Raw genomic sequence first — 261,934 nt, forward strand, 5'->3', positions numbered from 1 at the left:
CTAGATCAAGATGAAGTCTAGGGAATTTTTATTATAGTGCCACATCCCATAAAAATATCAGCAGTCCTGTGAGAACAGACACCGTGTTAATCTATTTCTTTAACGTTAGGTGGTTAGGTAACAGGCTTTCTGCAGTAATGATACTGACGCTCTTGCTCCTTGTGTAATTCAGTCTAAATAAAAAGTTCTGCTCCTCAACACCTTCTCTGTCCTAGCACCATGGCATGGCGCAGAAAGGGTGTAAATGCAGGTGGCTGTGTAACCTAGAGGGTAAATGCTAAATACAGTCCCCATTTTGAACTGCATCACAAGAGATGACATTTATGTTTTTACACCAACCCACAAGCAGGTCACAAAGGGATGGAGATGACCAGCCTCATCGGGAGCAGCTGTAATGGGCGCAGACTGTGTGGCTCCCTCCAGCCTTTGCTTCTGCGGGGAAGCTCATCCCAGGTCGTGGCCTCCTTTGAGCCCTGTTCAGAGGGTGAGGAGGATGCACAGCCCGTCGCTGTGCCCGTACCATGGTGTCCACCTCTGTGCCTTGTCCCCTGGTGTGTGGGGTTTGCTGAACAGGTGTGAGGAAAGCCAGTTTTCCAGAAAAATCTGAGTGCAGAGAAGGAGCAGGATTTGTTGTGTCAGGGTACCTGACCGGCTGTCTCAGGCAGTGAAGGGTTAGGAGCCCCACGGAGGCAGCAGAATTGGCCTCATCACACAGACACACACCCGGATTACATCATATTCCTTGTTTAAAAGACCTCAAGTTCTGAGAAACATTAAGTGGCATAAATTATAAATGAATCGCTTCCCCGTATGAGATCCCTGTACAAGCTGTTTGCTTACGACACCGGGAGAGCTGCCGTTGCCCTGTGCAGGGCCCACTGGGCAATGGCCTGTGGCAGCCCCATGGATCCCCCACCGACCGAGCCCCGGTGCCCCCGGACCCGCCGTGGTCCTGCTCAGGGGACCGTTGGACCGTCCCAGGGCAGCGGGACCCCCGTGTGGCACGGCCCCGCCGTGGGGCTGCAGCGTGGGCTCACAGCCCTTCCTCAGGTGTGAGGCTCTGCGGCCACGCTGCCCACGCTGCTGCTCAGCCTCTGCTTGTGTGTTACCCCAATAGCGGCGTCTATTGAAAAAATGAAAATAAAACATCCTGACAGTGCCCCACAGACATCCACAACAACTCAGTGATTTAAAAGGACTAGAGGATGGGTAATCCTTCTTATGATGAGCATTGCTGGCCGCCTGGGATGAGCTTTTAAAGCATTTTCATTAGGAAATTGCTTAGCACAGGTTGTTAGTTCCCTCGGTGTGGCACCACACAGTTCACGGGTCCCCTGTGGCTCTCAGGGCTTTTCACTTTGGTTTTAGGGAAATGTTTGTTCTACCAGGTGCAAATTGGCAATATAATACATACAATTTACCAGAAACAATATATGCAATTGCATAGCTTGCAAAACCTATTTTATGGGTATATTCATGACCAAGAAGCTGTCCTTTCTCCTGGTACTTTTTTCCATCATAATCCCATGCTGCTGTGGTCTTTTGGGGTTTTTTTTGTTACTCTTTTATATGGAAAAAGAGGATTGATACCATAGAGCAGACCCGAGTCTTTCTTAATATCTTCTGAACCATTATTTGTCTGCTGCTTCAGTAGAATCAGCTGAAAGGACTCAACTTTTCTTTTTACTCTATGGTAAAATATATAGTAAATATAAAACATAGTAAAATGGAATGAATGGCTTGGTTTGCAAACTGTCTCAAAGGTGGTTGTTGTACTCTGGGAGATGGTTTTGCAGAGGAGTAATCGGTGGTTTGCTATTTATATCCTGCTTTCTCTAATCTGTCCCATATTTTGTAAAGTTTTCCATATTGTGCTTTCATATACACCTCTAAAACCTTGTGACAACAGAGACTAAACTTGAGCAATGAAAAAATGCCCCCTGTGCTCTGCAGGAGCGAGGGCAGGAATGAGCTGGCAGGGCTGGCAGGCACCTCACTCCAGCCCTGCAGCCTTCACCCTTCACACGTTCTCTGTCTCTGAAGTGTTTGTCTTGCTGTGCTGAGCTGTAGGAAGGGAAAGGTGCTTGGCTGTGGGAAGCTGCATGTCCTAACACTTTCACTACGATGACAATGGTCTTTAGGTACTTTTCCACTTTTGTATCAACAAAAGATTTTAGAGATAGAACGTTAGTTTCACATACTGCCTTAGAGAGGAGAGGGGGAAACCCAAGGTTTTGCCCTAAGGACTGAGCCTGCCAGCTTGGATGCCACAGTCCCTGCCCACCCTGGCACCTCTGTAGGGCTGTCAGTTGAATGGGCAGCAGCAGATGGACAAGGGCAGCCTGTACATAAGCAGTACACAGAGGGACACGTTTCTTTGCCCTTGACCATAAATGACACTGTTAGTCATTGACTTGGGATGTTTAAGCAGACCCAGGTGAGTCAGGAGAGTGCCATGTGTTAATTTGCTGTTCTCATGCTCTGAAGCAAAGCCTTGGTGTGACCACACCACATCTGTGGGAGCTGGTGCTGCTGGTGCTGCCTGGGGTCCCTGCAGGAGCCCTGGCACACCCCATCCCTGCAGCCCTGGCAGGAGAGTGGAGGCCGGAACACAGTCAATGTGGCAGCTCCTGCATTTATCTCCCTGTTGGAATAAATTTCCACTAGAGCTGTACTTCATCTGAATAAATAAATGGTGTTTCAGCTGTCCAGTGCCACAGGACCAATCGTTCCCAACTCCTGTTGTTCAGAATGTGGCTTCCTGCTCCAGAGTGTGAACAATGCTGGGAATGGAGTGTGTGATTTCCCAGGGCACTGTCCTCCTACCTGACACCGCTTTCGAGGGCTCAGGACCACACAATAAACAGTTGCTATGCCCTTATCCAGGAAGATGTAGATGAAATATCCCAAACCACAAAGTCTGTGCATGTTTGAGGATTTCTCAAGAAGTACTTGCTGTTTGGTGTGGCTGTTAATGAGCTGTGCAAAGCAAAGATGTAGATGGCCTTTGGCACTGGACTAGCTGATCAGATGGGTCTACCTGGAGCTAAATCCCCAAAGGAGGAAGAACTATAGGAAGCAGATGAGAAATCATAGTCACAGAATGGTGGGGGTTGGAAGGGACCTTTACAGATCATCCAGTTCAACCCCCCTACTCAAGCATGTCCCACCTAGATCAGGTCACACAGGAACACATCCAGGAAGGTTTGAAAGCCTCTCAAGGAGGATCCTCCACACTGTCCCTGGGCAGCCTGGGCCAGGGCTCCCTCATCCCCACAGTAAAGAAGTTTTTCCTTATGTTTAAGTGGAACCTTTTGTGTTCCAGCTTTTGTCCATTACCCCTAGTCCTATCACTGGAGACAACAGAAAAAAGTGTTGCCCCAGCCTCTTGACATACACATTTCAAATACTTGTATTTGCTGAACAGCCCCACATCCTGCAGCCTTTCCTCATTCACACATAGATGTTTACTAGCCTTGAGGCATGTTTTGTTCAACCCATCCCGTTGCCAACAGCAGTGAACTACAGTGAAATTTCATCCAGAAGGCCGCGGCCTGGAACTGCCCCAAGCACAGGAGACAGCCCTGGTCCAGTGTTTTGACCAAAGTCTGAAGGCTGTGGCACAGAGCCACCGAGGAATTGCTCAGAAACTGCTCACTAATTGCCAGAGCAAAATGAAGTCTGTGCTGCTCACATCAAGCTTCCCTTACTTCCCCAAATGAGAGATGCTTAAGAAAGAAAATCTGTGGTTGTTGTTTCTTGTTCTGTTTTTCATAATGAACAAGAATGCATTTTTTGCAGTTGAAACATTTTCTATTTGCAGTGCCATTCAATAGGGGAGGTTCCTAGTTGAAATTTTTCACCAAAAAATGTGCTTTTTCTGCAGATTGGCATGACAAAGAAGTAAAAGCTCTGTAAAAGCTTCCTTATCGCAACATGCAACTTATTGTTGGATAGATGTCCTAATGCATGTGGCATTTAAACCAGCCGTGTCTGTCATAGACTTAGCCTTCAGTTGCCCCCTATCCCCTTCACTTTTTGAGTATTTGAATGCACATAATAATGCTCGTTCTGCTGTGGGATGCTCCATCATCCTGCAAAGTCAAGAGGAGCGATGGCATCGCAGCACAGACATCAGCCAGAGACAGCCACGTAACACATGGGAAAGCTGCTGCTTCCCCTGTGGTGTGAGCCTGCACCAGTCAGGACTCCCAGCTGTGAGCAGGGAAAGGTGGCACTGCACCCACTGCCTTGCAGGTCAGCAGGGATGGCGTCCTGGAACAGCCAGGGAGAAGGATGGGGAGTGCTGGATCTCGTGGGAGCACCAGTGGGAGGACAGTCCCACGGGATCACTCACCCCTCTGAAAACAGTACAACATGGAGAGAAATTGCTTGGTTTGACTTTGAAAAAACTATATCCAGGCTACCAACTTCTGCTGCAATCCACTTGTCTATCAGCTGCAAAGCAGAGGTCCATGTCACAGCTGTTGTGCTGCTTTTCAGCTCCAGATGCTTTACAAGCTGGTGCTCAGCAAGGGACACCTCTGATGCCTCTGGAGAGGACACTTGGAAGGGCTACCCTGGATGAATGTGCCTTCCTGCTCATTGCTGGAATAATACTCTAATGCCACTGAGGAAGAGCTTTTGCTGGTATAGGCAGCTTTTCTTCTCATCAAGACGGGCAGCTGCAGTAGAGCTGAGTGGCACGTATGGAAAGGAACCAAATAACAACAGCACAGCAGCGTGCAAAGACAGTCTTGCTTCTGGCTCATCTAGCAATTGGCATGTGCTGCTTGCTAACCTTAAGAAAATTTAAATGTAATATCTGCATGTAATTTAGTGTAGACTTGGCTAAACAGGGTTACTGCCTGCAGAGAGATGTGCAGAGCTGCTGAGCCTGCCGGCCACAGGCATGGCACGTTGTGCTTCACTCACAGCTCGGAGGACACATTGCTTATCTGTGCCATCTTCTAGAGGCAGAACATGCAGCACATATTTGCTGAACTGTGAACAGCTTGAGTGTTTATCAGCTGTAATGTCAGTGCTAGAACTGATCAGCTGCAGCTGTACAGAATCACAGCAAAATGCTTGAAATACCAATTGTACTGCAGGTGTGGGGATGTTAAGACAGGAGCTTCACACTCATAGGCAAGATCTAGACAGCTCACAGGGATGAAATGCTGAAAGGTATTTAGGCCCCAGACTAAGCAAAAACTGGAGACTCCATGAGCGACAACTGTATTAAGGAGCCATTTTTCCCCAGAAAGGTGAAATCCAAACAGCTACAAAGATATTTTTAGTTACACGGGAGTTTGAACATTGCCAGAACAAGATGCTAAAGTATACCTTAGTGTTCTGACATCATTAAAATGTCACGTAATGCGTGAAGAGTTACCTTAGCCACTGCTGTCATCTGGGCTTCAGTAACCTCTGCACCAAGAATAGCAACAACGGCCCCAGGACCCATGGGAATTTCTTTCAAACCTGAAATCCAGAGGACTCAGTCTGACATACTTTCCTTTGACATCCACAACATGTAGTCTGAAGGACGGGTTGGACATTTGAAGCCCAGATTTGGGGCTTTCCACCCCTGGTTCCTGTGTTCCCAGGAACAGAATGAATTTAGGAAGCAGCTACCTGTGTGACCCTTCCTCATCCTTCCAAAGTGTGAACTGAAAAGAGACAGTGGAAATGTTGAAAACCATTTCCTTCAAGCTGCATTTTGCAGCCTAGAAAGCACAAAACGACCCATTTAATCAAATGCTGGCTCACAAAGCCCACTGAGATCCATCTCTGAGGAGAACAGAGTCCATCCCTCAGGGTTATAAATGAGCTTTCAGGCAGCAAAATATTACATTGCATTTAGGGGTTTTAACCTGATATAGTTTCAGGTTTTTGTTGTTTTACCTGTCAATATAAAAAGCTCTTCATAAAGATCTTTCTAATAAAAACATAAGCCAATTAGTAAAGCTATAAAGACAGTGATGAAAGTCAGTCAAATCTGATTATAGAGGAATTGCATAACTGATGTATGAGTGCTTCCTCCATTATCCCTTCATGATAGACAGGGAGCTCTTCCCACAGCTCCCAGCACCAGTCCCTGCACTGCTGTGCCCCAAACAAGTTTTGGTAGCCACAGCTCTGTGTGTTCCTGGGGCAAGGTGCAGGGAACATACAGGTCCCACTGTATAGAGTCACTGGACCAGTCACATAGTACCAATAACTAGTAACATTTGCTTCAAAAAGAAATCTCTGTGCTGCTAACCGTGTGTTATTTTACTCAGGACAGAGATACATCATATAGCAGATTTGTTTAAACCACAGTCTTCTCTTTTTCAGGCACAGTACAACTGATATCTTACACATACTTTCCAAAGGTGATCCCTTCGAAGTCTAAGGACATCATCATGATGAACCAAATCAGGTGAGTGCTGCATTACTGTTGGGACTGGATGTGCCTGATCTCCTGTCTCCAGCCCTGCAAGCCTTGCACCCAGCCACACCTGAATCAAACCCAAGCTGATGAGCACTGCCCAGCTGCAGGCTCACCTACACCCCTGGTCCCAGCCCCGGGGTGCCTGTGTGGGCAATGAGCCCATTTGCTGTCCAGGGAGCCAGCCTGACCAAAGCTTTTGGGAGAGGTTGCAGTACTTTTTTCAGCTGAAAAACCTGCATCTCCTTCTAGCCGAATTTTCACTGGTAGCAACCTCCACAACAGGCAACATCCATCTCCCACCCCCCCACTGAAACCTGGGAAAATATTCAACCCCACCTCGTCTGGGGGCTTGCCAGCCACAGCTCCTCACCCCGGCCACTGACACTGGGAAGGTGTGAGGCCAGAATGATTTGGACTCTTGGCATATGCCCAGCCCTGCCCTTTGTGGCTGCCTGCCTGCCTCCCCTAGCAGCCGTGCTGACAGCCTGCATGGGCCCCGTCCTTCCCACCTGGATAGTAAGTGATGCTGCTCTGTGTTTATCTGTGTTCTTCAGAAGGTGCATTGTTGGGCCTGGGACACCACACATCCCTCCTCTGTGCTAATTTCAATTACATTTTCTCTGAACCTGACAGTGAATAACGTCATGTAAGTCTTCATTATCTTGTGCTGAATTTCGGTAGGAAAAGTTGTGAAAATATTAAAACTTGGGTAAAAAATGCTACAGCCCTAACCTACAAGACAATTTTTATGTGGCTTCTATGCAAGTGGTGACATTGTTTTCCAAGCTGTGTAATGCAAACGCAGGGGGATGGTGATGCTGTTCACCTACCTGACAGGCTTATTTGAAAATTTCAGCCTCAAGACCATTTTTTCCCCCCATTGTGGCAAAGCTTCTCAGTAAAAACTAACCTCATTCTTGAGTCCTCTTGCTCAAACTTGATATTCAAGGCAGGCAGCAAGACTGCAGATATTCAGACTACACTGTCTAGGTTACAAGTACTGGAAAACCAGGAGCTGTAACAGAAAACTTCAACTGGTAGTGCTGCTTTCTCTACAGGTTTGAGATGTCATTAAACCTCTCTTAATTTTCCTGCTTTGGAAATAGCTTCTGTTATAACCTGTTATTGGGCAAGTCAGCTCTCAGGAATTGGTTTGAAAATACTGTACAGATGATGCTATATTATATGTTCCTGTTTTCTCAGGTTTTATACACTCCTTTCCTTGAAGAAAGCATGAGGTTCATCATTCTACGTTTACACAGCCGTGACATTTTCATGCTGTAGCACTTTGCCAAAGAAACTGACAAAGTACGTTGATATCACAGCAAGGTGGCTGCTGCCCTGGACCTTTACAAGTAAGTTCTTGTGGCCTGCAGCCACTTTGTCTTCAAGTTTCCTGTTCCTGAGCCCTGCTAGACTTTTCACCTGGATGCCATGTGGCCGGGATCCCTTTCCAGCAGGGTGTAATTTGACACAGCTTCCTCCAGCTTACCGTGACTTTGATGTAGTTGCTGCGGGCTGAAATTTGTAAGATGTATGTGCTAGAAGCAAATGTGTGCCATGTCCCCTCCCCTCCATCTCGCTTATTTTTTTCCTATGTGTGAACCTGTCGAGATATATTAGATGGTATGTTTGATCAGCTCATCTTTGATAGCTCTAATGGGTGCATCCAGGTAGGATCATGGGGTCTACAATGCAACTTGTCTTGGAAGTTGCACAAAACCTTAAGAGCTTGTCCAGAAGAGTCCAACAGTGTTTAGTGCCTCTGGGCATGAGCACATTGTACATTTATCTGTATGCCACAGCTTACTGAAAGTCAGCAAATATCCCATGTTTGTGGCAGACTTCCACAATTTCAATCTGGCTTTTATTTAATTAGTGCCTTCTAACAAAGAAAGACAGTGGTCATGATCTAGCAGAGACTTTGTCATCTCTACCTGAGGAAGTTTGCCACAAAGAAGAGACTTTACAGGCCTGATTTGTCAAGTTCAATCAGCGGTTTGATCCTCTGCATGTTTCTATGTGGCCTGGCTTGACAGTGGCTATTGGACCCCTTCTTCAAGCAGTGGGATCCATGGGTTCAGTGATTCTGCTCCTTCCCCTCTCCCCTATTTCTGAAGCACCTTCCTGTACTGCGCTGGAGACCTTGTGAGGCAGATGTGCCCCAGCCAAGGCCTGGTTGCTGAGACTTGGTATGGCTGGCGTGTGAGGGCAGCACTGGAGGCACCGTGCCGGTGGCACACACTGCAGTGGCTCCGTGGTGAGCTCCACAGCAGAACCTGCAGGTGGCTGAGCCTCTGACACCCACCAGCTTGCACCAAAGTGTGCTGCTGCCCACAGCTATCACGGGGGAACAGAGGTGAACTCAACCTCCTTTCCTGACTGCAGGTGGGGGGAGTGTAATTGCAAGGAAGGATGTCTTATCCCATAGATATTTCTAGGTAACTGAATCTTGCCAAAGAGATTCTTCTGCCACGTGTGAAATTTCATTCACTGCAAGCATGAGCAGACAAGCTCATTTGCCTGAGGTATCTCTAGCTTGGGAGAGACTTGTTAATGGACTGTGAGCACACTTTGATGGTTTCAATACAAAATGCAAGAATTTTTGTGTAAACCACATCTGAAGGCCCATGCAGGAGACAAATTTTCTTTGCCTTGTGTTTGGAGACACATGTGATTATTTACTGCCCATCAGACACCTCTCCCTGGGGAGACACAGACAAGAGCTGAGGAGAAATAACATTCTGCCGAGGAGCAGTAGCAATCTTTGTTTCTCTGGCTGAGCCTTCTTGTTCAGTGTGATGGCATCGTGCTCAGTGTGATGACGTTTGTCTTTGATGATTTCCCTTGTCACCTCCTCTGCAGTGGTGTTGCCTGTTGGACATTCTTTACCATCATGCTTTCTGACACAGTACCCCCAGATCTGCCTCTGCAACTGTGTTTTCCCCTCAGTTTTGTGTATTTATGCAGTTGCTCTTGAATCTAGCTTGGGTTTCCTATCTTCCCTGCTCTGCCCAGCGACCCTCTGTCCGTATCATTTATGTGCTCTTTTGACAAGAGCTTTTCCAGCTCCAAAGCCCAGGAAGACCTCTGCAAGCCTTGTAATTTGAGCTTCTACACATTTTGTTCCTTTTATTAATCAGACATGAAATATAGATAATCTTAGGAGCCAGCTATCTTGCACAGCATGGCAAAGAACAATTTATCATGTCTCTGGTTCCTAATGCAAAGACGTTGAAAAGATTCCTTTCACAAAAGGTATTTTGTCAGATGAAGATAACTTCGGAGCCCTCCCAGGATCTGTACGGACCACTTCAGCCCACTCCTCCATAGGTCTAGTTTCTGCTGGAGCAAACAGCAGCTTGTCCAGCGTTACTGATAGCCATCCCACCTGCCGTTCCTGGTGACAGACCCTCGTGCGACGCTGCGGGCTTTACACTGTGGAGGCAGCGACAGGCGCTTGCCCAACCTACCCCAGTACCCATGGCAGGGTTGGAGCTGTGCCACGCAGGGGCTGTCCGGGGGTACGCGGGGCGCCCTGGGGGACAGCCCGGGCAGGGGAAACCCCGCGGCTGCCCCGAGGGGCCGGCAGATCCCGCTGCCCTTCGTCCCGCCGCCCCGGGCCGGTTTCCCCGCAGCGCCCAGGCAGGGACGAGTTCCCGCCCCGCCCGTGCTGCGGCCCCGCGCCGCGCCGCGCCGCCTGGACGCGCTGGGGCCGCGCTCGGCGCAGGTGAAGCGCGGGGCCTGATGAGCGGCCGCCCGGCCCTCCCCTCCCCTCCCCTTCCCTCCCCGTGGGGCTGCGCGGCCGCGAGCGAGCCTCGGCAGCGGCCGTGCCGCGGGTCAGCGCCGGCGGCTGCCTCCCGCGGGGCGCTTCCCGGGGTAGGCGTTGCCCTTTTAAGAGCCGCGCGGAGCCGCGGTGACGTCGCCGGCGCAGAGCCCTAGCCTGGCCCGCCCGCCGCGCCACCAGAGCCGGGAGCGGCGGCGGCAGCAGCGCGGAGCGCGCAGCGCCTGCTCAGCCCGGCCGGGGAGCGCCGACATCCGCCGCCCCGTCCCGCGACAGCCGCCCCGCCGACCTGCCATGCGCCGCGGCCCGGCGCCAGCCTCCACCGGCGGGAGCCGTCCCGGCAGCAGCGCGACGACGGCGGCGGCGGGCGAGCGCTGAGCGCCGCGGCCCCGCAGCAGCCGCAGGGCGGCCGGCCCGCCGCGGCGCGGATGTCCGCGGGCTGCCCGCGCCGGGAGCACTCGCGGCCGCCCGCGCCCTCCGCCCGCGCTGACGGGGCGGGCCAGGCGCCTCGCTCCCCGCAGCGCCCCGCGCCCGCCCCCGGGCTCCCCGCAGCGCCGCCGCTGCCGGCCGCGCTCCGCGCTTCCGCCCGCCCGCCGCCAGCGCCGGCGCCATGGCGGTGAAGGGGGCCGCGGCCGGCGCCGGGGTGCTCCTGGTGACGGCCAACGTCGGGTCCCTCTTTGACGACGTAAGTACCGCGGCTAACGCGCACCCCGCTGGGGCGGTGGGGAAGGGGGGGGGTGGCGGCGGGACGGGGCCGGGGGTCTCCGCGGGCAGTGCCGCCGCCGCGCCGCCTCCCGAGCCGCCGTTCCGCGCCGGTCCTAGCGCCGCCGCGCCGCCCACCGCCCGCGGCGGCCGCCCCGTCCCGGCCGCGCCGGTCCCGGCCGGCCTCGGGTGCCGGTGGCGGCAGCGCTGCCCGACGCGGCTCCCCGGCAACCGTCCCGTCCGTCTGCCGCTGCGGCCGGCGTTTCCCGGGGCGGTCGGGGCTCTGCCGCCAGTGGAAGCCCCGAGCGAGGCGTTGGGATACGGGGGCGGCGGCGAAACGCTCTCGGGGGTGCCGTTGTGTGGCCGGTGTGGCCGTGCGTTATTGTCGTTAGCGGTGTAACGCCGTCCTGGCTCATTGCAGTCCCGCGGCTATGTTTCCTCCTGAAATGTCAGGAGGGTGATAACTTGGGGTGCTCTCATCCTCGGGGAGTGAAAACAGAGCCTGTTGTGGATTGCTTCTTCTGTGGCCTTCCACCAAGGCTGCAGCCCAGCTGAGCCCCGAGCTTCCCCCCTCAGATGCTTTGCACCTTGTGACATGAAAATACAGTTTTAATGTCTGTTTAGTGTAGTACGTTCAGCAGTTTGGAATGTTTCAGATCGGTGCGTGTCACAGGAGTGTAGCCGTCGGTAGGGCTGGCAGTTGGGCAGAGGGAAGGATGCGTTCTTGTGAATCAACGTGAATTGAGACATATTTACAAGCGTGTGGGATAGCAGCCAGGCTGCCAAACCTCCCGGGTGGAGTCCGACACCACTGCAGTCGTTGACGAAGTACTGGTGGAGCTGAATAGTCCCGGCATGTCCTGTGCTGCGGAGGGAGGATTTCCAGGGGGCCGTCGTTTGTACGATAGTGGATGTCCAGCAGAGACTGGGGTCCAGAAGTGTGCTGTGTGCTGCTCTCGTTGCGTGCGTCAGGGCTCTCTCTGCTCTGTGCACCAGCCCTGGGTATAACAGCTAAGTGTGCCACAGTAATCGTGTTCCTGCTCACACAGTCTTCAGAACTTACTTTGTTTTTTCATTATCTTGAGGGCTGACACGAAGCACACGATGTGATTGATATATGTTTAGTCAAAGGAGGCAGTTCATCTTTTTGCCAAGTTTAGTAAACTTTGACAGATTACTGCTGCAGTTATTTTTACACTGACGTGTGTCAGTTCATGTTAAATGGATGCTGTGAAAATACTTATTTCATAATAACGCCTGTGATTGTGGCTGTAAGCTTGTGCAGCATCTGCTTGTGAGTAAAGCTGTGGTGTTCAGCAGGACTCTGTGGCTCGTGCCTCTGATGTGTGTTCCCGTTGCCACGGAACAGGGGCCCAGAGATGGTGTTTGCCTCCGGCCTGAGCCTGCCGTCTCCTGCCGCAGCAAATGCCGTGGTTCCAAGTGCTTTCCTGCCATCTCTTTTGTCTGAGAGTGATGAAGCAGCCACTTTGTAGCACTGTCACTGGAGAAAGCCTGTGCTGTGAGACTGAAGCATTTTCTAGGTGTTATTAGTTAGCGCTGGGAGGGTGGAGCGTGTGTTGTTTGCCATTCAGGAGTGCCGCTGCTCCAGCAAGTAACTCTCTTGCAGTGAAAAATGTAACTTTCTACAGCAACAAAACCAGACTTATTTGGGTGTGTTTCACTGCAGAGAGGGGAATGCAAAGACTAGCCTCAACTTTCATGGTGTTGCTTCTGGTTTGTTGCTTTTGGAGTTGTGACTGACTGCCCTGTCAGGTTTCTGGAGTAATGCTGATGCAGTTCAGATGTGATAAAGATGACACTAGCTTGGTCTGTGGGTTTAGCTTTCGAGTTACCTGTTGGAGCTGCCGGTGTCTGTTTCTGCTTGTTTGGCTCTTCCTGTTCAATTGAGGAATAAGCTCCTCTGCTGTGACCTGAAGTGATTTCAGTCATGTACGAGGGCTGCTGCTTTGATGGACTTCACCTACATTGGGCTGAAAGACCATTTCCTGTTTCTCTAATCCTTTTTCTGTTTAATTTTGATTTGAAGTTGCAGTTAGTGGTGTGTATTTTAATTAAACGATACCTTTTTAGACAAATTGTGATGGAGACCTCAAGGTAGTGTAACAGTAGTTTCACACCACAGTGCAGATGCCCAGAGGAGACGGGATGGTTGGTTCTGAGTGTCCTGCGTTGGCACAGTCCTGTCTTACACTGGGGATGTGATTCACTGTGGGCCAGAAGTCCTTTGAGAAGTGAACTCACATGGAGCCCCCTGCTCCTGTGTCAAGGGCTATGTGGGCAGGTGGGGGGTTCTGGAGATGTGGGTCTCCTGCTGCTGAAGCTGCCCAGCCCTTCCAGGGCTGCACCCTCACTCTTAGCTCATGTGGCTGGGACTTGTGCACCCTGTTTCCATGCCAGCAAACCCTCATGTATGGAGTTGAACCTTCCTCTGGTTTGTTTAAAGTAGCCTGAACGTTATTGTGTGGCAACAGCAGGACTTGCACTTTGGATGTGTTTTGTTAGAATGCTTTTTACTCAACTGGCACATGCTGTACGTGCAAATGCTCTGGAATTGAGACTGGTATTTTGTAGAAGAATAATGTGAAATGTCTTAGCTTGACAGGTTTGTGTGGGTGGGATAGTCTTTCCTAGACAACTGGTATTGCTGACCTGGCTATACTTTTGCAAAGAGGAGAAAGTTGCTCTTTTTTTGCTCTCTGATTGCCAGAGGCCAGTTGTGGTAACATACTGCTTTGCTCCTGCCAGCCATCCGTGGCATCCACTAATAACCTGTTGCAGTGCTGACCTGGGAGCTCATGAATAAATGTGTTTAACAGAGAAGAGGGTCTGTGCTGGGCTGATTTCATTCCTCGAGTAGCTTTGCTGCTTCATTAAAAACATTAATGCTGTATTAGATCTACCAATATTCTTCAGAATTTCATGAGCATGTGCATCTCATGAATATGAATGTGTATGAGTTTTGGTACGTTTGTGTTTACTTAAGCATTTAATGTTTGTCTTGCTATATAAACATTTCCTGTTTTTTATCACAATATATTCTTGCTCATAACAAAAAATGGAGTTCAGGTTACCTGTGAGTCACTCTGTCTCTTTTTTCAGTCCTCTGATGTCACTGCCTGTTGCTGGAGGGTCTCTTCCAGCCCAAATTATTCTGTTAAATGAGCCTCTCCCCCTTTCTCTCCCTCCCTGATTTCTGTGCTTTCTTTACTTCCTCTGTCTGTACTAACAACATTTCGTATCTGCATTTCCATGAACGTGCTTCTGTAGTGGCCACAGAATCAATCTGCCTAGCACTTCCCTTCTTTTATTGTATAGAATGTTAATTACTGCCATCTTTTTTTCCTATCTGCTATACTCTATTCATTCTCTAAACAGCTTAGTGATGTTTTCCCTTGGGACTAAAACCTGGGAGTCAGGTGTGAGGACCTGATGCTGGAGCCAGTGGGAGCCATCAGACAGTGTGAGCTCATCCTCATGAGGGCTGTGGACAGGTGACTGGCAGAAAGGTGCACTGACATCTGCAATGAAGTGCCTGGAGCTGCCTTGTGGAAAACTCCTTTGAGGATGCCCTCAGGCTCTGGAGTGATCCTGGCAACCTCTGTGGGACTCTGCTTGGGAGAGTTTTAGGCAAGGTTGGGAGTATTTTGTGTCAGGTGAGAGTGTGTCAGCAGAGGAAATGTTTGGAACTCCCTGTGGGTTTATTCAGCCCCCAAGTGTGTTACTGGCCACAGAGCAGAGCAGGTTGGGTGGCAGATGGAAAGGCATGAGTGATGGAGGCATGTCTGTCCTCAGTTCAGGCAGGACCCCAAACCTCTCTGCAGGGAATGCAGGCAGCCAGCCCTTCTGCCCCTGCTTCCATCCCACCTGCCTGGCGGGTGTCCCGAGAAGATGGTGGCACTGCATATAATGGAGAAACTTTCCTGCTGAGTTGCATGGTCAGTGCAGCAAAGGAGCTATGGTTGTTTCTTCTGGGTGGAGGCAGATGGAGACCTTTGCAATTCAGTTGTTGTCTCAGAAGCTTTGTTACTGTTTGCACATTTATCTGAGTGCAGTCACAGACTTTGAAAAAACACATTAGTGCTCTCCCTTGAAAATTGTGCCTTACTCTGTTTCGGTTTTAGGTTACTTTAACAATCTCTGTTGTTTAAACCTCTGGGCGTAGATCTTTAGGGTAAAGATTTCCAATGTTGCCAGCAGGATTAGCCATACAAGTTCCAACATTTCTGCTTGAGTTAGGAAATAGTTCAATTGTTCCTGTTTACTTTGAAATTGGATTATGTGAGCCTGTGTCAGGTAGGTACTGCTGAAACCGTGTCCTTCTCCGTGTAACTCAATCTACATAGCTCTTCTCTAATGGTAGGTTGATGCAGTTCTTAAATTCTCAGGACAAACTTGGACCAGAATAGAAGTGGAAGGAGGTCAGGAAAGGTATAAGGTAAACAGAATGTGTCTTTGTTTGTTTGGGGGTTTTGTTTGAGGTCAGGAAAGGTAAAAGGTAAACAGAATGTGTCTTTTTTTGTTTATTTGGGGGTTTTGTTTGAGGTCAGGAAAGGTATAAGGTAAACAGAATGTGTTTTTGTTTGTTTGGGGGTTTTGCTTGTTTCAAAAAGGAAGGGAGAAAGTAGGTTAGGGAATTGCTGTCTGGTGCTAGGGTACTAGTAGGATCTTTGAGTGACTTAACAGCATTACTGTCCTACCTATGTTTTCTTTGACTGCACAAAATACTAGCCTTCAGACAACAGTGCAGGATGGGGCAGTAAGATTTCGCTTTCACAGGTGAAAGTGGCCTCAACCTACTCAACATCTGTGTGAAAGTCTGCCTTTCTCCTCCAGTGCACAGTGAGAATCTCTTGTTCCAAGTCCTGTTTATAGCAGTAGTGTTACAAATACGTGTATTGCTTTAATTCTGAGTATGAAGTTGGGAAATCCTTTACTTCTGCTAAGAGTTGAAGTCTGTCAATTGAATTTGAAGTCCCATCATAGTTGTGAAAAGCTACTTGCTCTTCTGACCAGTGGTGGTCACAAGGTAGATGGATCTGTATCACACCTGACCTTAATTTTACAGTCCTGAAAGAGAGGGTATTTTGATATTAAGTATCTGTGGATTTAGCTGCCATTAGGTGATAACAATAAGAGAGGCTTGGATTTGGGGTTGTTTGGGGTTTTTTTTCCACAAGAATAATTATTTGCGTTTTCTTGAATATTTCAAATATGATAGAATACAAAATGTGTTAATTGGGTTTTATTTTCTAAATAAGTTTGAAGACCAGCATGTTGCAAGTCAAGGCGCTCTCCTTTCAAATCCTATCTCCTAGATTGAACGGGGGATAAATTAAAAATCAGTGAATCAAATGTTTTTTTCCAAATTACATTACTTCACTGTTGAGAAACACTTAGTCCATCCTTACTGTCAGATTGTGTTGATCTTATCTGGAGTGAAAGAGAAAACCAAACAAATGAGCCCAGATAAAGGTGACATTTATATGTGAGATGTGAATGTCCAGGGAGTATTTTGTCCAGGTTCAGCGGGGCTGGCCATGGCTGCGGGCACCTTCCTGGCTGGGAGGGCTGAGCTAGTGCCTGTGGTGTGGCCGAGTGTGAGGAAGAAGAGCAGAAGTCAGGCAGCTGGAGGAAGAGGCGCAGAGGTGGATGAGTGAGGAGGGCCCTGATCTGCCTTTGCCAGTGGGTTGGTAGGCTCTGGAGCCTCCTGGGGCTGCGCCTGGCACTCGCAGCTCTGGCTGTCTCCCGAGGACGAAGCCCGGGTTGTTTTTTGCCTTGCGTTCTGTGATGGTCTAAAATGGTGTGCCCATAACTGAGGACTTCCATTTTAGGAACACATATTCTTAAGCAATAGCTTAGAAGGCCAATGAAGAAGTATTTTTCAGCGTTCTCACTTATGGGAACACTAAAAATAAGTAATTTCTCATTTTTCTTTTTCTGCAATCCTCACTTTCTATTTTCTGGTTATTTTGGTGTCATCTTTTTGATCTTAATTTTTTGTTGTATGTGAATGCCACCACTGATTTCTTTAAACATTGTTGCTGCCTTCTGTTTGTTTAGTTTTCTATGGCAGAATCTCAAATCAACTTTTTTTTTTCTTGTAGCTTCTGCTGTACTCATGCTTCTGCCACTCTTAACTTTTTTTAGGAAGCTCTTTCTTGTTTTTCTCAGTTGTAACCTCTTTTGCAGGACGTGAAATTTTGAGGTAGACCAGAATTTGGTACTACCTAAAGCTTCCTGCCTATATGAAAATGGTGATGGAGAGGAACAGACTTTTGTTGCCCTTTGCAGTGCTTGTGCATTTGAAAAAAATAATACTTAAAAAAAAGGGGGATCTGTTGTATCAAGTGAAGTTGTTGGTAGTGCATTGCCAGCAGACTACAGCTGCTGGCCCGGTGTGATAGTGTCTGGCTGCTGAATAGCCCTTGCTTCATGTGTAGTTTTTTGCTGCTGTGAAAAGATGTTTTGGTTTGGAAGTCCTTCAGGGCCTCTTGTTTTCTTTTACTTCCATGGCTGGGGATGAGCTCAGGGACGTGTGTGTGGACAGCTGAAGTGCCTTATGCAGTACAATGGAGCTGCACCAGCAGTAATGCCCATGCTGATCTTAGTTCCTAAAGGGCTTTTCCAGGTATACAGAGATTACTTGCAGCTGTTCATACTTGTGTTTTGAAAAAAAACTGTAGGGTAGATGGGAGGAGGATTGTACCAGTTTGTAGCTGTTCCTTCATTTAATCTTTAGGCAGGTGATAGTGTCAAATACACACAGCGATAGTGATGTACTTGCAAGCAAGCTGTTTTGACAAGATCTTTCTTAAATCCTTCACAGCCTGCTTGAATAGAATCTAAATACTCCTGCTGATATATAGCTTCCTAGCTGTCAGTTTGCCACATCATTCAGCTCCTGGCATCCCCAGCTCAGGCCAAGTACTACACATCAGTGTGTGCTGGTGGACTGTTGGTACCCAGCGTGCTCACTTGGGAGCTGCTCAGGTCCTGCCCACAGCCAGCCCTTCGCTTTCAGCCCCCAAAGGTGTAGTAAGCGGTGATGGCTGAGAGTGAGTTGCTGAGACTGAGTTGCAGAGCAGATTCCCCTTTCAGGTGTAAATGAGGATCAAGACCCAAAGAAGTCTTGCAGTAAAGCAATTGCTTGTTATTGTGCATTCATATACTCGTAAAATTTTTAAAAGGTCTTTTCTAACTTGCTGGGGGTGATTGGAGCAGTAATGGTACAGGCAACAGAGAGGGCGGGCTGTTTCCTTCAAGATGAAGATGTATGCTTACAAAAAACTTTATTTTTTTTAAAAAGAAAACTTACGAAATTTCTTTTTAGCAGATATTTTTACAGTTCCGTGAGCAGAAGAGTTTATTTGGAATCTTGCAAAGTGTTTAGCCTCCCTTAAGCAAGACACTCAGATTATCTTATACACCATCTTTCCTCTCCTTTTGATTGTTATCATTAACAGCAAGAGCATACGTTTACATGAGGAAGTAATAGTGACAAAGTGCATTATGTAGTTATAGTTTTTTGTTAATATGATTTAATAGCAGGTGGAGTAGGGTTAGCATTTCGTAGCTTGCTGGGTTTCCACAAATTGCCAGTGTATCAGAGTGATAGTTTAAGAGGATTAATTGCCGAAATATTTGAATATGAAAGTATGCCGTGGGAGTGGGATAGCATAGGAAGAATGCTTTACAAGAGAATCTGTTAGTTTATTAGCTTGTGCAAGCACTCACACCAAGGTCAAATTTTAAAGTTGCTGTTGCTGATTCAAAGTTCTCGTAATAAATTTTCTCGCCACAGAACTTGACTTCAAAGGGAGTTGCATGAGGAATAGCAGTTAAGCTGTCAGATGTTGTGATTTTTCTAAAAGGCTGATATGATGTTTACTTATTTTTTTTCTCATTTCCCCTATTCTGTTATTTATTTCTTTGTACTTGTTTTTATTTTCTACCTCCTGCAAAGGTATTTCTTCTTTTTATTTCAAACTCTCCCTTTCTTATACTGTGTATACTTACTCCCTTTTGAAAGCTCCCTACTTATTCCTCATTTACTATTTAAAGTGAGGATGTCACTGAGAAAAGTAGCTCTTTCATTTGCAGTTTTGTGTGCATCTCAAAAGCTGTCAAGAAGGCAAGTTCTGTTACACTGAACACATCATTCATTACTCCTTGAAGCAGGAGCTATTCAGCTGCTGGAGGGATTGAATGCATATGAGAGGGATCTGATTTATTACTGCACATCCTTGGGGCCCCAGGGGTGCACTGGGTAATGAGCCTGTTAAAGCCAGAGCCAGGACTACGTACTTGTAGGGAAGTAATGCTCTGGGTGTTACAAAACTATTCCTCGTGGAGCTTTGTCTTGGACTTTGAAGTAGTTTTGTGCTGCCTTTATTGCAGTGAGCATCTTTCTTGCTGTCAAAGAGGTAATTCCATGATGTTAGAGTTTCTCCTCCATCAGGGTGGAGCAACACACTATTTATTCCTTGGCATCCCTATGCCAAGAAGAGGAAATCAAGTGACTGAATTGCCTTGGAAGACAGACTGGCTTTAAGTATTGTTGTGGGTATTGTCTTCTCTCCACCTCCACCCAGAAGACCTGCCACTTTGGTCATAGCATTTGCCTTCTGCTCTTAGACTATTACCTTAATTTGAAAAAAACAGGAAAAAAGTCCGACAAGCAAGTCTGACTGAAAGCCAGTCGTATGCTTTTAGTATGTGGAAGTTCTCAAAATGTGTCCACGTTAGCATAGTCTGATACTTTATTTGGTGTTTTTCTAACCATCTCTTTTCACACTCAGTAGAGAATAGGAAGTGGTCACAGACAAACACGACTTTGTGTCTTTGATTGCTTAAATGGCCCATGGTGGAGTCATTTGACATCTTTTTTGCATCTTTACTACTAAAGTGACAAGGAGTCTTCCCTTGATAAGTTCTAGGGAATATGTTGTTTCATAGTGTGGAAAAGATCAGATGAAGCACATCTGTCATCAAACTGGGAAAGAGTGAGCATTACAAGTTACAGACTTTTTTACTACCATTTTTTTCCAGTGGTATATATACTAATGATCACCACTTTTAGCATTATCTCCATTATTTGTACACAACTTTAAAATGTGAATGCACTATTTAATAACTTTCATTTTAATACATTATTGGAGAAGATATTAAAGCATTTATTGACAGCAAACAAAAGTGATCAGCACTTCTATGTGATATTTTTAAGTCTTACAATTGATTGTTATCATGAATGTGTTCATGAAGGTCTTGTCTTCATGAGTCAGTCAGCTTTCCAGATAATGTCCTTGAAAGCAGAAGATTAAAGTGAAGAAAAGTAATTTTAAAAAGCCCAGGACAACGTTGCAAGTTTTCTTGCATTTATAGATAGCTCAGATGCCAGTTCAAACAGCTTTCAGGTGGTATGACTATTACTGACACGGATTTGCCAGACTTCAGCTTAAGACCTGTGTGCTGGTAATCCAAGGTGATGCAATTAGAAACACCACGTTGCAGTGGAAAGAACCTTCAATTCGCATTGTGGTTTGTAATGGTTTGCACATACAGAAGCCACACGCTTGTCAGGGATGTAGAAGTATACTGAATGGCACTGAAACAAGGTTGTTTGAGTGTTTTTCTTTGTAATACAAAACACATGTTGTTAAATTAAGCACAAATTTGGAACAGATAGATTGTTAGACTGTAGAACACATGGCTGCAGATCCCTGTGTGGGGACACCAGTAATCAACACTGTTCAAAGAGGAACCACATGCCTCCATTGTAGAGAAGCAGTGCAGCAACTGCTCCAGACTGTACATACCTCAAAACAACCTGGAAGAAAAAAAAAATGCTTTGGTACAAAAGGTGTTTTCCAGTCATGAGGAGTAAAGGTGGTTTGATGGTGGGGATGCTGGTTTAGGCTATGGAAATCAGCCACAAGCATCCTGCACGACCCTGGGCAAGTGGCCCCAGATTCCCCAAACTATTGCACCTCCAAGTGCCACCCAAGGCATTCCTGTGCTTGTAGACTTGGCATCCTGGTTCTCCCTCTGAAAGTTGGAGCATTTTAGGATGGTACCATGAAGATTATGAAGTTGAAGGTGGTAAATTGGACAGCCACAATAGTATGCAAGCAGGTGAGAGTAGCTCCTCATCTGGAGCAGGCTGTGTGGTTTCCCTCTTTAAAAGCTGCACCTCTGAGTTGAATAGTGAACTGTTGAGGGTAACCGGATAGTGTGGGTCACGAGTGAGAATCAGGATCATGGCTCATTTTTTTCCCCTTTAATTTGAGTAAGGATATAGTGCTTCTCTGCCTGATTTCAATGCAGCTTGTATAAGCATGCAGCACATTTTGTTACTGGAGATGCTCCTGGCTAAATGAAGACTTAGTATAAGCTATATGAGCCTCCTGCTTAGTGAGAGGTTCCTCAGCTTGCATAAGCCATAAAGGGTTGAAAAAACTAGCTCTTTAGATAGACTTTGAAAAACCCCCTTTATCTTTACTTGCTCTGTCTCCGTCTGCTTTGAGTAGCTTGCAAAGACTGTTTACAGGCTGTTAAGTGATGTCCCTTTCTCTAGAAAGTTCAGATCTCATTAAAGGTTTTGCTGGCATGCCGCAGAGGGAGCGGCTGATCACAGGCATTAAGTACCATGGGAACGTGCTGTATCCAGACTCGTTTTTTGTGCTGTGCATGAGGCAGAGCTGCCTCTACTTGTCTTCTCTTCGCTTTCCAATTTCTGTTGCATTCTTGAAAAGAGACCTATTTGTTTTTTATTGCCCTTGAATGTATTGGCAAGCCACTACATATTAATGGATGATCTCTTCAAAGCAACTACATGCCATGCTGTTAGCACTCCCAGCACTGCTGTAGATGCAGTGAGCGGCAGGCAGGCTTTGTGAGCAGGATGTAATGCTGAGTTCTTTCCTTTAAAGCCTTGTAAGTGATCCTGAAGGAGCTTGTTTTGAAGGGATTTTTTTTGGTTTGTTTTCTGGTGTGGCAAACTCTCTAACTTTAGAGGCTTTACCAGTCCCAGTGGAAAAAGCAAAACTAGTTTTCCCATAGGAATGTGTAAGAAACATATGCTGAACTCTCTTTGGCAGTGTGTATTTGTGTCAACCAAACATCAAGAGAAATTGCTCAAAAAAACTGTGTGAGGGAATTCTGTGTTCAATAAGCATCATCGGCCAGCATTAGCTGCATTTTAATTGCTTCAGAACTCCTGTTTAGATAGGGACAGAATTACTGTTTCTCTTGGACTAACTGGGCTGAAGACCTTTCTGTGTAACAGTGTGCAGGCAGCTGGTGTTAGATCCATTAGTGCAACAGATTGACACAAAGAAGGGTTTTTGACAAAAGCATTGGACTTTTATGTCCCCGACCTCACCAAAATGCTTTTTAAAAACAACCGTTCAACGTGAAAGTGTTGGTCTACAATTCCTATTGTGCTTTTTACTGGAGGCAGAATCAGAAGAACTATTTTCCTTCTTTCTTTCTTTAATTAATTTTTGACTTCAAATGTTGCCAGGCACATGAAGGAGTCAAGAACTGGGTGGAAGAGTATGATAGGACCAACCCACTCACTTCAGAGAACTGGATGTGACCCAAAAATCTTCTGCTAAAGGAAGTTTGTTTTCTTGAACTGGCAGTGTTGTTTTTTCTGGACTGGAAGGACAGACCTTATCCAGGCTTGGCTGCTTGCAAGACCATTTGAAGCCAGTTCTCATTTATCTTGTGGGCTAGCAATTTTTAGCAAAAAAGAATCAAAGCCTTTTCAGCTATTGAAGTATTTGTGATTTATAATCACTGTGCACCTTATTCTTATCTCAACAAAGATAGATCTTTGTTGAAGATCTTTAATATAATTTAAGAAAAAGGCAGAAAGGAACTGATGTCTCGTGGGTCTACTTGTTTTTATAGACTATCAATGCCATTATAGTCTTACTGGGTATGTGGAAAACACACTGTATGCTAGGATTGGTGAAGACAGACGTATATTAAGACAAATGGATATATCCTCAACTAAGTAGGTGAAGTTTTGGCACAAGACTTGCGTGCTTGTGTTGCTTGAAATAATGAACTTTTGCTGAACTGGTTGCTTTTTTCACTTGTTTGTGGATACTCATTGTTTGTATAATAGAAATCCATATTAAACAGAAAAGGTTTGCTTCCTGTTACATTCAGAGCAATGCGGGAAAGGTGCATAAGGAAACACATTTCTACCTCAAGGGTGGCTGAGCACTGGCACAGGTTGCCCAGGGAGCTTGTGGCGTCTCCATCCTTGGAGATATTCAAAAGCTGTCTTAACATGGTCCTGGGCAGCTGGTTGTGGGTGACCTTGCTGGAGCAGGGGTTGGACCAGGTGACCTCCAGAAGTCTTTCCCAGCCTCAGGCAGTCTGTGCCTTTACGTAGGCAGACTTAACTTTTTTTTGTCCTTGTTGTTTTTGTGAGTTTTTGTTGTTGTTGCTCATGCCATTGCTTATTGCTTTCCAGCACTTGCAAAAAATGACTGCCTGCTTCTTAGTTCATCTTTTTGTGATGAAGCCTCATTCCCTTTTTATCTGCTTTTCTGTTATGTATGTAGACCATTTCCAAACACTTTGCAGAGTGACTTTTTGGTCCAGGAGCTGGAACATGTACTTTTGAAACAAAGGCTGTCCTCTCCTTAAAACTTGAGTGAAAAAAATGCATGTTTTCTGTCAGCTTCTAAAGCTTCTGAAAGTTTTCTTGTGTTTTATGAGTGTGCTGAAACTGAAGTTTCTAAGTCAGGCTTTCAGCTCTGATTAGTTTTTACTTGTTTACATTTCTGTTGACATTTCAATAGTGAATAATTATGTTGTTCCTGATTATTCCAGAACTGGAAAGGGAGTAGAAACACGGGAACCAGAAGACAGAGAGAAGTGAATGTGGTGGTAAGAGCAGTGCATTTGCAGGGTTCGCTGGCAGCTGATGACTATATTTACCGTGAACAAAGTAACATCAAATGTGCATGACGGGAAGCAATGTGATAGCAGAACAGCTGCTTCACTTCTGTGTTTCTGATTTATCTACTACTGTTTTTGCAGCATTGCAGTTTGGTACTTGAAGCATGATCAATGCAAAGAACTGAGCTGAGAACTGGGAAGAGACGTTTCTGTAGAACAAACAGCAAAAAGAGAGAGTGTTCTCTTCTAGTCTACTTTTTTAATCACCTGATAATGTAGCACAAGATGACATATGGTTCATATTTGCAGTGGTTCCTCTGTCACAGAGTGTAGAAAGTGAAGTTTCTGCCAGTACTTTAAAAATCTGTACATTGCTTCTGAGAAGCAGCATGTCTGCCCTGTCGAGAGGCCATCTGGAGATGTTGGTCCTGGGCCATGGAGGTGCCTTGTGGAGGCTGCCCCGGCTCGCTCGGCAGGACCAGGCTCGCCTGGCATGCAGAGGCTGCCTGGCGTCGCCTCCAGCAGCTGGGCAGGTTCAGACTCTTCCCTCTGCTGAGAAAGATTCCACACCTGATCTCAGATTCATCTGCTGTGTGGCTTCACAGTGTCACCTGATGCAAAGCTGGCTGTGTCCCAGTGCTGCTTCTCTCCCTGTTTCCCTGCTGTGGAGAACTGGAGCACAGAGTGCTCCTGGGGAGCAGGGCCACAAGAGCTGGGCAGGCTCTGGGCCCTCAGGAGAAGGTGCAGTAGAGTGCCAACGAGGCTGTCGTGGCTGTGATAGGTCACAGGCAGTTTCTGGGTGCACAAGTCACTACACAGGAGCTGCAGACAGTGCAGGCAGACTCAGAGATTTTGAGGATGCTCTGAGTTGTGGGGGAAGGCAAGGCTGGCGGAGTCTTTTGAGGCTGCTGGTGTTCACAGCACTGTCTCTCCATCTCCTCATTCACTCTCTGAGCTTGATACTTGAATCTCAGCTGTTCTCCTGCAGATTTTGCAGCCTTTGACAGCCCTCCTCCAGCTGCTCTGGCAAGTCTCCTGGCTGCCACAGAGGGAATAAGGGAGAGAAGACAAAGTACTTCGGCAGCCATCGAGAATGGTGCTTTCTGCTGCTGTCACAGGCAACTGCTGCTGTTTGTGTCAGGCTTTCCAGTGCGGCAGTGGCAGAAGGTGAAGTGGTGTGAAGGGGACAGGTGTAAAGGAGAGACTGTCAGGGCACAGGGAGGGGCTGATCCTCCCCTGCTTTGGGGGTTCCATTACTCCCAATTAGTTACTCCATGGGGCATTGCTTCACCTCTCCCTGGTTCTGTTTTTTCTCTGCCATCAGGCTATTCCTGATGAGATGCACAAGTCCTGCTGTCTGCAGTCAGCAGAGGCTGGAGGAGTGCTGCTGCTGTGTATCTGAACCTGGAGCTATGAAGTTCACTGGGTGGGACTTGGAGGCGAACACATAGTCTTCAAGTTTGTAAGTTACTCTGAGGGTTGTGGGTGTTTCATAGGAGAGGATGTTCTCAAAGCCTTCATTAGGAAAGCTCATGGTACGAACCCTTAGTGGTGAACAACCTGAAAACAGAAAGCATTTTTGCAGCGATGCGAGTTCTTTGTTGGAGGAGTCTGTCTCACATGCTGCTCAAGGTTGATGAGCATGGCTTTATCCTGAAAGCCAGTGCAAGGCTGCATGCTGAATACGGCAGCTGGGGAAGACCCCATTGTGAACCCACCATAAATGCAGGGAAGGCTGCTCTACTCTGAACAGTTTGTGATTTTTAGGTTCAGCTTCTGCAATGGGATCTAAAAGCACGGGCAAGGACTGGAGCAGAGGAGGATGGATGGTGTTCCTGTTTAGAATCACAGACGTTTCACTGGGGTGTGCCACAAATACAAGTCTTAAATATCCTGGATAAGAGACATCAGTTAAAAAAAACCAAACAAACCTCAAACCAAACAACCAAATCCCTACCCCGCCCCCCTCCCCCCCAAATCCCCAAATAGTTAATGTTACAGAGCCTCATACTTGGAAGGAACATTGTTACTGGTTTGTTTTTTTTTTTTTAAACTTGTAATTATAAGAATAAGCCTATGGTAAATTTCCTGTAGTTACGGTGAAAAGCTAGCTTTGCTGAAGAGGCTGTCAGTACTGGGGTTGCTTAACTATCTTCCTTAGTTCCTTACGGCTTTTTTTTAAAATTGGAAAATATATTAGCACCTTAACTGTGTTTGCTTGATGTGCACAGATACTGGCATGATAACCATCCTTAAGGGGAAATTCCTTCAGCTGCTCTGGATATTCAGAAGATTCAGTGGTATTTTAATTAGTTGAAAAATGTGGAGACATTATCCAGAGATCTCGGCAGAAGTGAAATTTTCACTTTGCCTTCACTTCTTCCAAAACCTCTTAATTAAATCTGTAAACCTAAAGACTTTAGGATAATTAAAATAGCTATTGTTCTCCTTAAGTACATAAAGAAATGAACAAACTTCTGAAGATTGTTTTATATGTGGGATTTTCCAGTGATGTGTCTGAAGTGTGACATTGATACAGACAGCCTATTAGACTATTCTCTGTGTTCTGTTTCACTTTTTTATGCTTTTCCTTGCTTAAAATGCATATTTTTCCCTTAGTAGTATGTCTTAAGGCTAAAGAAATGGAAGTTTATGGTGTCAATGCTAATAGATTAGAGATGTTCATGGGTTTCCTGATGTTTCAGAACAGTATATTCCTTTCATTCCTGTGCCTAATCTGATCAATGTAATTTTAAGTATAATTTTACATTTTGTAAAGTAACTGTGGGGTTGTGCAAGCATTTCTCTCTAGAGCAGTAAGAAAATCATAATGCAAAAATACGTGTAGGTTCATCAAAACCAAATTTGAAATCGAGTGACTTTTCCTGTGATGTCTTGACCAAGTATGATGAAAGAGAGTGACTCCTGGCAATGAACTTCAGGAAAACATGATGTGACCAAGTGGTGATAAGTATTGCCATGATGAACTTTTTCACATGTATTACTAGAGAGATGATAAAGCTCTTCAGTTTTTTTATCCTCACCTGTGTTTGAATAGGTAACCTAGATTTCATGGCAGTGTGTTTTCTTGGAGCAGTGCTCTTCTGTCTGTCTTGCAGCTTTTCTTCTTTCATTATTGCCTATGCTTCAAAGAGGGATAAAAGTGAAATCGTCATATCTGCAGCTGTGTTGCATAAATATTTCTGAAGTACATTGTGAGATCTACTAGCTATTTAGATACCTAAAATGGGAGTAGCAACTGAATTAAATATAGTGTTTGTGATTATTTAAGCTCACAACACCTGGAGAACCCAGTGAGAAATACAATTTGCAGTAGGAATGCATAGTAAATGTTAGCATCTACTGAGAAGACAAGGTCTCAGAATGGGAAAACTGTGTGTTTGTAAATTTTTCCTAAATTCAGTGCCTGAAACAGAACCTGGAGCACAGTAAGTATTCTACCTTGTGGAGAAATGCAAAGCAAATGCCAGTCCATGTGGCATTAACAAAGCTCATTTAAATTTCCTGTGCACCTGACAAGTGAATAATTGCTGTGTGCTCAGTACAGCTGGAGGGATCTACTGCTTGGAATGTATGTTCTGTGTTTACGGAGTCTGTTCTACAGTTTTGCTTCTTTTAAAATAAAATGCTGTGACATATTAGTGTAACTAAGAATGAGATGACTTCAATGAATAGCTGCACCATCAGTGTCCAGTCGGCACTGGTGTCAACCAGTTCCCAGTTAGTTCCTGTGCCAGTTCATATGCTCTCCCAGCCCTTGTTCCAGTAACATAGAGGTGCTGAGTGTGGTCTGAAGAGGAAATCTGGCATACAGTTGGATTTGGTTGTGAAAGTTAAATATGGTAAGAAACAGTTCTTAAAAACCTCTATTCCTTGAAGATCTCTGACAATGGCCGTTGTGGGTATTTCTGGTCAGTGGCACTGAGTATTGTACTACCTGTAAAGTAGTTCAACAATTAAAATGCACGGTTGTATGAAATAAAGGCTATTTAGATTGCCTTATTTTGTAGAGATTTACTTGTGTCTCATAAATTGCAGAGCATGAAACCGAGGCAGGGAGCAACAAAAAACTGCCTGCTTTCATTTAATAGTGCTTCAGACTTTCCCAGGAATTTGTCGCTGCATCTTGTTTACTTAGTTGAGTGTTTTCCACAAACATTGGCAGCATCAGACTTAACCTTAAAAAAGAGGAAACTTGCTGTTTGTGTTCTACCTTTTGTTTAATTGAATATTTTTTGCATTGTCTGCCATGTTTGTTTGGCAAGCCCCCTCTCCAGCTGTGAGAGGCACTGCTTGCCATCTGAAAACCCTTTTTTTTTGTTGGGGGGGGGCGGTTTGAATTCTGAAGAGGTGATTTCACTTCTGACAGCAGCTGTACAATAAACCTGCTGGAAGCTGCGAGTGGCGTGTTTCCTGTGTGCCGGAGCATGCTGCGTGGGGCCCTGTTTCTGGGAGAGCTCTTGTTTCTGTTAACGTTGGTTGTGCTCCATCATGGAGCATTGGAGGCAATAAGGAAGTGAAAACATGAGTTTCTGGGTTTGTAAAAGGTAGCTGCAATTTTGTTAGTTCCGTGACATTTAGGGCCAGTGTCCCTGGAAAGAGACCTGTTTAAATTTGTAAACCAGAATGGATTGACTTTTAAGACATTGTCCAAAACAAGTTTAATGCTCTACTAGTTTTAAACCTGCCAAAGAGTACAAATCACAAATGCAATCACCATTGCTTGTCTTCCTTCAGAATCATTTTTATTAGCTGATGTATGTTGTAGCAATGTGGATCTCCTACTGATGTCAGTCCTTCCCATCGATGAGGAAGGTGAACTCTTTCACATCCTTTTATTTAGTAAGCAAAAGTGTACGTAGCTTCTCAATTTGTGTGTTTTCATCATGTTTTGAACCTAGCCTTCAATGTTTTAAAACTACTGAATCTCATCACTTTATATGTGGCTTTACCCAAAAGCTGGGTTGTGAGAGGCAAGAGATGTATGTACGTTGTCCTCCTTGTTTTCCTCGGGGTGGACAGCAGGAGCATTGGACTGAGCCACTGGGGCAGACCTGTGTATGTCTCTAACTCTGGGCACTGCGACTTTGCTGCAAGGGTTGTTTTTGTCATGGCTTGAGATTTTCAGTTAGGTGGTCTCCAAACGTCGTTCCCGGTGCTTACTTGACTGATTTCCCAACAGCATTATGTCTTGGTGCTGTTTGAAACATCAGACAAGAGCTTGTAATCTGATAATCTGTGAAAATGATTTGAAATTATTAACCCAAGTTTTGGCTTAAACATAGTTACTTCCATTTCTCACATAATTGTTTTTCATGAAATACCACAGAAACTCTGTGACTGGGTATGAGGGGAGACTGGAATAAGGAAGATGGCAAGATGTGTTCCTTGCTTTGTAGCTTGCCTGATTAGCATGAGCCCATTATGTCCAACACTCACGTATTAAATAATTTTAATTTGCTTGTTTTGACGAGAGATTTCGTAAGCTAAAACCTTTACATAAGTAACTTCAGTGAACCCTGGAGGAGCCTTTCAGTGTGAGTAAAACAAACAGTATTTTCCATAAATATAAACTGAACCAAAAATAGCTTTTTTAGAGAGAAACAGCTCAGAATTGGGCCAGAGAGTAAGAAGGTATGTATTATTCAGGAAGGAAATAGGAAGCATTTGAGTGAAGTTGTATGTGAATTCTCTCACCCTTTTGTGTGAGGATAACCCACAAAGGTGATGTTTTCCTATATCTGCAAATATTTGTTAAATTAGATGGATTGATGTTTTAAACAAAGTAAAGCTCCTGATGAAATTCAGTGTAAGTTTCCATATGGAAACTATGTCAAACGTAATCAAAGCAGACATGCAAAGTATTAACAATTGTGCTTAGCAAATCCTTTAAGGTTTTGAGAAGACATTTGTGTGTTGGAGATTAATATGCCTTACTGAAGTAAGGCATTTTCTTCTGAAAGGGTAGTGATCGCTTGATAAGTGGTTTGTGAAAATAGCCACAGTGCGTCACTGGTTGTAAAAGACTTTTGTGTGTGTTTTTAAAACTCTGCTATTCCTTTCCCACAGTCCTCATGAGCCTCTCTTGTGATACATTGCGTTCAGATGCGCTTTATGGTGTTACTACGAGTCATGTGAGTTTCCAGTTGGTCTTGGAGCAAAGATATTGTGACTACAGTTAACAGCTACTTGCAAGTGTAGCTGGATTTTTTAAAATTTATTTGCTGAACCATCTTCTTGGCCAACTTTTAACACACTGGTACACCAAGTTTTAAACTGAAGTGCAGTATTTTGCCTGTCTTCATCAAGTATTGCGCATGGATGTGTATAGAGTGAATGCAGTGTGCCTTCAGGTCAGGTTTGTAATAATAATCTAACATGCGAGCAAGCGAGCTTTTTGAACAGTCCTTACTCCACACAGTTCGTATGGGAGGTGTGTGGGAGGGAGGGTATGTGTATTTACATGCATACACCTGCTGTAGGTAAAACAAAGATGCAAAAAGTAACCATAAGGTTGGATTTTAAGTGTCAAGGTGCAGTGTTTACTGAGACGTAGGGTGGAACTTTGTTTCCCCGAGCTTGTAAAATGTAATTTAAAAGCATTTCCAGTGAAGGTGGTGCCTGATGTGGTAAAACAAGCATACTTGACTGAGCCTTCCTGTCATGCTGTCTCCTCCCTTGCTGAGGATGGCAAGTAAAGCCCCAGACTTGAGCTCACAGACGTGCCCTCCTGCTGCTCCCTGTTAGGAAATTCCCAGTGCTATGCTTACTTACAGCATTTTGCACCTTTCCTGGTGAAAAAGACATGAGTTATGAGATAAATTAACATTATTAAAAATACTGCTTTCTTAGAGCTAGCTTTGAAGTCTTACTGCTCTTATGTCAAAACTGATGGGAAATGGGGAAAAAAACTCTTGTTGTTCTCAGGAGATGCAGAGACTCCTTCAGCTCCAGCTGCCTCTGTCCTGGCACAGCCTGGCTGCTGGGCCTGCAGGCCTTGGTCACCACACCAAGCACCATCTCCCTAAGGTATTTTCTCACAAGAGTCCTTTGTCACTGGGGCTGAAAGTTCATTTTGAGTTAAAACACCAGCCCTAGAAATGAACTGCTTCCCATTCCTTCTAAGATTATGTTATTTAATGAATTAATGGCGGCACAGCCTCTGGTGAGGCTCTGGTGAGGCTGTGCTGCCGTTAACTTCCATCTACTATCATGGAAAATAAATTTCCATGTAATAGTAAATTTCCATTTACTATCATGGAAATCTCACGATACAGATTTCCATTATAGTAAATACCAGTGATTGCCGAAGAAATAGGATTAGAACCATTCCTGAGACTCTGGAGGGGTAAATGGCTGTTTGCTCTTAAACATACAGGCATGAAAAAGATACTCCCTTCCTGCTGAGGAAGGGAAGAGCAGATTTGACTTGTTCTACAAGACATTCCCAGTGCTATTGAGGTACCTGTTTCTCAGATGCTCAGCCAACATGTTTTACTCGTGTTGAGGTTAAGCTTGTTTTCAGATGTGCCAGCAGATAGGCTTTGCAAAGCTCCTTAGCTTTTTGCCCCATGATCTACAGCAAAGCATGTGGATTGCTTTATATGCTCATCGTCATTCTTATCTCACCTAATTAATTCCCAGCCTTTGCAAGAGCCCTTGGCAGTGATGATACTTCCAGGTCTCTTAGCATCTGTTTTCTCTCAACAATCTAATCTGCTGAGAATAGAAATATTTAATTTATTCTTCTGCAGCAAATATATGGGACTGTGGGTGAAATTTATACTATCCTAGCTGTGATCTCAGGGTTCCTTTTGAACTTTGTGAGAGCTATCACATGAGCTTTTTGTGTACTGAGAGGAATGACACATGCTTTTGTTTAAAAAAAAAAAAAAGATAGACTGCCTGTTTAAATTCTCCAAGAATTAGAATCCAACACATGGAGCTTCTGGATTTTTAGAGTCTATGGAAGTCCTGATGTCTGTTAAACTTCACACAAGGCTGTAGTGAGACTTCTCATAGGTGATACCAACCAACAGAATAATGTGGAAGTTTCCATTTAGTATGGATTTTAATGAAAGGTTCTGGGTGCTCAGTTTAAAACAGCTTTGACTTCTGTCTTTCAGGATAGATGACACTGTGCTGTGGGTAGCATGTGAACCATCTGGAAACTAAGCAAAGAAATAGTGCTTTAAAGAGTTCCCTGTGCAAGCATAGTAATTGTTGTTTCATGCACAGTGAACGTATTTTGATGACTATATAAGGAGATGTGACCTAAGTTTAAAACATCAGTCTGATTTCCACCCTTGTATTCAGTGTTTGCTAACACTGACTTTTTAAATACAAGGGTGAAACTCCTACTCTTTTTTTCCCATCATAGACTATCCAGCCTAGGTGTCTGTAGACCTATCAGAATTCATCACACTATGATTGATAGTGTGTTTTTTTGTTTTTTTTTTTTCCCTTTTCCCCTCTGGGTGAAGAAATGTGTACTGAACAGTTTATGCTAGAAGAATGAGTTAAAATGATTGCCACTATTGTTTATTGATTACCTCCTTAAAACTTGACTGATTGAAAGTCTCTTGAAATCAATGAGTGTCTTAGAAACAGATCTACTAAATGGAAATGATATTTTTCCTTCTCTAACATTCAGAGCTCAGGTGAAGTGTATGTGTCTGTCCCCTGCCCTAGCAAGGAAATGCAGAGGAATCTGTCTTGGTAGATCCAGTACTTAGCTACTAAGTGTCACAGATTTGAAGAGAGGAGCTTTGACTTTGTATTCATTTGGTTTTTATACTGATGATATTCTTTGGAAATCTGATGGTTTATTATGTCAAAACCATTCTGTTACCTACTTTTGATTCAGTGATTTGATATCTCTTAATGAGAGCTGGAATATCAAGCTTCCTGTGTGTCTGCCCAGGGAATGTATTAATCTTGTATGATTTTTTTCTGTCTTCTATGCAGTGACTTTCTTTTTTCTTTCTCTGGGGATCTTCTTATTGTAGATGTCCTCATTTTTACACTGTATCGTTCTTTCTCTTCTCATTTTTCCTGCTGTTCACATATCAATAGGATTCTAATTTTAAGTCCCTCATACTAAAATAGAACCAATCTTTTAGAAAGACACTGGTGATATTTTCAATGAAAAATTCAAAATGGATCATCTCTGTATTGCCAGGTACCACACAGCCTGTTGTGTTTGTTGTGAATCTGGCGTTTCTGGAAGGTCTGTGTGCCTGAAATATCCCTGGCTTTTAAGAATTACTGATTTTAACAGTAAGAGACAACTATTCAGAACCCATTTAATTTTCTATCAGGATTGTTTATAAGCAAGATTGTGTGTTAATTGTCACCCTAATGACACTTTATAGAATACTTTCTAATATAAGGCAATGGTTTCTGTGGGCATTGCTGTACAAAAAAGAAGGAATATCGGGATGTGCCGGTTTAAAAACAAGCCAAACCAACAAAGCAACCAACCAGCTTGCTGATTGTTTGTTAAGAGAAGGTGCCTCTGGTGGCACATGTGGCAGGTGTGCTCCTGTGGGGCTGGGCAGGTGGGCATCTGAGCTCAGTGCTGTGGGGCAGCTGGGGGGCTTCCCCTGGCCTTGGAGCTGCGGGGGCCTTCCCTCTGGCTGAGGCTTTGCAGAGCGGGCTGAGGCAGAGGTGAAGGCTGTTTCTATAAGCTGGCTTTCTGAGCAGGGGAAGCTGGTGTCAGCCATTGCTTTTGGGAGGAAAGAGGAAGAACCTGGTTGTGGATGCAGGACCCGCTGGCCATCGGTGGGCTTTCTCCTTTCACCTCCCTGTGCCAGAAGCATCTGGCTGGATAATCCTGGGTGACTGCTGCTGGTGCTGCTTTGAGCAATTCTGGCAGCAGCCTGTGGAGGTGAGCCTAGCCACAGCTGTGATCTTGTCACCTTAAGATTATTTCAGAGGCCTCCTCCATCCAGTCATGGTTACACAGACCAACTTCCTTCTCTGTGGCGATTGTGTGGTAACATCTCTGGTGGTAACAGCTCTTCCTTATATGGAGAAGTAATTTTTAGAAAGTAAAGTATTTTTTATGTCCCCGACAGAGTAGCAGCAGATGGGAAGGTGGAGAGGACAAAACAGTGTCACTAAAATCTCTCCAGGAGTCACTTGCCCATGATTTGAGTATGGTGGTTTCCACACTGGCCAGTGCCTTCCCATCCCACCCCATGCATCGACAGAAGCACTTTCTGCCTGTGTTTCTGGGTCTGGCGAGTCCCAGCAGCACTGCCTTGGCTCTGCCCATGGTACCTTATGCTCTCACGGGCTTTGTCACTCTTCCTACAATGAAGCTGTGTCTTGTGGGGACACCCCTGCATGAGCCCAGAGGGGCAAAGGCTCTTGCTTGAATTGTTGCCACTCTTTGCAGGGATGGTGCCAGACACAGGTCTAAGCACATGATGCCCATCTCTGGTGATGGGTGTCCTGGAGAGATGCCGTGATACAGGGCTGCCAACGCTGGTTCTCCTCCTGGATCCATCCCAGAGGTGCTGGGTTTGTGTGCAGGCCTGAGGACTGCAATAGCTAGACCCTGCACTAGCTGCAAGCACTGGGTCTGGGAATCCTCTCCTGTGCTGGGGGCGCTGCAAGTGCACAGTAAGTTGGGAGGAAATGAGTGCTTTCTGCAGGAGAAAGGGACTGCCAGCCATTTGCAGAAAGCTGACTGTCTTGGGAGAGAGAGTGAGGGATGAAGAGAGTGGGAGCTAGTCCAGGAGCTGTGGGAGAAGTGTGGGAAGGAATGGGAATATGTTTGTGCATTTCTCAGGTAAAATGGGGTCCTAAACAACTGAGGATCTTGATTCTAGTAAATCTTGGGTACCACCTTTTTCAGTTGTGCTTATCCTCCATCTTAAAATGTACAGGTGCAGGGATGAACAAGGATCTGAGGGAGCATGTGGACCTCCAGCCCTGGGCACCATTGTCTGTCCCTGGTCAAGGGCTGTGGCAGTTCTGGGCTGCACAGCACCAGTGAAGGATGGCGTTGAACGTCATCTCTCCTCGTGTGTGTTCCGGTTGTCTTATTAACAGTCAAATATTTATACTTGGGGATGTTTTCAAGAAGGTGAAAGGTCCTCTCTAGCACAAGGGTTATTCTCGTTTCTCTGATGGATTGTTTTTCAAATTAGTTCTCAATAGTACCTAAACAGCCCATATCCAATGCTTCAAGAACCTAAAGCCAGGTACCAGCAAAAAAGTTCAGAAAGGATACTTCTGATACTTTTAAGGTTTAATTTTATACTGCTGTAATAAAGAAATTGTGTTCAAGAGTAGCAATCTGGACATCAGATAAAAACTTGAATTTGGCACCATGCAAAGATGGGAAACCAAAAGACAGTGAAACGGAAACTTCACATTGAGATTGAAGCAGCTGGAGTTCCTTCTGGCAGCCCTCTTCAAGAGCATTCCTGCTTGGGTTTTAGCTGCTGTAGAGCTAAGGTTTATGTATAGCAGTACCAGAAGCCACTTTGGCATAAACTATATGGTGGGTGTTGATATCACAGGGGTGGTTATCTGCTGTGAATGCAACTGATGAAAAGATGTTTTAAAACTTAGGCTCAGACTCTAATAGTAGTAATAAACCCCTGGTATGTCACCTGTTAAACTTAGATTGTCCTTTTGCTCATCTACCAAAGCTGAGTGAGGAAGATGGATAGAACAACACATACCAGAAGCTGGGATGTATGGCAGCATCCCAGTACTGAGGGCTTGGGACAGCAAGCTAGACTGTGTGCCAGGAAGTTGCCTTCTCCAGGAGGTATTGGGGTTCATCTGATGGTAAGCAAGCATTCAGCTCAGTAACTGCCTGCTGAGGTGATCCTCACAGTGATCATGGCCTTTCCTGCGGGACATATTCCTGCTTGATCTTCTGAAGCACCAGCTATCAGTTGTTGCATGGTGTTGATGGCTGGGGATGTCTGTTCGTGGTAGCTGCACGTTGCAGTGCAGGAAGAGTCAGATCTCCACGGGAATCCCTCTGTCAGCAAAGATGAGCTAAATCTGGGTAGTTCTCATGTGGTAAGGTGTCTAGGGCCTAGACAGGTTAATCCAAAATAGGGAATACTTATTTTATATTTGGGGCCGTGGTCTTCCTTTTTTGTGAACTGTTATGTGAAATACAAAGCTAAAGCTAAAGTCGTGTTAGTTTCCACATGTGTTATGACTTGTGCCTTATTTGATTATATGTTTGTGTTTTCTGGGAGCCAATATACTATCAAATCATTTTATTACTTGTCTTTTATGGAGAACTTTAGAGTGTTTCTATAATTTAGAAAGACCAAGCAGATATTTCTCTATTATCTTTGTGTAATTCCTTTAGATATGTATGTGTGTTGATGAATGCACTGTTGAGGACCTCTTTTCTTTTTTGGTTTTGAGAACCATCATAGAAATGAGACTTGCACTAGAGGAAGCCACTGGGCAAACGGGGGAATTTTAGGGCAGGTTTCTTCAGCTCATGACCACCAATCTCTTGCCCTCATTGTCTGTCTGAAAAGCTGTATTGGTGGTATATGGTAGACCATAAGCCTAGGCCATCTCTGAAGCAAGGCAAAGCTGAAGCACTGTAGGAGAGGCAAAACAGATGACAACTTGTGAAAATGTGCAGAAATTACTTGGCTGCTCCTCTGCAGTCCTTGTGCTCCAAGCCTGGTTGCAAACCCACACTTACAGAGTGGGGCCAGCTGGGAGAATTGATTCCAAATCACACCTGAACTGAGTTAAAATCTGAAGAGGCAGCCATCACTGACCAAGGTGCAGAATGGAGAAAGCCTGGAGGAACTGCCTCAAGTAAAGGTGAGATCTGTCTAGTGTCAGCTGAAGGAGTGCAGTTTGAGACTTTTAGAAAACCTAATTGTTTAATGAGATATAAAATAATTGAGAGGCATGTTTGAGGATTAATACTCCTTATAGAAAAGCAGAAGTAAAATCTGGTTATCTTTCATAGCTCATGTTTCTCTGTCCTTGTTGAAGTGTGCTGGAACTTCCCTGCTCCTGCTCCCATGATGTTGCTGTTGCACTCATTTACAGCCTGACAAAGTTGTCTCCTTAGGAATGACAAATGCCTGAGAAACAGTTCAAAGTTTAGCCTGAAAGTGCAATGCCTGTTCTAGCCTTGGATGCTACGAAGTTCTGTGTCAAGTGTTTTGTGTCTGTGTGGAAAAGAATGTATGTTGGATAACATAGGATGAAATGCAAGCTGAAATACTTCAAAAGCACCAGAATAGACTTGGAGTCCAAGTCCTCTGTCTCTTTTTATTATTATTTGCGTTACATAAATTGCCTACTGTGGCAATGTAATCCATTAAGTCACACTCACAAGATATCAGGAAGTCTTCAGTTAAAAATGCTACATCTTTGTACTTTTATACCATATTAACAGGTAACATAGTTTGATAGAAGTGGTTTTGGAAGGAGTCACTTGATTTTAAGCACCACTGTTCAGAGTAGTTCCAGTTTGATCTCTGTGGGATAAACATCTGTTTTAAGGCTGAAGTACTTCTTGCATTTCAGTTTAATTTAGAGACAATTCAGTAGGCTCTCTCCTGTCAACAATAAGTAATCAGGATTCTGCTGCTGTTTTATCTTGCTGTTGATAGCAAGAAATAGCTTTTATTTTTTTTTGTATGTGAGAGCCTTCTGGAAGTGAAGTAAAAACATAACGGTACATTTCCATAGCTGCAGAAGGCACTCAGACTGTGACTCTAAAGTGCTTGTGTATTTAACTATTTGCTAACATAGTCACAGTATAGGCAAGATTTGGTCAGTGTTGGAACAATGATGCTTTTCCTCTTCACTCCTCCTCTCTGTTGATGGTTATTGTATTTATTAGCTCCACTGAAGAGCCCTGAATAGCAGTCCCTTGTGCTTGACAATGTCCTTCTGTTCTGTGACAACAGCAATGCTTGCAGGATCACCTCTGCTGGAATTAGAGGGTCTTTCATGAGTAACCTTGATTTCTTCTTTTTTTTTTTTTTTTTTTAGATTTTAAGGCTACTAAGTGAAGTGCTTCTGTCACTGATATGCTATTGCAACTGTGACTTGTTTTAGAAGGTAATCATTAGTTATCCAGGCTTACTAGGAAACTTTTAAAATACAGAAGTGGGTTTTCTTACTTGAAAATATTTCCTTTTGTAAACATGGAGTAATGCTCTTAGATCCTTTCTGCTCATACTCTGACCATATTGAAATCCAACTTGAAATGTCAGATAATTTGAAGTAAAATAGACTTAAGTAATTCTTGACCCTATTAGCTTGCTAGCCTTTTAAAGGTCCTTTGAAACCTTTACTTGAGAGTTGACGGTGCTAGTTTAAAATATACACTTGTTTCCACTGCTATTCCCTGTAAACTTTTCAAGGGAATGAAAGAGCACTACAAATTTTAGGTAGGGAGCATTGTGCAGGCTGTGTGCAGTGTGGTCTGCCAGTGCTGCCAGGTTGTTTAAGCCAGCCTCAGCCTGAGCCCCAGCCGTGACAGCCTCTGCACAATTGTGGTGTCCCTGCTGCATAGTGAGCTCCTGGCAGCACAGCAGTTCATCTTGCCATTCTAGCAAACAGTGTCCTTCAAAACTCTGCCAGGACAGAAGAGGGGTTTTGTAGTCTGTAGCTGGAATTCAGCTTGTATTTAGCTAAGTATTCATGATTAATTTTATGAACGTGCTATGAATCTGTCTAGATTTTGAAAACCTGCTTAAATTCACTCCTCTCATCAGGCTGCAATGTATTGTTTAAAAATCATAGCTGAACTGTACAATGAAGTTGAGCAGGTATAATGTAGGCTGCTTCATTAACTGCTTTTAGTCAGTGTCATCTGATCTGCAGGGGCTTGTGCCAATGAGAAGCCTCATCTGGAGGGTCAAGAAAGCTGGACTGGGATTATGCTTTGAATCTTTTGTTTTCATCCAGAATTATTTTCTGACTGCAAAGCATGGGAAGGATATGTCTAATGGTACCTGTCAGAGCTGGGCCTTAACATTTTTTTGGTTAAAATGTGACCCCTTAAAATAAGCTCTTTTCTTAGATGCAGACGCTGCAGTCAACTGGAATCTGAATCTGGTCCGTGCTCCCTGATGAGGAGTAAATGGACAAGTACTGATCTCTCACAGCACGTCCAGGCTGCAAGATGACTCTCAGGAGCAAAAACAAAGCTGCCTGGGTGGTGGAGATGCAAGGTGGATGCTGGAAAGAAAAAAACAAGTCACTTCGCTAGGAGGAAATTAGTTGCTCTATAACAATATCCTCATTTTCCCTAGATTGTAAGGTTTCCTTTTCATCGTGCCTCAAATTTTAGATAGGGGCTACTGGTGTCATACTGCAGTGTAATGCATCAGTCATAGGAGGACGCTTAAAACCAAGGAGGGCTGGAGCTTGTGGAACCCTCTTTAGCCCTCAGGAATGCTCACAAATTTACAATTAATCAGTATATACTGTGAAATGATCATTATAGCTAATATCTTTCTATTAATTAAATACTGGAATTTGGAGAATGGGAGGAAAATTATGGAATTTTGATATGGCTCAGAAGTTTGAGTTGTCTTTTAAGGATCTCTGACAGGCAAGTTACGGTTGAAAACAAGAGTAGAACTGTTTTGGATGTTTTGAACTGTCCAAGTGAAAAAGCAGATGAACTGATACCAAACTCTGGTGCCAGGGTTTTCTAAATGTACTTGCCATGCAATGATGCCTCAACTGGCTGAGTGGGTGAAATACCCACTGAAAGTGGGTGAAATTTTAGTGTTAGAAAAGGCAGCGTAAGAAAAAGGATGTTTTGCTATGGAATTTAGGAGAAAGCTGGGGACTTCTGTTTTGGTGTAGTAACCTCTGAAATCTGACAACCTACCAGGATGGATATAGCTAGTCCCTGTATAACAAACCTTTTTAGTTTCAAATAGAGATATAAAATAGGTGTATGATAGTTAGCATCTGGTATATACAGGCTAAGTGTTAGTTGATAATTAATTCTGCTTAGATTTATTAACAGGCTGCCGAGGGAAGCAGTGAAATCCCCATCCCTGGGGGGATTCCATGGAGCTGTGGGGCTGAGGAACATGGGTTAGTGGTGGCCATGGCAGTGCTGGGTTAATAGTTGGACTTGGATCTTTTTTGAAGATCTTTTCCAACCTAAACAGTTCTGTAATTCTGTAACTCCTAACTGCATTTAAGACTAAATCTTGTGTAACTACAGTAGATACTTTGAAAACATAAATGGGGAGCAGAATACAGTTATGTATGTAAGCAAGCTGTAAGAACAGAGTGCTAAAAGTGTGTTTGCTTGTTCATTTGGTTTGTAAAATACTGAGTATAGTGGCTTTGCCTTCACTTACATTTGGCTTTAGAGGTAAAATGAATTCTGTCAGTCAAATGTAGAACTTGCTTTTTTGGGGGAAAAATCCACTTCTCTTTGGGATCTGAAGTTAGAGTTAGTGTTTGTGTCACCTAGTAAATCTTCTCTTTGTCTCCAGAAAGCTGTGCAAGACTGTGCCTCTCTGCATCTGTGCCGAAGTGGCCTGTGTTCTTATGGGAGGACAGCAAGAACAGTCAGACTCTGCTCTGCCATAACTGGCACACTATCAGCCCAGCGCTGGGGCTGCCAAGGGCGGCTTTTACTGTGGGGGTGTTTATGAAATGTCAACTACTGGTCTCTTTCAGAAAGGCTTGAATTGGCGAGAGACCAAGTTTTCAGTGATGAGCTTGCTCTGGAAATTAAAGGCTATTTTGAGGATGGAAACCGCCTTTAGTCGTTGTGTAAATTAATATGACTGTGAATTATTTGCTGTAGGGTTTAACAGTTCTTGTAACTTTTTTTCCTTTGACATGAACTGTATGATGTATTATTGTGTTACAAGGTACTGTGGGGTGGAGAACAGTCTCTGTTTCAATGCAGAAAATTGTTGCACAGTGAAAAGTCTCAACATACAGTGCAATACTGCCACTGAGTGAAATATTGCAAGACATAGTTTGCATCTTGTAAGTATTATTTAATAAATAGTAGTAAGTAAGAAAATATAAATATTTAATAAATAACAAGTATTATTTAATAAACAAAACTTGTGATATTTTGGGGGAATGTCAGTTTCAAGGGCAGTCAAATGAAGTGGTCTGCTATGTTTGCTGAAGATGACATGAGGGGCTCTACCTGCATGACCTTGGAAATAGATGCTCAGGCCATGGCCTTGGGAATCTGAAAACAAAGATTTGTCTGCTGTGTCTTTTGCTGCAAGCAAGCAGAGCAGCACCATGGTCACCTCTGGGGAAACTTCAAGGAAGAAAGGCAGGGGAATAGTATGTTTCCGATGTCTGCCCTGTCTGCTTCATGTGCCTGGAAGTAAGGTGTAATGTCTTGGTCCAATGGTGTGGACTGGCTTGTGTCCATGCTCTCTGTCACCTGAAGCCATCTATTTATATCACTCCTGACCTTTGTGCTGGTTCACTCCAGATCTGAGGCTGGGCACGAAGGAGCATGTGGACAGGCTGGGGTCTGAGGTCCAGCCCGATAGTCTGTGTCTGGCACGTGTTCAGCAAGGCCTGCATGGGCTGCGCTGGGGAAAGATCTGGTATTGCTTATGAGTGCGGGAAGGTGGCATGTCTGTGGAATGCTCTGTTGGGGGCAAGTGGACTTTGTGTAGTCTGTGTTTAATTTTTCTTATGCAGGCTGGTTGGGATTTTTTCTTACCTAAAAATACCCTCCTAGCACTCCTCAGTAGTTGTGTCATGTGTTCCCCTCCACTGGCTTCTGGCTTTTGCCTTTGCCTCCTGAGGATGGGCTCACCCCAAAAAAGGATATTCTCACTGGCTTTTGAGATTTGAGCAAGAGTGAAAGGAAAGACATCACCCCAGAGAAGCTCTGTGTTCCCAAAGACATGACTGTGTGAGGAGAGACCTTCTTGTCAGCCCCAGGGGCCTGTCTGAGAGGGGAGGCCTTGCTGGATGCTCTCCAAGATTGCTGGGATTTTGCTTGGGATACCCACTGTTTTGATGTGAAAGTCAGGCTTCTGTTGGTATGACACTTGGGTGAAATCTAAAACTGAATCACAAGATTCTTGCTGTTACATCCTCTGGCTTTTTTTGAGTTGTGGGATTTTTTTATGGTTTGTTTGGTTTTTTTTTGAGGTGAGACAAGAAAGATTGGTGAATAAAGTGAGTTCAAACCTGCTTTAGTGGGGTTGCTGTAAAAGTTGTTTGAGTTTACAGCTGTCATGAGAAATTCAGCAGGATAAGGTTAAAATACCTAATGTTTTAGCACACAGTTTTTTTTTTTGTTTGTTTACATATTTGCCTTCCAACTGTTCTTCCATAAAGATTGTGTAATTTTTGGATTCTTTGTGCTAATTTGCAAGAATGCTTTCCCTCTTAAAAAAAAAAAACTGAACAACCAAACCAAAACACTAAAGAGTTGTTCTTAATGATGCAGGAGCTGCGTCCTGCCTTGGCAGCACTGGTGAGTGGTTGTGGCCCTGCACAGTGCTGCTTGAGGATGACATTTGAGGTGCAGCCTCTGTTTTTCTCCCTCGTGCCAGCTTTAGGCCCCCTCCTTGCTTGAGCTGTTGTGAGGCAGCAGCTTGAATCCGAGTGACATGGATTAATTCCTGGCTCAGCCTGTGCCAGGGAAATGGTGGCTGTGTTAATAGTCTTAATTTTCAATCGCAAATGTAAGGATGGTTTTACTTTTGCTTTTCCTACGGCAGTTCACATATTGCAGCGTAAATCTGTTTCCAGAGCTGTCCAAGAGAAACATAAAAAGAATTTATACAACTGTCCGCATGTGTCCTCATACTTGCAGCATTCTCTTCAAGTGCATCCTCGAGCTGTGGTACCCAGGGAGTTGATTTCAGTTTCTTATTCAAGCGGTCAGAGGAAACACGAGGTGCTTTTTCCCATTATGGCCTGTTACGCATTTAGAATGTTTCAAAATAAGAAAAAAAAAATCAAGGGGAAAATGTCAATAAAAGCAATTTTTACTCATTGTCAGTCTAACTTGAGCCTGAAGCCCATTTTCCTAAACAGGAAAAGAGCCATTCCAGCACTGTTCAGAAATGTTGATACTAGGTGAAGTGCACTTCCTTGTGACAGAAAAATAGAGGTGTTACCTCATTGCAAACAGGATATCTCTTAATAGTTAGGTTTAAATATACAAAATTTTCCATAGTGGCTTTGAATTTCTGGAGCCGTGAACGCAGAATGAATTTTGGCTGTCACAGTATTATTGCTGGCTGACTGTCAGGAGACTTCCACTGATTCCTCATGATACTGCTCATTTGGATTTTAGCGTAGAGTCAAGCCTACTGCTTCATTAAATGTGTCCACAAAATGTTTGTAGAAATTGGCTCTTGTGTCTGGTTTTATTATACACAGGGTAGGATAGCCTTACACACCTTAGCAGTAGCAGTATGAGCACACCAGATTCAGACTCTTGCGGGGTGGTGTGAGAGCTGCTCTCCAGGGCAGAGGTCCATCATCTCCCTTCCAAGGTCCACCTCTGCAGCGGATGCCCCTTTGCTTGTAATTATGGGAGATTTTTGAGACTGTCTCCCTTCCACTCTGATCTGTCCTTTTAGCAACATAATTCAGTTGATGGTGAATGTTATGTTATAAAACTGACTGATTTTCTTTTAAAACGTGAAGAGTAAGCAGGAGTCAGAGTGTATAATCTTGCAGTACTTGACATGTGCTTATTCTAGTCTACTGTGCCAAACTCTGTATGTACAGTAGGTTGGGAACAGTTCAATAATTCTGGGAAAATGTATGTACCGTCAGTTCTCTTGCTGCAGTCTTGTCTCTTATTTGAGTGAGAAATTCTTTATGGTAAGGAAAAACATTCCAGAGATATAACTATTAAATAGGAAGTCTCTATTCCTAGAGACTGTAGCCACAGTCCTCATCGGGAGCACAGGGCTGTAATATCTACAAGCCACAGTTTTATGGGAGGGAGATTAAAAAACCTGTAAGAGTATGAACACAGATCACACAGCCCAGGAGGAGCCTAGGGGTCTCTGCCCAGGGATTGAGCATCTCCAAGGATGGAGACTCCATGGCCTTCCTGGGCAGCCCAGTTCTGTGTTCCATCAGGCAAGGACGGTGTGGATGTTGGGAGGTGGGTCTGCAAGCACCCCTCTTGCAAAGGTGAGCGGGGCTGGAGCTGGCTGCATCTCACAGAGAGCACACCAGAGCTTAGACTTTTTATTCTGGTGGGTGTTTGGGTCTGGCAGGAACGATCTTAGGAAACTCTACAAAAACAGGCATAAAATTGTGGAACTGGGACCAGAATTTTGTACAGCATTGACTGTTATAGCTGATGTGCTGTGAACTCATTCTTGCACAGGTGAGTTGGGCAATATATGAAGAGGGTTTCTACTTTCTGTGATTTGGAAAACACTTCTAGAGGGGTTTTTTTGGCCTGTATTTTGTCATTGTATCTGGTTTTGTATATTGCTAAGCCTGGCCCTTTTTTTTTTTTTTTTTTATTTTCTATCAACAGCATCTTCCCTCATGAGCTTGTGAATCTCTTTTGGAGTCTCACACAAGCAGATTTACCCACACTAATGCAGACAGTGTTTTTCTGGCTCATCAAGTTCAAGCTCAGTCATCATCTTTCTAATATTTTGCATGCAGTCTTGGCCATGGGTCATTCACGCTGCCCAACTCTTGTTCAGGAGGTTGTTTTGCATACTGATGACTGTATAATGCTCTTCCCTGCACTCAAACAGATATCTTTCTTAGTCTGTCACAGATAATTTCACCCCTTGTCCTCCCTTTTCATTTATTTTGAATTCTTGTACTTTGAGAATAAGCTGCCTGACAATGTAATTTCTGTAATCTATTCCTTATCCAGCTTAACGTCCTAATTTACCCTTTGTGGCTTCATTTGTGTAAAACTAATGCTACTTAATGTTAAGCATAAGACAGAAAGATGTTTTTATAAAGCATGGTAAATAAATTGCTTTTCACTTTTACCAAAAAAGGCACTTTGAAACGTAATTTTGCAGAAGTAATACCGCTGAGCACCTAAGAGCTATTGCAGCCTGATGAATTGCTGCTCATACTGTGAAAAGTTTTCTTTTCACACCTGGGGATGGAGTTTGAGGTGTGTTTGTCCTTGAAGGGCCAGCTTCCTGAGGCAGTGGGAGGATCAGTACAGTATTGAGGGGAGATGCTAAAGTCCAGCCTGATTGGTTGCAGCCAGTACTGTAACTGCTCCTATAAGCTGAAAATTGGGAGATTTGGAGGGGCTTATTTATTTGCTTTCTGGTTGTTACGCTTCAGAGAGTGCTTGCATCATGTTTTCAAGTTTCTTTCTATATCCACTGAAGGGAAATTACATTATTCATTGGAATAATGACTGAGGTACTCACTTGGCCTTTGGAGTTTTCTTCATAAAAATAGCATAAATTGCAAACACAAAGCAAAAATTACCTTTGGAGAGAGTCTATTAACTGAAGCAGATAGATTGTAAAAATGGGGTTTAATTTCTGTACTGTTCACTGGCTGACTAATGTGATCCTTCCCTGCTACAGAAATGTAATTTGGGCCCTAGTTCTGCACAGCATGAGATGAGGTCAGCTGTAAAAATAGAAATGTTTCAGCTCAATTCCTATTTTTGTTTTGCAGAGTTCTGTTGAAAATTACAGAAGTAATGTGTTGTTATCTTTTGTTCATATCTATTACTACTTTTGGTCAGTTTCAAACAAGAAGCTTCTTGGCTAAAGATCGGAACATAGTGCAGGAGATTCAGGTGGAAAGCTGTGGGAAGTGGAGTAGATCTGATTAAGCTTGCTTTGACAATTTGTCTCTTTAAAATGCCAGTTTGTTTTTTGGCAGCCCCTTTGCAGCCAGAAGTTTTTTTGCAGGCAATGTAAATATAAAATAGCTTTTATACCAATACTCACTGGTTATACATGTTTGAGAATAACTCATTCATTGGTTAATCTGTCCACACCTGCAAATGCTCAGTCAGCTTGTTAATTTTCTTTGAAAAATTGCTTGTTAATATATTAAAGCTTTATTCAGGTGGTGCTGAACCTGTGTGCTCTCCTGAGGGTGATGAAAGCTTTGATAATCCCCTCCAATGGTGGTTCTAACAGCCTTATCTTGTATCCATAGTAATATTGAGGGCAAACAGGTATTGGTGAAACATACTCTATCCCGCTGAACTTGAGTTTAATGTAACAGTTTTTGAGGAGCTTGGATACCAATGGAAGTTGGATCAGTATGTATCAACTCTTCCTGTTTTGAAAAAAGGAAAAATAACATCACTGTCTATGAAGACTGAGAGGAGAGCGTGACATTTAGAGCACAGCATCAGAGCAGATGGGTTTGGAGTGAGAGCATGCTGCTATACACAAAGATCGACCTTGGCAGTGCTGCATCACGCACTGACCTGCAACTGGATAAAACTGACCCATTTTAACCATATACGGTAGGACTAGGGAACAAGTAAAGCTTAATTGTATGACTTTTGGTTGTACTTACATAACTTTTATTAGACTTCTTTGGGTGAAAGGAAAGACTTCTGGATTGGGTCTTCAATTTGAGTTTAAGTAGACATTCATTTCACGTTTGCTCTTGTTGAGGGGTCTCAGAGCATATGACTGGAGGTGTAGGAGCTCAAGAGATGTTTGTCTGGATGGGCTTGAAGAGGACTCTTTGTGGCTAGAGGGAGAGTGGTCTGGCAGTCATGACGTCTGAAGTGGGAGCTGGGCCATTGCTTAGGCTGTGGTCCCTGCTGCAGGGCTGCAGCCCAGGGTGGGAGCTGGTACATCAGTAAGCTCTGGGGCAGCCTCCTTTCCCAGACAGGCATTTAGGGGAAAGCTTCTGCTTCTGCTCATTTCTACTTTGTAGCATGGAACAATGTAGTAGTTTGAAGACAGAACTGAAGTTAGATGGCACCATTGATGCTGGTCTCACCTCAGGAGTTGACGGCATAAACTGTGAAGGTTGGGTGTGGCTTGTTAGGAACAAGGTTTCATTTTGACAAGTGAAACTGTGAGTGTGCTTGGCTGAGAATCCATTGCTCAGGGAATAAGAGGAGATTTTCAAAGAAGGGTGTCACCAGTTATTTCATGTTGGCGTTTTGTGCAGAGAATGGGGCTTCCCAACCTAAAAAACGTGCAGGCTTACAGAGCTGGACTTAAGTCTGTGTGCTTCAAATAAATTGTACCAAGCTTACATATTCAGTAGTTGAAGAGGAACAGTCAGACTCGTGTGAGGCTGGGATGCTAGTAGGGTATACTTCTGATCTGTGCATGGTTGGGGTTTTTTTTTTTGCTTTGGGTTTTTTAGTATTTATTTTAAGCAACAATTGATTTTTCTCGAGCTTGAGGGAAAACTTCTTATCTCAACTGTTCATTAGTCTGCAATTTTTTTGTGTTACCAGAGAATACACAGTTGGGCGCATTTTCAGAGAGGCTGCACCATCTGACATGGTGCATACTAACATTCCTTGTGTTTATTGTCTGCTTGATGTTTCCTTCCTTGAGAATCTATATTTAGTGTTTAAAAAGTATTCACTGTGGCACAGGACTCAAGGCAGTTGCCTTTCAAGCAAAAGGAAACAGTTCTCTTTAAGGATAAGAGTGAACGAAGGGCAGGATTTCCTGTGGAAACTCACCCACATGAGAGTCGACTTCTACTTTGAATTTAATGGTGGAAGAAGATGCAGAACCTGGACAATTTACTCCAACATAAAAGACTTTTTTTTTTTTTCCCTCCCCTGTAACCACCACCTTTCTACTTCTCAGCACATTTGCTGTGGCTCAGATTAAGCCTTCTCATGGAAGGTATACAACAGGCCTGTTTCAAAACCACCTTTGAGAGCTCAGTTGTCCAGAAATGACAAGGTAACTTTGTATGGCTTTACAGCCACTTGCTCATGTGTGGTGCATATGCTGTGGGCACCAGCTTTAGCATGTGCCACACAGATGGTTGTCCTAACGTATCTTTGTGCTATGTAGCACAGGGCAAATGCTGTAGAGTCCCTCTGCTGAGGAGGGAAAATTGGCCTTTTCAGTACAGAGCAGCAGCGGTGGGTAAGACAAGCTCTGAGAGCAGCAGATGTGTTCCATGGTGAACGTGATCTGTTTTTCCTCTTCCTTATTAATGGCTCTAAAAATAGCCACAGTCACAGAAAGGCTGAGCCCATCCCACCGTGGGACTGGAGCCCTGGAGCTGTGCAACTGTCAAGGAGTGAGGAGCTCTAGTTACCACTGTGTGAGTTCAGAAGCATGCCCTGTCAGTGCTAGGAGAGGAACTGCCTTCAGGTGCACAAATTTATAGTGTAGAAGCTCAGAAAGCTTTGCATGTGACTTTAATCACATGCCACCTGTGGCCCCGTGGGTGGGTACATACAGAAGTCAGGGCCTGGGCTTGAACACCTCTGGGGTGGGTGGCTTCTGCTACCCAGGCATGTAACCTGGGTACCTCTGGTCTGGCAACTTCGGAAGGGCTCCCGAAGCCATCTGAACCTTTTGTCCAGTTTCACCCACTTCTTATAGAAATACATGGGATAGAAATCCTAGATATTCTTCAAAACCAGAGGAAAGCAATGAAGTTGGTGGTTTTGTAGGTGAATCAAAGCTGCCATCCTTCTCCAGCACGACAGGAGCAGGAGCAGTGTGAGCTCTGGCAGCTGCCAGCTGTATGCTTGTCCCACGGGGCCAGCCTGGTCTGCCTGGGGCTGCTGGTGCCCACCAGGTCAGAAGCATGCATGTGTGCGTGGCTGAAGCCCCGGTGGGATGTGCAGCATGGCCCTTTCCTCTAGTATGTGCCAAGCATGTATGTGCAGTAGTGACAAAGTAGCAGCTCTCCCCTGTCCCCATGCCCCTGGCATGATGTGTGCCTCCATCACTGCTCATGCAGTTTGATGTTGTTTTGCAACATCCAGCTGCCTTTCCTTTCATTGCTGACAGATTTGGGGAACATGTTTAAGAAATGGAATACTCCAATAACATGCTTCTGTACAAAATGTTCCTGCTTTCCTGATTGTTTTGTCCTGTCTCAGTAAACAGAAATGATGTCTTTAAAACCAGAAAAAAAATACATAGTTCTTTACTGTTTCACCCGAACTTTCCCAAATTTTATTTGTTTTGTTTCAGTTCTTGTAAGTTCCCGAGACACAAACATTTTGGGTCAAGCAGGCCTGAACTGCATGGTGCTCTGTATCTTCAGAGCAGTTGGTGTGAGCAAAGCATCCTTTGGGGGTGCTTCCCAACGGTGCTGGACCTGTGCTTAAGAAGGTGGTTTTCTGTGTAGTGCCTAGCAGCAATCTGCGCGGGTGAGGTGGGTTGCTTGACCTGCCTCGACCTGCTGCACAGGACATCCTGAGTACTATGAGTTGGATAAGGGACCAATAAATGTGACTTTGTGTATGACAGAGACAGCTTTTTAATTACTTACTTCACTTTAGCTTATTTTTTTAGAACTTTTAAAATTCCTTAGGAAGGTAGAGTTGCTGACGGTGCTCACGTTAACCTTGTATGGAGACTGATGGATTTGGGTTTTTATAGCTGTCTGGCCAACAGCAGCTTGGGTTGACTTTTTTTTTTCCCCTTCAAAGCAAATGAAAGCTTTCCATTCTGAAAGTACAGGGAGTTTTTTGTTTGGGGTGGTTCTTTCAGGTCAGGATTCCCTAATTCCCCCTCTGACAGCAACCAGGCATCAGCCAGGCACTGTGCTGTGGTGCCGGGGTGAGAGGACGGGAGGCAGTGGGGCTTCTGGTAGCAGAGTGCACAAAGAACCCCGAGCTCCTGCCCACTGCCCCGCTAGGGTCTGATCAAAGTCAGCCATAGCAAGTGTAAACCAACCTGCTAGCTACTGTGCTTGCGTTGCCCTTCACCCTGGCCAGTCCTGGATGAGGAGTATAGAGAGGTCAGGGGAAGCTCCTGAGCACACAGAGCACATCTTGGGTACCTCCAAGCAAGGAGGTGACATGGGTGGACATGGAGGGCTGCAGGGACCAGGCTGTGCCCAGAGCTGTCTGCCAGAGTGAGCTGGACATGGCAGCTGTGGTGGGCATGTACTTACTTGGTCAAGCAATGGGCAGCTGCTTCCCAGTTTAGCTTCTGTGGGGGCTGAAGTTCAGAAAGGAAGTGGGGGGGAAAAAAGCTGATTCCTTCTATAACAGCCATAAATTTCACTTCTCTCCCAAACAACAGGAGTGTTTGAATAATCAATATGGTTTTGTTATCAAAACCTTTTTTTTGGTTGGCCTTTACAGGTAGACATGATATGGGGTGTGTTTTCAGAGGCTTCTACCTGCCCCATTGTTGTACAGAAATGAACAGATGTCCTCCTAGGTGAATGCTAAACTGCTGCTCAGGGTGTGCTCATTTCAATTGGTTATTTATGTAAATTCCAAAATTACCATAAGTGCTGCCCTTCTGACACAGCAGTAACCTCACATGAATTAACAGGGCATTGCACAAATCTGAGGATATATTTTTTTGTTTTTATCTAATGTTTATTCTTGATTTTCTTTTTCCATGAAAGCTACGAAGACTGGGGGAACAGTAAAACCTTCAATTTCAAAACATATTATGTTTGAGTGTTTTTGTTTGTTTTTCCACTTGTAACATGAGGATGGAGCCCTGCTGTGTGGTTTAAACCAGAAACTGAAACCAGAAAAACTAACCGTGCGTCCAGTCTTTGTGCATGTAAGCCGGGAATACTGTTAACAAATCAAGGTGTCAGAGGCTCCTTTCTGTAATCGAGGCCCAAGCACAGCCTCTAAGATTTACATACTCACATAAAGAACTGTAGAAATAAAAACTGTAGGCATGTGAAATCCCTATTTCGATATTGCTGGATGCTTAGGTTTCCATAGGAGTATCAACGCCAGATTTAAATGCACATCTATTTTAAAAGCAACAGGAAAGTATTTGTTTATTTCATTTCAAAGTTTGCTTCTGCTTAAGCGTAAACTGACCAGATAAAAGACAAAGTGCTGTACATGTGTCTCTGACAATTTGTGTCGTTAAGATTGTCTGTCTGCAAGACATCTGAGGGTCTTTTATGGAAATTTAACAGAATACCAAGGATGTTATTTCCAATTACATGTATCAGTTCTGCTGCTTTGACTTCTTGGAAATTGCATCAATAATGTTAACAGAATTGAGCAAAACTGTTTTCCTTTTAACACTTTGTTTCTCTAAATCATTTCTTGTCAGTTGTCGAAAGGCTTTCAGAGTTCTCCTCATTTTACTGTATTTTTACCACAAACAATTGCTTGTTAAGTGAAATGGTAGCATGTAGCCCTCCTCCTGGAGGATCCTGAGGATGCAAGAAGGAGGAAGATTAGACTCCCCATTCTCTAGGTCAAATTGAAATTAATTTCTAAGAACCTTTCTTGGCACTTGTTTATGTCCTATTTCAGAAACCAACTTTCATGTGTTCTCCTCTGCTATCGATGTTAGATTACTACATATTTATTTATTAGTACAATGAACTGCATTTTGGCTTTGTCCGTGTTTCATTTGTCAATGAAATGTCAACTGTTCTTAGGACTGTGGTGTTTTGACGTGAAAGATGTGCTGTCTGTTTTAAAAGGGTGTGTTGGAGCCACCTCCCTGACAACTTGCATAGTGCTGGTGTGTTAGTCCTGGAGTTGAATCTGCAGTGATCCCGGGAAAGCCTTGGACTTTCATCCCTAGGAGAGCAGTACCCAACCAAAAGGCCTTTAGCTCATAAATGTGGATATTTTCTTGGGGAAAGTGGATTTATTACTTGGAGTAGTTGGTATGCACTGCTCTATACCAGGGCATATAGCTCATGAACTTTAGCTCTTGAGCTTTAGTTCACGGAAGTTCTTGTCTACAGAAGTGAATGTTTACATATTTTTTCCCCATGGAACACATTCTACCTTATTAATTTAAGACATTATTTTATATCAGCTCCCTACCGTGCAGTTACTTCCTGAGCTGTTTGGTTCAGCAAGCGTTACAAAGCCATAGGTGTAATTTGGTACATGTGTTCCATATGCACCAGAACAGCTAACCTGTGATGCTCTCTCCAGTGAATATTCAACTTAGGAGGAGTTTTTAAAGAACTAATTTAAAACAAAAAAAGAAACCTGACAAATACACAGACAGATCATGATGGTGATTGTGACTATTGCCAGAGCTCTACTTTATCTAGCCATGTACAAGAACAGATAATTTTATTCATGTTCTTTTTCAGCAGAGCCCTTGTTTTCCCCATGCCATTCCAAAATCAGGATACAAAGTAATTGAAACCTTGAGTGTATTAATATAGTTAATCCCTGCTATTTGCTAGCAATTAGAGTTTTTGTGATGTTGTAAATACTGGGTGTTGGATTAACTGTTGTTAATACTCTTTAATACATTGGTTATTCAAATATCCAGGAGCCTTTAATCTTTCCATAAGATGTCTGTAATAGCAGTTAAATTTGAAACACATTGGGAGTTTGGTAGGGCCAGGGTAGTTAAGATTCATGGCTTTTATTTATTCCATTCTTTGCAAGTTACTTGTAAATCATTATTCACTGGTAGTTACTGTACTATGCTTGCATCTGGCTGGAGTTCTCACACATGAGATGTGGACAAAGATCAGCCCTCCAGGCTTGTGGTCTCGTCCCTCTTCTGTTGAAGTGTGTGCCAGAGGGCAGCCCGTGCAGGGTCTGTGGCATGGCTGTGGAAGCTGTGCATGTGTATTTGCAGGAGATATGGCAGAGACGATTGCCTGTGTGCTACGTACTTTCAGAAAATATGTTGGGATAAGATGGTTTAACTTAAAGGTCTACCTGGATGTGTGTTAGACCTGTGTAAACTTGGTCTTGTTGCCATCAGATATACTGTATTTTCTGCATGATTCTAGAAGTCTGAAGGTCTTGTTCCATCTGAGTTTAATGTAATCCTGAAGAGAATTACATGTTATTTAACACTACAAGAAATAGTGATGGAAGAATATGTCTTCAATTAATTATAGCATGGGTATTTTATAATTGGGAGTTGAGCTTCAGTAGTGTTGAGAGAAGTCTCTTCTGGATTAATGAAGAAAGCAGTAGGTTTGGTACAGATACTAACACTTTGTCTGGAATATAGGTGTGTATATGTAAATGCACATACATGTATAAATGTGTATGTGTGTGCTTGTATACACACATAATGCGTCTTTCCTAGGTCTACAGTTTGAGGTTTTCATTCGTATACATACATGAATGGTGAGGCATTATGAAGGAAATGTTTGCTTTTCCTTTTTCTTTGTTTTTTTTTTGGTTTTGTAGTGGGTTTTTGTTTTTGTTTACAACCCCAGATTAGTGACTTGTCACTGTTGCTCATTGAAGATGTTATTTGATACAGTGGAGGGTAAAAACAATTACATCAATTATTAAAGCTGTGTGTCAGCTAATTAAAAGTCTCTGTCAGTCAAGGCATACATAAAAAAACGAAGGGCCAAAGCAGTGTTTCTGTTGGTGAGTGTGGCTGTACATTTTCCCTTCCACTCTTCTCAGCAACTGGAATGTGTTTCCCAGGTGTTTGGCAGGCATAGCCTTTAATTGACTGTGAAAGCCTGTAAGAAAAACTCAGCTGTGTAAATCCTGCAGCACTGTGCACAGAGGAAGTTTGGTGCTGACAATGAAAGCTTTAAGCACTTCTTCATGTGAAGTGTGTTTTCCAGACCTGACACTGCTAGTGCATGTAGGAAGGAGATGGGTGTCCTGTGCTCCTGTGGAGTGTCTGCTACGCTTGGAGTCCAGCCCTAAGCAGGCAGCTGCTGGGCAGCATTCATGGCCAGCAGCCAGCTGTGTCAAAGCCTTCCTGCCACCTATACCTCCCACAGGCAAGTGGTTGCCTTTTTGCGATGGAAAATGCTGCCCATGGTGTTGCTGTACTTTAATTCCACAAACCAGCTGCTTGGACAGAGGTGCGTGGTGTCACTGAAGGTATGCTAGTGAAAAACATACTGACATAACCTGCCATCAGTCCCTGGTTTTGCATCTTGTTCCCATCCTCTCTGCAAAGCTCTCAGACAAATGTTTCAGCTCAGGCCTGTTATGCAGTTCTGCTTTCAGCAGAGACAAGCATAAACATGTTGGAAAAGAGTTTCTGAACTGGAGTCCTGATGAGTAATAGCAAATACAAATCATGGGCTTTTCCCAATACTTTTTTTTACAAGCATGGGTGACACTGACGGATAGTTACGAGCTGAGCCAGGAACAGACCTTGCAGGACTGTTCTGATGTCATGATGACCTTCTGCTGGTGTTTGCTCTAAAGCTCTATTGCTGCAATATTCTTAGTGCAGTTTTCATCTTTGTGCTAGGAATTATAAATATTGTGTTAAAACATGTATTGTATGTGATTTGTAAACTTTTTCCTGAGATTTAAGTGTTCATAGGAACAATAGACTGCTTTTAGTCACTGCTTTTGAATCATCCTGTATTAAATGCAAGCATTGTTCATCCTGAATTAAGTGACCAATTTCAAGTTCATTTTTTTCCATCAGCAATGAGTTGGTTTGGGTTTGTGTTGTGTTTTATTTTTTTTCTTTGAATCATATTCTTGACTAGACTTTTTGTTCCCATGTGCTCGTGGAGTTTAGGAGAGGCTTCTGAATATCCACACTGAGAACCTGAAAGATTGGGTATTGCTTTGCTGAGTGGCCTGATGTCTTTATATCTAACTCCTTTGAAGAGATAAGCATTTGATCAGTGCTTCATCACCTTCAGTTCAGTTACATCATTCCCAGTTAAGATGTGAATGGAGTAGTTTATTTAGTCTTTAATGGGTTAGCCTTTGCAGTTACTGCTTTAGGCTGCATTTCCAATGTTTGATAGTGCTCCTGGGTTTCGAGTGCACCATTGCTGTCTGGGAAGGGGTGTCTCTTGCAGAGCAGGTACATGTTGTGTCCATTGTTTCAAGAGGTATATACAAGATTTCTCATGTGTACAGGGTAGTTTGTAGACAATTATTGAATTGTAGCTTAAATTAATTGGGAATACAAAGCCTTCAAACCTGGTAGTAGATGCCTAGTATTTTTCTTTCAGCTTGTGATGTTTCTTGACAGGAAGCCCAGGCTTTTGTTTTCCTGCTGTTTCTGCTGGAGATGTGGGCTAGCTCAGTTATTAAATATCAGCCCACCACTGCAGTGAGTCTGGTGCTGGCATTGCTCTGTCCTGTGGGGTGTCAGTTCAGGACAGCTTTCGTACCCTTAGTGGTACGTTAGTGGGACAGACTGTCTTGAATCCTGACACTCACCTGCATGAGGGGAGAGGACTTTGCAAAACTGCCTTAAACTTTCCAGTGAAAGACTTGTGTGTCCAAGGCCCCATTTTCTCCCCAACTGCGTTAATTGTTCTAGTTATTACTTCTCCAGTTATGTTTCTTGAACTTAGTGACTGTCACTCTCTGTGGAATATAACAGCAGCAGGATCATGCTTGCTTCTTTTTCTACCACTAAGATGCCAGATATACTGAAGTGATACTGCATTTGCATTTGGAAGTTGTTTGTGCAAGTTCATATAACTAAAAACACAGTGTCTAAGTAAAAGTTCAAATTTTGAAGAATCTGTACTTTTCCTTAGAAGTTTTTCTTATATCACAATGATTTTTTGTTATCCTGATTGGTTTGTCTACATTGACTTTGAAATGTGATAAACTAATAATGTGAGCATAACATACAGATCATCTTTTTGTCAATTGTGAATGTAAAGTTGGTAGAAAATGAGACAATAGTACCCATTTGATGTGGATTTTCTTTAGCATTGCTTGTATAGTCTGGTACTTAGAGCATAGCAATAGGAGTACTTAAACTCTATTTGAATCTAAGAGACTACTTTAATCAATACATCTTTGAATATAAACATCAAGAAGTTGCTAGTAAACTTGTGAAGATACTGTAGAAAATCTTAATCTAAAAATATCAGTCTAAAGAATTCTAGTGAAAGGGCTGTAGCAGTCTTGTTGATGGACCTGAAACAAGTTTTTGGGTAAGCCTGCCTGGCAACTCTAGTCAAATAGAAGTTGATTAGATTCTTCACTTCTACTTCAGTTAATGAAGTAGAAAACTAATATAGCAAAGTAGGGAAAGAGAGTCTCTCCTTTATTTTGCTGAACGGTGCATAGATTGAAGGGAAGATTTTAAAAAGACTCTGGGTAATGCCTGGGACTGCATCCTCACAAAGTGTGTCTTCAGTAGGGCCAGTGTGTTGCAGTGCAACCAAGAAATCTTTGCAACTTGGGGTTTCAGGTTTAGCCCATGTGGGCTTTTGGGACTCTTAAGTTGGGAGTTTAGGAGTTTTGGTTGGCTGTACCTTCTGTTCAAGTCAGTGTGCAAAATCCAACCAGCCAGTTCTCCTTTGTGTTCATTTTGGAGCTCGGTGAGTTTTTGTGAAATGAGTCAAGAATTTTTTAGCTTAAATGAACATATTCTTCACTAAAAATACACTTCACAAAATAGAATCTGCTTTCTATAATTCATCTACTTTCTTTCATCTCCCTCTGCATGAAATTTTCCAGGCTGTTAATTTGGTTTCATTTAGTTCTGTGGGTTTTTTTTTTCTTTTGAATTAAAGGCTTCTTACCCTGTCTAAATATATTTTTCTTTTTCCCTTTTTGAAAAGACTTTGTCTCTATCTGAATAGATTTTTTTTCAACAGGTTTAAAGTTTGCTTTTGGCTGTTGGGTGTAACATTGTAGGAAATGGAAACACTAGGGACAAGAGAGACTACTTGTATGTTCATTTTGAAAAGCTGGTTGTTTTCAGGATATTGCCAGCTCATGTGGTATCCATGTGTTCACAAGCTTACTACTTATAAGCCTGACCAATGGAGCAACCAGCGTAACACAAATAGACTTCAAATGGAAACTCGTCATGAAAAGAGACAGTTTTAGTGGGATTTGGATTTCCAGGAAAAGGTCAAAACTGCTTTTAATTGAAGAGAGCCAGCACCGCACGGTAGGCGTGTCGTGTTACTTCAGCATGGTTCCCATGTGTTCTGCAGTCTAGAAAGAAGTCATGCTCGGTTTGAGGGGTAGAGTTTCTGTTTGGCTCAGTTGAGACAAAATGTGCTGTTAGCTGGGATGGTAGGATGAAACCAGATCTGTGCTCCCCAAGGCTCTGGAATATGTGTCAAGCTCAAGTACAACAGCATAGCCTGCAGAATGGCAGCTTCCCAAGCTTTTGTACAGGTTTGAGGAGGCAGCCTCAGCTCGGGAACATCGCCTTTAAAGCAGACAAATCCTGCTAACAAAGCCCTGCTGAGCAGGCCTGGTGCTCTCCAAGCAGGGCAACGGGCACAGGGCAGAGCAGGCCAGAGCCCCGAGCCATGAGGGCAAAGGGAGAGAAAAGTACTTGGTGCTCAGGAGAGACTACTCTGAAGGGATGCTCAAACCATCTCCTTGCATATTTCTTTTGTCTTTCCTGGCATTACTCAAGCCTGTTGCCCTTCAGCAGATCGCCAAGGTCATGAGCTGAGGCTGCTGTGTGGGCAGGGGAGAAGGACGTGGAGAAAACACAGCTCATGCAGGACTGAGGTGGGGGAAGACAGAAACAAGGAGGCTGATAGAACAGGATTCAGATTAGTGGATAGGGAGAAATCAGTTCTTCGGCAAATGGATATGAAAGGATTTATCACTTAAGAGGACAAGGAAAAGATTAATTTCAGTTACATTAAAAAAAAAAAAAAGATAATTTAATGAAGGACAGCGTGGAGAGAAAGGATGGGAAGAAGGCCAAAGACTGTGGAAGATATGAAATGTGATGTGTCTATCTGTAGACAGAAAAATAAGAGGAAGATAAATTATATTTCCACTTGGTTGTTATCTCCAGTCCTTCAAAACTTAAAATGATTTCATTTATATGGAGGTGACATGGGAGGAGTTGAGGCAGAGGGCCAGATTACAGAATTTTGCCACCGAGTGGTTGAAAACAGAAAGGGAGGTGGTGTGCTGTAGGAGGGACAGTGTGAGGGCAGCACCATGCTCAGGAGCCTGCCAGGGCCCTTGTTGCAGCTGAGGGGAGCAGGAGCGGCTGAGCTTCTTCAAACCTTCCTGTGTTCTGTGGGAACTCAGAAGGAATTACTCTGCGGGCCAGACAGCCTCATTCTGCACTTGTTCACAGTATTTCATTAGGCCTTTGCCACCTGCTGTCACTTGTTTCGGGAAACCTCAGCTTTGAACAGTGATGACCAGTTGCAAATTCTAGCTATGAGTCCTCGTCTCTTGCTACAAGCAATGTCCCAGGGCATCAAAAGGGCTAGGAGTAGAGGGGGAAAAAAAATCAACTAACTTTTCACACCATCTCAGGAGTGGTGTCACTATTCCATCTTGTAACAGACATTTCCTTTTGGGTTGCTGTATTGGGGAGAGGGAGCTGGGAGTTGCAGAGGAGCTGACTAAGTTTTGTGTGTGAGAGTAGATTCTATAAGTTGCTCATCTGAGGGGCTACTGTCACTACTCAGGATGAGTTTTTCTATATTTTATCTGATTTCTCAATTTCAACTGGGATGTGAGCTGCCTGAGGTCCCTGGAGCTGTCTTATCAGCTTCCTTTTGATGGACTGGGTTGTTTTTGTGTTTAAGATTAGAGTGTTTTCATTTAGTCATGTAGCAAATTGGGGAACTTCTGCCACTTGCAATAACATTTAAAAAGAAAGCTAAGTTTGTGCTTTGTTTTCTCTCCTGAGATTCCTCAGGTATGAATAACTTGCTTTTAATATTCCTGATTGGTAGTAATTTTTTTTTTCCCTTAAAAAACCCCATAGCTGATACAAATGGATGTGAATAGTTGTACAGCGCATATTTACAGATTTGCCCCATGGTTTAACTGAAAGTCTCAAAACATGCTAAGTAAAAGATCTCATGGTTGTGTTTAACATAGAAAGACTATGTCTGAAACTAAGCAAGGCTCTTGGTGAAGTGTCCTGCATTCTGGAGTGTGTTGGCCTCAAATTAAGGTTAGCATTCTTTGGAATATTGTGTCACCCATCATTTAGCTCCTGTCTGTAAATACAGGCTGAAGTGAGGTTTGGTTTTCTGTAGTGGATTTACAAAAATGACTAACTTATGTTAATTTTGGATTATTCTTAAGAAGTCCTCAGGACATCTTGTGACTGGCATAAATAAAATACAGAGAAGTGAGAGGTTTGTGGGGTTTGTTTGTTTTTTAACATAAAATTGCCTATTAACTACTGAGTAAGGCCACACTTTCTGTTTTGAAAATAAATAGCACTGCTGAAGTCTGCTTGTGGCCTAACACAGGGTTGCTTATCTAGTTTTCATAACTACCACAAAATTTTAATTGGCAAATTCATAATACCCAAGATGTTGCATTCTTGATAGTTTCAATCTGGCCCTTCGGTCTAGATCATACATAGGTCACATGAAAAAAATGTTCCCAGTTCATATCTGTTTTGTAGAATGTTTAAAAAAAAAAGTCAATAAAGCCTGTGCTATCTTCATAACTTTGGGTTACAAGTCAGTTTCAAATCACAACAGCTACTGGTTTTGCTTGTTTTCTTGTTGCTGTTTTTATAAACACAACTGTTCCTACTTACTGTTACTCAGTGCGTTGTCGGATTTAGTTTAGAAGGAGTAGGAAAAGAGTTGTTAAATAAACAGTTAATGACATGGCATTTTTTGAGGGACTTTTTTATTGCCTGCCTGGCTGCCTTCAGGTTTTATCTGTTTGCAGCTTCCTTATTCTGGGTTTGAGTTAAGCTGTTTGAACCCAGGGAAGGGCATGGGTGGAAGATAATAAACACATAGAACAAAATATCCATTAATTTAAGGCATCCCTGAGCTTGGGCCAAGATTCATCCCAGTCGGCTTTGGGTACAGAACGAGGGGCAGCTGCTTTGGCACGTCCAAGCATTTGCTCACACGCAGCCCCGTGTGCCCACGTCAGCAGCTTCCGTGCACTGAGAGGAATAACTTCCGTAGGAAATACGGGGAAAGTTCATTGCTAGACTAAATAGTTGTTCCTAAGGAGTGAAAATGTCACCTTCCTGACCAGTCATGTCCGAATTCCAGAATTCAGAAAGGAGTGATCAACAAAAGGGAGGTAACAGACAGCAAAGGACAAACCCACATTTTTCCTAAAACTTTTGTAGACTTGCAGATTTTCTAGGCTTACAGGACTGGATGGCTCTTACAGACTTGTAGACTAAAAAAAGAGAAATTTACTGCTTGCTAATCTACTTTACCACTTACTTTACTTACAAGTCGTAGCCACGTATGGGTACATCTTCATGCAACAAGCAGTCAATATAAATTAGTAAGCTTAAAGTTGTATCCAGCTGTTTGAAAATTGCATACTTGATGGAAAAATAGGTCAGAAATGTCATGCCTGTATATGTGCCTCTGGGCAACTGGTATCATAACTGTAGGTTGTTGAGGCATCTCTCTGTTTTTCAGTTCAGTATGTTATGCTGCTTCCCACAGATACTGGGAGAGAAAAATCTGATTTGGGTTTTTAGTCCCCCCTATGATGCAAAAATTATCCCAAACTCTTGTTGTTAAAGCTTGACAAATGTTTCTTTTGTATATAGACATTTATTGTTTGAAAAATTGTTACCTTCCTCCATAATCATATCTGGGGATGGGTGATATTTCTGAGAACACAGAACTTTGTATTTTTACTGCTCCAGCTTCCATAATTTCTGTAGTGATCTTGAAATGCCTCCTCTGCTCCGTTCTTTACAGGAGCTGTTGTGTGCTTGAGCAGACCACAAAAGCACAGTCATCCCTCTGAGCCAGCTTGTTAGAAGTAAATCCGTATAACTTCAAACTTAGATTGCAAGAGCTGCATACCAGCAATTTGAGTAAAGTTTTTTGATATCCGGGCAATGAACGTGTACTTCTAAAAGCCTGTTGATTTAATTGCTTGATAGCACTCCGTGTATGACTGTTGTGAAGTCATATACAAAATGTATCTTCTTAGTGAAAATTTGAGGAGAGGGAACTGGGAAACGAAAAGGAAGGATCTATCCAGTAGCACTTGTGAAGGAACCATCCTCACGTTTTCACTTCTTTAAGTGGGAAAAAAACACCCCACTTGAATGCACTGAGGAAAGCAATAAGTATCAGGATATTATTATAAAGATACATTATTCTTATGTAATTTTTGTATTTTGTTTTTCAGCCGGAAAATTTACAGAAGAATTGGCTTCGGGAATTTTACCAGGTAAGGTAAAGCTATTTTCTCGTGGAGTTCTATGCACACTGGCTTATTAATGGCAAGATTCTTTTGCTTTGAGAAGATGGAGTCACCAAGTGTTTTGCAGTCAAAACCAATCCTTAATTTTGTATGTTCCCATCTGGATTTCTAAGTAATGATTATAAAAATCCAGCATAAAACCACAGTTTGTTCTCATTGACAGTTGTCTGCCTTAACTAAAAGATTTGCTGTTTTGTGTTACTTTGGTTTGGTATGAAATGGTCTTTTAAGTCTCCAGAGTAAGAAATATACTGGAGTAATTTAAAAACCCATCTGTGGGGAAGTCCAGTTGACATTTATATTGAAATATAGCAATTTCCAGTGTTGACTTGCAATAGGTCAGTACTGCTGTCTGTTCTTACTTGATTTTTTTTTGTTTAGACCATGTGAAACTATTGAAACTTGAACCAATATTATAAAACGTGTTGTAAACTTCGGCTGTGGAGTTTTTTTAACGCATAAAAGCTACTCATAGATTGTATTGTTGTAGTAGAGACTTGTTTAACTTTCTGAGTTCATACAGAAACATGCAAGTAAGCAACAGGGAATGGCACTGGTGGAACACAAAGGTGTCATCCCTGGGAAATGACGTTGAATGCCAATTCACTCTGACAGCTTGTATCTGTCTGCCAGAATTTATAAATTCTGAGATCCATAGAAACATAGAATGATCTGGGTTTGAAGGGACCTTTAAAGGCCATCTAGTCCGATCATCCTACAATAAACAGGGACATCTTCAACCAGACTAGATTGCTCGGAGCCCCGGCTGACTTGACTGTGAATGTTTCCAGGGATGAGGCATCTACCACCTTCTCTGGGCAATCTATGGCAGTCTTTCACCACTCTCATAGTAAAAAAAGTTCCATGTATGTAGTTTAAATCTACCCTCTTTTAGTTTAAAATGATTATCTCTTGTCCTGTCGCAACAGCCCCTAGTGAGAAGTCTCTCCCAATCCTTCTCCAAGTTCTCTTTAACTACTGAAAGGCCACAAGATTTGTATTAGATCTTATACACAAAAATGGTTAAAGCAGCAATATTCTGGTGTTCAAGTTTGAAAGCGAAATTACAGAAAAAAATGATTAGCAGTACTTTATCTCTTTCTTTTTTGTAACTGAAAACATTCTGTAATTACTTACACCTTCAGGTTACTGGTGCAGCCTGTGTCTTTATTGCAATGTTGTAAAATACTGCAGTTTGCTTTTCCTGACAAGTTTAATGGATTTGCAAAAATCTGAGATGCAGTAACCAGTCTTGTATTCTTCACTATCTGTCAATGTCACAAAACATTAATCTGTTTATTTTTCTTCTTCTACCTTGATTGATTATACCTGCATGATACCGTGCAGCTTTCTCAGCTAATTCTGATTTAAACCACGTTTTCAGGAAAGAGTCTTCTTATGAAGAAAATACAAATAAATAAATAGAATACTTTTTGTTTTGGTTTGGGCTTCTTAGGTTGCTGACTATTTCTCCACATGACATTATTTATGCATCTTTATCAAGGAGACGCCTTGTTTTCTGAAGGGGGTTAACATTATGGAAACAGTTACAAATAGTTTGGGGAAAATAAAAACAGGAGGAGAAAAGAATGAGCTACTAGTGTCTTTGAGCAGGAACCACTAATTGGACATGATCTGTCTCTGGTCCAGTGAGTATTAGGAATACAAAGTTCAAAATAGAAAGAAAACTGTCCACTAACACTCCTATATGGCCAGTTAAATCCAGGGTCCAGACTAGCAAAAGCATGTCTAAAGTAGACTTGAAACCACCCCCCTACTCTCCTTTTCTGTGCTTCTGCCCTCCACATGGGCACTGTGAAAAACCTGTATTTAAAAAGAAAGGAAAAAAGAAAAAGTTTACCAGTGTGCTTGTGGCTGGTAACAGCCAGGCAGCCCTCGGGGGGGTTTTGAGGAACAGTGCTGCTCAGTAGCCTTGAACCTTTCTTCCTCTCTTCATTGGATACAGCAGGATGGCTGTTCACTCCGAGTTCACAAACACAGTAGGAAGTAGAATAAAACTTGATTAAAAGCTCCTTAAGGAGAGCCTAATGCACTTGTACCACAAGTAGCACGGTACTGTCCTGATATTAGGCTATGCAGCAACCTAGCAAACGTACAACTTCTTTTAAATTCTTCAGGCTTCACTGAAAACAAATTGAAGTTGATCAGAGGTACTGGAAAATGACTCTTAATGCTTCTTTGTACATTTGAAACCCAGATAAACCGCGAACCACAATTTTTTTTCCATTCTTCTGAGGAATTCACTTTGCATATGTAGTTGTGTCAATACAGTTTGCCTAACTTCTGAGGATAAGGTACTTTTGTAAGCGATCAAAACAATCTCCACAAGACAGGCAGTGCAATTGCCTCTTAAGTTTAAAAGGTTTCTAGAAATTAAACCCATAATGGAAATGTATTTTTGGATTGATGTCAATGTAAAGGATCATTTCTGGGGCTTGTTTTTAAGTTCCAGTGAATTAAAATAAAGGATTTTAATTACAGTGATGGATAAATACAAGTTACTTGTATATTATCATTGATTTATCTGCTGTATGAATTTCTGAGAATGTGGTAGCATATGGTAGGACTAAAATAACTTTCAAATGTCACATACTAAAACTTTTAAACTACTGCCATTGCTCTACAAATATCCTGCATTATTAACATGAAAAAAGTAGAAGATCTAATGCTGTTAAACAGTTTGCCCAAGCAATGCAAACAGGGAAAAAATATTTTAAATAAACTCTCAGGGATGTTTTTAATGACAGCTTGCAATGTAGCAGCCCATAAAGCAGCATGTTGCTTGATCACACAGTGGATATAGCTAAGTGATGTTGGTTTCTCTCATCTGTTTTCCTTGGGTTCATTGTCCTCCAGTCTTGTAAAAGTGGAGCCTGCATTTTGGGTAACATCTGACTTAGGTAGTTTAAAATTGATTTGACTATCCCACACTGGGTAATTTTCTACCAGTTTATCATCACTTTCTGCTTTTCTCCCAGAAGAGTAAAACAAAATGAAGGAAGAGTCAACTGAACTCGGTTTGGATATTTATAGGTATTGACGTTTGGCTTGCTCCCCAGAGGAGGAAGAGGAGGAGGTGGTTGTGGAGGCTTTCCCATGCCTGTCATGTAGCAGTGGAACAGACAGTGCCCTTGACATGCTGCTGGCAACAGGCTTCTAGGAGAGAAGAGAGGCTAGGATTTTAGAAATTTGTTTCCCATTGCTTAATTTACAATGAAGCTTTTCTTCCTCCCTGCTTTTTCCATTTGATAGGGTGGGCGAGTACTTGGCATTTATTTTGGGGCTTCATAACACGTTTCTTTATGGTATAAGCTGTGGGTGTTGTTTTCTCATTACATGTAAATAAACAAGAAGGCATAAAGCCAGTCAGCTTTTGCAAAAAAAAAAAAAAAAAGTAGTAGGAGAAGTCAGCATCTCTGATAATGCTCTAGTAGTGAGGTGCTTCAGGAACAAGAAGAGGCTTCTGGAAAATCCATCCATCTTTCTATGAGTCTTAACTGATCAAAGTACCGTAATCTAATTAAAACATGCTATCATCAAAACTATTTAGCAAATGACTGAGCAATGCTGTGTTCCATCTCTTGTAGATTACAGCGTTAAAGTTAGCATATTTTAAATTGCCTATAAAGCCGAAGGAAAAAAAGAAGTCATCTGTCCTCCCATGTTCCTCCTTTTCTCCTCAGCTCCCTCAGCCTCCTGAAGGAAGTGCAGAGGAATACATGTGCTTGTGTGATGTCAACTTAAAAGAGAGGTTGAACCTCCCTGAACCTCCTGCTGTGCTTGGTCTAGGCTAAGGTGGTGGTTCTTGGAAGGTGTAGATTTTTTCTCAGCATCTATTGTGAAGTAGTGATACTCTCCAGAAGGAGCAGAGAGTATCTGAATTTGTGATTTGTGTGCTCTGGCTTTGGAATTCCTCAAATTTGGCTTTTCAGCTTTCCTCTGTGAATCCAGAAAACTACCTGTCCTATAGGAAAGAGAAGAATTTTGTTTAATTCATCTCTAAAGGCTAAGCTTCAGAAACTTGCTATCTTGAAGTGTGGCAATTTGAGAATTGGCCCAGTGGCTTTTTTTCTTTCGTTAATGATAATCAAATTTGCATCTTACCGCTTCTTGACTTCTCGCTGAACTAATTTTTTAATTTGTGAACAAAAGGCAGCCAGGAGTACTTCTCCTTGATCTGCAGCAGTTTTAAAGTCAGCTCTCTCCAGAGAGCTCCTGATCCAGGTGGATTCTGTCCCATGACTGTACCCAGCCCTCCTTGGTGTAGCTGCAACTGTACCAGCCCTGGTCCTGCTGTCCTCATCTGAAGCTGCCCACCCCAGTGCAGGATCTGGGCACCTCTACAGGATCTTCTGCACTTCAGTTTCAGCACAGAGTTTGTTGCTGTGATCGTTGCTCCAATAAGGAGAAGATAGGTATCCGTGTGTGATCTGCAGACAGATTGATTGTAGTATTAAAACATTACTAAAGCCTTTTGATGAGTGTATTTAAGCTCCATTTATTCAAAATTTGATTCTCTTTCACCTGTACTCTGTTTTCCAGTAACAATTAATTCTGTTGAAAACATCTTTACTTGAAAAGGCACCAAGTTGTATGTCACTGAACTCTTAGGTGGTGCTGACTTCAAACCTAAAAAACTACTTTGCCTTAAATGTAGTCAAAAGAAAAAATTATATCAAACAATTTTTAGTGTATATAGATGGAATAGATGTTAAAGTAGTAAACATGTTTACCTGAGAGACTTTTAATGTATTTGGTGTCTGATTTGCAAGTCAGGCTACCAGCACATATGTCAGTGAAACAAATTCCCTTAAAATCATTAACCACCTTACCTATATAATTACTAAACAATTCAGTCTTTCTTCCAGCTTATTTATCTTTTTTAGTAGTATTCATAAAGTTTTTAAGTCTTTTTCATTAAACAACTTGATCATAACCATCAAGAATTTTGATAACTTCTTAGGTAGCATAGTCAGTTCCTTCAAATGCTGTGGATTTGCAGGCTGCATTTAGTTTTGGTTTAGACCCTAGTAGTAAGACAGTCACACTTTGCAGATATTGTTCAACTGAATGCTTTTGATAGCCTCTGTGACTGGTGGGTCAGAGTAGGCTCCAAACCACCAACATTTTTTGGGATGTGAGAGAATTATGTCTAAGTGGTTTTACAAGAGACTACTTTTTTGTTATTGAAAAAAAAAGGCAGAACAGAAGCTGTGGTGGTAAGATAAATGACACTGAAGACAGGGAACACTGTAATGAGACAAAATATCAACGAGAAGGTATCTGTCCTAGTACGTTTAGGGAAGGAGAATGAACAACAGGTACTTGTTCTGCTAAAAATCACCTAAATATCATGCAGCAGTAATTAAGAAGACAGTTTACCTGACAGGAGTGTCTTAGATCATCTACTCCAACCCTCCTGCAGAAGCAGGGTCACCTAGATCAGGTAGCATAGGAACATGTCCAGACGGGTCTTGAAGACCTCCAAGGAAGGAGACTCCACAACCCCTCTGGGCAGCCTGGGCCACTGCTCCGTCACCCTCACCGTGAAATAGTTTTTTCTTATGTTTAAATGGAACTTTTTGTGTTCCAGCTGTCTTCTTTTGTTCATGCTGTGAACAGTGTCCCTGTCCAAGGTGTCAGATGTTCACTTGTAGCTCTCAGGTGGCAACAGCTGTGACCTTGACTTGCTTTGATGATGTGTGTCCAGAGTGAGAAGGCAAAAGGGTGTCAGAGTGTTCTGGAACAGCTTAGCCCATTATGGGCTTTGGTTGGTTTCTTGAGCTGTATAATATGTAAGCATAAAGGTGAGTGGGTTCATTACTGGTGGTGTACAGTGGCTCTGAAGGTTGTCCTGAGGCAACTGTGCCAGCCCAGCTATGCCCAGGCGGTGCTACTCAATTGGTATGAGCAGCAAAATCAATCTGTGGCTAGGGAGCATGGATACCTGTCCCTGTTGTCAGCCTGGGCACCGTGGGAGCTGGGCAGTTGGGTAACTGTGCTGCCTTGTGCTTTTCACGCCTGTGCCTCATTATCCACACAGCACTGCGTGACTTCCACCAGCACAATCCGTGGCGTTGTTGGAAGTGGAAGCACACGTTATAGAGGAAGGATATTGCAGAATCTTGGAATTTCCAGAGTTTGCTCTAATTTCTAATGTTCAAAGCAGAAAATAGTATTTGCAATTGAAAACAATCTACTGCAATCAAGGCTTGTAAGCAGGATACGTCACACCTGATAATCAGAAATCACAGGGAATCAGGAAAAGAACCTATAGCGAGGCAGAATTCAGTGAAGTCCTAAAGCTCTAATTATTATACCCCATCTCTTAACTAAGAATAGTTACTGGTAACTTGGGTCTTAAAGATCCAAAGGCACGAGAAGGACTCCAATCCTCTTTTCAGTAAAAATTCTCTTGCCACAAAAACATACCTTGGAAACGAGGGAAAACAGCTGTTGGGAGGAGAATGAAAACAGACTGTGAGAAGGGTGATTTGGAGTGTTCTCAGTGTAATGGGGAAGAGTTTGGCAATAGACAAGAAATGAGATGATTTGATAAACTAGATGTTATACATGTGATACAGTGTTCACAGAATATGCAAATCAGGTTGTTGTCCCACATGCCCAGTACCCTGACTCACAGTCTTAATGTCAGCTCACAGCAAAAACAATACAGGAGAGCAAGTTTCCAGAGCATCCAAGAAGCTTGCTGCAAGGGAGGGAAACAGGGACACACATAAAGGACTTTCACTGATTTATTTACTTCAGGATTTGTTGTTTGGTTGGTTGGTTGCTTTTTTTCTTTGGTCCTAGTATTTGGGGTGGAAAGAGTTTAGGAGCTGGAGCTATTGAAAAATCTTTCCTAATTTTAGCAGTGATCTTTTTGTGTAGCATTTATGGCAGACAATCACTTTAGATGAAAATGTTGAGGTAGAGGGTTTTTCTTTCCCCCAGTGCAATTTTCCATGTTTCTTAATGTGCTTGAGGGTTTTTACAGCTCTTATTTGTAGTAATACAGAAGTTAAAAGTTTGCCTAAAAGCTGAAAGTCATCTTGGTATTGCTGCATGAAAACTTTCTGCATTACTCTCTTTAAAGAAAGAAGGAACAAAGAAAAAAAACCCAAAATAACCAAAACAACCAAAACATGGAGCATCTTGCTCAATTAGCCATATCCCCAAACCCAACTTGTAACTGTGACTTCCATTACATTGGTTTTGTATATCCAGAAATTCAGAATAATGCTCAATTTTGTAAAAACGTTGTGCTGCTGCAGATGCAAATTCAGTGTTTATGTGGTCCTGTGTATGATCTTTTAACCTCTAGCAACTGTGAGTTTTCAACTCTGGAGTATTCATTACTCATTATTATGGACTGTTTGTTCTCTCTTAACAGTATAAAACTAGTAAAAGGTAATGAAGCAGAGGCAATTTATTCTTAGTTAGAGGGCATTTATTATATGAGAGGATGTAACTAGTATTCAAATATGATTTTGTGGTTTGACCTGCAAGGAATGCCATGAAGGCTGCTCATTGCTATTAAGCCAGTGCAGTTTCCTCATTTAAAAAATTAAAAAAGTGTGTGTACATATATATATATAAATACCTGCTGTGATTTCAAGTTCTCAAGGATTTGAATGCAAGCAAAAAAATGTGTCCTGCCTCTTAGGTCAGAGCCTGGAAATGTTTTCTGTTGCTGCTGCTGTAACACAGTGATGTTATTCCCCAGTGTTTTCTCAAGGCAGGACTCCGCATTCAAGGCCCCCTGTTACTTTTTGTTCATAAGTGTAAGATAGCTTATGCCTAGATATTATTTGAAACCAGTTATTATATTTTTGTATTATTGTTTTATTAGCTGTGTAAGAAAAAAATCTTAATGAAGCCAACTGTTGCAGCAGTTAAACACAAGGTGCCAGCATGTTTTTGCTGAGTTTGCAGTAAGCAGTTACTGGATGCGTTGCTTTGAAATTGTAAGTGTTGGATATGTTTGCTTTACCAGATTAAATAGTTACAACTGTTTTCTAAATATGGTAATTTTATAAAGTTATCCAAGTAGATGAGATCAGATCTTGCAAGCCAAAACCAATTTGAAGCAACAAAGCGTTGGAGTTGGGGTTGCTTGTTGTTTAGGGACCACAAATGAGCTCCGTTACGAACCTGAGCTTCAGGAGCTGTATTTGGTTCATATTTATCTCCAAGACAGAGAAGAAAATGAACCAACCAGTTAAACATCATAAAGATGCTTTATTCTGAGTTTGTTGCTAATAAGACTCTGTAATTGCAGACTGCTGCCAGGTGGCCACTTAAAGCAGTGCCTTAGGAAGACAGGAGTACCTGTGTGGGGACGCTTGTTTCCCTTCTGCTATATTGTCCCCATGCTGTGGCTTGGTGGGCAGAGCGTCCCCTGTGCTGTGTGAAGGACAGCATGAACCACAGTCCATGCTGCATGTCCCCATCAGTTGGGACACTTAGGGAACCTGCTCGGGTACCTGTCCCACCACCTGCAGCTTGTTGGAGTTTAACACCTTTGAACATAGCGAAGTTCACCTTGGACTTTGGTTTCCATAGCTTAGTTGACTCTTCAGTTTCTGTTTAACAGCTCTTGCTGAAAATTAGACAGTAAATTGAGACCTCTCTCCTGAGTGTTGGTAGGTGAAGTCAAAACCCACTTTTTCCTGTTCAAAACCACTTCAGATACATGTCCTGTTCAGTGCCATGTTTGGTGTTGGAGCAGCATAGCTTTCTCTTAATTGTTTGTAAATCTTTAAAAACAACTAGTGTTAATGGGAGCTTTCATAGTTACATCAAGTATATGTTGAAGAAAAAGAATGTGCGTGTCCCAGTTGGGTATAATTTCTTGGGTTCCAGGATGTTTGGATTTAAAACATCTGTTCTGTAGTCTAACTTTTCAGTCGAACTTTCCCTCGGGTCCTGCTCTGACTTGTTCTCAGTCCTTTGTAGAGACTTTGGTGTCAACTGACGATGGCCTGTTTTTAAAGCAGAGTTGCCATGTATCATAGTTAGCATTGAACTGCACAGATACAAACACACATGTGAGAAGGAGTATTTAATTTTCCTTTATATAGTAACACTTGCCAGTAGCTTACCTCAAAACTCCTCACTGAGCAGGTTAGTGTCAAGATTTGTTTCAGCGATGAGGAAGCTGAGGCAGTTACTTGTCTGAAATCACTTGGAAAACAGTGGATCTTACCTCCTTTTTGCCAGCCTAACCTAGCTTCAATTGGAAGTGCTGTAATTCATGGGTTTTCCCATGTGATCTGTCAATAGCAGTGTGCTGTATTCCATCGACTGTGGCATTGATGAGCTGCTGCCAGGCTCACCCGTGCCCCAGCTGCCCCTGGGCTTGCTGGTTGTGGGGCTGCCCAGCCATGGGGCCTTGCTGCTGGCTCTCCAGGGGCAGAGGCTGGTGTGGGACATTGGCTCCAGACTCTGATGCAGTGATGTCCCAGGACACTCCTGAGGAGCCATGTGCCACTAGCCATGGTAAGGTCTTGCTGTGGCACATGTCCTGGGGCCCCGCCTGGGTCCTGCTGCCAGTCCCTTTGCTGTACCCGCCTCACAGAGCTGCAGCTATGCTACTGTCATGAGACAGTGGCAGTTCAAAGCAGGGACAGATAATAATTTGTCTTTTGTTTAGCAGAAAGCTGCTGCATTTCATATTTTGCTAATCTTTAATTCATTGCCTTTGTGCTTGATTTTTAACAAGGTTATCTGGGTGGTCAGGAATGAGGAATTTTGCACTGTTGTCAGATCAAATGGCAATTTCCCTCTGGTTTAAAAGAAAGAAACATTTTTAAAAGACCTTTTTACAGTGATATTAGTCACTGTTGATTTTAAAAGCATGACTGAAAAGATTTATTTTGTCTGTCCTTTCCCAGAGTTACAGATTACTAACAGCAAGAAACAAGAGCTATTCCTATTATTTTTTCAGTTATTTTTCACAGGGGATGAAAGGGAGGAGTGGATTTATCTTTCTGCTCACAACACCTCTTGGAAACCAGGTCATTTTCCCCCCCAAATGACCACGCAAGTGACGTGGTCTTTGTGCTGTCTGGGACTGCCAAGTGCCATTAAGTAAAAAATAACAGTGAATGTTATTTCAGACTTTTAACATGTTATTTACCCTGTGTACATGACTGTTTCTGACTGTTGGCCTTAAAAAAAAGAAAGGTTCTGTAGCCTGTGTCTGTTAATTCCCAAGATAGTAAGATGTGAAATGTAAGTTATAGAGACTCAGTATCAATGCAGACAATTTTAGATATGTTGTTCGCAATGCTAAATACAGTAAATACAAAAAATTTATTGGGGCAAAATAACATTGAACATGTGTTTAAAGCAGCAGTAAATTTACAAATACTATATATGACACATGCATGACAAAAAACCCCATATATTCTAGGTTGTTCAGTGTGATACTTGAATCCTAGCACTATTTAGTATTTAAGATACTTGCATTATACCAGACAAACACTTGAACTAGCATGATGGATTTACAGACCTCCTGTCTTAGATAAATGTGTATAGATAGATACCTATGTCTGTGTCTGTGTGTGTGTGTATGTGTTACGTAAATATGTTTGTAAATAAGTTGCCCCATAGCAGAAAATATCAAATGTAACAGCTAATCAGCATTCTGTCATGAGCTAATTCAAGATACTTTGAAAAAGTAGAAAGAAAGCACTGAAGTTAATTCAGGTGTTTGAACTGTTCCAACTTCCAGACAAGGAGATGTGATCATCTTAATGGTGCTAGGTCCTCTTTGAGGTGCTAGGAGTGAATTCGGAGTTTAAAAAACAATAGCTAAAAATATTTGAGACAATTGTGTATTGCGAGTCTTTCATGTGCATAACAAATGATGCTCTCTATATTGCTTATTACTGTTCTGCCAGTTATTTCTCAGATAACAGCTGATCATTCTTCTTCCAGAAAGAACACACCTGGATTTGTTATGAGTTGTATGTTAATGGTTGTGGATGCAACTTTGTTAATGTGTGTTTATCTGTTCATTGCAGGTTGTACATGCACACAAGCCCCACTTCATGGCTTTACACTGTCAAGAATTTGGAGGAAAAAACTATGAAGCTTCCATGTCTCACGTGGACAAGTTTGTGAAGTAAGTGTTGTGGGTACACCAAAGCTGCTTTGTCACCCCTTTCCTCAGCTGGGCAGGGGAGAGAAAATAAAACAGGGATATCACTCAGCAACTAGTGTCATGGGGAAAACAGACTCAACTTGGGGAAATTAGTCTAAATTATTACTGATCACATCGGCATAGGGTAATAATAAATAAACCAAATCTTAAAACACCTTTCCCCAAGTTCTCCTTTCTTCCCAGACTTAGGTGTTTACTCAGATTTTCTCTACTTCTTCCGCATCAGCCGCACAGGGCAACAAGGAATGGGGGTTGTGGTCAGTTTGTCACAGATTCTCTCTTTTGTTCCTTCCTCCTCAGTGTAGGGGGTGGACATGAGTCCACATTCTTCTCCTGCTCCAGTGTGGAGCCCTTTCCCTGGGGGACAGTCCTCTACAGACCTCTCTGACCTGAGTCCCTTACATGGGCTGCAGGTGGATCTCTGCTCCACTGCAGACCTCCGTGGGCTCCGGCCTCTGAACTGGGACGGTGTAAGGCGATGCTTCTCAGCCGCGGCGGCAGGAGGCACAGCCCTGTGCTTCACGAGAGGCGTGATGTTTTTAACTGGTGCTGCTGAGCAGCTGCTCCGTGCCGGGCAGCGGGTGCCGCGGCTGCAGCACCCGCGGGGCAGAACTGAGCTCCGCACGGCGCCGGACGGGTCCCCGGGGCGCTCCGCACGCCGCCCCGCCCCTGGGCGCCGGACGGGTCCCCGGGGCGCTCCGCACGCCGCCCCGCCCCTGGGCGCCGGACGGGTCCCCGGGGCGCTCCGCGGGGCGCTCGCCGCAGGCTGGCGGGAGGGTCCCTGCGGGCGCGCTCGGCCCCGCCCCGCGGCGCAACGGGCGGCAGCGCCCCCTGCTGTGTCCAAACGGCGTGTAGGAATTTTGTGATCTGTGTTGAAAGCGTGGCTGATGTGATCAGCTCCGAAGCTCGTGAGCAAGTAGCTAAACCACAGGAAACCTTCATCCCTGAAATGCACACCAAAATCAGGTGAAGGCCTGTGGTTCCTTTGTGTGATTCTAGGGACGTGGGAATACAGAGGACGATGTAGGAGCTGTATCTTTACACCTCCCTTTATATTCTAAACCTCTTCTTTTTTCTCTTAGAGAATTGTTATCAAGTGATGCAATGAAAGACTACAACAGAGCTCGAGTTTACCTGGATGAGAACTACAAATCACAGGAACATTTTACGGTAAACTTTCCCGTTTCACAAGTTTAGTTCAACAGATGTTGTCTCTCTTGTGTTAAACTGCTTGGGATTTTTCAGTTGCTGTTTCCATCACGATATGGATTACATCTTTACTGAGTGTGTTGACTTTATAGGATGCGTAAATGCTAGTTTCACAGAAGTGCAGTCACTTAAAAATCAGTAGAATAGAAAGTCTTATGTTTAAAATGATCATCTAAGAGGTTTTATTCCCTCTAACACCTAACCTTTGTGGGTCAGAACTGCATCTCATTCAAGAAAACACACTACAGTCTGCCAGTGTGACATGGTGGCAGCTCTGGAGTGTCACTCGCTGGTGACAGGGCATGACAAGTGCTCAAAACTTGATGCAAATCTCTGGGTCTGACTTGCAGCTCGCTTATCTGTGGGACTGTGAGAAGAGCTGGAGCACAAGTTTCTGCTGGCATAGGAGTGTTGTTTAAATAAATGTAGAGGTACATGTGCTGAGTTGCCGTTTGTGCAGAGCAGAAGTGTTTTTACGGTCTGTGCCGGGACTGTGCACTGTCAATGTCGGGCTGCTGTATATTGTATGATAAAGGACGGTTCTACAGAACCTCATCTGCTTTCAGCACAGGGTCATACCAGGTAATCTCTAGAGGTCCCTTCTGATCTAAATTTTTCTATGATTAGAGGAAAAAGGGACAATCATCTGTGATCCTAATTTGGAAACATAATATAGAAGACTAATTCAACCTATAACAAAATATCTTTAATGATGGTTACAGAATTTTATTGTTATTGAGGTTATTTTATTTAACGTATCTGAGGTATTTTTTTTTTTTATGCTAATGGATAAAAAGACTCCTAAAGAAGCTCACCACATTCATAAGCAGAGAGCCTGTGCTGTTTGTGTTGCTGTGAAGAATTTACTTTTGCAAAGTTCTTAGTTCAGGAAATAACATGGTTTCTTGTTTCACATATCAGCATTATTTTCTAGGCACTATGTTTTGTTGCAGTATTCCCCACCCACCTTTGTAATTCTCCTTTTCCTGTCATAAATATTATTTTGCGTATCTCTTTCATCCTTTATTTATTAAAGCTAGGTCATCCTGGAAGAAGAAATTCCATCAACATAGTCAATAAAGAGAGTAGGGGGAAGACTTGTGGTACCAGTATTGTGTTTTCCAGTATTATAGTCTGTTAAACACATGTTTTTACTATTTAATTAAGTTTCTCTCTGTTGAGTTAGTGACTGTGAAGATGCAGAACAGGTTTGTAAAGGTGTTTGCTGTAGCTCCAGATGACAGGCTGTTTGTAAAGAACACTACAGTACCAGTAAAGTGTGGCCAGGACATGGCTCTGTCAGTCTCAAATGGAGTAATGGGGAGGAGGGCATTTTCCATAGGAGCCCTGGGATCTTTTCAGATGTAGGCTCATCTGTGTTAGTAACTTGGCAGCACACGTAAAACGGCTGCTGAAGGAATCAACAAATGACAGTTACTGGGAAAATAAGGATGGACATAGTTCCATTGTGCATTGGTGAGGTGTCCCCAGGAGAGAGGGGAACGCCTGTCTGGGAAGGAGCAGCCCTGGAAAGGATTTAGAGGTTGTCTTGGGGAAACTTGAAACAAGCTCCTGTTGTAGGGCTGTAGCTCAAGAAGGAAAGTGATCCTGGCAGGTGCAGGTGGTGGATAAGGAGTGTAAAGAAGGTAGTGATTTTGTCTCTGTATAGAGACATCGTGAGGGCAGCATGGGTGTGTTCCAGCATCCGGTTCTTGCATCAGAACATTTTAAAATATAATGAAAAGATGGAGGTGACTCATGAAGTCATGTTTCTAGGGGTTTTTTTTCTGTCACATTCTTTCTACCTTGTAAGAACCTTTAGAGCTGAACCAGTTCAGCCTGGAAAATGGGAAAGAAACAAAAAGTAAGCCATGATGTAATTAAGTTTCATATTACTATCATCAGGAGAAAATGCTATGTGTTAGAGGACTGTTTTGTACCCTGCCTTGTTAGACCTCTAGTAGTAGTGGCTTGGAACCAAAGCCAGAAAACCTAGAAAGGACAGAGAATGCACCTTCATGTTGAGCTTCTATAACCTTTTGACTTCTTATAGTCTCCTTTTCATAGAATCAGAGTGGTAGGGGTTGGAAGGGACCTTTAGAGATCATCTAGTCCAACCCCCCTGCAGAAGCAGGTTCACCTAGATCAGGTCACATATTTCAGCACTTAATGCTGATAGTCCTCATACGTAGTTCCTGACTACTGTCATGGATCTTACACAGGTGATTTGAACTGTTAGTTCTTCAGCTCCTCTGCTCAGTCTTTGTGTGCATACAACTTATGCATCAGATGACTATCTGAACGGGACTTTCACCACTGTGGTGTGTCCATTTAGGGTAAAGTTTTGGTCTTATCTCCAGTGTGGTTTGGCTCGCACAATGTTATGCGTCTCCCTGTTTCCTCATTAGTTCTGTTTGATTGCAGATTTTTTTAACTTCTGTGGGCTTTTTTCCATCCCTTCTAAGGCACAGAATTGGCAGCAGATGGTAGCCTTGTAGTTACTACATTATTATCGCTCCATCTTTGAAATATAAACGTTTGTCACATATATTGTTGTATAATGCTGGTTTCTTTAGAAACAGAGAAGCCCAAGTAGTTGCAATTTGTTTAACCATTACCCCTGTTGCTCTCAGATCCTGTTTTCTAACAGTTTTGGCATAATTTCTTCTGTGAGGCTTTCGTTGGCTTGGCTTCTCTCCTGCAAAGCTAAATCAGATTTTATGTCCACAGTTACTCAGCTTGGCTGCATTAGGACTGACTGTGAGATCTGAGAAAACATCTTCAGTAGCCCATCCTGTCAGCATGTAGCCTCCCTTTTCCAGCTCAAGGCAACCCAGGGTGCATGTTTAACATGAGTTTGAGAGGGGGGGGGAAAACCCAAACCCAACAGTGTAATAATGAGGTGTCTTCTGTGGAGTGATATGTTTTCAAAAACTCCTAACAATTCACTATGTATTAAGGATCTAAATAGTTCATTTTGTATCAGCCCAGGCACAAAGTTTAGTACTAAGCATTTGTCATTTATGGTCTTATATGCCAAATCTGGTATAGAACAGACTGAGTTTAGGTTTGGTATTTGTGGGGAGAGAGGGGAAGATGTCATGACCAGGGAGAAAACCATGATTCAGTTGGTTGGTTTTGTTCTGTGGTAGGCGATAGGATTAAACTGTGTAGGAATTTGTTCCATTCAAAACTTACGAGACAAACAGAATAAAACCCCAGCCTCTAGGATAACCAGTGAGTGTACGGCCTGGGGGAATGGGTTGGATACCACTGGCCATCTGACAGCTCGTGGCAGGTCTCTGGTCCTGGGGGTGTCAGCTCCTAGCTTCTAAGGGGAGTCAGATTTTGGCAGGAGCTCTTGATCTAAGGCTTCCATTAAGGCCAAGCATTACAGGCAGCAGAGGTTTCACCAGGAGCGTGGAGCAGTACGCACATGGATGAAGCAATTTGTGTTGTGCCTCAGAGACATGCAGTTTTATGAAGTTTAAAAATGATCTGAAGATTAATCCCTTGGCAGAAGCTGCTACATTAGAGTTAATGCTTGTCAGCCCTGGGAAGATGACAGTGTTGGAGTTAAGAGCTCCCAACAGTTATGAATGAGGTTTGTGGGTGACAACCTTTGCAAAGCCTAACGATGGCTTCCCAGAAGTTTCAGATTAACTAAACAGGCAGCTCTGATGGTGCTCCAATTATGACTGGAAATACTGATAGCAAACTAGCATGGGCACACTGACTCATGTGCTACCCAGAACTTTTAAGATACTCAAATAACTTGACAATGCTTTTTAAAATTCAGCGTTCTGTAAATCTGTGTTTAAAACCATGTTCAGGCCTCTGCCAATTTTACTGTACTTGGTATATTTCATGTAAGGGGTAAATTACAAATCTTGATCTTCTTCTGTTCAAATAGTTACTCAAAAATAGTTTGATCAACTTTTAACCTGATGATGCTATGATGCTAACCTGAGAGACACCCTAAGTTAACTGTGAACAAGGTGCTTTTACTATGTAGTAAGAATATTTGTAGTGAAGCTGAATAGCAGACAGAAATATCTTAAACCCATAAATATCTTATATGAAAACAAGTCACTATAATCAGCGACATTTTTGGTTGTAATTAGATCAAAGCTAGTTTTGTTTGGTGCCCTGTATTTATTGATTCATAGAATATTCAATTAAGCTTCTGTATTGCTTAGTAAATGCTCTTTTTTCATTGTTAAAAGCAGGCAGAAGAAACCTTTGCACTACTTTAAACGTAGTTGCTGTGTTGAACGTGTAGTTTCAGTAGCTTAAGAGAGAGAATCTTTATTGCAGTAAGTCAAATCCTGATTGAGATTTCCTGGCAAACCAGACCTCCAAGAGCAACCTTGTCGCCAGCTCTCACCTCAGGATTTTAGGGAGCATGCTGAATGCGTGGTTGTTACAGGGATTAGAAGGGATTTGTGGAAGCATCTGCACATTAGGGTAATTGCTATTGGTTTGTTTCAAAAAATTAAACAGAATCCTCAATTGCCTCTCTGCTTGTTTGGGCCAAAAGGTAACCTTGCGATGAAAAAATGCTGTTGGACTAAACATGTAATATGCTGAAGTTTCACCTTGCTTCTCCTGGCACATGTGAGACTCCTCATGGGCAGGTCTGGAAAACACCCAAGGCTGCCGTTGCACCACCTCTGTAATGGGGCACCAGTCCATAGGGGTTGTGTTGGGAACCTGCCCTGTGCACTGGTGCTTGGGGCTGTCCCCATCCAGCCCAGCTCTGTGTCACTGTGCCCCACAGCCCATGGCACAGGACAGGCAGCTCACAGGGCTGCTCTGTGCTGCCTTCATTGAGGGGGTTACCCTGGTCAGGGTGGGTAATAAAGGGAGGATAAGCACTATGAAATGAGGCAAACAGCTCTAATTCCTCAATGATACAGATATTTTCTCTTGGGCCGGGTGAATGACTGCATGCATTGCTGTAATGTGTAGAAAATAATTATGCTCCCTCCTCAGTTTTTTTTACTTGAGACCCTGCCCTCTGTGTCAGTTTTTTAGATGTAAAATGTTTTTTAAAGTAAGCTTGATCAAGCATTGGGTGGCCCACAGTAGGATCTAGGAGAGACCTTTGCTCAAGTTGTTATCCTTAATAATAATAACCTGAGCTCGTGTGACTGGGAGGGCTCCGTTGGTGGGCAGTGGTCCTAAGAGCACAGGCGCTATCATATTATTCAAATGTGTTATTTTACCTTAAAATTATATCTGCTCATTACCAAGAGAATAGTAAAGTTAATTTTTGTTAGATTAATGATATTTGAGTAATATTTTTGGTAGAGCTGAGTTCGAATAATTGGCCATTAATTGAAAAAGGAAATTGAATTGAATTTATCTTGTACATAAATCCTGTCATAGTTATTAATGGGTCTTAGAAAATATCGGCCTGTTCCCAGAAATGAATGGTGTACACTGATTCTCTGAGCTTATTAGCTGTGGCAATTTAGAGTTTTGTTAAATAAAAAAGATGATTTAGGAAGAGAGACATAATTGAATTGAATATTGGGGGAATTCACATGCCTGATTAGTTCTCAGCCCAGTTCTCTATTAACGTTTTAAAGGAAATTATGTTTTTGCGGACAGGCGGGTTTTGCCCAGGAGGTGGAGCTGGAGCTCCAGTCTGCATCGCTGGGGCTGCTGCAGCGGGACCCTCGGCGGGGCTGCGGGCGCTGCGCTCCCTGACCTTGGCCCTGCCCGGACAAGCACCGTGGATGTCCTCTCTGTGGCCCCACTTGAGACGAGTGCAGCTTGCTGGGTTCTGGGAAGGCTGAGAGGAGGAATGCTGGTGCAGCTGGAATGTTGACAGTAGTGTTAAATCTGTAGCTGTATTTGTCAGTGTGGCCTTGTGCCGAGTGAGGGGATTTTGGAGTATGTTTGGAGTACGTTTTCTTGCCAGAGTTACCCCTCATCTCGTCTTGGTTTGAATTTTAGTCTGCTAACTATATTTATTTTGTACTTGAATTTGCATTTACAAAGATGTTTTGGAGAAATATGCCAAGCTAGAGAGGCAAGTTTCGTGATGTGAGAAGGTGTCAGCAGCAGAGGCTGTCAGAGATGCTGTACATGAGGGTTGTATGGGGACAGAGCTGCCCTGCCAGGGAAGGCGGCAGGGCACGCTCCAGGAGGAGCCACGGGGCTGTCGCTCGTCAGTGTGAAATGAATTCCGACAAGGGTTATCCAGGGAATGATTTCCTGGAGTGAAGAAAAGTCCACCAACTCCTTCCTGAGAAGCACATACAAAGAACTTCCATGATTAGTAGTGATGAGTGGAGACTGGGGATGACAAAATACTTCTGTTTCCCCCTGCCTTGCTGTCTGTTTTCAGGACTCTGTTTTGGTGGCACTTTGAAAAATGAGTTCATGTAAACATTTTTTAAAAAGTATCAACTTTTAAAACGAATTTTGCTATGAAAGTTGTTGGGGACTTTTCTCAGGACCCAAGCGCACAGGTACTTCAGACTGTGTCCTGAAGCTGAGGCCAGTGGCGGGTGGACACTGCAGCGGGGCCTCCCCTTCCCGCTGGTACATTCAGCTCACTTAATTTGCGCTTTCTGCTAATTCCACTTCCTAGGTGAGAATAAAAAGAATAAAACCTTTGGAAAATTATGTTAGTCTTCCTCCTTATAAATGCCCTTGAAATGCCAGAAGACAATGTGTAGTTGTGTCCAGAAGGGACCTTCTAGTGAGTTGTACGAGGTAAAAAAAAGTGAATGGGAAAAATGAGGCTTTAAAGGCTTTTTGTCCAAAATCGAAGCCATGCAGAGCCGGGCGAAGCCTCGTGGTGGCAGTGCCTTTCAGGGATGAGACGTGTTGCCACCGGCAGAGTGCCCAGACAGACTTTGTTCCTTCTGCGCCTTTTCCAGCAGCCTCTGTCCTCTTGTTCGGCGAGATACAGAATCTCCTTCTGTTACAATCTCCTGTTTTTGAGGATTCGTGATGAAATACACAGTCGGGAGGTGTTTGAAACCCACATCATGAAGTTTTAACTCTTCATTAGCTTTTATCCTTTATTTAGTAAAAAACCCCGTAGTTTGTGGAGTGAGCTGGTGAATGTAGCCATCAACCCTACTGCCTCTGACAAAGTCTTGAAAAAAATTACTGTATACGTATTGTCATTTTGTGACATGGACATGCATTTACAAGTACACGAAATGAAATCTCCCACTTAATTTCTGAAGGAACTGAGTTGGCTGTCAGGTCATCGCTTCCAATCTCTTCTGAGTGGGAAATGGGATCCGAAAGGTGTTGCCACAGCAGTTACTTTCTTCTGGTATTTTTTTCCTGTGTGTTTTTGAAACAAATCTATAAGATGTTTATAGAGTTCTTCTTCCTGTGAGGAATTTAATGGCATATTTCCCACCTCTTTTCTGAAACTTTTATATAATTAGGAGAAATAATTACAGAACAGTGGAAGATTTCACAGATCAGTAGCTTAATAATGCAGTCTTGGGTCAATTTCTGTTTACAAATGTGCTAGTGCTGAGGAAATGGGTGGTGCAGTAGTTTCTTTATATGTAACACCATTATACTGTTTGTATTGCTATGAATTTACTATTTATATAGAATTGGATTTACTATGAGCTGTGGCTTTTATATTCAGATTTTTATACTGCAGTTGTGCAACAGACTGCATGTTTAGGAAAAAATGTCAGATTAGTTGTAAAGAATAATTATAGCCAGTTTTGTAGAAACCCATACATCTAAATATCATCTGAAACCTCTGAAACCAAACTACAGACCTACAGTATCTGAATGCAGGGGGAGCTCAACTGTTTCTAAGTTTTTAAAAATGGGAAAAGACTTTTATAATCGCAGTTCTAGATGTAAAGCTAAAACTTTTGTTTGGCTGGGCTAGTAATCTATAGCCATCATATAAGGCAAGACACGCTGTGGTTACTGGGCAGATGTCTTGCACAGCATCGAGCTTGCAGCTGTTGACACTGGCTTTTCAGCTCAGGATTTCCCAAGAGCTGAGGACAATTAAAACAAACTGCACAGGCCACGCGCTCGGGACGTGGCTCCCTGTCCTCAGCGCTGCAGCAGCGCAGACGGCTCTGGAGAGCCCAGCTGAGGAGGAACAGCTATGGACGCCAAACGAAGGCTGTGGGCTGTGCCTGCGGCCACGCTGGCCCCGTTCCCTTGCAGTGCTGGGGCAGAGGCCTGCGGGGTCTGGACATGCAGAGCAGGAGGTGCGGGGCCAGCGTCCTGACCGCTGCAAGGAAGCCACGATGCTGGAGGAAGCTGGCAGGTTTTGAGGACAGTGAAGGAGAGACTAGCACAGGTGCTATGAACCCACTAAAACCTTTGCTGTACCGTGCCACCTCCGCTGCTTTTCAGGCATGTTGGTGGCTGGTTGGTTGGGGGTTTGTTTCCTGGCCCGTGGCACACGCCACACGGGGGATGCGCCAGGGCCGGCTGTGTGTGCGGCTCTCCCGGCTCAGCCTCGGCAGCGCAGCAAGTGACTGGGCTGCAGCACGGCTGCCGGCTCCCGGGGCACTTGGGGCTTCCTGAGCGAGTCGGGGGGAACAATCCATGGAGGAGATTTGCCCTCATTTCAGTGTAGGAGAGTGGTGCATATTTGTTTATGTCTGTCTTGTTGCATATTTAGTTACTGCGTGTTCTTAATTTGTCTGAAGATTTAGGGGAAGAATTATGGGTTAGCTCATTGCATACCTCAAAACAGTAAATCTTCTCGATCATACTTCATTTATTTGACAACTTTACTTTTTGACAGTCTGGTGATACTGCAGAGATATTCCTGAGGCTTTAACTTGGAGTCCTCCACAGCTTAATGTCTGCTGCCTGCTTTTTGCATGACAGTTCTCAAGTTTTATGTAGCTTTATTCCCTTTTTTATGGTATATAATACACAGAACTGATTCCTCTTAATCCTGTCTTGAAGAGCAAATATAATTCACTTTGCTACATAAATTTCTTACATGCAAATAGTAAAGAATTTTGAGAGAGAAAAAGGCTAATAGAGATTCTTGCTCACTGTGAATGGAATAAAAGTCCTGTTTTCAGGCCTTTCTTTTATTTTAGTAAAGTTTCTTTGAAGACCAAGAGTATAGCAAATCATCTTTGGAAGAAAATCTCAGCAGGAGAGCTGAGAACAGGCTCTGCAGAGTAAAGGCTGTCCTAGCAGAGGGTAAGCTGATTCACATCACCGCACCCAGTCAGTAGTATCTGTCTCCAGGACCCCTGCACCTCGTGCTGGGTAGTGTTAGGCGCAGCAGAACTGCACCAGAGCTGAGATGCAAACATTCCCCGTTGCGTGCGGGGGCTGCTGTGAACTTGGTGCTGCAGCACGGGGCTGCTCTAGCTCCCTGCACGGTGCTGGGGAACCAGGTGCTGTGTTTCATCACCTGTGTTCACTTTTAAGTGCTCTCCTGGCCAGGCTGGGGAGGGAGTGAGACAGCTTTCCAAAAAGCAGAAAGGAGAGTAGAATACTGCTTAGTATCCATCATTAGCAGATTGTTACAAATGATCTGTGGCCAAAGACTTTACACTGATTTGCAGGCAGATGCTCACTGTGTGTGCTTCAGTAGATGTATGCGTTCTGCAGCATCTGGTGAGTGTATGTTGTTTAACATTTAAATGCTATATTGTATTTACTAGGACTAACCCTTCTCTTGAAAAGCACGGAAGTACTTCCAGCCTTTCCTTGGGACTGTGGAGGTATTGCTCTGCAGCCCAGTGTCCAAAACATTCAGCTGTTGGGGGAGCTGTGCCCAGGCAAGGACTGGCAGCTCCAAGCCTTGCCTTCCCGGCCTCCTCTGCTGCAGGGGCTGAAGGCTTGGGGTTATTCTGTGTAAAGGTTCACTGGTTGCTCAGGAAGATGTTGAATGTTCAATGACACGGGAAGAACAGTAATGAAAAACAGCATTACCCACTGAAACAAGTGAAGATCTAACACAAAAAGTATAGGCAGGGCTTTAATTTGAATTTTGTGAAGCCCTACCTGAGTCCCCTTCAGAAATCTGGGGACATAGTTGGCAGGTTGTTTTCTTTCTACAGAACAGGAAAAAAAATAGTTAAGATACAGAGCAATCAGATCTCTTGTTTGCATTTGTGTAATAGAGCTAAGGGCAGGACCATTTATAGGTTGCTCTAGCAGAGCCATGACTTTATTAACAGCTCTTTTCAAGTAGTGCATGTGAGGAATGTTGTTTGTGCGAACAAAGTATTTGATTTGGAACAGCTCTGGCTTTCAAGAAAAGATGTGAGATTGGAAAATGTGAAAATGATTGCTTAAGAAATTACGAAACACTGTTTAAGAAGCTTGCTAATGTGTTTGCCCGAGGCATTGAATTAATCCTTAATTAAGAGCAATGTGACTCCGTAGAAAAATAATACGTATGCTATTTACTGATTATAAACTACAGGGTTTATTAGTGTTAGAAATAATGTTGTAATGCAGTATCCATAGCTGGAAAAAAAAGCAATACATGACTGCTCACTACCTTTCTGTGAATACCATGTGGCAGTCGGGTTTTGTAGCATAACATACCAGCTGTACATTTCAAAAAGGCTCAGAAAGGCACCTAATTTTTCACAATAAAAACCCAAATGGGTAGGAGGAAAAATATTTTGTTGTATTATGCTTCCTAATGATAATAGCAGTATATTTGTATCAATGTGAAAAGGCAGTAAGCAACCCAGTTTCCAAGGGAAAAAAAGATGAGTAAAAGCTGCACATTTCTCAGGGAAGCTGGGTTGAAACCTGCAGGCTCTGCAAGCAGGGCCCAAGGGACTGAGGCAGTGTGGTAACTCCTAGCTAGAGAGGTGTGGTGCTGACGGAGAGGGAGCTGTGTCCTTCTGTGAAACCACCATGATGGAGGCTGATGCCGACCCAGCGTCACACCACGCATTTAGAGAGAAAGGAATGTTCAGAGATTTGTATGCTAATATTAAAATGCTACAGATACACACTTGGTACTCTGTTAAATTTAACAATGTTTGCAGTGTACAAACCCAAACTGGAACCCCTTGACACTGAGGAAGTGTTTCCACTTAGTTTTAGAGGGCTTTCCAAGTGTCTATTGATCAGTGTTCTCTAACAGCACAGAAATAATGTGTCTAATTTAACTGGCCACATGGAAGAATATAGAAAAAACATTAGTTATTTCTTGAAAGGCTTGGAACATCGATAGGAGGACATAACATTAATGACTTTCCTATACGTGAGCTTCAAAAATGGCTAAATGAGGAAGAAATTACAAATTTATTTTCCTATAATTTCAGCAGTTGTCTTGTTTTACTGCACCAGTAAAGCATTAAGCAATGGAATGTCACACAAGGAGTATTTTCCTGATAATTTGCCTGACATGCAAAGCATATAAAACAAAAGAGAAAAAGATGGAAATGTGTGGTTTAGTCATTTTGACAAATTTAGTGATTTTTGCTCATGAAGTCTGGCGAAGAGTCTGCTGCTTCTGTCCGGACAATTTCAAATATTGCTGTTTTCTAAGTGGCTTACTGTATCAGGAATAGCTAGCTTTTCTCAGTTCTGCTCAGGGAGCCTGAACATAGGTTGTTAGTTTTATGGTAATTTCTTAACACAAATAAATGTACAACAATAATTATTTAGATCTCCATCTTCTGGTTTTCAAATAAATGGGACAAATGGAAGGGATATATTTGTTATCAGTTCCTTTCATTTGGCTGTGTGGTATTAAAGTGTGAAGGAGTTTTGAGTTGGTTTCATTTTATCCTGCCTTTTTCAGATAAATTGAAGATTTCATTGAAAAGAAAAATACAAAATCTGATTTCTGAGTTAACCAAAGCACTGAACATCTGTTCTGGAATGACCAGCATTGCTCCCAGGTCACTCACCGGTCCTTCATGGACCAAATTTTCATGTAGTCTGATGCAGGATCCTCTTGTCAGGTGGAGTTGAAAGGTGTGGCAAAATGCCCTTGGTTTTTGGGAAGAGTAGGTTTGCAGGCAGTATTTAGAAATGCAGGTGCAACAGAGTCTTTTGTGTTCTCCCAGTTTGACTATTCAGGTTGTGCATTTTTTGTCCTGTAAGATTAGTGGAGAAGCATTTATCCTAAGCTTTTGAAAAAAAACTCCTCATCCACTCATGAGGATGCATTTTTTTCTTTGCTAGAAGTCATTGCTCTACTAGGGTCACCACACATCCATCCGTTCTCTTTCTGTAAACTAGTGTCTCTCAAACCTGTTTCATAATAAGTGTAGAAAAAAATGTGCTCTAAGCAGTACTTGGCATCCTGTGAAGTGCTTCATCAGTCTGTTAAAGTTGTGCACAAGGAGGTGATTTTAAAGAAACCCCACAGCCCCAAACAGAAAGCCCTAAAAAAACCCCCAATCCCCAAAGAGATTCTCTGTGATGTTTATGTTGCGTTTATCAAAGCACGGTTGTTGGAACCATTGTGTACTTGGAAAAATGATCAGAGCACAGGTTACACAGGTAATCATAGTGGTGAGGGGGAAAAGGAGACTGCAGAGATGGGTGGTGTGGTGCAGTCTTCGCATGTACACGGGGCTCCTCAAATGGGAGGAAGCTGTGTTGCGGGACTTGGGCTGTCGCAATTCCTGTCCAGGGCAGAAGTGCATCTGACGGGGCACTGCTGACTTCGGTTAAGGTGCTCCTGGACATTTAAGATCCATCAGGGCTTTTGTGATGATGATTTTCAGGCTGTGGATCTGAAGTGCAGCATGGGTGCAATACACCAGGACATCTAAGGCTCTGGAGGCTTCAGCCTAATATGTCATGTGTTGCTGGAAAGTCTCAAGAAAAGGTTTCCATATCAATTCATTTTGTTGTGAAAGCAGCTGCAGTTATAAACCCCATATTTGAATGTTACTGTTACCTACAATCCTCTCTTTTAAGTAACAGTTATTATAATGTTTACATAATTTTAAAGCTTCCTGTCTCAATATCCAGTTACTGAGTAAGACTTTGAAAACCAGTCAGTTCCATGAAGGACCTGGCTACACCAGCTTTGAGTCCTGATACAGATAATGCATGTCTCTTACAAAAGTGAGAAGCCTCCTCTGTGCTCCAAACCTTTCATTTCTCAAGTGCACCGTGCCTATTGGTTTTAATGTTGATGCTTTATGGCATCAGCACACCCAAATCCCCTGCTGAGATATGCCTACACGGATACCAGTTCTATCAGATTATGTGACTGTTGTCTTTGGACAGACCACTTTTGAAAGAAAGCTGCAATCTAATCCCCTAGTTAATATGGTACATGAAATCAGATAGTACACTGATGGACCTTCCCGTGCGTGGCAGGGAGGGTTTCAGGCATGATGAAAATAAAGCACTGAGTAACATTTGAAGGGGTTTGTGACAGCCTGGATACCTAATAGGGTATTTCTTACATTGTAACTGTACTTTTAGACTTGGGGGAAAAAAAAAAGTTTCCTCCAAAACCAGCAGAAAAATCCTAATATAATATAGAAAGAAAGGCCAAGATTGGGAGTGTTTGGGGGATATGGAGACTGTATGTAGTTCTATTTTAGATGTTACTTTATCATATTTCCAATTGGCTGCTCCAAAACCGAAACACTGGTGATGTGTTAATGCCTTGAAGACTAGAATTAACGTTGCTTATCAGTAAGTGAGAGTGAATTTACAGTATATAAGCTACCCTGCTTTTGCTTCATTAAGAACAGAGATTGTAAATCTTCACACTTTGAAGTCTATGCTAACTGCTTAATTAGGTCTAGGTCTGTTGCACTCACTTTAGACTTTTACCCAAGATATACACTTTCCCTAGACTTACGCTTTAGACAGGGGAATAAGGACCACTTTCTGGTGGTCTTTCTATTTGTCTTGTTGACAGTAGTGGGAGAACACCATCAAATGTGTCTCAGATGCCTCACAACTGCATGGAGAAGGAAGGGATGTAAAAAATAATGTGGAGACCACTGTTTTCCATGGAAGGATTGAGAGTGCAGAACAGCTGCTTAACTGTAAATCTGTTCTAAGTAGTAATTTCTCCATGTAGACATAGTTGAAAATGCAAACTTAAATATTAACTAGTTTATGTCAGTAAGTACTGATACGTTACTCTTGGTTCCCTTTACAGCAGATAAAGGTTGCTGTTTGGGTTCTCTAGATCAGACTTGAGGAAAAATGTGTATAGTTGTGGGGCTGTGTGAGGCAGGTACAGCTTGTTTTGTCACTGACCATAGTGAAGTGTGGCTTCAGGCTACTTCTGTCAGCATCTGTGCCCAACACATGCTGGCCAGGAGCAGCTGTTCAGGAAACAAGCACTTTCATTGAGAAGAAGTTGATTTTTAGATGGTGAGTATTGGCAAAGTCAAAGAGAGGTGATTCTGGATAGTTTTGGTCTCTTGGTGACTGGTTCACTGGTTGTGAAAACAAGACCTTCTCCCCTAGGAGTGAGACATGGACAGGAGTTCCTCCTGCTGTGATTGCTGTTACAAGCCACGTCTTTATCCTGTCCTTCTTCAGTCATCTGCCTTCAGCAGAGCTGGCTATGGCAGAGCAGCATCTTCCCTGAGCAGGGGCAGAGGGAAGAGCCCTGGGTCCTGAGCACCGTTGCTGACCTTGGGACCTTCTAGCAGCCCTGCATGTCTCACGCCACTTTCCTCACACATTTAGCAAGGCGCTCAAGCTCTCGTGCCTTGTTTCTGTCATCCATAAAATGGTGCTGGTCATTGTGGTGGCTCTCAGATTTGCTACCTTTCAGTGGCTATTTAGAATTCATTAATATCAATATACTGATGTTAATCTTCTCCTGCTTTTGCTTCTCAAAGTCTGTTTGTATATATGCAGATTTCAGGGACAGCAGAAGCCTGGGTGCAGGTTTGAAGACGCACTCTACCAGAGACTTGTATTTCTTGCAGACTCTCAAGTGCATTTCGTGATGTGAATGTGATTTTAGCAGGAGCTGAGTAAATCTTTTGTGCTTGCTCCAGTTGTATATACACTTACATTATGTTTATACACCTAGTTTCCATGCAGTTGCAGTTTATGAAATAAAGAGACTGTCACAATCATCTCTCCTCAAGCAGCAGTTTAAGTGTTCCTTATGATTGGAGGTATACTTAATATTCTTTTCCTCTAATTGTGAGACAACAAAATATTACTTCCAACGTGTCTGTCAATCTTCAAAGATTGTGGTGGATGTTAAGGTGAAATGGTATGTCTTTGTACTGGCTGAGTGGAAAGGATGGTGTTCCTTAGCAAGAATAATGAAGGGGAGAATTCTAGAGAGCGCTGTCCAAAGTATGTGTCTCCCTCAAAGCATATCCAGTGATCAGGGTTTCCAAGGGGGCCTTGGACCTGCCCTCAGTCTTTCCCTCAGGTGGGAGGTATCAGCTCATGAGCTTGTTCTCTGAAACCCTTCTGCCACGCTTTTGAAAAACTCAGGAGAGTGCCAGGGTCCCATGGCTGGTCCCAGACAGCTTTTAAAGTATTTTCTGAACTCCTCATACCGGTGCAAGGGTTAAAAATCTCCTCCCTTGACCTGGATCCAAAGCTGGGGTTTTTTGTAATTGGTACTTTGGTTTCTGATTGACAGAGATCAACAAGCTAAGAATGTTTTACTGAGTTGACAAGATTTAATTGGTAATTAGGGTGCTTTGCAGTGAAATCCGAGGGCTGTTCCTTCTCAGCAGCATTGCAAAAGCATAGATGAGTGCCTGTGGGTTTGAAGCATTTGTTGGTCAGCTGCAGTTCTCCACTGTTACCCTTCAGGACTTCAATTTAAAAGCAGGCACCTGTCCATCTTAATACAGAAGAGGCGTTTTGGGAAGACTGTGTGCTTGATGGTTGTGCTTGTCCACGTGAATCTGAGGTAGTCTCCTTATCCTGACTTTGCTGTATGGCTGTCAGTAAGCCAGAAGCTCCTTGGCTTTCACTTAATGTCATTACATAATGCTGCTCTTTTAATATGACCTTTATCTCCGATACATAATTTGGAGAAATAGTCCTGCATTTACTTTTCAGTTAGTATTCTGGAGCGTACCCCAGGAGGATGACTGTCATTTATTACTCTTCCAAGCACAGGACTTCACGAAGGCAATTTTTTAAAGAGCGTAAGCTATTAATTATGCCAAGAAAAGAATATGTAACTTTGAGCAGCCCAGACAGAGAGAATCACATTTCTTCCTTGACTCTGCTTCTTGTTTTCTAGGGCACATTAAGAAGAAAATATGAGATTTCCCCATAAATGCTGCTTATTTGTAGATCCTTTCCCCATTTTAGTATCCACCAGGTTTCACGTGAGCTATTCTTTTAAGGAACTGGTTACTGTATTGAGTGGCAAAGAACAGCTATTTGATGGTATCACTAATGACTTCCTGGGGATAGACATAAGCATTTTATTAAGAAATCATTAAAACACATGCAGTTAGTCCTGGTTTTGAGTTGTAGTTCTGTGAGGATGAGGATACTTGGTCCATACTTACAGTGTTGCCTGCCTGAAGCAGATGCCCATGTAGTGCTGACATGCTTAGGTAAGCCAAAGTCTTCCAAGGCCTACTGCCTGTGAGTCCCTTTGGCCACATCCTCATGTGGCATACGTTCTGACTCCATGTCACTGACTTGCACACAGTAAAACACGCAGTCAATACTCCTCTAAGTATATAAAAGCAGTCGTCCTTTTTCTGTGGTAGTATGTTAGCATTTGTGTGGCATCTTGATCGTCTTGGCTGTGGAAGGATGAATGCCATTGAGTAAGGGAATTTTGAAGCCCTGAGGTTGTACCTAGAAGTTGCCTCTAAAGTCAGTGCATAACAGCGTGAAGAAAGTAGCCAAATTCAGACCCGAGTGGAGTTAGCTGTGACAATGCAGGATGCAGTACAAGCCATTTCCTTTGGCTGCTGGAGAGACAACACATCCTTAAACCACTGCAGTGAAAGAGATGTCAGGACAGCAATCCACTGACTGGATCCATAATTCTCCCTACTTGCCTCCATCAGCCCCGATAGCGACAATCAATAGAGCCCCTGGAGCCCAAGAGCGATGCTTCTGACCGCAGGAAATCCTCCTTCCCTCCCTCCCTCCCTCCTTCCCACTCTGCCCTGCGTGCTCGGCCCCTTTCAGCTACCAGAACAATATTTTGAAATTTATGGAAAATTAATTATCGATTACAGATGTGCCCTGGTTCAAGGAAGGTAAAAACAGATGGATGCAGTTACAGTGAGGGACGTAATCCGCTTTATGAAACTGATTGTCTTTTACTCATCTGCTTTCCCTCCTTCTTTTTCTCTTCTCTCTCCTGCTGCCCCCTCCCCCTTCCCATACTCTGGATAAAAGACAGGCCTGATAAAGTGAGGGAAACAAGATTGGTTTTCTAAGGGCACCAGGCCCTTCATGATCAGCTAAATCATGGGCTGTCTGGCGCTGTGGCTGGGTGATGACCTGCTCCCCGCAGCGTGGCACTTGCACCCCCCTGCGGGATGTTATGATGTGCACCCAGGCGGCTGCAGGGGGCTGCAGTGAAGGTGAAACTGTCATATCGATCTTTTTAGCACTAAAATATGAGCCACTTTACTCCGCTCCCCGATGCTGTGATGTGAAAAATAATAACTCGGATCCAAATTAAAAATATTGATCTCTGGAAGGTGTTGAAAGTAAATAAACACCTTCCGAAGTTTTCGGGTCAGCCAAGAAATGGTATTCAGCAATAAATGTGTCGGCGTGTCAGAATCCAGGGTTCTTGATCTGTTTTTCCTTTTGAATTGATTTTTCATTACTTACTTCCTAAAAGTGTTGGAATTTGGTCCTCTACCATTAAATCCCAGTGTTTGGGCAAATTATTTCTTTGGAGCTTATGAGGTGCTCCTAATCTACTCGCTCATTGATTGATTGATTTTTGACTCAATAAACTTGCATTACCCTTGCTTTATTTAAGGCTTCCATCATAATTTTTTATACATTTAGACTTGACTTTTTTATTTCCTTCTAACAGATGAGCTGACAGTGGTCTATCAAACATGTGGGAAAACAATTGCCACAAGGTTAATTTTCTTGCTAGCTCCATGCATTTTAAGTAGGTGCCAGGTATTTTCCACTACGGGCTGATAAATTGCAGTTGAGCCACTAAAGCATAAGAATGAATAGAAGCACTGTAACAACAACAGAGACCCCATATAAATGCATCACCTAGCATAAGTGTTAAATGGATTATTTTTGCTTCGTTAGTTTAACTTCATTTTAGAAAGAGGTACGCAGCAACAGAAGGAGCTCCTGAGCTGTTCCTCTGGCTGAGCACTGATGCTGCAGCGGTGTGAATTGATGGTGTAGGTATTTTTGATTGGTGGAAGCAGTAAAACGCAGTAATGCGCATTTCCAAAAATGTAGCTTTCTCATACAGACTAGTCAGTTTGTCTTTGGCTACCAAAGCATTCCTCAGGAGCAGATATGTTGATGTTACTAGTGTCTGGCAGATGTTACGAACCTGCTTTTTAACGTTGTTGTAAGAAATGGCAGAGTTCCTGCTCTGCTCTTAAAGGTGGTAGAAAAAGAACAGTTGTGGTGAGAATGAGAGCAGCTGCTTCCATTAACAGAGAGTGAAAAGTTTGGTTAAAAAGCCCCTTAAGCAATGAGGCCTTTACTGTAGAGTCTTTAATGTATCCCAGTTTTTATCCTGTCAATACCCATACCCCTGCAAACCTCCGTGCCTGTGGGCTTGCATTTTACAACGTTTCTTTCCTGGATTTATGAGCCAGTGCCTGATGGTTCAAAGACAGTTAAGCTCACGTGTTTATTGTGTTTAATACAAGGAGAAATCATCAATTTAGAAGAATAAAACTAGAACTCTATAAATTACTTTGCAGAGCTGATGGCAGTTTAGTCATTGTCTGTTTTCCTGCGTCACAGCATTTCATCAGCCAGTGTTTGCTTTTGTTCACATGCATCTTGTTAACATCCAGGGTGCTTCTTGGGAGCAGCCAACAGATATTATTGGTTGTGTATCCACGTGCAGGAGTTTGATTAAAGTTCCTGGGATTCATACTTTCTTTGAAGTCTGCATCTGTTTACCTGACGTTCATGTGGCTTGACATGTGTGTGCTACACATCTCCCAGGTTTGTAACAGGTATGCACAAAATAACACATGTATCACTATGTGTGCAGCAAATACCAACCTCAGATAATTTCTACAAGTTCTGTGGTTTGGGTAGAGATTTTTTCCTTTCTATCAGAAGTAGACTATACTGAAAAGGCAGAGGTAACATTGTCAAAACATATGATATATGCCCCTTCTAGACTTTGATTAGTAATGAGCCTAAGATCTGTGAGTCAACACCAGAGAAGTTCCAGTCTCTGCTCTCAGGAGTTTCTCTGCTGATGGCTCCTGCAGTGTACTTCTCCTGGGAAGTGGTAATTACATGGGTAATTAATGTGGCAACAGCTTTTATAAGTATGTGTTAAGACAAACAGTGTGTGTTTTGCATGCAGCTTGCATAGAGTACTTGGGTGTCCCTGAAGGGTTTTGGCTCCAAGTGTCCCTTTTCTTGCATGGAAGGAGATGAAGTACCCTGAGCTCAGGCCAGGCACCTCTGCCTGTGTGCAGCCCTGGCGCAGCGCAATGAGGTAGGCAGGGATTTGGGGAGCTGCCCTGGACCCTTTTGCATAAAGAAAATGAATGATAAGTGGTTTGCTTATGTATCAAGATTCAGTGGTACTTGAGATACCACCCTCAGTTTTAGTAATATTTTGTCAGATGAAGTGCTGCATTGCTTTGCATCACTTTGTGTCTCTCAATCAGTGTGACAGACCACGTTAACAGAAAGCACCTATGTGTTAATTTGCCATGGCTGCAAAAGAGAGTGGGGAGTGAGTAACATAGTGACGCCCATGCAACAGCTGTAATGGATGTCCTCCTGCTCTCTGACTCTTGTGTTATTTCTGGCACAGAGCTTTTGAATCTCCTCAACTGAGTGTTGCAGACTTGAGTTCAAGTTATAGGATGGAATATTTGTAAATAATTACTAGGCATAGTATAAGTCACTCTCGTGCCCTAGAACTTTAGGGCATGAGCTGTAGTTTTCCTTCTGAAAAGTAAGAAGGAGAGAGGGGAAAGCAATAGGAAGCCTTTAACACTGATTTTGCTAGGCTGTGGTTCCTCTCGCTGTTTATAAGCCTTGGCCATTTGGAGGGATGTGCATTTACGTATATATATATGTATGCTTTTTTAATCTTAACAGTTGAGTTGTCATAAATCTGTTGTGGCTGTAGCTACTCTGCTTCTGGTGATGGGGGAGCAGAAAAAAGAAACAAAGCAGCAGAGCGTAAATGGTGGCTGGGTTTTAAGCTCTCACATGAAGACTGCTTGCTGACCATGGCCTGCTTGCTGATAGTTCTTCATCTCTTGGAAAAGCCATTTTCTAACCTGCAGTATGTTTTATGTGCTTTCAGATCGCTTGTGATGAGGGGAAGGGAAAGAAAGAAAAAAAAAAGGGGGGGGGGAATTTTACTAATGCCAGTCTTGTAAATGCAGTTTGTGAGTCTTACATTCTCCTATTTGTATGTGCTAAAGAGCAAAGGTCCTGTGTTTGTTTTCAGGGACACCTTTTGACTGTGGGGTAACTGATATTCTTAGAGCTTGAACATAAAAGGTCCACTTCAGTAACTGAAAAACACAAAGGAGCATTTTTGTATTAATATAGGCCCAGAAAACAGTAAAACAGTAAAAACATAGGTTCAAATCCTCTCTTAGCAATGTAGATATGGAGAACAAGAAAATTAGTAAGTCTTAAAAACATCGTCTTCTTCTTTCATAGCTTTGCAGTCATTATCCTGTGGGCATATTTGATGGCTGTGTCTGGCACAGTAGTCGCTTAGACTTTTTTTCCTTTCCTATTCAGAAGTATTTCCAAGTGGAAAAAAACAATATTAGGTATCTTCTGACCTTTCAGAAGAGTTCATTCTGCACTACACTTCAGGAGGAGTGGATGACAGCTTAACACCTGCTCACCAAGGCTCAGTGACAGTGGTACCTGGAGGAGGCCCAGGATCCCACCTGGAACTGGACATCCCTGTCAGCTTGTACATTCACCATTCCTGTGTCAAACTCTTCCCTGTTATGGGAATGGTAGTTCTGCTCTTGGAAAATTACTGTTTTGGGGTTTTTTCCTCACCCATTAATTTGCAAAACAGACTGTAAGTTTTTATGATTCAAGTCCAAGTACAGTGAGGTTATATGATCTTGCTTTTTTTTATGTGTAACCACTGATTTCTGTGGGACACTGTTTCACCTGCTTTGCTACTGTGTGTGCCTTGAAGGAAAGGTGCATGTGACATATCAGAACTTTTATTGTCTTTGGGTTGGTTGCTTATCAGATAAGCAGCCCTACTGAAATCCAGGGTGACAGCAGCTTGTATCTGAATAATGCCACCTCTTTCTGAAGGTGGTAGTACAGTTGTACAACAAGACTTCCTTTCCTCAAGAAAATACAAGGTATGCAGGACTGGCAGTGCTAGGTATGGCTAGTCTACATAGGAGAAAACTGGGGAAGGCAGAGGGAATAAGCTTGTCTCTATATTGTCTGAAAACGACATAAAACTTTTTATTTTTTTAAAAAAGCCCCTTAAATTTTACAGTGGAAGCTTCCATGAACAGGTTATGCTGGCAGTTCTTGGGAATGACTTACAGCTGATCCAGCTGTGGTAGCAGGGGAGAATTTCCAAGGCTAAATCCTTCCCTTTCCATGGCTCTGTTTTACCTTGAAAATTAAAGATTAGGTATTTGTGTTTTTCTCTCTATTTTGAAAAATCTTTTCACTTCATTGGTGAAAAGGAACACTGAATGTCATCATCCTGACACCTGATAATCCTCATTCATTGGTTTAGAGAGACTGCAATACACAAACAGCAGCTGCTGCTGTAAGGCTGTGTCATTGCTTTAAGCATCTCACCTTCTCCTAAGCAAACTTCTACTGGTTATGATTGGGGTTTTTTTTCAGAAAAGGAAGTCAATAGCTGTTTATTACTACCTGTGTTCAATTTGTCCTTTTAAGCTAAGATCAGTGTTTTGGACACACTGTCTTTTCACTCAATCGTTTGTCACTAGAAAGAGTAAGAAAAATGTGCAACTGATACGTTGGCAAAGGTTTGACCAAGCTATATTATGGTGGAACCGTATATCAAGGGAACAGACAAATATGATTGAATGCTGTGTCATAGAAACACAAGTGGGAAACAAATATTCTGTGAGAAATCTATTGGTGAACAAACTGAAAAATTGTTAAGCTCTTAAAGAGCTTAAAGGCTTGTTAGCATTTTTTTGACAGGAAACCACTGAAGCAGTGAACATAAAAAGAAGGAGCAAAAAAGTTGTAATGGCTGATTCAGGATTTAGATTTGTGGTTCTCTTCAATTCAGCGCTTTCTCTGTAAGGATGTTTGCTCCTCTTGCTGGAGCTAATAAGGAACTTTCTTCTGGCACCCATGAGCCTTTTCCCTCCATCAGCTGAGAATTGCTCGACTTAAAACATTTTCATTTGTGCTCAGAGAATTTCTCCAAACTACAGGAAAATCTTACTAAGTTGTAACAGTTTTTTGGTGTATTTTTCTGTAAAATACAGTTTTCCTTAGGGTGTTTGGATGGGTTTTGCTAAAGGGGCTGAACCTACAATATCTGGATCTAACATGACCGTCTGCTATCTCACTGAAAAGTGTTTGTTTGTCCAAGAGTGGTATCTGATGTGAACAACTTCTTGCATAGCTGCCAGCTTAGGACAAAGGGTTAACATCATCTAGATGAAGATCCCCCTTGTTGCATGTGTTAAATGAAGCAAACAAGCATAGTGGGTATGAAGGTCAGATGAGGTTAATAATCTGTTAATGCACTTTGCTTTTGCTTATCTTCTCATAGATTATAAAAGCCTAGTAGAAAAAAAAAATAGTTGGTACCAGACAGAACATTAAAGAGTTACTTTCAAACAGAACAATCATGAGCAACAAATATCCATTTATTCCCAATAATGTTGGTTTTGTTCCTACTGACAAACCTTATTTCTTTAAAAGCTTATCAAATGAAATTATAAAAGCAAAATGAAGCTGAACAATTTTCCTACCTTCATCAGTAAAGATAATGTTTAGTAATTCTAAATTAATCTTGTCGGTTGTGGTAGATTTTACCGAGACTTGCTTTATTTTTAAGGCACTAAGCACTGATAATTAATAAGCTTGGTAAAACAAACGCAGGTCAACATGTGCATGATAAATGGAGCTATTATTGTACATAGGGAAACAATTAATTTGTTGCTCCATATGGTTTGATATCCATTAACGTGCCCTACCAATAATGCGAAACAAAAGAGCTGTAATAGACTGTATGCAGGTTTTAGGTTATGTACAAAGGAAAGTATTCTAATAATCTATTTGGGCACTAAAGTGGTATTTATCGTTCTTTCTGTCCAACTAGTGAGTTCTTCCTTTCCCCTCTCAGGGTAGATGGCTGCATCATCTTTACCATAGCAGAGCTGCTTTCTGCTGGTCTGCCTCGAAAAAGGGTGCAGTATTCTCCCCTGTCCTACAAATGCAGGGAAACATGACAAAAAACATCTCTGCCTGGCTCAATTTCTCTTACTACATTACTTTTTTTAGTATTTTTCTATTAATTCAGTTAGCTGTAGAAAAATGTATTACCATACCGTGAGCATGCATGTCTGCTTAATGGGAGAAATATGTTAAGGTGTCGGTGAATATACTGCATGGAATTGTCATATGATTTTGCTGTGGTGCGAGAACAATGTTACTTCATAATTTTCCAACTTGATTTTTAAAAACCTACACAAAGTGTCTGATCTAATCTTCAAAGTTCATTGGAAGAAAGTAATTTCTGACACATACATGCTTCTCATATGCTACGGAAGCAGCTTAGTCTTTGGGCCTGTCACTAACATGAGAAACAAAAGAGTAAATCAGTGTTTGAGAATACCGGGGAATCCCAAAGCAATACTGGCTTCCCTAGTTTCAGGTGCTTTTTGATCACTGTTTCAAAGAGAGCAGTTTGGCTCTGCTTTAATGCAGTAGCTTTTTAATTCAAATTTTTCATAATTATCAGAGCAAAATGTATTTCGCTCAGAGTAATATTCAGTGTGTTGTGAGGTTTCTTTAAAGGCACTCCCTCCAAAAAAAAAACCCCACACAAAACCCACCTCCAAAACCCAAACCAAACTCAAAGCAACCTATTGAATATAGTCTCCCACGCCTGAACATTGTCTTCTGAGTTTTGAATCTGTAACTCTTCTTTCAGGAGAAAGCTATTTTTAATTGAAGCAAATGAAAGTCAGGACTTGAATTTGACCTCTGCTGTGCCAGCAGGTCCTGTGTTTTAAGGAGTTAGCAATGAAAAATGGTACAGCCCTGATCACACAATCTTAATTTCAAAATTCTATTTGTGAGAGTTAATGCATTTAATTTATAAACACAAGCTTCTGTTTAAAGTTTAGTTGTTTTATTTTCATCATGACTGTGAAAAATTTTTAATAGTCTTTGGTTACTGTTTTAGGGTTCTTCTTTGGACAGTTCATACAAGAAAATCAGTATTTTGATAGACATTCTGCTGAAATACTTGAGACATAGTAGATGTTTTAATTGTCCTGAGATACATTTTTCTTGAGAGTCTGTGGCAATCTGCTTTTTAGAAACACTGATTGATGAATTCTGCTGTAATTTAAACTAAAAGTTAATAAGACAGGCCTACACGGATCTGATGCAGGTTATTAGACCTGTAAGGCACTTTAATATATGCCATTTATTATTCAAAGAAGTGAAAGCCAAAAATGTTTCATGTGCACTAATAAAAATTCAATATCATTATTTCAGAGAACTTCAGGAAATGCAAACGATCAGATAAACTGAATTTATTAAAACAATATCCAGTGACAGGAATACTGATGGACCCACATAGGGCTCCGCTTGCAGCTCTCAGTACCTCTTTCTGTAGGAATTTGTTACCGTTTCAGCTTCCTTTGCAGAAGATATTCTCCACCGTTCGTTATTGTTGAATTAAATCCATGATATTTGGTATTTCAATTCTGCTATCTGCTTCAAAATATCAGATATTGATGTCTCTGTCCAGTGTTTTACCTAAATTGCTGAGGTTTTCTGTATCCTGGAGTCCTTGAGCTCAAATGACGATAGCTCGGTTGCGTTTTCAGCCAGTCAGTCTTGAAATACAAACCGAATGCTATGGTTGTCTCATAAAGTTTAAGGTTTTCTATTATTAAAATCTTCCTTTGAAATAATAAATGACTACAGGCTGTCAGGGCAGGGTCTGGAAAGGCCAGCACGTAGAATGGGCTGAGATTTCATCTGAATGTAGTTGAGTTTTATAGATCTATTTATGAGATCCAATACTGTAATGATGTAATTTTACTTGTCTAATAAATGTAGCTGTACAAGCAAAGGATGGAAAACATTTCCATTGTGACCAAAATCCTTTAAACTGCAGCCACTTTGATCTTAAAGCTCATGCTATTTAATAAATGCTGGCTATTCTTCTAACAATCACAATTATTTAAAGGGTTTTCAAAAGGGATAGAGCAAATCAAATAAAACAATTACTGTTGTATCTCATTCTGAAGTTAAGTGTATTTTTTATGTGGATCTTGTTTAGTGTCTCCTCCCAGTTTTCATCCATTATCACAATAATTGAGTTTGTAGCTGGAATTAAATTTATCAAATTGTGTTATCCTCTTTTGAAATTGGATAGGTATCCTGGCAGTGGGAGCTAGAAGTTAATCTGCTTTGCTAAAGCCTCCAGTGGCACAGCGGCAACAGGATTGAGAAGGCTCAAACATTTTCCTGTCACCCTGGACACGATGTAATTTCTCCTCAATCCCTTGTGCAAATAATGACATTTGAATCGAGCATTAACAGGCTTAATTACTTTAAAATTGTCATTTTAATTTACACTGATATAGTATTGATCATACAAGCAGAGATTAAGCTGTTCACTGGAGCAGATGATGGGGAATTAAACATTAAAGGGTCCTCGTGGGGCTGAGAGGCCGCCCAGAGAGTGCCAGAAGAGGAATGATATTTCTCCGTAATGAACTGGCGGCATGCAGGGACATGAATCTTTGGCCTACTGGAAAAAGGGAAATAATGGGGTTTGGGAAGCATTTGCAGGTTATTCATTCGCTGCCATGCACCAATTCTCCAGTGATTCATCCACCTCACCAACATTTATTTATCTAGCAAATTCAGGAGCTCTGACCTTTCTGCTAAGTACATTTAACATAAGACGGAGTGAAACATTTCAGGTGTAACTTTTTACAAATATTAGTTATTGTTTCTGATATCTGACTAATTCTAAACAGATTTATTTAATTTAATCTGCCATGCATACTTGTGGCCATTTGCACGACTCATGATGATCAAATGGACTTCATAAAAAGATCCAAGTATTGTGGGATTAAATGAGGTCCTCCAAAGTCCTTGACCTCATTTAGTTACAGTCTGATTTTCTTCTTTGGTAAACCCGAATTAAAGTTAATTTAAAGCAAGCTGACATGAGTTTACGTGGAAGACTATATGGTATGAAACAGTAAAAACAAAGACTAGCCCGTGTACAACCTCTGACTTAAAAATGTCACTGCTCTTGTCTGAAGCATACTGTAAAAGTCCAAGAAGATACAAGCAATAGTTTGATTTCAGTGTTTTGGATTTGTCTAGCAATTTGTTTGAAGTGTGCTTAGCAAACAAGTATGGTGATTTTGATAACTTACTGTTCAAAATGTCAAGTTTTAATGTGGATGCTAAAGTGCTTAAAATTGGTGGTGCGCTTTCGTGTGTAGTAACTAAATATTTTGATTTTCTCCTGTCTTAAACTAGTGAGCTAGTTTCCTTTTATGCCTCATATTTTAGTTCTATTAGGGAAAGCAAACAATATTGTGGCAAAGGAGCATACTAGATGAGTCAGAATACTTGAAGTCATTACAGTTTAAAATAGAGTGTCTCCTTTCTGAAAATTGACATTTTCCCATTTAAGGGAATGTAGAGCCAGATCACATCCCATTGACTTCAGGTATTAAATTCTAGTCTATTGATAAATATGTAAATTCCTGAAGTAATCCATTGAGGTCAATATCAACGGTGGATTTATCAGTGTAACTTTCTTAGGATGTCATTTCTCCTGCATGGAACAAAGGAACCGTTCCTTAAAAATAAGGAAAATGATGCAACATGACAAGTTGGATTTTCTTTCTTTTTTTTTTTTTTCCACTCAAGAAGACCCGTTGAATTAAAATATAATCTATTGCTAGATACAAAAAGGTATGGCTTTGGGATTCTGAAATACATAGCAATGATTTATGGTTTCGGTTGTTGGGTTTCTTTAAGAAAAGAAGCTGTCTTTGAGAGGTAAGGGAAAAACATGTTTATCCTTTTTACCAGAAAGGATGTTCTGATTGGTTTGATGGGGGAAGATTTTAGGGTTTGGTTTTTTTTAATACAGACTTAGGCATGTATTTGTTTGTTCTCATTGTTTTCTGTGGGTTTGGCTGCTAATATAGGTCTAGTCATTTTTACTTAAAAATATTGCCATTTTCAAGGAAGATCCATTTTTAAAAATGTCAGATATCTCCTAGGCTTTTGTATGTGTTGGATTTACTTTGACTCTTCAGGCCAGCTTTTGGACTGTTGCTTATGTCCAGATGCCACCATAAGCCAGTGTTGAACTGTGTAGATGCTGGCTGCTGTCTGTGCGAAATGCTGGCGCCGTGTGCTGGAGCCGTGGCCGCCCTGTGTGCCTGAGCCCTGCGCCGGAGCCGTGGCCTCAGTGCCGCTTGGCTGAGCTGGCGGGAGGACACGTGCAGTTGTGTGCCTCTTTCTGAAGACACAGCTCAGACCAAATAGCAAGTGTCACCATATGCACTGCGAGGGAGGAAGCGTTTGCAATGGTGAAGTGTAGCATAGCTGGGAGTGTCCAGTCTGCATGAGTGGGGGCAAGGGAAGTGGCAGTGCATATGTCTGAGGGGGAAGAAGGAGGATGTGTGCTGTAGGAAAAGCAACAGAGAAAAGTGATGACGCTTCGTGAGGTCTGTGTTTATTTAGCCAAAAATGTCCTTGTACATAGCAGAGGCAAGGTTGACTGGTAGGCACATGAGCCTATACAGAAACACTGCAGTAGGTTTCAGTTGTTTTCAGGATATTTTTTGTTTCCAGTATGAGCCATTTATATGGAATAACATAAAAACAATAGCCTTGGAGAAAAATGAAATACATTGAATCATATTTTTAGCTGTATATATTTCATCACAACTAGTTATGTGCAGGACAAGCATGGTGTGCATTGGTTTATGTGCTTTCTGTTATATTACACAATCATATACATGGTGTCCATTGGTTTTATGGGCTTTCTGTTATCTTACACAATCATATACATTTTAATAACTGAGACCAAATTATAATATGGCCAATATTAACAGTATTTCAAATGCATTTGGAGGCTGTGTGTCTGGCCACTCTTTGGTTTTGGGGAGGAAACAGTCTGCCCATTACTTCCTGCGTTTGCAAAGAGACGGATGGGAGGAAGCCCTGAGAGGTGCTTGGCTGGAGCCCACCTTCTCTTGGGGTTGCTCTCACCTATCGCGATGCCATCCGTGCAGATTGCTCCACCCAACTTGCTCTCTAGGTGGATTGTGTTTCTGTTATAAGAAGGTAATAGTCCATCTCCAGTTCTTCAGTAGGCTAATGTATCATTGCAGATACTGATATAGACATCTGAAATAGAATTAAATGGCAGGAACGCTCTATTTGTCTAAACAAGACAAAGTATGGAATGGGTTCATTTGACTTGAAACATGTAATTAGCATAACCCTTCTGGATGCTTGTTTTATCATTTGCAATATAGTAAAAGATTGATTATTGTACTGTACCTTTTGAATTTCATTAATAGAATTGTTTTGTCCACTTGATTAATATGTTGCCTCAACCTCAGAATAATCAGATTAAACTAGGTTGCCTTGTTCCTTTTGACTTGGAATGTTCTTATTTCCATACACTGACTTCACTAAGGCCTCACGGACATTGGTCTTTGGGGCATTTGGTCATCCTAAACGCATTTCTGCACACATCCATTCTTGAATCTCTCCTAATGAGTACTGCTTTTTGCACGTGTTGTAGAAGCTAATTGCTCTTCTTAGTTTAAACAGTGTAAGACAGAAGTAGGGTGTTTTCACAGAAGTTCCTCCAACAAATCCATACATGTTAAAGTCTTTCAGATGTTTCAGATATTATTTGAGGTCGTGGATTCCCAATTTTGAATGTGTGAGCCATAAGACATGAAAAATTTGTTTTAATTATTGTCTTCTTTCCCACAACAAGCCAAATTACACAAAATACTAAGCCTTGCTCTTCTTGGGAGTTGGTATTGAAGATTTTCAGTTTTGTAATAATGTTTGTAACATTCATATGTTGATGAGCCATCAGTTTTCAGCTGCATTGCATCAGTGACATTCCAACAGCTAAACAGCTTTTGTTGCACTGGTATATCACAGAATCATAGAATCGTTGGCGTTGGAAGGGACCTTTAGAGATCATCCAGTCCAATCCCCCCACAGAAGCAGGGTCACCTAGATCAGGTCACGCAGGAACATGTACAGGCGGGTCTTGAAGACCTCCAAGGAAGGAGCCTCCACACCCTCCCTGGGCAGCCTGTGCCAGGGCTCCCTCACCTCACAGTGAAATAGTTTTTTCTTATGTTTAAATGGAACTTTTTGTGCTCCACCTTTATCCCATTACCTCTTGTCTTGCTGCTAGATGCAATTGAAAAAAGGGATGTCCCAACCTCCTTATCACCTGATCTTATTTAAAGGAATGTTTCATTCTATTGAACATTTTTATAATAGTTAGGAAATGAAGTCTGTTTATCATATCTTTCCTGAAGAAGTTTCCAGAAGAACTAAAATAGGGCTAAGATAAGGACAGTCACCATGCAAAGCAAAGGCTGGGCTTTGGATAAAAAGCATGCTTTGCACTTGCACTCAGAGAAGCTGCATTTCTTGAGCTCACCAAAGAGGAATGCAAACCATTGCTTTCAGGAGAGACTTATGAGCATGGCTTGCAGCAATCCAGTTGTGAAAAGTGCAGTTTCAGTTTTGAGGATCGTATGTGTCGATTTCACTTGCAGTTGTCATCATCAGTATAATGTGATAAAAGCTTTCAAGTGTGAAGACTGTGTTGTTTTCTTCCCTTACCTGACTTGCATTACTTTCCATTCTCTCAAGAAAGAACAATTTGCTACTTGATTAGATAAATTCAGACTTGTTAAAAAATAATTAAGACAGTGGAAACCAGTACGAGTGGCACATATATTCTATTCCTGTGGCTGAGAAACCATGTAGAATTAAATGCTGTTGCAGTTTCTAGGTTGCATGATTACAGAAACAGCAAATATTGCCTGTACAAAAGCTGACACAACTGTGCATTTTTCCATCCTCTGAAGAGGCACGAGTGCCAACTGCCTTGCTTGTGCTTGGAGGCTAGTAACTGCTGCAGCTCCACAGTCCTGGATGGCACCCTTTTGTTAGACTCTTGCCAAACACAGCAGCCAGCTGTGCAGCATCTCATTTTTTGTGCCTCCTTCCTTCCTGCCAGGGCCTCCCTTCAGGTCTCCATGCATTATAGCCCAACCGGTGCTCCTCATGCCTCTGCAGAAGGATGATGGTGGAGCAGGATGTGGAACCCCACATACCTCAGAAAGTTCAGATATCTTCCATGTCTAGCAATCCATCCTCAGCTGGGGAGTATTCTGCAATAGCCTGTCACCTGGGCTGGTGTTTACAAAGGCCGAAGAGGATTCTGGGCCAAAGAAGTCAGGTTTCAGGATATTATTTTTAAATGTTTAGTTGCTAGGAAGAAATCAGCTTCGGAATCTCTTGGCAACTTTTCCACTCCTTACTTCTGGGAAGGAGCACACTTTGTGATAAAAGGCATGTACTTCAGATCTTTCCCCACAGACATATAATATATATTATATATATATACACATGCATAAATAGATGAAAAAAAATACATGAACGTTCAAAATTTCTTAGCAACAAAATGTGAATGAAGCATATAAACCTACGTTCAAGAATTAAGATTTAAGTTTCTGTCCAACTGGGTCAATGTTTGAGGTTACTAAAGTGTCTGAGTCACTGAACTTTAAGACTACATTCATCACAGCTTCCCTGACTAATATAAATTTCTTCCCATTAAGTCAATAAGCATGGTTACATCAGACAGCAGTTCTGTCTAGAAACTAAGATTAATGTCCATCATAAAAGTGACATGAAGAAACAACTTGTTTGATTTATACAGACTATTTTTGTCTTCTCAGTTTTAAAATTCAAGTTATTACTTTATCAATAGAGAGGTTTTCTTTCTCACTTTCACTGTTACTAAAACATTATTTTCAAAGGGTGACTTGTTTTAATTCAAGTGTGAGCCAGTACAAAGTAAAAGCCTACCTGCAGTTAGGCTCTTCATTTCATCTGTTGCTGTTTAGTGTAAGAAAGCATATTCCTGTTTAGAAATGGAAACTGTTTATTTGTTTCCAGTTTCAGATGTAAACATACATTTTACAATACTGCAGTAGCAAAGTGTGGTTCTTGAGCCTTAGTCTAACTTTGGATCAACTGAGTGAATGCCGTGGTCTTCTGCGTTGTCACAGCTGTCTCCTACTCACAGTGCTCTCCCTGCTTGTTCCGTGGCATCCCTAGCTGCCACTTCATTCAGAAGCATTGATACAATACACTCATGCTCAGTATGTTAAGTTAATTCTGTTTAAAGTGTTAGTAAAGTTAAGCCTCAGTAAAAAGTTTGGTGTCTTTTAGTTCTTATCTGCCATACTACCTTCTGCCAGATTTCATACAATTGGAAAGCACATTAGAGAGCCATCAGCTTTGTCTCTACAGTGGTCTTTTTATTATGAATGGATCAACTTCACAAAGAGCCTTACGATGCCATGTTGTTCTTGAAACGTTAAATATATTTTCTTAGATGCAAGCTAGAAAATAATGGTAATATAGTGATGTTAGCAAGGACAAAAATAGGATTTGAACAAGGCAGTGGTGGCAGACTAGTAAATGAAGTAAATCTTAAGCTCAGTTTTCAGTTTTAATATGGTCTATAGAGACGTTTTGTTTTGTTGGATTTTTTTTAAGGCTGGTATGGGTATTCACCTGTTGCCTTTGTAGGAAAAGAAACCACCACAAATTAAGATGGTAAGCCTTTGTCACAATAGTGTTGTTGCTTCTAGCACGACACCATTCATTCCTTTGTGGCAGTTCAATAGGTGAAGATTCATCTGAAACTCCAAAAAGTAAAGCATTAGTACAAATGATGAACTGCAGTCCCAAGCAAGATATGGCAAACATATTTCACACCATTTCTTCCTAAACTGCTTGTGATGTTTCCTTTGTGAAATGAACTTCTGCAGCAGGGAGGGTGGCATCCTTCCAAGTTCCTCCTACCATAAAGCTGGATTTCTGCTTCAGGATAAATCACAAGCTCATATGCCAAGGAGCTGGCAGGTTAAGGCACGTTCATCCTAATGCCTTGTTGTTCTCAATGCTCTCACTGTTCTGAGTAGATCAGGTGTGAGCCAGCATTTACTTTATTCTGCCTATTTATCTGATGTCTGTCTGATACAGGTGTAGCCTCACAAAATTAATTACCTGCTTGGGGATAGAACATCAGCAAGCATCTTACCTAGATTAGCAGAATTGCTGGAATTTCTTTTATTCACATAAAGTAATGTCATGGGGCCTTCCATATTGAGAAGATTGGACACCAAGCCTTTGCTTGGTCTTTGCTTTATGGTTGTGGTTCTTTAATACAGGTCAGGTCTCCCAATTTGAAAATGAGGAAGCAGTGGAAGTAGGCCCTAGTAAACCTCTTTGTATTCAGGCTTTCCTGGATGTTGAGATGAAAGAGCTTTAACAAGTGTTACAGTTCGCTGGCTGTGTTACCAGCGAGTCGGAGGGTGACAGTTTCTAGTTTTCTCCCAACTAATGCAGCTTGTACCGTGGCTTGCCAGAATTTAAAGAGAAACATGTTGCCTGTCATCCGAGCAACGGAACCTGCATGTCTCTAGAACTTCAAGTAAATGTGCTAAATGTTTCTGTAATTGTTACTCAGGAATATGTTCCATTAAAAATATTATTGGCTTAGGGCATTATACCATGTAAACCAGGGTCATTATGCAGTTTGAGATGTAGATGCAGCTATTATAGGGTGTGTAGGGAATGTCAGCATGTCATTGAACTTCGAACCAAGGTTCTGCACAGTGCCAGGAGTCTGCATTGGCAGTCCCAACAGTTACTTTAATTCTAAAAATCCGAGTACAAGCAGCGTACTTATAAATGTACAAAATGTGCTGTGTTATTGAAACTTTAAAAATCAATTCAGGCTTTTCTGTAATTGTCCACAGACATTGCTTGCTCCATTTGAATGACGGGATGTAATTTGTAAACTGTTTAGGTTCATTGTTGGCCGTCTCTTGAAATGGATTGTCCTTTAATTAACTTATATCTATCATGCATGTAATGTGAATCCCGATAAAAATTACAGAATCGTAATTGAAATGGAAAAGTTCTGAAATGTAGAAATAATATGTATTATATATGTGCATACTCTCACTTATATGGACATTCTGAAGAGATTTTAATAACAGGACAGGCTTTCCATGTGATTTAATTATCAAGTGACTTGAATGGGTATTTAGAATAGAAGAATATAATTTGGTTTATTTCCTAAAGAAAAGCTTTACATCTTTGTCCTGATTGATTTGCCAATACTGCTTAATGAATTTCAGTTCACAAAAGTTACATTAGTCAAAATATATCTTTTGAATTGGTAAATGTAGCCTTACTTTGGAAATAAGACCACTTGAAGAAAACTCTTAAGAGTACTTTAAAGTGACTTGCTCCTAAATGTCCATGAAGAAATGCATAACAGCAGCAGGTGTTCTGTTATTTTGCATGTAATTAGTGTCTGTACTTTCAGGAAAACTACCTTCTTTTCAATAATCCTGACATTTTCTTATGTTCACTAAACTAAATATGTTGGACACGTTTTCATTCATGGTCTTATTTTGGTTTGCATACACTGAAAGTTTTTTTAGGATTCTTGCTAACACAATTTTCAATATTTTTAATGAACTTCAACAAACTAAGCTTAAATCACATTATTGCTGTCTTGCTCTATATCACCTTTATAGTGTCAGTGCAGCAATTGATGCAGAGGCTGCAAGGGCTGGTAGTACCTAGTCACATAAATCACGTTGTCCTTCTTTTCAGTCAAGGGAAGCCTGTTAGGAAATAGTGGGTTTGGCCCCTTGTTAGCAGTAATAATTAAAAGACAAAATATGCATCTTTGTCTCTTGCTGAAATGGCAGTGTACACAGTAAGGCAGTGAAGAGTCACTGCACTGATCCAAGCTTATCTGCTCAGAGTGTCAGGGAAGTAACACTTCTAATTTTTAACACTATCTGTATAAACAACATTAGATAAAAGAAAAAGCAAAGCTGGGAGAGAGCTTTTTTTCTATTTCTTAAGGTAAAATACGTTCTATTAAGTTGGTAAAGATGTAAGTAATTCTCATTGTATTTGTTGGTTAATACATAACTACGGTGATATAAATAGATGCTGAAAAACTTAGTTTTTAGAGATTTCAGACTTTTTCTGCATGTTACAGCAGAGCCTGAGAATATAGGTTTAAAGAGAGTGTTAAGAGAATTACAAGTGCATTCCCCTCAGCCCAGGTACCACTGCTATCAGGCTCTGCTTTACAGAGACTGTATTTCCCTTGTATATGTCAGACAGCTGCTATTCTGCCGTCCTATGCTTGAGTTTCTGATAAAGTGGGATTGAACAAAGAGCACGACGGTGTAGGTTTTGTATGATGTAATCTGGACACACTATGGGTGAGGTTTTGACAGTGATCACAGTTTGCAGAGGCACTGGCCAAGAGCATGCATGCGTTGGAGTGTGACTCAGAGCAGTTCCATAATGCCTGGGGACGTGGCTGAAGCTGTGCAATCCAGACCCAAGCACAGAGTGGTCTCCCAAGCACAGGGCCTCTCCCTGCTCCCCTCGTACAGGCCGGGCTGCAGCTCCTGCTGCTGGCATGAGGCTGCCCTGGACTGGGGAAAGGCAACTCAGGCAAGTCCTCGCATGCTGCAGTCCTCCTCCCAGCCACAGCACGATCATGAGCTGGGCGACTGGTCAGAAACACTGAGGTGCTATGGACTGCATCGCAAGTCACATGGTGATATGGACTGCATCTCTAGTCACATGGACGTTACCGGAAGGCTGTTTCTGGCTGAATATGGAAGAAAGTAGCTTAAAGCGGCACTTTGTACAGAGCAGTTTTCTGGTGGTTTTCTCCTCCCACGGCATGTAGGCTTTGTGCTTAATTGTAGCTTTGACTCATAGAATGGCTTCAGCGCTGTCAGCAGCAGCTTTACTGAACTGTAGGGATTTGCCATTAACAGGTGCTTGATTTGCAACTGCATTGCACCTCTGACTGCATGGCTACTTACAAAGACTGTTGCACAGGTACTAGATCTTTGTATCTAGGCCAAAGCACAAAAGTAATGTAGTTTAAATTATTAATCCTAACTTCTCTGCTGGCTCCGGTAGATTGCCATATCATTGTGTTTTGCTTCCTCTTCTCATGCAAGACCGAGAATCTGTTGATTTCACTGTCCTCAAGGCTGATGCCCTTGCAAGAAGCTGTTCTTTCCGTCAAACCTGTTGTCCCTGTTTTAAGACTGTCTTGTTACACTGCAGTTCATCTTTGTTATGGTAATTTAAAAATTTAACAGGTTTATTAATGCTGCAGAATTTATTATAGTCAAACATGAGATATTATTAAGTTGCTATTGTACGAAGCATTTACCCTCGCTGTTGGAATGACTTGTCCTCTGCATTGGCAGACACAAAAACATTCATTTTGTTTCCTAATTAGGAGAGCTGCAATCAGGAACCATGACAGGGTTCAGCTCCTCGGTGTACAGCATGCCAGGTTCCATAGTGCAGGCTTTATAAAATTCTCTTTAATTCAGGAACAGAATATCATTAACTTTGTAAGTGGATGAATACAATGGACAAGCAATTTAATTAACTTCTAACATTGGATGTTGGACAGGAGACAAAATGAAATTATGCACATATTTCTTATGCAGGCAGTCAACCTTGAAAGGGGCTTGATTGTGATGGGTCAGACAGGGGGACAGCTTTGTCCAATTATTTGATGTTTAGTCCTAGAATATAAAATTTGAAATTTGGTACTTTGTAAATCAATCATCTCTTTTTTTGAGGCAGTTACAAAGGTTCTCTGAGATACAAAACAACTGCCAGTGACTGTGACATGCTAAATACAAGCTTTTACCACATGGTACTTTCCTATTTGGAGATGACCTGTATAATATTAAATGAAATAGGCATTAATGCCTCCTCATCAAATTGAATTTGCCATCTTGAGTGTATTATGTAAGAATATATCAATGAAATACTAAATTGATTTAAAGTTTTAAAAATTTTAGAGTCAAGTCAATGTGCTAAGAGTCGTCCAACTTTACCAGTTCCCAACAAAATTAAGTACTTTTTTTTTTTAGTAGAAGAAAATTAAACATTTTTTCATATTTTCTCCTGCTAAATATTTTCTTCATCCAGTAGACTCTCCCATCTGATCAGAAGCCATCCAAGTTGCATCCCAGGTTCAGTAGCACTGCCAAAGGGTCATTCTATCATATATAACCCACTCAGAAGAGTTTGATCACTGCCTGTGAGAGCATTGTGCCAATCCAGTCACATTACCAGGTCCGTAAGCAGGAAGGGATTTGTGCAAAGCATTGATTTTTCTGCTTGCTGGCTCTGGGTGCTGTGCAGAGCTATCCTGTGTATAACACATTCACAGACCAGAGGAGTATGCCAGAGTTTGGCTGGTAGCAAAGGAGTGACTGATTCATAGGAGCAAAGACTGGAAGAAATTGCCTTGGGTTTCTTTCTGGGCTCACATATGCCTGTCAACTCTTGCCTCAGACTTAGTCAGGATTTGTGCCTTCACAGCATCTCCCTTCTGCCCTCACAAATCAGCGGAGTGTTCACAGAGGGATATTCCATGCCCTCAGTCTCTTTTTGGTTATCAGATATGTAACTAGTCTAGATGAATTTCTGTTCCATCTGGACCTGCTTTGTTATCCTGTGTCAGTGTTGCTCTTTGGCTTAAATAGTTCTTTCCATTCCTTAGTGCTGCTCCTCATGTTCATCTGTGGTTCACTTGCAGATTTCCTTTGTTTTGCCTAGGATACAGTCAGCCTCTTCTAGTCGCTTGTTATATGACAGATCTTCTTCCCTAATCCCCATGGCCTTTTTTCAGTGTGGTCAAACCTTTTAAGTGGACTATCAGAATTGTTAATGTAGTTCCAGATGATGCACCATCATCACTCCACAGCTGCATTAATGCTTTTCCAACTGTGGCTGAATCTCGTGTGCTGCATGCTGACATAATTTCTGCCTTCTTCACAGTTGTATCCATTTGGCTGCTGGTGCACTCACTTGTGCAGTACTAGGAGGACAGAAGTATGTGGGAATAAGGAATTAATCTCTGTAAGAGGTGAAGTGCTACTGTAGTCTCTGTTGCTGTTGGTTACACTCCTAAAATTGTTAGAAAAATGAGCATGAAAAAAATATGGAATATAGATTGCTTCCTAAAAAATGGAATTCTGTACTTGTGTATTATCTTCTGTTATGTGAGACCCAAGCTCAGTTTCTTGGCGTTTGTGAGCTGTTATCAATACTCACTGGATAAATATTGCTCTTTGTACAATTATTAATTGCTTTTAATTAATTATTTATTAATTAAAAGCTGTTTATGAGTAACTTGAAACTGCCTGGGGCATATTTTGGCTCTCCATGAGGTTTAACACTGTAACTGTTAAGCACTTAATGACATATTTATATGCTTATGCTGATTCTGTCTCTCGTGCTGATTCTGTCTCTCACGCTCACGGGTAGAGATTCGGTTTTATTTCTTTGTCTCTTACTGAAGAGACAGTGGACATTCAGAGCAGTGCCGTGTACTTGGAAGCCATCAGTGGGAGTACACAGCAGAGGTTTGGACTGTTAGATTGCACCCACTTCTTGCAGTCAGGCCCATTAAAAAGTTGCTGTAGCAGAATTCAGAGTGTGGCCCCAAGTTGCAGTTTCACATCCTGTATTCAGACAACCTCGTTTTCTTACCAGTGCAGAGCCAAGCCCTGTGCCTCTTATGCTGATTGGAGGCCTCTAGAGTGCTTGTGTAATAGAAGTATTAAATAACAACGTGATTAATGACTTTGTGAAGGATCTACTTAGAGTTCAGGAATATTGATAAGTGACCTCTTTTTAGCTGTTCATAATCCATACACTTCTCTTAACTCATGTTAGCTCCCTGGTCTGTCGATCATCTTGTTTTTTAAAAAAAAGAACCTCTATGATTTTTTTTTACGAATGTAATTGATTTGTAATTAAACTGTTAACTCTTTTTTGTGAAATATGCTAGTATCAAAATTGGCATTAAATACCCTTTGTCAATGTGGTAAGTTACATATGGGTTACCAGACATATTTATAGACAGTTCAGCTTTTTTACTTATTTTTTCTTTTATTCTTAAATTAACTGTTTCTAAAGAATCTTAAAATTTAATATAATTTTTCATTGGCTATATTGATACTGTAAAGAAATCATAAAGAGAAGGCAGTAGTGGTGGCTCATGTTAGCTGAAGATCACTCACTTTGTTAGTCTTCGTGAAAATGAAAGCTTCTGTAACTTTGCCTTTTTACTGAAAATGTACTATTGATGATTGATGACAGCAGAGAGAACTCTCTGAGGTGTCCATAAAGACCAGACCTGCGAACAAAATATTTTGATGATGGTCTCTTGATTAAACGTCTCAATAACTTGGTGTTTAGATACCTTGGGACTTTTAAAACAACTACTCCAGTCCGTCATGTAGACAGGTCACAACCTTTTTACAAACCTACATAGATAGTCTTGGTAACAAATCAAGAAATAAATAGTAGAAGCTATAAGACTGTAGGTGAACACTCATGTATCAGTTGTTTCCTGGATTACATTTAATTTGACTATTATTTTTAAAAAAACCCAAACATGCAAACAAAAAACCACCTCAGAATTTAATTTTGAATATTTGTATTTTTAGTGGTAAATGTATACTGCCAGTTCCTCTTGATAGGTCAATTGTAATTGGTCTCATGCCTAAAATACCTATTCTGTGGCAGTAAGAAGAAAAAGAGTGATCAAGCAGTGCTAGATGTTAAAGGTATCATAGAATTGTTTTGGTTGGAAAAGCCCTTGAAGCTCCTGCAGTCCCAGCCCTGCCCTCACCCTGCCAAGCCCACCACTAACCCATGGCCCTCAGCACCTCAGCCCCACGGCTCTGGGATCCCTCCAGGGCTGGGCACTCCCCCACCTCCCTGGGCAGCCTGGCACAGGGGCTGACAACCCTCTCCGGGAAAAAGTTCTGCCTCAGCTCCAATCTAAACCTGCCCTCGTGCAACTTGGGGCCATTTCCTCTTGTCCTATTGCTCGTTACTTGGGAGGAGACTGACCCCCACCTTGCTACAACCTTCTGTCAGGTTCTGTCTGGTGCTGCTTAACTACAACCTAGCAGGAAATACTGTAGCATGAAAATCGGTTGAGGATGGTTAGAAATCACACTGCGTTTTCTGACAGCTTATTGAAGCTACACACATGGAAACTGTAAGGTTATTCATATGGCATAAAGTAGTCAGAAGTGTAACTTCACTGCCTAGCTGCAACAATATAGCTTAACGGGGCAGTCTGAAAAATTGACAAGTCTATAAAATAAATAGATCTCAAACAAATTAGAACTTTTAAAGTAAAGGCCAGCATGTGGAAAATTAATCTAGAAATGCAGAAGTATCTTTGCAGGTCTAAAGGACCAGGATTTGGGTAGACCTAATGCCAGATACTCTTTCCTCCCCTACTGCCCCCAGCTGTACTTGCAGGCTTCTGCTATTAGAAGCCTCCACTGCTTCAGCTCCATTGACTTCATTGGGAGATGGTCCCTGGAGAAACTGTTAAGATACTAGCAGTTGTATGGGCAAGTTGTGGTACTCTAAGTTTTTCAACATTGATATGCTTCTGTTATCTTACATAACAATGTTTTTGGCTTTATGGAGTAAGAGAGTCTTCAGTACCAATCCTACTAGTGGTTTTACTTTTCTCAAGTGAATAATTCCATCTGCTATAATGAGAGTATCTCATGTAACTCAGCAGCTATTTTTAATACAGTACACCGAGAGCGGTCAAGTTTGTTACTGAGTATTTGGAGCCCACTCAGTCTTACACTTTATTAAGGGTTTGATTATTCAAATACTGTTGAAATTAAGCTGATGTCTGTTTTTGAAATACAGCGCTGCAAATTAGTGCATGTTTGAAATGGTCTGATTTAGGCTCTGGCTGTCTGCATGTCAGGTAGATGACGCCTATTTGGGGGGAAGCTCAATAGCAGTTTAATTGTATGTACTTTAGCTGATAAGTCTAATTCAGGAAATGATAAATTGCTGGACACATAATTTATTTGCAAATAAAAGGTGATAGATTGTTTTATAACGAGTCGATCTGTGTACTCAGCCCGCTTTTTTAACCTTGAATGAACAATAGACATCTAGCGTTAATTCAGCTATACCGGATCAAGTAGCCTATAGTGTTGACAAGCATATACCTTAACATTGCTCATTATTTCTAGTTACTTTGTCAGTTGCTATTGACACGTGTTACCGCCAGTCTGTCCTTGCATCCTGCACTTTCTTAATCTCCTGGAAAGTGGCAGTCGGATCAAAATTAATTTTTTTAAGGCAAACTAAGGGCAGGTGTTTTCACAAAGAGTTTCTAAACTGCCACAGAAATCCGGGGTAGCCTGTATCTTGTTTCCTAGCAGAACTTTAGAGCTATTTTGCTGTCGCCACAGCCAATGGCAGTGTACTCCACACACTAGTGCAGCAGTGGCTGAGGGACAGCCAGACGCTTCCTTGGGACTAGCCGTGCTCCGGTACCTGAGAAGTCCCCTGGGCCTGCTGCAGTGCAGGGGAGAGATGACACCCCTGACCCCCACGCACAGCTCCGGCCCTGGCAGGGCCCTGTGTGCCAGGAGCACTGGGCTGGCTGCGGATGCCCCTTGACTGCCAGGCATGGGCATGGCACTGGCATGGGGCCGCAGCCCGGCAGTGAGGCCTGGCTGGGGAGGCAGGGGTGAGCTGGGTGCACCTCCTGGGCATCCGGAGGGGCTGTGGGCAAGCTGTGGCCTGTGCCTTTTCTCATCTCAGGTTTTTCTACCTGAGGTCTCTTACACTTCATTGTGGCGTAAATGAATCCTTATAAGGTGTCCCTGTGTAACACCTGGTAACACTGCTTGTATGTAAAATCATTGTCTTGCTGTCTGGAGCTGCTGCAACTTTCCATTTGCAGTGTTTCTCATGACTGAAATGTGGCAGGTAATATACTCCATTTTACTAATGGGAAACTAATACGTGCTCTTGATGTTCAGGTATATAAATATGTAGAATATTTTTTTAATTGTTGTTAGCAAAACAGGCAGGTAATCTATAATATCAGGCGTGCCAAACACACTATTGACATACAGCATAGCCAACAAGACTGGGAAGAGATAAGGGCTTCCTGTCAGCAGTGCCCCGCACTAATTAATATTCAGGCGTTGTCATGTTCGATGATAAATGAATTCCTTGAACTATATTGATATAGTAGGTTAAACATTGAAAAAGTTAGGTTGAACTTTGACTTTAAATATTCATTAAAGCTAATTATGGATTTTATGACTACATGAATTACAGTTTCTGTGTCATCATTGGCAATTTACTTTAAATATATTTAAAGCAATCTTTAGATATTAACTTTATCACATTAGTGAGGTAATGCAGTAGATGTTTACTCTGTACAGTAATTAAACTTTTATTCAGGTATTTCCTTTATACATTAAGTTTCCACAGTTGAAATGACATACTTTATAAAGAAGTTATGCCAATTAGCTGCTAAAAAAAATATAGCTGTTTTAAGTCTTCAGGCTTTTGTGGCAGCATTTCTGTATAATCAAAGGAACTGTAGTTTTAATAATTCCAGATGTGTAATCCGTCAGAACCACTTTATCATGCCATTGGTACCACTTTTTCTAAATAAGTCTTTTGGCATGGGATAATGAAAGAAATTTCTGATATTGTACTGGGTATCATTCTGCTGTATGCTCCTACAGCTAGCAGTACAGTTCTGTATGCACATGTGGTAAGAGCATGTGGTAAGAACAGTCAGGTACTTCTGTCAGTCCTCAAAAGGGGCATTTTGTTAATAACAGTATTGGTGTGAGATAATCGCCAGGCCTTTTCACCAAGTGCCTGAACATTTCCGCAGGGCTGTTCTCACAAAAGCTTTCAAAAGCTAGGATATGTTTGACTGTGTACTCTACAATTAGTGGTTGTGATATTGAAAGAGTTTCTAGGAGTTAACAAAGGAAATTTTCCCTAGTCTCCCTACAATTTTGTGTAGAAGTCTAACTATTTGATTTTAGGACTGTTAAAGCAAAGCAGTTTAGTTATAATATACAGGAGAGACAGAATAATAATCAGCAATCAGGTTTTGACATTCTCGTGTGTTTCTAAGCTACTTGGCCAAGCTAAAAATTACTGTCGTTCATGGCTATCCTTTCTATTTTGCCAGCTCATGGCTTTACTAGTAGGACAGAAAGGCACCTGGCTGGTCAGTTCAGAGAATTACACATGCAGTCCCTGTGAACCACCTCAGGTGAGCAGGTTATGCTGACCTTCCTGAACTTTTAGAAGGTTCTGGTGTACTGAATACAAGGTGATTTTGATACAGACACAGACCCAAGGGTTGGCAGAATGGCCTAACAAGTTAAGAGCAATCCATTCATCAGTCTGTGACAGGGTTACTGAAATAGTTGCCATGACTGGTCTGTGTGTGCAGCCAACTTGGAAAATGGAGCAGAGAAGGCTGTCTACTCTCTTCACTGCATTCTATTAAGACACTGCAGGCACAGCAGAGCATATACTCCTCTCCTTTTCATGTCTTGGAGCAGCAGCACTACAATTCAGGTTCAGAGTGGCTGGGAAGAGCTTGCCACACTGTGTCTGAGCATTAACCTCAGAAGTGAGGTTGCTGTGTATGCTTGAGATAAAAGTCAACAGATTAATCCATTCAGGGGATGACTGTAGCACTGTCTGTGAGAGTCTGCAATTGTGGAATGTGCACCCTCCTCAAATGCATGATAAAGTCAACTTTGGTGACCCAGACTGCGTAGTTTGTATATACCAGATTTTGCCCTGTGCATTGAAGAAGGAGGTAGACCAGCTGGGAAAAATTCATAAAGAACAGGAGAGGGGAGAATGACTCAAGGCTAGAGAAGTGACTGTGATGGACTCTGTTAATAGCTTCTGGTAAAAATAGAGTAATCATATTAGTAGATTTTGTAACTGAGAACTCGTCCAGCTATTTATACTTCTCTCTTTTTTTGTAATATAATTGTCAAGTTCAAATTATTTAGATTTGATATATACTTACATTCTAAGCTTTTATCAAAGGTCATATCTCTAAATAAATAAGCAGGTAAGAGCTCAAATGTAGTGTCCTTCCACCCAGAAGTACTTTACTTCATAATTGATCACACTGACTTCAGAGGGATAAAAACTGTGTGTGTATAAAATGTATCAGTGTTAAGAATCTAAGATGTTTGTATGTAAGATGAAATTCTGTGCTGCAGAACCGTAACTGTAAGACACCAACTTATCTGAGCAGTATTTATGAACCCAGTCACTGTCACTACCTTCACAAGTCTGCGTGAAGCAAGGCTATCACGGCTGAGCCCCACATTCTGGGGCCATCCTAAGCTACCAATTTGATCAGCCTTGCTGTAACTTAGTTTGATCAAGGAGAATTCTGAAAATAACTTTCTTCCATCTGTGTTTTTCCTTGACGACGATGCATCTATGCCTCTATGCATGCAAAGAGCAGGCACTTTTAACACAGGATTTGCTATCTTTCCACTTTTCTTTCTTTGTTGTAATTGAAGGCTTTGTAAGTGAGTTAGGAAAGTTATTTTCAAGTAAAACAACTGAATTTTACCTGTAGCTTTAATGTGATTTTAAGACTTTTATTTAATTTTAGCTCTCTGAGAGCCAAAATACACTTTTCCTTAAAAAAACACCAAAAAATCTCTCTTAAACATACTGTAATTTGATAATAACCTCCTGAATTTAAAATCCAAAAGCCATAGTGTGGTGAAAGTTTAGCTTGAGGCAGCAGAATTTTTTTTCTGTTACTAATGACAATTTCTTCAGTTAGAAGTTAAGTATCAAGTGGTAATGTTTTTATCTTATTTCAAATTTCCTGGGGTTTTTTGCAGTATGTCCTTGTTGCAGAATAGTTAACCTTGAGTTCTCAGCAAGAGTGTTTCCTGTGTTTTCTTATTTGCCTCCTCCATGTTATAAAAAACAAAACCAAGGACCTAAAGGAAGCCAACTAGGTCGCAAGGAAAGTGTACTCATCAATTAAATGTGTGACAGTGTTTTCTGTTGGATGGACTAATATGTCAAGGAGATGGGCAGGACCTCATGTTTGTGCTTTTGACAAATCAGCAAGTATTTAATCTCTAGATGTGCAATGTCTCATAAATAATGCAGCAGTCACTGAACCAAAACACTGCTCTGCCAGGAGGGTCTGTGTCACTATTGGAGTAAAAGACAAAATGAAGCTAAATCATCTTTTTTGTTTAATGCGTTGTTTCTTTTATACTTCTCAATAAGAGTTTCTCTAGTGATAGACTGCTTTTTTTCCCCCTCAGCTTCTTTTGAATACATCAGATATATTTAAAGGCTCATCAAGTTCTCATTTATAATTTGTGGGTTTTATAGCATTCTGCTAAAAAGGCTGTTTTTCCTTTGTCATTTGATTTTCCTTTACGCTTTTCTAATCTGCACTTTTCCTCTGATTAACTGGAGGAAAACAGTTTATGATGTGACTGTGAAGAAGTAGTGGTGAGTGGTGTTAGGTCCAGTTGTTGGCTGGTCACCAGTAGTGTTCCCCAGGTCTCAGTGTTGGGGCCTGTTCTGCTTAACATCTTTATCAGTGATCTGGATGAGAGGACTGAGTGCACCCTCAGTCAGTTTGCAGATGATATGAAGCAGAGTGGGTGTGTAGATCTGCTTGAGGGCAGGAAGACTCTTCAGAAGGACCTGGACAGGCTACAATTTGTGTATTTGGAGCATAGTGCCTTTAGTGCCAGCTGCAGCTGAGTTCTGATATAACTAAAAAAGCCCCTGATAATTGTGCCCTCACCATGTTCAGTCAGCAGTTACAGGTCTCCTTTATAATGGCTTATTAGAAAATATAAAAATCACAGAATGGTTGGAAGAGACCTCTAAAGATCATCTAGTCCAACCCCTTTGTGTATCCCTAGCCCATGTGTAGCTTATTAATTAGTTGGCGTTTCCTTTAATTGACAAGCTTGATACTTTTTTTGTTAGCCAAAGTAGGTATTTTTTTTAATTTCTCATTTTATTGTTGCTTTTACAGGCTCTTGGAAGTTTTTACTTTCTTCATGAATCTTTGAAAAATATCTACCAGTTTGATTTTAAAGGTAAGCAAAAGAACTAAAGTTTTTAATTGACAATTAGCTTTATACATCAAGGCATCTTTTCTGATAGTGGTGGCTAAAAGTTTTTTCTGTGACATGCAAACTTCTATGTAATGCATGCAAGTCCATTGATGTCAGACGCTACTTTTCTTAGCTTTTATAGATGTCTTAGAAGAAGCCAGTGGACTGGCCACAGGTTGAAAACTGGTGAAGTAATCATTCCCATGCAGATGGACCTTTGGATCCACAGAGATCCCTGATGATTTCAAAAGAATGGCCACAAGGTTCTTCCATGTACATCAGATATGGGACCGAAACCTTAAATGTCCAGTGATGGTCATTTTGTAGAAAAGGTAGATTTACAGCAGAAATTACTTTAGGTCAGTAGGAGGATGTAATTGTTTTTAAACTGTGTTGACCCATCAGGTTAGAGGTCTTGCTAAATCTCAGAAATTTAAAAGGAATGCTAGGCTATGTACATTAAATATTGGAAGTATCATAGAAAATTATTCTTGAGGTGTATATAGAAAAGATTATACAAAATTTATGTTATTTCAGTACAGAACAGTCTGTATATTAAATGTAAAAATCTTCAGAGCTTCATTTAGCTTACTGAGCTGAATCACATTAATATTACATCTCGCATCCCATTAATTTGAAACACTGTTGAAATGGTGGTAACTATGGAGTGAACTAATTGTCTTAATTATATAGATTAATTATTTTAGTACTCGGTAGAGACAGATTCTCTCTGCTTGTGTAATTGAGGGTACAGGGTCTTCCTTCCCTGAAATATTTGAACAGTAGTTCTACATATATAGCAATTCAACATTTAGCCAACATAAGTCCTCCCGTCATCGTTGGTTTCAACACTGGAGGAAAAATTTAGCTATGATACCATAGGCAATTGAGAGTAGATTTTATTTCTTAGAGACTGTGCTGCAGAACTCATCAGTGTTGTAGGGACTTCTAATAAGAGATCACACCTAGTATTTCTCCCAAACTAGAACAATATTGCAGACACTAAGTAACAGTAGTAGTACCAGATGAACTGTGAACAGGATAGAACATTGAAGAAGCAGCCTGCTGGTCCACAGTTAAGAACTGTTTATTCATTTTACTATGCACATGGCTTTGTGGATGGGTAATATGTGAACTGTATCTGCACATCTAATTCCTGACCCTGAAGCTTCATCGCACCAGCGCTTTTCACTCTGAATTCCACCAAAATTTTCCACTCTGAATTCCCTCCTTCTGGTCGTAGATGAGAGACGTCCTGCTCTAGTGGCATCAGAGTGAAATGACAACTGTTTGAGGGAAAGAGGAGCTTCTTGGGTTTATTAATCAATTATTGTCAGTTTATTCACTACTGTATGGCTGTTAAGATGTAAGAGTTTTAAAGAGTGAAAAAACAAAAAGTGTAGGGGAAAATAATCAGTATAAAAGAAGTAAGCAAATACATGTTCCAGAAAACAAATGCCTTTAATGTTTAGTACTTCATTTTGCTTGGTAAAACCTTAGCAAAGCCTGATGGGATGTGTACCACACACATAAATGTGTTTGACCCAGTCATCAGTTGCAAAGAAGAAACTCTTAATAAAAATCCAAGGAAAGCAGGTGCTACACTGAAGCACTGTTATAAGTCACCTGCTCTTCACTTGATATAGAGCAGAATCAGTCTCCCAGTGTAGTGTTTGTAAATTATGACCCCAAAGGCTCCCATCTTTCAGAGAAAATGTAAAACTTACCTCTTCTCTCATGACTATTGACATTTTAACAGTGTATTAAGCTCTTAAATCAGAGGGAAAATCCAAATGGATGCAAACATTCTCCGCACAAAAATCATCATGAAATTCGTGTTCTACTCAAAAGCATGCAAACAATAGGTGTTTGTATACAATTTAGTGTTCCTGGAACATTACTATGTCTTTTCAAAATTCACTGCACAGTTGGATGTGACTGAATACAGTCTTTGGTCAAAAGAAAGGTTGTGTCAGGTCTTCCGTGTGAGTTTTAAAATGAGAAGCATTTTGTCCTACAGCTTCACGTATTTGCTACAGCATAGAAGGTTTTAGACTATTTGTACAGTGGTCAAAGGCCCGAAAGTTTGCCTACAGTTTGAGCTATTGTTCTGAAGGGCTATCATCCCACAAAGGGGTTTGCTGTCTGGGATGTGAGGCCGATCTCAGTCTACCACTGTGATTTACAGAAAGAATCTCATTATCTCTGGTGTGAAATCAGAAATAGTGTAGAAGTGATTTTACTTGAAGATACATGAGAAGGCGTACTTCTTTCCTCCTGCATTTGCTTCTCTGCAGTCATGTAAATGAATCGCAGGTTTCTGCCAAGTGCTACCTTTTATTTAAGTTCTCATAGCACAAGACTTTAGTTCTTCCAGTTCTGCCAAATGTTTTCTGTATCCTGAACAATCAAGATCTTTTTGCTGACACCGTTAAACTTACTGAAAGAGGCACATCCATCCATGATCTACTTAGAATGATGCCACATCAGTTTATCTGGATATTTGTTTAGTCTTCCTGCAGGAGCCAGATCTCAAAGTGATTGGCACATAATAATATTTTTTTCCCCTGAAGAGATATTGCTACATTACAGTAAATGCTTCTTCATATTATATAGAATACTTTATCTAGAGAACTTATAGTGACAAGGCTTTGAATTGCTTGGTATTTTCACCAGATATCTGGTTAAAGAACTGGGCAGTTCAGGGCTCTTAATAATAGTTATTTCAGAGTTTTTCTCTTCTGCATTCCTAGTCAAAACTCAATCCAGTTGTGTAGTTTCAGCTAAATGGTAGCTGCCCAGATTCCTGTGTCAGGAATTTGGGAAATTAGGTCAGGTTCTCACCTTTAGACATGCCAATACATTGCTCTGATCAGGAGGGAGACCTAGTATAAAGTGGGTCAAGAAGCAGAACCACTTGTTCATGAGCTGTATAGATCATAGATTGATTGTTAAGGCTGAAAAGTCTGTGCTATTTTTGTCTATGATGTAAACATTCATTAAAGACTTTGGAATGTGATGTCCTTTACTACTAAGTCTCTTTTTAAAACGTAGTGCCCATGTCAACCTCATGTGCTGATAGCCAAAACTGGATAATCTGAAAGAGGTGAGTGGCTACCGGGTCACGGAGCAGCTTACGCAGGATTTGAATGAAGTGAGTCCAATTCATTTTCTGCATATTCCCTGAGCAAGATTTTTACTTTCTTGGTTTGAAATAATCTGCTCAGGAGAAGTGATGCAGAAGGCCTGTTATCAGTGAAGGCCATTCAAAAATAAGACTTTTTTTTAATTCTTAAAACACACTGTGTAACCACAGAACATTTCATGAGGAAATAAGGAAAAAAAGAAATGCCTTTCTGTCCTAAGATCTGATTCTTCCTTTTTTTTCATAATTTTCAGTCACCTAATTGATTAAGGAACACCCAACTGAAGCTTGACTATTTATGTTACCTTCTTGATTAATGGAAGCTGGCATATAGGTAGTGAGGATGTTGCAGAATTGAAAGTCATTTCCACCCCTGCACGCATGGCTGCTTGCACCACATCAGACTAGTGTTCTGTCTGCTCTGGTAACTGTTTCCAACCATGGCAGAGAGACAGAGGAAATCCTCTGATAGGCTGCTATGATGCAGTTCTGCACCTCAGGAGTCTGTTTAGGTTAGGCCTTGAAGCTTGACAGCTGTCCTCTCTGTTCCTGCACGTACTATTTCTGTTGTAATGCTACATGTTTAAATAGATCTGTATATCCAGTGTTGTGGGGAATCTTGCTCAAGTGGCAGTCTGGTATGGTAAATTGCCCTGCAAAATAATACATTAAGTAGAAAATTAACTTCTTTTTATCATGTTTTGCATTGTTGTTTCTCAATTTCATTGACTGTTCCCATTGCTGTTTTATGGTGTGGTTTCTAGTTTTCTGTTCTAGAGCACTTAGTAAACCACTCTGTTTTGCTGCAGTGTATTCTCTGTTACTCTCAGGTCCCTGAGGGAAAATCTTCAGTCTGTTCATACAAGTACTTTTTTTCACATTTCTTGTTTTGTGTTAGGATGCTGTGGTATTTGAATGACTCCAGTGAATGACTTGAGGATGTCACCTTTCTTTGCAGAGACAATTGTTATTTGAAACCAAGTCTACCTCAGATCAATTCCACAAAGGGAATGAGCTGCTCAACTTGTGCTTAGCTTGTCTTTCATTAGTAGTTCCACCAGCATTAGTGGGTCAGTTCTGGAGTGACAAAAGTCTGACACAGCTAGCCCAGCACACCATTTACTTGTGGCCAACACCTAAGTCGATGATTGTCAATATTGGTTTAAAGTGAAAGGCAAAATCTTGAAATGATCTAAATGAACGATTATGCACTCGTTCAATGGGTAGAAGATGTGATTAATAAATAAAGTGTTACCGATGTGCATCAGTTATTGCTTAGGTAGGTAGACTTAAAATCTGAAAAAAAGAGTTGCTAGATAAAACATACAGATAATCACTACTCATAAGTAACATTTTTCACCTTAAAGTGTTTTGCATTAATTAATTTTCCTGCTAATTATCTGGTTGCTGGATGCCAGCTGAGGACACAAGCAGACATCTCCTGGAAAAACCGTGCCGGAAAGTTTGAATGCAAAGGTGTACAGAGGTCTAGTTCATAATTAGAGCTTCAAAACTTACAGTGCTGTGACTAGTAAAAATAATAGTACCCAGAAGTGTATCGCTTAAAGATGTGTGATAAAAGCAAGTGCATTTATACATGGTTCAGTGGTGTCTGTTTTTACCCCCAGAACAACTCAGTGCTTAGATATGTTTGCTAAGACCCTACCACCTCCTTTGCAGATGTCACTGCTTATAACTTTAAATAGATGTATGTTAATTTTTTATTTGTGTCTCTCCCTAGCTAAGAAGTATAAAAAGGTTACTGGGAAAGAGATCTACTCAGACACTTTAGAAAGCACACCCATGCTGGAAAAAGAGAAGTTTCCACAGGATTATTTCCCCGAGGTATGTACAATCCACGGAGTGCTCTCAAATATTAGATTTGATTCTGATTTGCTCTGATTACTTGAGTAGCTACTCTCAGTAGTGTAGATAAGGCCAGCATCGAGTCTTGGTTTTTATTTGTTTCTTAAACAGTTTCTCGTCACCAGTAATATGCTGGAGAGAGTGATTAAAAGCCTCATTGGCACATTTAAGACCAAAGAGATAGCACACAGTGCCATTTGCAAGACTGTTTCAGGGAGACTTGCTCCTTGCAGAGTGAGACACAACTTTGGATGGGTTCCATTTATATTCAGGAGCAGTGGCTCTGTAATCATGCGTGCAGCAATACTGCTTTCTGCTCAGCGCAGCACGGTACTACTGCAGTTACAACAAGGATGTAGGGAAAAGGTGGTTTCTTAGTGGTGCAAGAATACACATGACTTGAAATCATGTTGATGTTTGCTGCTGCCCTCATGTTCTCGTCTTTATTATGGTGCTCTTAAGAGCTGGGGACTGCTGCAAGCTGAAGGTCTTGTCAAACCCAGAAACATAAGCATAACTGAGGGTTTTCTTCCACTGCACCTGCAAGTGCAGTCTTTGCCTGCAATTCTCCTCTTATGTTTGCTTTAATTAGCTCACTTTAAATTTCTGAAGGACACCTAAAACATGTTAAAGCCAAGCAACTGAATTTGTTGATTTGCTGTAACATTTGTGGATCAAACAGGCATGTTACAGCTTTAATATAAGGAAAAACTAAACAGACTTCAAAAGTTGATTTTGGATTTGGAAATGCACACACTTAGAGATACTTACATAGTACCCACATGTTTGGAAGAACATTTCATAAGTAATTACAGGCTTGATGGGATGCAGGTTATTCTTTTTCTTTACTTTGATGACAAATTGTTTATATTCTCTGTCCTTATACTGGAAAGGAAATTGCCTTTGACACAATTTTATTAGCTCTTACCTCCTGTGAATAAACATCTTAAATACTTCTGCAAAGTACAGTTTTATGTCATTCAAGAGGAACTTGAGACTGTTACTTAGATATGTACTTTTCTCCTCCATCAGCAATAAACTGTAGAAGTGTGGGTGATTGACAGTGTCAGTAGGAAGCAAAGAGCGCTGGAGAGTGATTTGATTGTAATACTGCGAGCACTGAACATCAGCGTGTAAGTGCTGTTATAGCACTTAACAGCTACAGACCAAATTATGGATTGTTCATTGATACCCTGGAAGAATTATTTCCGTCGTTATTTCACTGCTGTTGTTAATTGTGAGACTGGCAAATTTGTAACTTGTTCAGCGCCGTTTATCGCTGCCTCTTACATGAACAATTCTTCATGGTCTTTTGGAGAAATTATTCCGTCTAGTGGCTTTCCCACACTGTTTTGTGTTCATTTCTTGTGCGTGCTCAGGGATCAATTGTTCCCATGTTTGGGTTGGGAGCAATAGCTTCAATATTCAGTACACACTGCCACACCGCTTATGTGCAGGACTATTGGGTCCAGAACACAAGAGGCAATGCCTTTTGAGGATCTGATGCCTTCATACCATTCCCATTCATTATAATACCTTAAATTACTTTTCTGAGGAGAAGGCACAGTGTTCTGATGTTGTCAGGGATATTCTTTACCTGGAGAAGAAACAAGTAGGACAAGAGAAAATCCACAAACACTCCCAACTAAGATATGAATGAATCCCTGAAGCACCTTGAAAGTTTATTTCCGTTCCTGCACACAGCACAATTCTTTTTAACAGTGCTGCAGCAAGACCTGTGGAACAGGTTGGAGGATTCACCCATTTTATTTCATAGCTTCACACAAAGTGGAATGTGGTATGATCTTTCTGGGATTACAGCAATGCAGATAATAGCAGCACTGATATTTACAGTTCTGTGACTCTCCATGCCCATGTGGCATGCAGCCTAGCATAGACCAGCATGTTTTTCTTGTGACTTAGAAAGTTAGAAAATAATTGGGGTGATTTTTACACTATGCTGTTTTTCGTTTTGGACTGAAGACCAAAGAGTCTCTCAAGCACACATGAGGACAACAACATCAAAAAGCAACAGTGACATAGTTTGGTTCTCATATACGTGTTCCTATTTTTAAAACTAGAATTAGTCTTGTTATCACCTGTTTTCTTCCTAGACAAGTGTTGGTAATAACAGTGCTCAATAACAGGCCACAAAGTAATGTGTATTTTGAAAATTTCAGTTGACACAGCAGAATGCACAAGCAGCATATGTGTCCAAACGTGACATTTAGGTGCTCTTGTGTGTTTTAGCCAGACTTGTCCTATCACAATTACAACGTTTTGTGTGAGAAATGGTTTAAGACTTGATTTTTTTTTATTACTACTGCTTAAGGATGATCTAAAAGTAATTACAATGATTGAGGCATAATGCAATTCAAAATAATTACAGCCCACTGCATATAAAACTAACAAAACTTTCTGTCTTGATTTATGGGTCCTCTTGGCTAGGCATAAGACTCAAATGATGCCTCTGGGAGCAACACTCCAGATAATGTTAGGCCATTTAAAAAAAAAGCAGATTTGTGTAGTCTATCAGGCCTGAGTAATTTTTTTTTTCCCATAGTGAGAAATTGGTTGTTATCATAGATCACAGATACTGCTCAAAGCTCTTATGAAAGATGAATTAATTTCACTAATGCTTTAATGCAAACCTTTCATGGAGAAGGCTGTATGGTGATAACCTCACTGCGGTCTCTCCTTTCTCAATGATGATTTATGTTGTCTTTTAGTAGATGAAACTGCCTGTATTCACAATCCATCTGCTGGCTAAAGGAATCCTATTAACCGAGGATCTGAGGAGAGTCTTAATACTGTAGGGTGAATGATGTCGTATCCCCTTTCTGGGATACAGAGTAGGATTATTTTTTTTTCCTATTTTAAGATGTAGATACCTTTCTCAGAGCGTGCACATGATCTGTATCATCTCTACCTGTCTTCCACTAGCTTACGGATGGTGGATCAGCTAATGACTCAAAGTCAAAATAAAGATTGCTACTTTGAAATCTGCAACAAGAAACGGTTTTCTCTTTCCTCATTCCCAGGCTATAGTTACTTAAATTTAGTTTCAAAAATTTCCTTCTTTCCAAATACTGTATTTGAAAATAATTAAAGCACATCTGTGACCTAAGGTATGTCAGGCATGTTGTTCAGCTGCAATCTGTATCCAAGCTGAAGGATGACATTGTTATATTTAAGATGTTAAACAGTGGGTCAACTACCGGGCTGTATTAGGTCCAAAGCCTAGTAACTTTTCCATTTTTAATGTTAAACAAACAAATTACTAATAAGTGAATTATTTATTGAAGGTAAAGGAAGTCAGTGTTCAAGTTATGAGTATCTAAAGGTAATTTACAGGTTGGAGTGTGGACATATACAAATTGCACGACAAAACAAGTGTCATTTTATGATACAGAGGCATAGGTGTTCTCTCTTTATTCAGCCTAAGCTGAGTATCATTATTCAGCATGAGCTGAAGAACCCTCCCATTCTCCTGTGCTGGCTTGTACTTGAGCCAAGTAAAATGCCCAAACCATCAGGCTTCTGTCTCTTTGATAACTATTTTAATTCATATGCTCCAACAATAATACAGCTTGACTGTGTAGGTAAGCCCTAAAGAAAATCTTAACTGGAAGAGAATGTGATCAGGCTTATCCTGACCACAGCAGCAAATACACTGAGACTGAGGTTCTGATTTTGTCGTTTTGGGACAAGTCGTGTAACCTTGTTCTTGGCAATTTTGTGTCATGTTGTCACCATGTTGCTTACCTTAATAGTATAAATTTTATAGCTGTCATTAACTTCATTTAATGGCAATTTTATAAAATAAGTTTTCTAATGACTTCTTGTGTTCTCAGAAAAAGTGAAATGAGCTATAGAGTTACTACTGTATTTTGGGTTGGGTGTCTAAAACTTAGGTCCATCATTTATACTCCAGTCAACCCTAAGCTCTGCTGTTCCAAAGAAAGAAGTTCTTATAGACTTAAGTATTCACAGAATCACAGAATGGTCAGGGCTGGAAGGAATCTTTAGAGATAATTCAGTCCAACCCACCTACTAAAGCAGGTTCACATGCTCAGTGAGTTTAGTGACATACAGGAGACAAAAAATAAGGTTCCTTGTAAAATAGACAAAATATTGTATCTCTGGCAGTGGATATGAAGTGTGAAAACAGGCTGGTAGTCCATGTTGTACTTTCAAACACACACACCATCATTTTCAGCAATTTTTGACAATGATCTAGACTGCAGCATTACAATTCAGCTGCTGGCAGGGTCAGGTCCCTCTGACTTCACATCACTGCTCCTGCATTCACCTTTATCCACTCAGTCCTTCAAAGTTGTCTCACAGGGACCCCGGAAACATCTGCCCCACCATAGTTACACCTATTACTTCCACAGGCCTTCTGGTAACTTATATCTTTCTTACAAGTAAATGCTTAAGTTGATCTTTCTTTCAAAAGTTGCATCGTTACTATATTTATGTCTGACAAAAGGTGAGGAAATGATGTACAGCTACCAGTTAGCTACTGTACTGGTGACGTGTCTAGGAAGAAGTTGACAACAATTATGATCCCATTGTTTTGTATGTAAAAATAAGTGGAGCGAGTGTAGATATTGTTGCATATTTGCTTACATCATATGCAGATACTTCAGTGTCATCTTCCAATAGATATATTCTTACTACATTAAGGCTGTATTTTCTTGTAAATAAAGGGTAATGAAAGCATTATGTGAAAAAGCAAATTATCAATGAAATGATCACACTAAATAATAGACTTTGTCATTAGATAGATTGACCTCATATTCCGAAGCTCTCACTATACCTTTTTTTGATGAGTGCCATAGATATTTTCATTTGCGGGCCTTTAAATTCATGCAATGACTTCTAAAAATCTTTAGCAGTAAAAATATGACCAATAGTGCTGTTACAATGCTTGATAGTGTTCAAAGGCTGAATCTGGCTATTGCCCTGAAACACAGGGAAATTAGAAAGGGACTTTGAACAGTTTGTATACAAACTCCTACAAACACAAGAGCATAGATTCTCTAGTTTTGTAAACTAATTTAAAGAAATAATAAATGAAAGTAGTAGTTGCAGGGCAGGAACTACACTTTTTTGTGTTTTATATGGAAAACTGTGTTAATACACATACCTTTTCTTGGCTAGTTAAACACTGAGCACAGAATGAGTAGGTGGCATGCAGGTTCCTGCAGGAGGTTTCGAGAAGGAGCTGTTCTCACTGCGGCAGCGTGGGCCTCTTCCTGATGAACAATACTTAGTGCCTCAGTTGTTCTTACTGCTCGCTATTCAGCTGCTTCCTGTACAAGATTTCCTGTCTTCCTCTCTGCTGTGGTTGTTCCTTTAAGCAGCTGCAATTACACTGCAGTCATTGCTACTTTCATATGTCTTTCCCTCATGCCCCTGCTTTGTATGGCTGAATAAACCCTTGCTGGGTCACTATTTAATTTGATATGGTCCCTCTCAGTAAAATGATGGAGAAAAGATGAATTAAGGCTCTGTGCTAGTCATTATCAATCATGGTTTGTGTGCATTACTTATTGCTTGCAGTGCTTTTTGACATTAGCCCTCTATAACCTCTCTCTTCATGTTAATGTTGTCTGGAGGTCCTTTTACCCGATGTAGCAGAGGTTATTTATGTAGGTGGTGTTTCTAAAGGTTTTAAAAGGTCAGCATGATCTCGAGAGACACTGTTCACAAAGAAAAGACTAGCAGAATGAAACTACAGGTTCTCAAGTTGTGAGTTTTAATTTTTTGTAAGGACTTCCAGTAGAGATGTGTCAGAATGTCAACTGCACTGACTAAATTTTTGGCAAACTAACCTCTACTATATACTACTAGCCTTAAAACCAATATTCATGGTATACCTGTGAGAAAATGCCGAGCTACTATAAGAAATTCTGTGTCTTACCGAGTCATGAAGTACAAATTTTGTTGCAAATACCTCTTGATTGGCTTATGTCAGAATAAAGTCCTGTGGGATGGCCTCCTGCAGAGGTGGATGATGATAGACAGCAGGACTCTTGGTTCCCATACACTTTGCTTGCACAAAACTCGAAGCTAATTGTATATGCATGAGCCTGGGGCAGCAGGCAGGGCACATTCAGAAGAGACCTGGATCTGGCTGATGTCATTGTGAGGCTTCTCACTGCCGTCTTCAAAGGGAGAGATTCCTGAGGGCTGGGAAAGCACAAACGCCATGGCCATTTTCAAGGAGGGTCCCAGGTGGCCTGTGCTCAGTCATGGGAAGGCAATGGACCAAATCTCCCTAGATGATCCGTTGCATGGACAAGGAGAGTGCTGTGGATGGTGTATGCATTGAATTTAGCAAGGCCTTCAAGGGAGGCCTGTAATCAGTGGGGTTCCACCAGGGTCGGTTCTGAGGCCAGTCATATTGAACATGTTCATCGACAACCTGAATGAGGGGAGAGAGTGTACCCTCAGAGAGTTCCCTGATGACACAAAACTGGAGCAGTGGCTGGTTCACCGGAGACTGTGCTGCCATTCAGCAAGATCTGCACAGACTGAAAGTTGGGCAGAGAGAAACCTCTTGACGTTCAAAAGGGCAACCAGGGATTGGAAGGGACCTCATCAGCCCACCCCCCCGTAGAGCAGATTTCTGTCCATCAGGGGGCATAGGAATGTGTCCAGACCGATCAGGGGGCACAGGAATGTGTCCAGACAGGTTTGGAAACCTCCCAAGAAGGAGCCTCCACATCCTCCCTGGGCAGCCTGGGCCAGGGCTCCCTCACCTCAACATCAAAAGAGTTTTTCCTGGTGTTCAAGTGGAACCTTGAGTCTATTAATCCTTGGCCTGTCACTGGACACTATAAAAAATAGACTGACCCCATCCTCTTCACAGCCATCCTTCAAGCATTTAAGTTAAGGGTCCCCTTTAGCCTTCTCTTCTCCAGGCTAAACAGCTCCAGGTCCCGCAGCTTCTCCTCATCAAAGAGATGTCCTAGTGGGTAAACAAGAGAAGAGGAGCGCAGATAGGTTGTAGAATTGCCGTCCTTGGAGATGCTTAAAACACAACTGAGCATGTTGGCTCTAAGCAGCATGATCTAGTTGGCGCTGTTCTAATGTTACATCTTTTCAAGTACTATTACATTGCCAAAGACAAAAGCAAATGAAGAATGACAGCTTGGGTGAAGATATTTAAATTCTACATATTGTTCTTCAGTAATTAAAAGTTCAATGTAGTTATTGTTAAGAGTGAAATGACAGAGCTTCCCGGTTTTGATGGAGTTTAGATTTAAGCCAATTTTTAATGCGTTTAGCATTTAACTTTTTCCTCACTGTTTTGCTTTTGAATAAATGCTGACATTTTGCCAGATCTCAGCTTGTAACTGTGCTGTCATGATCATCACAGAGCCTGTGAGTAGAGACCTTACTGGATTATGGTATTTGTAGTTCAGCCATGAGAGCTGTTAGGAATATTTGGTGTTGGCTCTCCAGCCAGTCATTCTCTGATTAACCACAGTAACTGCTGGATCTACCAAAGAGATTATTTTTCAGTACAATAAAGTAGATATTTATTCACAGTCATCACAAACTTTTTCTTAGTAGAGCTGGAGTTTAGGAAAAATCCAAAGTCCATAACATCGCAAGCTCTGAAGTTGAGTGCAATGAATGAAATAAACTGTGCAAGTAACTTTGCACATTTCCCTGGGTTTGGATAGATAAGAACAACTACATTATCAGTAAATAGATTTTGAAGAATAAGCTACTGTTCAGTGCACTGAACACTTTTAACACCTTCATAAGCATATTTTGAATGCAAGGAGAAGCCCAATAGGAACTCTCGGGAAGGGATGATATTCTGTCTGATTGGTCTTGGCTGTGGTTACCATGTTTGTGCCTGAAGAGGGGAGGAGGTGGGAGATAGGTAACTGTTATCCGAAGAGTAATTAGAAAACAAGCCATTTGGATTTCATGAGGTACTTCACTATCTCAGCAGTATTTGGAGCTTTAAAATTTCATGATGACTGTTCACAGAGAGGCACATAAATAACATCCAGCAAGAGTCTTCTGATGGCAGTGCCTATGGACAGGCTTAGGAGAGCAATAGCCCTAAACAGGGGGGATGCTCTGCTGTGGCTGACACTTTATTCCTAATAAGGAGTTGCAGTCTTTTGCTACAGAATCATTGGCATCATTATTTAGGTCTGTCTGGTGCAATATTCACTACCAGAGAACATTAGCCTAGCCCCACATTCACTTGTAACAGTGAATAAATAGGATGCAGAATCATGTCTTTTTGTGGAAGGTTGTAATTTATGTCAGTGGCTTAGAAGTGGTGCTGAAAAAATCCTCTTGTTGTATCATAAGTGCCATGTGTTGGCATGAGCTGATTTGTGGCTTTCTTGTGGACCTTGCACTTTTGATAAATGTAATGTTTTACCATTATTTAACTTCCCCTTAACTTTTATAGAAATATTGGGCAGGTTGGCTCAGCAGGAGAAATAGCTTTCTAGCAGATCTCATTCATTTTAATTTGATGTAAATCTCTGATGACATTTTACAGATCAGGTAAAATTAAAAAGAAGCCAAGACATTTGTGCCTAGGCAGTAAGAATTTGCTGGTTTAGACTAAGCACAGATATGGTTGTAAAGCTCTCCTAATTGACTGTTGTTTAGCTATAAACAGCTACTAGGGTTTATATTAACTTTTACTTGTTAGTTTATAACTGCCACAGGACAAAAAATAGAAATAATTCCAGGATTTAGAAGAGAGACAATACATTCTCCAGGTACCTCAGTTGGTGTCTAGTGCTTATTAGTTATAGCATATGCATGAACTTTGTTATAGTTTGTTCTCTGTTCTCACTTTCATAGTAATCGTTTATACTTAAGGTGACTGATTCTTATTTGCTTATTTTTTCAGTGCAAGTGGTCCAGAAAAGGTTTCATTCGAACAAGATGGTGTATTACTGACTGGTAAGTTACCTCTTTCAGTTGTGTCTGTTTATGTGTGTATTATGTATGTTTTTGTTAAACTACTTCAAAGAAGGTAGCCTTATGTATAGATGGATCTGTTCATAGAATGGATTGGTTCTAAAGAACCTGCTTTGCTTTAGTCTTTCTTAAGCACATCATGCTCGGTAAGTTGTATTGATGCATAACAAAATGTGATGTTAAAATTCACATGTATGTGCAATTAGCATGGGATGATTTGAGTCATAAGCAACCTCATAGTCAAGCATAATCAAAAAAGCTTGGTGTCTGTGACCAAGGCCACAGGAGTCCCAGTGTGGAGCTAAAGGTGTCTCTCCCCTGCTGCTCCCCATCATGCCTGGTACAGCTGAGGCTCTGCAGCATCTCCCCTGGGTCAGATAGCTACACCTGGGTATATGCAGCCCTTGCCTCTGGGATTTCTGAGGAAACAGAGTATTTTCTATGAACCCTTTAAGCATAGTCCAGTTTCCACTGCAGTCAGTAGAGGAACCCTACCTTTCAGAAATGTAGCTTTTTAAAGCAACTTCCTACTCTATTACTTTTACTGAAATAGAACTTTTTATTTGTCAGATTTAGGTCAGGATTCCCATTTTAATCCCTAGGTATAGTTATGGTCTCTGTGAGGTTCCTTATTTTGATCCTAGAGCAGAATAAAGCACCTGGCAGCCCAGCACTCACTAGCAGCACCTCACTAGGAGAGGTGGAAGGGAGCAAGTGGCACGCCGCGTACGTGTGCACTCATAGGCTGCTGAGAGGACATCCCGCTGAGCAAGGCACTCTTGTAGCCTGCCTGTTGTCAGTGCAGGGAGACTTCCTCATAAGATGTAGAAGAAACAAATGGTTTGTGCTCTTGGGATCATCCAGCAACCTAGGGAGATGGGGGCTGAAAGGAGTAGACAACTATTGAAAATCAGAAGTTGCATATCAGTAGGGTGTTACTGGCTAGACCTCAGACTTTGGGAAAAGCAGTGCCTACTATCATTGACAAGAGATGTATCTCTTCATTGAAGCTATTTGCTTTGTTTGAAAGTGCCAACTTTAATAACAGTAATAGTAGTAGTGTCTGTGAGGTGGGCAGCTGGTTGTGCAAAACACTGTACCTGAAGGAGCTTGAAAATTTTCCTTGTCTTAACACAGGAGAACTCAAGAAACTTGCAGGTGTTTCAGATTTCTCTAGTCCTGCCTAGAAATCTGACCATGCTTTTTTACCATTTAGTCAAAGTTCTGGCCTTTACTGTTCTTTCTCTTCCTTCTGTGGTCATTTCATGTATTAGAATGCTAAGCTGGATTTTAAAGTCTGGTGAATGTTCACACAGGTTGATTTTTTTGAAGAATGAACAGTGTTCTTGTTTGTTTGGATAGGCATGCTTATTACATTAAGCAAACAATTCATGAAAAATGAAAAAGCAGCAGGTTTTGTCCTTTTGCAAACTTTTCACTCAGAAATCAGGCAGGCAGCTGTAGGATATTTTAGGTTCTTGTTAGTTTTTCTAGATCCATGTGACATAGTTTGTGATCTCAGTAGCAGAGATCCACAGAAGTGGGTTAGAATTAGCACCGATTGCTAATCATGCCTTTCATCCTGTATTATGGCTTTTACAGGTTTTGTCTCTCTTATCCTCTTGGGTATCCTCTTTCCAAGAAAAAAAAAAAAAAGTTCTTCAGAGATAGATTTAAAGGAAATGTTTTCTTACAGTTTGATATTTAAAAAGGAGAATTCTTGGAAGTAGTAGTCTGTAGCTAGATGTTCTGATCAGATAATATACTATGCTTATGTTCCCCAGGGGTATATAGGGAAGTGGGAATGAGGAGGCTTACAGCTTTTCCTGATCTGTATTCAGGTGAGCTATGGTGGTAGTTTTGTCTCTGGAATAGTCTCCGATTATGATCCACATGATCTAACAAGATCTTGGATGTTTTTAATGAGATGTTGAATGGGCAAGTTACTGTGAACAACTTCTGGAGACTGAAGTGAAATATTATAGAAAATACAGGGGGTTAAAAATACACCACATTAGGTCCAAGTGCACAATGTTTCTGTTTGTGGTATGACTTCAACCTAGTCTACGTGCATCTCAACAAAGTTCTGACTACTTTCATAATCATGACTTTTGGTTTATACATTTGTACATGCTTAATAGTTTAATAAAAGTATAGCCAGGAGACCTTCTGTGTGAATCCTTGAGGGAGCTATTAATTTTCCCTGCCTAGGAAAACGTCATTATTGAAGGTACTTCATGCCAAAAACAGAGGACTTCCAAAAACAACAAAAAAAGTGACCTTGAAAGATTTCGGAGGGTTATCCTCTTTTTCCTCCTCTGTGATTCTGTGATATGGCACAGGTCAGTTCCTCTGGGAATCCAGATTTTTTTTACATCTCTTATTCTTCGTTTGCTTATCTTTAACATGGCCAAATAATTAAAGAATCTTGGGACACTCAAAAGATTTAATTTTAAGAAAAACAACAAAACCAGAGAGAACGACATAACTACGTGTACTATTATTATTATTATTTTTGTATGTGTGTCTTGAATATGGGCAGTGGTAGTATTTATTTCTATTCCAATAGTTCTTAGTGTTACTGTGTTAGTAGGTGCAAGATAGTGCCCTAAATGTATTATAGTCTTAAATACAGATGACATAGAGAGTTTATATTTGGTAAGGAGGACAGAGTAGAGAATACATTTATAAAATTCAGGTAAAACCTGGGAGTGCTTGCAAATCTATCAAAGGTTGGAATCAACAGTCAGAATTGTTTTGGTATTTTAGAAAAAGTGGGATTGTACAGTTAAAATCAGGGAAGTGCAAAGCATTGCACTTCAAGAAGAGAATTCATAAGCCATCAATACAATATGGGGAATAACTGACTCATTACCTATACTGTAGAAAAGGATAAAGGGAGAAGAAGCTGAATATGGTTCATTATTATTTTCCCAAGATGTCTTAGTAAGTACCTCATGTGAAGGACATGAAGCAGGGAAGATATGATAATTATTTGAGTGCTGCAAGGCCTTTGATAGGATGCTCGATCTTGGTTTTAGTGCTGTGCTTTAGGTAAGTTGGAAAAAGAAAAGGAGAGTCAAGAATGGTAGGAGTATTTGAGTAGGAGCTGAAATAAATTTGGCTCACCATATCTGGGTGACTGGTTGATGTCTGTGTGCCCTGCAGAAAGTGTGGAAGGAAATCTGTTTCATTTTCAGGAAAATAGGTAATGATGAAAGACATGGAAATTGTAGGTGAAAGATCCTTCATTAGCAGGTTTTAAGAATAAAGGCAGGTGGGGATGGATTATAGGTAACTCCACAGAAGAGATGAGTTTGTGACGAGGTGTGTCGCTGTGTTTCTTTCTGTTCATCCTTCAGACAGGAATAGACCTCTCAGGCCATCATCTTCAGATTATGTTTTGTAGTTACATGTCTTAACATGAAAGGTTAGTAGGACTACTTGATCATCACTCTATCATTGAGCAAGATATGCTGTTCCTTGTAGCCATAAAAACCCACCAGTACTTTGGGAAAGGCCTTTGTACCAGCTGCATGGTGACCTATGTGTTGTGCATTCATTGTTTTGGCTGCCATTACTTGCTGTATCCAAATCTGTTCACTAAATCCATCATGATCTGGGGAATCTCCCCGTGCACAGCTTGGGGTTTCTGCTCGATACCTCTCTCTGCCAAAGCGTTCCGATGTTCTCGCTGGCAGGCTACAAACTCATTTTTGAGCGTGAGGGATGTTTGCTTGTTGTTTTCAATCTCCACACCAAATTCTCACACAGGAGAAGTCTGTGCACAGGACTAGTAATGCAAACCCAATATGATTTAGTTGTTTGGCATTCTTCCCACAGGGACAGATAAGGAGTTGGAAATTCATGATTTAGTCTTGAAAGTCAGTGAAATTCTCCTGTCAATAGCTCTTCATTTTGTTTATTGCAAAGCTGTAGTTCTACTAGATATTTAGCTACAGCTTTATAAACTCAGTTTGTTACCACATTCAATTTTGTTTTAACAGTATTTTAGTGAGAGGGTACTGCTTGATTTCTGTGAATTGTAACTGACAAATAACTTTTTGTTTTCACATTAAACATAGTTTAATCAAGAGCCTAGATTCAGTCCTACCTCTGGATGAGTTGTCATAAGTTTGGGGACAGTCTTTGGCAATTTTCTGATGATGACAGCTTAATTTGCCAGCGTGTGAGAGTAAATATTAAGGTAACATAGGAGAGAGTGCAGTAAGCGTTATTATGTTGAATGATTTGTTGTTGCAACAAATGATTTTTTTTTTCCTTTTGTCCTGAATCATTTTATTTTTTTTTCCTTTTTTGTCATAGTGCCTTTGACTTGGTAAACATTCATCTTTTCCATGATGCTTCCAATTTAATTGCTTGGGAATCAAGCCCATCGGTTTACTCAGGAATACGGCATAAGGCTCTTGGCTATGTACTTGATAGGTATGTATTAGACTTTACTAGCCTCTTTTGATCTTCTGTGTTCATAAGCAGTATATAAAATATGTTTCAAAAAGCACACTTGGAAATGTAGAGATTATTAACTGGTGAACTGAAATAGTCACTTCTTATCAGAGTTTTCTAGATGGTGCTAATTACAGATCACTTTGTGACACATTTTTCGAAGCTAAGCTACTGAGATGGGATGATCGCTCTGAAGTCACCAAAACTTGTAGAGTAGAAAGCATGTTTATTTTTTAAATGTGTATGTTAGATCAGCTTCTTTTTAGAATAAAGCTGCCATTCAAGTATATTTTCAGTTACAGAACGGGAGAATAAATCTGGTCGGAAGGGACCTCTGGCGGTCCATCCTCCCACTCTGAGCAGGGCTGATTTTAACTTTAGACCAGGTTGTTTAGGGGTTATCCAGCTGAGCTTTGAAAAGCTTCATGCACTGTGATTTGCAGCTTCTCTGGGCCAGCCATTTCTGTGTTTGACTACTGTCACTGTAAATTTTTTTCTCACTAATATACAGTTAGAATTTCCCTCAAAGCACTTTGTGTCCATCACCACTTATCTTTTGGGGTACATGGCTGAGGCTCCATCTTTTCTGCTAACTGAACAAATGCAGCTCTTTCAGCCTTTCTTCATAAGGCACAAGCTCCGTTAAACCCTGTGGTGTTTTAATCTCAATACTAGCTGTGTGCAGTAGACAGCTCATCTTCTTCAAGCAGCAGCACAGCATTTGTGTGCAGTCATCACTATTATTAATAACATAATGGTTTATTATGGTGTTACAGAGTAGATTCATCTGATGGGTGGTACAGTACAATACCCAACAATTTACAGCTACCCTAATTAGCAGTTATAAAGTCATAAAAAGAAACAGCTTTTTCTTGAGTAAGAAAAATTTATTTCTGCATGAGTATAAGCGTGTTGGCAAAGTAAATGGATATTTCTCTTACAAATACCGTGTGACTTCACGTTTGTCTCAGAAATAGAGCTTTAAAGTGTCTCTTCAAAGCAGACACGGCATATGCTGCAATCTGTGTCACAAGATGATGCTGGAAACAAACAGCTTAGACTGGAGAAACAAAAGCAGAGCACTTCATGTGCTGTTTTCCTGCCCTGGTCCTTGGTGCCCTGCAGCAGTGCCCCACTCAGAACTCTGCAGCCAGACCCCCACAGAGCTGCCTGGGTTTGCTGCAGGGCACCGAGCACCATGGCCTGGGAAGCACAGAGCTGTGGCAACTGCCACACTAGTGCTGAGGGCTGGCACATCACTGCGTGCTGCTGGCAGGGGAGAGGAGCCGGTGCCTCAGACTCCTGTGGAGTCATTGCTCAACACAACCCTAACCCTGGTCAAGGGGCTGAGAGGAAAGACAGTTCAATGTGCCCCTTCTGGCATTTGCTTGCAGCTATCTCTGTGTATGGCAAATGCAATGAGGAATTCCCCACTGGCAAGTAACTGCCTGCTCTCCTGACCCTCTCTGGCAGCAACCAATCTAGAAGTTAAAGACACTCCTGAACAAAATTTAAGTTATGCATTGAAAAATATCTTTGTGTAGGCAGTGTTGTCATTTTTCCATATGTAGATTTTCACTGGAAAAGGTTCTGAAATGTGGAATGGAGTATAAACACCTTTTCAGTCACACTGTATCCAAAGTTTTATTCCTTTCTGTAAGTTATCTTCTTTAAAGGCAAGCAAGTATTTTAGCTGCCTTTTCACTATGTATAAGAAGTGCTTTTCCTTTGCACCCCAGCAGAGGGCTAAGTAGGAATTTCTCCAAAATAGGGTTTTATTTTCACTTTTGGGGGTGCTACAAGGATAAAGAAAAAACTTCCAGTACATCTTCTCTTGTATCACTTTCCAAATTCAAAATTCAAATTCTCAGAAGACACTGCAGGCACTTGGAAGGATTGCAAATACATAGCATACAGTGGTTTATAAAAGGTTTCTTATTTTGGGCACAGAGACGCAGTAAGATCAGGATCTACTCTTGGACAGTTCAAGACATAGATATTTTGAGTCCTGTTATACAGAACAGTGTGGGAAAGACCTATTTTTAGTTCATGTTTTCTTATCTTCGTTGGTCTCCTCTCCTTTTCTTACACTTTGCATGAGGGAACTTCAGCAAACCTGTATAAACCTTTTACATTATTTATTACACCCTTGTTTACAGCATACAGTATGCTTCATTTGCTAATTTTGGCTTTGGACCTCCCACGATGCCCTGGCAAGGGTAAGGTAATCAGACTGTAGTATTAGTGTCAGCTGCGGGTCAGAGATGTCACGATGGTATATCATTAAAATGTGACACTGCCAAAAACTGCCCCAACTCCCCTGTCCTTAGAAAAGAAAACCTTCGATTTTAGGTTGCGCACTACTACTGTGAGCTTGCCTTGGGATGAATTGTTCATTTTGAGGGAGCAGCCAGCCGCAGATCCGGACCTCCATAGTGAAATGATGGGCTGGCTGGCACAAAAAGAGTTCTGTAAGAGCAGTGAATAATGGGAAACTCCTTTCATCGGCAGTGCTAACCTTTTGGCAGCCACCAGCAAACTCTATTCTAATCTGCTGATTGGGGAGGACAATACACTGAAGCTCACTTTGAATGAGTGCTACCACCAACAGTGTCCCCATTCAGAGGGTTTTGGGAACCATCTTTGACCATTGTCTGCCATCACTTCTTCAGACAGTAGGAAAAGGGAAAGTGAGAGCGGCTATAGGGGGAAAAGTACTTCTTTTCTTGGCTTTAATCTCTCTTTAAAGCTTCATAGATCTACATTTCCAGCTGAGCTACTGGAACTATGCAGTGTCAGATAAATACAGAAAAGAGAGGTTTCAAGCTGAGCTTTTAAATCCCCTTATCTGCATGAACTAATAATGCAGATTTAGTGCTGTTAAAAACAGAGACTGATAAGTCTTTTCCTTTAAAGCCTTTAAACTGCTAAAGAGCATTTAACAGCAATGCAGTTCAAACCTAGTGAACAATACTGAGAAGGAAAACAGTTTAATGAGCTAAACCTTCACTGAATGACACAGAAACACCTTCTCACAGTTGATTTAGGTCTCTGTGGGAGTAAGTGAAAGCAAAGTTCTGTTAAGGCTGCATCTTCATAAACATGAATTAAGTACAGCCCTTTCATGTAAGGTAGAAGCTATCACAGCAATTTGAAATGCAGAAAACAAAAGACTTTGCAATTAAAGCTCAAATGAATTAATTTAACTGTTAAAATCACCAGGGAAGCTGATGTCTCCAAAATGATTTTAACTACAAGTTTTAACATATAGCCACAAAGCTGCATAACATCTCTAAATTGCCAAGGGGGGGGGGGGGGGGTGTGGACAAAAGAAGAAGTGTCAAGTGAATGGTTGGCTGCTTAAAGTTTTCTACTGAGGGAATCCATTAATAACCATAACAAAGTGGTTTATTAGTAGAAAGATTTAATCTCACAATGGTGTTGTGAAGTGATTTAGCTTTAATAATGTTAAAAATTAAGTATATAGTAAGAAGTGTGCTCTTAAAGATAGCTAAGTGGTATGTATTTAGCCAGATTGGTTTTAGCATTTGCAATTTAGCAAGTGTGAAGAAAATGTGGTGTTAGATAGACTGTTTAAAGAATAAGACAGTTGCAATTACATTGGTGTTAAGCAAATACTTGCTTTTATATTTACAAATACATATGCATTGTATATGTAAGAAGATAGGTGTGTAAAATTAGTCTTTGTCAATGTTAATGTGAACCCAAACTACATTCCAAGAAGTCAGTCATGTTGTTCCAGATAGATAGAGATACAGTCAAAACTGAATTTGTTTATGAATGAGCACCTGGTTTCTTTCTTATGGGTCAAAAAAATCCTTCCAGGCCCATTTTGAATAATTCCCGTGTACAGTCATCCCTATTTACAGAATACCTGTATTTTTGTATTTTCTAAATTTGAGGATTTAAGCTATACCTGTGAGTAAGAAAAGGAATGTAGTTTACATTTTCATTTAGTCTTTCGTACATGTGCTGTAATTAATGCTTGTGCGTATGTCGTATTAATTAATCATATTGCCAGAGCAGTCATGTCTTTTAGATACTTCCTGAGGAAGAGTATGTGCTGAAGTTAATAGCCTGGCTAGGGAGCAAGTAGGTGTAGGACAGGGTCCTGTAAAAGTATTGGAAGAGAGTTTGCAAAGGACGAGAACGTGAGGTGTTAGCCTGATACTGTGCTTCTTGGTGTGCCAACCATTTAAACTTCCTGAAATTATCTAGAGCATTCAGATCCATAAAATGAATGTGTTTTTTTTTTTAAAGAAAGTGACAGTGGTCTTCTGTTTTCCTATTGAAATGTTCCCTGGCCTAGTTCAACAGAAACATTTTTACATTACAACTGTGAAATCTTGGCATAAAGCTCTCCTTTGTGCCCTTCATTATTTTCTCACAAATATAGTCCATTGTCACATAGCTGAAGTTAATTTGATCAACATTGGGACATTTAACTTTTATGTCCGGTCAAAGGAGCTGTTTCATGCTCATTTTGGGTATTCAAAAGAAATGATTGCCAGAAAAATAATGTTACTATTAACAATTCAGAGCAATTAGTTTCCCAGGGAGAGGCGATGTGATGCACCGGCTCCACACAACTATTCTTTGTCATTTTATGGATGCTCATCAGTCAACTGTCACATCTTCTCAAAGACTCCTCCAATCTAAATGTTTCTCTTTGGGCTTTTCCCAGAACTAGCAGCTGAATGAGCAAAAGAAAAGCCACTTAGTTTCTAGGCAAAGGAAAACTTCACTCTAAAGATCTGGGTCAGTTGAGAAGATCCTAGGAGTAGCTCACTTTTAGGGGTTTGGGAGGTTTTTTTTAAAATTTCATTTCTTTTTTCCAGCAGTGATTTTTAAACATGAAGTGAAAACTCTCTGTGATCATATGCCTTCAAATGTTTAGAGACATTTCTGATAGAATGCACTCACAGGGCAAATAAACCTTATACCCAAATGTGTGCTAACAAAGGCTTAAAACCCTAGATCACATTCAAAAAGACAGCTTTTCATTAAACATCCTGAGACTCATCTCATTAATATTCAATCTTCTCCCATTTAAACGAAGGTTAAGTGCTCTCAAAATTAAGGTGTTTGTATAATATGCTCTTTAAGAGTAAATCCAGCAAAATTGTCTTGTTACTTTCAACCTGTCAAATACAGTCAAAGACACTTTTTCCTTGTTTCTGTTCTTTTCTGCTGGCTCGAGCTTTTGCATGTTTTATGCAGTTGTCAAAAATGTAACTCATGTGTTGTTCCTGTTCACAAAAACACATCTTGAATTTTATTTAGATTATACTTTTAGCAGAGAAATAGTTTTGTACTTTTAGGCATTGTAATGGGAAATATACATTACAATAACCTTCAGGAAACACTGAATTCATTTCCGTAAGTTTTGAATGATGACTCTCATAGTCCTAGCCAGTTGTTTTGTCCTAATGCTGTTATTTTCAGTATTTGGGGTTGTTTTCTTACTTTTTTTCTGTTTGATGTTAATAACTGAACAGGTTATTAACAAACCTTCAGTGTTTATTATTCAAATTGTAAATTAAAGATGTGGGGGGTTTATCTCATGATTAAAAGAAATCTGGATAAACAGTAGAACTTTGGAATCAAAGATCCAACTGGAAGATCAGCAATATAAAAGCCAGAACATTTAAGAACTTGTAGGTGTCACACAGAAAGGTGTCACTTAAAAAACGCCATACTCTGGATACGCTGTCTCTCCTCACTCTGCCTGCCTAATGTGAGTAGAACTGTGGTCTTTCAGAAATTCATAAAATAAAAGCTCTGAGGTTTCCTGGGGATGGGGGTTGACAGTAGTTTTCACAAAAGTAAACTCCCTGTCCTATGGTCTGGACCAGTCAGGGACTGCCAGGTTTGCTGCTGAGCTGGGGCCACTTTTGGCAGCACTCAGAGCCTCAACCTCATGTTCCATTAGGGCTTTACTCCTTTCTACCTATTTTCTAGTAAAAGGTTCTCCTGGAGCTGCCTCTGTTGACTGCCATTCTTTCTAGTAGAATATAACTGATGTAACTGCAGGAGAGATTGGATGTATTGTTTAAAAATACCACTCCCTGGAGAAGTATAATTAAACACAAACGATTGAAGAGAGAAGGACTCTCTGAAAAAAAATGGCTGCAAATAACTTGTGGCCCACTTGATTTTGCTCCAAATATGGCTTTATATGAGAATGTGCAGAGGACATCAGATTCTCATTGAGTTATATTTCTCTTTTTACTGTAGTTGGTTCCTTAGAGAGTCTGGAGCTAGATAAAGAGCAGTCATTAGTTCCTAGCTAAAGGTGACACTCACATCAGCATTCATTGCTGTTTCTGTCTTTCAAAATGTTGTATTTTATAGCCATATAATCTTCCAGGATAGCTCAGATTCAATTAAGAAGAATCTATATGGGCTGTTGATCCAATTTTTATTCATTTGCAGAGAAATGAAAATAAATTGCTGTTGTGATTCTATTTACAATGCTTGCTGTAAGATGATGCTATGAACTTATAGTTCTAAAACAGAAATGGTTGAAAGAGCTCTGTTCTGCTTCCATTTGAGTCTGAGGGCACTAGGTGACTAACCATCTTTCAGCATTTTTATTCTCGTAGGAAGGTGAGATTGTTGTGTGAGAAGTTTGGAATCTTGTATTCTGTGTCCTGGAAAGATACATATTCTCCCTAACAGGCAGACAACCAGATGCAAGTTGGCAGCATTTTTAGCCGTTTGTGTGTCTGTAAAAGTGCTGAAGTAGTTGTAGACGGACTGGGCAGACATCGTTCATGGACTGACAGGTAAATAGCTGTAACTGCTTCACCTTTTGTGAAGCTGCTTGATCTTTCCTTGCATCAGTGTAGGGTCTAAGATTCAGCTGAGATGATTGAGTTTCTCACGACTAGAAGGAAAATGGTCCTGCTATCTCTATATCCACCAGAATTAGCTCCATGCAAACCTAATGCTGACAGCTCTTTATTTAATTGGTGTGCTCTTTTGAAAAAGAAGGTTTTCCCCACATCTCTTTAGCACTTCAAATGTTCCTGTCATGTCACCCCTTGTTTATTTCCTCTCCTAGCTCAGTAGTCCACTGTAGTGCAATTTTCAAAGGGCTAAATGCCCAAGCTAACAATTAAGTATGTAAAATTTGTCGCTAGTTCTCTTTTCTCAATGCCAAGCAGTTTTTTAATCCTTTCCAAGTGATGTCTTTCTGTGTTTGTAGTGCTTTGCATTACCCTTTTCTAGCAGTGATTGCTTTGTTATCGGTTCTCCATCCCTCTGAGCCAGGCAGCTTCCCAGGCAGGCCAACGGCCCTTGCAGGGGAAGGCGTCTCTTGCAGGCCTGGCAAGATTTCTTGATCATTCTGCCACTCTTCTCACTGATAAATGATTTAGAACAGTGCCTCTGTTTTGAATTTTTCTAGATTTGTCACAAAAAACAATACTTTTCCCAGCCTTAATGAGTTAATGGATCAGTATCCCATCGCCACATTTCCTGCTTACTTTCTGGCTTGCTATTTGCAGTTTTAGCACCAAGTGAACACGAGATTCTTGCTTTACTCCCCCATGTCCAAGCCCTGCAGCACAGTAAGCAAGAACTGCAACATCTCAGTCTTCAAACAAATTAAGATACAGCAGTTAAGTTGCTGCCTGATTATGACAAGTGTTACCAACACTGAGGAGTTCCAGAAGTTATATGTAAGAATTTTAATCTTCGATGATAAAGTAGAGGAGAATTCCAAAGGACATGCCATTTCTCTGGTTTCTCTTATATTAGATGAACAACAAGAAAATGTCTTTGGAACATAACACCAATGCCATAGCATTGTATTCTCCTGTAGCAAAATTGACAAGTACTTACATCATTATACATGGCTGCTATTTCATTAGGCGAATGTCAGTGTCAGGTAAGATCATGGTTTTGTCAATATAATGAAAATACCAGTCAAGTGAGGAAAAAGTCACAATTTTCCATCTCTAAAAATTGATTTTTATTGCTCTTGTAATCCTTTCTTAGGATTAAGTATTTATTATTGATGTGGTCTTTCTTTTAATCTTAATAGCTGCTGACATTGTAATTAATTAAAAAATACAATATTTTTGCCCAAATGGCACTATATTGAAATTAAAAGTGAACATCACATATTAGTTAAACAGCCCTGGCAAATGTCTCAGTGCTAAGGTGATTGCCTTAGCTTCTTGACAATTCCCTTCATCTTTCTGTGTGCCACTTGACCTTTTGAGATGTTTTGATGTTATTAATAGGTTTTAGCTATTATATCAGGGGAAAAAAAGGCACAAAAATATGATAAACTTTATTTTTTTAATGAGAGTGCCACACCACCTTAGGCATGCCAATGAAGGCACGTCTTTTGGGGCACACTTAGACGGTCACCAGGTCACTTCTATTGAGAATTCGTGGGGACTTTTCTGGCATTTACTCCCAAATCTATATCTGGGAATACAAAATGGTGTGAGCTGAGCACTGTGCTGCAGAAGGGATGTGATATGCAGAAAAGATGACAGGGTTCTGTTTTAAAACTTCCTCTAAAACTTTTGCTGGAGATGGATCCCCCACAGACCAGTTCTTGAGGTGCAGGTATATAAGCTGATCTCTTTGACTAAAAGTAATAAGGCTAGGAGTGGCAGAAATCTGAAAGGCCACACAGCAGTCTTGCATCTAGTTTTCTATAAGCCACAGCTTAATGTTTCCGTTCTCTTGACCTTCGGTTCCTTAACATGGCTGTGGTACAAGACAGGTTTCACTGTTGTTGTTCCTTGACTTTGCAGAAGTCACTGCAGGAGTTGTTACTACCTCTGGCATAGATCTGTGGGAAGGAAAGTGCGTGCCCCCTTCTCAGCCAGAGGTCATCTGCTACCTCCATACTTGCTCTTGGCTCTCAGCCATGGGTCAGTGAAGTCAATTTCTGACTTCTTTTTCTTCCCTTTTTTAAACACTCTTGTTTGAGGTGAGATCCTCCCTTATCAGGAAGGCGTTCGTGGCATGTGTCCGTGGCAGGATGTAGCCCTGCCGCCCATGCTGCCTGGTGCCACATGCATCAAGGGCTCGGGCCCTGTGGAGTTTCCTGAACACTGCCCTGATCAGCTGAAATGGGAGAAGTTTTTACCATCCCATGCAGGGATGTTTTTTGGGGAGTTCTTAGCATTACTTTTACTAGACTGAGATCAAATCAGACCCTCAAAGCTCTGCTTAGGTCAACAATAAACAAGATTAGCAGTTTAGCCTGAGAAATGATTGCCACACAGAGATGTAATAGTCATCTCTTCTCTACATAGTTAGTTGTGATTTTCATATTCCTTTATTAAGGGAACGACATTTTATATAGGCAGTCACATGTTCTCTGTAAAAGCAGCTTTTGTATCTCTGGTTCCTCTGCATGTATAATGTACAAAGACAGCACGATTGTGGAAAGATAGTGTCTTACCCCAGAAGCTGTAAAAGAAGATCAGAAATGCTCATCTGAGCTAGTATTTCACTTAAACACAGTTATAAAAATTTGATCACTGAATAAAATATGGCTTGACCTCTGATTGTTTCTCCCTAAGAAATGTGACAGTGTCCCTCATTCTCCACCATTCAGCCTGCTTGGCAGAGCTGCGAGTTTTTTGTTTTGTTATGTTATTCTTGTGTTAAAAAACAAAACAAAACAAAAAAGAAGAAACCAAAAACCTCAAACCTCTCTTTTCAGCAGTGTCAAGTTAGGATGAATTGGCTAAGGAGGCATGTTTATAGACTGTGTGAAGAACTTTGTCTTTGTGTGGGAATGCTGGTGACACTAGTATGGCTTGACTGAATGAACTGCGATGACGCGGCTAATAAGGTGTCCTGCTGAGCGCCACAGCAGCCTTTCTCAGACCTCCCACTTAATGCCATTCAGCTCCAGCACAGTGTAGCTAATTTTTCCCATTCCTTCAATTCTTTAGGCCTCCTTACAAACAGAAAAGTCAACTTTCACACCGAGGAGAGGATAAGTGCTTTAGGAAATAATCATGTAAACAGAATGTTACCTTCTGACCTGATGCTGATACCTTGGTCTGGGACAAAACCCCACTGGCTATTGCATTAGACATGGCTATTAAAGGAATAATGCTGCTGATCCTCCTTACAAAGTGCCCTGAGAAATGGTTTAGCCAAATCACAGTGCCCCTTGTCACACTGAATCATGTTCAGCTGCCCTCTTCCATGACCAAATTTCTGATATTTAGATACTTCCTTGTCATCTCCTTTCTTGTGACAGTATGAGAGGGGGATAAGTATGAAAGCAAGGGAGTGTCAGTCATGTCTCTGATTGCCCTATTATATTCTAGCTGAATTTCAGTGCTTTGAAATGTATATTTCAGTATACCATATAGTTTTTTAACTGAGGGTGTATCTTGAATTGTAGCTCCTATAATGACTACGTTAAAATAAAGAAACTTACAGAAGGCTTTGAATGATTACAGCAATGCAGGATTGTTCAATTTAAGATTGCACTAAGTGATACCTTTTGGTGTTCTGGGCAGAGAGTAAAATTAGAAACTAGACCCACATCTTCCATTAGTATTGAGGAGAAGAGGGACTTGTGCCTCTTACTTTTTTTAGCCTTGGTAGGAAAACAGGATCCAGATATCCTAAATAGCTTTGAAAAAAATTGTGTTTCACAGTCTGTGTAGCTAATGCTGCCATCCACACTGAGAGATCTGTCTTTACAATTAAGTAACTGGACATATCACAGGATCCTAGACCAAACCGTGAGCACTTGCTCCTAGTGTGGCATTTGTTTGACTTCTCTATTCGCTTGGGTCCACTGGTCCCTGCTCTGAGCTGCTTTCAGCACAGGCAGCCAATCCAGCCCAAGCTAAAGCTTTTCAGCTTCATAGCTCAGAGGGCTTCAGAGACTTCTCATAATTCTCCTGATGCATCCAGAGTAACAGACAGGTTTTGTCCCAGGTCTTTGGAAAAGTGTGTCAGGGGACTGCCATGCTAAAAAGCACTGATGAGTGGAGATTGTTTTGCCAGAAGTCTTACCAACACAGCAGAGCGAGTACGTTTTCAGTGCAGATGCAGTAACTTCTTTCTGGATTTGTAAAGCAGCTGCTGATGTCCAGTGTGAGGCAACCTGCAGCTGTTAGACCAAAGTATGAATTAAACTTACTCACTTGGCAGCAAAGAGATGGCTCTAATAATTTAACATGAATCGACACCCTTACCAGTGAAGTTTACTCCTGAGAAAAAAAGTGGAAACCACGGATCTGACTCTTGAAAGCATTTAATTTTGACAGTAAACTTCACTTGAAGGTTACAGTTGTTTGAGTGTTTCCTCCTTTTACTGCCCTTCCACGTCTGAAAAGCTGTTCATCTCTATTTCCAAACCTGTTTGTGTTCTGCCTCATCTCAAAATACAACAAAATTTGAAAAGAAGCAGACAATAACCAATCTAGAAGATTTTCTGTGTAGAGACGTCAATTAAAAATGTAGAATTAGTTTCAAACTGGAAAAATAATTAAGGTAATGTGTTCCAAGTGTGAAATTTCTGATACTATTATTAAGGACTCTATACCCAATTAAAAGTTCTGTGTTTGTGGAACTAGTAGAAGATAAATCATCTGTGGCATTTATATTTGTGTGCTTTAAAGTTATACAAGGTCATCAATAAACTCAGTCAGAAGCGTGCATTTTTTTCCAGTGGTCCTTATTTACCATATTGAATTTGTTACTTTGTTTTCCAAAATGCACAGAAGTAAATGTTATTTGTTTGGCATGTTCCAAGTGCAAATAAGCTCTTTTCTCATGAGCAATACCTTCTGGAGCAAGAACAAGGGATTAGAAGAGTGGATGTGTTCTTCCAACTTTTCTAATGGGAAATTCTCTTTCTGGATGTTCTCTGTAATCTGTTTAAAGGTTTTCTATTTTATTTGCATTCAAGCATTGGATACGTCTTGGCCTTGGCTACGTCTTGATTGCCGATCTTCTCTTGATGGCCCTGTGTGGGTCATAACAAGCAGCACAGCTAGTTAAGGCACTGATGGCCTTTTGGTTGTTCTTGCATATGAAATTGTGGAAGTGAAATATTTGTAGCTTCTCTACAGTGATTAAATTTTTACCCGAATCCCCTATTTTTGTCACAAGCTATTTAGAAAAACTGTACAGGAAAGAATAGAACCTTAAAGTATGTTGAAGTCCTTTGGGATAATCCAGTAGTCAGGAGGTACAAATGAAAGGAAATGTCAGAGTCCTCCCACTAAAACCGTAAGATTAATGCTAGTGACATAGGTTGACTGCTTTCTTTTTATGTGATTCAGATTTGTCTTTCCATTGACTGATTCATGGCAACATTTTTAAAGGATTATTTGATTCATGGTTAAAGAAAAGACATTGCTAGAGAAACAAACAGCAAATAGAATAAAACAGAGTTGGAAGCCTTCCTGGTTTGTGTGCAAGCACTCATTCTTGGTTTGGAGAAAACAGAAGTTGTTACAGTTCTCATTTACTCATGTACTCATGGACTGTAGGTACTTGTGGCTTAGAATGCAGAGTGGAACGCTTTTGGTGGCTCTTGCTCCAGTCCTAACACCTTCACTGTGTGTCTCTGGCCCTAGCCAGCCTCACAGTGTTTTGCAGTACTTGATTTCGTGGTTCTGTGTGATGTTTTTCTTGTGTGTGTCTTGCTGTGCTCTTTATTGCCGTCTCCTTTGCTAACTTGGAATCTGATTCTAAAAGCATGATCGAGATTAGTTCTTGTGCCATTGAGTCAGTGCAATTGTAGGCACCAATATTTCAAAACAGAGCTGAGTACCACATGACTGAAATAATTCTAAGATTTGAGAACTCATGAACTAATAGTAAATTCCAGTGGCAAGGACAGTACGTTGCATGCATGTACCAAGTTGAGTCATTTAAAGCATGTTTTATTGTTAGATAACCCAGATAATTTAATAAGTACATAAATGTGTATATCCCTTGCTGTACCACTGCTGGTAATATTACTGTACCCTTAAATTTCACCGCCTGTGAAAAGGAGATCTTTTAGAAGGCTCTTAAAGCATCATTCTTGAGAAGTAACATTTGGATTATTTTATTTCTGTGTATCATGAGACACTCTTTCTAAAATGCCCAACAAAACCCACTACAAGGGGAGCAACTAGTTAAAATAATCGATTTTGAAGCTGGCATTGATTTGTATGCAAACCATGTTTAAATCAGGTAATGTGCAAGACTATGAAATGACTGAATTTTAATTGATTGATCAGAAGCAGACTAATCAGCTGTTTTGTGCATCAGTTAGGAGACATTTTAAATGGCTATTTTTGGAATAGTCTGTTTATTTGGAAAAATCCATCTTTGCATAATACAATCACAGGCATCATTCTCTTAATATCAATTTATTTTAAGAGGCCTTCTCTAGACCTTGATGTCATTTCTGCAGTATCTGTCATTTGTTTGTTGGCAGTAAATGGCAATGAGCAAAGCCAAGGCAAAGATATGAATCAGGAAAGTTGGCAAAGCAAAATCGTTTTTCCTTATGTGTAAGTTGCATATCAGATTTTGCAATGATAGTGTTAGCAAATTGTAGTCATGTAAATGGTTTAACTTTTAAGTACTCATTTTCCTTTAATGTGCCATAAGGGCACTAATCAAACTAATGTTATGTACGGATCAAAAGTGACAGGATTTTCACAGTGCTTGCTAGGAGCTGACAGTAGACAGTATTTATTAACAGTACCTGCAATGATTTGTCAGCTGAATGGAGGATTTGGAGTTCTCATACCAGAAAACGGTAAGTCTTTGCAAGAGATTTTGCTTTAGATGGTCATTACCTTAGGTCTACTGAACATTAGTTTTTCAACAGAATATCATTCCTTACATAATGAATTACTACTGACTGAAAATGTGAGATGTTTTTAAGAGGAGAAGCAGTATCTCACTGCAAATCTGATGTATCTTTCTTTATAGCTTTGAAAAGTCTAAATGGAGGTAATGTACTAAAACTTTTAAAGCCATTTGCAATTAATACCTCCTTGCAGGGTTAGTACTGTTCCAGGAAGCCTACTTACTGTGCAGTGCTTTATAATCCTTTACCTATCGGTATGGATCCCTGCCTCTGGCTCAGTCAGGGTTTCTGGCATAATAATGCTTATGTATTTATATGTGTCCAGAGTGTGTACAGCCTTGCATTTGTCGCTCATTTCTTACATGTACCTCTAGTACATGATTGCAGTTCTCTGGGCATTGTGTCTGTGTGTATTCTTTGTACCCGTAGCAGTCGCATTTTGGGTATTTCATAACTTCCTCAGCTACTGATAGGAAATTAATTGTATTGGTTCCTGTTTTGAAATAAAGCATGAATCAGTGGATTCCCAAGTGCCAAGATCCCTGGAAGCAAGTAAAATGGCACATTGTACCATTGTACCACAGAATTGTTGTTAGTAACAGTGACACTTATAATATAATGACAGTTTTTAATAATACAGGGTTTGAAAGATGACCAGTAATGCTTTATCTGTCTGTTTAGTAATGAGCAAAGGTTTGAGAAATAAGTCAATCTTTACTCCTCATCTGGAAAATCACTTTTTAGGTCTTAGCTACAACCTGCTTTGAACAAAAGAGAAAACTGTCTTTCAGGAAACTATAACTGAGACAGGAAAAACCTCATAGATCATTCTGTGTTAGCTGTGATGATTAATGTTTAGCCCTAACGTGTCACTTCTCCTATAGTTCCTAGAGTACTAACAAATGCTGGTAAACATTATGATCATGTAAGATACGTAAACTCAAAGGTAGATGTATTCGGCGCTCACCACTAATTTGGGGTTCTTCATTCTTAGCTGCCCAGCTCAAAGCCAAATACTTTAACTTTCAAAGGTGTGGAGTTGCTCCATGATGCCCATCATGGTTTAAGCCCAGATGGCAATGAAGCAGAGTGCAGCTGCTCACTCACCCCACACACACTGGAGGTCCCAGTGAGATGGGGGGAGAAAGGATCACTAAGGGCCCTGGGGGGGGGGGATGGGGAGGGGGTGTGTGAGAGGGGGGAGAAAGGATCACTAAGGGCCCGGGGGGGGGGTGTGTGTGTGTGTGTGTGTGAAACAGCTCCTCACAAACGCAACACGTGCCCTCAAGATTTCTGTGATGTGCAAATGCCAGTTATGCATTATATGTGCTGTTGAAAACTTGCTTTCAAGTTACTCTTTCAGCTAGACAGGGGAAATCACATGCATTATTTTACTGGGGTTGGAGATAGAATTGCCTAAACAAAGAAAATCAGCCCTAAACCATGGAGAGATATATATGTCCCAGTATGAAATGGGAATTTTGATTGTTCATATATTTGTGAGATTGTGCTTAGAAGATAAGATGTGTGTACTTGTGCATTCTTGCATTTACATGAAGATTAATGATGGATTTGCTTTTGGTTTTTTTTTCCAGAATTATAGATCAGCGATTTGAGAAAGTTTCATATTTTGTCTTTGGAGATTTCAACTTTAGACTGGATGCCAAAGCAGTAGTAGAGGTAGGACTTTTATTTTTCTCCTGTTATAGACCTTGAGAGATTTTATTTCTCTTTTTTTTTTTTCTGTGGAAAAGCTAAAAGTGATGTAACAAACTAACCTTAATATTGGCATCGAACTTGGCTAAGAAGAATTTTAACAGGAACTTCTGACAGGTAACTAATAATCACTATTGTCCATCTGCCAAATCAAGTAAGGAAAACGCAGTTGACAGGTTGGATTTCTTCTCTGTAGCGGTATGTAAAGCGAATATCAACTGTAGACACCAGTGGACTGTAGAGTCTACGCCACTTTTCATGGTCTTGTGTGTAGAGAGGAAAAAATCTGAGTACCTGACTGAGACCTGGCCTCTCTCCAAGGCATGCAGGAGCCTCTTCCTCTGGCAGGTATGCAGATTCCTTGTGTGAAACCTCTTTGGGCTTCCACACAGGACACCACGTTTCTGTTGTATGTTTGTAATTTTTGCCATAGGTTTATAGCTCACAATGAATCTCACAACCATTTATTGGAGGTGGATTAAGTGCTAGTTTACGTTTCTACTCTGTGGGGGAAAAAGTTTCCTAATGACTTCCTTTTCCTAACTTCCATTTCCTAATGACTGTGATGGAAGTCCACAGGTTAAAAATACAAGCAGACAGTTGTGCAAACCTTTGTGATAGTAGCATCTGTGTGGAAGGGTGACTGGAGGACTTGTATGATGTCAAAAAGAATGCAGTAAACTTTTTTTGTCCTGAGTGGAGATTACCTTGACTTTTGCGCTGAAGCTCAGCTCCAGGTAACATTGGGTCAGAAATAATATCCAGGTTTTGTAGTCTTCTGCATTTAGTAGTTTATAAACCTCTATGTCAGAAGTTATGAAAGACTTAAGAAATTGTTGTCTCATGCAGTTTACTACACAGAAGTGCCGGTACAGGCAGTCAGGGAGTGTGACTTTGACAACATCTTAACACCAGAACAGTTATGAAGGAATCCACAGTAAGCGTATAGCACCCTGTTTTGACAATAAAGTCTACTATCTGGCTCCTAGGAGACAGATAAGTATAATTTGGAAAGGTGGAGTTACAGGCCACCTCTACAGGAATTATACAAGAGAAGACGTAATGGTTTGATTGTATATAAGATCTAATCCCAAATCACTTCACAAACTAGTTTATAAATGGTGCTTCTCAACTGTGGCATTCTTCCAGAGCTGGCAGAGTGCCTTGGCTAAGGCTGTGCACAACTGGGAGTGGCAGAACAGCAGCAAAAATGGCCAAAGGTGATGGCATGTCTAATGCTCAGAGCCAGCCAAAGCATTAGCTTGTGCTCATGCAGGAACCTCACACTCCAACAAATATCCTGCTCCCTTCTGACATTTCAAACATGTGCCTATGCAAACTGATACTAGCTGTTCTTTCAACTATTCAGCGGTGTAGTTAATACTAGGGATTTTAAGGGTTAATCCATTGACTTGTCATCTTTGTACCTATTATGAAAGTTATCTCTGCTTTTCTGTTTGACCTTTTGAATTGTCTCTTGAGACCATGGTGTGCTGAAGGCTTGGACACTAAGATGTTACAAGCAATTCAGGAGTTGTGAAAATGTAGACTGTGCTTATACCAAATATAAAGAATACAGAATATTTCTAAAGGATTTCTCAATTAAGCCATTGAAAGGGAGAATCTGAGAGCTGTTCCAAATGTGGAGTTCAGACATTGAAGTGCAGCGTGCTAAATCAGATGCCAAAAATGTTTTGCTTATTTAATTCATAATTAATAGACAATAAATCATTAATATATCATTTATTAATCATTTTATGGGAGCCTTAATCTAAAGTCATATTGATTTCCTTGCTAGGAAAATCTGCTTTACTGTTGTTGGAGTAATCTGGGGGGTGGGAAGAGAGGAAATCAATAAAACAGGTAAAGGCTTCTGGCAATTCTGAGATCCATGTGTGCATTAGCAAGTGTGTTGTCTGGAAGGGCCAACTGGCAAGAAGGAAATAGGGTGTCTGTTGCACAACAAGTGTAGCAAATACAATGGTTTTATAGTAGATTTTAATTATAGTTTGAGCATAATTTGTTGCTTGGTCTGATGATGTTCAGAGAAGTAGCAACAGCTCATCCATTTAGAGCATTTTTAAGTTGTCCTTGGCCTGAAAAGGGACAAATTTAAGGTTCCATTTCAGTCTAGTCTTCTTGGGCTGATGTGGGATTCAAAGTGCAGGCAGGCATGGGAGGTTCTGGCACCACGAGGCTTTTTCCTAAAGTCTCAAACATCTGTATGCTCCAGTTGTACACTAGGCATCAGGGACATCAGGGTCCCTGTGTCAGCTCTTGGCCAGTGATGTCTCAGCTGCAACGCTGGAGGCATATACATCACCTCCTTCCTTTGGTACCCACATACCTAATCAATGGCTAATCCGATGGTCTCTCAACTGATACCTGCTTTGTCACAGTTCCAGTGCAGGGTTTTGCTTGTTATCCTGTTAGCAATGACTGCCCCAGGAGGCAGAGCAGGCTGCTAGCCCAGGGCTGCAGGACCACGGAGGGGAACTGGGCTGTGAGACCTGGCCCTGACACACCAAACTTACACAGGGCTGCTGCCTCAGAGTGAGTTTTAGGGGACCCTGTCTGGGTTTAACACTCTGACTTGGCTTGCTTCTGTCAATGTGCATCTTAAATTACTCAGTTTTCTGTCGGGTTTCCTTGGGTGGGTGTTGATAGGGAGCTGCATGGCAACAAATGGGGAGTGCCCTGGTCTGTCTGCTGTCTTCAGCCGATGAACATCTACCTGACTCTGGTGGGAGATGCCTTTCATCCTCAGCAACGTGCCCCTGGATTAATGCACCAGCAGTTTTGTCATGGTCAAGTGCTATTGGTGAGGCATCATGAGTGAATCTTCCTGATGCCTACGCTGAGTTCTGATTTCTCATCTGCTCTGGTGTTATCATCTGGGGCCTGATCCTGACACATCCTGCTGGGTCAGCATAGCTGAGCTGTGAGATCAGTCCCTCTCCAAAAGGGAGGTAAATGCCACTGCTTTGTCATTGTAAAACATCCAGAAAATCTTCTTTTTTCGGGCTAGCCTGATTGGAGGCACCACCTTTGTGAAGAGATTTTGTAGATCCACTCAGAACAGCAAAGTACAGACGCTTCTGGACTGCTGCTTGTGATAGGTCTGGCTGGCATTGAGATCATTTAGTGCTAAACATTTTCAGTTCAATGCTAGAGCATTTCCAAAAATAAACCTTGTAAGTAGGATATCTATTTAGTTAAGACTATATATACGAAAGAAAGATTTTTCTTTTCCTCAGGTTTTGTCATTTTAAGGTGTGCTCTAAGACCTTTTTTTTTTCCTGTCATTCACCTAAATTCAGTGACTCTAATATATGCAAACTTCACTCCCGTTTCAATTCAAAGATTTACCTACCTTTTTTTTTTAATGCTAGATTTTTGGAGCTGTACAGCATTCTAATTATTTGCCCATTGTCTCCAACTATCTTCCAGCACATCTGTTCGCTTATGGAAGTGTTTACGACATACAGAAAATTAATATAGACTTTTATATTGGTTTAACTATGAATTCTAGTATATATCAGCTTCTCTGGAACATCTCTAATACAGGTGTTGTCACAGCATTTCGTAGAAACGTGGATTTGTGACGTTTCTTTGTGTAGAAGATGATTCTCTAATTTTTCCAGAAGTTCCGCTCTCCCCGTGTTTCAGGGATAATACAGAGAGATCACTGAAACCTGCGTTTTATCAGTTACATGTTGCAAAAGTATAGTAGTGTGGCTGGCAAAGGCAGTTTTTCTGTTTCTGAAAATTGTCTTCTAAAATTGAATCGAAAGGAAACTCAATGAGATGACTAGTGGAAGATATCCTCCCCTGGTCAGGGGGCTGGAACTAGATGAGCTTTAAGGGCTCTTCCAACCCAAACCATTCTGGGATTCTGTGACCGTAAAGAAATCTGCAGCAGCAACAAGGTATGATATAGGCTGGAAAATAGTCCAGAAATGTAAAAACTATTATGAGTTAGTGCTTTGGTTCTTCAAAAAAGGTGATAGGGTAAATGCCTAGAGGTTTTGAAATTAAACAAGACTAGTTGCCTATCAACTTAGTAAAACTAGAATACTAAAAATCTCTGAAGCACTTTAAGGGTAGGAAGGGAACTGAAGTTTCTGGAGGGATAAATGAAAGGGTTTATTACAAACAAGTGAAGAGGACAGGTTCTTTTTGTTTGATAGGAAAAATTAAAGAAATCAAATGACTGTGAGTGAATGCATGGAAGAACTAAGTTAATTCTTCTCTGTCAGTCCTGTGGAGCAAGCAGCTTGTCACCTGCTGTGACTACAGTAGACCATATAGGGTTTAATATGATGTTGAGTCCAAGGCCATTCTAATCTCCGTTTTTACTGCTATATATTTTTTTTTGTTTAAATTGAAACAGCTTATTAGTATCTAATATTTTCTGTAAACTCTAGCAACACTTGCTAGTGTAAACGTGGAAGCAGAGTTGGTCCCATAAATCTCTCTCTGCCTCGTTCACATGGATCTGTGGATGTGCAAGTGGGAGGGTCATGACCCCATCAGTAAATTTGTAGGGCTGCTTGCACACTAGTGTCCTGTGTAGGCTGTCATTTTGTGTCTATATGGTGCAGAGGTGCCCTTTCCCCTTGATTTGTTAGAGAGGATGTTTAAAGAGCAGAGAGTTTTCGTTTGTCCAAGCACTTTGCTGGAACTCGGTTGATGTGGTGCTCCAGTCAGGAGCTGCTTCCTCTCACTGTATCCCTGCACCAGCCTCACAGCCAGCAGCTTTGGCTGTGGTCATTGGTAGAAATACTTCTTCTGTTCATTTTATCTCAGTGAGTCAGTTCACAGAGTCGGTGAGTCAGTCTTGTTTTATTTAAGTCACCGTTCAAGTGTTAGGTGGGTCTAAACCAAGAAAGAATATTTTTGCTGTCAGTTGGCCTTAGTATTGGTCTGTATTAATCTTTGAGAATTGCTGTGTTTTCATATTTCTAAAAAAAAAATATTTGCCCACTGCAACTCTTACCTATGAATCTTACTAATCCTATTCATCCATCTTAGGGAAGATGATCAGGCTTAATAAACTGGGCTTATTTTGATTGTTTTCAAATAAAAACCTGTTTCGGGCTGAGAATGCTGATTCAAAAGTATCTTAAAGTTCTTTGTGCTTCCAAGAAAAGAAAGATGATTGTGTGCACCTCAGTTCCAAGAGTTGCAACTCAGGAATATAAAGTGCATTATGCAAACTCTTAAGTCTTTTGGAGAAAGTTGTATTAATCACAACATCCATTTGCTTGAGGTAAACCATAACCTTCAATTTTGACATACAAAACATTTTCAAGCTCTATCTGCAGAATAAGCAGCAAAGTCCTCTTCTTAAAAGTAGGAACTTGTGCCTGTACACCTACCACCCTATCTACTTAACAGGTTACATTCAACCAAGATATTTCCTTCCTAGGCTTCTGCCAAGCAGACACTTGGTAAGCCAGAAGTGGAACTGCTAATTGCTTTTTTAAAAGGTAATAACTACTCATAAAGAAGTTGCATATCTAGTTTCATCATTCACTGCCATTGTGCCTCTGTGCTACCTCTGACCATTTGACTTTATATTGTCTAGTTACATAGGAACAACTTCATTCTAGCATGACTTTTTAGCTTCTACCATATTTCTGATGCTACAAGGAATCAGATCATTTTTGCTTGATCATACAGTCTTGGCACAATATGGTCTTCCATTTTGAGAAATACAGTGTTGAATTCATGTCTTTTTATCAAGTGTGCTGGTGCCAGCAAAAGCTCAAGGAACACTCCCTATTAGTGCTGTGATGTTCATCTACATAACACTGGCCTCCTCCTGTAAGACCTCTTTCTCTTTTGAACAAACATCTTTCCAAAAACAAACAACAAAAAAAGAGCTTCTGAACATCTTTTTATGTCTCACTAATTGATTTCAATCTTATTCCAGTGTCTACAGCTCTTCTCCGATTCTTATTTAACAACCGTTAAAATTGTATCTTCAAACAAGAAATAAAAAGTATATGGAAAAGTGATCTTCTTCTAAATCATAAGACTATGAAAAATAATGTGATCAAGAATTGCTGATGTGAATTACTAATAGTTTGGGTAATTAAACATATGTTAAACACCTATGTACCAGGTTTTGGTGTTTGGGCATATAATTAGAGTATTTTGTTCTACTGAGAGACACAAACTCAGCAAGAGCTGAAGCTCACATATTTTCCACATCTCATGTGCGATGCAGAGTAGATATTGAATATAGACATAGCAACAAATACACATTTTCAGGTCATTTGTGTATGTTTTGTGGCTGATCTCAAAGGTGTTGCTGTAGTCATGGGTTGTTGAGTATAGTTGAAAGGGTTGGAAATACTGATGCAATGAAAACTATCAGCAGGTAAGAAACCTGTTTCTACCTATTTTAGGCTTACATCGGCATCTGTAAATCTGGCCTTCTGTCTTTTGTACAAGAACTGGTCTGATTTAATGCATCTTTTTAGATCAACAAAAGTATTGCTTCACATACAATGTTCTAACATTGCAGTTTATTCCCCTGAGCCACTTGAAATCTGACTCACATACAAATAAACCCCCACAAGTCTTTAGATATTTCTGAGATGAGGCACATGTCTTGGCTGATTGCTGCACTGAAAATTAATTGTGGTAAGTGAGAAAAGAACAGACCCTCTTCCTGTAGCTTTTAAAGCAGGACTAAATAAAGAGGCAGAGGTATGCAATTGCTACTGCAAGCAGACTTCTTCTTAGAAAAGTAGCAAATTAAAGCTTGCCTAAATGTTGTTGACTGAACCAGGACCATTGAAACCTTGTTGTGACCTGTTAAATCTTGAAATAATTAGGAAGGAAAGCTTCTGGTATTGTTCTGGAAATCCTGCAGAAGAGCCCTTTTTTACACGTGTGAAAGGAATAGTTCGTTTTCTTGTGTTCTTTTGCTCGTAGTTTAAAACTGTAATAGGGTTCCCTTCATCCTTCAGTGAAGTGATACTAAACCATCCTTATTAAAGAAAGATTACGTTGCTTTATTTCTGAGATAAACCTGCATATCGTGGAATAAATTATTCCTGATAGTTTACAAGATTCAGGTCATGCTTTAATTCCAGTCAGAAATGTCTGTAAGATCCTGGATTGGTTTTATCTGCTCAAATAGTTTATTGTAAATAACTGTCTCATAAAGATCTTAACTTTCTGTACAAGCTAAACTGATTCTAGGAAATAATGAGAAGGAAGTCCTGTATAAAATGAAAATGCAACAAAGATTTACTAAATTAAAATGCATAAAACTTCAGGTCTAATAAGGACTGTTTTATTAATGAATGTAAATTGCAGCAACCCATCTGAGGCACCTGCTAAGTGTTCATTATAAATTATTCTCATAGACATTGTGATGAGTTTCATATTGTAGCCAGACTTATAAAAGCATGCAGATTACTTCCCCAAGGGACTGTATATTTACTTAACAGTGTAGTTAATTGCAATTATTTATTTTCCAGTGATTGCAAATGGCTTCTGCATTAAAGATATATATGGCTATTAAGAATTATTCAATTACCTCTCTTTTTCTCAATATTCTACGTCAAACACGGGCTCAGATTCCCAGAGGTAAGTCAGTAGTGTGTTAACTAAATACGTTCCTTAGCTTTTTGCTGCAGCCAAAACACTGTAGCCATACGTCTTCTCAGAAGAGCTAGCTTGAGAAATACTGATTACCTGTCTTTGCAGCTGATTTTTTGACATCTTCCATTCCATACTGATGCTGCCATGCTTATTGGCAAGATTCATAGGAGGTTAATTAAATCCATCTTCAAAACAACGAGGGGCCAATGAACCATATCCTCATTGCAATAGTAAATTAAATGATGCAATTGTTTCTACTTCCATCATGGATAAGGAGAGAGATGAGTGAATGAATTGTTCTCTGGCTGCCTTTTCTGGGGCCTTGGAGGATCTAGTAGCATGTGGTCATAAACCTGCTTTTAATTTGTGGCTACAGGAAAAGATGACACTGTTATCAGCAGGCAGAGGTCTCGTACAGCATCACAATATGAAAGATGACACTGTTTAAAAACTAAAAGGAACTCTATTCCCAGTAGGGCTTAGCAGCTTCTCTTGTTTCAAATGCAAATTAATACAAACACAGTTACAGAGCAGAACAGAAAAGATGATACGTTGATCAAATTTGGCACTGCTTTGGCCATAATTAAAACATACACAAATTAAATATAATTATCTTTTGCTTCCTAATAGGGCTGAGCGTCATTAAACTAATTAATAATGCAGTCTATAAGCTCAGCTCGGCTGCTGTGATTGTTCAGAGTGTATGTTTTATGCCTTGCATGGCAGCAACTGGCAGCTGGGAGGCTCAGCTGGCACGGACTGCCGGCGGGTGACAGCGGTACCAGTAGCTCCTGTCTCCACGCAGTCCGGGCCAGAGCTGGCTACTGCCACATCCCCGAGCTGACAGGGATGGTGATGGATGGCACTGGGAGGGCCCAATCCCTCCTCTTATCGCTGGAGGCTGATTGCTGCCAGGGATATACCTCCTGACCTGCAGGTCGGCTTTGAGGACATGGGGGCTTCTGAGGACAAGGTCCAATTCAGAGACCAGTCCTATACGCTAGCAGACAGGGGAGGGGTACAAAGGAAACTAGCAGTGGGTGTGCATCTTTCTTCGAGGGCTTGTGGATACCTGTAGCACAAGGAGTGGTGCTCCTGACAAAGCAGCAAGAGTTATCTGAAGGGAGACCTTGCAGCTTTCCTCAGGTTGGCTAGTTCAAGAGGCTGAGGCTTTATTCAAAGGCACAGAGGAAAAATGTATTGACAGTGGCTTACAATTAGTAAGATAGTAGCTGCCAGATTGCAGATATCCACTGCAACCTTCTCAGGTTTAGCAGTGCTCACCTAATAGGGTTGTGGGTTAAATTCTGCTTGATGACATACTCATGAAGAAATAGACCCTGAGATCTTGTTTGCCAAACCTTTTGACGGTGCCCAGGGTCTTGCAGCTGTAACACGTGGAGTGTCTTGAGTCAGAATACGGGAAGCACTTCATCGCATGCTTATCTTTAAGCATTAGCAATCAATTGTTTTCATTCAGGGCAAGGGAGCTCATCCTGTTGCATGGACTGTAGCTAGAAAAACACACATTTAACTAACCATTAATAATATCATGGCTTGAAAATTATTTGTATAAAAGCAGGTGTAATTTGGATCATCAAATGGAGTATTGTAATGCATAGCAAAAGTCTGTCATAAATATTTAACTGAAGTCAACAATTAAGTTTTTTCCTGCTTATATCCAGTATAGAAATCATCAACTCAACTGAGGCAAGCTATCACATGGGTAGATGCTACAAAATAACTTTTTCTTCATTCCAGAATTATGTCATTTTATAAGGAATATATGTATCTGGAAAAAATGCATTCTTTTAATATTTTGGTTTATTCTTGGTTGTTAAAATCATACAAAATGTTAACATTTGTGGTTTAATTATGCAGTAGTATTTAAAAGACCTCCACTGACAGTATAAAATAAGGGGAAAACAAAAAATGCTTGCATTCTGCATATTTGCAGCGACATAGTAAAAGCATATGTCTACAGATTTTCATTATCATATTGGAAGCCCAGGAGTCTTTACAAAAATACACCATGTAGTACAGAATTATATTGTGCTTGGTTATCAAAAACAAAATTGAGAAAATAGAATTTGGTATCCATCTGAAAATCAAGGAACAGGATCATAACTGCCTCTAATACTGTACACAGGAACTCCTGTTGCACTGGCAAGTTTTATTCATGAGTCAGAAATACAGTAACAGTTGATGTACCGCATACACAAAATCTCTGGGTATGTGTGCAGCTATGTTAAAAATATTTAAATGGGTTTAACAGATTTGTACCTGAAAATTATCGTTCTCAAAAGTGGAAGAAAAGTACACTAAGGAAGAAAGATAGTTTGTAAAAAAGGCAAACACATTTTTGTATAGGTTTAGTCACACATGTATTGTGGGTGGTGAAAGCTCTGTCATTACTACAAAGTTGACAATGGTACATCCTTACCCCACTGATCAGAGGTACTTCTGGAGGATGGGCAAACTGCAATGCCTCAAATAAACAAAGCTTGTTCGTGCTGGGCCATTTCCATGAGTCAGGCAACAAACACATTTGTGTAGAGATACTAATTTAGTTGCATTAAGTTGTTTGGCATGTAATTCAAATCTTGATCACTTCTATTTCCTTTATATATAAGGCCAGCTTAGCTAAACTGTTGTGTAGTTTGAATTCATATGGCTTGCATGCAACAATGGTAAAAGAGCTTTCTGGGTTAAGAGGCAGCTACTGCATCTTGTTTCATAGAGGCACAGTTAATGCAGCATCTTCCCACGGGACAGACACGGCATCACTCCGTATCCATCGCCACACCACAATGCTGCTTTATGGCCTTGCAGGGACCGGAAAGCTGCTCCTCTTTGTTCAGCTCCACTAGAAACTCATAATGTCCTGCTTTTCTAGTGGAGAGGAAGAGTTTTCCTTCAGAATTTCAGGGTGAAAAAAAGGTATTTATTGACTTCACTGTTAAATAGTTTAGGCACTGCTGCTTTATCAGTGACTAATGGCCCCAGGACCACATCAGACCATGACAGTATAGTATATGACAAAGAGACACTTCTGTTAGCAGTAGTAACACTCAGGGATAGAGTATCTCATGAGTTTCAACTTTTTACCTGTCATGAACTTTATTCATTCTTGCTTCGAGATGTGGGTGAAGGTGCCTTAAATGAAACAAAATATTAGTCATGTTAAATGGAAAAAAACCCAATGGCTTGACAAAGAGTAAAGAAAATGTGCAATATTTAGTCAAAGAAATCCTCCAGTTTGGGCTTTAAAAAGAAACAAAACCCAAGAAAAAGTCTTCCAACTAACAGCCATCACATCTGTCCAGTGAGGGGCAAATTCATATCTGAAGAGCACAGCAGGGGTTATGTCTGCTACGTCCCACTGAAAGATGGGGTTTGAAGGAGGAACTCCTCACCCCTCTGTACCAACTTCATAAACATGCCCCTTATTGTCTTGTCACTAGATTTGGGTAATCAACACGTAGTAAATTGCTTTATTGTAAGCTTTATGTCTCTGAGTCATAGAGGAGGACATGAGTGGTGTTCCCCTTATCCAAAGGCCGTTTGTTTCAGCCATCTACTGAAAGGGTCAAAAGGATGAAGTGATGATGTTGGGACCATTCTCCCGCTTCTCACTAATCCTGCCTAAGAACTGAAGGACCACCAGGAGTATGTCTTGTGCATGCTGCATCTTTGGAATGGCATCACCTTTGTCTTGGTAATACACTGACGTAGAGGTTCCCTGTATCCTGCACTGCGTTAAACGTCTCTTAAATCTACAGTCTGACCATGGAGATCAATCCGGTTCTTACACAAAGCCCAGAGGGCTTCTTAGTGAAGAGTGGGAAGGGGGCAAGATATGAGTTCCTGGCAGTGACTGATACATTATTTCCTGTGAAAACTTTGCCATCTAATCTCTAAAATATTTAAAATCTAATCCTGAATCTTTGCATTACTGCTTCTACAAGAATTCTGTTAGAATGTTATTTACAGCTTTTATAAGCTCTCACAAGGCTTAATAATGTGTAAGAAGTTAATATGCAAAGCCATTAAAGGGTTAAAATGAATTTTATGAAAAGAGATTATAGGATCTTTATCACGTGTTGTTTATCTGATCAACAGTTAACAATTTAAGACAGTATTACCCTAGTGAAAAGAAGATTTGTTTCAGATACTGACATAAACATCCCCTCATAATAGTGGCTTTTCATTTACTGCATTGCAATGTGCCATAAGCTTAAAGGCACAACAGCTTCTTTGTGTATCTCAATAATTCTTGTCCAGAGTGATGTCAGTCAATTTTTGACCTATACAGTCTGATGTTATTCTCGACAATCATAGAATAGATTTTTTTTTTTCCTTTAATGACTGCAGAGTATGCCAATAAAATCCTTGAAAATTATCATATTCCTTTATGGTGTCTTCCTCTGGAAAAACAAGGTGTATTACCCACGTGGACATTTCTGCAAAGTCAGTGGAATCTTTCTGATGGCTTTTGTAGTTTCCTTGAATTTTTGTTTTTTAATACCATTGGGTAGGTAGAAGACCACTTCTTTATGGACGACTTTACAAATGCTGTTGCAAATTCCTGTTTCAATGGGATAAATAAATGCTAACTATTAAATAGCACTTTCCAGTAGAGGTTGACAAAAGAAAGCAGAGTCTGTGGAGACCCATAGAATGCATACAAAAAATATATGGAAGGCCAGACCCTTTGTGCTCCTTGGAAGCCCTCCAATATGGAAAAAAAAAATCTGTAGAGTGGGCCAGGGTTCATGCAGGATGCACACTGTCCCTGCAGGTGCGGGGTTCCCCCTCCTGGCACACACACAGTGCTGCCCTGCAGCCCGGGCGCCACATGGGCACAAGGAAGAGGCAGCAGCAACAGATAGGGCTCAGGTAGAGCTGACGCTCTGCCGTGGCACGAAACAACGTGCTCAACCTCTCCTGCTTTTCTGACAGAAAAGGGAGAAATCAGCTTCCTGGAGGAAAAACAATCTTTCTGAGCTCTTAATGCAACAGGGCTTCATTCCTTCTCAGCATCTGCCATGGAGGCTTTGGTCATGAACACAAACCAAGGCCACCAAGCCCAGACCTGCCCATATGGTTAAGTGTAAGGAGGCTGCTGAGTTGCTGTAGGAAGATTTCCATCATCTACTGTCAAGCACTCTTATACTTGGCCCATGTACTCTATAGAGTGATACCAGCAAATGGCACTCAGACAGTAGTTTCCAACCTCAAAAAGTCTACTGCTGCTAATTAGATTATACTCCTATCCTTATTGCCTTCTGAGTGTCACTCAAATCACCTTGCTTCCATAGAGGCAGTAAAGACATGCATACAGCGATGAGCTCTTTATGGAAATCACCTTGTGCTTCTGTAATGCTATTTCTAGATTACTTTTATTCATTTAACTCTAATGCTTCCCTGAAAATTAAACCTGTTTTAATTCCTTATCTGTTTTAAGCTGAACACAATGTGAATGTAGTACTGACATTAAGCTTGCAGAAGCACAAATTTAACCTGGATAGAGTTGGGATTGCACATGGATCCCATATTTCTTCTTTACTGTAATTTGAGGTTTTTTGAGTCACAGATTCCATGAAGCACAGTCCCTAAGCTCCACTTGAAGAAACATCTCCAGACTGTAGCTGCCACTGCATTCTGTCTCTGCCCTTCAGTGTGAGCTGTAGAAGTATCACAGAAGGTGGCACTACATAACCCAATCATTACTAGCTTTGGAGTGAAGTCAGGTATGTGCTAAATGCTTGAGTGACAGCATCTGAACTTAAGCAAGCCAAAGGTCCAGAGTATACAGGAAATTTAAATTAGAGATTGCCAAAGTGGGATGGAAATTTGTTTTTCTTCTGTCTACGAGGTATTTTACATTATATAAAATGAATACAGAATGATAATTGCCAATATGGTGTCTTGTATTGATTTAATTCAATAAGCAACTTCACCTCCACCTTCTTCATGCACTTGCCTTAAAATATATGCATTATGAAGACAGTGATTCAGAGTCTTTAGGAAATCGATATCAAGACAGGATTCTGTTCTTCAAATATTGACAGCAGAATAACTCTAAGAAACAATGACAAACAATGAAAGCAGGGATAGGCAAAATTAAGGCTGTAATTCTAGTGTAGCTAGGCTCTACAGAAGTCTCAAACAGTTGCCTGATGTTACATATTGCATGTGCTTTAGCAAACAGCTTGCACTGACCCCTTACTGTCAGAATTCTTGGCTGAAAACCTGTGGCCGTTGAAAGGCTGTTTCTGACAATGATTTCTATACAGTTGGCGTGTCATTTATTTTTTTGCCAATAACTCTTTCAGATATTTTTCAGCCATGAGCGTGCACTGGAAAGATATAGAAGAGTCTATGTAGGCTGTTGCCATTAACATTGTTCCAGCTTTGATAATTTACGTAGAATTAAATTAATTTTCTATCGAAGCCTGTAATGTTACAGTAGTTAAACCAAACAGCTCTGTGTGCTAATTTATTGTGGTTTTGTAATGGTAGTTTTAAAATCCTTTAATACTGGCAGCTGAATTTCCTGAACTTCAAGTATAATTCCAAGAAGTTAAAAGATGTCCTTTGTGGAGTCAAACATGTCGCAGTTAGCGGAAATCATACTGCTTGCTTAGTTGAAAAGCTTCTGAAATCAAATTGGTTTGGGCAGTTCAATACTGAGGCATACAGAAGTCCAGAAAAAAATATTTTCATTGAGAAAAAACACTTTTAAGATGTCATTCAAAACCCAAGCCTGTTTCAGTTTTCTCACTGGGAATTATCTGAAGACAGTCCAAAAGTCTAGAGTGGTGCACATCTACCACATAGATTGGGGAATTTCTTTCAGTAGATATTGAAGTCTTATCAAATATAACTATTTTGAGTATTATCTCACTTGTAAATGTCATTCAACAGACCAGGAAGATTTATTTTTCATTTCTGTCTTTCGTTTTTGCATTTGTACCAAGTGCTGAATTTCATAAGGATGTCAGTGTTGGACCCAAGTGAAATGTTTGAGAGCTCTGTTCATATCTGACAGTAGAAAATTTAGAGTTACTGTTTTCCTTGAATGTACTAAAAATCTCTTTCAACTGGTATAATTCTGTATAACTTCTTTTAAAAAAACAAGCTTTGAGCCACCTGTGACTGGGTAATGTATCCTGACTGTTACATTAGTACATGAAAGTTGAGTGGCACTCATCTTCTGCTTTTTGTCTACTTTCATTGTGGCCGCGACAGCGGCAGTATCTGTGTGCAAAGGCGTACTCAGAGCGTTTTTACTGAAGCGAGGTTTTTGTGGGATCGAGGCAGAGAGGTGCCTGAATGAGTTGTAGACAGGAGATGGACATTCTGCAGAACAGGACATTTTTGATCAGTAAGATGTTGGATTTCTCCTGGATCATCATTCCAGCAGTTTTGTTGTTCCTTTATTATTCTTTCATTTCTTTTTCTTTTCTTTAGTTGGATCATTTGCTGTGGACATTACTTTTAGACGTTCAGAGCAGGATCAATATTTTACTGTATCTGAAAGTAGGACAAAAAACGTACATCTTTTATTTCATACACTTAAAGCTGTAAATGCTGTTTCAGAAGCAGCAGAGGTCTTCTGTAGGTATTTCTGCTGGGTATGCTAAAAGAAAGAGAAAATGCTCATCTCATGTAGATTATGGCATTTACAATAGTCTGTTAGTAATGAAGGAGGATTTTAACTAGTAAGACTGTTCAGTGTCAGTTGTCCATATGTAGACAACAGTCTTTAATGTTGATGTAGAACAAACTGGAGTACCTGGGACAATGCAGAATGCTGAAAGGGAGAGTTGTTCCTGTAGTTAAGGGGGAAGAAAGCATGGAAGCACTGAGCAAGGTTCTCATCAGCTTGAAGCTCATTAGCTCGACATTCATTTCAGGCAAACTAATGGAAAAGTTGTTAGTGAGAAAAAAATATGAAAGCAAGCACAAAATATGCTTCCACAAGACAATTTGTCATGAGAATAACAATTGTGATGAAAATGATAGTCAAGTATCATGTGGAAAAATGAATTTATTGAAAACATATCATTGTTTGAGTTTGGCTATGTTTGCACGTGTAGGAGCACTGAGCAGTCCTCAGCAGTCAGAACAGTAGGAGACATTGAAGGCAAACAGATCATCCTCAGCTCCCATGGGAATGCCAAGGCATGTGTCATTAATGCATCTTAAAGTTTAGTTTTTTTAATTGCTAAGTTGATTTTACATGAGGCTGGAGAGCTGGTATATCGAAATCCATCAAGCATCCTCACTCCCTGTATTGAAAAAGCAGAGTAAGGTATTCTATCTTTTTACCAAGACCCTAGGCCAGATCTGGATATGAAAGAGGACTTTCACAGGTAGTAGTACCAGATTTGCTGAACCAGGCTTCCTTAGACCCCCATTAAGTTAAACTTGAAGAGCCCTGGCTGGTAGTTAAAAGAGCTTTTCCCACGAGTTTGTAGTCAGAAGACCGAGATCTCTGTATTGTGCTAGGTTTACAGCAACTTTCCCATTCCTTTCATGTCTAAATGATATTTAGAAGCCACTAACAGACAATTTCAGATGAAAAATCATGCATGAGAAATTAGCCACAAGAGCGATTAATAAGAGGTTATTTTCTTGGAGTGACTGCCGGAGGAAATGGTGAATGTCCCATGTCTTCTCAAGAACTAATGGCTTTCTGAAAATTTGTGTCAGTAAAAGAGGTGCCATTTTCTTCAGTGCAGGAAGCACTTGGTGCAAGGTAGTGGTCTGTGGTATGTATGATTAGAATGGACAAATGCATAGTCACTTTTGGCTTGAGTTTTGAGTAATAATTTCATAAAGCTTCCTCAGCAGACTGGGATACTTTCTGTCTTGGATCTTCTTTTCATTAAATTTATTTCTACAGAGTTTCGTGCTCATGAAGGAGAATACTACTTCTTTATTTCTGTACCATGTGTACCTCATTGATGCTAACAATTAAGTTAAATCTGCACCTGACCACAAACAGCTGATGCAATATTTCTTTTAGTTATCCACTAAATTCCCGATGGAGACAATCAATAGGTAAAACCTATGCAAATGTGCAGAGTTCAAGTGAGGGCTATCCTAAACAGGACTTAAGCCGTGCACCCGCCTTTGTGCCAAATTTCTCCTGTAATGAATACATGTATTTTGTGCATTGGAGCATGGCACAGGGCCTTTTGGATGGCAGGCTCTTCAAGAAAGAGGAAGAGAGTTTTAATCACAAAAGCAGAAAGTTCAGTCAGAGAAGTGATTCTACACTTTGTTTCATTTCTAAATGGTCTGGTTTGGCTTTTGTGAAACAGAACCCAGGTCCAATTCAGGACAGCACTTCATGGATTCTTTATGTGGGGCTTTTTGAGTCTGAAATAGTACACATTGAAAGAGGAGATTGAACGTAATTTGTTCCAACAGCTAGGCTAAGAATTTTTCCAATCAAGATTCTTTCAGCATATTCCTCTTTGTTGAGCTATAAGCAGCTTTTAAAATAATAGCATTACCTTATATTTCAGGACTTCACTAGATGTTCCCAGCTACAGTGATTAGTTACAAGAAATTCGTGGATTGTAACCTTTTAATGGATATGGGAGACTTGTAAACTAAGTTGAAATTCAAGCAATTTGTAGATTTCAAAATGAGCTGTAGAGTTCATTGAAAAACAAAAATGCATCATTGAAATTCATGGTGCCACTTTGGTTTTCTTTGCCGAGATTTATCATTGAAAGCCATATTGCTTTCCCTTTGCCTTTATTTTGAGCTCTTCAATACATTGTTTTTAAGGTCCATTTCTTTTACAAGCTTTTCCTTTCAGCTTGCTCAGGGTATCGGGTCCTATGAACATCTGTTTGTGCCTATAATCGGCCAGGACCTGGACTGTATCCTGCCTCCCTACTCCCTTTTGTTTCCTGGGGCTATTGTTTCCGATTTCATGCTATCAGAGGGGCTGCATGTTTTCCTGTGTGAAGTTGTCAGAGAGATAAAAGCCCAGGAGCAGGGTCACATTTCGAGGGATGGGCATGAAAAATTGGTAAAATGTATCGTGAGGGCCACCCACAAGACTTGCTTGAAGAAATTCAGAAGTAAGGAGTAGAATTAGAATTTTAAAAGTGTGCAAATTCCAAAGTAGAATAAGTAAGGGGGAAATAAGTGTGTAACTGTCAGAAATCTCTTAGATTTACACTTTGTTGGCTTATTCCTCTTAGGTAGCTTGAGAATCTCTAGTTGGACTTTATTAGGAAGAAAACAACATGATCTTCATTATGGTCCTTGCCTGTATCTCTTCAATAGAAGAACGAGGTGCCAGAAGATTTAAAGCAAGTGTGTTACACCTTTCAGTCATCATAATACACTGAGGAAATGAGAAACATTAGTGAAGGCGTCCTACTTGTCCAAAATTACCAGTTTATAAAGACCTGCAAGGAATACAATAATGATGGTAATGATAGACAAATGATGCAGCTTAATTAATGTAAATGAAATTCCCAGGAAGAAAGCATGGTACAAGGCATGTAACTGCAGCTGTGGTTTATGATGCTGTACATGATGATGAAGAAAAACATACTTATCCTTTTGCCTCACATGAATTCTGTAAGCAGCACTATAGTTTTAAAGGATGCAAAATAACTCAGCTAGTGGCAGAAGAGAAGAACATCAGCAGTTACAGGTACAGCTGATTGGGCAGTCGTAACAAAGTGTTCTCTCTCATCTGCATTAAGACGGTAGTAAGGAGTCACGTGCATTTCTCTGAAACCGCTAAAAAGCTGGTAAAAAGTTATGTCCATCCTTAGCTTGGTATCTGTATAGCTAAAGCAGTGTCTTGCTAGCTCGTATATCACATGAACTTAACTGTTTTCATTTAGGTCTTGACTAGATGTAAAATGAAGAAAATGGTTTAAATAGTACTGGTTTAAGTCAGTGATTCAATAAGATGGTTATTTTTATTTTAGGAGCTTGCAATGAAGATTTTCTTAAAGTGCATGACAAGAAAACAAATGGCATATGTAAGTCCTAATTTTACCCATGGGCAAGTGATAGATAAGAGATCTCAAGCAGGGCATTATCTTGCTGCCATATAGCTTCCAAGTTAGTAAATATGATACAAAGGTGTCTAATACTAAAATTTTAGGGGAACGTATTTTTCCCCATAGATTTCTTCCAAATATTAGGTCCATTATTTTTCTTACATGCATAAATGAATTGCAGTTTAATACAAGAAATTAAACATACATTCTGGTTTTCGTTGAATTAGGAACATTTTTGGCTGTGGAAATTGGAGGAGGGACACACTAATACACAAGGGCTTTTTTTGCTTCTGTAGTATAACAAAAAAAAATGCTAAGCATGTTTTTGAAGTACAGTCATTATTGAATTTCTGTCCTTTGTAGTAATATTTTTTAAAGATCAATTTGTTTATAAATAGAAAAGGAGGGAAGCAACAGATTAAGGAAGCACTTCCAGGTATTTCAAAGTTCTGTAGATGAGTTTAAGTAAAGAGCACCAAGTGAGCATTTGAAGATAAGAATTTCACTTATTAGCACCTGTACTTTAGAGCTTGTCGTGGCTGCTGTGATCACGGTCATGGTTCTGTGTCCCAGTGCAGGAGCAGCTGTGGACCTCTCCTGCCAGTACATGTCCTGTGGTACTGCCTGGACCTTCCCCAAGCGCTGACGGATGGTCAGCACTGTTCTCCTGCTCCATGTCAGGTTACTGTCACATACAACAAGGGTACCTTGAGAGCTATGCAGGGCATCCTCAGCCCCAGATCTGATGTGTGCGTCTGCTTAGTCCTCAGACTGACCATATGGCAGTGCACATGAGGAGGCCCCTGTGCAAAAAGTCACACAAGCACAGTTTCAGTTTTGGGGGGAAACGATTACGTTTGTTTATCAGTGTGCTGACAAATACACTTTCCTATCTTACAGTATGACAGAGAGGAATGGTAACTTCTGTTGTGAATACAATGTCCATTTCTGGACTTACGGGTGTAAATTTTCGTTGGAAACATGTTGTTTTTATACCAGCAGTTTTCCTTGGCATACCTATCTGATTTTGGATGGGTAAAAGAATTTACTTTGTTTAGCTTTGTCTCAAAAGGGAAAAGAGCAAAGGCTACAGTAAAAATTAATGGCACATCTTAAAATCCATTACAATATCTCCCTTTTTCTGACTAAAAGTGAGTGAAAAAGACCTCTCTAGAGGAAATAAAGAAGAAGTTATTACAGCTTTCACTTTTTTGTAGAGTATGAAAAAGCTTTCTGTATGTTAAACAGTCTTGTGGACATCTGGCATGATTGGTTTTAATCTGCTGACTAAAAAGTCAGGATTAAATCTTGCTTTACACCTCTTTGTATTGCAGTCAGTAAAGTGACAGAGCTGCTCTGAAACAATGGCACTACTTATTCCACCCAATATGCCATGTGGTAGATCACCCCCTTTTTCAGCGCCACTTCTCTGCAAAGACAATGAAGCATCTGGTGGGGTTTTCCTGTGTCCAAGATATTTTTTGTCAGTAATTTCACTCAGACGGTCTGCTTAGCTCTCCCTCGGTGCTACTTTTTGAGACAGGGTTTGCCAAACCCAGTGGCAAGAGGTCAAGAGGCCAAAGTGATGAATTTTTATGTGCCTGTTTCTTGTGTTTCTGCTCAGTCATGATTCTTTGCGCGCTGTACTGCCTCTGAAAGGGAGCCACAGTGAGCAATTTGTCCTCGTGGTCTGGAGAGAATGGGGAAGCAGATGAGTTAAAGTAGCATGTATGACTCCGGACAGAGACACTCACAAATGTTTTCTTATGGTGGGACAGAATACTCCTGTCACTATTCAGTGTGAGAGGGGCTTGGGAGATTTGTAGCCTGTTGGCTTTCGATCAGGTGACAAATGAATTTAACAGCACTTAAAGATAGAGCGAAGAGAATAGCACTTCACAAACAAGTCCACAGCTGTTAGCTTTGAAATTATGTTACGTTAACGCTTTTGAACTTTCATTTTTCCTTCTCTGCCTAGTTCGGAGCTCCCTGTCTTTCTCAACATGTTTGAATCCTGATTTGTCTTCATGAAAAGATTTTCAACTGTGTTTCAGAAACAAATATGTGTTTCTACAAATATGTTTTCCGGTTGTTTGCCCAGTGTGGCCACCATTCCCTCCAGATGGATCATTGGTCCATACGATCAGGAGGACCATAGAAGCTGCTTTTCTGGCAGAGCTTTCTGTCCTCTCTCAGTGGTGCTCTGTAACACTCAGTGGTGTCAGATGATCTGAGGATGGACAATTGTTGCTGGGTTCAATCCCTCTTGATCCCCCAGCCTGTGGCGTGGAGTTGCTGTTCTTCCAGCTTCTTCTCTCTCTCTGATCAGCTGTGTCACTCTAGTTGGTTGAGAGCTGCATTTGCTGTTGGCCAGTACCTGAGCTTTTTACCGGTACAGTGGAAGTGATGTCCTGGAGGGAATTCTGAATACTGCTGCAATGCACCAACATTCTTGCACAATCAGAAACCACACCAAAGAGGACGCAAAGCTACCTTTCTGGGGGTGGTGACGAGAGGCAATGAGTAGAAATGCCACCCTATTTCCTGCTCTCCACATTGACTGTTTTACCCCACAACTGTTTTTATGTGTTGCCAATCTTCCTATTGAATGTGGTGTACTTTTCACACACACACTGATCTGTCAGTCCATCTTTCTGTTTACCAGAGAGAATACAGTAAACCTTGGGCCCACACATTGCACAGGATTTTACGAAGACGTCCTTTTTCATTTTATCCGAAAAGCATTTAACATGTGAATAAGTGCTCCTGGAAACAGATAAACTCTGTGATGGTTTGCACCTTGCTCAAGAAGCATAAGCCTGCCAATCAGTCAGCAGTGTGCCTGCAAAGGGACCTGCCACAGCCCTGCAGCCCAGCCTCTCAGCATTGTCATAGCTGACATGCTGCTGCAGCCAATTGCTGCATGACAGCAGGATGGGAGAGGGGGACAGTTCTGCAATCCCACTTTATGATTCTCTGAGCTATTTGAACATAACTAGCTAAAAAGGATTATTTGAATTTACAAGCTGTTGGACTCATATTCCATTTCAAAAGTAAATAAAGGAGCAAGCGATGTGGAACCAAACGGGGTTCGATGGGAGATGAATGAGATATGGCAGGATGAAAAAGGCTGGAGTCAGGGAACCTGGACAGGCAGGGAAAGGGAGAAAATACAGGAAGGAAATATTGCCTCAGCAAGGGATCACTTGGTCAGACAAGTTTTAGTCTCACCATAAGATTGTACAGCACACTTCAGTTATTAACACAGAGAACTACACATTCACAACTTGTTCAGGTCAGAAAACCAGATGCAGTGAACTGAAAATTACTTTTCTGTCACATTTGCTTCTTTAAAAAGTAAAATTAACCTAGAGGAAGGGTGTTCTTTTCCCATAGGCAGGAAATAGTGGAAGAATGTTAGTTTCTCTCCCACTTTGCTATGCATGTGATCATTTGATGAGATCCATCTCACAGGTATGCTTAGACTTAGCAAGAACACAGACCCCAGGAACTGGCAGCCCAGAATGCACTCATGTATCACACAAATCACTTTCCCGTTCCAGATCTCTTTGCTCAAGAAATAATTTATTTGCTATTATGAGTGATAAGAAGAAAATAAACTTCTGTATGGTTCAGAAGAATTAAGCTGACAGACTCCAGTTATCTGGAACCCTGCAACGTCCCGTTCTGCAAGCGAGTCAAGCAGCACCAAAGAATCCTGTTAGATGTTGGCTTAAACTTTTCCTGCTTCATGTTACTGCTCCCCAGTTTCATTTCTTACAACTGCAAGAAGCCATTAAATATGGAGGTAGCAGAAACAATAGCACCATGAGCACAAACAGTGGCGTTACCACTCAAAACAAAGGCAATTGCAAGACATACAGGAGCAGATGGGGTTCACAGGCTATTTTGCTTTTAAAATGAAAAGAAATAGAAGGCTCTTAGTCTGAAGGTTAAAAGCAAGCTTAGCTATAAGGAGAGAAGCTGCCTCTTATTTCATTCCTCCTGAATTCAAGAGAACAGGGGATTTTACATTTCTCTACAGAAACAGATTTACATCACAGATCCTGTGTGCTTCATCAAAGTCTTTGCTTAACAGAAACAATACATACAGTCCCCCGCTTAGTCAGATCAAGTAAAAAAAAGGTAAGTGCTGTAAAAGTTTCCAACAAGGAATTTTTCAGGCTTGGCCAAAGCAGCAAAATAATGGACAAAAAGTAACAGAAGAATGTCTGGATAAATCAAAAGAGGATCACATATTATAGGACGAGACAACATATATGCAGAAGATTTCCACAGGAACAGTTGGACTGCTCCAGATCCTATAATTATAGGAAAGCATATCAGTGTCTTTGAGAACTCCTCCAGGACCCTACTTGACATCAAGTAGTGATGTTAAATGACTAGAAGGATGGACAGCAGGAAGGAAGGGATTTTTCTAGCAGACTGCTTCAAAGTTCCAGATCTTCTGAATGTCCTGAATGCATTTGGAACTTACACTATCAATGCCAGCAAGTGAATTTAAACTGAGAGCTTTAAAAGGAGGAGAACTTTACTATTGCTTACAGAGGTCCTATAAAGTTTTATATTCCTAATGCCTGCAGGTGTCAAATAACTCAGGATAAGTTGCTTGTGAGTCAGTATGTAGATGCTTAGCTGAACTCAGGTTTTGAGATCATAATCAGGAAAACAAAATGAGAATTAAAAAAATGTGGGACCTGACTAGGAGGAGTCAGATAGAGAAAACTAGAAGGTAATGAACCACGCAGATGAGTGTGTGTGATGGAAAAGGAGTTCTATCCTGAGTTTTGAAATCTTAGATACACAGGCAGGCAGAGGGGGAAATTAGGAGTAATACCAAAAAAAACCCACCCCAAAATAATAATAATTTTTTAAACATTAAAAAAAAAAACAAAACAAATCCCCAATATTGAAGATGAAAAAGTTACAAAATGGGGGCTTGTTAGATTTTCAAAACTGTTTAGGAGAGAGCACCACACAGTGTCTAATGAACGTCTCTTTGTCAGCTTGACAAAATGGGGTGTAGGAAGATGGTGTGGGGAAAAATTTAGAAGTCCAAGAAACTGTTATCCCTTATTCTTTCTCTTTGGATCTGGGCAGGTGAGCAAGTAGTAATTAATGTTCTGGTATTCAATGTGTACTGATGGAAATTTCAGAATTAAATTGTCACATATAAAGTAACAGCTCGCTGATCAAGCTGCTTGATTTCAGAAGAAAACATTGTTTGGGATAGCCAGAATTAGGAAAGTCAGATTGAAACATCAGAGGTTTATAAATTGAGCACAGTATCTAAGTAGCTGAGCTAGGTTATACTGAGCATCTAAAAAACAGATTGGATTTTATTGCTGCTGAACATGTAACAAATGCCAAGAGGAATTTATTTCAATTGCCATCAGAAGTATATGTTCCAGATGAAAAAGATGCCAGGAGGCAGCTGATAGCTGCAATCAGGTGGTCCTGACTCCTGGGACAGAGCTGTAATAGCACATTCTTTCCAAGAGCATAAGGTTGGGCATTCGACACTTTCTTCAAGGTCTGTGATATCAGAGAACCTTAGTGGCAAAGGCAGTTTGGATTTAATTCAGATTCTGTTCTGAAGAATTAAAAAGAGAGCTATCATTGCCACCAGCTGTTGGCACTGAGGAAAGCTGCGAGGCAGGGAGGGCACACTCATAAGCTCGAAGGCCTTTCCGAGCTGGGGCAGGGCCGGCTGTGCCACAGCGAGTGACACCAGGCTGGCGGCGCTGGGGCTGCCGCTGTGCAGCGCAGAGCTTCTAGGAATGCGGCCCTGCTGCTTCCCATGCCAGTGCAAACAGGAATCTCATCCATGGCTGCAAAAGATGGCTCTGTAAGATCTGAGTGTTGTTTTCAGCAGTAACAGAATGGGCAAGAGAGTGTCACCAACAGAGCAGGCGGTAACGTGTAGGGACGCACCAAGGCTGTACAACTAAACTGGTCTCTCAGTTCACTTGCTGTGGTACCAGAAAAAACAATGGAAATTGGTTTGCATTGCCTAATGATACACTTTGATAAAATTGTCGTGAATGATCCACTTTGATAAAATTGTCGTGAATGATCTGAGCTTCTAGACAAGAAAATGCATTTCACAATGAACCAAGACCAACTAATGTGAAGTTGTTTTCCAACAGATTGTTTATTTTAGGGACGCTGGAGATCTTTGGGAGAACAGGAGTATGAAGATAGGGTTTTAGTGCTAAGCATTTTTTTGTCTCAGACAATACCCAAAGAAGTATTTTAGAACTAAAGTGACCCTTTGCCACAAACCAGCAAAAAGGTTGAGCAGTGGAGACCAGAGCACTGGTGTAGGCAGCTTCTGGGCAAAGCTTTCAGAGGTGGTAGAGTTGGTTCTGCTGTAAACTGCTTGTGAAGTTAAACCAGTCCTAAAATGAGTACAGGCAGCAGTGGCATGTAATTTGCATTGATTTGCCATCAGAAGAGGGACTGTGTGCATGCTACATGAGCAGTGAGCTGAGAGGAAGGACGGGAGCGTTTCGGGAGGCTGTTGCTCCGCATTTTTTTTTTTTTTTAAGAAGAGCTCACAGTAATACTAAGTCCTAATCGGAGTATTCACATCATTGGGAAAAGTAGTACACATTTTGGAATCGGTAGACAGGGGCAATAGGAATGTTTGAGTCTTGAATAGTGCTTTTTTTGTTTGTTTGTTTTAAATAAAAATCCATTGAAGTGATTTACAAGTGTGCAGTAACTCAGCTCACACAGCAAGAGGTGGGCTCGGGAACCTAAAGGATGTTCAGAAAGCAGGAGTACAAAATCAATGAAAAATCAGCTGCAGCTTTCACCAGAACACTGCGAGCAGAAAGCAGTTTAGAGCTGGTCAGTGTGTCCATATCAACACAATGTAAAAAGCAATTGTGTATTACAGAGTATCATGTGTGGATGTTTTAGGTATATAACACAATTTTTAAAATATCTTTATCCCTTTTTACTCTAAGTATGCAGAAATACAGCCTAAAACATTTTGATTTGTTGTATAAGTATAGGAGTAGCTGTATTTTGAAGGCTGGATTTATGCTGTAAATCAAAAGGCTTTCAGTTCCTGAGGATTGCAGTTTAGAGGAAATTCTGGGTTCCTCTCTTGTCAACACAAAAACTTTCACTCCCAGCTTTGCATAATAGTACATTTTAATTACATTTCAAGGCAATTATCAGAAAATAGTATTACTGTTATACAACTCAGTACACACAAGTTGCTTCAAAGGATTATTTTTTAAAAAGCTATGAAGCATCTACCTGTGTGGACAGTGTGTGTGAAAACAGGAGTACGACACATCTGTGTTTGCTAAGCAAAGGTTGAATGCTGAGGTCTCTCTCAGTTCTGAATACAGCTCTCCAGCAAACGTTTTAACCAAATCTCGTTTCCAAAGTAAAAAAAAACTTTTTTAAAAAAAGCTATTTTGGGTAGAGTTTTGCTATCTGATTTACCCTCTTCAGACTTTGTATTCCCTCTTTTGAGGGAATACCCCAAAAGAAATGATGTGTTTTCATAGCATTTTGGTGTTTTTTTTTTTTTTTACCAGCAACAAAAAATCCCTTCATAAGTAGACTTGCCTAAAAAGGCACATGTTCCCCAGTTTTCTGCTTGGGTGACTACGACTTTGTAGAAATTGAAAGGAGAAGGAAAAAAGGAGTGCTCCGGCTTGTATAAGAAATGAACCTTTGCCCAATCACTTTTGTCTGTGAATAAGGTAACTTTTTGTGCGTGTGAAATTTGAAAGCAATAAGGTATGTGGGTCCTTTCTCTCTATTGGTTCTCAAGAGTCGATCGAGGGTTTTTTTCTTTTACAGCAGGCCTGAAGTTGTGAGATAAAGCAGCTCAGAAAAAAAAAAATGTTCTCAAGCAGATGCCTTTAAGAGACAGAAATCATGAATTTCTTGAATTGCAACCACTCTGGGGGTGGCTACAATGACTTTTTGACAGTGACAGTAACTCTGCCTTGTCTTTTCGAGCCCTTCTTTGGCCCATTCACTCTGGAAAGCTGCTTAAGCGCACTTAAGCGCATTAGCATTTGGATGCTTGGGGACCGTATTGACCCTCATTTGGAAAGTTTAAATGAGTGAAAGATGGAGCGATTTGTTAGGGCTTTAGAAACCAGCTTTAGAGAGCGGCGGGTTTTCCGCTTTGGTTTGTTCGGGTGCTTGTTCTAATCTGGTGCACTGTTTCAAGGCGACCAGACTGATTTGTGACACATGAGCCCAAAGCCTTATTTTTTTGGGCTTGACCTGATTAGCTAATCTGTGCTTTGAATTTCAATAGCTGGTATCGGAGGGAGCGCATGTTGGGAATGGCTCGCTGGTGGATTACCTCACCCGTGTCCCTACAGACACAGATGGCAAAACGGTCACTACGTGTTCAAACAGACAAAAGGGATCCTACAGTAAGAGGGAAAAGTTAGCAGGTCTGAGCTTAAAGTAAGTGGTACCAAAAGTGCAACTTGCCTGATAGTCTGGCGTGCCTCTCCTCCCTCCCACTCAGAGTTAGGTTTGCCTGGCTATGGCCAGCATCTTCCCTCTCTCTCCCAAGCCTTTCAACAAAAACACCCATCTCAAAATTCTGCAGAACAGATGAAGTTCTCAAAGTGCAGCCCACATCTGTGTCCATGTGCGTGGTGCTCCTTCCTTCAGTGAAAACTGTGATTTCACAAACACCTATAGCCTCCTTGTTGCCATGAGCGTGCCAGCTTTTTCAGGATAAAGGCAGGGTTCAGTGTTTGCAACCTATAGACAGGTACCGCTTGTTGTAGGGGAGGAAACAACCGAGGAAAATTTGTCAGGAAAAGACGTCAGCAAGATTATGAATTGACACCTGTCCAGGTCACAGACCTGAAGAAAAAAGAATCATGTTTGTATTTTATTTTTACTGAGGCACACTCAAGTTACTCTTTGAAAACAAAATTGCTTGGCTCGCTGTTTTTTGTTTGCACTGTGACAGCACACGGGGCCTGTATCACGGATGGTTTTTAATGTCTTTCAATCAAATAGGGGCAAAAAGTTTACTGATTAATTGTTTCCATTCTAGTCCTAGTAACCTCAGCTGACATCTGAAATATTTAGAAACAGATAGGTTTTTGGTTAAAGACACATTTGACGTGACTCTTCCTTGAAAGGAAGAAACCTTCCTTGAAACAGCCTGTTTGGGTTCTACTCTCAGGGTCAGCTTTGGTTGCTGCTGAAAGTAGGCCACAGGCAAGTGAATGGTGAATTAATCGAGGTCTAAAACTTCCCTGGAAATTCATACCTCTGTGCCTGACAAAGTGTTGATTCCTAATGTGTTTTCAACACTCAGTCCTCAAAATACTTAGAGATGTGATGTTGCATCTTATTTAAAAGGATAATGCATGGGGAATTTGCTATCCAGAGTAAACTGTGGAACTTAGTGTCAAATTGTGTAAGTGTTGCTCGGACCTTTAAGCTATACCTGGACTATTGATTTACAAGGCAAAAGTTTCTGCAAACAAGAGTTAACCTGCAAAACAGTAGTGCCAACATAGTTATCAGCTTTTGAGAATGCGGTATAGAAACGGGTAGGGCTGTGGAGTCATTAGCTGTAGGAAGTGGCTTTGAGAATGTTTACAAGTAACATGTGATACAGTGTCAGACTTATGAAATCTGTGTGTATGGTAATAAGTGAAGTGAATATTTGCCTTACCTGATTGATGTTTTCTTAGTATTACCTGTTTCTTTCCAAATGGTAATTCAGTTTATTGTTTTAAATCCACCATGAGTAGAAGTGACTTAAATTAGCAATACATTGTATTTTGACCTTTTCAGGTGAGCGTCAAAGGTACAGAGATTGATAAAGTTCAATGAAATGTGGCTTTATATTTCATATAAATATACTTTCTCCTTTTGTTTCTCCTTAGACACTCTGTGCAAAGGCTACGATGCAGACGATCCGGGCAGCTGACACAAATGAAGTAGTCAAGCTAATATTTCGTGAATCTGATAATGACCGAAAGGTAAACAACTTAATGCCCTCTGTACCCGCTGTGTAAACAGAAACGTTGTTGGATGTTCACTTTCTTTTCCACAAAGCATGAATGTAGTTGTTTCAAACTGGTAATTTAGAGGGAGGAGAGGGATATAGAATGTTACACCTAATGCTCAGTTAATTGGATCTTGCCAGTCAACCAAATGGGGAAGCTGACAAGGAGCTTTAGACATGTAAAATGTCATGCGGTTTTAAGGGGTTGCATGTCTCTAAAAGGGTCATTTCCAACAGCTGTGTATTAGGTAGCTGAGTCCAAGGGCTTTGCTGACCTTTCTCCTCTATTTTTTTTAGGTTATGCTACAATTAGAAAAGAAGCTGTTTGACTATTTCAATCAAGATGTATTTAGAGATAACAATGGCACTGCGGTAAGTTCATTGGTAAACATTTTTGAAGGAATAAGTTGGAAACTCACTTAGAAATTGTGTTTCTCTGCCAGCACTTTATCCTTTATCAGACCTCCAGCCTACAGAATGAGAAGAGATGATTTATCTTACTGTTGACAATTCACTTTTCTTCTCTGTTCTCTGAAAATACCCAGGTCTTCTGAGTGTACAAAGAATAATAGAAAGGTGAATAAATAGAAAGCTCAAATCCTGTAGCAGACTGGCTCTGTTTGGGTAATCATATTGGGCTTCCTACGAAGAGAAAGGACGCGAGGTACACTAACCCCAGCTCTCGGTTTTGCTGCCTTCTGTAGCAGCTGGACAGTGTGCCTGCTCACACAGTGTATTGCTACTTTTTGCATGGGGATGAGATGAAGGCAGGATCCATGACCCTGCCCTCTCTCTCTTCTTCTCTCCTACCCATTACTTATTCTCTTGTTGTTCATAGAGAAGGGGGTTATTTGGAGGACTCTCTGCCAGGATCCAGGGCATGGAGCCCTATTACTCTCTATGTAGTTAACTTAGACCTAGGAGGTTAATTTCATGTGAGAATCTGATTTCTCACTGATTTCTTGAAGTCAGAAGAGTTTGATGAGTCAGACTCATAAGGAAAGTGAAGAAATCTGTTTCTTCTTTCAGCATCTCTTGAAATCCATCCTTTTGTTTGGGACTGCTGTTGCTTCTGAGAGCATGTGTGGTATGTTTGCTCACCACAAGAAATACCTGTGGACAGAAAATCTTATAAACACAGTTACTGTGAGATAAGTTGGTTTAGGATTTGTTTGGAGTTTTTTAATTACAAGGTGAACACATCTTTGGGAAATATGTAATGTTTCTTTCACTGAGGTCTTGCAGTTTTGGGGTCAGGTAATTCGAAGTAATAACAACCCCAATGCCTGTTTCCATACTAACCCTGTTCCTGACCCACATTTTCCATTGCAGGTTTTATTATAACAATGGGGTTTAAGGTTGGGTTTTTTTAAATAATTTCAGTATTTGCAATTTCTGTTTTATTCCCAGTACATCTGTGAAGCAGAGCAAAACTGCTCTTGTTGCTGCCATTTACCACATGACTTCTGGTTGACTTTGCATACATGGTCATGATGTCTTAAGGCATAGGCAGAATCCCACTTAAACACATTTCAAAATCAGCAGCCATTTCATTCATGCATCAAGAAGCGGGAAATCTTCCAGATCAAACAGGGAAGGAAAAGATAAACGATATAATGAGCCATTGGAGATAATCTAATCTTCATGGTCTAGTTAAACACGCAGCACCATGATCACTAAAAACAAACTACCTATCTAAGAGGATAAATGTCTCTGTGCCGAATTCAACCCAAAAAATCCATCGCATCCTTCATCAACCGCCGGTCTTGTACCAGCCTGACAGAAATTTAATTCAAGCTGGCTCCTGAAAATAATTATTGTATTTTAAGAGTAGTAATCATTGGTCGGGACATGATTGAATGTGTCCATGCCTATTGACTTTTTCTATGATTTATAGCTTTGTTTAGTCGATATTCCCATCGAAATTGTATAATTAATTATAAGTAGGGCTGTCAGGTCTGCAGGATGGAGTGCTCTGATGAGTATTTGGGAAGATTAAATTTTCCTTAGCTGTACCAATGCAAGGCTTGGGAATTTTCACAGCACTGTGGCTGTTGGATAAAGATGTTTTCTGTGTGTTTAGCAACTGCTTTAGCTCAAAATCCATTGATTTTTCTGAGAGTATTTTTTTTTATCAGTATGGTGTCTCTTCAGTAACATTGGAATGTGTACAGACGTGACAAGACCTGACAAACATTTATTACCAACAGGCTACTTTATCATTGTCCATTCACAGTTATTCCTTCTTTTTCACATTGTAATCAACAGAAAGAATCTTAAGATATATTTCTAAAAGTGAGTATTTTTAATGAAAAATCTGATATAGATGCAAATTATCCATTCAATACAAATTCAGTTGAAATGCATACAGTAATCTGTCAGGTCTTATTTTTCCAAATGAATCTGTAGCTCACCCAGACTTATCTGTAGCTTATTCCAAAGTTAGCTTAGCAATTACTTACATTTATTATCTCAAAGTGCAATGACCATTCTATATAATTTCCTTTCAGAAAGGAACACCCAGGCTTATCCAGCTGTGTGATAATAGAAAAAAAGAGAAAAACTATTTGAAAATAGCCGTGGCAGGAATGAAAAACTACTTAATTCTCATGTTCTGAATTGTGCATTGGAGTCAGAGTACCTTAGGTGGAACACAGTAACAGAACTACTGTGTCTTGGTGTTACACAGTGGCAATAAGGTGGGACAAGAGGAAATGTGTAGAGTCAGACAGATTCCACTTTAAGTTGTTGCTTTTGAATTAGGAAAAGCTTAACACCTCTGATTTCAAAGGTAGGATATAGCCAGACTGTGCTGTACTGGGAACCCCAGCCGTGTCCCAGCCACCCCTCTGTGCTCCTGCTTCTCACCCACCTGCAGAGCACAAGAAGCCCCTGCGATGGGTCTCAGGCTTCCCCAACAGGCCTGCAGTGCCTGACCAGTTAAAACATGGTTGTAGTTCTGTTTTTTCGAGCTCTCAAGTGATAAAAATTACCCTTCTGGTGCCTTCAGGGGAGTACCAGAGTACAGGGAGGATTTTTATAAATCTGTAATTGTTTTTCCCTCAGATTCCACATTCCTCAAATTTATATCATTTATGATAAATCAAGATTTAAGTGTGTGGTTTGTTGTTTTTTTAAGTACCTTGTGTTTGGGAGTTCTCTGTTAATTTCACAGAATCATGTTACTGATTTGTACAAAAAACCCACAAGCCAAATGCTATTTCTTCAGTAGTCAGTTAGATTAATACATTAGGATGTAAAAACTCTTAATGACTAAATAGGAAAAATTTAATCACTAAGAAACATTTTATAATCTTTAACCACAATTGGAAATGGGAAATGGTGCACACATTCCTACCTTTCATGTGAACCACATTAAAGAGTCAATCCAGTTAGAAACTAATGTATTGTCCATAAGATTTTGATCACAACTATGTAATAAAAGTAATCAGTGAATTAGTTAAGAGTTGAACCTGATGCTCTTCCTGCTAAAATGATCATCTCTTTTGTCCATTGATGTTCATGGAAACTGGTAACTAATGATGTCTCGGTGCTGGTGGTCCCTGCTTCTGCTGTGCCCTGCTGCTCCCAGGCAGCGCCAGCCCCGTTCTTGGCTGCTGGCCGGCCTCTGCTGCTGGCAGGTGGGAGAGGACAGACCAGGGCTGTCAGCACACAGGAACTCCTGAATGATCAGATGGTACAGAGGACACTGGTGTTGTTACCAGCTTTAATTCCAAAACAGATTTGAGATCGTTACACAGAAAAGCCCAATGAACGCCAGACTAGATTCATGAAATGGAAGTGGTTCCATTTCTTAGTTTATTTGCTATTATAATGGGAGAAAAATAAGCCAAGAGCTTCATGTTGCTGTCAGTGGTCCTTCAACAATCCTCTTGCTGCAGTGAACAAACAGTAGACTTCTAGAGAGAGCATGTTCTTACTCAATTTCTGTGTTTTGAACAGTGGAATCAGCCTTTGAGGGTAGATTCCCTTTATTCTATGTGTCTGTTGAGCTTCAGCTGATACAATAGGATAAGAAAATTATAATGTGCTATAAAAATGGGTTTAAACGGTATTTTAAAATGGTTCTCCCTATGCCAAGTAATGATTTTAAATGATCTCTTACCATGCTAATTAACTTAGAGACGTTATTACAAACAGCTCAAGCAAACATACTTTAAAATTATGAGTAATTTGGTTTGGGGATTTTTTTTTTTAGTATTCCCGGGAAATTCTGAAATAACATGCAAATTGAGAAGAAAGGTTTAGTCCATGAGGGACCTTTATTAAGCTTTTTGTGAGAATATGTGTGCTCATGAAGGTTAAAGATCTGGCATCACTGAAAATGTATTAATCAACCGACAAGATATAGCACAATGCACTCTTCCCAATGGCCTTGGCTCTGACCCTTTTAAAGATAATGGGAAGACTGTCCACTAAGAACTAGATTAGGACGATCAAGTGCATTTCATCAGGGTTTGACTTGAACCATGATCCCAGAGGTGAAAAGGCAGAGGTTTATCCACTGAGCCAACCAGCCCCTGTCCAGATAAAATCTTGAATATGATGTATAAGGGCAAGTTAGGGTAGAGGAAGGAAATTGATTGCTTAGGACCGTGGTTACCTAGAACTGGTCATAAGCAAACCCTGTGTATGCTCAAACTGCCCTTTTGATTTAAGGTGGTCATCTGAGATGCCTGATTTTCATAAAGTACTAGTAGGAAAATGGCTCTGCGCTCTGTTCCTTTACTTAAAAACGGTATTCCCATGCTTGGAATTGCATTTGCTGAAGTTAGTTGTTAGTTGGTATGCCATTGGATAAACTGCCAGACTGCAAGCAGAAGTCAGTCCAGATGTGCTGGGTTGAGCTATTCACTGCCAGCATTATATCACAAATAAATGAATTACTCTGGTGTACAATGTGCTCATTTCACGAGGTTAACAAATTTTTCATGACCTATAGTCCCCCTGTCCTGGTCTATTGAGCTATTGTAAGTCCTAAGGGTAGTACGAGTGTACCGTGCTACATTTGGAGGGTTTCGGCACTGGTTGTTGTTTAAGTATAGTCTAAAGAACGGCTCCAACATCTGTATTTGCACTCTGTAGTCCAGCCTGTAGTCAGTGTGATCTGCTAAGGTGCTTTGCCCTACAGATACCATTTTAACCATGCCAGAGGATATCCAGAGAGGCAATGCTTGCACCTGTATTCCAGTACTCAAAAGTTTATGGATCTCATTGTCATTCCTTTCAGTTCATATTTGTGCACATACAAAAACACCCTACCCAGGCTTCTACATCTTTCCCAAAGTCTATACCAATCCAGAAAAGACAGAAAGGTGGGGTTTTTTTCCACTGACTCTGACATGGCCCAGTCCTTTTGCATCCTCTAGGTACACCTCACAGCCTTGCAGATGAATGCCTGCAGGCACATAGGTGTGCATGCATTTAGACTAGCAATTAGTAACTTTAACATGAAATGTAATATTTGAGAACACTTTCATACAAAATGTACAGCTAGAGATGAGAGTGAAACACTTAGTTGCAAGGATGCAGAGACAAGGGTTCTGGTCCCTGGTCTTAGGTCTGTGTATTTCACATTGGGTAGCTGTTCAAAGAAAAACAGTGTAGGAAGCAAAGTCTGGAACCAGCATCTTCCCACATCCCAAGAGTGGCCCTCAGCATCTCCCACTGTTTCACTGCATGCATGCTCATGGCCGGGCTGGGCAGGAGGTGCACCCTGCCTCCTCCCTACACCTGCAGGCTCCTGGCAGCTCCAGAGAAGTAGGGGTAGAGATTTGAATGCCCTCTGGGAAAGCAGCACCTGACATTTTAAGTGTCTGGAAGTTTTAGATGACCTTTCAAGATGCCCAATTGTGTGTGGAGCAGACAAAGTGGGTGATTGGAGGTCCCCAAACAGCCCCCCAAAGTGGGATGCCCAGTATTCAGATGCCCCTGGAGTCCTGCCTGCTCCAGAAAAGCATGTGTTAGCCAAGTCTGCTGCTCAGACTTCTGTCAGCCAAGCCTGCCACATAGGCCTTGCTCGGGGGAAGTTTCAACATTCAGTGGGAGTTTTACTCAAGTAAGAAACATGTATCATAGTCTTTCTTCAAAAACATCCCACTTTTTATCACTTTACAAGAAATACTAGAATTGTATTTTCCATATTTATGGTTTTGTCAAATTGCAGCTCACAGACCAACAGTTTGACAGGACAATGTGTGCTGGTCTCAACTCTCTAACGGTGCAACTTCATGTTATGTTTCACAGTAACACATGTATAAAATTTAATGAACTAATCCATTGAATCTGCCACATTTGCAAGCAGGATCTTCCTAACTGAAATCTTTTGGGTCTGAAGTTAGCATCCACTCAGTCATTCTTGCCTTTTTGAATGAGCTATACTACAAGCTGTTTGACAGTTTATTAATTGCAATTAATACAATTACTAATTACAATAAAGTGTCTCTTCCTGTAAAGTTCTGGAAAAAGTTTGCAGGAATCAGTCATTTTTTTTAAAATCGAGGCAAGCACAGGAATCCCAAGTTAGCAAGTGATAAAATCCGCTTTTTACTGTGAGAAATCAGGAAGCCTGCATTCAGCCTCTGACCATTGGCTAAAGGCCCAGAGGTCCCTGCTTCCACATTGTACTGGTGCACTAAGGAGCAAATAACTTTCGCTGGAGAAATCAGGCTGTAGCATAGGATGCTGGGAGCTGTAGTCTCTGTGTTTGAAAGCTGCGAGCAGTTGTGCTTAATTTCAAGTGGTTTGGACTCTTTGTCGGGCACTGTGAACCCGGAGGGATGTTGGGCGGGATGCCCACGGGGTCTCAACGGCGCTTCTGATGTCAGCAGACTGTTAATGCGGGTAACTGCTGCTGCGTGAGTGAGAGTCTAAACTTGATTCAGTGTTTTTAACTTCTTAGCTAACTAGTTTATTCTTTACAGATACTTTAGTTCCTTTACTGTGAACTGAGTAGTACAATTGGATTCTGGGGCGTTTGGCTGGTTGTTTTTCAAGTAACAAAAAATATCCTAGGATAAGATCTGGGTTCTGGGCTGTATGTTGCAGATCAGAAAGGTGACAGAGCCCTGAAAAGCTGCTAGCAAGGTGTTGAACTTCCAGCTTATTCATACTTTCAGCCTGAAGTCCATGAACTTGGATTGAAAGGCTCCACACAGGGCTATTAGGAAAGCCAAGATGATTTGCAAAATCCAAGCGTGCGAAATAACTGAAAGGGCTATAAACTCCACTAGAGATATGCAAGGGGTACGTAATATGGAAAGGTCTGAAAGCACTGTTTCATCCAGATAGTGTCCAGTGTGTCTATTTCAGGACCAGCAGACATCATAAGATACTGAGCATCTTTCTGAGTGACAAGTGCTGCAGCACATGAACTCTGAGAAGTGTTTGAGTTAGACCCTGTTGCTGTCCAAAAGCCCTGAGTCTGGAGCACTTTCCTCTGCAGCATGCAGGGCACGCAGCTGCCGTGCCCGCAGCCCAGCGTGCAGCAGCCATGGGAGCGCAGGCAGAGCTGCACCGTGGCCCTGACGCTGGGGCACTGCAGCTGTCCAACCCTCCTGCCCGGGCCCACGCACCCCGACGGGGCTGTTGGTGTGAGACAAGAGTGGGAATGCGAGAAGTCAGGTAGGGACACAGAAAAGGGAACTAAGGAGACACAGCCAGGAGCAGTCTCCAGTGATTACTCTAGCAATGAGCAGACTTTCAGGGAAACTGTGGTTCTTTCCAGACATTTTAAGCAATCTAAATATCTCTGCAACACAACTATTGTTCTTAAATGCATTTTCCAGAGCAGTTTTCTGGAAAAGTTGGAATACTAACTGAGAAATGTTTGTGTCCTTTAAACCATCAGGCTGTCTCCTGAGAGAGGGAGGCATATTTTCAAAACATTGACAAAACAATATTTTCCTGGAGGAGCTTCCACTGAAATAAAAGGTTTTCTGAGTTTGTACAGGCACGGGGAGACTTCAGTGCAGTCTTTTACTGCCTGTGACTAACTCTTCTAATGCTAAGAAAAGTATATTTGTGCAGATTCTCTGTGTGTGCCATATATCCACATTTATGTAGGAGTTTATGATTTGACAAAGCTTCCATTCAAGGATGCATAGAGGAATTCTCAAAAATACGCAAGATCAGTGTAAGTTGTACATTTATATTCAGTAATTTGGGCTTTTTTGTGTGAAACGTGATTTTAAAGAATGGCTTTAGGACAGAAAGAAAATTAAGATTAAGTAGTAATGGATCTTTTTCCAAAGCCTTAGCTAGAGAAAACAGTAGGTTTAAAATACAGACAGGGCAGCGTTGTGTATTACATTTTCATGGGAAAGTGGGAGGGATCAGCATTTCCACAGACCCTTAGTTGAAATCAGTAGACTGCTGGATCAGTTTCTAAATGTTTTTCTTTGACTGGAAAGCTGGATAAAATCACCCTATTTGCAAAGTCTCTTGAAAAAAAAGTAATGTGCTATACAAGACTGCCAAAGAAGGTTACAGTGACCAGTGTCCACACCTTTTAGTTCTCTAAGGTCATTTCTGTGTCCTCATCTCTTCTTTTTGGTCTGAAACTTCATTTCCCTTTCACAGCTGTGAATTCTCTGGTGGGCCCTGCAGATGGATTTGATAAATGCTGCTAATATCACCTTCTGATCTACCAGTGCTCTGACTTCGGTCTGTAGGTCTTGATGAGTAATTGCCATTGTTCTACTCCAATGACTGAATTAAGTTGCCCTGTTTTAAAGAGTTCGTACATGTGTGATGTTAGCCAAGGTGGCCCATTGCAACATGCCAGTGGACATTGACCTTTTAAGAGTTCCTCATTGCTTTGAACTGGCAAAATTACCTTGATTTCTACAACTGGCTAAACTCTGTTCTAATCCTTTGATACTGTCAAGATGCAATATATTGAAATTTAGTATTCCAGATAGTTGTTATCTTTAGCCAAAGCACACACTGCTTAAACATATACGGCCCCCTGAGCTACAGGGACACTGAACTGCAGCCCCTGCTACAGCCCATGGGAGAGGGAGCTAACTGGAGTGCCTGTCAGAAAGACTGAATAGTACCCAGACCATCCATCTGTGATTCTGTGAGTGGCACATGGGTCTGCAGATAGTGCCTGTGCAGGCCCACATGCCCCGGTGTCGTGCAGTGCCCCCTCTTTCACCCCTGTACGTAAATGCACTTGTACTTCTTAGTGCTGACAAGAAAAAGGCAGGGGGAAAAAAAGGAACCCTCTTCAGCAGCTTTTACAGATGGTACAATCATTTGGAAGAACAACAGTTTGGGTAACTCCCAGCAGAAGCAGTGGGCACTATAACTGATACAGGCAACAGCCTGACAGGCCTTCAGTTTGACACAGATTAAATAGGGAATGAGCAGCTGCTTGCGTAGTTTGTGGACACTTTTGAACAGAAGGTTGCAGGTACTGTAACATAGTCACTTAATATCTAGGGAAAAAAAACTCCAACAAATTAAAATATAGCACGAAACATAATTTTGTGCAAATAATCCAATGAAAATCTTCAACTATTCTACATGTGAGGACAAAGTCTCCACAATGAGAATTCCCTAAATATTTCTTTTAGGCACCAAGTTGGGCTTTGACGTCCAAATGGGTTGTCATGAGGTTTTGGTTTTGTCATTTCAGGTTGGAGAGGGACATTCTCTACCTGGAGAAACTTGGGGAACTAATCGAGAGCACAGCACACAATACAGTCTTGTCTGTATTATCTGTCCCCTCTGTTATCAGTGTCAGCAGCTCATCTGCATAGCACAGACACCACTAAATAAGTAACTGCAGCAAATAAACACATCAGAAACTTCTCTGAATAATAACGCATGTCTGAATGCTTAGTCCTCTAAGCCGCAGCCTTCATTTAGTTTGCAGATATAATAGTAGCAAGAGCAATCTGAATGTATAAACTTTTTAAAGTATGAATTGATGTGAGATGACAATGCATCTATTTAACATTGCCATGCTTTGGAATGCCCATGAGTAATTTATACCATTGTGTTCTATGGAGCATTGTTCTTTTATTCAGTCTTTGCAGTTTTCACACTTCAGAAATAGCCCTTTTTCTCCTGATGCTGCTGCTTTCCTGCTCTGATCTGTTTGACAAGAGTAGGAAACATGTATTTACGCTGTGTTAATAGACATATCTCTCAAAGAAAAGTTTTAACCAGGAATGGTAGAGATTTTTTTCTATGGTAAATTCATATTAGGCAGGTAGTATCTTTAGAGTGAAGACATGTGGAACAGGAAACAGGGTTGGTAACATTTGTTTTCATAGCCAGTTTGTATGAATGTATTGTAGCTCACACCCATCTCTACATACAGAAATATAGGATCACAGTCCAGAAATGTGCATGGTAAACTACATTTTCCTGAAGTATGCTGAGATTGCTTCAGTAAGAATAGTGGCTGAATCATCCCAACATTTTTAGAATTGAGCATATTATTAGGTACACACTGTAAGTTTCCATTAAGATGTTTATAAATACCTATCCAAACATCTTGGACACTCGGGCTTTTGCTCAGATATTAAAACATGTACAAGTTACCTGCAGTTACTTGTATGGCAAAATCTCTTCCAGCCTACCATCACAGCACTTGATGTCAGATGGACTAAATAAGGAAGGCTGCCCATTATTTGGCATCAGCGTGTAAAAGTACATACAGGCAGCAACACGGCAGCTAGAAACCGAAGGAGGCTGGGTGAGCCTCAGAGAGGCAGCTAATCAGCAGTGCAGGTGGTTCAGGTAGCTGCTTTTCACACAGATAATTAATGTGTACAAGTAGCTGCTAATTGCACATTTCAGGAATGATTTATGAGGTGGCAGAGGGGAAAGGGGGACACAATTTAATTTCTTTGGGAAGCTCTGCCATTCATACAATGGTATCAGCACAGCTGTGAGATGGGACATGATTAATGAACGGCGGGCAAACACACAGCTGGCCCGCTGGGTACTGTTGGGGTGACGTGCTTGTCAGAACAGAAAGTGGCACTCGGAGTGATGGCCAGTAACAGCAGATTATGAGCCTTCTGTCTTTCAGCTCTCTAATTCACTCGGACATCAGGCCTAGCACCAGCCATGGTTCTGAAATAAGGTCGTTCATGTCCATCAAAACAATTATTGGTTTAATGTGGATGATTATCATTGACTTGTTATGAGCGAGATTGCCCGATGAACAAAAGACTGCAGATATTTATTTTCTCTGTAGAAGTTCAGGGGAAAACAAATTTGGCAAGGACTAATATTTATATAGGACATTAAATCTAGACTTATGAACATCTCTGTTAAATGTCTGCTTCTAGTATTATATCTTGGCTGCTGCCTGGGAACACATTTCACCTATTGTCACATATCCCTCTCTCTGCTATCTGACATGCACCACCCAAAATAGGTGTACAGAAACACTGCTTGTCTTTGCTTAGGAAGAGTGATGGGCACATCCTTGTGTTTACTGTACCTGCTTATCTGAGCTAAAGATAATATAAAGCAATATGATACTTTTTTCACAGGTGTCTTTGTGGGCTGATCAGCATTCCAGTTTGCTGTGTTTTTTAATGCTAGTTTGGTTTATCTTTGAAAAGATTGCTAATAAAATTTGAAAAAAACAGCCAACTTGAAATAGTAAGTGTGCATATAGGTCACTGTTGCCAAGAGCCAGTGTTAATTTGTCAGTGAGATGAACATTGTGAACACTTTCCTATGTATCAGCATAGTACTGAGGGTTTTGCACTATGTTTTAAGAACTATTACATAAGGGATATACCTCAAGATGTGTAATCGAAGCCTCTGTTTATTTCCTTTTATGTAATATAGTATTCTTAGATTACTTCAATTCAACATTAAAGAGTGAATACATTTATTTTTATCTTTTATAGCTTTTAGAATTTGACAGAGAGCTATCAGTCTTTAAAGACAGATTGTATGAACTGGACATCTCATTTCCTCCCAGGTAAGATTCATACATAATCCATTTATTTAACTAGCTAGCTAAAACATAATCATTACTAGCATTGTAGGCAAAATGTGAGTGTTCTCATACATATTGTAGAAATTATAATGATCTGTGTTCTTTTCATAAATGTTTAGTCTTCCCACGTGCCCTGATGGCTACACAAACAGCGTCGGGGCAGCCTGCGTGCCGATAGTGCTCTCTGGCTCATCATTTAGATTCAGCTGAGCCTGTCTTTTACAACTGCTCTTAAAATAGACTGATGTGATTGTGTGCTAAGAGATGTGTAGCTACTTTTAAGCACTGGACCCAGATAACCAGTTAAAATACTTTATTGCAACCATAAAGATAGTCTTTGCCTCAAGCTCTTGAAAATGGACTAGCACTGGCACTCACCGGGAGCAGGCTGAGCCGAATGCCATCACTGAAGCGGGGGGATGTAAGATGGGTTTCAGGAAAGAGGACAGGGACTCTGCTTTTTCAGCCTCAGCAAACATGTTCTGTAACTGCTAAGACTATGAGAATCACTTGCCTTTTTTAATACATTACTTTAGTCAGCCATGTCCTTTAGATGAGTCTTTCCAAGACTGAAGAAGTAAAATTTCACAGTTGCTTTTAAGGGAAAGAAGTACTGGCATTCACAACGGGAGTTCAACTCCACAAAATCATAGACAAAACTATACTTCTTGTTTACTTTTTTTTCATAGATACAATATTCTTAAATATTGATGTTTTGTCCTTTATGAACAGGAAAGTGTGATGTTTTGGCATATACTAAGAAAAATTTGGAGACCTTGCCTTTTTGATATCATAATCTCATTATATCTCACCAGCCAGCTGTGATACTGATTATATTGATCCCCTGGGACAATGGAAGTATGCATGGAGAGGTTACCGCTGCTCTAAATTGTTCTTATTGATTGAGTACAATAACAGAAGACCAGCAGTGTGTACATCTCTGAGTGTATTTCATTAGTTGTGTACCTCGTCAGGGTAAAAGGAGGTGAGGGGAAGGAGAGAGGATTTTTTTTCCCCAGAAATACTCATCTACTTGATTTCACCAACATTAATGCTTTCAACTAGAACAAAGTTTGGCAGAAATGCTTTTGATTTGCTTCTTTAAACCTTTCTGTCAATGTGGTTTCATGTTCTGTTCTCAAGCAAAGATCAGAAATTTGGTGTGAGTAGTCTTTGTATCCAAGTTGTACTTTTGATCTCTCTCTAAAACTATGTGAACATCTGGCTGAGGTCTAAACCCTTGAAAAATTCCACAAATATGTCCAAATCTCAGTAAAGATTCTAGAGACTATGTTTCTTTTGCAAATTACAGCTAGACTGGATACAACCCGGGATTTTCCTCACAGCTACCAAGGGCCATGCCCTGCATAGGTTGTGAGCAAGTAATAAATGAGTCTTCCTCTCCTTTACATGCCACCGGGAAACCTTCACGAGTGAAATACAGGTGGAGCAAAAGCCAGAACTGAAACACTACAGTAGGGAAGGGCATAGCTAGGACTTAGAAGCCTCAGGCCAGTACTGGGTCTCCAGAAAAGGAGACCAAGACTTGCAGAAGCAGCCAGAAGAGGAAAGCTCTAGGAAGTCAACTGATGAGAGACTAGGACAATTAGAAAGGGCTGTGGAGGAGGCAGGACAGGGTAAGGGTGATTTGGAGTACTGGGACAGAGTGGTGAAAACCATAAGAGTGAGATGGCCACAGGACACTGCACCTGGGATGTGACAGCAAGCTAGCCTTGCTCTTCCCAGGTGAAAACTGGTATCTGGGAAAAAGATTTTCTGTGTTCCTTCCCACAGCGAGATCAGCTGCTGTCAGATGCTGGAGTACATAGGGATCCTTATCAGGCCAAGGCAACACCACTTCTCCTTCCGGTACAACCAGAATGGAGCTTGAAAGTGGCATAATGTATAAAGAGATAAAAAAGCCTTGGGGGAAAATGGAAGATGTTTGACAAGAGAATTAGAAGTTAAACTGGGAATAAATCTGAGGAGTTGTGAGAGCTGTAACTGAGAATTGCTGGCATAGCTATGAAACCAGCAGCGAGCCTTGAGGGAGTGGGTGGGGAGGACCCACAGGAGCAAAAGGAGGTAAATTAAATACTAGTCAACTGTATTTATACTCTCTGAATACTTTGACACAAAGTATTACATGTGTCACTGAGATGAAGCATTTACAAATCATGTATTTTGATGCCATTAATATTTTAAGCCACTCTACCCACTATATGAGTCTATTATTTACCTCTGGTAAAAAAAAAAACAAAACCAGGTCCAATGTTCCATCCCAGAAATCCCTGTGGATGGAACACAGGATTTTGACTTCATCTAATTGATGTAATGAGTTAAATTAAAGAAATAGCCTGTAATATGAGCTCTCCCCTGCCCACATGCTTGCAGACTTGGCTGGGAAACCACAGAAGCAGCCTTCTGCAGCCGTAACAGTCTCATCAAGGAGCTCAGTCACCAGGTTCTGATGGCAACTTAGTCACTGCCAGCTCTTTCTTTCTCAATTTATTACTTGTTTTTTATTCCTTGCAAAACCAAAGCCAAATCTAGCTCATATCCTTGTTTAGTTTTGTACACACCACCAATATTAGAGATTAAATATTTCTTGAAGTACAATTTTGGCTTGGAAAGTTAAAGTCGAGGCAGATGAGTGCTAGCTGTTGTTGACCTGTATTGCAGGATGTGATGCACTCTGGTCCTGCATTCAGCCCTCTCACTCCCCTAGAATCAGCCCATCATACCCTCGCCCTCAGCCAACACCTGCCCAGGGCACTTTGGTATGGAGGTGGCCCCCAGCTGCAGAACTGCTGATGGATCCTGCCCAGGGCAGCACCAGCAGTCACGTTACCCTTGCTTCTGTTGTTTTTCAGATAAGATGAAAAACCAAGGTCCTGACCACTTCTTGCTATCAAAGATCGCATTACATCTTTGCAAGAACGTAGATGTCTAGACAGATGTTCTGGCCAAGGTCCCAGTAATTGGATTCCACCTTCCTAAACACTCTGTTACTTTAGCTGAATCTGGTGGTATTCTACACTTTTTGTCCCCAACAACTGCACAGCTGGTGCTGTGCTGATTGCTGCTGCATTGCAGCACTAAGGGACACTGAACTCAGCAGCTGCCTATGGATGCTCAGAGAAAAAGATCTTTCAGTGCCAAGGTGGAAGCAGGCACTTGTGAGCAGAGGTGTAATAGCCATGAAGGGCCGTTTCCAGCTTCACTCATTTGCCAGTCTTTTCCCACTCAGTTCTCAGCTTTGTGGCTCTGTGATCAGTCTAGGAAGTGGGAAGGGGGAGTACAGCATAGTGTGGCAAACCCTTCCTTGACCTCCCCTCCAGAGAACCAGCCCTGCAGCTGTTCTTCTCACCTGCACCAAAGGGGAGAAGCGAAGGGGATAAACGTGCAGCTTTGCCTGCTACTCACTGTGTTTCCTTCTTCCAACTAATAAGTAATAATCATAAATAGTAAAAAAATGTTTATATACTGAAAGCCAGCACTTCCTTTGTGGCATGGTAGGGATGCTGGCACTGAGTTTGTGTAACACAAAGTTTCTTTGAACTTAAGCAGAAAACATTGATAAAATACGAGAACTGAATCACAGAATCATTATAGCTGGAAAAGACCTTCAAGATCATTGAGTCCAGCCAGTAACCTAACAATACGGGAATATTCCTGAAAATGCAAGATGTAAAGCCAACAAGCCAAACTCATGCATATGACTGTACGTTAGTGTGGCTTTTGTCACCTATCCTCTCTCCTGTCCTGGGTCATGTGTCATGGTCCATTGATTGATACAAATGACCCTCTGCTTCTGCTCTTGATCCGTGGTATTAGTCTTACTCTACAGAATGCTGGCTAAAAATTGAAGTTAGAGTATCTTAGTTAAAATGGTACTGAAAACATCTACTATATTTCACAAAAACATGAAAGACCCATTAGGATAGTTCTGTCTTTCATTTACTTCATCATTTGTGCATAAAATTAGTTGCCCAATTTGTACACAGTTTTAAATCAATAGCACAGTTGCATTCCTGTCTGTCGTGTAAATTTTTCCCTCAAGAAGCGTGCTTGAAATTCAGTGTACTCTTGAGATAAATGGAAAAGGTCACATCCCTTTGAGTTGTAGCAGACTAAGTTACTTACAAATTCATTTTTTATCAGCATAAACTACTTATTCTCTGGGCTTTATCATGTGATCGTATTGATACACTCCCATAGCTGGCCTGGGGTGGTAAGCTTTACTCCTTTGAGCTAGTGCTATTTTGGTGGTTAACGTCAGTAGGGCCAAAGTTTCACCCTAAGCAATTTTCGTGGTTTTTTCTCATGCCACTCCCAGAGCAGCATTACGCTGTGATCCAGATACCTCAGGTATAAATATGGATAGATGGAAACCTGCTGCACTGTTATTGACCCACGTTTTACCTTGCTGCCCTGTGTAACACTGAATGCAACACAAAATGCTAGTCCTAACCTCTCAGCCAGTGCTGACTGGGCATCTGGTATATCCACTGTTGGTCAGCCAACTCCAACTCTTCTAAGAAGGCTGTCTTTCAAATGAAGACCGCTGATCTTGTAGCATAATAACAAGTAAAGGCCTAATTAAAGTAGTAAGTAAGAAAACAGTCTGTTTTCGTGGTGCCAGTGTTATGGTGAATGCATGCAAGAGAGTGCCTTTCTTTACAAGGAAAGCCTTGAGTTAAGCCAGCTCTGAGCAGTGCTTTCATTGAGAACGTCAGGCAGTGAGGATGAACAGTGAGGATGACCAGAACTGTTTTTCTCCAATAGTATTTTTCTCAGGTACGAGTGTACAAGTATTTCAGGATTTAGTTTTAAATTTGAGTCTATGGTTACAAAAAAATGAGGGTAAACTTATTGCTGTTCTAGAAAGTATTTAAAAGTGTTGGTGTCTTCAAAGTGTTTTTGTACTTAGGAATATGGACTGAGAAATTAATCAAATCTGATTCTTGCATATTCTCAGTTTTCATTTAAAATTATAAAAGATGTTCTTCTGTTGTAGTATCTGAATGGAGAGGACATTTTGGTATGTTTCTGTGGTTTAACTGTTTTCTATTAACATGTCTGCATCTTTTACAATCACTTTGTCTGTCCTTTCTCCTTAATTTCAAGTGAAGCCATGACAGTCGTGTGGGCAGATATTTTTATACTAGTAAGATTTTTTTTTAAAGGAAATCACTATACTTTGCTCTTTAGATGAATCTCCCTGGAAGCAAGTGGCTGTCCAAAATTTTCACACTCCATTTTTAACGTTGTAGTATCTTCTCTGATCACACCCCAAGTTCTGTGTGACATCACATGACGATGCGGTGCTGCACCCTGGTTCCAGCCGTGCCGAGCTGGGCAGGGCGGCCGGTGTCGTGCGCTCCACCACTCAGAACACAGCACAAGCTGTAAATTCATCTCCTTTATGCTCCATCAGGCCAGGCCTGACAAGCCCACGCAATGCTCACTCCCATGATGAATTTGGCTGTCTCATGTCAGCCATGGCCCTGGAGACAGGGAACTGTGAGGCTGCTCTGCGGATGCACTCACGGTCCCACTGGGCCAGGGGCGAGGGGACTTGTTTTGGTGCAGGACACACCTTGGGACACAAATGACAAAGCAACAGTGTGCTTTGCTCTCAGGAGAGAGGAACTGCTAAATTGATTGACTAACATAAATGTTAGGGAACTGACCTTCAGAGAGCCTGTGCAAGAACAAGGGGGAGGAGTTACCACTCTTGCTGTCTAGGACTTAGGGAAAGCAATATAGGAAATATTAGTAAGAAAAACAAATCAAAAGTCTTTTTTTTATGTGCGTCCTTACAAAGTACACCATTTAGAGTACAAAAAAACCACAAAATGTCTGTTACCAAACAACCTCAAGATTTGTCTTTTTATTTAGGGACCTGAGAGTCTTAAGTTGTCAGACCTTCTTGTTTCCAGTTTTTCATTACACTGAGATAGCACTTAATACAAGTACTAATAGAAATGTTGACTTCTTGTGTAATTTTCTAACCATAAAGTGCCATAACAAGATGATGATGTGTTGTAATATTTCTGTGGGGACCTTTTTCTTCTTCACTGTAGTTATAGTTGTAAGTTTCATGGTGCTGTTCAAAGTTCATGCACAGTGTGCTTTTCTGTAGTTCATTAGCTTCTCTTCTTCAGTTTATTGTAAACTATGTTCAATAATCAGTGAAAGCACTTAACTCATCGCTGGTTAGAGAAAACTCAAAATATTAGGTTTTTGTATATTTGCTTCTGCATGTCACAGGAAACAATCACAGTGCAAAACATGAAAACCAATTCTAGGAGTGAAGACCAGAGCCTTGGCATAGTTGATAAGATGGCAGGTGAATGAGGATTTTCAGAATTACCACTTTGGCCTTAGGTGGATATAAATTAAATCAAAGTTCTTTGGTTTTACCTAGATTTTAACCCACAATTTGACTTCTTTTTTCCTACCCTTTTGAAACAGTGGTTCACTTTGAAGTTTCAAATTGCTAAGCAATATGCAAATGGCATTGAGTTTTACATAAATATGTTAATATTTTTTACATTTGATTCTGGTAGGTATAGATTGTAATTATGTATGTTACAATATTTATATGATAATTCATGGTTATAGTGTATTAAAGGTATAAGTTGAATTTGTAGCTATAAATGGAGAAGTACTAAGGCAACACAGTAAATTCATGTTAAAGTAGGTGCAAGTGGGTTTCCCCAAGATATTGATAGGCTCTATGTTAGCGAACGTTAGCTTCAGGACTCTTTCCAGTCAACGCTGTCTGTGGGAACGATTGCAAAGCCATTTCTGACCTCTCCTACCAGCCTCGTCTAAAGATAGCATTCCTGCAGGCATGCTTTGGGAGCTTAAAACAGAACCATTGTTCTTCTCCAGTGCAAAACTGTAATTTAGTTTAAGACCATATGTCTGCCTGATGTTACATGAATTCTTCCTCCTGCCCAGCGTGACCGTGCTGCGGCAGCGCAGAGGGAGTGGTGATCAGCCAGTCACCCCTCAAAAACATCCAGAACAAAGCCCTGACTGAGCATAGCACTTACAGCATCTGCTTCATTTGCAAGGCTGCCAACTATCTCCTCTCTGTTCAGCAGGGCATTCAAAGTCTAGGCATTTTTCTAAACTTCTCTTCAATTCTGAGTTCCTGTTGATTCTTTAAATATGTGCTGAAGCTGTGCACCTTGCCACCCTGTACAGCCAACACATCACAGAGAGGAGATGAGCTTCTCAGGAAAAACATCTTGGCCCTAACCCTGCTCCCTATTGACCTGCACATGCTGAAGCCATTTTGCCCCCCATCATGATCTTCTGCCCGTGAGGGCTCCCCAGCAGGTTCTTGCATTTCACAGTCAGAGTCACCACAAACCTGCCAAGGGAGAGCTGTATGCCGAAATGCAGCCATCTCTCCAAGCCTGCAGGGAAAATCGTTGCAACCAGTTGTTCCTCCTCCCTGTCAAGAGGTTATCCTCTTCAGAGCCCACTCCTTGCCTCATTTGTCTTCCCTTGGGCTGGGAACAGAAGTAACAAACCAGGCTGCCTTCAGCAAGAGCAAATCCTTCCTCCATTTCCTGACATTTGCCAAGAGCAAAGGCAGACTGGAAGAGGAATCACAGCTTAGTAAGAAATCACAGGCTGCATTACAGGTCTGCTATCTTTACAGAGAATATAAAGACCCCTTCTAGTGGAGTATTTTTCAGACATTATTTACCCATTCCTATACTCCTATATTTTGAGGCCTTTTACTTTATATAGTGAATATTCAAGTTTTCATCTCATTACCCGTTGTGATCTAATGTATCCCACAGCAACCTCAGCTGTCGGAGACTAAAGGCAATTCAGAAGTTTAAACTCTGTAAGTTCTGTCAGTCATGGGCTGAACAGCCTGGCCATAAGCAAACAGCAAGCCCAGTGCGAGGCTGTAAAACAGTTTGTAGTAGTCAGCAATCACTGTAAAAGGCAGTAGGTGTGAAAAAAAGAAGTAACGATATTGTGGTCAGTCAATGTACAGGTGGGCAATTGTTACCGTTATCACTGCTCTCCATTAATTATTATAATATTCTTGTAGCTGTTGTATAGCAAAGATAAGAACTGACTTTAGCAAGAGTTCACACCCACCTACAAGGTTTGCTTTCAGATAAGTCTACATGCACAGTAATCTCATGTATTAATAATTCTCTTAAAGTGACCTATTGTTTATTGTTGCATTAGGCTGTCATGTAATTTACTGGTTGGACATATGTTTGTGTCCTAGATATTCTCTGTGTAATACTTTTCTCAAGCAGACTTCTCTGCATTGGTAGTATCTTAGCTTTGACACCTCTCACCAGGAGACAGGCTGAATCTCATTTACTCTGGGAGTAGCATTCCTCCTTTGGAATTCTCTCTGTCTCTGGTCCCTTATGCTGCAGGAATCCTGTTTAGTCTATAATCTACTAATTCTCTACTCTTAAATTTTGTCCTATGACCTTTCTTTGTTCTAGTAGGTTGCACAGTGATACAAGTATTGTTTCCTGGTCTAATTTGCACTACAAGAGTGAGCCAGTCTGCTGTGTGTGAATTATCAAAGCAACAGAGCATGTCTCTCACTGTCCGCTCACTTGAGCATCAGCATTGCGGAGTGATGCATTTTGGTTATCAGGGCCTTTACGTGACGCTCGAATTGAAGCGCAGAGCACAGCGCACCCGTTGCTGTGAGCTATGCCAGCCCCTGCCCTCAGGCAGGCCGAGGACCCCTCAGGGGGCACTGGTGGCTTGGGGGGCTGCAAGCACGTGGGGCTCGGGGTCGGGGTGCGGTGGGCACTAGCACATGTCCACGTCATCACCACGGTTGAGCCATAGGATATTTGTGGTCAGTGAGATTTTCTCTGTGGGGAGGATTCTGAGCAGAAAGTAGCTCCAGTCATAGCTCACTGGAAAAAGAAAAAGAGCTGTGGGTTTTGTTTTTTCTGTTTTTTACTGAAAAGGGTCCAGAATGACACTGGTGGTATGGAAATGTTAACCCTGAAGCATATTATAGACATGTTTTTCCACAGAGGTGTGTTAAGCCAAAAAAGCAATATACCCAACATAAATCCATAAAAAAAGATTTGGAGAAAAACACTGTTGTCATTAACCTTCCTGTTTTGTGTTGTGCCAGAGTTATGGCTTGAGTCCTGTTTACCCTTCTTACCCTTTACTGCTGGATTGCCCTGGTGACCCCCCTTATTGTCACCTTTGACTCTGATTGTTGGTGCAGTCACCATGGTGTTAGTGTAGCCCTTGCAAGTAGCAGCTGTTTAACACATTGTACTTTAACTACCGTGTTTGCAGGACTGTGTTTACCCTCCTGATTTGTCTTAAGTGAGATGCATATCATGGCTGGTCTGGCAGATTTACTAGCATTTTGGTACATATGAAGAAGCTAATTTAATTCAAACCAAAATGTGTCCTATTGCTTACCTTAACTAGTTGCTGTCCAAGATGCACATGTGAAGGCAAGTTACATGGGATCATTTGTTAGGAAGTGAACTAGGGGACATAAATTTCTCTTTCAGATTCAGGAAAATATACAATAGTAATTTACTTTGGAGGAAGAAATTAATGTTCTGGAAGCTGACCAAAATTTGATGTCATACTTTGATGGGTTGAATGACATTTTATTGAAATCACAATCGTGTACCAGCTCACACTAATGATGAGTTCAGACCTTATTAATTAAAAATACCAAAATGTTTTCATTTTGGCCTTACAACTTCCAAAGTACCCAGAGCTTCAACTAGCAGCCTACACTCAATGTCCTTGCGTTTCCAGTAATAGCATCTTAGACAATCTGAAAGTGTGTCAAAGCTAATGGTAAATTAGTCCAACATTTTATTACAAAACAAAACCAGTAAATAATTTTCTGATGAAAAGTGGTTGGGATTTTTCCCTTTCTGAAATTCTCTCTCAATATCAAAGGTAAACAGAAAGACTTAAAAGTGAGAGGTTTAGTAAATGCAAGGGCTTGTACTTGAGTTCATAGTAAAATGCACCAAATGAAAACTGTCTCTGCTCTTCACATAAAGAGCTCTATTTTCATTGACGATTTATAATTCCATCCCATCCCAAATATTTTGTATTAGGAATAATTCAGTGATACAAAATATGGGGACAATTAATACATGAGAACAAGTGGAACAATAGGAGGTAGTTCCACTCTCTGAAACATGATAAAGTTTGCCTCAACATCTTCATAGGATGCACAGCTTTTCAGGATCACCTTCATTTTACTAAAGAAGATTAGGTAGGTTATTTTTTTCTGTACCACTGCCTAGCAGGTGTTGTGACTCTCCCTACAACACTGCTGAAAACAGGATCCCTAAGGCAACCCCAAAAGGCGTTCGCAGCAGCTCACTGTGCTCACGTGTGCAAAAAATGAGCTGGAAGGCAGAGTGGCGGGTGGCAGACAGCTTTTAAAGGTAATAACACTCCACATGAATTAATTGTTTCCTGTTAGAAAGTACATTTCACCCATCACAGTAACACGTTTTATCCATTCTTACACAAGAGAACAGTTCATTAGGTGCATTTTTCCTGACTGGAAATGCCAGTTAAGGAGACATTTATATACACAGTATTGTTGGCTTGTGTTTCGAGCTCAGACACTGCTGACAGGATGGTTTATGATGTCAGAAGACTTTTCACCCTGCAGTAAGTATTTTTGTAAAGGTGTCCAATCATCTTTGACAAAACCTGTCAGCAGCAGCAGTGCAGTAATATTACTGACACTGTTAATGGTTTATTTTCACCAAACAATTGCCAAGTAGCTCTCATCATTATTAACTGTAGTACTAGTAGTTCATTAGACTTCCTGCTCCTTATTAATATTAGTTAACAATTCCTCAAAGTGTTGGGTGTAAGCATTATATTCACAATGCTGCTTTAACTACTACCTTTTGGAAGTTTTATTCAGAAAACCCACCTGACAGTAATCCTGGTTAAATAAAAGAGTGTAACTGAAAGAAAGCTTTGTGAAATAAGGTGGAAAAACAGCTAGAAGGAGCATCTTGTGAAAAAAAAAAATCCTGAACAACTGGAGATAAATCATACAAGCCTCTCACGTGGATCCTCCAGATCTAGAATGGCCTCTTTTTCCATCATCCAGAGGCATATACAGTCAAAGCAGATTTTGCATAACTCTCCTGGCTGGGATATGCAGAGAATAACAAACAGCCTATTTTTGCTATTAGCTGTTCAGCTAACATGACTGGTTAAGGTCCTAAATTTCAACTTTGCCACGTTTTAAACAGGAAGAAAAGTTGTTCCACATGCAATTCCTGGTTTCTCCATTTGTATTTTGAAATACATATAATATGGTGCATGTTCAATAAAAGCCAGTAACCATACTCAATACTGAACTTAGGAAGTGCGTACAGTCTTAATTTATCTATAGCATCTGTATGTGTTGGCATTTTATCTATCAGTTACATTTCAGTGGTACCTAGAGGCCTTTATCTGTTATGTCATCATTTTTACATGAGCAATCACTATTCATTCTGAACATAACTGTTTTCTGTACATTGTACAAGACAGATTGAAATTGAGGCAGAATGCTACTGAAAAAAAAAGGAAAAAAAAAGAAAATATACCCCCACATTCTTTCCTGTGAAGCCATGAGACTGACAAAGCTAGTTCCCCCTTCTTCTCTGCCACAGTCACCGTTCTGATGGTCAAGACTACTACCACATGGCCCAGAAAGGTAGAATGATGCTTATCCTCTGGGAGATCAGTACTAGTATTTTTAACTTTCGATTATTTGGTGTAGAGTCCTTATTTTTATCAGATCTGATTTTTTTTATCAAGCCTGTAATTCTTTATACAAATCGCAGATGAGAAAATCTGTTAACTAGGATTATTAACTGAGCTTTGAATTAAGAACTGTGAGTTCCTTACTTGCCTGGAATGAGTGTGTTAAAAGAGGCTGGAGAAAACAAAGCTATTTTAATGAACTTGATAGTAGTCAATCTCAGGCCTAATATCTTTCGGCAGATGTGTACTACAGGAATAGTTTTGCTTTTTGCATGCACACAAATTTAAATGTATGTTATTCTTTAAAAGAGACTATGCTGTATTTCAAAGAAGCGAGATGGAAAGGAAGTGAGGTGGAAAGGAAGGAAAAGAGGAGAAATGTGATGCCGTTCTAGAGAGAACAAAAAGTCACATAGAAGTGTGTATTTGCACACTTGTAGCTTGGTTAGCCCCTCAAACTGGAAATATTTTCCAGTTTCTTGAGTACCATCTTGGGTCTGTGTTGTCTGGGCAGTTGCTGTATTGGAGGATGCACAATGTGTGTCATGCCTTTATGTCATGCATTGCTGAAGTACATGCCCTGCTGTTGGTTATCCTGTTGGGCACTCTGCAGCCTTCACAGTTGTGGGGCACTGTTTGCCAACTTCAGGTGACACATGTGCAAAGGCTGCATTCCGGTGACAGATTGCGTGTACAAGACTGAAATATACTGTGGTTTGTGGCAGTACTGAGCCTTTGGGCATTCTATTTGGGTCTTTCTGTTACGCCAGCACCAGAATCATCAGCTTGCCTTCCTGAAATGATTATGCATCTTTCTGCAGCCTCTTTCCATTGCTTCCATTGACTGGTTTTAAATCCCATCAGCTGGTGTGGAGGCATCTGAGCGACTAACATCATGTAAGACACCAGAGTATCCTTGAGGCAGAAAACCCAAGTACAAACTTTAGAGTTCACAAGATGATTTGTTTCTAGAAGCAACTGCACTCTTTTCATTCTACTGTTCATTTAACTACAGAACAGGGTGACAGAGACAACTGCTGGGTTGGATGTTGTTTGAAAAGTTTTACTCTGGAATAGTACACGTTCAGCGGTAACTGTCATGAAAATTTCTTCAGTGACAGTCTTATTCCAGAAACCTCTTAATAGAGCTTTTCTTTGCAAATAGGTATTAAGATAAATGGTGTATAGTAAACTAAACCACCCTGGCTCCCAAAACCTGTTAGGTCACAAGAAAGAATCCTTCCCAGCAATTTTGAGTCTTGTTTAGCTATTATCACTTTTTGAGCCCACCTACAAACGAAGCCAGGTTATTCCAAAGGACTCGTGACCCTTCTAGAGTGTGAAGGAGGAGACCAAATAGTTTTCCTTATTTTTGGTGGTGTATCTAGTAAGGATTTTTTTTTATGTTTGTGTCAGCATTTCACTGAGAGTGAGATTCACACGAGCCAGAGGCAATGGGAGGGAGGGAGGGAGGGAGAAGCCTCATTCGTTAGAGTGCAGCAAGACAGAATGCTCCGCACTTCTGTCCTGAAGAAAGGATGATACCTTATAAAAAGAAGAGCTTGCCCTACTTTATTGTATTAAATTACTAGCTACAGATCATTTTGTCTGGATAACTTTTGCAGCATTTATTTTCATCTCTGTCCCAACCATTGGAAATCTGATTTGTCAAAGGTTTGTAAACTACAGTAACCTCTTCACTGCGTGATGAGCACTAAAGACCTTGAAAAATTGGCAGAAGTTTTCACCCTGTGAAACTGTTAGGATCAATAAAGCAAATTGATAAATACCATTTCACAGAATATAGGCTCTCAGATTAAATGCTCTAACACAGAGCAACAGCAGATCATTCCAGATACGGAACATTGTACTTTAAAAGCCACACAGTTAATGCTGTAAAAGGGAGGGTTATATGAAGTGTGATTGATTCTTATACCTTATGTCATAAAAAGTAGCTTCAGTTATGTAGGTTCTTGAGTAAACTAAAGTAAGAGGTTACCAGAAAAAGTCAACTCAAACTGCAGACAAAGAGCTTCTACTACCAATAGTATTACATCATCGAAATATTTCACAGACACTCAGAAATAAGCTGTAGTTCTGAGTGTCAGTGAAGCAGCAAATTGAATTCTCATAATATGTTTTGAAAATGAGTCTTGTTAGGTTTGATGAGGTGGAAAAGGTACTGAGATCACTGGTTTGTTCCAATACATTCAGTACACTTTTCTTGGACATTTGCCATGGCTAATCTTTTTAATGGCAATGTAGCTTGTAAACCCATTTGGTAGAAAGCTATATGTCTCAGTTCCAGATTACCACACCAAGCAGGATGGTAAATAAGTTCTCTTCAAGCATGTAAAACCTTTTGTCACAATACCAGCAATTTTATTTTAACATACATATCAGGAAGAATTCAGCATTTCCTTTATGAATTGAGTGATGAGCAAAATAAAATGCAAATGGCATTTTAAAGAACACTCACACATACACGTGCAGATAAAGTCACCAGCCTTATAGTATTTTATCAAGAACAAACTTCATTCAAGAAACAGAGTCTACCACAAACCCTCTGGATTTCTCCAAAACCCCTCTTAGGCTGCTTACCCATGCCATTTTGGAAGTGGTCTGAGGAAACAGGGGGCCTTATAGCATGGTTAGCCATCATGACATTCAAAGCTCTGTTTGATAAAATATGGAAATGTGGAAAACTTTGTCCGGGGGGCTCCTGACAGTTGAACCAGTGGTTGCCATTTCAGGTGTTTTAGACAGTTCACACAGGCACATTGAGTTAACTCATTTTAGGCTGTTATGTAGGTTAAACAATTCCCGTTGCCTTCTAAAGCTAAGCTAAAATGCACTGGAGACCCCATCATACATTTATGATGACTAAACAGCGTAACTACCATTTAATTGCCTTCTATTCTAGATGTCTTTACAAAATCATTTTGTTATCACAATTTCATATGAAAGTACAGAATCTCATGTAGTCAGCATCATGTTCCATAAACCACATTCCCAATTCCTTGATCCTGAAGAAACACTCCTGTAAAGCTTACTCTCTTGTCGTATCTTCCTTTCTGTCAGCTTCAGAGAATCTGTGCAGGTAGGGTTTGTGTGCAGCTGCAAAGATCCCAGCACGCTGAACTCCATTTTCTGTTCAGTTATTCCTAGGTAGCTGTCCTTAAGAGAATCCTGCAAAGCAATTCCATGAGATGAACCCCTTTTCTCATTAGCTGTCCATTTTCCATGGTCATAGCCAACAGCTTACTCTGTGCTTCAGTTGTGGTTGAACCGATTTTCATACCCTCATATAGTTAGTCTTTAACACTCTCACCTGCAAAAATGCACGGTAAGAGGTTAAAGTTTTGAAATTGTTTGTGTCTTAACATGTTGGCCTAAAGTAGCCTTGTAGATATGAGAAGAGAAATGGAGAAAGAGCACACGAGAAACAAATATGGTGGCAAAAAGAAAGATAAATATGAGAGGTGTCTAAAAGAGCTGCTTTTTGCCAGTTAAAGTTTCTAATTAGTGGCGTCATTTGAGCCAGAAGTTTCAGGCCACTTTGTAAAAAGTTGCTGATGGTTGTGATTGTGATTTGTTTGCAGCTATCCATACAGTGAGGACTCTAGCCAGGGAAAGCAGTACATGAATACAAGATGTCCAGCCTGGTGCGACAGAATTCTGATGTCCCACTCAGCCAAGGAGCTCATTCTGAAAGTAAGTACAAACCTGCAGCCAGGCTGCTGCCTCCACACTGTGCCTATCTTCCACAAAGACAGGCAGGGCTGATACACTCTGCTTGTCCTTGAGTTTTCAGTTGCTGGTAGCAAACACTTGCCAAGCTGCAGACAGAGTGCCATGGCAACAGTAAACTGCTACGCCTCCTTCCTCCCCAGAATGTGGATTAGTCCCAATTAACCTGTTGGCAGTTACCAAAGCATAATTCACTAACAGTTCTTTTGGTATCTGAGCTGACGATCCTGTCTGCCTGTCATCTCTCCTGTGCCACTTCTGTACCTGTCAGCACTGTGCTGGGCTGTACAGCACCGGGAAACTGCACCTGCTTTAAAGAAGAGTAGTAAAAAACCTCCATTGGTTACTGTCATGGTTTAGGCCCATCAGGGAACAAAAGACCACGATTAGTCTCAAGTACCGAAGAGGCTGAGAATTGCCAAAGGGCAGGGAGAGGTTCAGGACAAAACAGAGCAGGCTACTCAGCTTGGGGAAGAAAACAGGAAATAATTTAATGCAACATCAACTAAAGCATAACCATAAAACCCCAAAACATAACCAAAATAAAACAACACAGAGTGGTACAATGAAGAGTCTGACCAGCCCTTTAAGATCACCTTCTCCCCACCCCTCCCCTCTTCCCAGGCTCAGAGCCCTGATCCCGGTGTTTTTACCTCCTCCCCCCTGAACCGCCCAAGGGGCGCAGGCAGTGGGGGTTTCTGTTAGTCTATTCCCGATGGCTTCTGCCCTTTGTCCCTCCTCAGGGCAGGCGGGCTCCGCACCAGTCCTCCCTGCAAGTCTGTGGGTACCTGACACACACGGCAGCCCTGCATGGGCTGCTCCGACATGCGTTCATCCCAAAAGCTGCAGCTCCTCTCTGCCTCTCGTGTGGGGCTGCTCTGCGGCGTGCAGGCTTCTCCTGCATGGCCTGCGCCATGGCCGCCTCCCCACACAGTCCCTCGCCCGTCCGGGCTCACTCACACGGAGCTGCTGGCAACTCTCAGTCCTGCCACGGCCCTGCATAGGTTGCAGGGGCACAGCTGCATTCTCACCATGGCTTGCAGAGGGGTCTCTGGTCTAGTGCTCCTCCTTCCTTCCTCCTTCTCTGGCTGAAGGGTCCGTGTGGTCGCCTCCATCTCCTGTCACTCTTACACCTCCTGCCAGCACTTCAAATTCCTGTCCCTAAATAGTGATCACAGGGGCACCAGATTGGCCCAGCCGGGCCGGAGGTGGGTCTGAATCCAGGAGCTGAGGGAGAGTCTAAAAACTGTTTACCAGGTCTTCACTGCAACCCGCTCCCCCTGTTACCAAGCAAAAGCTGCTCCTTGCTAAACCGTGACAGTTACCCAGTCCAGTCCACTATACAGTAACATATGTAACAGTAGTGTCCTTACAAAAGATTCAGCTCAGATGCAGACAAGAGTAAGAGGGGAAGCACCTCCTGATAGGGGAGTAATGCCACTGAAAGAAAAATACAGCAATAGCTTGAGGTACCAGCGTTTGCAAGTGTAGTTGATTTAAGGTTCCCTCTGTTGCTGGTGGTGAGAACTGGATTGCCCAAGAATATGTCAGATCCTAAGTGGGTCAAATCTCCTCTCACTGTCCTTTGAATGAAGGCAGAGTGTCCAGCAGGTAGGCATCTACCTTTGGCACACTGATGAAGTGCCTAAACTCAGACATTCCATTACAGCTTCAAAAATACGAATTTGCAACATTTTTAGGACATACACTTCCTCTTGGAATTTAGCATATAGAGGTGAGGTAAATTTGGTCATGCTCTACCCAAGGTTAAATAACGTAGATACAGTTCAGGAGCCTTCCAGTTTTCCATCTCTCTCCTTTTCCCTCTCTCCTACGTGCTCTGCTCTGCTGCCCTCCTTTCCTCAGCAACACTGAACCAGCTCAGATGGTTATGTATGCCACCTTACTGCTGTCAGCATACAATCTCATGTGTCTGTCTATGTTCCTGTGAAACTAACACAGTTTAATGGGAATGAATTGCAGAAAATAATATTGGCAAATAAATCCATAATCTACAGTTTCATGGAGGGCAGGAGGGGAGTCCATTTAAATTAATGAAACCCTTAAAACTTGCTCTCCTGAAGTTTATAACCTCCTGTTTCTCTCTCTCTCATCAGGGTTATTTATCTCATGATTAGACTGTTTGCTTTGCAGTATATAACTCACTGAATGGCTGAGAATGTTTTTTCCCTAGATACTTAAATTCAGTTTGATGTACTTCCTCACACACTAATGTGTATCGAGTATCTGCACCATATCTTGACATTTCACCCAAAATTTTAGGCAATGAATGTACCGCATTATTTAATGGAAAAAAAAGTTAATCTAAGAGGAATACAGGCTTTATAGTGAAACAGCAATGTCACAATCAGTGTTAATTGATCTTCTTATACTGAAACACCACATGAAAAAGTGAGACTTTACCAAAATATTAGAGATAGTACTTGGCGCCTGTGAAATTCCTAAAGAACAAAGGATTAAAACCATGGAAAGAGTGGCCAATGAGGGAAGATTGGGGGTTTTTAAGCTATGAATAAGGAGATAGAAGTGTACACAAAGGCTTGAAGAGTGTAAATAGTACAGAGGGACAGGAATTCTTTCAGATTATCTAGGGGGTATAACTTGGAAATAATGGAAGAAAATGAAACAAAGGAAAACAAAGTTAGAACATTAAAGAAATTTGTAACTGAGGTCGCTTAGCCCAATTCTTAGTCTCCATGGAACAGAAAGCCAGTCAGTTGGATTATCAAAGCTCACATTTTAAAAATGTGTATAAAATTGTCTCTGCATCTTTGCATTTGCAAATTACCAGCATACAGTCTGGGACATTTCCAGAAACGTGTCTGCAAAATTGCAGATGTAGATGAGGCCAAAGTGGCATGGCTGTTTAACTCAGTGAGTCTGTCCCAAAAAAGAAGCTAGCTTATCCAGCTCAGAACCAAACTGTAATTCTGGCTTATAAAATGTAATGAAACTATTCAGTAGAAAAGACCTCTGAGCTGACAGAGGAAAGGGGGAAATGACCGCACAAGTTTCTGTGGTTCTGCACAGTAACCAGTGTGTGCTTTGCCATTGAAAATTTATTCTGTTGCAGAGACATACCCTTTGAAGCTTTAAAAGTGATAAAAGTAAAAGCAAATTTTAATCAACTAATTACACTGTGACAAATCCTTAAAATGAAAATGTTTATGAATATCTTTGGTTATAACCACCTCCTGAATATCCCCACGCAGATGATGTTTTTTGCTGCACTGATTTTCCCCGTAGGCAAATAAAGTATTTATTTTTATTTTTCTGTCTTAGCAGCCCTATATTTTACTTCAAACAAAAAACGTAGCAAATGTGCATTTGAATCCCATGTAAAGGAAGGGCAGTATGCACAAACGGCCACACGCAGTGTGTGCTCAGCGACAGGGTAGGCATTACAGATTGTACAGACATGGGGCTGTAAACAGCTTTCACGCAACATCATCTATCATGCCATGGTCGGTTACCTCACCATCATGTTATTTTATGCTTCCTGAGCCCTAAAACACCAAAGGTTGCCCACTGCTAGGGAGTTGTGTTGATGCCTGATAGCATGAAGTAATGAATGCTCAGCCAAGTGTATATTGTTTCTGCTTGTGCACCGCTGTAATTTGTTTATCTGTCTAAAGATTATGCAGTTGAAAATCCACAATTTTATGCTGCCTTTGTAAATTATCAAGTCGCTTTTGATGAATGTATCCACACTTCCGATGCTGGTGGCATTATGAACTTGAAATATTGGAAAGTGCTCATGCATACAATGCAGAAGGTTATGTTTTTATATTTTTGGCAGACAACCGTGCTATAAAGTAAATCTGACCTTAAGCTTCCTTACTGCATTAAAGATAATTCAGTTTTAACTTTATAGTCCTAAATGCTACTGTTTATATAAAGTTATTGCCCGGTCAAACTTGACTGATTACAGATGAGAAAGTCCTGTTTCATACAAAATAAATTAGTATTGCCAACTAGTGTAAAGCACATCTGTGATTGTATTAGAGACCTAAGAGTGTGCAGACTGCAGATTTAATTAGCTTATAGGAATTGTTTAGCATAATAAGAAATTGTCTTGTGTGGCAATGTATTTGTATTTATTCCTGAAGTGCTGTGCTAGAGAATCAAAACGAATTCTCAAACTCGTGTTTACTGCAAATGGCAGAAAGATGAGTAGACTTTATTATTTATTAAGCTACAAATGCTAAAGAAGTCAATGTATAAGGATAAAGTTCAACATGGAACAAAATGAAAGCGATGCATAGTAGAGATGGAGGGAATGCCATCTTTCACTTGCTGATTTTCTTAAAATGATTTCATTTTTTTTCAGATGGAAGAAACGTATCTCATAGAAATTATTAAAGACTGCTCATAAACTGTAATCTTTCATTCATCTCTCTGAGCATTTAAAATCACCCATATGATGAAATCAAATGCCTTTACAAGGCAATGTGCATTGCATTTAATTTGAAGAACAACCTATAGCACACCTGATTCAGTAAGAATTGTGTTGTTCTTAGAAAAGGACCGGCCAAGTGTGCTAGCTGCATTTCACTGGCATGAGGCTGGGATGCAATCACCACCAAGTCATTCACTTAATTTCTCCAAAAGTTACTAAAATTTCTCGAGGCCCCAGAAGCAAGGAGTAGATGCATTGATTTTGTGAGTTACTTTAGGTGGACAAATTACACAAATTACCGCAAGCAGTACTGGACACAAAAACTCATTCTACATGGTCTTCCTCTGGAGAAGCCAAGCAAAAATGTGTTAAGGTCATTTCATTCAGAAGTTGGTTTGATCTCTTTAGATAAATTATTCCCATGTTTCTTTCTTTTTTCTGTAACTGGGGCATACCTGAATTGACTAGTGTTTTGTTGTGGTGTTCTGTTCTTTTTTAACTAGTCAGAAAATGATGAGAAGATAGTCATATATGACCACATTGGGCCAAATGTCTGCATGGGGGATCACAAGGTAATTAAATCAAACATTTTAGTATTCATCTTCTAAGCTTGTTTTATTAGAAGGGATAATGTATGCACTGATTTCTGTTATTTTATATTTGGCAACTGTAACTCTGCCCTATTTTTAATTTAAAGTCTTGAAAATGTTTTAAGGTTTAATTCAAGTGAAAGCAGAGAGTATGTTAGAGCTGACACTTCTATGAAACCACATACAGATCAGGGTGATGTGTGCTTGAATGAAAACCTGCTGCAATAAAAAATGTAGAGGAGCAGCTGTCTGTGCGCTTACAACCATTCCTGTAAAACAGAAGTATTTTCATTGAGTTATCAAAATTGCTTCTAAAACAGAGCTTCTATTCAATTGGTGCCTAGCTGCTTATGAGTAAAATAACATATTGGCAGCTCTGTATTTAAGCAGCAAGCAAGGAAAAGGATATAGAATTACGTAAGTTATCAGTTGCTAAAGTGAATAAAAATACAAGAATTTGACAAACAAGTTTTTGCTGCTGAAGATACCAGATGGAAAGCTCAGTTAGAAATACAGCAGAACTTATTGTTTGCTGTCTTTGAAAAAAATCTGATCGAAGAGTAGGAGGTAACCTCTCAAAGTCTATACAAAAACTATACAAAACCTGTACAAAAACTCAACTTGAAACTTGCAAAACTGTAAAACAATGGTAATATATCAGCCCCAGAGACAGCGCTAAGGCTCTTGAATTATAATTGAAAGACAATAGGTAATACACATGTGTGTGTATGCATGTATACACAAACACCTAAATTCACAAATACATACCTGTGTTTACTTTCACGGTCAGAGTTCTTGTCAGAGTATTGTTTTTCTAAGGAAGATTGCACTTAAGACTTTGGTCCAGATTTATCCAAGACAGTTTTTGAAGTACAGAAGTTTACCAACTTCCTGGTAAAATGGGAAGTTCAGTGTGTCAGCAGCTGAAGAACAGACAGTTCAGACAGTCCTTTTTGTTTCCTATCACCAGTTTACTTAACATGATCTTTTTTAGTGTGGCATTTTCAGTGGAGCTAATCTGTGATAAAAGCAGGTTTTGTATGGGACCAAGTCCTCACCCCACAGAAATCAGTAGCAGTTTCCTTTAGATTTCAACAGGAGCAGAGATCAGTAGGGATCTTGTGCATTTTGTAGTTAAATTAATCAAAGAAGTTATTGCATGATTTTGCTTCCAATCATAGAGCAATTTTTGTTATGTTTACTACTGACTGCAAAAAAAAAAAAAAGTTTCTATTTCAAATATGTAACTTGTATTTTTCCCAACTTGCTGCAGCCTGTGTTCCTGTCCTTTCGAATAGCGGCTGGGGCAGGTAAACCTATTGCAAATGTGCACAAGTGTTGTGTCGTGCAGTGATGTGGTGGTAAATATCATTTTTTTTCCCCTCTCCGTTTATATTTTCTACATCATTTCCCCTGTGTTTATTTTTCTTTATAAAAAATGCCAATTCTGCAACAGGAAAAAGATGCCCACGCAACGAGAAGATTTTCCGCGAGAGCTCGCTGTAGCAGGGAGGGGAAGGAGGGTGCAGGAACCTGAAACACATGCTCGTTAACAGCTGCATTGATCAATCCAGTCCTGAGTGCCACATTGTTAGACTGCTGATCGTACACTATGCTTCAGCATCCGGACTCTGTTCGAGAAAAGCCTCACATACCTCACTGTCTTGTATGTTCATGTGACATCAAGTAGAAACGTGGAATTATTTTTTATATACGTGTCACAATTCTGTTGCCAAAACTCTAAACAGACAGCAGAACAGTTGCGTTTTAGATTTCACAACTTTTGACTTTTAAAACGTGTTTGTCAATGTGGAAAGGCTATTCCAGCATCTGATAAACTTTTCAAGGTGTCATGCCTAACATTATATATCTTTACCACTTTGGGATTTTGTACATTGGACTGTACAGATAGAGATACTGATGGTTTTAAATGGTATTTTCTTTGTTGACCAAGGCTTATGGTTTGTGTTTTAGTTCTAGTATTTTGTTTTTCATTTTTATATTTTTTTCTCATGTTATTTACTATACTGCCATGTTACATGGTTTTTGAATCACACAGCAGCTGCTTTCTATACGTACGTATATATATGTGTGTGTATATATATGTATGTATGTGTATATATACACAGATATATAAATAATTTATAAACCTGACCAAAACTTACGCTAAATATACTTTCCAATATGAATGCTTGAGAGTGCCATATCAGCAGTTAGTGTTGGAGTCTTAGCAGGTTTACTTAAGTGTACATCAACCACCAACATCTATATAATTAATAATATATAGCAGTGCCATCCTGATAGCGATATATAGCATACTATATAGCACATATATTAGCAGCTTCACTTTGTTACTCCTAGAATCCCTTCTTTCTGTGTAATATTACGGTTTGAATGTGAAGTTCTTAGCTAGGTTTGGGTGTAACTTTCCAGAATTTTGTAAACCATTTTTGTCCGTCTTTTGTTACTGTTTTATGGTGCCAAGTATTCTATATCGAAACAGCAACAACATGGGAGAAGAAAATAATAGCTTCAGGTAGCCACTGCATTGGACACAGACTGTATTTATACAGTGTTTAAAAAAACAAAGGTGACTGTAAATTTTCCTGGTTAGTAGCTCAGTGCAGCCTACAATATAACCTTATTACAAACATTTTTCTCCCACCACTAAATACAACATTAAAAGGTGATTAGGGAGTCTGTTGATGAAACACAAATGTATGTTTTATTGATTTAATTTAGAACACTACAGAGTTCATGGACTGCGTGATGGCATTAGATTGATGCTTGATTTTGGTATAAATCACTACCATTGAAAATGATTTGATGTCCGCTGGCAGAGTGTTTTCTCAACAGTACAGCCTAGGTTTATGTGCTGTCGTCCAAAGGGTGTCTGCAGCTCTGTATTGTTACTGTGCCATGTTGCATTATAACCACACAGTAATTCTATTTAAGCGAACTCAACTCATGGTAACTTTGAAGGCCTTTAGAAACGAGTACTCTGGTTCTCAAGCAATAAAACTAATCCTGGTGAATCTGGCTGTGTCTGTCCCTTTAATCTGGGCACTGGGGATTACAGGAAAATTATTAAATTGTCACAGTTATTAATGAGTTACCTTTTAATCTCCTCACAATTAACAGGGTTATTTTTCACCTGAAAACTTGTATAATAGAATGCAGTTCTGGTGTTAATCAAAACACAATACAGGCCAAGGAAAAGGCATTTAGGAGTTTGTGTTAGAGTGCTGATGCACGGAGATAATACGACTTTATGAGCTATTCATGAGATGCCAGTCCCCAGCAGCTCAGTAAATATACCACTATAAACTCCCTCGTGATGATCTTTGGTTTTGGAAAAAAAAAACCCTACAGCCTTTCCAAACCCGGGCTGAAGCTGGCCTCATTTACAGATAAACCAGGCAAAGCTATAAACTGCAAGACTATAAGTAGCCCCAGTCCATCGGGAAACGGTCAGATGGGGTGACGATCAAGGTAATTTGTTGAAAGAGTCTCAAATTCAGTCCACAGAAATTCGTAAAACACAACTTTTGCATTTAAACGAAACCCGGAGTGGGGAGCAGGGGATGCTCGCAGGGCGCATTCCCAGGCAGCATCCCCATCTGCGGAGCACGGGAAGGGGCTGCGAGGAGAGCCCTGCCAGGGAAGGGCCCGGTGCGGACGGAGCCCCCCACCATCGTCCCGCATCACGGGGCGCAGCAGGTGGGCAGCGGGTGCGCTGGCCGTGCAACATGGTACAAAGCTACCTTGTATATATAAAGATACTCATCGCAGAGTACAGATTTCCGAGTTCCTTGGGCACATTTCATTTAAAGAAATATGGAAAGGAGCAGGTGTGAATAATCCGACTTTCAAGTGCGAGTGTGTTTTTATCCCGTCATTTTCCCTTAGGAGCCAGGAAACCGGCTCCAGATCGTCGCTGCGGTTCCAGCGTCCTGTCTCGGGATGTTAAAAGACGAGGCGATGATTAATTTCCAAACTTGATTTACTTCGTCTGTAACCGTGGTACGGCACGATCAAGGTCCCGCCAACCTGCTGCTTTCAGTAAGAAGGTGCAGAACTCCCCTCGCCCCCGCTCCCCCTGCAACACAGAGCTGCCCCGACATCGGGGCGAGGAGGTGCTCAGACCTGAGTGAAATCAATCAAAGCGAGCGAAGCACATGGCCCGGAGGAGACACCTGGTTCCCGGCGGGAACCGGCGCTCGTCGGCCGCCCGCGGCAGGGCCGGGCCGGACCGCGCCGGCGCAGAGCGTAGCCGGGAACGCCAAACCAGCGTCCGAGCCAAAACCGGGGCTGGTTCCGCGCCTCCGTGGCCGCTGCCTGCAGCGGGAGCTGCACCGACGTTGCGCGGCAGCTGCGCGGGGGACGAAGGGCGCCGTGCAGGGCCGCGGCCCCCGAAAACAGCGGCCCCGGCTGCGGGCCCACCCCCGTCGGCACCCGCCCCGACGCTTGGCCCGTGCGTGCCCGACAGCCGATCCCGCGGGCCTGGACGGCTGTGCGGGCCGCGCAAAGGGGTCGGCCGGCACAGCCGCTCCTGCTCGCCGCGGCCTGGCCCCGCCGGCGTCCCAGAGGTACGGGAGGCACCGGCCCCCAGTTGCCTGGAGTACCCGAGCTGCCGTGACGGCTCCCTCCCGCCGCTCCACACCGGGGCTCGCGTCCTGGCTGCCGGGCAAGTAGCGCAGGGCCGTTGCATTCGCTGGGACACGGAAAGAAAAGAATGTCTCGTTCTTATGAAAAAAAAAAAAAAAGGCAGCTTGACAACGAAGATGGCTTACACCCACCGGCCCTCGAACGTGCCCGAGAGGAGTAAAGCCCTGGGCAGCTGCGAGGCACCTCGACGGCTGCGAAATTACCTGGGTCTGGTTCTAGGCAGGTCACAAACTTCTGCGGATGCGGAGCCGCTGCTGCTGCGTGTGCTGACCGGGGCTTCGGTTCCCGGGAGGTTGGCGGGACTGCAAAGGAGGGAGACGGTGCTTGTAGACCTCCACCGCTGAGCTCGAGGAGTTTGCCTTCGGGTGTTCTGCAGCGGCCAGTGTCCAGGTAGCACAGTGGGACGTGTCCCAGCCCCTGCCTCTCCCGACCTCTGAGCAGACTACATAACCTCCCAGCATCCGCCAAAACGCGTTTGGTGCCGAGAACCGGCCGCGGTCTCGGCCCCTGTGGACGGCAGGCTTAACGCTGTCCGTCACCTCTTCTTTCCGGGGTCGGGGGTCTCGGCTTCGAGCTCGGCCTCCGGCGGTGCCACCATCGCGGCAGTCGTCTTCCGCCCGCACTTAGTGCCGGGAGCTCTCCCGGCTCAGCCTCCCAAGCCGCCGCAGGACAACACCGCTGCCGCGGCGCGTCCTTTGCCCCTCGTGGCTCGGCGGCAGCGGGGACGGGCACCCGGGACCCGGTTGCAGGGGCGCCGGCAGGCCCGGGCCGCTCGGAGCGGCGGCGCGTCCGCCGAGCCCGAGAAGGCCGGACCCCCGCGGCTCCGCCGTGGCAGGGGAACCGGAGGAAGCGCCGGGGCGAGGCGAGGGCGTACGCCGGCCGACCCTGGCCCCGGCGAGCGGATCAGGCGACAGCGGCCACAAAAAAAATCAAGCCTCCCGGACCCGTGCAGACAGAGCAAGAACTGCCCTGCAACAGGCCCCGCGAGCCCCGCGCCCCCTGGAACAAACCCGCGCGGAGCGGAGGCGAAGCCGCCCCCGGAGCCCGGCGGGACTGGGACCGAAACCGACCAACACGGTAAGCAGCTCCCTCACGGAAAAGCTTGTTAAATAATTTATTGATTTATACAAAGTCTTTACCACCCGTGTGGAGACAATATTTGATCCCAATGTAAAATTAAGTGTCCATTTTCTTCTCGTGGGGTTTTTTTGGGGGGGGAGGGAAGGGGGCAAGGGGGGTTGTTTTCCTCTTTTGATATTATTAAGATACGGAGGCAGAAAAAAGCAAACCGCCAAAACACTGAGTACAGGGAGAGAGGGAAGGAGTGAAAGAAAACAGCCGTCTTTACACTAGAAATATACATCACAAAATCTGAAATTTACTATATACAAAATGGTTGAGCTTGGATTTGGCGACCCATAAAAAACGTGACAAAATCTGATTGTTAGGAGCAGGAAATCGGCAAGAAGGCTAACAGAAAGGGGGGCAGACCTTAAAAGGACACAAAACAAAAATTAAAAAAAAGTTGAAAAATTCCTTTGAAATTTACATCGATGAGAAGGAAAATAATTTCATAACTTATTCTGTAAAAAATATATACATTTCACATACATCTTAGGCTGTACAACACACCACTTCAGACTCCCAGTACAACTCCGCTCTGTTTCCGTGCACACCCCGTGGCCGCCGGTGCCTGCTCGCGGCCTCACAAGGTGTCTGAGCTGGTGCTGCAGGGGCTTACGAGGGACAGGTTCGTGGGTTTGTGCTTTTTCAATAGCCTCGTGATTTTCTCGTCGTCTGAGTTGGGGTCCAGGGGCTTGTTGTATTCGTCATCATCCTCATTGTCCGAGCTCTCCTTCAGCTTCTCTGTCTCCGAGTCATGCTTCTTCTTTGCCGAGGCCATCTCCGCTGCATGCCGCTTCCGCCACTTGGTCCGTCTGTTCTGGAACCAGACCTGGGCACCGGCCCCGGGCACGGCTCAGCCTCGACGCTGCCGCGCCACCCCCACCCCCCGCCCGCCCGACGGCGGCAGCCACCCCTTCCCGCCAGCACGGAGAGTGGCACGGCCGAGGGGACACGCGTGGGTCGCCCGCCCGGCTTCTCCGGGGATGTCGCCAGTCAGAACTGAGCGACAGTAAAAGCAGCATTATCACGGAACAGCCATCTGTGGAAAACGGAATACCGTGGCCCGAAAAATCAGTATTTTGTCTTCCAGCGCACTTGGTGCGCCTGAAGCCTTTGCTAAAAAATGAGTGTGGTTATGCTAGTTAAAGTTGGGCCAACTAGTGGACACGACCTCCACCAAAAACTGACCCAATGAAAGCAATTAGCTGCGTGGGGCTTTTTGTTTTTTATTTTGGTGGGTGTTTTTTGAATATGACTATTTTCCTTAATCCACTTGCAGCAGAAAGAAAACTAAACACAAAATAAATTATGTTAAAAATCTACTAAAACCTATCCAACATCCAAAAGTAATTTAAATTAGAATTTACTTAAAAAAAACCTCCGTACGATTGTGTCGCGCTGCTAATCATTGAAAAGGACGTGACAGCAGGGAGACTGCGGCCGTGGGAACCCGCGCCCGGCCGCGGCCCCGGCGCGCCCACGGGAACCTACCTTCACTTGGCTCTCGGTCATCCCTAAGGAATAGGCGAGGCGGGCTCTCTCCGGTCCTGCCAAGTATTTCGTCTGTTCGAAAGTTTTCTCCAAAGCAAAAATCTGCTGCCCGGAGAAGGTCGGTCGCGAGTGTTTCTTCTTGCCGTCCTTGTCCAAAACCATCCCCGTCTGAGCTGAAAGCGGAGGAGAAACAGCTCCGTCAGAGACAGGGTCTGCACCGGTCGCAGCTCGGAGCAGGGTCTCCGCCCAGCGCTAAGGAGGCGGCGGGGCTGTCTCGGGTGTCCGCCGCCGCCAAGACGCCGCTGTATCTAGCGCAGGAGTCGGTCCGGGGACATCCCAGAGCCGGTGACCGGCACCGGACCACGACCGGGCCTGCCTTCCCGGCGCTGCGCCCGCGACCTCAGCCGGGCTGGCCGCGCCGTCTGTCCCGCTCGCCCGCTGGTTGCCCGGGGCGTGGGGCCGCCCCTGCATCCCGGCGCGTCTGTCGGCGGCCCGGAGGGGCCGTCCCACGCCTCCCGCCGGCAAAGCTAGGCCGGACCCCAGGCAGCCTGCCCAGAAGCGCACCGGGCCCCGCTGGAACCAGCCGCACTTACCGGGACAGGCGAGTCGGGGGTCTCTCCAGGGAGAGCCCTGCACCACTCCCGGCCAGAAAATGGGCGGCCGCCCCGGCAGCTCCGCCAGCGGCTTCGGGTAGCGGGAGACGGCGGCGGGGTTGAAGTACATGCCCGCCGAGGCCGCCAGTCCGTTGATGCGAGGCAGCCCGCCCAGCAGGTTGCTGGCGGTGCCCACGGGCCGGCCCAAGATGTCGCTTATTCCGTGCGGCGTCCCCAAGGGGAGTTGCGTGTTGAGTCCGCCCAGGGCTGGCGCCTTGAAGCCGGAGGGGTTCTGCAGGGCGTAGGGGAAGAGGGAGGTCTTCATCTCGGCCATGTTGTGCAGCGCGGCGAGCGGCGTACTGCTGAGGACGAACGCGCTCTGGCGATTAGCATCCATCTGCCCCACCGCTAACATTTGCGGTCATCAATGAGCGCGGGTTCTTCTCCCACCACGCCGGCAGCCGCTCCGTTGTAACCCCGCGCTGGGTGCGCCAGCCGCGGGCGGGACGCTCTGTTCTCAGACTCGCAGGTTCAAAGCGACAGCAAGTACCAAAGTTTTCTTGGAGTAGGGAAAGCGCAGCGCTTCTCTGCCCGCCTACGCGGCTCGGCGACGCGCACCGCGAACTTCCAGGCTGGAGTGCGGTGAAAGCCAATTCGAGCAAGCAAGGCGAGCCGGCGGAGTGCGAGTCCTGCGGAGAAGAGCCCCCCCACCGGCGGAGCGTCCGCGGCACACTGCGACTCCTTGACTCCACGCGCGATCCAGCGGGAGGGGGGTCGCGGGGGCGTACGCCCAGGCCAAGAGCGGCGGGGCCGGCGCCGCGGGGCTGCGCTCCGCGCCTCGCCTCGGCCGCGCGTTCCGGCGGCGGCAACGGGGGACCCTCCGCGCCGCGCCCCGGGGCGCAGATAACCGCGCGGGCACCTGCGAGCTCCGCGCCCATTGGGCGGTCGCCTCCCCGCGCCGCCGCCGCGGCCCAATCGGCGGGCGGGGAGCGCCCCCACCCCGACACGTCACCGCCGGGCCGGGCGGCCCCCGCGCGCCGTGGGAGCGCGCGGAGCCGCACGTGGCCGCGCTGCATCCGACGGGGCTCTCGCGCGGGACCGGCACCGGGCCCCGCCCCGCCCCGCCACGGCACGGCACGGCACCCGCCGGGTCAGCCCCGCTCCGCTCCGCGCCCGGAAGGCAGCCCGCGGGGACGGCCGAGCGTCGCTCCGATGCGGGCGGACGGCGTCTCCGCTGATACAGGGCTGCTGAGCGAGGCACCCTGGCCCGACGGCTGTTTTGTCGGGTAGTCGGCCCCGTCTGCGGCAGCCGTTGCACCGGCATTGAAGCCGAACGTTTAAAACACGCTTATCAGAGGGTTCTCGTGTCCCGGGAATAGGAGGTTTGCTCGGCTTCCTTCGTGGCTGGTTTTGAAACCCGCCGGTCCCCTTCAGAGTGGGCCCCCTTCTCAAACCTGACGGAGAGGCAGAACCCCGTCTCTTTGAAGGGAGAGGAAGGGCTGTGGCATCATCGCGGTACGAAGCTCGTTCGCACAAATAAAATTATCCCAGGTATTCTGAATCGAACGCATCCTTGTAAAGAGCAGAATAATTTGGATTCGATGGTTTTACGGAAAACAATTTCGGTAAACGGGTTTCATCGTACATTCTTCACTTTAGAACTGCCTTTTCCAACATTTCTGATGCATTGTTAACCAAGAACGGTATTAACCACAAGAGGGGAACTAAAACTTCTCATTGCTCAAAAAGTAAACATGAACCGACTTCATCGTATCGGAACAATTATTAACGCGCATGGTCCTGTGGATGTAGTTATGTCTGTGTTCACAACCCTTGTCAGGTGAATATGGTCTCGTTAAAGCTGAAACACTCGCCCTAGTGTCAAAGTAAGTTTGGGAGGTAACCACTCGGGCTCGATCAGGGGTCTTTATTTTCAGTCGCCGAACACCACATAACAGCCCGTTTGTCTTGTTTGTAGCTTAACGGTTACGTTTATGTTTACGTATGATTAAACGATTAAAAACGACGCTGCCCTACAGAAGGTTTAATAAACGACTTTTTCCTCTATGAATTGCAAACAAGGGCAGCAAAAGCAGCGGTAACGGGTTTAGCAGCTCTCCTGGCTAAGCTCTCTTTCCAACCTCATTTCTGCAGCGCCTGTCTACATCGCGAAGGAGCTGCCGGTGCCACCCGCTCTCTCTTCCTCGGGCACGGCTAAGGTTCACGGAGCCGCGGGATGGTGTTGGAGGCGGCTCGGCGGCGGGCCCTGGGACGCCTTGGATCCGGCGCTCCCAGGGGCGGGGGCGGCCCGTCTCGGGCGGGCGGGGGCCGGCGCGCCGCCCCCCCGGGGGTTGTCTTGGTCTCTGTCCGCCAATGTCTCTTCCAGTGGCACTGCGCCGGGATGTCGCCGCGGCGGCCCGTGGTCCGTTCTCATCCCGCCGCCGTCCCCGCTCAGCGTGGCGGTGCTTGGGGCGATGGAGTGTAAGTCGAGTCGTCTGCGTGTGTTCCCGCCGAGTACACCGCACCGCCTGCGTGCTTTCTCCCCGTGAACGCCAGCGCCGCAGCACCGACCACTCCGGCTCGGCTGACAAGAGAGAAGCCTCTCCTCCCCGCTCGGGCAGGGGCTGGCAGCTAATCCCAGCACCACGCACAGTCCTTCCCCGAGGAGCAGGCCACGCCGTGACTTCGCCGCCTTGCACGGGACCGATGGAACAGGGTAAGAGCGCGGCCTCTGCTACCCCCGCCGCGACGGGGCAGGACCGATCCCCCGCGGTCGCCGGAACAAGCTCATTCGCAGCCGGGCTGCGCTGCCGGCGGCTGGGGTGGGCCGGGGGCGCCCGGGACCAGCGTGATGCAGCGGGGCAGAGCGAAGCGGCCGGCCGGGCATTTCACCGCCTACCCGCGGCGAGGTGGCAGCGGGTACCGCCGGGTTCCCCTGAGAGCACCAGAGAGTGTCCGTGTCCCGTCTCCGCCTCGCTCCCACGGGACGCTGCTCAGCTCCAGCGCGGACGGCAGCCAGGAGCGCGCAGGCACCCAGCGCGCGTTAGTTCGGCTGCCCCAGGCTCCGCGGCGGCTGCGTGGCTCTCCGGGGGCCCGCTGCCCCGGAGCCCAGGCTCGGCCCTGCGAGTCCCGAGACGCAGACCCGAAGCCCGCCTCCCGGACCAGTTCTCTCGGTTAAAACTCGCGCTAAAACAGTGTAGTGAACCGCGCCGATAATTTATATCTGTCATCATTGACGCATATTGCACATTAATGCTACGTTTTTCCTGTTTGTTGACTTTCCTGCTATCTAATACCCTAATTTTTCCAGGTGGAAATAATGTGGGGTTTATCGCTACAGATCCCCTGGCGTGATGAAACTGCTTTTGTGTCTTTTCTTCCGGCCCACCGAAGATGAAGGGGCACCAAAAGAGGCACCCGGCTGCCCATCCTTGAGCGGGGCCCCACCGCCCCCCGATGCCGCCGGGACCCCTCCTCCCGCCCGGACAGCCTCCTCCCGCAGGGACGCCCGGCGTGCAGCTCCCGGCGCGTGGTAGGACGCGGCTTCAGGTCCAAGCGCTCCCGAAGTCTTCAGCAAACCCCGTTTCGGTTGCAGAGGAAGTGCCGCTCGGGGCGGCGCAGCGGCAGAGTAGCCCCTGGGACGACTGCGGAGTCAGCAGTTCTCTCCCGCTCGCCCGACCGCTGCACTCGCTCTTGGGTGACCTCGGTAAAGTCAGACAGGGGCTTCGCCGCCAGGGAAACGGGCCACTCCGAGAAGCGCGCTGCCGCCTGTGCTGGTGGGCATCACTACCCGCCGAGCCCGCTGCCTGCAGCCGAAGCTGTTTCGGCGGAGGACAAGTGGAAAGAGAACAGTATCGAGACGTTTCTGATTAGATGGACTCGCCAGTGCCAAGGGCCTTCGGTTGGGTCAGTCTGGGAGCGCGACTGCCCGTCCTGGCGTGCAGACATGCCGCCTTCCCTCTACAAGACGCCGCTGCCTGTACAGTAATTTTGGGAGGTGAAGAAGAGGCGCCGGCATTTGCTGGTTACCTGCTTGAGCTAACCCCGCGGCCGGGCCGCCCCAGCCGGTCCCCGCGCTCCTCTGCCTGCTGACGGGCGCTCCTGGGCCGTGGTCCCCGCCCGCAGTGAGGCGCGGAGCGGCGGGAGCCTCTCCCACGGTGCCCGTCCCGCGGGCCCGGCCACCGCCTCCGCCGCCCCGTCGCAGGCTGGCGGCGCCCCCTGGCGGCCTCGGGCGGAGGGGCCCGATCCCGGAGCGCGGGGCCTCGGGCGGAGGGGCCCGATCCCGGAGCGGGCGGCTCCGCTCTCAGCCCGGTTGCCGCATTTTCTTCTGGGAGCGGACGGGTCGAGGCCGGGGCGAGGCCATCGGTGCGAAGGGATCCAGACGCAGCGCGGGGCTGCGCCGGCGCCCGCGGGCTGTCCTTGGCGGCGTTCTGCTCTCACTCAGCGTGGCTGCGAGGAGACTGCACACCATTTCCTTCGGTCGTGAAACCGTAACAGCCCGTCATTGGGCTGCGGTGAATGATGCCCACCACAATTCATGGACATCTTGGGATGCAGCACCAGACTGGGCTGAGGATTAGTTTCTACCATTTAAAATTAATGGGTGAGGGTTTTTTTTTCTCCTGATATGAGTAACCTTTCTTACACAGGACATGGAAGCAAAGCTGAGTAACATCAAACTCATGTAAGACTTATCCATTCCAACATATTCAGAATGGAATGTTGTGGTACGTTGTCTGGTGTTAACTGTACAAATAACTTCAGACGAGTTCTGTTTAACCCCCTTGGCACATATTTTTGTCATGTGTATGGCCATAGTACCTTTACCTGTAGCTTTTGTGCAGCTGAAGGCATCTGAGAGATTATGTACCAAAAGAAAATAAACCCAAAATGAGAATAATCTGTGGTTTACAAGTCTTATGAGGAGGAGCTGAGGGGGCTGGGGATGTTTAGCCTAGAGAAGAGAAGGCTGAGAGAAGATATGGTAACTCTCTACAACTACCTGAGAGGGAGTTGTAGCAAGGTGTGATAAATGATCAGACACAGGGAAATGGGTTCAGGTCGCACCAGGGGACAATTTTAGTTTGGACGTTAGGAAGAACTTTTTCACCGAGAGCGTTGTTAAGCATTGGAATGAGCTGCCCAGGGAGGTGAGGGAGTCACCACCCCTAGAGAGATTTAAAAGACACGTAGGTAAGGTGCTGAGAGATATGATTTAGTTTAGTGATGGGCTTGGCAGTGTAGGGTTAGTGGTTGAACTTGATCTCAAAGGTCTTTTCCAACTGTAATTATGACAAACCAAATACTGTGTTTATTCTATTTCTTGGGTGCAAATGTGTGTGCTTTCTTGCCTCACTTTTTGGACTGCAGAGAAGTTGGGTGTGCAGAATATGAAAGCATTCCTACTGTGTTCTACATTAATCCAAAGAGCAGCTGTAAATGTCCATGTCAAAGCAGAGTGACTGACAAAGGGAATCTCAGCTCTCCACACAGCCTTTTTGTGAATCACTCTGCTGCTGGTGGAGGTAAGAGCGCAGCTGGGTGTGGGAGAAAAAATGGAGTTACTTAGAGCATTAGCGACAAAACAACTGGAAACTTTATGTTGAGCCCCTCTAATCACACTGCCTGTGTTCTTGACAGTCTGTATGCTGCTCCTTTATGGCATATCTAGGAGAGACTCCTGTGTTTAAAAAGAGAGGTCTTTTGGGCTAATAATGCAGTCACTAGAAAACAATGTCATTTTAGACTAGATAATCTCTGTTGAGGCATCTTCACAGAATGATGTATGTTCTGAGAAAGGCCATATTTAACATTTTTCATTATGATCCTTGGCACAGAAAGTAGAAATATGTTAATGGTGCAGAGCTGAGAGTCCTCATCAGTAGAAAGTAGCAGAGGAAACTGGGTGACCTTGAGACCAGTGTAACAGAAATAGGAAGAAATTAAAAGTGTGAAAAGGAAGTTACTGCCTTTGAGTACAATATTAGAATTGAACTTTGGGCGAAATTCAAAGACCATTTCATACAGCTGTGGCAGAATTTAGATTCTCATATTTAGGAGAGAGATTTGCAGATTTTTTTTCACATGGACTTTTTCACCTGTACATTGTCCTCTCTATTCTTTCTGCTTTGAAGAGGCACCAACATGCCTGGGATAGCAGAGAAGCAGTGAGCAGCTGTGGACAAAACACAGTGAGTATCTGAGAGCTTCCGGTGTATTCACTGTTGTCATACGTACCCACATTTCAGGGTGGCCTCACGATAGGTCTGTATGTAGGCATCAGGCAGACTTCCTCCTGCCTCCCCAGTCACATACCTCCAGCATTAGCTGTATCATAAGGTCTGAACAAGGGAGAGAGCACTTAGCAGGGAGCACAACAAATCCCTGGGCCAGGAGGCGTCTGTAACCTTCCCAGTTGCCTCTGGGACGCAGTCTGGCATCTTTGTGCTTACAATGGCATTTACTGAGAACTGAATCCACTGGCAGAATAACCATAATGAAGATCAGAATGCACAAGAAGTGCTACTAGTCAGGGGGTCTTTATGTGCCATAGTGAGAAAGAATACAGAGAAATATCAGCTGACCAGCAAAACGTATGGATTTTTATTATTATGGATTACTTTGCCATTAAAAGGGAAACACATTTGCAGAGGGAATATTTTTTGGTGATGGCCACCTGAGTAATTCCATTTGTGCACAGAAAAATGTCTAATAAATAAAGTAACTTTCTATGATTGTGTGAAAATGAATTCCTAAAAGAGATGGAAAAAACAATGTCAACCACGTGTCCTCATTCAACAGTCTGTGCTCAAGCTGCATGCTTTTTCTTGTTTGCAATCTGTCATCATGAACACAGCAGTACTAAGTATCTTTTTAAACAACTGTGTGGTAGTCTGTATTTTTATAGCTTCTTAACAAAATACTCCTATAATTAAAGTAATGTGTTCCAGGTGCCACCCGAGCATTCATTTATATGTTGACTTCAATTTATTCTAACATTACATTTGTTTTTGTGATGCTGGAAGGAATCTTTTCCTAAATCTTGTATCGTTCTTCTGTTTAACAATAAACCATAACGGAGTTCTAGTGCCAAAAGCTAGTTATCCTCATTGGTGTTTAAGCCCAGAATTCCTAGTTGTGAAGTTTGTGGACTTGTGTCCTTTGCCAGTGATACTTGAGAATGAATTACAGTGCATTAAGAAACTAATATACCAGCTCCTACATCTGAGGGATGCACTTTCCTCTCCTCAGAATTCAGTCTTCTGTGCTGTAAATCTGAAAAAGCCAGGCTGTAATAAAGGTTTTATGTTTTGTTACCACCCTTCTAAGCTGTTACAGAATTAGAAAATGCTTCTGCATTACAATCAGACTACTGCTGCTGTTCAGCTGTTTCTTTGATGGGTCCCAAGTGCCCCAAAGGCCACAGTGATCAGCAACATCTGGGCTCAGCTTCCTTCCTTTGCTCTCCTGAGCCCTATTTAAGCTGAGCCCCGGGGCATTGTTTGGCTGTGTCTGGTTGGTGAGCATGCTGCTTGGTTGCAGCCATCACTGGGTCACCCTTTTGGCTCTGGAATCCCTGGATGGATGGCTGTGTCAGACAGTGGTAAGGCAAGCCAGGGGCATGCTACAGAGCTTGTTGTTGGGGTAGGTCTTATCTGTCAGCATGCAAGGCAGAAATGTGATTTGTTAAATGTGTTTTGTTTAGCTCCAAATGGAGGGTGATATGGCTGAAAGCAAAGTGATGTATTTTATAAAACAAATCCATAAGAGGATAAAAGGGTTTCCTGTGGGTTGCTCTGCAATGCAGTTGGAGGAGGCAGCATGTTTTGCCTTGTAATCATCTGAGCTTTATGATACTTTCAGAAAGCCAAGAAATTATTCTGTCTTTTTGGAGTATAGTTCCCCTTCTGCAAGGTAACTGTGTGCTGGAGCAGAGGCAGCAGCTAGATGGGGCTTGTAGGAGCCTACCCATAGTGCCATGAGCACATGCAGGATGGGGCTGTACCTGAGCTGTGCGGTGCACCAAGTTGGACTAAATGTTGTGCTGTTCCCTGGCCTGTCATCTTAGTGAAGTAAACTAAGCTAGGTTATTCTAGCCCTACTATGACTACAGCATAATTAACCCATTCATCAAATTGCCTCTGTCAGAAATCTTAGGTGTCTTTTGGGGTGTGCTGCTTTTTGTTGAGACAGAGTTAACTTTCTTCATAGTAACTGGTACAGCGGTGAGCAGTTGTTTTTCATTTGCATCCCTTGGTTTGCCTTTTTTTTTTTTTCTCTCTACGTTACAAGCTTTTGTTGCTCTGGAAAACATTAATTAAATTTAAGGAAAGTATTTGGCATGTTAAAAGTGCCAACTGTTATTATATGGTCCTTGGTACAAAATAGCATGGCTATAATTAGACTTTTTTAGGACAAGAAAAGAAACTGTTGTTGCAGGTGAAACTTTGAAGGGATTTAAGATAAGCAGTTGTCAACATTAGTTTTGTTCTATCTGATGTGTATCATAGGCAGCCTTGATGACAAGGTGGGCTGCATTTTCTTTGCTTACTGTCTTTTTCAAAAAGGAGGGCTTCTCCTTCCCCAGGTGTTCCTAGGAATCAGTTCGTGGTTGATGGAATTACTGTTGCAGCTTCCAGCAGATCACAGGTGTTGCTGAAGTTCCTAGGCCTTGATTACACTTTTTTCTCCTGTCTGGAAACAGTTTTACCTATTGCTCTTCTTCTGCCAATTGCCTATATTATTTTCAGTATTAAGAGCATCATTTTCTTAGGTCAAGTCAGACCTGAGTGTCCACAAATTGCTCCCCTTTTCCTCATTCCACCAACATTGCCTTTTTTCCCTACTTGTCTCCACTAATAGCTTATTCTTTTAATGAGAGAAGGCTACAAGTTATTCTTTCTAAGTGAGATAAGGCCTTGTGAGCTCTATTTTATCTAACCAAGACTAGGAAATCGTTTGCCCCTATTTGTACTAAACAGATGTATATACTTTACCACAAGTCATTAGTGCTATAAAGAGATTGCCTTCCTATTGATAATCTAGATGGGGGAATTCTGGAGTAAATTGCCAATAAATAAAGAGTGTGCTGTAAGCACTATTGATTCTCTCTGAGCCACAGAGAAGTGTTTTGTTAATAAAACTCTTCCTGAATGTTCAAGTGAGGCTTAAAAAAAGTGGTTAGTGAAAGCAGGTTAGGGGAGTGAAGGCTGCCTTTGGGTGAGAAGCTTACACTCTTTTTCTTTAAAAGATAAGGTTTGTAAAGATACTTGCTAGAAATGTACCAGCAATTCCTCTGGTCACTCTCAGAAATCCTGGAGAAATCTTTAGGAGGCTGGAGCTTCCATGCAGCATTTCCTGTAACCCATCAGAGTGTCTCAAATCACCATGAAAGGAATATAAAGTATTGTCTGCATAGGAATTGAGAGATCGGTGAGATTCAAATTCCCTTTCTCCTGTTTGTTTTCCGGAACAGTCTGGAAATCACTTCTGAGTTGTCTGGGGAATGCTTTAGATTATTCTGGTGGCTAGACATCAGGAGCCTGTTCAACAGCAGGTGTGAAGAGGACCAGAGTGTGGTTGTGAGCTGAGGGCAGTGGAATCCTGGTGAGAGCTGGAGGAACAGTAGGCTGGTTGGATCCATGGTTACTATAGCTATAGTGCTTGCTCTGTCCTAAATGTTTCTTCCGTGTTCATCCAGCTTGCTGAAAGTTAGTGTTACTACAGTTTTCTTTCTAGGAAAGGCAATAGGACAGAACTGGGTGGACGTTAGGATGAAGAAAGTTATGTGACAAATTTATCACATTCTAGATTTTTAATGCATTTTTCCCCACTGTTAAGCCATATGACATCTGAAAGTGTATAATTTCTTAAATACTATCTGTTTTGTTAAGTTTGTTTTAACACGTCAGCTACTGTTCTGAAAAGGTTTTACCGAATTCATTACTTCTTCCTTCTGGTTTTATCATCTTGATTTCTTCTATCCATCTTTGTTCCTAGAATCAGTGATATTTGAGTGTTTTTGGGAGATTTGTTACATTTCTTCCATGCGTATTTAAAACTGAATAAATAATGCCTTTAAAATCAGGAGTTGTCAAAACACTCAAAAGAGCCTTCCTTGGAAATAAAACTGTTTATGTTATGCTTTGTCTCCCTATGTAACTTTCTTCTGGATTGATCCAGCCTGCTGAATCAGTCTTGTTTACAGATTTCTATAAAAGACAATAGAGCATTATTGAATTTTTACCACCTGAGGGCACTATAATATTATTTAACTTCATTTTAAAGAAAATACAAAAGGATGGTGTTTGCAGTGGACCCGATCTTCCTGTTATGATTATCAACCTCTAAAACAAGTGTGCCACTAAAATGGAAGAAACTAATGTTTAGAAATGGGTTGTTGTAGGCAAGTATCTTGGAAATGAGGTTATCCTCTCACGTCACTAATATTGTTTCCGGTCCTTACTGTAGGATGATGGCAATTTTAAATGCAGTGCTATTATTTTAAATGACATGCTACTAGTGTGGCAGTGATTGCTGTAGGCCTGGTTGTGCTGTAGTTTAACCTGCTTGCACTTGCTACTTTGTATCTGTATCCAGAAAAGTGTGGGGCTAATGTAAAAGCAGCAAATGATGATGCTATGTTCCATGTACTTCTACCACTTTGTTGCATTTTACTTTAATGGTAGAAGTAAAAAGCTCCCTCCATGGACTCTCCTGATCTAGATAACTTTTTCAGTCTTGCCAGGTTTATCTTCTGTCTCTGGTCTCTTCCTACACTGCCATCTTTCTTCTGCTTTACCATTTTTCTTTCCTCTCTTCTAACTTGATTTCACTATCCTGTTTTCCCCACTCCCTGGTGCATGGAGAAGGTCACCAAGCGTAGTTCAAATAAGGGCAGCTCTGTAGGGCGAGAGTTTCTCTGCCAGGAAGCAGATGGGCTTCCAGTCCATGCAGCCTCCAGTGCTGGTAGGTGTCTTCTGTTTTAGCAGGGTAGCAGCTGAAATACATGTGCTGTTCAAAGCATATCCTTTTCGTTCTGTCTGTACAGCATGAAATGCAGTGGAACTTTCAAATCAAACTCTGTAGGATTTCTGATTTTACCAGGATAATAGCTAAGTGTGCTCCCACCAGAAAGACTCAAGACTGTTTGCTGAACTTATGCAGGATGTTTCCATAGTGCTCTCGTGAGGAAAAAAGGCCATCAAAAGTGTTCTTGTCTACATTGGCTCTCTAAAATATGTGTCCAATTCTACGATGGGAACTGCTGATGTGATTTTTTTTTTGTGCTTTTAGAGGAAGGCATCGGTCTAACAGGTGTTCAAGGGATTAGACATGTTAACATGTGTTCTCCATGTTAACTGCCCAAGTGTTCCATGATTTTAACAGTATTATTTTTTAGTTCAGTTGTAATGATCCAGGAGTACATTCAGCAGTAGTTCTATAGATAATTTTTAATGGACGAATTAGACTGACAAATAACATTTTTAAGCTGTTCATGGTAATTGGTCAGGGAATGCTGCTGTTTCTTATGCACTTAGGGCCAGAAGTAAATGAGCTTGATTTGACTTTTCTATAATGGATTCTCTTGGTAGTACTAATGGAAAATAGTTGTATAAGATAAAGTAATTTAAAAAATACACTGGAATGACTTGTGTTGAGGACTTATTCTGTATTAAAGAAAAATGAAAGCACTTCAAGGAGTTAAAATTTCATATCTAAATAGAATGCTATTGTCAAAAGTCATGGTATGAACCTTGTATTAAAGACAAAAATAGATATGTAGCTATTGGAAGCGCTTAAATCTGTTAAATAAAGCAATTCCAATAGATCGGAAAAATATAAGAATGTCTTTCGTAACTATTCCTGTTGGTTCCTGTGTTTAGTTGTCTTTGTAGATCCTTAAGTATTTTGAAGGAGTGAGATGAGAAACTTCTTGCAGAGACTTTCCTTCCTTGAAATCTGATCGGTCCAATACATTATTTTCTCCCATTAAGGTCATCAGTAAGAAAGGCCTTTTGCATTCCTGCAATGTAGGAAGTTTTTGCGAGCGAGAGATTAAATTATTTTGGAGAGGACCTTTGTTTTCCCATGAAACTTGGAACAAAATGGGTAGAAAGAAGGCTGTACACCATTCAAAACTCCTGGGAAGCAGAGGTACAATGTAAGCACTCCAGAAACTGGGGATGCAACTGCTGGAGTATGGATGTCTGTCCATTCTCAGTTGCTCTTCTGAAAAGCCTGTCTGTAGAAAACTTTAAATGCTGAAAGTCTGAGAAGATGAATGAGTGTTTTGTAGATGTCTGTGCCATCTAGAAAGCTGTGTATTTTATTTCAGGGGGCCTGAGAGAGAACTGCCTTGGTATAAGGTTTTCTAGTAGCTCAGTGGCTTTACCGTTTGGCTTGAGTTTTTTTATTTTTTAGGTTTGAGGTTTTGATGCTTTAGTTTAGTTTTGCCTCAGTGTAGTTGGAAACCACACTGAGTATCACTTGTGGAGTTAAATATAGAAATAAGATAAAACTGAGCTGAGGATATACTTGTGAAAATCACATGAAAAAAAGCGGAGAGAAGATAACTGCAAAATCAAGGCACGGAGACAAGATTTAAATCCTTAAAACAGGAAGACAATACCCAGTGACGTTCTTCCATGCTTGCTAAAAATAAAGCCTTAGCTTTTAATAAGCAGGTATTAGTTGCTATAGTGATAATTACTGATACAAATGAGAGATCCAAAACATTTTGCCAAACATCAGAGAATGATAGTTGAGAATAGGAAACATGATGGTAAAGATGCAGCAGTATGAGGGTCTTGTATGCATTGGTCCTATGTCTTGGCTCAAAAAAAGCTTTTAGGAAGAAAAACCAACACATGTTCTGTAGCAAGTAATTAGTGAATGAAATGTTAATGCATTTTTTTTTTCCTAGGACGTTTTTCCATGTGCCACCAGGAGACACTTGTGGTATTATATCAGTATGGAATGTCACCTTTTTCACATGTACACTTTATACGCAAAATCACGAGAATTAACTTTGCTTTAGCATGATCTAATGTGCACTTTCTATCCTCTCATGCCAAATGATCCATACCTCATTTTTATCTTGCTGGCATTATTTCTTTTATTGCGTGTTTGACATCCAGTTTGCCAAATGAGTTATGACAGTAATCCTTTATTGCTTCACCTTATTTTACACTATGTATTCAGATTTTCTGAGCTTATTCTCCCTCCCTATCACCTCTTGTGTGCTGTAAAGATTGTTCCAAGATAGCAGTCACAGAACCGTGTGGATGCTAAGTCAGATTAGTGAGATCTGCTGAATAGTCATTTATGAAGTTGCATCATGTGGTGGGTTTTTTCCATAACACAGGAATCTTACTTTATATCTTGGTCTTACCCCGACTGTTCTGTTCTGAGTGGATATTTACCTGTGTTTATGGCAGCCTGTGCTTTTTGCATCTCTCCATCGTCCATGAAGATGATGTGTCACTGTACAAAGTTAACAAGATAAGGGCAGTTATCTTTGTATGCTGCCTTTCACTATGGCAAATTTTGATTGGATGCATTACATGAGAAAAAGGCAAATCAGCAAATATGCAGTAATTCTTTTCTGGACCAAGAAGTGGCATCTTTGAGGAACTTGAGAATGTCCAGTATATTACTCAATCAGATTCTAATACATCATACATCAAACCTGGATGGCCAGAGAAGGTATGCAAGTCATAAATTCAGATGAAAAAGGAAAAAGAAGGTAGTAACAACTATATCAATTTTAACTTGGAGAAAGGGGTTTTTTTCCTTTTTTCACATCAACAGTAAAGATGAAAAGCAGCTTCTGCTCTGTACCCTTTTCAAATATAATGAGCTTTGATTTCAGTCCATTGTGGCCTGAGTCTTTATTTCCTTTTGAAAAGTACAGTGGTACAGATGGTTATGTTTTGACTTTTGGAAACTTACACAAAGTGGAAGGCTCGGCAAACAGGTCACATTAACTTTGTAATGAAGTTTAGCCAACTAAAATAGTCTTGATATATGTGCAAGCCTGCAGCTTGTTAGAACTATGAACTGACAGCACTGTTCAGAACCTTATTACTTGAATATAAATGCACAAGATTGAAGAATAGGATGACAAACATTATGTAGCTTTATCTGGCTTGCAAGAGCTGTTGGTTGTTACAGTATGCATACCGTGTCATATTAAAGGAGAAAACCAGGCAAGCAAAAGACATTATAGAAAGGGCAGCAAATCATGTAAAATAATATAATCAGAAGTACTTAAGCTCATCTAGTATGAAAAGAATATTTTTTTCTAATGATGAAGAGGCTGTAATGAACAGTGCCCTGGAATATGTAGCTGCACTGTGTGTTGTGAGTCCAAGCACCATGTCAATGCAGGTGTGAATAGTGTTGTTGGTGATCATCTCTATTTCTTGAGTTGTGATTAATATTAATATGCTCTAAGCCTCTGAAGGTAATACTGAGAGTCTATCTGAATATTGACTTTTAGGCTCTGATGAAACTAGTCCTAGGCAAGAAGTCAATTGCTTTGTCATATTTCTAATGCATGTAAATACAGTGACAAATGCAAAACTGTAAATTGTATTCTGACCTTAATTTCTTCAAAGATTTGGTCTCAATCTAATACAAAGTCTAGGGTAAATGCTATATGCTGTCTTTAGGGACTGCAAAATAGATAAAATGTATTTGATATATCTAAAACTTTAAAAAACAGTGGTTGTTAAGACTCATGTACCTCATCCTCCTCAAGACTGTAGGATTTCTTGCATGATTGAGTCTTTCCTCCAAATGAGGATTTCATAATAGAAAAATCCTCTTAAATAAGAGATAACATGTGAGTAGATTTTTTTTCACTTTGAACTATCAGGTGAATAAAGTGAGTAACAACTCACCCTGATCTTTTGGGGAATATACAATTTCTGAGGAACAACAAATCATTCACTGTTATTTTCCTCATAGTGATATTGCTCTTTCAATGCCTGTTGACTTGATTGCTTATTGTTAAAACAACAATTTATTTTACTGAAGTGCTAACACGTTAGTATCATGTGAACTCAAGTGGGGAAAACTTTAAAAACTGTAGAAAGACTTCCAAGGTGACAGCAAAATAATTTCAGCCAGAATCGGTGAAGGTACAAAATCATTGCCTTTTACTTAACTTCTTTTATGCAATGTCCAAGGACCTGGGTTTAACTGCACTTTGCAAAGCACTGTGCTATCACAAATTAAACTAAGTCTTACCTGCTCAGATGAGGCCCCAAACTGCAAGATATTGTTAACATGTTATAAATAAATACAACCTGCTAACAAATTGTTTCTGTTTCTGATGCTCACTGTGTGCTTTTTTTAAAAAAAATTTGAATTAGTGTCTTGCAGTCAACAGAACATGTTTTGCTTAGTTACCAGCTTTATTATGTATTGCTGGTTACTGAAATTCCCGTAACTATGCTGGTATCTTTCTTGGTGTAGAACACCTCTTTTGTACACAGCTTTTATCTTTTGACAAAAGGAAATCTCCACTCCTGTTCTTTTAATGAGCAAGGGAACAAAATAATTCCCCCAAGTCACTCAAATGGCCAAGAACAAAAGTTTTCCATTATGACAGTTCAGTGTTTTCTGAGAACAGACATTAGATGTGTAATTTCTGGCTTTCAGTAACTCTGAGAAGATAAAACTGCAGCTAACAAAAAAACAGAAACGAAGGAAGGAAATCGCTTTGAAAAAGCAGGTGCCAATATGTGTAATACTGTCTGTGTAGGCCCACTTGCAGACTGAGTGCCTCAGGGTCCCAGCCTGATCAACTGGAAAAGCCTACTTTACTCATGATTTTTGGCGTTGGCTCTTGGATGTGCAGTCCCTTCTTCAGACAAGGTGTCCTCCCATGGAAGCATCTGAATGGATTACATTGAGGTACTTTACAATATCTTTATAATAAGGTGCTGCACAGGAATAACAACTCACTCCTCTGTGACTTCTGATGCAATGTTCCAAATGTTCAAAGCAGATTTTAGAGTTGTGATCTGGATCTTCTGCTATTGTATGGAGGCAGTGAAACCATTCTGAACTGTGCCATACAAGGACTGACTGGAGGCATGTCAGTGTTGCCATGTGTTGAGCCTTCTTTTATTTATGATGTTTGTAATTTTTTAATGTCTGTTCACTACGTATTTTGTGAGCACTTTTATTACTAGATTTGATTTGCTTAAGCACTGTCACTTCCCTTTCAGTTGATTATAATAACCATTACAAAAAGTCTGTTATTTTGATTTCATTAAGTAGGAGTTATTTTTCTTTTAGTTCAAAATACTCTGAAATTTGCTGATAACTCTTCCTGCCAATGTCCAGAAACCCTTTTGATTCTGTTCCTGAATACTGAGAGATGTTAGCCTCTGTTAACAAACCGTTTCATGTACAAACCAAAGCATGTAGTATTACTCATTTTCACTCTTACTCCAGCTCATCTTTGTGTGTACTTGTTTGTTGTTGTGTGTCCAAAGTGTGAACTCTGAGACAAACCAGATTGGTGTTATATTTTTGACTCTGGTTAATATGCTGAGGCCCTGATTAACAGTTGCAGTCCCCAAGAATTATCTTGCTTAGAACACAGCAGAATGATTTCCATGTTTTTTGAGTATCTGGCTTAATTTGTGGAATAATTATTAGCAGCCCTTTAGAACAGAAGTACTGGAATATCTGTCACGGTATTGTCTCATTAGGGTGTGGAGATAACTCATCTTGGGAAACAAATATAAGTAACCCTAACTGCTAATGGTTATTAAAGAGTTCAGATACAGTATTTTTTTTATCAGAAATAGCTATTTTCCTACTGTCTGTGGCCTTGCTGTACTGATTTTTTTCTTATGTGTGTGCAAGCTCTTTAAAATATTGTCGTGCATCTTTGAATTCTTTGTACTAAAGCAGCAGCTATAATTGTTATGCCTTTATAGGGGTAACATTTATACTGTCTCAAATAGAAAATGAAATTCCACTGGATAATGTAGCTTATTTAATTTAAGCTAGCCTGAGATGAGGGCAGAGTTCATGATTCAGTCTCACTGCCTGGTTTACAGCCACTGTGGTCTTTCAGTGTTAATATTTCAGGGCTGCCCTCTTTCAAGAAAACAAGTCAGATGGGAGTCCTCCCCCTTGCTGAGCTCCCAGCAGCACAGGGCATGACAAGATCGGTACACCCTCACCATCAACCAATGGGAATCTTCATTTTTACAGCACTACAGGTCGGGGAAGGTTCCCAGCAAAGGCTTCAATTTTCCTCAGAGAGTAGGGATGATCTGAGGGATATTTCAGCACTGCTGTTGGCTGCAGCAGAAGGAGGAAACCTGCAGCTTCTAGAGCTGGGTTTTATTGCAGATAAAGATGCAGCTGTAGGAGAGAGTGGCAGGCAGCTACTGGTCAAGAGTGGCAGAAGTTGCTCTAAAGTTTTCCACTCATCCCTCTTCCCATATTCACTGCACAGCATTAAACTTTCCTCTGACCAAAACTTTGTTTCTTGGGCTATTACTGGAAAGCAGAAGCGTGAGTTTGTTCATACTTCTGTTGGAGACAGCAAAGTTCTTAATTTAAGCCTGAATATTATTTACAGATTAGGAACTCCAGTGTTATACAGTATTATTTTTCTTAGTGAGAGAAGAAATGGATGCATTCAGAGCACTTGAAAATGAGTCACTGCTGGCCAGTTCCTCTGGCCCTGCCAGGTGGGATCCCTTTCATCGTCCCTCGGACTCCATCCAGCCCTGGCACTTTAGGCTTCTGGCAGCAGTAATGGTGGTGGTGACTTCCCTGTCACTTGCTGAGAACCTGGCTGTGATCCTGGTAACTTTTAAATTCAAGCAATTGAGACAACCTGTCAATTATGTTATAGTCAATTTATCTGTGGCTGATTTCCTGGTCTCACTGACTGGTGGCACCATCAGCTGTTTAACAAATCTAAAAGGTTATTTTTATATGGGATACTGGGCTTGCGTACTGGAAGGATTTGCTGTCACATTTTTTGGTAAGCTTGATTTTGTTTGTGAGTGTATATTTCTTTCTTTCAATTTCCTTCAATCTGTTCTCCTGGCTATCCTTCATCTTCCCAAGTCACTGGCTTTGCATGCCTTTTGATTTCATTGGTTCTTTCCCCAATTGCCTACATTCTGTAATGGATCTCATCTATGAGTGAATAACATATCAGTGTCTCTGTCATGTTGTTGACTTGTCACATGTATGCTGATTAATGAATATGTTTAATAGAATGAGAAAAAGCTTGCTAAAAAAAATAACATGTGTTGTGGGGTTTTTGGTAAAACAATGTAAGGAAACAATTCACCATATGAAACTATTTTCAAGGTTTTTAGTTTGGTATGTGTGCATATAGATAAAGAACAGGAGAGAGAGAGAGAGAGAGAAAGTAGCTGCTCTTAAACTGGAAAATATCTATCGGGGCACGCAAGCATCTTCTGTTAGCTGCCCTGCAGTGGTTCTGAGGAACTGTGACACACCTGTAAGAGTCACTACACATGCCCACATCTTTCTGTGGTTCTTTTTCTTATCTTTGTTTTACCAGCTACACAAGAAGTATTGCAAGTACTCTCAAAGGGAAAATCCTCACCATGTAGTTTGCTGTGTGAATATGCTTCTGCAGAATAAATGGGAATTAGTTAAAAAAGGGACATCTGCTTATCTGAGATTCATTCCTGCCACCCTGTTTCTGAAGCTGCATAGTAAAGACAGGCTTCTAACTACTCTAAATCAAACACATTTCTGATCCTCAGCCTGAAAGGGTCCCACAGTTGCTTTTAGCCTGATTCAGATGCACAGAGGGAACACTGATGAGGGACAATGCTACTAAATCAATTTGTGACATGTAAGCCATGTCCTATGGGGAGAGATCAGGCTATTTCAAGATTTTGGTGACCAACCAGGTGATGTATGCCTAATAAAGAGATAATTTGATGTGGGCAGCTGTCTGTAGGTTAGAGTTTCATGGCAGTCTGAAATACATTTCTTGCAAAGACAGTGGTTTTTAAGATACACCTTAATTAGTTACTTTGGAAGCTACACATAATTTGCAGCTTTTCAGAGTAGAACTGAATGAAAAAAAAATCATCAGTTAAATGGCCTAACTGCTTGTTTTTGTAGTCATTATACTGTAGACTGAAAAATATGAAAATCTTACATTCTTAAGAAATACTGTAATAATGTACATAAATTGCATATCTTTTTGTAACTTGGGTTGATGGCAAAGGTGCCTGATGTGGTGGATGGTTAAACACTGGCACAGGCTGCCCAGAGTGGTTGTGGTGTCTGTGTCTACAGAGATATTCAAAACCCAACTGGACTGAGTCCTGTACAACCTGGTCTTGTAGACTGTGTTTCGTAGGGGTGGGATGGAGTGGGTGACCTCCGGAGATGCCTTTCAATTAAAACGATTGTGTGATGTGGGATAGTGTTTGTTCTTCCATGAATCTACCTAATTTTTGATGCTGAATGTGGTTTCTTACAATAGGTATTGTTGCTTTGTGGTCTCTTGCTCTGTTGGCTTTTGAGCGCTACATTGTGATCTGCCGCCCATTGGGAAATACGCAATTGAGGAGAAAGCACGCAGCCCTAGGTATTGCCTTTGTGTGGACCTTTTCCTTCATTTGGACCATCCCACCAACAATGGGTTGGGGCAATTACACTACCAGTAAGATTGGAACAACTTGTGAGCCTAACTGGTAAGACCACTCTGGCAGAATATGGCAAAGAAATTAAATTTGCAGCTCAGGATATCTCAGGCTCAGGAAGTTAAAGGGAAGGTTTAAAGATGTTGTACACCTCTGCAAAAAGGGATGTAAAGACAACTGTAAGAAAACTGAGCAGAATTTGCCAAGAGGAGATTTAAAAACAAACAAACTTTCTAAAGGGAGACGTTTCCACCTCTGTAAATGACCGTCTTGTACCTGATGTGTTCTGTCAGGATTCGAAGAGGAGAAAGAGACAGGTTTTTTTCATAAGACTGGACAAAGTCCTGAGGAACCTGGTCTGTCCTCCACTCTGAGCAGGAGGTTGAACTAGGTGTCCCTTCCCACCTGAACTCCAACAGTTCTATGATACTGTGCCTATGGTTGTAGGAGGGAGATGTCTCAGGGTTCCATCTGATGATATGGCTAGAGTTATGAAGGGGAACTTCTGAATAAAAACACTTGACAAAAATACTAGTGAGAGCTTAAAAAAGCACAATTAATGCTTCAAGAAAACAATTAAAATACATATTGGTAATACAGAATGTATTCTGTGTTTTATACAGGTACTCAAGAGCTTATGCTGACCATACGTACATTATTGCATTCTTCACCACCTGTTTTATAGTGCCTTTGTTGGTGATTTTGGTGTCCTATGGAAAACTGATGCAGAAACTAAGAAAGGTAAGAAGAATAATAACAGTTTAAAAAGGAGAGAAATTATTCTGAGAGCGTTCTTTTCTTTGAGATAAAGCACCAGTAGGTGGTTCCTCATCAGTTTTTGTTCTCAGATTTAGAAAGGAATCTACTGACATCCATGAAAAGCCCTAGCTGAGAAAATGCCAGGCTGATACAAGATAAAGACGAATCAGTCAAAAGCACAGTCTGAGGAGATAGTGTTCCTTCCCCAGGGTGACTGCACTTCTGCTGGAAAGGAGGCTGGGCTCCAATCTGTGTAGGTACAGTGTATAAGAAGAAATGGTCTAAAAACATTATTGCCCAGGAATATTTTAGCTTTGCTCAGCCCCTAATGCAGCCTTCATTGATGCCCAAGAACTTGTCATAATATCTACAATTTATGATTGTTGATGGTTTTTAACAAACAGTAAGTACATGAATTACAACTTTCTACAGAGGTAAGGACACCCCCATCCCCAGGAAGGGATTCTATACCTCTGCAAATTCTAAGTGTGTTAGATTATCTGAGCATAGTGCAAGGATTGTGAGGGAAGATGTCTCCAATTCTAATGTTACCATGAAAAGCTGAAAGGCCATATAACACCAAGAATCCTTACTTTATAAGCATATATTATTGCAAGACCTGACATCAGGTTTTTCTAGGGCCATATGTCAGTTATCATCAGTTACTTTGATTTAAGCTAACATTTTGCTAACAGTGCCTTGTTTGATTAACCAAAAACAAAACAAGGATGTTTCCCAGAAAGACATTGTTTGACATTACATAATCCTTGTAGCAATGTCACTGTCTAAGCTGATTGCATGATTCATGAGGGGAAAAGGGGGAGCATTTCTGCTAATTAGCCCAGTCCAACATTCCTTCTGGTGTCATGAGATCATAGATGCTCTTTGGTGAAGGTCATAAAGCACCACAGAACTCGACAAACTCTCACAGCACCACAGAGCTTGACAGGTTGCTGCTGCTTGGCCTGGTCTAAAATTTGACAAGGTTTCACAGTCACAACAGAGTGCCTTTAACCACTGTAGTAGACATCTAGTTGTCTGCAAGGGCTACATGAAAAATGAAGTGCTTGAATTCAGGCTGTCTGCTTATGACTCATTATGAAGGCTGCCCTTTTCAGTAATGCCTTCAGTTAAACTGGTGCAATTACTGTGGGTAGCCATAACTGCAGGGATAGATTGAGAGTTGTCTAAAAATTTCTCAAAAGGGTTAGCTAAAGCTGAATTTTTACACCCTGTTGATATGGTGGCTAGAGGCTGTTTGGGGCTCAGGTATGTTAAGAACATTGCCAGGGCATGCAGGGGTGCAACTAGGAAGACTAGAGCCCTTCTAGAATTAAATTTAGCCAGGGATGTTAAAGACAGTAATAAGATATTTTTCAAGTGCAGCAAAAGGATGGTGAGGGGTAATGTGGGCCCACTGCTAAACGCTGAGGGTGCCCTGGTGTCTGAGGATGGAGGCCTGTGGCCAGTGGAGTTCCACAGGGATCGGTTCTGGGGCCAGTCTTGTTCAACTTCATCAACAACCTGGATGAGGGGACAGAGTGTACCCTCAGCAAGTTCACTGATGACACCAAACTGGGAGCACTATCTGATTCACCAGAGGCTGAGCTGCCATTCAGCGGGATCTTGACCAGCTGGAGAGTTGGGCAGAGAGGAACCTCCTGAGGTTCAACAAGGACAAGTGCAGAGTCCTGCATCTGGGGATGGAATAACCCCATGCACCAGGACAGGCTGGGGGTTGACCTGCTGGAGAGCAGCTCTGCAGAGAGAGACCTGGGAATCCTGATTGATAATAAACTAAACATGAGCCAGCAATGTGCCCTCGTGACCAAGAAGGCCAATGGCATCCTGGGGTGCATCAAGAAGAGTGTGCCCAGCAGGTCGAAGGAGGTTCTTCTCCCCCTCTACTCTGCCCTGGTGAGGCCTCATCTGGAGTCCTGTGTCCAGTTCTGGGCTCCTCAGCTCAAGAGGGACACGGAAGTGCTGGAGAGAGGCCAGCGCAGGGTCACCAAGATGATCAAGGGACTGGAACATCTTTCATATGAGGAAAGGCTGCGAGACCTGGGGCTGTTTAGTCTGGAGAAGAGGAGATTGAGGGGTGATCTTATTAACATTTATAAATATCTAAAGAGTGGGTGTCAGGAGGTTGGGACATTCCTCTTTTCTATAGTAGAAAGTAACAGGACAAGGGGTGATGGGATGAAGCTGGAACACAAAAAGTTCCACTTAAACATAAGAAAAAAACTATTTCACGGTGAGGGTGACAGAGCACTGGCCCAGGCTGCCCAGAGGGATTGTGGAGTCTCCTTCCTTGGAGGTCTTCAAGACCCACCTGGACATGTTCCTATGCGACCTGATCAAGGTGACCCTGCTTCTGCAGGGAGGTTGGACTAGATGATCTCTAAAAGTCCCTTCCAACTCCTACCATTCTATGATTATTTTTTTCTATGCTGACACAGCGAGAGATGTCTGTGGAGACTTGGTATGAAGCCTAGGGAGCAGGCTGAGGCTCAGCTGCTGGTGGGTAGGACAAGCAGATAGCTCAGCCTCCTCCTGCACCATCTTATCTGGAGTTTTTTTCCCCTTTGCTGATGCTGACAGTAGCAGCCATGAGCCTGCCTTTCTAAATTTCTGGTAGAGGAAAGTCTGTGGCCTAAGGCAAGAGCTTTTGCTTAAAGCCAGCCGCTGACAGTGACCAGGATGAGAACTTGGAAGAACTCTGAAACTACTGAGACCTTTTTAAAGGGTCTCATAAGGACGATGCTTTGCTTGGGCTGACTGGTGCAGAAGGCAATTTTGTAGGTAACATTAAAGTTTGTTGGCTGTAAGGCTGGTTCAAAGGTGTATTTGCTTCTCATATTTGCTTTGTTATAGAGCTGTGCTTTTCATTATGTTTTGCTGCATGCAAACTGGCTTGTTGGAAGGGCAGCAAATGCAATTCACAAAGACCAGAAAAGGGGAAGAGAGTGATACTGCCCCTACCAGTATAGACAAAGCGTTCTCTCATCAGCTTTCCTGCAAGCCAAGAAGTCTGCCTTTCTGGGCTTTGTGCAGATCCAGAACTCTTGTAAGCCAGGTAGCTCTGTTTAAGTCAGTGATGTTGTATCACCTAAAAATGTAACTATAACTTCTGTTCCACACTTTTAGAGGTAACATTATTACCAGATACTACCAGTTACTCATTCTCTCAGGGTCCTTGTGTTGTGTTACTTGGCAGTCTAAATAGAGGCCAAATCTTGTCTCTGATTTGACTAAAATAATTTGGATTATTTTTCTCACAGATGGAATTTAAATGTGTTTCTTCAGTGTCTGCTGCAGCATCCATGAAGTTACCTGGGCTAGATTAACTGTTGTGAGGTTGGACAGCAAACCTGTGCCATCGCTTTGCACCTCATAACTTGGCTAAAGTTGACTTGGGAGTGTCTCTAGAGGCTGCAGTTGTGTCTGGCTGCAATTAGATTTTTACACAGAGATTGTTCCAGTGATTGCTTTTTGCTCTCATTTTGGCAACAATAATCTAAGGATACTTAAGCAAAAGAAAACTTAATAACAGTGTACAGGAATTCCTGTACCTCGGCAGTAACACTCGCATCCTGTGGTCCAGTAACAACGTCCTTATGTGCTGTCGTAATCAAGAGGAGTAGATCTTTCCTTCTAGCATGGCAGACTATTGGTTTGCTTACTAAATTCATCATTTGGAAGCCTCGTTGTCTAGAATCTTCTGTCTTTTCTTTAAAGGTGTCAGATGCACAAGACAGACTGGGAGCTACAAGGAAGCCTGAAAGACAAGTGACTGGAATGGTGGTTGTTATGATCGTTGCCTTTCTAATCTGCTGGATGCCATATGCCACCTTTTCTATCCTAGTCACTGCATATCCTTCTATTGAGATGGATCCCTGTCTGGCAGCAATTCCAGCTTTCTTTTCCAAAACAGCTACTGTTTATAATCCAATTATTTATGTCTTTATGAACAAACAGGTACTATATGCTCTCAAAGTCTTTAGAACTCATTTTCTTATTTTGTCTTGCTTTATAGTGAATTATTTCTATCTGTGTGTTAGTTAACTAGTAAATACCCAGTATGTAAAACTTAAAAAAAAAAAAAAAAACCCAAAACACTGTATGTCTACCTGCAGGAAGAGAGCACAAGCCTCTGTGCATTCTTAAATTATCAATGTTAATAATTACTAAGTTTAGATATTATAAAAGAAGATCAACCCTTAGTGAACATAATTTAGTTTTCTGTAGGAAAGTTCTGTTTTCAAGATTGTTCCAGTACAATTTTATAGTTCTTTAGGAATGCAATGCCTTTGAGTTGATTTTTGAGATGGGGTGGAAGAGTTCCCTAGCTTAAATTTGTGGGATTGCTGCATTTGTGGTTGTACAGGGAGGGTAGAACCACTGCATGTGCCTATGGGACAGGGAGCTTTTTTTCTCTGGAATAAGGGAAGAGAATTGGGTTCAGAGAAGAATTGGCAAGGGAATGAACCAGAGCTATATATGTTCATGGAAGTAACAGGCATGATAATAAGCTTGAGTAAATTTGTGCAACTAATGGAGCTACTAAGACTGGTGGCATCAAGCAGGTAAGTGAAAAGAAGAAAAACAGTAAAGTGACTGTTGAATAAGTGATGAATACATTTACTTGTTCCTGCAGAGAGTGATATTGCTTGTTTTTGCATCCTATGGACAGCACCCTCATCTCCTAGTGCATGGCCGGTGTGTGCTGGTTTTACCTTGCTCATGGATATGAACACCACATAATCAAGCCATCTTTGAATAGCTGTATTTTAGCGTAAGAAAGCAACTCATGAGCCTAGAGAAAGGAGTTGTCTGTTAGATGTGCTAAGTAAAAAGCACAACAGGAAAACTATATTTTAGACTAAGATTTTCGAATAGTTTGGGTCTTTTTAGAACAACGTTATTTCTCAATGTTAAAGTTCTTCATGGTAGTGCATGCAAATATATTTTTATGGGGCTATTTATTTCTATTCCCAGCTGACTCATGAGGGACTTCACAAGAGTTTGAGTTGAGACATGGACTACTTCATAGACATATTTTAAAATTCTTAATGTATTTTCGTTTCTTTTTTTCAACTTTCTAGTTCAGAAAGTGTCTGATTCAAATGTTCAGCTGCAGTGCCATACAAGCAACAGAGTTCAATGTGAACCCGACTTCTGAGAGAGCAAGGCTGGAGGACAAAAGAGGCAGTGAGATGTCCATCATAGCAGTACTTAGCACCACTTCTAAAAGGAAGACTGGAGATGAACACAAAAATTGTTATTCTTTTGCTCAGTTGCCAGCTTCAGAGAAGAAAATCTGTCCTGTGTAAGGTGAGAGATATGATCATTATTGCAGTGCTACAGCATCTTTCCCTGTTATCATTACTTAATACAAAAAAGTGTTGTCAGTGGGGACATTACATTCCTGTGGACACTGGCTTTTGAGATTCTAGGCTCCTGAGTGCATGTAAGAGTTTCGTGGCTCTGCAGTTGCAATCAAACATCCAGCCATAAGGTAAGTTCCCTCCTTGACTGCATTCCTCTTGCCAATCCACAGACTGCTTGTTCCTGAAAATAGTATCAGAAGAGCCTGGTGTTGCTATGTTGGCAAGTAACATAGTAAGGAGAGGAGACTGTTAATGCTGATGATGACTCCCTGTTCAGATGGACAAAAACATGAATTGGCACATGGCTTCAATGTGCTGATGGATGAGTAAATAACACACAGCACATGGCTGCCTCTGTTTCAACCAATGCATGTTCAGGGAGGAACACATTTGAGTGGGTTTTCTTTGTTTGTCTTTCTATTTTCTAGTAAAAATACACAAACTTCTGCACTTGTGTCTATCCTTGATGAGAACCTTATCTAGGCCACTAAAATCTCCAATAGCTTGGACAAGCCATCCAGACTCCCAAACGCTATTTCATTAAAACAAGCCCTATCAAGAGCTGTTTGCACTCCATCTTTGTCAAGAAAATAATTTGTGCTTGTTGCCACTTTTGAAGTAAATTATTTAATTCGCTCAAGAACATACAGCAATATATTAGCTTTAGTGTAATATCACTTACACCTGTGCAAAATCAAACTAGGGCATGAGCGTAATAAAGACATACTTCTGTCTTAAACGGCCTTTGGTGAACATATATGAGATGCTGCTAAGACCTGGCATATCAGCTTTTGAATCCTATATAAGATCTATACTTAATTGGATGCATTTGAGATGAACAGACAGATGGCTGACTATATTTAAATGCTTTAGAATGGAAAACCATTATTTCTAGGTAAGACATTAGTACAGTGGCAGTTGAAACATTTTGCTTAGTGATACAGAGAAGCTACACTAGCTACATACTGTACAGACCTTAGCAACAGAATGTGATATGGAATGAATCATCCAATGTTTGGTTTTACTTAAAATTATTTGCATTGAATAAAGATATTTTGTTTCTACCAGATTTTTCTTCTCTTTTGTTGTGATGTTACAACTTGAAAAACTGTTTCCCTGAAAAGGAATGACAGACTACCTGAGAGATCTGTGGTCGAACCTATTCCCAGAGCAGTACCTTGCTGTGTTAGAGGTGAAAATCCATTCCTGCAGCAGGGGAGGATGTTGGTAGATCAGAGAAAGGTAACACAGACACAATACAAGACGTACTGATACGGTTTCTTGCAAATGCTGATTTCTGTAGAATTCTCATGCTCAAGAGAAGACCCAAGCTGCAGCTGCCTGGCAGGGGTGGAAGGACAGGCAGGATTGGTGTGGCCTTACAGCCACTTTGACCTTGGCAGGCTCACATGAACTGCTAAGCCACCAGTTCCTACTTGTAGCCTCTTGCTGCATTAACATAAATGGACATAAGGAATAGTTCAGCTTCTGTATTTCTGCATAGCTCTGGCTTTCTGATGCATTTTGAAAGCAATCTAAACAGTGAGGCAGAAATGACAGTAATGTTAGACAAAGGACAAGTTCTTCACTCCTCCCTATCACCAGCCTTCTTGTGGGGATATATTTGGGGGGAATTCCACCACTTCCACAGGCAAAGCGGAGTGTGGAGGGGAAGAAGGGTGGCCTGCTTCAGGCAGCAGTGTGTCTGACACCCATGACAAACATGTTAAGCAGCTATGCATACCTGCTTTTGGGTAACTGCTGATGATTTTTTTTTTTCCCTCATCAGCTATATAGGAATTAATAAGATCTTGCTCTTAAATGATCCTTTATAAGTACATAGGTAAAATGTAGTTCCTTTAGCAAGTGTATTTCTGTAAAGCTTTCCCTTACCACTCTAAGCAGTCAGTTTCTGTAGTCCTGCTTTTTTTCCCCTTAATCATGCTCTTTGTTTTGCATCTGATAAAAGCATGAGACAGCTTCTCAGACCTTTTCTATGACCTCTCCTTTGCAGAAGAGAAGTTAGGAAGCAACAGTGGTTGACCTACTGGAGTAAGTGAGCAAACAAGGAGAACAGAACTGGGTACCTATACCATTGTTCCAGAAGAGATCTGCATTGTGGTGAGTTTTCCTTATCCAGTGACAGCTGCTGCTATGCCAGACACTACAAGGTAGAGACATAGTCTCCAGAAGGGGATGAGCCATCAGGAAGAAGGCATTACCTGGGAGCATCCAGGGCCTCCCGTTCATTAAATAGTCTGGTTAACTCTGCCATCCCACCTCTAATGGTTTCAGCCAGTGCAGGCTATAGGAGTCTCATGTTGATGGAATGCTTTTTACCGTGTCCCACAAAGGGCAATGATGACTGATATCCAGATCTCACCACCTTTTACCCTGCAGGTGTCAAGCTGTGTGGGTATTTGGCAGTTAGCAAAACTTAGTTGCAGAACAGAGAGAAGTAATTAGTAACATTTTAAAACAACTACTTTTAATAAGGAACTTCTATACGCTGTGATTTTCCTCTTATCTTGTCTTGAAATTAATCTGAATGTTATCTTTTCTTTTATGTTTTCAAAGTAAAAATACTGCTTAACTTCATTTCTGAAGGGTAAGATCCAAAGAAGGGAGTTATTCTACAAATAACGTTGAGCTGTACATGTAAGAATTCACTGCAAGACATCCATAGACTTCATATTCATCTTACAAAATGTCCCGAGATGATTGTCTTTAACAGTATAATTTTGGCCTTGGTGAGCTTGAGCGTTTGCAGTACCCAGTCTTAAACCCAAACTGTGAACCTTATTCTGGCAAGCACCTCCTTTCTTTACCGTTAATCCTGTGGGATCTCTAGCAGAAAAGTGAACATATATATATATATATATATATATATATATATATATATATATATGCCTCTTCTAAATGTTTTGGAAATGTTGTGAGATAGGATAGGCAGGTAGGGTATTTATTATTTTTATGCACGCTTTTGTGCTCATTAGTCTGTTGAAACAATGAAATGAGATTTAAAAGCAAAAATTGTTGCATTTAAGGCTCAGATTGTCTTTCAAGTATATGTTGACCTAGGTTAATCACATGTTAATGGTATTGGATGTATTAAATCATGAAGAATTGGCAGAAGTGTTAGTATTTAATTAAAAGCAACAGAATTATTTTGTCCCCTGAGAAGGTGAGGATATGTAAAGCAGAGCTCTGTAGTACAAGACAAAGCATAAAATTTTAAGTAATGGTGAAGAAAAACAATGTAAAAAGGCGTGGAAAAACTTCAGATAGTAGCAAGTTAAAACAAGACTTGTTGTCTGATAACTGTCTCTGGCACCCTCAATGCAAGTCACTCATGAAGTAGTACTGGTGAGCCTTTTAGACTATTTCAGCAAGGAAAACTTTGTTTGCATCTATAAAATAATTGAGGGCACCAGTTTGTAAAGATAGTTAAAGACACTGTCTCCAACTAACAGAAAAGGAAACACACCCATTTAATACAGTGATAGCCAATGTGAGGTTAGCCGAAGGTCACATTACCATTATCAGTGACGAGGTGGGTAGTCTGACATAAGGCTTTGAATTACTGCACTGAAAACATTATAAGGAAGGGTATTCATGCAGGAACTTTAGGGCAGGACTTGCATTTCAACCACAGAGCAAACGACTAACCTTGGCTTTTTTGATGAGGAAAAGGAGAACTACAGCATGACAGGAACAAAACAAGAGCCTTCAGTATGACCGTGTACTGAAAAATCATGACAGTAAGCCCTGCTTCTTTTCCCTAGAAAAGAAATGCTAGAAATTCTAAGACTCCTGAAGTCAGGTACAGGAGTCCACACCACCTATCCATCAGCAACACTCCTGACAGCCACCTGAATACTTTTCACTATGAAAGTTTTGTGCAAAACGAGTTGTAATATACTTTTTTTTTCCCCATGGGCAACAGTTTTGAGATCATGTTTAGAGATGCATTTTAGAAAAAGAAATTATTAACATTTGTTTAGAAACTGCAGCATTTTCTGTACTTTCTGGTTATTAAAGTTCGAAGATAATAAGAAAACGTGGAAAAATACCCCTCTATATTCCTACACTTTATTTGAGGCTTCAAACTGTTGTTGTTCTCTGGATGACAACAATGTGCTGGCCCTATTGTTTTCACATAGAAGTCTTTGTCAAGGTGGTAGCATTTAAAATGAAAGACTTTTCACCACTTTCTTACTGTTTGCACTCAACTGTTCTGTTGTTATTTGGATCATTAATTAAAGGTATGATAAATATTTAGACATGTGGAAGTTGTTGTTTAGAGACCTCAAAGTCAACTCAAATTTAGAGAAGCCTTGTACAGATCCAAGTAGGCACCAAAGAAGATGACAGATAATTATGAAAAACAAATGAAATATTTGTTAAAGATGGTAAGTCTTGTGCTCAGTTATGGGAATAACAACAACTAAAGAATGGTTATGATAGAATTATGGAGACTTTTTCTTTTGAAGACAAACTTCTCCGTGCATTGCAATAGGTATTGTGGATGCCAAAGAAAAAAGAAAATGAAGGGTATGATTAAATGACATAAGGCAACACTGTAGTATTAGCCAGAGGAAAAAGATTAATTTCAGAATTTTTGTGCCAAAGTGGAACAAAGATGGCTCTCCAGGTCAGAAGAGATAGTTTTGTCATTGGTAACGGAGTTGTGAGAAAAATAAGGAGTACCAGCGTGCAAATCTTGGAAGAGAGAACTATTTTAGCGTTGTTCAAGGGAAGGAAGCAGAGAAGCAGAAAAAATGAGGAAGTAAAGAAAGCATATAAGGGAAATAGGAACAAGTGAGCATTCATTCGTAGTCTTTTAGGAGCAGCATGAAGGTATCAGTAGTTTATTCTCAACAGAGAATTTCATAATTTGATATTCCGAAAAACATCTGAATGGGATCTAAATGACATGCAAGGGTTCATCATCTAAACCTGTGTTACTAGTGTGAAGCTCTGTCTCGAGGGTTTATGGAGAGACAGTTCATAACTAATTCTATGTGTAGCTCATGGCCTAAGTACCATTGCTAAGTCTGAATTATGCTCCTTTTGCACTAGCCCCTCTAGCACACTTTAATAGATTATATTTATGGTTGTCTTGTATCATTTTGCCACTCTGTTAGACAAACACTATGACAAGCAGCAGAGACATAAAAATGTAGTCTGCAACAGGATGATATGAAAATTAGTGGCTCTGGATAAATAAGAAATTAATATTAGAGTCTAATTAGTCTTAATTTCATTTGGAGAAGGAATTAGTTTTAATAGAATCAGAGAGGCAACACAAGTGTTTTCATCAAGTAAAGTTTACATTGGATAACAATTAATCATTCTCATACAACACAGGGTGTGAGCAATGTTTTTCCCTGTCTGTAACTGTTATTTTTCATGTCCTCACAAGTATTTTCTGTTAAGGGCCAGATTTTGATTTATCAATATGAATACTCCCAGATCTTTGGGAAAAGTAATTTTCTTGAACAAGGCATTCGTTTTTACTTTCTGCACACACAAACAAAAGTTTGTTGTAAATGTTTACCAATTGTCCAGCAGTAACATTCCCTTCTCTATGAGGGGTTTCTATCTTTGATACAAGCAAGGAATAGTAGAATCAGTGGGAGTTTTCATGTTAAAGTATCTTCAGTAATGCTTTCAGGTGGAGGATACCTTTTTTCCTGCCTGTCAGTCAGCAGGTAGTTCTTGAAACATATGAAACTTGGATGCATTGGTAGTTCAACCAAATGACATTAGCCCTGACACAAAGAGTTACTGACTTCCCAGAAGTTTATTGTTAAGTCTTTCAGTGTTGGAAACATAGTAAAAAAAAAAAAAAGTTTAGAATTAAAAAAAAAGGGACACAGAGGTGGGCTCTTTTCTTAAAAGACTTAAGATAGCCACTTCAAAGAAACTTCTTCCATTATGTGGTAAGATATGTCGGGTTTCTGGTTTTTTGGCAATAAGGAGGGGCTGCCGTGGAGGCCCCAGGAGGAAGTGACCTGAAACTTCCCCCGACTCTAAGTTGTAACCACCTCTGGCCCAGAAAATTTATGATAATGTTCTTCATTGTAATAATCTGTATTATGAATGGTACTATTCTTTCTCTTTATTACATTTACGTTGAAGCCTCTTTTCTTTGTCTCAAAGAGTTAAAATCTATAAGGGAATTTAAGAGCCTTACAGTAATTTGGCACATCAGTTTTAGCTCAGCTATTAACTAGTTGCATCAAGATATTAATGTAGTCATCTCTCTTTTGTCTCAATGAATTGCTATAAAAATGTCAATTAGATTATATTGGCCAACATAGCCCTGTTTGATTGAGTGCAGATGTAGGCCATGTCCCTTGAATCATACTGATAAAGAAGCAGAAAGGCTTGTAGAACTCCAGTGCAAATTTACTTCCATGTACTTAACATTTAGGTTTCTAATGTTAGTACTTGCAATACTAATAACAAAAAAAGTGCTAAATAGGTATTTTTCAGGTAGAAGAAAAGCCAATGTCATTCGGGACAAATACCAATGAACTCTGTCAGAGTTAAAAAAACACTGCAAACCTGTAACACTAGCACGGAAGTCAGGATGATGGTACAAACATAGACACAGCTCCATTGCTCAGGTGTGATGATACCAAAGGTGCAAAATTAACATCTCTCATGTGGGAATAATAATGTTTGAATTCTGTCTCTGCCTGGACCAGAAAACGTAAGATATACTTTTGTGCCGGGAAAACAATAGCATGTAAACCAGAGATATCTCATTGCAAATGTCTCAGTGCTGGCTTCTATTCCATTTGGGAAGACAGTAAGACTGTGGACTTCCCTTTCTCTGCAGGGATGTGTGCACCTAGTTGCATTTGCAGTCCTGTCTTGGAATGAAAGGGAAGATAGACATCCTTACAGATTAAATACCTCTTGATCATCTGGTGTCCATACAGACAATATGTAACTAAAAGCTAAAGCAATGCTATTATAATTTAAAAACTGAGAACAGTTTCTGTTCCATAGATTATAAAAATTCAGAACATGGTTAAGTTGTTCCCAATTTGCTAGAACAGACAAGTAATGGCAAAGCATACTGACACTGTGTCTCCATAGCATGGTCTTCCTCAGCTGAAGCCTGTTACCACTCTACCTTGGCAGATCTTTATCCATGTGCATCTGAGCTAGTATTTGGTCTTCAGCAGCAATGCAGGAGAAAGCATGTGTCTGTGATATTAGGTTATAAGCTTTTACAGGCTAATTATTGTAAACACAAAGACCCAGTGAGAATCTGGACAAGGAAGGAACTCCAGTAAGCTAAACAGTGTGTGAGGGTTGTGAGGCACCGGAACAGGCTGGTCAGAGAGGTTGGGGCTGCCCCATCCCTGGAAGTGTTCAAGGCCAGGTTGAACGAGGCTATGAGGAACCTGGTCTGGTGAAAGGTGTCTCTGCCCATGGCAGAGGGTTTGAAGTAGATGATCTTTAAGGTTGTTCCCAACCTAAACCATTCTGTAATTCTATGAGTCATGAAACTTCATGCTCTTAGGGCTATCAAAGGAGGATTATCAGCCTATTGCCCTGGGATAAAACTCAGAGATGGGTCAAGGAGAGAAGCTCACATCCTGTATACCTTGCAGGCTGAAGGAGGTCATTGCCTACAACAGGATATAAGATGAAGGGAAAAAAAACAGTGTTGGAGTTTGAAAATCTGGTATGAGATGTGCATGGGAATTGATGAGGCTTATAGGATGTTTAGAGGAAGGATCAGGTACTGCATAGACAGAGAAAGCAATTGAGCCTTTATCTGACTCACATTTTTGTGTTCTAGGAAGAAGCTCACCAGCAGGAACAGGTGGGAAACAGATCAGGCAAGAATGTGTAACAGAATACAATAGCAAGACTCAAAATAACTTAGCTGAACTTAAATGACAGGAGAAAATATTTCCATTTACTTTTGTAAGACATAAAAGTAGTGGCTAATGTATATGACAATTTGCTTACCAGTTTGCATTTCGTAGCCATTGTGACTGTTGTTTAGCAAGGAATTAATGCAGGTAAGAATATCCGAATCTGCTTGCTTGCTTGAAAAATCGTTTCACAGTGCTCTACCTCAGGTAGCAATGAAGGCCGTCCGGGAAATATGGGAAGTATTACTGTGCTGTAGATACATTTGGATAACTGTCTGCATGGAAGGAACGGCTCTTTTCTCTCCAAACTCTTCTGAACTGAGTCATTGCATTTTTTTAATGTGGGTAACAGTTTTGGTAGGTGAGAGCTCCTACAAAAGGCAAGACATTTTGTTCTAGTCTTTTATTAACTATTAGTCAATGAAAAAGACAGATATTTCTTATGACTTCTAAGTGATATCAAGGTCTTGATCTAGTGACTATGTCCTGGAATAGTTTTGCCTCTAAGAAATACTGCGCCAATATCTTGCTTATTGCTGTATGCAATTTAGCCGCTGCCTCACTATCATGATTAGCCAAATGATTACAGATAGCCATCTACATACCTCAGCTGCAGCACAGTTCATACCCATTTATCTTATTTTCTGTAAGCTACTTCAAGAGTTATAGCTCCAGATGAATTCTTGAGGATGTGACAGAATGGCAAATGTTTTTGGAAATCCATTATTTTATTCCAAGAGAGACTCTTAGTTAATTCTCTGATAGGGTATTGACGGGGAATTAACAAGTACCTGTCACATCAGTAGAGGAACAGTGTTCTGGCTGCTCCAAGAGTGCTCAGAACATCAGCAGACACGCTCATTAATGATGAGGCTTAAGATGGGTGCTTTGAGCACAAACTTTTTTGCCCACCACATTCCTCTTCCAGGATACTGCAGATTACAACTCTACTTGTATTTCCATTGCCACTGCTCTCTCATCAAGTTCCCTTTGTTCTCCATGCCATCCATAGCACTTTTCCAAAGGAACGCTTCTAGCCTACAGTATAAAACCATTTTCCCTTACAGACTGATTGTGATCGTGCTTACTTGTGCTAAGCAAAACAGCGAGCAGTGATCTGTCTCTTAAGATGTATTGACGTGTATGTTCAGAAAATAAACAAAAATTGCTAACTACTGCAGTTCTGTTAAAGGCTTCTGGAACAGCTGTTCATTTTTGTAGACATGTAGTTTCTTCAAATTCAAATGGTAAATATAAAGTATGAGACAATAAAGGAAAGCGATAGGTCACAACCATTCAGTTTCAGGAAAGAATGTAGTACTAGAGCTGTTAGTTTTCATCCTCTTCTGCCATCGTGTGTCAGGCTGAAGCATTATATGAAATAAAGAAAAAAAAAAAATCACAGTAGCAATACAACGATAAATAAATATATCCCTAAGTATTTCCCATAGTAATGGACACTGACAGCAAACTGAAAGTCTGAGTGAAAACAGGGGGATGTTACATCTGAAAATTTTCAGAAAACTAGTCAAAAGTATATAGTTCCTATTAATGATATCTTCAGCTGCTGCTGATGGCACAAAACACTGAGTCTCAAGATTAGGAATATTGGAGATTATTTATCTTTTCATTTCCTGTATCTTCTTAGCATTTACCTCTGAGAGGGGTCTTTGGCTTCAACTGTATTGAACTTAACACCCACTTAGCGTATGTGTACTCTCTTTTGACACTGGAAGAATACATTCCATGGTAGACTGACACTGGAAGAATACGTTCCATGGTAGACGTACTACAGTGTTTATTTTAGTAGCTTTTAAAATATATATATGTAAAGTAATAGCAAGATTAATATTTCAGGGAATATGACAATTGATATCTTACATACCAGCAACATTGTTAACATATACTGTGTCTTTGTAAAAATGGGATTAAGTGTCCTGAAATTATTCCTCATACCCTGTCTTAGGCCACATCTGGAAAGCTGCAATTTACTGTTAAAATTATTTCCTCTCTTATACTAAATGAAGACTTTTCTGATTACTACTTTTATCAATGATACCTACTACGCTCATGAAAAGCCACCCATGTTCCTCTCTCACTGAAATACTGTAAATATATACAGAATATAGGCAGAAATACTGTACCTCCTCATTACCTGAGTAAGGACTCAATTCTTCCACACAACAGTAAATATTTCAGAACACAAAAACCACACCTTCAGTTGTAACTTGACCACATTCTTAAAATCCATGCTAGCAACTGTCTCTTATTGTATCCACATAAAGACAGTTCAGTTAGAGGCATGAATTAATACCTGAGAGGTACTTTCAAAAGCTCTTCCTTCTGCCTTGAGAGCTATTGAGCTGGTCTTTTATCCACAATATGCAGAGGAAGGGATGTGTATTCATACAGGATGGTTAGCTCCCCTCTGAATCCTATTCCTGGATAGCTTTCAGGTCAGGGTGCCAAGTCAGAGGTCAGAAAGCTTAGCAGGTTGTAAAGTCATTAAATTAGTGCTGAAATTCAGACAAATGGGCTTAGATAGTCATGGGAATGTACCTTTACAACAATCTCAAATCTGCTTAAATTTCCTTGCCTACAAATACCCATAGCTGTCAGATGCTGAATTCTGGCATCTGCTCTACCACATCCCCTTGGAAAGAGAGACTTACTGAGAGGACCAGGTATCCTAGCTTTGGACAGCAGCATATGTGGTGAAAAACCCTTGAATGACTGCTTATGATGGTTTAATTTTAGAGCAGTTACACCAGGGACTAATGACAGAGCTGCTCTTTTTTTTGTTTGTTTGTTTTGTTTTGTTTCATCATTTTGTGGCAAACTTGCTGCAGTTCTTCCCTGCAGACCATTTAGAGCTACACACTACTCTTGGACAGCTACCTACTACTCAAATTATGTTCCTGCCCTAGCATATTATCAATAAATTCACTCTTTTTTTTTTCTCCTCACATTTTTTAGATTACATAAATTTTAGCTGACCAATTCTTTTTTTCATGCTCAAATATATTATGAAATGTCGTTTATGTTATAAAAGCTAATTGATAATGTGATTTGTTATGTTGCTGAGACATAACTCAGAAAGTTATTTTAAAGCCGTTGATACATGGAATAGCACTAACTGTTTAATATTTCTTGTGTGACTGGATACAGCGCAAGGGAATGATGTGGTGCCATGCAGATGAAATATTTTCTGAACCTTTTATTCTTGTTGTTTGGGCTTGTGCCAATGTCTTTCTAGTAGAGAGCACATATGTCATAAGCTGTATCTTCTGTAATTTATTCCTTGGTCATTAGTTAGAGGGATTTTTTTCCAAATTGATGAACAATATATAACATTTTAAAAATTAAGAGTTCACAGTCAAGTAAATGGGGAGCAGTCTAGAATTCATAGAATCATAGAATTATTCCAGATTTATGGAAGGGACTGTTAGAGATCATCCAGTACAACTCCCCTGCAGAAGCAGGTCCCACCTAGATCAGGTCGCATAGGAACATGTCCAGGTGTGTCTTGGAGACCTCCAAGGAAGGAGCCTCCACACCCTCCCTGGGCAGCCTGGGCCAGTGCTCCATCACCCTCAGAGTGAAATAGGGGTTTTTAAATGTTTAGATAGAACTTTTTGTGTTCCAGCTTCATCCTGTTACCCCTCATCCTGTCAGTAGGTACAACAGAAAAAAGTGCTGCCCCAACCTCCTGACACCTTCCATTTAGATACTTACAAATATTAATGAGATCTCCCCTCAGTCTCCTCTTCTCTAGACTCTCTAGGCCTAATTCTCTTCCAAAAAGTAGAAAAGTACATTTTATTTAATAAAAACAATATATTACTTAACATGATAAAAAGCATTTCTTGCTCTTGTGAGACCCCAGCTTCATCCAATTCAGGGAGTCCCCTGTACAAGACATTGTCCTGCTAGAGGAGGTCCTGAGGAGGGTCATGAAAATCATCAGAGGCTGGAACAGCTCTCCTATGAAGACAGGCTGAGAGCTGGGGTTGTTCAGCCTGGAGAAGAGAAGGCTCTGAGGAAACCTTATTGCAGTTTTTCACAACAGAAAGGGGTCTGATAAGAAAGATGGAGAAAGACTTTTACAAAGGTTTGTAGTGACAGAACAAGGGGCAATGGTTTTAAACTGTAAGATGGTAGGTTTAGACTGGAAATAAGGAGGGGACTTATGATGAGGATGGTTAGGCCCTGGCACAGGCTGCCAGAGACTCTGGCTGCCCCATCCTTGGAAGTATTAAAGTTCAGGTTGGACGGGGCTTGGAGCAGCTTGGGCTAGAGAAAGTTGTCCCTTCTCTTGTTAGGCAGGTTGGACTAGATAGCTTTAAAGGCTCCTCCCAACCCAAATCTTCTGTGACTCTATGATAATCTATTTATACAGTAGTAACACTAGGACCTGCCTTTTTGAATTTGCTATTGGTATGTACTTAAGGATTTCAAATAATCACATCAGTATTTCATCATGACTAATTCCATATTATTATTAATATTTCCAGTTTTCAGGGAGTACTCTTTCTATACAAAACCTTATATAAAATCAACAGTCTTTAACTCCATTCTTCTATCTGCAGCTAGAAATTTTGCCTCATTTAATATTCAATGTCAAGGAATGAAGACCTTCAGTATGGCACTTTATATGAACTATGCTACCATTTAGTTCTCCAAATGACTTGAAGCCAAGTATTCTCTTGGGAGTTTCATATACTAGGCCGCTACAAGGTAAATATACTCCTCTTTGCTCCTTTGGTGCTGAGAACGTTAATTTTCTGTTGGCTCACTCTGGGCAGAAAGCTTGATGTTAATCCAGACAGCATCTGTATGTATGACAGCATCTCACTGTTTTTTATTTGTTGAACCTTGACTTGAACATAGATTATGTTTACCCAGATCTTTGCACAGTCTATTTATAAGTTTTCGTTCTGTAATCACAGAAGACATCTGCAAACCTCTCTCTTTTGTTTTTCCACTCCCACTCTTTCCCCTAATTTTAGACTCCACCTCAGTAGGCACTGCCTTAAGATTCTCAGCCAATGGCCAAATGGCCAATGAAAAGACATTTCTCAGGACAGGGTTGGCTGACCCTAAAATTCTTATGTGAGAATTATTACATTTCTGCAGAAGCTTCTAAATTGCAGAAAATGTTTGTGTGGGAAAGATGTAAATTTAGGACTTATTTAGCTTGTTAAATGCCAACATTCATTAGGCATATTACAGTGCATTTGTCATTAACTTTAAGCGGAGTCTTTTAATGTTTCCTGATTAAAACTAGTTTTGTCCTCATAGAGGAGTCCTGCCTAAACTTTGAATAACATTCTGAAGGAGATTAGAAAATTTTAAGCTTTTAGTTGCTTATTCAAACCAGGTACGGAAGCAGAAATTTTCTACAGCATTCTTTCTCAACATTTCTTTGCCCAGTTCCATTCGTATTTACTATCTTTAATAGGAGAGCATTGAAACTGTATCAGCTGAGCTGATCAATCCTTTCTCTGGATAAAAAGTTCTCTTTTGTTGTATTGCCATCGTAAGTTAAAAAGAAATATAAAATACATTAATTTGCCTGTGCTTTTTTTTTCTTTTGAAACCATTCCAAATTCTCCATAGATCTTATCCTGAAGTGACTCTCTACTTTTAGACAGTCATCACTTCACATTGTGACAACATATATTGTGAAAGAAGGTATTATTTCTGGTACTAATTCCTGAAAGGTGTTTTCTTATGTCACTGAATGCATACACATTGTCACCTAAAGTACAGTTTGTCATCTACTCATGTACTCCCTGAGTACTCATGATTTTACTGACTGGTATTTAGCACAGTAATACAGGTAACAGGTGTTAACAGTCTCAACCTAATACCCAAGG

General features: G+C 41.6%; 3 protein-coding genes across 5 annotated transcripts; 2 read left to right on the top strand and 1 right to left on the bottom strand.

Moving 5' to 3' along the window:
* The first annotated feature begins 10,788 nt into the window (after positions 1-10,788).
* On the top strand, positions 10,789-217,481 carry INPP5A (inositol polyphosphate-5-phosphatase A). 3 transcript variants are annotated; one of them, XM_062001516.1, is made up of 16 exons: positions 10,789-10,905; positions 61,000-61,041; positions 72,126-72,226; positions 73,348-73,435; positions 119,088-119,151; positions 124,056-124,159; positions 133,086-133,138; positions 137,483-137,602; positions 153,059-153,143; positions 181,777-181,872; positions 182,196-182,270; positions 193,805-193,878; positions 209,289-209,400; positions 214,360-214,428; positions 215,720-215,756; positions 215,903-217,481. In XM_062001516.1, the coding sequence occupies exons 1-16, from the start codon at positions 10,831-10,833 to the stop codon at positions 215,950-215,952; spliced, it is 1,245 nt and encodes a 414-aa protein (XP_061857500.1). In that variant the 5' UTR covers positions 10,789-10,830; the 3' UTR covers positions 215,953-217,481. The 3 variants fall into 3 exon arrangements, with proteins under 3 accessions (XP_061857500.1, XP_061857501.1, XP_061857502.1); XM_062001517.1 differs by having other exon boundaries at positions 215,720-215,807; positions 215,903-215,991; XM_062001518.1 differs by lacking the exon at positions 215,720-215,756.
* Positions 217,482-220,819: 3,338 nt separating this feature from the next.
* NKX6-2 (NK6 homeobox 2) lies at positions 220,820-222,738 on the bottom strand. The gene is made up of 3 exons (XM_062001640.1): positions 222,324-222,738; positions 221,731-221,903; positions 220,820-221,068 (listed from the first exon to the last, which is right to left on the bottom strand). Exons 1-3 carry the CDS (start codon positions 222,736-222,738, stop codon positions 220,820-220,822), a joined length of 837 nt encoding a protein of 278 aa, XP_061857624.1.
* A 17,249-nt stretch (positions 222,739-239,987) lies between these two features.
* On the top strand, positions 239,988-248,094 carry LOC104549444 (vertebrate ancient opsin). The gene is made up of 5 exons (XM_062000740.1): positions 239,988-240,348; positions 241,843-242,053; positions 242,626-242,743; positions 246,500-246,739; positions 247,867-248,094. Exons 1-5 carry the CDS (start codon positions 239,988-239,990, stop codon positions 248,092-248,094), a joined length of 1,158 nt encoding a protein of 385 aa, XP_061856724.1.
* Positions 248,095-261,934: the final 13,840 nt, after the last annotated feature.

The sequence above is a fragment of the Colius striatus genome, chromosome 8 (assembly GCF_028858725.1).
Source record: "Colius striatus isolate bColStr4 chromosome 8, bColStr4.1.hap1, whole genome shotgun sequence".
NCBI classification, from domain to species: Eukaryota; Metazoa; Chordata; class Aves; order Coliiformes; family Coliidae; genus Colius; species Colius striatus.

Bases quoted from the DNA above. Each gene is read 5' to 3' on its own strand.
- INPP5A (XM_062001516.1), top strand. From the start codon at position 10,831: ATGGCGGTGAAGGGGGCCGCGGCCGGCGCCGGGGTGCTCCTGGTGACG. The intron at 73,436-119,087 runs GTAAACTTTCCC...TTGCTTTTACAG, and splicing joins AATCACAGGAACATTTTACG to GCTCTTGGAAGTTTTTACTT. The intron at 137,603-153,058 runs GTATGTATTAGA...TTTTTTTTCCAG, and splicing joins CTTGGCTATGTACTTGATAG to AATTATAGATCAGCGATTTG.
- NKX6-2 (XM_062001640.1), bottom strand. From the start codon at position 222,738: ATGTTAGCGGTGGGGCAGATGGATGCTAATCGCCAGAGCGCGTTCGTC. The intron at 221,904-222,323 runs GTAAGTGCGGCT...CTCCGCTTTCAG, and splicing joins CCCCCGACTCGCCTGTCCCG to CTCAGACGGGGATGGTTTTG. The intron at 221,069-221,730 runs GTAGGTTCCCGT...GCCGGTGCCCAG, and splicing joins TGACCGAGAGCCAAGTGAAG to GTCTGGTTCCAGAACAGACG.
- LOC104549444 (XM_062000740.1), top strand. From the start codon at position 239,988: ATGGATGCATTCAGAGCACTTGAAAATGAGTCACTGCTGGCCAGTTCC. The intron at 242,054-242,625 runs GTAAGACCACTC...TGTTTTATACAG, and splicing joins ACAACTTGTGAGCCTAACTG to GTACTCAAGAGCTTATGCTG. The intron at 246,740-247,866 runs GTACTATATGCT...TCAACTTTCTAG, and splicing joins ATGTCTTTATGAACAAACAG to TTCAGAAAGTGTCTGATTCA.